This window comes from Pseudonaja textilis, chromosome 6 (assembly GCF_049901715.1).
Source record: "Pseudonaja textilis isolate UNSWEBS1 chromosome 6, rPseTex1.2, whole genome shotgun sequence".
Classification (NCBI taxonomy): Eukaryota; Metazoa; Chordata; class Lepidosauria; order Squamata; family Elapidae; genus Pseudonaja; species Pseudonaja textilis.
This window is the reverse complement of record NC_141995.1, coordinates 61587044-61875401: the sequence shown is the minus strand read 5'-3', so window position 1 is coordinate 61875401 and position 288358 is coordinate 61587044. Positions and strand designations below refer to the sequence as shown.

Genomic DNA, 288358 nt, shown 5'->3' with positions numbered 1-288358 from the left:
ATCATTTTATGCAAACCAATCACCATTTTAACTTAATCTACTTTATAATGTTCGTTTCATCATTACCAGTCTATTCTACAACAATATATCCTTACTTTACCTTACCTCTGTAATTCTATTATACTTACATTATATTATAAAGTATTAAAAATATTTCATAAATGAAAAAGCAAAGCAGAAACAAATATTAATAAGTATAGCAGGGTAACAGAAAAATTATTTAAATTTCTTTGTATTGGATTATTTCTAATTTTGTTAATTATATCAACATGTTTATAATTATCAACCTTCTGTAATTAACTCATACGTAGAGTGATGACCCGTAGTCTCTCAAAATAACCCCAAACCCAAAACATACATTAAAGTCCGGTAAGGCCTTCAACTTAACTTCACTGTTTTATTAGGCACAGTTTAAAGTCACAAAAGTAAATAATGAGGCAAACAAAAAACCAAAACAAGCCACATTGATGAGAGTTCCGAAGCAAGCCATGATAACTTATCATAAACTCCAGGAAAATAACCGAGAAAAGTCCATGGGAAGAACGCCAGCAAAGATAAACCTCTTTCAAGGTGAACACTAACTTGACTCCTGCAAATTCTAACTGTGCAGTTGCAAACTTATATACATAACTTCCAGTTTTGTGTACCTTTTTATTATTTAAGCATTAAAGTCATGACATAATAAACTACCTTTTAGTCATTAGGGCAAAGAAGTGATGTTGCGTTTGCCTCGCCCAGCCCTCTGCAGCTCTCCTCGTAGCTCCCCAGGCCTCACCCAGCCCTCCTTGTAGCTCCTCGTACTGCCTGGGCCTTGCTCAGCCCTCCTTGTAGCTGCCCAGGCCTTGCCTTGCCCTCTACAGTACTCTTCAGGACTTGGAAACTAGCAAAAAACACTTGCTAAGCAACTGGCCATTAAGCAAGCACCTGGTCATTAAGCGAGGCCCACTTGCATTTGATTTGCCAGTCACCTGGCCAACTGGCCATGCCCATCCCAGTCACATGACCACCTAGCCACACCCAGTCAGCAAGCCACTCCCACTCCAGTCACATGACCACCAAGCCACACCCACAAATTAGGCCATGCCCACAGAACCGATTGTTAAGAAATTTGAATCCCACCCCTGATTATAACTAATAGCCAGCATGGGTTTGTTAAAAAAAATCATGCCTTACCAATCTTATTTTATTCTCTGATACAGTGACTAAGTTAATAGACCACTGAAATACTGTGGATATAATGTACTTAGACTTCAGCAAGGCATTCAACAAAGTAGACCACAACCTTCTTCTTGGTAAGCTAGAAAAATATGGGATAGACAGCATCACCACCATTTGTAACTGGCTGACAAACTGTACTGTCAGCCAGCCTGTGCCGGCTGCCATAAAATTGGGCAGGTGGGGGGGACTGTGGAGAGTTTTATATTGCAGTTTTGCAACTGCACTTATGTTATCTATCTTCAAGGACAAGGTAGTTGGCTCTGGTATGCGGTGGCCTCTTGTTGCCTAGCTACAGGGATTGGGCTGTATACTATATTTCAAAATGTTCCTGCTCTGTGCCAGATCTTGCCTGAAACCATTTGCACCCAGTTTGTTCCTAGTAAAAGTACTTTTCTCTAAATCTATGGAGCAAGGATTCTTTTTCCCAGGAACTGAATAGAGGCAACCCTGACACGTACTGAATGAGTAGTCCTTAATGGTATTAGTCTACATGGAGGGAAGTAAGTAGTGTGGTGCCCTTTCTAATTTTATTTCTGCCTCCTTTAAGTTATGATCAGGCTACCTAAATATTTGAATGGCAATTCTTTTTATCCATCATCTCTCCTTCTCCTTAATGCTTCATTTCTTATTCATTTTTTAATACACCTCCCACACTCCTCATCTTTGTCTCTATCTTCATCTATGTCTTTCTTATTCAATTTAGACATTTCTCCCAATACAATATTATGGTGCCAAATATCCCAAATATCTGCCTATGTCCCAATCTCCTTATCAAAAGTACATTCTTGTCTCTCCAATTGTTGATTTACCTGTTTTATTTTCTTCAGTCTTTCTTATTTTATCAGCTGATTTGTCAGTCCTATTGACCAATTCATCTGTTCTTTCTACTCCTCTTACTTGCCATTTATCTGGTCTTTCTCTTCAGCAAGCTGTTGCTTTATCTGATAGTTTTTCTGATCCATATTATTTTTATTTATTTATTTATTTTTATTTGTCAAGCAATTATAAGATAACAGGTATAAGTATAAACATAGTTATGAATACATGAAATGGATACATATAAGAAACAAAAAACACAATAGGACAGGGACTACAGACCTCTTAGAAAAGGGGTGAGGTCAATAGTAGACTGTCTAAGGTTAAAGTTTTGGGGGTTTGGGGAAGAAACCACAGAGTCAGGTCGATTATTCCAGACATTGACCACTCTGTTGCTGAAGTTGTATTTCCTGCAATCAAGTTTGGTGTGGTTTACCTTGAGTTTGTATCTATTGTGTGCTCTTGTATTGTTGTGGCTGAAGCTGAAGTATTCACTGACAGGGAGGACATTGTAGTAGATAATTTTATGTACTTCACTTAGATCGGACCGAAGGTGGTGTAGTTCTAGGTTGTCTAGGTCTAAAATTTCAAGTCTAGTGGCATAAGGTATCCTGCAACGAGTAGAGGAGTGTAGAACTCTTCTTGTGAAATATTTCTGGACTTTCTCAACTGTATTAATATCAGATACATAATGCGGGTTCCAGACTGATGAGCTATATTCGAGTATTGGTCTAGAAAATGTTTTGTATGCTCTAGTTATTAGTGTAATATTACCAGAGAAAAAGCTATGCAGGATTAGGTTAACAACTCTTAATGCCTTTTTGGCTCATTAGAAATGAGTACTCCAAGGCCCTTGACAGAGTTTGGATCATCAACAAGGTCTTGACTATTCAGCTTGTATTTTATTTTCTGGGGTTGGTTTTTTTTTTTGCCAATATGTAAGACAGAACATTTATTTTCCCTGTTTTGTTCCATTTGCCAGCTTAGATAGTCCATTTCATCCAATCTTTCTGTTGGTTGCACAAATTCATGGACAGTTTGGTATCTATTCATTGTTCTGTGCGAGATATTTTCCATTTTCTCATCCATGCTATCGATGAAATCCATAATATTATGGAACAACAAAAACATCTCATTGAAAAGTCCTCTCTTTTCCACAGCTGTTCCTTGAACTCCAGCTATAATAGCAAAAAAACCTGGAATAAACAATCATGCCTCAGTCTGATTCAGAGAGTCCAAAATTATAGGAGTATGATTTTATTTTCCAATCACTAGTAGATGGAGCTCTGCTCTTAAATTTCCATGCTGCCTTTCTTCCAACAGATGTTTATTTCACTCAAACTCCATTTCTTTTCAATAAAATTAATTATTTAAATAAGCCAAGTCCAACAGTTACTCAGTAATCTGATAATCCAAGGTATTTTCCAAGATCTTTAAATCTGCTCTGTGATTTTAAACTTTTATTCCAGCTTCCCTGAGTTTCTTTTAAAAAATGTCTCTTTCACTCAATCTCCATTTCTTTCGAAACAAGGTCAATTGTTTAAATGAGCCAATTTCAGCATTTACTCAATACTCCACTAGTCCAAGGTATTTTCCAAATTATTTAAGTCTGTAGTTTTAGTCTTTTATTCTAGCTTCCCAGTGTCTCTTTTACAAAATGTCTTTCTTATCTCTGCCTCTGGTAAGCGTAAGGCGCAATAAACAGTTAAAGATCACAACCACCAAATATCAAATATTCCAAAAGAGGTCTGAAGTTGTAGGAGTTCGTTTTCCAATCATTAGTAGATGGCACTCACCTCCCAGATTTTCATGCTTCTTTTTCCCAGCCAATATTAATTTCAATCAAGATCCATTTCTTACAAAACAGAGTCAATTATTTAAATGAGCCGGTTCCAGCTTTTCCTCCATATTCTAATAGTCCAAATTACTTTCCAAGTTCTTTAACTCAGCTCTGTGATCTTAGTGTTTTATTCTAGTTTCCCAGAGTTTCTTTTATAAGATTGCTTTCTTATTCCCACCTGTGTTAAGTGTGAGACAATAAACAGTTAAAAATCACAGCCCTCTGTGGGATTTGATATCCAGGAGTCTAGGAGTCGCTTTTCCTTTCGTCAATAGATGGCGCTCTCAACTTGCTTTTCAAGCAGAATCTCTGAAGTGCTCACTTTAGCAGCCTAAACAATTATGTTTTTAGGGTCTCTTATCGCGGATTTTTTTTATTCTTCGGGGTTAATTTTTAAATAGAAGAAGAATCATCTCACCCAGCAACAATCTCTATTGACTACTCTCTTCGCTCCTGCACTTTCTTAGGTGTTCTGAACCGCCCCTGGTTAGATGACAGCCACGTTAACTGACTGCTGCTGTGCCTCATCTTCGGATGAGGGGGGTTTTCCAAGTCAGGCGCCCCCATTTATTTCACCACCCCTCCAGGGTCATTATGACTCCTTTCAGAGCCTCCAATGGGGAGAACTTGGAGCAAGGCCGCAGCGCTTGTGGTCCCTTCCTCCAATGCTATTGGAAGCCGGGCTGGTTTATTGCCTCTTGAGTGCCTGTGCCACCAGTTGGGGAGCTGGAAGGATGGACGCACCACCCCTCCCTGCTGCTTTTATATTGGAGGTGGCAGGAGTAACACCTAGTGAATGGCAAATGCCACCTTCTCCCACATTCCCCACCTTCTTTCAGTGTCCATGAGCTTACGGGAGAGTAGGCACACAGCTGCAGCTTTCCCCTTTCATTGTTCTGTAATAAAACCGCCTTCACTGCCCCATTGCTGGCATCAGCCTGGGTTACAAATGGGCTGTTCAGGCCAGGGTGTTTTAGGATGGGCTCCCCAGGGAATAGTCTCTATAAGGTCTCAAAAGCTTGCTGGAACTCCATTGTCTACTGCAAAGGTTGATTGGAAGGGCCCCTCGGGCAAACGAAAGATAAATTGCCAGTAGAAGTTCACAAACCCCAAGAAGCTCCGTAGCTGTTTGCAATTTCAAGGGGGTTGCCACTCCAGAATTGTTTTCTTTTTCACTGGATCCATTTCTATGCCCTCGCTTGACACTTGGCAGACCAGGCAGTCCAGCCGGTCTTGATGGGATTCGTACTTAGACAGCTTCACATTGAGCTAGGAGTTTCTTTAAGACTTGATGGACTAATTTGACATGTTCGTCCACCATTTTGGTGAAAACGAGAACGCCACCCAAATGCACTAGGACCCCCTTGTACTTTATTTATTAGCTACATGAACACCACAAGGGCTCCCTGCAGTCAGAAAGGCATCACTTGGAATTGGAAACTGTCTAATGGACAGTTGAAGGCTGTTTTCCATTTGTCTCCCTCCTTAATTCTCATTCTATAGCACGTTTCTCTTAGGTTTAGCTTAGTGAGCACTCTTCCCTTCACCAGGTGTGACAACACGTGTCTTTCGCGAGGGAGAGGGGCTACATGTTCTCCACACAGATGCCATTTATCCCCCTAAAATCCATGCACAATCTCATCGACCTATCTTTTTTCCCCTTTAAATAAGATCGGGGCCTCCACTCAACAGTTGCCAGCTGAATGAATCCCCGGGCTAAGTTCTTGTCTCTGTATTCCCTTAGCTCCCTCATCTCTCTGGAGGGCATGGAGGACAACTTAGGCTTTGGTAGCTTCACCCCAGTGTCATCTTGATGGCACAGAAGGCTGGACAGTGGGAAGGTAGCACATTGCACTCCTCCTCACTGAGCACTCTGGCTAGATCTCGGTACTCCTTGGGGAGAGGGGAAGTGATCAGTAGTTTAGTGGCAGCTGCCTTCATTTGCTCTGGGCTCTCCTCTCCCTCTTCCCATCAGATTTGCTCATGAGGTGGGGAACGAAGGCCTCCTGCTAGTCTCACCCGCTGGCTTCCCCTTCTCACCAGATCATGGAACCCCATTTATCTATCCATGCTCGCCCTAGAATTACTGAGTCTATCATCTTGGGGACGAAGATGATCATCTCCCAGTGTTGAGCCATTCCTAGCCTAACCGGTTCAGTTAGGTGTGTGGGTGGTGCCCCCTCCCCATACAAAATTAATGGATTTGGACAGTGCTTTGCTCGGATTCCCAATTTGATAGTGGCCAGCAAGCTAATTAGGCACCGTGTGCATCCCGAGTCTATCAGGGCTTCGAACTTCCCCTGAACCTCCAAATCAAGTGCTGTGATGGGGATGGAGGTGGAGAAGGGACAGATGAGAAGGGACACTTACTATTGGGTCACTCTCCCCTTCATACTCACTGTCATAGAGGGTCAGGATGGACTCCTTGTTGGCTGGAGTTCCCACTTCCTCAGAACTGCAGGAGAACTCCACAGCCTGATGAGTAGCTTGGGACTTCTTGGGCATCTTCCTGGGCAGTTTCCTTGGTTTCCCAAGGCCTGGCAGGCCAGCTTTCATCTTGGGGTTGGACGTGGACACTCAGCAGCACGATGACTTGGCTTGCCACATCAGAAACATTGGAATGGTGCCCGGGCAGTCCTTGCAGGGGTCCCGCTGTGATGGCTGGTCCTGCTCACTTATCAGTGGGCCACTTCTTCTGGGCCCTTTGCAACTTCCGGCTGACATCTCCCTGGGGTCTGTACTCCCTCAGCTCCACATCCAACTGAGTGGCTGCCCAGTACCAATCATTTTGCTGGTTGGGTAGTCCCCAGTAGGTGCAGGCCTGTGGTACTTCATGGTCGAGGCCTGCCTTGAAGCAATGGACCAGTAACCATTCTGACTAGTGCCTCAGTTTCCACACGATCCAGCAGAACTCACAGATGTATTCTTGCACTGTTCGACCCTCTGTTTCAGTGTTTGCAGATCCCCCTCAGCTTGTTGGGCATGCATGACATCCTCAAAATAGCCTTCAGTTCCTCCAGGAACATGCCAACATTCCCTAGCTCCCAATCGTTCTTCTTGTGGAGGTTGGTCACCCATTTGGAGACCTCTCCTTCCAGACCTGCAGCGCTGGTATTGACCACTGCTCTCTGGTTAGGATAGGCATAGACATAGCAGTCATAGCAGTCTAACTGTGCTAAACCAACTGTTTAGGTGCCCCAACGAAAGTTGCTCTGAATAGTGGGGGCTCCATCATCTGCTGTGGCAACTGCCAGTAGGCAGGCTGCCATTCAGGGGCACCTAGAGGCTGGCGGGCCTGGCATGGCTTGGGGGCCCAAGGAGAAGCTGGCTGGCCAGTGCCACTGCTGTTCAGATGGGATGGGAGCTGGCCTCCCCACCTCCGGTCCCCTCGCCTGTGGCTGCTCTCTGCCTTCCACTCTTGCCCCCTTCTCCACCCAAGGCTTCTGGGCTAGGCTCAAAGTAGTTTCTGGGCAAAACTTCGGGCTGGTCAGTCAGAATCAGCTGGTGGGACTTTGACTTCTCTGGTCAGGGTATGGCTCCATTAGGCAGCTGGGTGCCTTGCCTCCCATCCCTGGCAAGACCTGGCATCTTGGAAGCTTGGCCTGTCAAACCTTTCCATGAGCTGCTCCAATTCTTGGCCGACCAGCATGGTTGAATAGCTCCAGTCCTCCCCCTTCTTCAGTCATTCTTCACTCTCTCCGCTGCGTTAGGTGCAATCCCAAGAGGTTCAGCGACACCACTGGGGCTCCGGATTCAAGGGCCATTTTTTCCACCCTTTTTTCTTCTCTCTCCGGTCACTGCTTTATAATCCTTTTAGAAAAATTCTTCATACCTTCATTCCGGGGTATCTTTATGTCCACGAGTTATATCTGGTTTCCTTTTTTCCCCCATTTTTTTAAATTTCAATCTACGTATAACAACAATACATTAACAGTGTGGCATCAATATATCATACATCTCTCATTGCATATATTCATATTAATTCATACATTCTTCAATATTTATTTTCAACCTTACTCTCTCCAAATGCCTACCACCATATCAATTAAACATACCTAATTATTCCATGATTCAATTTTCTCCCTGTTTCCATTTTGTTCTTTTAAATAAAAAATTATCATTTGGAAAGCAGTATAGTTCCAGGTTTCACATCTCAATACAAACATGACTATAGTTACCTATTCATATTTATTTGTTTAATTTCATAATTTCATATTAATTTCATATCCTTGTCATTATTAAATATTAAACTTATCTTATACAATTCCAATTCATGTTCTCATATCTTATTTTACAATATTATCTAAAATTCTCATCTCAATTCTATGTTCATTTATTCAATTCCAAATCCTGATATATCTCCTTCCATTTTTCTTCGTATATTCTCATATCTTATATTACAATGTTATCTAAAATTCTCATCTCCTTTCTATTGTCATTTCTTATATTATTTTTTTCTGTCACATTTTATCAGTCCTTATCTGTAAATATAATTGTCCCCTCTAGTTAGTAATTGGAGCTAACCCCCTTCATTCTTCCTTAATATCAATCTTCCTATCTAGTATAAAACACACACATATATATATTTTTCTCAGATTCCGCATTATATTTTCTCTATAAATCTTCTATACATTACAAAATACTATTTTCAATATATTCTTATACCTGCCAACATATTGCCCTGTGGAATCCCCTTCCTTATCCCTTTTTTTTCACCCATTATCTCTCACTCTTTGAACAATGTTCCTTCTTTTCATCCTTGTTTGTTTCCTGTTCCCCTTTATTTTCTGGTCCTTTCTCTTAATTCCCTTTCCCCCCATTCTTATTCCCCTCCTTTTCTCATTCCAGTTATTAAACTTTTCTCTCTCCCTCTTTTGATTTTTCTTTTGCACTTCCTTTTTCTGCTTTTTCCTTCTCTCTTTAACCATTTTCTGAACCATTCTCCCTTTTATCATCCCATCAGATCACAAATTTTTAATTCAAATTCCTTTTCCCCCCTGCTTAAATAATTGTTGTTCGTTTTGTCCTTCTAAATTGGCTTCTTCTTTGTAAAACTCCTCCCTCTCTGGTTCATTGTGTTCTTGTGTATGCTGAGTCACCAGTTCTAATTTCTGTAGTACATAATTACACATTTCAAGTTTGATTTTTATCATGTCCCTTGTATCTTGCATATCCGATCTTATGTCTTGTGAGTCCAGTCTTATATCAACAAGTAGCTCCTCCATTATATCTTCTCCTTTTTTCTTTTTCTTTCCTCTTCCTTAATAGCTGAAATCCTCTTCTTTCGTAGATATATTCAATTCCAGAGTTCAGTTATATTTCAGCCAATATCTTTTGAGTTTATTTTCAACAATTCATACTCTTGAGTCTTTATTCCAAATCTTCTAATTGGCTTCCAAACTGTTTCCCAAATTACCGGGCGGTTCTATGACAATAATAAAGTTCCTTTTATTTTCTTTCAAGTTTAATGATCCAAACTCTCAAAAAGACCAGACACTCATTTTAAAACGTACTAAAGTTTTCCTGTACCATCAGGTGGTGGTCTTGAGTCTTTTTCTTATTAGCTTTCTTTGTTGAATATAATATTTTTGTTAAGTTCGCTAATTTCAATCATTAATTATTCTTTTCAACACATTCAATTCTAGCATTTAGTTATGCCCTTTAAGTGCCCACAGTTCAATATATGTCAAGTTTAATTTTTTAACCTTTGTGTGTTAACCTATTTTCCTTTAAATTTCTCCTCCAGATTAGGCCAATAAAATAATCAAATCCAAATTTAAAAACCAATTTCTTTCTCACTTTCTCTGGTCTCCGCTTCCACACACTATCCTCCAAAATAGCCCTTTAATTTGATACCAGAGTACCTCAAAAGCGATGTCCTTTGCCTGGTTCACACGCTACTCACTACTTCTCTCTCCAGCACAAAACTTAGTTTTCCAGAGTGTTCTTCATCTTTGTGGTGGCCATTTTAGGACCACCGCTGCAGCTTGCCTTTGGGAGGGATTTTCCTGTCAGGGAGGGGAGTTGCAGTTCCCCTCGACCCTCCAGGTGATTTCTCCCTTCTTCATCACCCCACCACGGTGGCTCCAGTCCTGATTGGGACCCTCCAGCAAGTGAGCTCAGGCGAAACCGCACACGATTGCGGATTCTGCACTGACACCAACGAGGAACAAACCTGAGTTATGTCTGGTTTTCACATTGTCCACTTCTTCACCGCTCCAGGACAAAACTTAATTCCCGGATAGCTTCCCATTTTCAGGGCAGCCATTAAAGACTGCCGCTTACTCCTGTCTTTGAGGTAAGTGTACCCAGCCAGGGAAGGGAGATGGCTCCCTCACTCCCTCACACCGGAGTGTCGGAAACTGAAGACCAGCTGGCTGGTGCACATGCTTCCAGGCTGTACTACTTAAAGATTTTGATAGTTGTTGGATGGAAGACCACTAGGAAGTCAGGTTGACTATACAAACAAATAAACATACAAGCAAATTCTGTTTGGTTTTCCATCTGGCCAGATATTATCATTCCAGGATTGTTCCTGGGATCTCTATATGCCTGCTTATTTAATATATGCATTTAAAGGGAAGGAATTGGATTCTTTCCAAAGGACTGGAAACACAATCTGACTTTCAAGGCAAGATAGAGTTTAGCAAATCTCATTTTCTATCAGGCAATTTGGCTGTGAAAACTTTTCTCAATGCAACAATAAAAAAAAACTCCGTCGAAGTGAGTAAAATTACATATCACAAAGTAACACAACAGAAAATAATTTTCCAAGCATGTATGTAGCATTTGCATATATTTTTATGGAAACCAAACATGTTCAATCAGCAAAGGATATAGAGTTTGTTTTTTTAAAAAGAGATCTATGTTTGGACTGTTCAAAAGCACTATAAAACAATGAATTTTCCCCAACTCAAATAATAGCAACAATTTTCCAGATGCTTGTGTAAGAAAGCATACAACTGTTAGGAGACCTCAATGCAATTCCTTGATCAATACAAATTTATTTATTGTAAGATAGCAGGGGTTTTTTTTTGTTTTAAAGAAAGAAAAACCAAGCCCACCTAGGCTAAAATGTTTGAAAAGAATCTCAGAAACTCCTCCAAATCTTCTTCAATAGAAGAGGTATTTTTAGATCCTAAGGAGCATTCCAATACGCAATACTCTTCACATTCTGAAAATAAACCACAAGGATAAATTCACTCTTTAATCATTGTATTAGCTATACAAGCTTTAGACTCCAACAGCATGTGATTGCAGAAATATATTTAAGAAATAAAAGAAAAACAAAAATATTAGAGAATATCTTGCATATTAGAACACCACAAAGAACAATTTTACCAATTTGCTTCTAGTGAAAGTTCATTTTCTAACTGGTTGAATCCACCACTTTGTGAAGGTGCCTACAACATGCTCTCAATATTCCAAAAATGTGCTCCACCCCAAAACAATTGTGAACCACTGTTATACCGTGAACAATTATTACAGCAATTATACCCTAATACGCTGGATGTTAAGTACACTGGATGGCTATCCATTATGCAGGCCTGGACATTTGCACCATCCAAGGTATTATGTAGAAAGGTGATCATTATGTTTTTAGGGAAGTGAACCTTTTTGTTGTCCATAAAGGCCTGGACATTTGCACCATCCAAGGTATTATGTAGACAGGTGATCATTATGTTTTTAGGGAAGTGAACCTTTTTGTTGTCCATAAAAGTATCTTTAAGTACACACTTCACAAAGAGCTCTGGCATCTTTAAAATATTGTAATGGGATTTTACAAAATATCAGAATGAAAAAACGGTTTTATTAGTGCTATACACAATCCATTGGCAACTTGTTATCTTTTGCTTCATAAAGGTTCTCTAAAATAAACCTCTAAATCTCTAAAATAAAATGGAGGCAAAGTAATCCAACTGGACATTTCAAAAAATAAGAGTTCCTGGAACACAGGATAGAGACGGACGTCCAGATTTCACATAGGTCTGTAGTGGTGGGATTCAAGTAATTTAACAACCGGTTCTTCCTAGTGACTGTTTGGGTGGGAGTGGCTGGGGGGGGGGTGTCATGTGACTGAGTTGGCATGGCCAACGTGATGTAACTCATGGTAAGGTGGGGTGGCACAGGCAGGCTGATGCTGCAGGGACGGGGCAATTTCCTACGTACCATTCCGAGCCCCTTTCTCCCCCCCCCCTCTTGGGCTGACAAAATCAATCTAACGATTGTGACTGACTGACGAACTTGTCTGGTGTATGCTGGCAAAAGGAGGCTTGGCGGGGGGGGGAGAGAAGGGCCGATAAAAAGGCCCCATTTTCTGCCTCCGTTGGGTTGTCTGTGCTACCCTTGATTTGGACAGGGAGGTGGGGGTTTGACTGCCACTTCAGAGAGAGAGAGAGAGAGGAGGCGGGCTCTCTGTTTGTGTGTGTGTGTGTGTGTGTGTGTGTGTGTGTATGGGAGAGAGAGTGATCTTTAGCCAAGTTTCTGGCAGCAGTGCGGGTGGCAGGAGCCGCCTGAGCAGTGAGGAAATGGGGAGTGGAGTATGGAGCAAGGCAGGGGGCTGCAGAGCCACTTCCCCCCATGACCCCCACAGGTTTACCTGAGCACCAGGCCAAACAGGCACTGAAGTGCTGCAACTGCTGCTGCAGAGAAAGGAGGGGGGGGCTCTCCAAACTCTGTGTTTGTGTGCGTGTGTCCACGTGTGTGTGTTTGTATGAGAGAGAGAGAGCATGCAATCCCTACTTTAGTTGGAGCATTTAAGCGGCAGCAGTGGGTGAAGGGGGAAGGAGCTGTTTTTCTCCTCTTCGTCCCCACTGAAGCAGCAGCAGCCGCCACCTAATAATTGCCCACTCCCCAACCAACCAGCCAGCACTGCCTGACCTGCTCCCTGCCTAGCCAGCCAGCACAAAGCCTCACTGTTCTCCTCCTCCTCCTCCTCCCTGCACAAGTGGCAGCAGGTTCCGTGGGACAGGGTCTCCTTCCTGCCCCGGCGCATCAAACTCTGGAGGGTGAATGTGGGTGTGAAGGGTCTGGCCCCGCAGGGCTTCCTTGCTCAGTTGAAGGTTTCATTCAGCCTTCAAACAGTAAGGCTGACCATGGAATCAGAATTGGCTGGGTGCAGGAACCCATGCCGTCCATGGGCCTGGTGCGCTACTCACTTACATGGCCAGCCAGTGGCGGGATTTGCCAGTTTGCCAAACTGCACAGAATCCTAACAACTAGTTCACCTGAACCAGTCCAAACCAGCTGGATCCCACCTCTGACCTGATGTGCTATTAAACTCTTCATATAACAGAATGATTCAAACCAAGAAGACCTCAGGTGAAAAAAAAAAAGCCCTCAAAATAATTGTGACATTTCAAGAGGTCCTCAGTTACCTACAGGATATTCTTTCGTATGTTTCCAGCATATCTTAAATTATATCATAAATAGTTTCCTGACTGTATCAATTATAACTTTACAAATTATGAATCATATAAGGATAAGTAGGAGAAGAGGGTGATTTCAACAAAAAACTGTCAGATTTAATCCAAGGAGAAGCTCTGATTAACACAATAATTCGCACAATATATATCTATTTACTACCCTGTTTCTCCAACAATACGGCCTCCCCCAATAGGAAGTCCCAGCATGTTTTATAGGCATAAAATGAAATTAAGCCCCTCTCCCCAAATTAAGGCCTATATTAAAACATGCAATGGTGGAGGGGCTTGCCGTTAGGAAGTACTTCTGTTGCACACCTGGATATGGTGCTGCCTGCATTGACCCCGATATGAAGTGCCCCACCAACGCCGAGGTCAACATCCAAGCCGTTGCCGCCCGCCCGAAGATGCAAGGGGGGGAATTAAGTCACCCCCGAAAAGACGGCCTAGTCATTTTTTCGGTGCTCAAAAAAATAAAATAAGACCCAGCCTTATTATATGAGAAACACGGTATTTTGGTAACTTTTATTCCTTTCATCAATATAAGAAAAAATGGTCACAGATGCCAAGCTTCAAAGTCCACCTGGACCACAAATGTATGAAAGCCACTTGGGAATTATTGTTAAAAAAAAAAACCTAAGAAGACAAAACATAAAAATGGCTCATTAAAATGTTCTACCTTTGCTGATTGTTTGGAAGATCAACCAATTTCTACAAAAATGTTTAACTGCCATCCTGGTTTCAATTATAATTATAAAATATATCAATCCAATGTCTTTCTGCTCTTGGTATCTTCATGTCAATAATTTCAATGAGATATTTTCTGTATCTATATTTCATACATTTTGAAAAGTACCTAGGGCAAGGGCTTAACATTTACCAAAAGAATCATTTTCTTCCTTGTCAAAATTAACTGGTGCTGGAAAAAATAATTGCTTACTTAAATTCCACTGGCTTTTATTTATTTTATTATGTATTAATAGTAATTAATTAATATTAATATCCAATGGACCCACGTCTCTTTAAAAGTATGGTCAAAATCCTTTTCGTTTGTTTTTAGAGTTTCTTGAATCCTCAATGGAAGACATAAATAACATGAATGTGTTTTCTTTGACATATATAAACAAACATATATGTGCCTATTTGTGCATGAAAGTTGAATTAAGAACTGCTAAACTCTTTGCAAAGGAGATGTGTACATCTATGCGTTCATCTATGCATAACGTTCGTGCAACATATGGACCTGCCTTTTGATGCCAGTTTTAGTAGAATGATATATACTAGTCATATGCACTTTTTGTTTGCATGGAAGAATATCTACCAATCTTTTCCTTTTCATGTTTTATTGGAATTAAACTGTAATTAAGTCCACATTTTATGGCAGAATAAAAAGAAACAAGAAATACAACATTCAATGAAAATCAATTAATGAAACATGAAGTCCATAGCAGGAATATGCACAGTGTATGTCCATAAAACTCCAGATGAGATCTGCAGTGGTATAATTAGACGTGATGTGTGAATAATATTCCAGTCTGGTTTATATGCGTCATGCATGGAACACATATAAAAACCAGCTAGAGCTCTGGTCACACCATTGCAGATGCCATCTTGATTTAACAATATTCTGAGGGAACTCCTAGTCCAAGGAATGAGAAACACTAAAGCACAGAAAAAATGCAGCAAACGGAAAGAAGGAGGAAATTTTTTTTTTCCTGCAAACCAAACATGGCAGGATTGCTTTCCTATCTTTTCCTTTTTAAAGTAAAGATCAAGGAAAAATGCCGACTGTCTGCAGGTGTCCAGCAGGACTAATCCAAAGACATTTCGTTAGAATTACTCACATTTGTATCTAAAATATTTGCACCAGTGAGTGTATTATTATAATGTCTTTGAAGAGACCCCCTGACTTCACTGTACCATGTTTCCCCAAAAGTAAGACCTAGTCTTATGGGGGGTTTTGGACCAAAAGACCTGTTAGGTCTTATTTTGGGGGATGTCTTATTTTGTGGCCACCTACCCACTTCCTCCCACCATCTGCTTACCCACAGCCACAACGGCTTACAGGGCTTTCCAGGGCAGATATACTTTTTGCCCAGACAGAGAAATGACAGAGACCAGAAATTTCATCTGCTTGCAAATGGGATGCTTTGAAACAGAGAGATTAGCTCTATTTCATTTGCAAGCAGATGAAACTTTGTCTCCCTCTGGGTGAAAAATGCACGGCAGAGCCAGGTGGAGGCAGAGGCACAGGGAGGTGGCAGGCGATCCCAACACACTGCCTACTCCTTCCCATTTGTCTCTCTCTGTTCCAGCCACACCGGGGCAGGTGCCCACATGCGGCATCAGGATTATTTGCCACTCCCATGTCTCTGCCTCCACCTGCTACCAGTGCCGCCATGCAAGCCTCCCGCGAGCCTCCTGTGAGCCAGGCAGCGGTGCAGATCAGGATAGGGCTTATTTTCTGGGTCAGTCTTGTTTTTTTGGGGGGGGGACACGGTAGTAGCTTTCCTCTTATATTACTAAATAAGCCCTGTTCTCCATATGGGGTAGACAAACTATTGGTGACTGGAGGCCACGTTGAATTTTCTGTCTCTGTCTCTGTCTGTCTTCATCTCTCTCGCTCTCTCTCTCTCTCACACACACACACACACAGAGAGAGAGAGAGAGAGAGAAAGAAAGAGAGAGAGAAAGAAAGAAAAAGAAAGAAAAAGAAAGAAAGAAAGAAAGAAAGAAAGAAAGAAAGAAAGAAAGAAAGATAGGGAAAGAAGCAGCAAATATCGTTGTGATGCAAGGAGGGCAAATGTCTGGAATAGATTCATGAATTTCTATTTTGTGGGGGAGTAGTAACATATTTCTGGTCTTTTTAGGTTTTGATTTTTTTTTTTAATTTCCCATTTGGTGGTGACAAATAGTGATACAGAGACAAACTGTGCAGATGTCATTTGGCATAGGCCTTTTATTATCCACCATTTGATTGATGTTAGAAATGGGCAGAAAGACTCCAGGATTTTTTTTTTTTAACGCCTGGAAACAATGGAGCTTCTACTGCCTACTCATATGTTTTTATCACAATTATTTAGTCCCAGATTTTGATTACTGCCAGACCAATAATCTGCACAGATTACTGCAATAATCCCTGCGTAGAAAATGTTATGTTTGCAGTGTGTCTTGATAAAGAACTACAAGAAGCAAATCCAACACAACAATGGTTAACGTATCAACTGATTTTACATTAAAATGTACCTAAGGCTACTTCGTTTACAACAGGAATCTCACCATATATATTTAGCCTTATATTCAGGCTAAACCACAATAGAAATGTATGCATGGCAAGCAGGAGAAGCATCTATTATGTTGGCAATTGCAAACTAAAAACAAAAATAAGTCTAAGTACATTACTTTCATTTGGTCCTCTCCAGTCTGAGTCCTCCAGCTTTCAACTTCTATACAACCTCTTGTCTATAGACTGGGGACTGTGGGAATACAAGGGCTGCAGTGGATGTTCCCAAACCAGTTTTCAACTCATATTTGATTCTGTGATCTGAGGAGCATTGGGCTGGGGAAGTATAGTGCAAGTATTTCAAAGCCTCCATAAGGGACTTGAATCATAGGGTTGGAATATACATTATAGATCATCTACTCCAAGTGACAGATCCTCTACGGCAGGGGGTGTCAAACTCGTGGTCCGCAGGCCAGGTGCCTCACATCCTGGCCACCCCCACCCCTGGTTTAGTAAAGGTGAACAAAGTTGTGATATATCACATGACAACAAGACGCCGTGAGTTTTACACTCCTGTTCTACAGTTTCTCTGGCAGGTGGCTATCCAGCTCCTGGCTTAAGACTTTAAGGAAGGACAACTCATTATATTACATAGTGTTTTGTTCCGTTGGCTGGCAGCTTATACACTTAAAAAGTTCTTGATGTAGTAATGTAAGTCCTATCTACTCAGTAAAGTCCCCAGGTGAGTCCATTCAATAAGAGAAGGTTTAGTTTCATCCTAGTTAAGCATTTTTACATCTCGAGTTTAGCATATGTTCTCCAAATACTTATCCCTGACTAAATCATATCCAGCATCTATTAACGGATGATGGGTTGCATAGTTTTCCACCTCTTTTAAAAAAACCCTGTTCATGGGCATAAACAATTTAATAAAATGTATCTACCACATTCTTTGGATCACTCTTTTCATTCCAAAAGATCCCTATATATTAAATTTATCATTACATTCATATTCTTTGTGCTTATACAATCACTTAAGATTCTTTTGTTTCTTCTTTGACACAATTCATGGAGAAAATCTATATGGTTGCTAGGAATCAAAAACAACTTGACGGCAAATAATTAGTCAACATTCTGACACAGTACTCTGCTTACCTACTGGGAAATAAACTCATTGGCCCTAAGGGAGGCTCGCTTTTGGGCCGATAGGTATGAGATTGTGCTACCAATATATTTGTTAAAGGAAGGTCTGTACTAACAAAGATTTGGATGAGCATCCAAGTGACGGGTACCACAACTCAAACTGGAGTGGCAAAATTAAACAATGAAAATATAGATATCTACTTATCAATATACAAATTTAGAAAAAAACAGAGCATTTCTCACACATCTGTATGCATCTGCAGTTGATTTTAATACTCCACCTCTGTTCTTCCCAATGGCCCAATGTAGTTTGTTCATACAAAATGCCCTTTGTAGAGAGCCCGGAAGACGCTATTTATGGCCTCCCCAAGTTTGGCTGAGTTAAAATAATCTAAGAATACCTTCCCTTCCCCATGGGAAAATGACCACAGAGCTTTTGTTTATAAAATCAGTGTTAAGACTCCTTAAAAAAATACTTTTAAAAGAAGAAACTCTGCGTCCATACATGTTTAGAATAAACTGCAGGGGGGGGGGAAGAAGTTACTACATAGCAGCAGGACTACATTAGATTTTTTGTTTTTTCCATGGCGTCCTTGGAAAGATAAACCACCCAGTAGACCATGTTAAATGCTCCAAAAGTGACAGGAAATAAAATGCGTGCGTATTTGTCTATCTTACTGGTGCCAGAGGTGCAGGCTGATGGAGCGGGAGAACTGAGGCCCGGGGATTTTGTGTGCACTCCCAGAGCATTTGTGGCAGTCTGAATCTCCTCCAGTCTAGATCCAAGTAAATGATGAACCGACAGGGATACCGTGGTATCCTGCTGGGCAACGTAACCTGTGGAAATTGGGGTGGAAGGAGGAGCTGAAGGAGTCGGTCTCGAAGACGCCAGTGTTTCTGATATAGTAATTCGGCTGAATGGGTTTGGACTTGAAGCTGAAGGCGATCGGGGCATAATGTCCAAGGGCCCCTGAGTTAATGTAGAAGAAGGCAATGAATTGTTTCCTGGGTCAATTCTTTTGGCAGTCTCCAAATCTGGTTGCACTAGGGTGTTTGTTCTTTTCCTCACATTTGAATTCGAGTCTGTACACTGCAGGATTAAAAGAACATCATCAGTGATTTTGAAAATCAATATTCACACAGAAGCCAAAAATAACAAAGGTACCATTTGATTTTCTTGTCAGCTCTCCTGAGTAAACAGACAGGAAAAACAATGAGCTAATGCTAAGTTATCATAAGGCTACACAAACAGAAACTATACATTTTCTACCATCACTTTTAACCATCTGATCGACCAGGGCAGGCTCTTCCTAAATTTCTTCCTCTGACCACTAAGCCCTTGCTGCTTCTCTTGTCTGATTTCTAGGCAGCATCCATTACATCTGACAATAATATTTAATAACAAAAAAGGCATAATTTTGATAACTTAGAAATGGCATTTAGCTATTCAGTGTAAATCGATTGCTTACCAGATCCAATCTGATCAATCGTCAGGACCAGAGGTTAGTCTTCCAAGCTTTCAGGCTTGTGACAACCAGACAACCTCTGGTCCTGACGATTGATCAGATTGGATCTGGATCTAGACAACCTTCTGTCTACCAGAATGTGTGCTTTGGGCTATTTTATGCATAGGTTTTATGTGGTGCCTGGTTGTGTGTGGCTTTTTATTTATTGACTGGGGTGTTGATGGCAAGCTATTAAGTCATTGGCTGTTGTTTCCCTTGGTTCCTAAGTACCTGATAAGCTGTCAGCTGTTGACTGACAAGGGACCCATTATTGGCTATTTTTGTATCGGTTACCACTAAATCTCTTCCTTTTACTACATAAGGGCAAAAAAAGCTGTCTTTCTATTTCCCAGGCCTATTTTATTATGATAATTCATTTATTTCTAAGAAGTATATGTTACCTCATCACAGAGATATATAATTAATTAAAAATACAAAATCTATACACATCAAGCAATAATTTCAGTGGATATAAAAACTTTACACCCAACCGTTACAAACTCGAACAGTTTACACTATTAAAATGCCAGGCTTTTGAGATTTTAAAAGCATCAGACCAAGATAAATCACTTTAGAATTCTGCTCATCTTTAATAAGACATATAACCTGTATAATTCAATTGACAAAAAAGCTGAATCTTTTGGTGGAAAAAATAATATAATAACAAAATTGCATAAATGTGTGCACCCTCTTAAAAGTAGGGATGTGGCTGTGCTCAGCATTAACCAAACACATTCAAACTAATGTTAAATAGTAGTCAGTAGAAACCTGCCATCAATTAAAGTAACTCTGATCAGCAGTTCTAGTAGGATTTTTCTGACGATTACTCAGTTGCCTCTTACAGCAAGAGCCATGGCTTCCAAAAGGGTTCTCGTTGTGTAGGAAGAATCCTCACCACCTTTTAATATAAGAAAGCCCCCATATAAGCAAAGAAATCAGAGGTTTTATTCAGCAGGTTCTGACCAGTTCTGGAGAACCAGCAGTGGAAATTTTGAGTAGTTCGGAGAACCAGCAAATCCCACCTCTGGCTGGAGATTTTACAGTATCCTTCCCCTGCCACGCCCACCCAGCCACGCCCACAGAACCGGTAGTAAAAAAAAATTGAATCCCACCCCAAGAAATGCTGCCTCTACCCCACCCCCCACCCCCCTTAAGAGAGAAGGCTTCCCTGAAGTAAAACTATTCACATCTCTTCACCACTGGAAAGCGCTCCAAGCAAATCTCTCTGGAGGCTGAGTTTAATGGAACCTATCAGATTAAAAGCAGAGACAAAGAAACCTAAAATCTACATTCCCCACCCAGATCCAAGGATAGGGCACAGACTCTCAGCCACAATAGGAGTCAGGCAAAAACAATTAGAATATTAAAAGACACACTCTTATGCAGATTAAAGTTCATTTCGCAATTAACCTGAACGTCTAAATCTCAAAGCCCCCAAATCATATGAAAAATCCCATCTACTCTCCAGATCGCTTTCTCAGCTGTCCCAGAACCGATTGCTGTGTCACTTCACTTCTGATCTATAAGTAAAGATACTTCCTTTCCTGCAGTTGGCTTCATGTCTCTATTTCACTGTGGTGGCACTCATTCATTCTCCTGGTTGATTCTGGTTTTGGTTCTCCAAAATTTATGAAAAAACAAGTATTGGTCTGGCAGGCTGCCAAGAGGCCCAAGCAACATTACAAAGGCAAGTACTGATTGTGTCCTACAAGTGACAACAGTCTCCCATATTTTTCATATGTCTTAGAAAAAATGTCTATGTGCTTTGAATGTTGTTTTAAACATATAATAAACTTATCCCTGCCCACATATACTAAAGGAAGAAATCTAAAAGCATAGTTGATTTGATTGTTTATGATAAAACACTAAAACAAATACTGAATGATGCAGAGGTGATGAGAGGTTCTGAATGTAAGACAATTTTGGTAGTGTCAAGAAGGGGTCTTGGAAAAAAAGAGTATGAAATGAAAGAAAGAAAAGAAACAGGAGAGAATAGAATAGAATAGAATAGAATAGAATAGAATAGAATAGAATAGAATAGAATAGAATAGAATAGAATAGAATAGAACAGAACAGAACAGAATAGAATAGAATACCTTTATTGTCATTGCATTCCACAAATACAATGAAATTTGAAAGCAACTCCAGCACAGTGTCCCAAACACCACATCACAATCACACTACAGAGTATTTAAAAATTAAAATAATTAAAATAATAATTAAAAACCTAGTCTCAAACCTATCTAAAACATATAGTAAGTTAGATAGTTTAAAAATGCCACTATATACATAGGGCTAAATCACACATGCATTGTTTGATTCAAGACAATTATTGCTTTGGAAAAGAAACTGTTTCTCAGTCTATTAGTCCTCATTTTAAGACACCTATAATGTCTCCCTGATGGTAACAGTTTGAAATATGAATGACCAGGATGAGAACGGTCTGTGGAGATTTTTTGTGCTCTAGAGAGGAGTCTGATCTTCGCAATCTCTTCCAAAGAAGAAAGGGAGCAACCGATGATTTTTTTGTGCTGTGTTTATAACTCTCTGGAGCATCTTCTTATCTACTGCAGAGCATCCAGCATACCACACCATTACACAGAATGCCAAAATACTCTCGATGATAGAACGCTAAAAAGTAACCAGCCACTTCTCACCCAGAGTACTCTTTTTCAGCAGCCTCAGAAAGTGCAGGCGCTGTTGGGCCTTCTTTGCAGTGGCCATAGTGTGGACTGACCAAGTAAGGTTGTTGGAAATATGAGTTCCTAGAAATTTAAAACTATGAACTCTTTCCACACAATCTCCATTGATATATAGTGGAAGAGGCTCTGCTTTGCATCGTCTGAAGTCTATTATCAATTCTTTGGTCTTTTTGATGTTCAGGTGAAGTTCTGACTCTTGCACCACAAGACCAGCCTGAGAACCTTTGACCTATAGGCTGTTTCGTCTTCTCCTGATATGAGGAGGAAGGAAAGACAAGCATGTCATATATAAAATGGCATCACAAGATACTTGGAAAAGATTGAAAAGAGAAGTGTGTACAATTATGCTAATGGGAACTATAGAAAGAGCTGCTTGAAGAAATGAACCAGGGGTGGGATTCTACCAGTTCACACCTATTCACTAGAACCGGTTGTTAACATTCTAAGCAGTTCGGAGAACCGGTTGCTAGAAGAAATGACTGGCCTAATCCTGTGAGGAAGGCAGGAAGGAAACATTCTGGTGTTGCTTACAGAAACTGCCTCTCTGTTAACCCTTATTACATGGGGGTGGCCAGCACATGACGCATCTGGCCTGCAGGCCAGGAGTTTGACAGCTCCAGGTTAGTCTTTTAAGCTATGTTCCACACCTTACAGTGTTTCCCTTTTTATAACAGGAAGCCCTGAAGGGTCCCAAATAGTGATTTGATTTGGTATAATCCAGTACCTAATACAATCATAAATATCTATTTACTTAATATGATCAGGTTCCTTATTTCTTTTTTCACCAGTTTCTTGAGTGTCATATTTTTCCAATTGTTCAGTACCTTTATTTCTGTATCTTTAAACAATCCCTTTGTCTCCTTATTGCTTTTCCAAAATTCATGCATACCTTTTAATATAATCAATATTTCTCCATAAAACTCTATTGTTTCCTGGAAATCCATTTTATAAAACCCCTTATTTTATGATTTACAGTTTATATTTCCCCAGTTATATATCTGACAATTATCCACATTTTAAAGTCTTAATTTATCTGTCCTTCTTTTCTCTTCCAACACTTTTCTTCTTTTATCTCGTAGGCTGTTCTATTAAATAACATTAAAAGTCCAAGTCCAAGTCCAAATTGTGTCCAAATTAAGTCCAATAGTCCAAGTCCAAATTAAACTACTCGATTAATCCAATAGCCAAATTTAATTGAGTTTAGTTATTTGCAAGTTAGTTCCTTTTATAAATCTTCCAAAGGGCAAGAAAGGAAAAAAAAAAGCTCAGTAAATATTTCCAAATTGTCCAAGTCGTCAACAATAAAGTCAAGGTCAGGCCGTCCTCCAGATATTGTTGCTTCTATTTTGTGTATTCAGCTTTGTGTGTATTGAGATAATTTTCTTTAAAAAAAATGCAGCTAAGCGCTCTTCCTGCAGCAGATGGCTCTCTTAGCCCAAATCCCGTGTTAAATAGTCTGTCAAAGACAGCTGAATTCCCAATCAAATCCAAAGGGTTTAAAAATACAAATAATCTAAATAAATTGTCCCAAGAATCATTTTTCAAGTTGTTTAGGCTTTTCCCCAGCTTTCTGTGTTTTATTAGCTTATCTTAAGCTTCTTTTGCCTCTTTGTTTTCCATGTTATTTTTCTCCATGCATCTATCCGCCGCTATGTTAAGCTTAGGAGTTATCTATTAAAAGAGAAATTTACCAACTTTTACCCTAAAGATTGGAAGTCACAACAAGATTTTAATATCTTGTTGCTACTTCCAATCTTTAGGGTAAAAGTTGGTAAATTTCTCACCCAGTTTAAATACTCTGTCCATTCACCGCTCCAGCACAATTCTTATGGTCCCGATTGTCTCTGCTTCATGACAGCCCCAAAATGGCTGTCATTCCTGCTGTCATTTGGGGAGAGCTTGCTTTGGACCTAATGAGGAAATTGCGGGTTTCCTCGTGGTCAATGACGTGTCTCTCTTTCCTTCATCATCCCTCCAAAACAGGGATGAACACAAAGGGTCTCCCGACAGTGGTTACCGGCTGGATTTCATGAGACTGAGCAGAGCCCACTATTTCCCAGCCATTCTTGCAGTAACATCAACCGGTCTCCCCACGGGGAGTTTTTTTTATAACCATCATCAGTGGCTCTTGAGAGACTGCAAAAGTAATGCTGCTGGTCTTCTAGTCTCCTTCATTTTTAAAGGTAATCTCAAAATCCTGGGAGGTAAGGAGGTAAGGATGAGAATTATATGTATCTGTTAAAGTATATTCATTAACTGGCAGAGACATGGTTAACGAAGTCAGCAAGTGAGTAAGCATGACAAACAGACTAGCCAATGGGAGCTGACAGACTGGGTGTGGTTTGCCTCTGTGTGCTTTGCTGAGAATTGAAACTGAAACTAACTTGCTTGCTTGCTGAAACTGAGTTCTGCTCTGAGCTACTGCTGCTTGTATTTTTGCTTATGTTACGTTGAAAGACTCTACAAGTGGTATTGTAAACTTTACTCATATTATTATGTTTATAAAGAAGTTAATGATTCTGCTGAGTCAGTCATCTGTGTGTTTTCTGGACTTGCACTTCTGCTGCAAACTCTAACAGAATCCTTACACATATCACTTGGCCCACTCAAGCAGTGTGCTGGATATCTTGTGTGTCTGGACACAAAGTCGATCTCTTCTTGGAGGTTATCGTACACTTTAGTGATGATAGTGATCATCAGCCTGTAAGCATGGCATTGTGAGGCCACTCAGATTTAAGATCATATAACATGGCTGACAGATGGCTCACCAAAAAGGTAGAGGTGACCCAAAATAAAAAGTTAATTTGGGCTAAAGTTGATACTAAGGCAATATCAGACTGCCTTAAAGCAGAGAATACTACAACGGGGCTAGAACAATCCAGTCATGTACTACTGACTGGTTGTCAGACTTCGACGCATTCTCCAATCTCTGTAATATTTTGAAGATACACCTAACAGCTACATCTGTACAAAAAGAGCCTGACCCACTTGGTCTGACCCTGAATGCCAGAAGCTGAAAAAGAAATTGAAGGCAGCCAAGAGGCTTGCCCAGAGGAATCCTACTGCTCATATACAAGCTGAGATGTTGCACACAAGAAGTGAATATAAAACCATTATAAAATTAAAGAAAAAAAGTTTGCCATTTCAATCTGGTCAGAACTCGAGTTGGCTGCCAAAAGTCATAACTCAGTCATATTTTGGCACTCTGCAGCAGATGTCCTAAAAGAATGGAGATTTAAATTTGATATGCCAATCTCTGCTGAGGATTGTGAGAATTATTATCAGAGTTTCTTTGCTTCCATGGAGCCTGTAGAAAAACTATCTTTAAGCAGTGATTCAGCAAACCCTAGAACTCTTCCCCCTTGGCCACCAGGCTGAGAAAAAGGAGATACAAGCTTAAAGAGATCATTAAAAGCTTAAAGAGCAATAAAATCCCAGGTGATGATTTCTTACCAGCAGAATTATTTAAGAAATTTCCCAATTGGTGGGGTCTAGTATTGGCAGGACTTTTTACACATATAAATAACACCTGCCATATACCAGATGGATGGAAGATGGCAATAGTTGTCACCATATATAAAAAAGGAAATAAAAAGGATCCTAGTAACTACAAGCCCATCAGTCTGATTGAGATGATAACAAAAATATGTGCTAGGTTCCTTTTAAATAGAATTGAAATGTGAGCAAAGGAAAACCATATCTTTGCAGAAGAACAAGCAGGTTTTAGACAAAGCTGGCCCACTTTTGACAACTGCTTTGTCTTGAACCATCTAATTGCCAAATATGCCTATAAGAGGAGACCCCTGGGAAAATTAAAAACAAATCAGGAATTAAAAGAGCAAGGTGTAATCATAGACTAGTGGCCTTATCTTCCATTACAAAACAGATACAAAAAAGATGTAGAACAGAGGTGGTATTCAGCAGGTTCTGACCAGTTCTGGAGAACCGGTAGTGGAAATTTTGAGTTCGGAGAACGGCAAATACCACCTCTGAGTGGAGATTTTTACAGTATCTTTCTCCTGCCACGCCCACCAAGCCACGCCCACAGAACTGGTAGTAAAAAAATTTGAATCCCACCACTGGGTAGCACCCAGTGAAAAATAGGTGTGCTCAGCAGCTACATCTGGAAGGGGTTTTTATAGGGTTTTTAAGTGAATGTTTTCCCACTGGAATCATTTTTTTGTGTCCTGTTTGATGCTGGCATCTTTGATTTCAATTTCTGCATACTGTCCAGTGTCATCAAGAAGTTGGCCATTCTTAGAAATACAAATAAAATACCAGAACACGAGAGAGAGAGAAGCTGGAGTCAGCAGCCTATGGATCCAAGGGCACAAAATCCTCTCTGGTATGACTCAGAATACCTCTCACCATGACTGCTGGACACTGATATCACAACTTTCTCCCATCTTTAACCAGGAAACAGATGAAAATTGTTTTAAATGCCTCAAATACAAAATACAAAAAAATACAAAACTTCCCCAAGCCACTCAGCAACTCACAGACCCTTCAACAACTGTTTAACTCAGCCCCTGATGTTTGAAATATCCACCTAAGATAAAGAGCCACACCAAATGCTCAACCAATCTCTTCAAATATCTTTCAGCATGTTATTAGGGGTCATTTTGCTAGCAATGGGTATTACCGTGGATGTCTCCTCTGTACAAATTTCCTTCTGAACAGGTGCTGCTGAACATTCGGGGATGGATTTCACTCCCTTCCTTTTGGCTTTTTCTATCTGAATGTTCGTAAAATAGTTGACAGCCGCAAATTCAATCAATGCAGAGAATACAAAGGCAAAGCATACAGCTATGAACCAATCCATGGCTGTGGCATAGGAGACTTTAGGTAAAGAATGCCTGGCACTGATGCTCAAAGTTGTCATGGTCAACACAGTAGTAATTCCTTGGAAAGAAAAGAAATATAATAAATGTAATTGGTATCTTTATGGAATAAGAAAAAAACACTAAAAGCATAACTTACCCTCAATTATAAGGAAAAATTATAAGGAAAAACTAAATACAAAGTGTGTTAAAATAAAAGCTAAAATAAAGCAAGGTCATGCACAGAAAGTAAATCAAGAAGCCTGTAATTGTGGAGTCTGTCTGGCAAGAACAAAGAATGCTTATCCGCAGGAGATGTGCATGTGTAAATCTTGTAACAATCCTGGCTAATTGGAAAGCTGATAAAAGTAACATGGGTTAGCCAACTTGAAGACCTCAGCTAAAAGTTAGGCCTGCAGCAAATCAAATGTGTATTAGATAATTCCTAGGGCATTCATTAGCCAAGACTTGGGAATAGGGACAACTAGAGACCAATAGAACAAATTGTAGAATTATTACTAAAATGTTTATTAGATGATATTTCTTATTATCTTGCTTTGTCCCACCTTCTCCTTTATTTAATGAAAATGTATACAACTTACTCAATCCTTTGTTCTTGGCTCTCAGCATTTTGACCAGGAGCCCCCTTTCCTTGGAGTACTCCAGTAAAAAGCAATCAGAAAACATGCACCTCGTGTCTGGCGTCCATCCTTGGCTTTGGCACCAGGCTCAGACCCGAATTGGGGACAACAATATCTTGGAAGCAGTAAAGGTGTGCTTAGTTTTTCACACATGACTTCTCCATTTTGTTTTTGTTTTTGTTAAATAAATGATGATATGGTGTAATATAGGTTAACAGATAAAAGAATAACCGAGTTGGAAGGAACCTTGGAGACCTTAACACCTCACCATCACTACTGGAGCAGGAGACGCTATACTATTCCAGACAAGTGGCTTTCCAATCTCTTCTTAAAAGCCTCCAGTGACGGAGTGTCTATAATTTCTGAAGGCAAGCTGTTCCATTGGTTCTCACTATTTTTTTGGCCTAAATTTAAAACCTTACTTTTCTCTATATTGAATTTTATTTTGTTAGACAAGGCCCAGTGCTCAAATCTGTGGGTGTTGGCTATTCTTAATGTCATCTGCAAATTTGATGAATTTCTTCTATTCCCTCCTTTACATCATTTATGAAGATGTTGAAAAATCCTGGGCTATGTTGTCCACGTACGTTTGAGTTTACTTACTTTTCAGAATAGCTAAGGACTGGATGATTTTTGCTATGTCCTGATAAGTAAAACCCTAAAACTCAAAGATGATGGACAAGTGTCATAGTACACCTGGATTTGACAAAGTAGACCACAACTGATTTCTTGCTAAGCTAGAAAAAAATGAGAGCTATGCCAGAGGTTCAGCCATACTGGACAAATTTTATCCCTATGGGGTCCTTCCTATGGGGTGAGAGAGATCGGCTAGTCCAAGAGACCCAGTGATCTCTTTTTTTTTTTTTAAGTCTAGGTTGCTGCAGTTCTTCATTACTACGCTATACCAGCTCTCACTTCTCCAAAATGAAATGGTTATGTAGCTATGTTCAATTAACATATTTGTTAAGTCTGGGCGGTGGGTCCCAAGGAGAGATGAGACTTGAAATAGTGACAACAGCTCTTTATTAGGAAACCAGATACTGAGACGAGACTCCCAGCTGAGGCAGCTCCTTTTATAGAGCTGGCTGCGGCTAGGCAGCCTATGACATGCATTTGAGCTTGCCGCGCTTGGTTTTACCCAATCAGAACGCTTAGTTCTGTCCAATCACGGCCCGGCTTTTCCGGACCAATAGGAATGCAGGCTTACAAGCCTGCTAGTATGGAACAATATTCATATTTCTCTTTCCATTAGTATCTTTTCCCCTTAATTTCTACTTAAGCTGGCCCCACCCGCTCCTCACCACCCTACTCACCCTGCCTCTTACAGCCACTTCTTTTTTCACCTCATCTACTTTGGCCACTCACTTGCCTTGTTCGCCAGCCATCACAGCTCGCCTAGGCTCTAGATCACGTGGTGCCCACGGTCCAGCTCCTCTCTGGCTTCCTTGCTCCCAAGCCTTCTCCACTTCCTGGTTTTAGGTAAGTTAGTTGCTGTTTTACTTTACACCTCACCCCCAGGGCCATTGCATGCATCCCTCATGGGAAGTCTATGCTCGCTGCCCATGCTCACTGTGGCAGAGATAAGCAGCTGGGTTGAATTTCTGGCATCTCAGATCCTGCAGCCGCTTCTTCCAGCCCTCGGTGCCAGGCGATCCTCAGTTGCTCAGAGAGATGCTCCATGGGCTCTCCCAAGAGTGGGCTATGTTGTCCATCCCGGCTGCTTCTCTCTGCCGCTGCTCCTGCTGGTGGCCTGCCGGGAGAGCTTCTTGCACAGCACAGTGAAATTTAACAGCTGTGATTAAGCAGCTTTGGGTTCGGACCTGTAAGTCCCATCCGGAAAGCGCTGCGGTGGAGAGAAGAAACATTCAACCTGGCTGCTTCTCTCTGGTGCAGCACTTTATGGACGGGATTTATGGGTCTGAATCCAAAGCAATGGCTCAAGGCTGCTAAATTTTACTGTGCAGCACAAGAAGCTCTCCCGGTAGGCCACCAGCAAGAGCAGCGGTGGAGATGAGCAGCCACCGACCCAGAGATCACATGGAGCATCTCCCTGAGCACCCCGAGGCATGCCCAGCACCAAGGTTACCTCGTTGGTTTTAGGCCTCCCAGGCTCCACAAGCATTGCACCAAAATCCCAGGCTTAATCAGGACAATGTGTTATTCTGCTCTTTTGTTGCTTTCAGGGCTTTCCAATCCATTAGACTTTTTAGGAGTAAAGAAACTCCTAATGTCCTTTGCTTCTGAATAGAAGATGCTCTGCCTCACTTTACAGGGAAAGACGACTTATGATCGCTTATCTGCAGGGCTCTAGGTGAACAAACAAGGAGGGTCAAAATCTACAAGAGAGATAGCAGTGGAGCAAAGCAGCTGGTTGACTCTCCAGCATCTCATCTGTTCCTTGATCTTGTGGCTGCTTCTTCTGGCCCTTGTTGGTACTGGGTGAGCCTTGGTTGCTCGGGGAGATGCTCCACGTGCTCCCCAGCCTGAGATACTGGCCTGACCCACCGCAGTTAGCCTGTAATAGCCAGCCAGCCTCTTTATGATCTTCTTTGAACAGGGACTGTTTAAAATTATAGATTTAATTTTACTAAGTATTTGGGAAATCTTTTCACTTGCAAACAATGGTTTAAGAAGGTTTAGTGGACTGAACTACTTGAGAAAATGTCACTTGCTCTAAAATGAAATAGAAAAATGTTACATTACCAGAAATTGCAGGGTTCAGTCTTTTCCATCCTTAACAAAATGAATACCATTAGCATATATGAAAAAATTAAATGTAATGGCCATATACAGTGTAGAAGCTATTGTATGTAGGGCAATGTAATGAAACATTAATCCTAAAATTTCTAAAAACAATTATATATGGTTTATCCTGACACGCTGATTTCAGAGATATTTGGGCCACACAGCCCAATAAAATATTTATTCAAATGCTTATAAACCGCATTTTTCAGCCAAATGAGCAGTTGTGGCAGCATTATAAAAACAACCATGAATGCAAAGATACCCAACACCACAAATCTGAAAATAAATTTCACACAGAGCTCACAATGTCTACCCAACAATTTTGAAAAAAGAACTAGGCTGGAGTCACATAAGCTGCTCAGCTAAAATGTTCTTGAGCTTTTGGGGGTTTGAACTGTGAATATAATTCACAAGAAGCTTTGCACAATGTGCGAGTCCAGCCAAATAGGACTATCATGTTAATCTAAATACATGGTGACTGAGGGACTCTGAGAATTGAAATCTTAAAAGTTGCCAAGTTTGAAAATACTGATCTGAGGGGTCCACGCTGCATTGCACTCTGAGCTTGGCTGGCTGTTGGCTGATGAATCAGAGAGAGGAGGGAAGAGAGAGGGACGGAGGGAGGGAGGAAGAGAAAGAGAGAGATATATTGAAATGTAGCAAGCAATCATGGGACATATTCAGATATGAATTGATGGAGCCTTTCAAATTTTCTGACACTGAGAGCAATCAACCAATGGAAGAGAAGTTGCCTTCAGAAGCTGAGGGAGCTTCATCATTGGAAGCTTTCAATGGGGTTGCACTAGACGACCTACAAGATCCTTTCCAACTCTATTACTCTGTTAAAATAAGGGGAGGAATGAGCCCAGTAGTAGACGCAGATTTGGAAGGGATCATGGAGGTTTTTTAATCCAACCTCCTACTCAAGCAGGAAACCCTATACCATTTCAGACAATTTGTATTCATACATTACAAATTGTCCACAAAATGGATGCAAACAGACTATACGTTTTTGGGTGAAAACAGAGATCCCTTCTTACCTCAACTTACAACCACAATCAAGTCCAAACTACAAAGTTGAGGGGGGTGGGGTAGGGTTGCAGTCACCCTTAAGAGAATGATACGACAACATAGTTTGACAGATTTCTTCAGTAAGAAACCAAGATTGGAATCAGATAGGCTCAAAGATATTGGATTAAAATAAAACAATGGTTACAAGAAATTGTTAAAGAACAAATAGAGCTGGATCCAGAATTATTTATGTTAGGAATATTTAAAAAGAAACATGAAAAAAATTATATTACATATATTAACGGCGGCTATGCACAATGTTGGAAGCACAATAGTATTCCCCCCTGATGAACTGGTCATTTAAAAAAATCATGGCTTGTGCTGAAATGGACAAATTGGCCCTAATGTTAAAAGATAAAGAAGAGTCTGATTACTATAAAATTTGGGATATGTGGTACAATTGGCTGGAATCTAGACAGAAAATAAGGGAACTTAAGACAAGCAATCTATAGATAAATGTATATAATCGTATAATAATGTATATAAATGTAAATATCCACAAGAGATAAATATGTACAAGATAGATGCTACAGTACGATTAATGTTATGATTAATTTTTTTATTTTTAAAAGAAGTAAAAGAATAATAAAGTTTATTTAAAAAAAGACTGGTCCTTTGCTAAAGGACCAAAATAATAGATTTTGTTCTTATTGAGGTAAAGAACAATAGGAACACAAAAGTACTATTTACCTGGATTCCATCGGTTTCTTCTATTTTAAAATTCTTTCCCTCATAACTCACCTAGTATAGGTGTTAGAAACTATTTCGGAACATATTTATCAGAACATAGAAAAAAAGAGTTGGAAGGGAATTTGGAGGTCATCTAGTCCAACACCCTGGAGTACCTAAAACTTCTGATTGTCTATTCTATATTAATATATACATTAACATTAATATTCTATTTCTTTAAGCTTCACTCTTCCATTAAAGAGTTATATTGAAGTATATTAGGGTATAACTTGTATAATCATCACTACTACGTTGACTTTTATTTTGTGGTAATCTTTTAAAAATTTCTTAATACTTTTTTATGCTAATATTGATTTGAAAAGACATAACATGGTTAAAGCAGACACAGTCAATGGTGGCACTTACCAAAAACAGTTCTGGCAGGAACAGATTCTTTATTAATCCAAAACGACACCTGGGAGAGAATCACAGTCATGATGCACGGAATATACGTCTGTATCATAAAATATCCCATTTTCCTTCGGAGATGGAAGTGTACTGTCATGACCACATATTCACCTAAAAAAAAGCCAAAAACCAAAAACACTTCACTCTATATATCTTAATCAACCAACCCCGCCCCACCCCGCCATCAAAACAGTGAATCACAGAATCAGTTGGCGTCGCGGCAGGAACTGCTGAAAATAGCAGAGCTCCACCGAGCTCCGTGAAAACCAATTGGTATCTGTGTCTCGGGAGGCCCTATGGGGTCAAAGCTCCCCTGGAGCGGTGGTGAAGGAAGGAGAGGTGCTTCAGTGATCATGAGGAAAATTCAATTTCCTTGTTAGGTCTGAAGAAGATGACAGCCATTTTTGGCAAGTCACAAGCTGTGACAACTGGGACAATAAGATTTGTGCCGGAACAGTTCGTGGACGGAGCATTGAAATTGGGTGAGACAACTTCCAACTTTTATTATAGAGATTTAACCCAAATAAAAGAATTTTTAAAAAATAATCTCCAAATGTTAAGAAAGTGGTGATTGGATACATGGAGAAAGATTAAAGACTCAGATATGAAAGAAATATCTAAGGGAAGCTTCAAAATATAGAAAGCCTGGAAGAAGATTTAATAACATCTTGAAAAGTGATAATTGGGAGAAACTGCCCTTTTTATCTTTATTTCTAACTCCCACCCCATTGGCTCACGATCAGCTGTTTTTGTATGCTGTTTAAGGTTGGATTTGGAGCAAGGGAGCCATCCATTGGAGAAAGAAGATTATACAGATATTAGACCCTGCTTTGAATTTGACCTGCTGCCATCCTTTTCAATAAAGAGTTCCTTTTGAAACACCCAGTGTTCAAAAGTTCATTCTTATCGTCTGAAGGGAGAGAGTCTGGTCTTTACATAAAACAAGATCAGCAATAGTGGTCAACCTGGAGAGGGAAATTTTTTTCTCCTTCCAAAATTTCACTCTACTGAGGGGACCCTGCAAAAATGTCTGAACCTAGCAACGAACAAGGGGGAAGCCAAATGCTGGGGAGAAACTTCGACGACTACCCAGCCAGACACGGGCTTTGTGTGCACCATTGAAGATATTGAAGCTGCCCATGAATATTCCACAAAGCCCCAATGGTCTATAGGCATAGGAAAGAGAGACAGCTGGGATGGAAGAGCCAAGGGAGTAACCCTCACCTGTGGTAACTGTAAACCCAGGTGGAAAGTGGAACTGGAAGCCCTTTCCGATCAGGAAGAGCAGATCGAGGAGCCGCTGGCAGATAACCAACTGAAACAGTACACAAGTCACCTTGTGAGGAAAGCCCTGGAGAACCTCAATGTGTGAGATGAACCAGTCGAAGGAGAGCGAGCGAACCAGAAATTGAGAGAACCCGGGCTGTAATCCCTGTTCCGGCTGAAACTAATCGAGCAATGGACCAAGCCAGAGGAGCCACAGCCATGCCAGGTATCCCAGGGAGGATGATGCACACAACAGGTCGGAAGCTTCCAAAACTCCTGAGTACTTTACCCCTCTTCTGGTGTTACTGCTTTTATCAACTCTTCATTATTAAGTTCAAATCCATTATTTTCAACTATTTTTCCTGCCTTGACAGCAATTGCTACACATTTGTCAATGCCAAATTGCATTTCAATGCCACTGTTGAACTCAGTGCTTTACAACAGTGAGCTCAATTCAGCTTTTGTTTTTCCAAACAATTTTAAATAATCTACGTAGAGCAAATGGGAAAATAATAATATCACAGTCATCAAAAATTGAAGTGTACAATTTATTGATATCACTCTACCAGGAGAAAAAAAAACTAGAAAAAAGCATGAAATATCATGACCTAGCCATTGAAACTATGCAATTATGGATGAAACATGTGACAGTGATACTCATTGTCAATGGGGCATTTGGCTCCATGTCCAAGAATTTTACAAAATACATCAAGAAATCACAGCTTCCTGCAATAACACCAGCAGAACTGCAAAAAACTGTGCTGTGGTTGATACCTAGGATGTTGGCAGCAACCAGTAACAACCATCAGTGTCAGTCAACAATATTTGGGATACATTTTTAAACGTTCAGTTGACTGAGTTTCATGTTTAATAATAATAATAATAGATTTAATTTTCAATTTTATTCACAAGCTACATTTGTTGTAGAACATATGTCTTCAGTGACAGCCTAACAGGACAGAGATTGTCACTGTGCTAATAGGTCTTCTCATATCATTAGACCCACCCAATCATTAAATATTTAAATGGTAAAATAACCACTATATTAAACTATAAATTCCAGAAAAGAATAAAAAAAAATCTTCAAATTTGTGGGAAATGAAATTGCATTGTTCAATTTACACAATCTAATTTTTGGCTGGATTATGTTGCAAATATTTCCAGTTTCGTTCACTGTAAGCACTCAAAGCAAAACACAGATTGTGAATTAAACAGTCACAAACTGGTTCATTTTCCAAATATAGTTTTTCTATCTAAAACAAGAACAGAACCAATACAAAGCAGATTTTAATAAAAACCATCTAGTTTAAGAATATGGAAAGTGCCATGAACTAAGTCAGAGAATGTATATATATTTATATTGTTTATATAGGTCTTAGTTCAATTTTGTCTAAATAAATTTCAGCTCAGTTGTGCCTTGACAAAACTTAGCACTATCTCTAAAACAAGAACAGAACCAATATTTCTGTTGACAACCGATAGCTTTTTATTATTTCCAATCTTTCCCAGCCAAAAAGTGAATAATCTAGCATTTTCTGCATGCAGGATCCACACTTTACTATCAATCTTTATATTCTCTACAAGCATACTAAATAGATGTTTTTATAAACCAAGCTAGTATTTTTCATCTGTCTTTATAAATAATGTTAGCAGGTAGCAGCACAGATTGATGCAGCATGAAATATAAATGATACTCTATAGCTGTGGCGGTGAACCTATGCCATGTGTACCAGACGTGGCATGCAGAGCTATCTCTCCGAGCACGCGAGCCAGAGGTGCTATTCAGTTGGTTCGCACCTACTCGGGCGAACCGGTAGCAAGAATTTGGCGTGGGTCACTGAACTGGTACCAACATATAGCTGGCCACACCCCCAACCCGGTCGCCCAGTTTCCGCTCACTCGCTTGTCCCGCCCACCCGATGCTCGCTGCCCCAGTTTAAAGGAGGACAGCTCCTCTGCCCTAGCCATGCATTTTCAAGCAGCCACTTGAAAACACATGACTGTGGGCGGAGCAGCAGTCCGTTAACCTGCAAAACTGTTCCAAGGCTGGATTCTTCATGGACACTAGAAGTATCGCTTCCCCTTGTGAGTAAAGTGCCTGGAGTGAGAGGGAAAGAACGCTGGGTGGGGGGGGAAATCCAGCCATGGGGAAGTTTGCAGGAGTTTCAAATGCAAGTCCGTTTACCTGCAGAACTTCTCTAATGCTGGATTCACTTCCCCTTGTGAGTAAGGTGCCTGGAGTGAGTGGGAATGAAGGCTGACAGGAGAGTGTGTGTGTATGTGTGTGTGTGTGTGTGTGTGGAGAGAGAGAGAGAGAGAGAGAGAGAGAGAGAGAGAGAAAGAAAGAGAGAGAGAGAGAGAGAGAGAGGGGGGGAAGAGGAAGAAAGAGAAAGAAAGAAACAGAAATAGGGAGAGAGAGTGTGTGGTATGTGTGTGAGAGAGAAAAGAAAGGAAGGGAAAGACAGAAAGAGACAAAGAAAGAGAAAGAAAGAAAAAGAAATAGGAAGGGGAGAGAGAGAGAGAGAGAGAGAGAGAGACAGAGAAAACTCTGTGCTATTATTTTTAATTGTTCCATTATTTATCATGTGTTAATATTTTACACTGTCCCTACACCTAGAGTGATTCTACTGCCTTTCTTTTGCCCAGGGCTACCACATATTTTTCAGGGTTTACAGGCATTCAGTGTCTATAGTCCAGAGCATAAATACATGTGTGTTTAAAGGGACTTTGGAGGTCTTCTAGTCCAACCCCCTGCTCAGGCAGGAAAACTGAGGATGCCAAACTCTGAGTAGAGGTCCTGGGAAAGGTGTCAGAATAACACTTAGAAGGGACTTTTGGGGGAACCCTATACCATTTCAGAGAAATGGCTGTCCAGTCTTTTAAAAATTTCCAGTGATTGATCACCCAGAACATCTGGGGACAAGCAGGTCCGCTGGTGAATTGTTTTCACTGTCAGAAAGTTTCTCCCTCAAGGGCAACCCTTGATGTGAGTGACATTGAGTTGGCCACACCCACCCAGTCACATGACCACCAAGCCATGCCCACCCAGTCACATGACCATCAAGCATGTCCACCCAGGCACATGACCACCAAGCCACACCCACCAAATAAGCCATGCCTACAGAACTGATAGTAAAAAATTTCGAATTCCACCACTGATTTGAGCCATCACCTATTGCTCTTCTGGGTTCCAGCGCACTGGCCAGCCGGTCTTCATGGACACGGAAGCTCTGGAAACTGGAAGACCAGCTGCCCAGTGGGCATGCTCACACCAGGAAGCTGCTCTTCAAATTTCTGGTGCGTGCATGCGCACTGGCCACCTGGTCTTTGAGTTTCTCCTTCATGTGTGTGTGTGAAGATTAGCTGGCCAGTGTGCATGCACATGCCGGAAACCAGAAGATCTTCCCAGCGCACATATGCACACCAGCCAGCTGGTCTTTGTTGGGTATATTGATACACCAACTAGGTTTGGGTGAATAAATATATAAACCAAGGTTTAAGTGTTTGTAGCTTTAAGCACCAAACTGCAATGTAATTAGATAATTAAGGGTGCGGTTACAAACAGCAATAAAAGGCAGTAAGAGAAACGTAACACCCTGGTCTCTCTGCTCTCTGCCTGCCTGCTGCTTACTCCTGTTTGAGACATCTGCTTGTTACTGTTTGCTGGCTACTGTGCTGGATACCGTTTCTGCTGAACAAAAGGACTATTTCCTTGGTGAGCTGATATCCTGTGAATACTCAGCGTTGTCTTCGAGAGAAAGGTATCGGGAGGAGAAGATTTACAAGCAGATAAGGACATAGTACTAACTAGTTAATGGACTAAGTTACTGGATGGATATACTTGTGAATGACATATGGACTGATTGACAATGCTTAAACTCTGAATGGATTAAACAACTATTTAAAACAACAAACAGTTTTTGTCTCCAGTGTGTGTATACTCTTGGGCCCAGCCTCTCTCATTTGGCTGCCTGGCTTGACTGCTGCTGCACACTCTGCTTGGGGGTTTGTCCCCAATTCCTAACAGTCTTCATACACATGTACACGAGAAACCAGAAGACCAGGTGGCCAGTGCACCTGTGCACACCAGAAACTTGAAGAGCAGCTTCTGGTTCCTGGTCCATGCAGACAGTCCCATTTCAGCACTCGGTACCAAAAAGGTTCACCAATACTTCTCTACAGTAAAGATTTTCAGTGTCTTAAATGGCAAATCCATGTGTCAAAATACCTCAAAAACATCATTATTGTCATTATCACCATAAGTCAATAATTATTATCATTATAGTGATGATAATTATCAGAGTCACCATAATGCATGAGAAAAAGAATAGACAGCTGTCAAGCCTGGATTTGGCTAGATTGCGGGGTTGGTTGTAATCTGGGTTATTCATATGAATTCAGCTTCACACACATGGGAGCTAGAAGAGGGGAGAGCCGAGGTGGATGGAGGTTTGGCCAAAACAACATAGCTGGCTGATGAGTCAGGTCATGTTCCAATGGATGACTGGCCAGAGGAAGGAGGAGCAAAGTTGCCAAGCAACCAGTTCTCATCCTGATTGGAGAATGTGACATATTGTTTTGAAAATTGAGAAAATCCTATATATAGTGATGTGGAAAGCCCGGAAACTTTCGGTACTGGCTTTCCACTAGTTAATGCCAAGATGGTGTATCTAAATAAACTTGTTCTCTGAGGAAATTGAATGCCTCGGAATTCGTTTTATGATGGGTACACCATCCCCACCTGGGCTGAGTTGCCATTTAAGTTGTCAACTGCCTCGCCAATAATCTATTCGTATTTTATATCCCTTCCATTCTTTTCCTGGTCTTCCATAATCACTCAGAGATAGCTGGATACAACTAGTTTTTACATTGTTTCTTTGGTACAGGGTGGAGTAAGTACTGCTGTTTGCCACTGCTATCAAGGAAGCATTGACAAGGCCATAGGCGGCCTCCTGAGAAATCTGCACAGATCCTGCACAAGCCCAGAGCACCGACTGCTGAAACTGGTCGCACCAGCACAGAATTCATACAAGGAATTGCATGGACTTCATCAGAGTGCAGAGCTTACGTTACATCCTGGTGTGGTTACATCCGGGTTACATACACCCAGACACTTTATGGAAGGAAGGAAGGAAGGAAGGAAGGAAGGAAGGAAGGAAGGAAGGAAGGAAGGAAGGAAGGAGACAGAAAGAAAGAAAGAAAGAAAGAAAGAAAGAAAGAAAGAAAGAAAGAAAGAAAGAAAGAAAGAAAGAAAGAAAGAAAGAAAGAGAAAGGAAGAAAGAAGAGAAAGAGAGAAGAGAGAGAAAGAAAAAGAAAGAAAGAAAGAAAGAAAGAAAGAAAGAAAGAAAGAAAGAAAGAAAGAAAGAAAGAAAGAAAGAAAGAGGAAGGAAGGAAGAAAGAAAGAGAGAGAGAGAAAGAAAAAGAAAGGAAGAAAGAAAGAAAGAAGAAAGAAAGAAAGAGACAGAGAGAGAGAAAGAAAGAAGAAAGAAAGAAAGAACGAAAGAAAGAAAGAAAGAAGAAAGAAAGAAAGAAAGAAAAAGAAAGGAAGAAAGAAAGAGAGAGAGAGAGAAAGAAAGAAAAAGAAAGGAAGGAAGGAAGAAAGAAAGAAAGAAAGAAAGAAAGAAAGAAAGAAAGAAAGAAAGAAAGAAAGAAAGAAAGAAAGAAAGAAAGGAAGGAAGAAAGAAAGGAAGAAAGACTTGTAGGAAAAATACAAAATGATGAAAGGGTACTATCAAATGTCTGGGTGATACTTTGTGCCCCCACAAGCAAGTATTTTCTTCTAGGCAATTTCTATTTCAGGTTCAGTGTTCCAAATGAGAAATGAGATTTTTTCACAATAGAGAATAAATGAATCACTCTAGGTAAGGCAGATTTTTTTTAAAAAAGTGGAATGGTCCCTCACCTCCCTGTTATAGGGAGGTTATTAAGAAGAAATTAAATATCACAGAAAAGTAAAATGAATTTCAAAAGCACATCTATAAATAAGATGTCTTAAGTGTATCTCATATTTATACGAATTTATAAACTGTTCCAAAGAACAATGGCCTGCAAAAGCAAAATAATATGACCTTTAGTAGCAAACTAATCTATTTCACAATGTTTTACAGGAGTGAGTTTAACTCAGTTATTCTATAAGTATTTATTAACAGTAATCTGCCAATAAGGCTCACGATGCAGTTGCCCTTCAGAGAGCTTTTGATGATCACAATTTGATAGAATAGGATGCAACTTAAATTCTTATCAAGGTACATCAATGAAAAAATTAATTTACTTTTTAATTTAATTCTATATAATTAAAATTTCTTGTATAAAACAATTATTCCAATATTGGCTGCTATTGAAACTTAATTTAATAGGATGAAAATTCAAAGGTACTGGGTTAGAAGGTTGTTCTTAAAGAGCCTCAAATACTACCGGTAAATAGAAAAATTATGAAGATTTGTCTGTTATCCCTTGATAACTTCTTTGTATAAAGTCTTTTTTAAATGAATTCGTAAGAGGTCAATCGTGTCTCACTGACTGATAATTTCCAATTCATTATGAAAATATTGCTTCCTCTTGCTATCAATAATGCCATTCAAAAATGTCAGCCATATCTGCTCTCTCCAATACCTAATTCTGTCCTGAGTTACAGTACAAGATTTCAAATGCATCAATAATAGCAAATTAGCAAATTCTAATTCTAATAGCAAATTCTTCATATAACATAAATAGCCAAATTAATCTTAAAAAACCCTCACCCACAGAGCATCAGTGCTGTCACTTCTCTTGCTGTTCTACCTATTGCTATATTCAAACATGAATTTAAAAACTGTCGCAAACAGTAATAACTGTTATACTTGATATATTTGCTCTAGCAGTTTTTTAATATGAATTTATTTGGACCATTTGCGGATTTTTATTTTATGCTAAGTCGCAACTAATGATTAGCATTGACAAACATGTAGTTATGAAACATGTCACTTGCTGCAAACTCCCATGTTTTTAATGGCCTTTTCAACCATTTTCACTTTGCCTCCTAAAGAATTACCTAGCAAAGAGCAAGCAAGTTTATCTAAACCTGAAATGGAAGAATCGTACCTGTGATAGATTTAATTGTGTCAGTAGATGCTGTATGCCCAAGTAGGTCATATTGAACTAAACTGGAAGATTCTTCAGGGACTTCCACTGAATTTTTTGGCCCCTTTGTCCAGGTGTAGATCATTTCACTCTTTGGATATGCATCTGAACAAGATATATTTAGAAAAAAAATTAATGGACAAGATGTTTATCTTAAGAACTTATCTTAAAACCCAATGAAAGCATTCCTGTTGCTTTCAGGGGCACAAGCTTTCTTTTTTGACAAAGACACAAGCCTGTGGCTATTTGCTGACCTGTTTCTTACAACAAGAACAAAAACGGAGCTTTAGTACCACAAGTAAAATGTCATAATCGGGACTTACAGCTTCCAAATTTTAGCGGACAGGCATGTCCATCCATCGGGAAATCCACCAATCTCATGGGACATTCAGCACTTATGGTGAGCCTATAGGAACCATGTAAAATTAGTCCCAGTACAGGATAGTACATCAGCAATTAATAAATCACGTAAACGTAGAGAATATATAAAGTAGGTACCTCATTGTATAGAGAATGGTGCCATTTCTCATAATTCTAAATAGTTTATTTGGGGCTGTCATGTTATGAGACACAGATTTTTTTCCATTCCGAAAGAAAGTATCTGGGGTCCACACTTTATTAACCATCAAGTTGTTTAATCTTAGGATTTCAATGGGACCATCATATTTTAATCTCTTGTCCACCCATGTCTGACGAAAGAAAACATCCATTGTGTATTCCTACAATAATTGGGAAGCAAATTAAACAACGTTATAAGGCACATGCATTTCCCCAAGGATAAATCAGCGGTAGGAAACTTTCCCTAAATACATTTCTATCAATTCAACAGAACTATATACATTAGTTATATAAATAAATTACTAAACATGCTAAATCAAAATAATTAGTGTAATCTAATAGAATGGCAAGAAGCATGTAATTAAACTTGTTCAGGACTGGAAACGAAATGAGAGCTCACTAACATATGTTAATGATTTTATGTCCATGCTATTTTGGTTGTTTTTACAAATGATTAAAATTTGCACTGGGAATATACTGTATGCTTATAGCAAACAAATGAAGGAAATGTTATTGAATTGCAACCAGTAGAAATGTCACTAGGTTAATCATAAAGGGAAGAAGGTTTTCCACAAAATAGTAAGTCTTCCGATTTCAGCACCATTTATATGTAAGATACAGAATCATTTTAACTGGGCTCTCAGCATCTAGGCATGCTGCTCGCTAGAGAAAGCTTGCATTGGGACATTCTCAGGAGGTCTAAAAAAATCGAGATAATATAGGCCACAAGCACCTGATCAAGGCCTTCCCCTTTCTTAAAATCTGTTAGTGGGGGTAGATCATATAATTCTGGACACCATTTCTATCTCTATCTGGAAATGGTTATGCAACTATTGCAATGTTTTACAAGTGTCAACAACCGAATAAAAATAAAAATGCATAGGGTAGAATTCAATTTCTAAAAAAAATGGCTCACCCTTTATTATTCTTTTAAAATTGCTATTGCAAGATAATTGCTTACACATATATAAGTAATGCCTTGGACATTTCAGAGGTATTTCTGAACTAAGTATCAAGGAACATAGACATAGCATCAAGTGTCCAGGCTATTTCTTGCCTTTCCTCCCAGGCAAATGGGATGATTTCACTTGATTGTACAGATTGCAGTATTCATTATATCCTGACTGACTTCAGTCAAGCTCGCATCCTTACCCACACCAATTTTTAAGGTTTTTCCTTTTAAAAAAATATGAAAGACCAGAATAGAAGCTGCCATAGCCATGTGTAATAAAGATGAAAATAAGCTGCTGGTAATCTGTTCTTTTTTGCATGAATAACAGGTGAGTCCCAAAGTGCCTTCATTTAGTCACACACTTAGTACTAGGTTTAATTTTTTTCCTCCTCAGACCTACAGCTCATACTTACCATTTCTACATCAGAAACAGGTCCAAAACTTGTGACATAGATATCTGTTTTGACTTCAGTAACAGGACCTAATGTATAAAAAGAAGGTAACCAAGGAGAATTGAATTGTTCCACATCAAAAACTGGGGGGAAATTATGCAGACAAATAATGCCAAGACTTATAGGAACAATTCATTGGCATCATATTAGGAAAACGAAGCACTTACATGAAAGCAGCTGTGTTTACAGATTCCTGTATAACATGGATTTCCATATACTTTTACATATTTTCCTTTGTTTATGCAAATACCATTCATATACAGTTTTGTAGTGTTCCATTTCTCACTGACATGGGTAAGAGAATACATATGCATGAAAATCTAATTCTATACTACTTCAGCAAGGGAAGATAAAATGTACCACTCTATTTTTAAAAGATCTCCTTAGGCGTATTATTTATTTACCTACAGTAAGTTGTTCTATCACTTGCTGTATGTTTAAAAACCAAATGCCCTTAGCAATAGCAATAGCACTTAAGACTTACATACTGTTCCATAGTGCTTTACAGCACTCTCTGAATGGTTTACAATGTCAGCCTCTTGCCCCCAACAATCTGGGTCCTCCTTTTACTGATCTCAGAAGGATGGAAGGCTGAGTCAACCTTTGAGCCTTTCAGGATCAAATTCCAGAATGTGGGCACAGTTAGCCTGCAATACTTCCTTCTAACTAATGCACCACCAGCGGTGTAATTTTATTGAGGGCCGCATCAGCATTATGGTTGCCCTCAAAGGGCCAGTTGCATGTAAGAATAGGATGACTCACAGCAGGCAGGTAGGTGTGTCTGGGTAGGCGTGGCCGGCTGACTCGGGACAGTTGGGTCAGAATGGAACAAGTTGCACCAGCTACCTCACCATGGGGACAATTCAGTGCCCCACAAGCGCCTTGCCTCCCCAAACTGCTGGCAGCCAAGCACATGCACATGTGTGTGCATGCGCGCGCGCACACACACACTGCATTCCAAGTTTGAGGACTTTTATATACAGAGGAAGGAGGGGGCCTTCTTCCCAGCCCAGGCAGGATTAGCAGTTTGCAAGCTCAGATGTGGGTAAAAGTCTCCAAGCTTGGAATGGGGTGTGTCTCTCTCTCTGTGTTGTGTGTCTCTCTGTGTGTGTGTGTGTGTGTGCGTGTGCGTGCATGTGTGTGTGCATGTGCACAGCACGCCAAAGGAGACATTCTTCTCCCAATCATTGGCATCTCCCTGTTTGGTGACCTCTCCCAGCAAAGGAGGAGGTAGAAGATGACACTGCTACATGTGGAAGCAGGGAGGAGAAAGTTTGCAGGAAGCAGTTTCTTCCTCCAAGGGCAACTTCTGCCTTGACAGATCTCTGGAGGGCAAGAGGAGGCGGCAGGGGAGCAGAGAAGCTGGCCCTTCTCAAAAGGGGAAATCCCTGTTTCTAACTGTGTTTCCAATTGTGTGTCGTAAGGATGCTGGCTTGTTGGGGCCGCCTTCCCTCATACAACTCCCCCACCACTTCCTCCTCTTCTCTAGAGATCTGTCAAGGCAGAAGTTGGACTCAGAGGAGACGGCTTCCTGCAAACTTTCCCTTCCATGCTTCCACAGCATCGTCCTCCGTCTCCTATGGGGAACCAGGCAAGGCTGAGAGGAGGAATCTGCAGTCTCCAATGGAGGAAGGCGAGACCAGGGTGAGCACCAAATCACCGTGACATCAGCTCCGCCTCCTACAATGTTTCATTTATTGTTTTCTTCTTTGTCTATTATGGAGGAGCTCCTGCTGGGGGTCTTTTTTTGAGGGGGGGGGATTTGGTGAAGGCCCACTTAGGGTAGCTTTTGAGCATTTTGAGGGCTTCCTTGGTGTATTTTAGTTCTTTTTCTTTCTCATCTTTGCTGGTAGGCAGGCCTTCCGATCGGTGTTGTAGGGTTCTGATAATTCCCATTTTGTTGTCCAGGGGTGATGAGAATCAAAATGTAAATATTGATCTCTCTGTGTGCATAGGGGGCGGGGCGGGGGTGTCTGTAAACTTCAACATTAAGGCTTCTGTCTTCCTTAAACATATACTGCACAATCCAGGAAGGCTAGACTATTTCCCTTAACGCCTTCTCATGCGAATTTGATGCATCTGTCCACAGAGTTGATATGTTTGGTGAATGCTTCCAATTCCTGTGTTTTGATCTTGACCCAAAGATCGTCCATATACCTAGACCAATGAGCGGGTGGAATTCCTGTCAATGATTTTAGGGTCTTGGTTTCTACCTCTCCAATTCCTGCAACCATTCTTCATCTGCCTTTGTCTCCAGTTCCCAAATCATCTTTGTAACTCTTCTTGCGTTCTTTCCAGAATATCAACATCTCTTTTACATTGTGATGACCAAAGCTGGATGCAGAATTCCAAATGTGGTTTTATTAAGGCTTTATATATTTCTTTTTCCCAATACTTCATTGGGTTTTTCTGTTTATACATAATACCATTACTAATTGAACAATACTATGACAATATATATACATTTATACACCATACCCAATCTTTCAATACACACTATTTCCATACCCTCATAACTATTATATACATTATTTACATTTTCTATTCTTATGTCTATTATCAATCCAGATATACCATGTTTCCCATATTGCATTGTATTCCATGTAACCTTTCCCTTTTAGTTCCATAGTTAATTTGTCCATTTCCATGCACTCAAAGGTTTTTTTTAATTATTAAACCTTCAGGAGGTATGGCGTTTTTCATCCAGTACTGTGCATACAAAATTCTAGCTGCTGTTACTACATGTAATATAGGATATTTTATCTTCATGTTACAGTTTCTTTTAATTATGCCTAAGAGAAATAGTTCTGGGATGAAATCCATTTTATTTTCAATCATCTCCTCTAACCACATATGAACTGCTTTCCAATATTTCTTCGCTTCGGGGTATGACCACTAAGAATGAAAGAAGGTACCTTGTTGATGTCCACACTTCCATCAATTTGGTTTTAGACTTGGATATATCTTAGCCAATCGTGAAGATGCCAGATACCAACGATAGATTTGTGTTGGTTTTTCTTGTAAGCCGCTGACTTGTTATTTTATAATTGGTATTCTAAATCTTTTCCCACTGTTCTAAATCAATAGTGTGTCCAAAGGCTTTATAAAGGCTTTATAAAGCAGAATTAATACTTCATGTGATCTTGATTCTATACCTCTATTAATGCAGCCTAGTATTGCATTGGATTTTTTTGGCTGCTGCTGCACACTGCTGGCTCATATTTAAGTGGTCGTCCACTAGGACTCCAAGATCCCTCTCATAGTACAATTGGTTTTCTTGCCTAAATGTAAAATCTTACTTTTATCTACATTAAATTTCATTTTGTTAGATTGGGCCCAGTGTTCAAGACAGTCAAGATCCATTTGGATCTTGAGTCTATATTCTGTGGTATTGGTTATTCCTGCTAGTTTAGTGTCATCTGCAAATTTGATAAGTTCTCCTTTTATTTCTTCATCTAGATTATTTACGAAGACTTTGAAGAGTACTGTGCCCAAAACAGAATCCTGGGGTACCCCACTGCTTATTTCCCTCCATGTGGATGTAGTTCTATTAAGGATTACATGTTAAGTACAGCTTGTTAGCCAGTTACAAATCTATCTGGTGGTTGTGCTGTTTATCCCGCATTATCCCATATCTAACTTACCAAGAAGTAGATTGTGGTCTACATAAACTGTTAGCCAGTGACTGATTACAGTTGTAATATGTTAGCCAGGTTATGGTCTACTTAAAATGTTAATCAGTTACAAATCCATCTGGTGGTGGTACTTTCTATCCCACAGTTTTCTAGCACACCAAGAAATAGGTTATGATCTAAGACAACATAAAAATAGAAGTTAATAAAATAATCCCTCTCTGGGCTGTAAATTAGGAGTAACTAAGAAGAAAATGAATAACATGTACAGTATATGTGTACCTACAATACTTTTCCCTTTGGGAGTAAACAAAGTTATATAGATCACAGAAAAATATGAAATACCAAAGAAATTAATGGCATTATATAAAGAATTAAATTTAATTTATACTATCACCATCCATAATTTCCCTCTCTATATATATTTCTGTCCTTGTAAACCATCCTTGTTTCCATCACTTTGCAATACCACTTAATACACTGCCTTTTGTTTTACATTTCTCATTTTTCTCTATTTTGGGATTTCACTAACTGTATTCTATCATGACTTTTTCCATTTTCCACCCACTCATACTTTCTATACAAGGGATGCAAGAAATGTTAGCAGAACCATTTGGAGATCATCAAAGAGAATGTTAACAACCATATAGCCAGGGAGTGGAAGGAACATTAGAAAGAGACTCAAAATAACATCCTTTGTAATGTATAAAAAGGGCTAAAGGGAAATTCTGGCAGGATTTGAAAATCCTGTGATTATAAGAATAGAGAGTTCTGGTGGCACCTGATTCTTGAATTAGCAAGAACTTTGGCGGAAAGTGACCATGTTATATTGGAATTCAATATAATGCAGACGCAAGCAACAGAACATAATTAATGCGTCTTAGATTTTAAAAGAGCTGATTTCAATGAACTCAAGAGCGTCCTTAAGAAAGATTCCATGGATGAAAATCTTAAAAGGGAAATCAACTCAAAAGTTTGGAAAACTTAAAAAATAGGACCATAAAAGCCCAGACCAACCCAATACCACTGAAAAAGAAAAACAAGAAATCCAGGAAGAAACCAGCATGGTTGCACAAAGAACTCTCTGGTAAACCAAAATACAAAAAGGACGAGTATAAAAAATGCAAAGAGGGAAACCTAACTAAGATAGCAGAGAGTCTGAATCTGCAAAGATGAAGTCAGGAAAGGTAAAACTGAATGAAGTAAGATTTGCAACAAATATCAAAAATAATAAAACAAGAAAAAAAGTCAAGAAAACAATCAGTACACCAACGGGAGACAATGGCAATGAAGTAACAGGCAACAGGGAGAAAGCAGAATTGTTTAATTCATTTTTGCATCTGTCTTTACACAAAGGGGAAAAAAAACAGCCCAACCTTATCAAAATCAGAACTGTATAAAACAGACTAGGAAGACAAATTAAAATAGGCAAAAAATGAATTAAACAATTCTTTCTTGTTCAAATCACAAGGACCAGATGGATTATATCCCAAAATTCTGAAGGAGCTAGTAAACCTGATCTCGGAATCATTGAACCACACCTTTCAAAGATATTGGAGTACCTGGGAACTACCAGACAACTGGAAAAGAGCTCATGTGGCTCCCAGCTTCAAAAATAGTTGTGCGGGGGACAGACTTAGCAAACTACAGACCAATCAGACTGACATCAATTCTTGGAAAGTTCCCAGAAAAGATAATCAAGCAATAGATCTGTAAACACTAGAAGCAAGCAAAATTATTACCAGAAGTCAATATGGAATTATCAAAAACAGATCATGCCAAACAAATCTTACTTCATTATTTGACAAAGTGAATAAATTAGTGGATCAGCAAAATGCTGTGGACATAGCACACTTGGATTTCAGTAAGACATTTGACAAAGAAGACTACAACCTACTTCTTAGGAAGTTAGAAAAAATGTGGAATAGATAGCACCACTATTGGATGGATTCATAACTGGCAGACAAACCACAATCAACATGTAATCCTTAATGGAACTACATCTACATGGAGTGAAGTCAGCAGTGAGGTAGGCCAAGGTTCTGTCTTAGGTCCAGTATTCTTCAATATCTTCATAAACAATTTAGATTAGGGAATTCATCAAATTTTCAGACAACACCAACTTAGCAGGAATAGCCAACACCTCAGAAGATAGGTTCAAGATTCAAAAGGATTTTGACAGATTTGAACACTGGTTCCCATCTAACAAAATGAAATTTAATGTACAGAAAAGTAAGATTTGTCACTTAGGTAAGAAAAACCAAATATAGAACAACCAAATATAGAATAGGTAGAACCTGGCTCAACAGCAGCAACTGCTAGAGGGATCTAAGAGTCTAGTAGACAACCACTTAAATATGACCCAGCAGTATGTTGCAGCTGCCAAAAAAGTCAATAAAATTCTAAACCGCATTAACAGAGGGAGAGAATCAAGATCATATGAAGATTTAATAACACTTTATAATGCCTTGGTAAGACCACACTGTGAATACTGCAGTTTTGGCCGCCGCACTATAGAAAAATATGTTGAAATTCTAGAAAGAGTGTAAAGTGGAGCAACAAAGATAATTGGAGGCTGAAGTTTAAAACAAATTAGGTACGGTTGCAGGAATTGGGTATGTCTAGTCTAGTGAAAAGAAGGAATAGCTGTAACATGGTAGCAGTATTCCAACTTTTGAGCACCAGAAGCCAAGCCAAGAAGCAATGGATGGCAATTAATCAAGGAGAGGAGTGACCTGGAATTGAGGAGAAACGTTCTACAGTGAGAACAAATAACCAGTGGGACAGTTTTGCCTTCACAAGTTGTGGGTATTTCATCACTGGAGGTTTTTAAGAAGAAATTGAATAGCCATTTGTCTGAAGTAGTATAGGGTCTCCTGGCTGAGCAGTGGGTTGGACTAGATCTCTTTCAACTCCATTATACTATTTTTTAAACAATATTTCTTTAAAATATAGTTTGCTGGTTGAAAAATTCTTGCCAGTTTTTATCTCAAGAAGCTACAGTACCATTCTGGACTGCACTAGTTAGGCCACACCTGGAATACTATATCCAATTCTGTGCCACCATGACACAAAAATATTTTGAGACTTAGAAAGAGTGCACAGAAGAGCAACAAAGATGATTAGGGGGCTGGAGGCTAAACTGTGTGATGGATGGTTAAAGGAACTATATATGTCTAGCCAAATGAAGAAAACGATTAAGGGGTGACAGTATAACTGTTTTCTAGTATTTGAGGGGCTGTCACAGAGAAGAAAGGATCATTCTGTTTTCCAAAGCATCTGAGGGCAGGACAAGAAGCAATGATTCATTAAAGAGAGATATAAATACAACCTACAACTCACAAGAAATATCCTGATGGTGACAACAATTAATGAATTTTGACTTCCGGAGTTCTTCATCACTAGAGTTCTTCAAGAAAAGAAAGACAGCCATTTGTCCAGGATGGAATAAGGTCTCCTGCCTTGGGCAGAGGGATGGAAGGCCTCTGAGGTCCCTTCCAGCACTCTATGGTTTCCATACATAGACATTATACCAGTACCAGCTTTACCCAATGTGTTAGAACTTTAATATCATAGAAGATATGAAACTCTCTTTTATCAAGCCTTTCCAGTAACGCAGCAATCTGTTTCAGAACTATGGTTTGCAAACTGTGGTTCATTAGAGAGGACAAGTTTTCTCAGAAATGTTCTGTAATTCCTTTACATAAATATATCTTAGTTCAGTCATGTCCTCTGAAAATGTGTCCATTATTAGCAATTATTTTTTCCCCGCAGGAAAACATCCTGACACAACAGAAGCCTTGCAAGTTTTCCTCTGAGAAACAGTTAGTAGTGACACTGTGCTTTACTTAGCATGAAGGAGGCACCCAACTCCTGCAACTTGTAAATCATGATGGTGCAACTCTTAGTGAGCTCTCCAAACATGGTACACTACAGCATTTTCCACAAACCATAAGTAAATGTGTAGCAGGCTTGCGGTGAGACTTCCTTGAACAATACAATACAAGAATGTTTGAAAGTAACCAGAACAGAGACACATTCTTATTCCTGACTTAGGAAGGTCATCTGTAAAAAGGAGACACCAAGCTGCTTTTTCATTCTTCTTCCAACATTCAGCCTACCATCTGAAGATAGAGAGAAAGAGGGTAGTGAGCCAGATTCATGATTGGGACACCTGTCCAAAGAGAACGGTGCTAAGAATAGCACCTGATTTTGCCAAGGTTTCCAACCAAGAGACAGCTGGTAATAATTCCTGTCACTATCAACATGAAGGAGTCAACTTGCAATTAATACTTCCATACTTGTTTTGCAATCCCTTGACTCATACAGTTTGGCAGGGTGGACAGCTGCCTGAAAGAATGATCGGCTCATTTCATTTTTCACGTGCTACTCGGAATTTTATTTTCTGTGCACAGTAATATTAGTACCTTGTGTATCTGTGGGTGAGAACAAGAAGATAAACGATTTTATATGATACGGGATTTGTTTTATCAATGGTTGGATAAAAAGGCATGGTAATGTAATAGATTAGATAATTTTGTGATAGAAATTTAATAGACTGATATAAAACATAATATAGATATATATAACCACAGGTTGAAAGTATAACACAAATTTTAAGAAAACTTGGAACATATAAAATGATGGAATAAATAGTTTAGTCATGGATGATTAATAACTGATAAATATATAAGCATATGTTAGTTCGACAATGTGAAGACTGATATAAATTGTGAGTAAATGACTACAAAAGGATAGCACAAAAGATATGTAACCAACTGACCCACTGTATATATATAAAATGGAAGATGGTTTTATGTTTTTTTTTTAAATTTTTTTAAATATAAATGGTTTATTTATGTTACATTTCTTATTCTTCCAAGCATAAGTGATTCTATAATCACAATGCATAAAATTTAAATGCATGGTTAGATACTAATGAAGAAAAACATAAAAAAAACCATTTAGTATCATGAACATGTTTCAGCTACAAAATTTGTTCATCCAGTTTTATGCTGGCACCTCTGTAAACATTTCTGTTTATCCCTCTGGACAGTTATAATTGCAACTGTGTGTTTTAGAAGGTACAAAATACAGAATAACAGAGTTGGTAGGGACTTGGAGGTCTTCTAGTCCAACCCCTGCTCAAGAGTAGACCCTATACCAGGGGTGTCAAACTCAATTTAATTGAGGGCTGTATCAGGGTTGTGTTTGACCTCGGAGGACCAGGGGGGGCATGGCTGGGGGTGTGCCAGGGTGGACATGAGAGCACTCTGCCAGCCAAAACAGGGCATGAGTATCCATGAATACATGGATACATATAAGAAAAATAAAAGAAACAATAGGACAGGGACAGTAGGCACATTGGTGCACTTATGCATGCTCCCTACAGACCTCTTAGGAAAGAGGTGAGGTCAATAGTAGAAAGTCTAAGGTTAAAGTTTTTGGGGTTTGGGGAAGAAACCGCAGAGTCCGGTAGAGTATTCCAGACATTGACCACTCTAGGTAGTTCTAGGTTTTTTAGGTCTAGAATTTAAAGACTGGTGGCATAAGGTATTCTGCAACAAGTAGAGGAGTGGAGAACTCTTCTTCTGAAATATTTCTGGACTTTCTCAACTGTATTAATATCAGATACGTAATGTGGGTTCCAGACTGATGAGCTGTATTCCAGCATTGGTCTAGCAAATATTTTGTATGCTCTAGTTAGTAGTGTGATATTACCAGAGAAAAAGCTAGGTAGGATTAGGCTAACAACTCTTAATGCCTTTTTGGCTATGTAGTAACAGTGGGCTCTAGCACTTAGATCATTAGAGATGATTTTTCCAAGATCCTTGACAGAGTTTGGATCATCAACATGGTCTTGACTATTCAGCCTGTATTTTATTTTCTGATTTTTTTTGCCAATATGTAAGACAGAGCATTTATTTGTTGAGATTTGAAGTTGCCATTTGTTTGACCATTCTGATACATAGTCGAGGTCTTTTTGAAGGGTAGCAGTATTGTCTGTGGTGTTGAATAGCTTTACATCATCAGCGAAGAGAATGCAGTTGATCTTAATATGATCACAGAGGTCATTTATGTAGAGTATGAAGAGAGTTGGTCCTAGAACACTGCCTTGGGGAACACAACTGTTGACAGGTACAGAATTTGATAAGATGCTCCCAATTTTGACCATTTGTTGTCTGTTTGACAGGAATGCTTCTATCCAGTTATGCAGGTGTCCAGAGATACCATAAGAATTTAGTTTTAACTATAGTTTGTTGTGTACCACTGAATCAAAGGCTTTACAGAAGTCTATTGTTTTGTCCTGATCGAGTTGTGTAGTCCATATGTTTTTGCAGTGTAAGAGGTGCAGATTACAGGATAGTTTTTTTCCTGAAACCAATTTTTTTATTGGAGAGTAGGTTGCTTGTCTCTAAGTGGAGAATAATGGATTGGCTAATAATCGATTCCATGACTTTACAGGTGATGCAGCATAAAGAGATTGGTCTGTAATTTTCAACTAGGCTGGGGTCTCCCTTTTTGAAGATGGGGATGACTGTGGCTTGTGACCATAGTTTTGGCAAGGAGCTGGTCCTGAAAGATTTTTCGAAGATTAATCTACAATTTTTAGAAGATAATCTACAAGCATTTTCTGGTTTGAAACCAGCAAAGCCAATGTGGGTTAGTTTGGCTGATGGACAAAGAGATGTTATAAAAGAGGAAGGTAATGTTTATGTACATAAATATGTACAATACGTATAATGTTTTATATGTACCTGCATTAGAACACAATTTGTTGAGTAACAAATTAGACAGGCAGCGTTATGAAATACTATTTGCAGGGGGACAGTACACTATTAGGAAGAATGGATAGATATGTGCACAGGGGGTTAAGAGGAATGGCTTGTATGTTCTGGGAAGGCAAACAAATAATTGTGCATGTGTACTTAACAATGTTCCCACACATGGTAATTGTGTACATTTATTACATCGAAGATTGGAGCACGCAAGTTTTGATGTACTTAGGAAAATGCCAGAACTAGCTGAGCGGCTTAAGATAAAGAAATGTAATGTGTATTTAGATTGTGCTGTTTGTAAAGGTTTATCCTCTAAGTAAGAAAAGTAAAAGACAAATAGAGTATTGCAATTAGTTTATGCTGATTTGATTGGCCCTTTCCTCCTCTTTGGGAGGAGCTAGATATGCCTTAGTGGCTGGTTATAGTAGATATGGGTTTTGTTATTTACTGAAAAATAAAACTGAGGTGTTGCAACAATTCATGGCAATGGGTAACAATGGTAGAGAGACAATATGGGTATAAGATATGTCAGTTACAAATGGACAGGGGATCAGAGTTTATGTCTTGACAAGTTCCAAAAATGGTTAAGCAGTCTGGGGATTATACACAGAAGAACCAATCCATACTCACCAGCAAAAAATGGAGTGGCTGAACGATAAAATGGTGTAATACAAACAATGAAGGATGCATTGCTTGCTGATGCGTAAAGAATACTGGAGGGAAGCCATGAGGAGAGCAAATTATATTATTAACAGGTTATAGAGTGTGGCAATACAAGAGATGCCATATTTTATGTTACATGGTAGGAAACCCTCATTAACCCATTTGAGGACATTTGGCAGCTATGCCTGGGTACATATTCTGAAAGGTGCCAGGAGAAAAGGACAGTGTAAGGCCAGGAAGTTAAGGTTTGTTGGATATGAGCCAGGAACAAAAGGATACAGATTTACAGATGGTACCAAACAGGTAATGATTTCCAGATCTGCTAGTCTCGTGGAGCAGAATAATTGGAACAAGGTACATGCGAATCATGAAGTGTTTATGCCAATGAGTAATCCTAGTATACCAGACAGTGAGACAGGGAAGGACAGACAGGACACCAGGTCAGATATAGATATCTGGATAAAAGAGGATAGACCTGTGATAAAAAGAGGAAATACAGAGGATATAGAAGAAGAGAGACCTGTAACAGACACAGGAACATATAATATCAAGGAGATCTAATAGGAGCAACAACAGAACAGTTCACAGCAAGCGGGGTATGAGCATTCAGTGTCAGATATGATTTCCAAAGTTAATAATGTTAATAATGAGATTGGCAGAAGGGAAAAAGGCACAAATGGTGTTACACAGATGATGTTTGCTGACACTGTAATTGGAATGTAAAAGAAGCTGTACCAGTGTAAATGTTTATTAAATGCTGCAATGTTAAAGAGGCTGCATAAGAGTTAAAGAAGCCTGTATCTGTGGAAAGAATAACGGTGTTAAAGAGTTTGGTTTATCTGCTGTTCAGTATTAAATGGAGGAGTATTAAGGTATTAAGATTTAAGAACTGACCAGCAGTGAGTAGCTGCACAATGCTGTGAAGCTGATGTAAGTCTGGCTGATGTAACAAGAGTGATTCAACAGAGTATGGGTATTTCCCTTTAAGGCTGGAGAGTAAAGTTCCTCTTAAGAGGTATGTATATAAAGGCAACCATTAGAGGACGTGGTTCTCTTTCCTTGTAGCCAATATTCAAGAAAAGAAGAAGAAGAAGAAAAGCTTGCTTGTAAAAGTATTTTGCTACCACATGTATATTATCTGTATATACCTGTTGTATATTAAACCACTGTTAATGTCTAGGTCTCTGTGTGCTGGGTGTTGCTCCTTTATGAAGGTAATCATGCTGCCAAATGCTTTGACAATTTATTTAATGACCGTTCAAAGTTATAACAGCACTGAAAAAGGTGACTTATAACTATTTTTACAGTTTACAACTTTTGCAGAATCCCCATGATCACGTGATTAAAATTCAGGTGCTTGGTAACTGATTCATACTTATGATACTTGCAGCATTCTGGGGTCAACCTTTGCAACCTTCTGACAAACAAAGTCAACGGGAAAGCCAGGTTCCCTTAACAACCAAGTTGCTAACTTATTAATTAACTTATTAACAGATTCACTTAACAACTGTGGCAAAAATGTCACAAAATGGGAGAAAACTCACTTAACAAATGTCTCACTTAACAAGAGAAATTTGGGCTCAATTGTGGTCATAAGTACACAACTACCTGTATTTTTAAAAATCAGATACTAGACTGGTATATGCCTTTAGCTTACAGTCACAATATGATCTACAGTTTGATATAGGACCCCACTGCCACACTGAGAGGAGGATATATACTCCATTTATTCAGAGAGTCCCAGCAGATACAGTGTGAGGTTCGAATGCTATTTACGCTTGCCCATTGCTGAGTTGGTATTCTGAGTTGGTATGTATTTTAAACAATAAACTGCCTGGGATCATCTGGCATTAGGTAGTCTTTATATTGCAATCACATTTTTCCCCAAAGGATTAAAATTAAACATTTATATTTGCACTCACAAGTTCTTCATGTCTTGTATGCCCCAATCAGAATCATGCACAGTGAGGTTTACCTGCTTTCCTGCGGATGTACGTGAGTATAAGTAGCAATTTTCAGTTCTTCCATGAAAGCCTGTAGTAGCTATTGAGATCCTGCAGATGGTGCTAGCAGCACACTGCAGTGTTTAAAAACCTATCTGGGCCTCTTTGCTACTTGCATGATCTCATTCCCTATCTTTCTTAGGTTGGAAAGTCCCGGACTTGTACATGATCTCACCTTACTAACATCACCACTATTCTTAAGAATTGGTTGGGGGTTTCACCAATCAGAATGCTGTATCTAAGTTACTCTTCCTTGCTTGTAAAAATGGTATAAAAGTAATAAACGCTACGTATGTAGACAGACATCTTGGCACCCTGCACAATGACTGGTCTTTGAAACCCATCACAGCCAAAATGATCTGTTCAATGAAGTATTCATATTTACAAAAACAAGATCAAACAATATGTAAGTTTCTATTTTTTTCCTCCCAAAATAGTTCAGTTTTATTTTTGTGACAACCATGAGCTACAAATTTACTGGTTACTACACAATTTGCTCTTGTTGTTCCTATTTTAAAATCAGCATTTATAAAAACATTTACAATATCAGCTTTGGAAAGAGAGGAAAGAAAAAAATTCCAATGCCAATCTCTATCTCCGCTTTCTATTTATAACTTGACTTTCTCTGGTTGAGGACGTGCTTTGAAAAAGTCTTTTATGTCTCATAAATTTAGATACTCCAATCAATCAGAGTAGAGCTGGAAGGGACCTTGGAGGTCTTCTAGTCCAACCCCCAGCTCAAGCAGTAGAACCTATCCCATTTCAGACAAGTTGTCATGCCCCTGTCGGAGTCTGAATCCGAGGAGGAAGATGAACAGCTGACAGGGAGTGGGAGTGTGGCTTCATTGGCTTTGGAGGAGGTGGGGGAAGGGCAAAGCCTGACTGGGCAGAGCAGGGGAGAGATAGAACAAGGGGGAGGAAGTTCAGAGGAAGACCCAGGCCCACCCCCTCTTCATCCTAGGACACACAGGGAGGAACGGAGAAGAGAGCAACGTGGGTTGCTTGGCTTATGGGGGAGGAAAGGGACCTGATTCCCTTCATTAGAACTGAATGCTGACTGTGGCAGCTGCTAGGAGCAAACCTGACTTTATCTTGTGTTGACTTTGCTTATCTGTGTTCCTGGCGTCTTTCCAGCCGTGTGAGTTCCGTGCCGTGCCTTCACGCCTGGAATTCTTGCTCCTGCCCTGCCAAACAAATTACCTCATTTTGGCTAGATTGGACTTATAGTTACAGTTTTTGTTGACCATGTTTTGGACTTGATTCTCTGCAGTCAAAGGCTGCTCCTGAGAGAATTTTTCTCCAGCCAGAAGGTAACCTGGACATTGGGGGCAAAGTTGAAGCTAATAAAGGGACACTTATTAACTGACTGTGTTGCCGTTGTGCCACATCCCAGGTCACCACACAAGTGGCTGTCCAGTCTCTTCTTAAAGACCTCCAGTGATGAAGCACTCAGCTTCAGAAGACAAGCTGTTTCACTGGTTAATTGTTCTAACTGTTAGAAAGTTTTCCTTAATTCCAGGTTGCTTCTCTCCTTGAATAGTTTCAATCCACTGCTTCTTACCCTGCCTTCTGGTGCTGTGGAAAATAAGTTGACCTCTTCATCTTTGTGGCAGCCCCTCAAATACAGTAATACTTATGTCATGTTGCTCATAATACCTGAAGTTTTCTTCAGCTAAACTCCAGGGGATCCAAGAGAAAAGATCCAAGTGATCCACAAAACTTCCAGTGTACCGCTCAGTTGCAATTGGCCAAAGCCGCTGCCTCCGGCTACTGCTACTGCCATCTTTAGCCTCTGAGCGGTGCCGCCCTCCGTCTACCCCACAAAGATCTTTCCTTCCTAGCAACCCAACAGCTACCTGAACACACGGAGATCTTTCCTTCCAAGAAGTTCCATAGGATCCAAGATAAAAGATCTAAATGATTAAGTGGGAACAGCTGGGGAGAAGCATAAGAACCATACAAAACAAAAACATAGAACTATACAAAACAAAAACACAGAACTATACAAAAAACATAGAACTATACAAAAACAGAACTATACAAAACGCAGTGGGGAGAAGCATAGTAGCAGTGACACCTGCTGGCAGAAATGGGAGGTGCAAGGAAATATATATGCTGTTTAGAGCAAAACACTGAGGCTGTTTAATCAAGTGCAGCTCTAGAAATTTAAGCAGAAGTTAAACAAAATGGACAGTAAATACCTCGTCTCTTTTTATCGTTGCTCTGTGAACTTTCCTGACACAAGTGCCACCACTGAAAACCTTACCATGCCATCCAAAAAACACTCCACTGCCAAACCCTCACCCCACAAAAAGGTGATCTCTACGGATGATCCACAGGACCCCTGGATATGCTTTATCTGTACAGAAGCCTTCAAAGAGAACAAGAATACCATGAAATGCTTACTTTGTGACATGCGTTCACAACAAGTGCTTGGGTTTAAACAAAAGCTTAGACCAATTCTTATAATAAACTTCACTAAAAACCTCCAAATTTGGGTTTCCATTCTCTGCACATCATGTAGACCCAGACTGGACAAATTTATTATTCTACTTGAAAGGGAAAACACTGTCGAAGTGCAACATGAAGCGCAGTTAGCATCCCTAGAAAAAAAATATATAACTCAGAAAAAGTGAAACTCCAAGTGAAACTCCAACCCAAATTATTACCCCAACTCAACAGCCATAGGAAACCATCTTGTGAGTAACATCTCCAACCTCGTCAAAGACAACAATCTGCGAGTAACAACTCCATCCTTGTAAAAGACGCAATTGAATGTGAACAGAAGTGTCCCAATGCCATCTTATTTGGGCTTGAGGACACCAACAATTCAGACATCACAAAGATCCGCAACATCATCAGCAACTTTCAACACATTGACCATCATTCCTGACGAAATCATTGACATTATTTGCGACAGCCCAAAGTTCAAAAACAGCGACAGCTCGGTGGCCCCATGATTCTGCAGAATCATTTGCAAAAGTGAAACCAGAAAACACCAATTCATTTACACAACAAACTCATTCACAAAAAGCAGTACTCACCATAAGAAACTTCACTCACGGCCTGACTTGTCAATACTACAACGATCCGTGAGCTCCGCTCAGAGCTTAAAAGATGCCAGGACCAAGGTGAGACAGATCAATACATCGACTACTGCGCTGACTGTATCAAATGCAAGACCAACTTCACACATCCCAACAACCACCCCCCAACAACAAAACTAGGCACGCACACCCCCAACTTCTTCCAGGTCCACCACTACAGACCTTAAATGCAAGTTGCTGAACGCAAGAAGCCTCACAAATAAAATGCCTGAATTACTACTACTACTAAATGCAGCCCTTTTCAATCTAATCTTTGTCTGCAAGAAGTGGTTGAATGTATTTCAGACTCCATTACCACAGTATGTGACTACCATGTTTTCCAATCTGACCATGAAAACCATGAGGGGGAAGTGTTACCATTTTCTATAAAAAGTCCCTAGATCTGAAAAAGGTTCAAGTTACACAGGAGATTGATCTTCTTGAGACCATCATCTGCGATCTGTCCATAAATACCAAACGTCACTTCTTACCACGTTACAGAGCCCCGATTACGACCTCAACCGTGCAAACAAGCTAACTGCTCTACTAACATGGGCAGCCTCCTGCTCACACTCTATTATCTTTCTTAGTGACCTCAATCTACCTCTAATTAATTGGGCCCTAAACAAATGTATAACTGAATCTATACATGCAACCCTGTACAATACCATTACTACTCTGGGATTGGATCAATTAGTAACAAACAACACTAGACTCAACAACTGCCTTGATCTCATCTTCTTTAACAGTTTGAACGCAATTTATTGACTACAAATAAAAGAACCTTTTTCTAACAGTGACCACAGCATGATTGGCTTTTGTTTCAGTTTACATCCCTGCAAAGAGGTCATAATGACAGAACTTCAAAATATAACTTTTAAAAAGCCAACTATGATCTCATAGCTGCTGACCTCTCATCTCTCAGTTGGCATATTCTATTCACTGGCTGTAATACTGTTGAAAACCATTATAAATTTTTTTTGCTTGAAGTCAAGAGTCATTAAACTATATGTACCAATAGTAATCCCCAAAGCCAGAAAAAAACAAATTACATATAACAATAAGGAAACTCCAATAAAAAAAATATATCTTTGATGAAAAAACAAAACTAGCTACGTAGCTAACTTTAAAAGCCACTACAAAACCCCATGCCATCAGATAAAGATAGAATGCACCAATTATTACTGCAAATAAGAGGAAAAACTATTACACACAAACTATTACGTGCCTTCTATAATTTTGTAAACACCAAACTCAAAGACTCGAAAACCATGCCACCCCTAAAAGGGCCTAACAGAAAAAACTGTAATGATGAAGCCGTTAAAGCCAATATTTTCAACATGTGCTTCAGTTCAGTCTTTGTCAACAGCAATGGCTCATGCCTCACATTTCCTAATTGTACCACAACTAATTGCAATGCTCTACTACATATTGATTTTATTTACATTGAAAAGGCACTATGCAAACTAAAACCATCTCTATGTAGTGGCCCCGGTGGATTATGTGCTTACTTCTTTAAAAAGCTTTCCACTGCCATAGCCAAATCACTAAGCACAATCTATGAGATATCTTTAAGATCCAGCACTTTGCCCAAGCTATAGTCTTTAGCCACGGACATTCCTATCTTCAAAAATGGAGACCCCAGCCTAGTTGAAAATTACAGACCAGTCTCATTATGCTGTGTCACCTACAAAATCATGGAATCAATCATCAACCGATCCATTACCCTCCACTTAGAGACAAACAACCTACTCTCTAACAAACAGTTTGGTTTCAGGAAAAATTTGTCCTATAGTCTACAACTCCTACCCCTCAAAAACATTTGGACTACACAACTCGACCAGGGTAAAACAATAGACACAATTTACATAGACTTCTGCAAAACTTTTGATTCAGTGGTACACGACAAACTACTGTTAAAACTACACTCATAGCATTTCTGGATAACTGCACAAATGGATAGCTGCATTCCTGTCAAACAGGCAACAAGTAGTCAAAATAAGGAGTGCCCTATCAAATCCTGCACCAGTTAGCAATGGTCTCCCCCAAGGCAACATTCTAGGACCCACTCTCTTTCTAATCTACATAAATGACCTTTGCAATGATGTAAAACTATTTAATACCATTGACAATACTGCGGCTCTACACAGCAACCTTGACTATGTGGCAGAATGGTCAAACAATTGGCAACTTCAAATCTCAACCAACAAATGCTCTGTCTTACACATTGGCAACAAAAATCAGAACACTAATACAAACTGGGCAGATACAACCTCGTAGATTACCCTCACTCTGTCAAGGACCTAGGAGTACTCATTTCAAAAGATCTAAGCCCCAGAGTTCACTGTAACAGCATTGCCAAAAAGGCATTAAGAGTTGTTAACCTTTTGTGAAGCTTCTTTTCGAGTAACATTGAACTGCAAACTGGGGCATACAAAACCTTCACCAGACCAATTCTCAAATACAGCTCATCTGCCTGGAATCCACACTGTATAATGGACATTAATACAATTGAACGAATCCAGAGGTATTTCATGAGAAGAGTATTCTACTCCTCTGCTCGCAATAGAGGCCAACAGGCTTGAAATTTTGGACCTAGACAACTTAGAACTACGCCACCTACGGTCTGACCTAAGCTTGAGTACACAAAATTGTCTGCTTCAATGTCCTACTTGTCCATGACTACTTCAGCTTCAACCATAATAACACACAAGCAAACAATAGATACAAACTCAAAGTAAACCGCTCCAAACTCGATTGCAAAAAAAAACGACTTCAACAACAGAGTGGTCAATGCCTGGAATGCACTACCTGACTCTGTTGTTACATCCTTAAACCCCCAAAACTTTAATCTTAAACTGTCTACCATGGACCTCACTCCATTCCTAAGAGGTCTGTAGGGGGGCGTGCATAAATGCACCAGTGTGCCTACCGTCCCTGTCCTACTGCTCCCATTTATTCCTACTCATTTATGTACATACTTATACCAGTTTATACTTATATGTTTATATGTTATGTTCATACCAGTAGAGGTATTCTACCGGTTCAGCCCAGTTCTGCTGAGCAGGTAGCAGTGATGAGCAGCGGAGACTGAGAACCGGTTCTCTCCACTGCTCTGCTGTTGGGCCCACCCACCCACTGGTGCTCCCATACTCACCTTTATCCTCTGAATTTGAAGCACAGCTGCTTTGCGTGGCACAGAAGAGTGCTGCACAGCAGCTGCAAAAGCAACCGGGATCATGCAGGCTTGCAGGAGGTGAGTTAGAATGCCTCTGCGCCTGTGCTAATGCCTCTATGCCTGCATAAAGTGCATATTTGGCACATCTGGCACATTTACCACCAAGCCACGCTCACCGAACCGGTGGTAAAAATATACTTATACTTATAAGTACTTATACTCATACTTGTTGTCTTATACATGCTTGACAAACTAAACTAAACTAAATAAAATAACTAATGCTGAGGCAGCTCTCAATGAAATTGGGTTTGACACTCCTATTGTAAAGCAATGTTAATAATAACTTTTTAACTCTTGGGATAGCTTGCCTTCCCAATCTTATTTTTTTATTTTCTACTTTATCAATGAATGATTCACTAGAGAGAGAGAAAAGGGTTATTTTTATTATGAGGATTTATTAATAACAAAAAAAACCCATCCAGGGAAGATAAAATCGTTGATTTGGACAGTTAATTTTTTAATGATTAATCAGCTGGTATTGTTCTGAAATTTTTTCCTGTACACTTATGCACAGCTGTATTGTTAAGAATATATATTTTAGTTTAATTTAAAGAGACCTACGCTACTGCACACAGACACACAGACACAACCAACACGTGGTTAGATATGATCTAAACTAATTGGATATAGTTTAATATCTTTTTTTACAAACAAACAAAAAAGATTTTTGAGCTACATAATTCAAAGAGAAGTAATAATCTAACTCTGAACAAGGGTTTAATATCCCAAGAGTTGTGCTGAATCAAACCTTTTTAGTCCAGCTGTCAGGATTCTGGTGTTATCCCAATTAAATCATAAGTCTCGAGTCAAACTCCCAAAACTTCAAAGGATTTATTGGAAGTCAACATGTCGGCATGACCTGGGCATCGCCGACTCTGTGACACATAATTCACTGTCATCCTTAGCCCTGCTTTTTTCCCCACCCCTCTGGGTATATTATAATTCATATTCTCCAACAAAACGCATCCATAGTCAAGAGTCATCAATCATGCTCTCCATGACTTCCAGATAACTCCCTCTTCTTTCTGTTGGCAACTATAAAACGTGTGTAGAAAATGTTTTATGAGTTGACACCAGCATTTATTTCCTGCAACAGCTGTTGCTTCTAGGGTTGCTTCTAGGGTCCTCAAATTCAGAAGGGGAAGACATACTATCCTACCCTGCAACTGGGAAATTGGGGGCATCCTGCCCCCATCTCAGCATTAAGCCTGGGTCTTCAAGACTAACTGCTCTCGGCTGACTTGCCACCATAATTTGGATAAATGCTGCATTAAAGTCATCCAGGTTCGTGGCTGTCGCCATGCCTGGTAGTAATTCATTCCACAGATAAAGTATGAGCTACGTGAAGTAATTTTTATGTTGCCTTTTCTATATCTTTTTTCCAGGTAGCTTCACAGGATAACCCCTGATTCTATTGCTTTGAAAGAGAGGGAAATGATTTTTTTAAGGTTTTCCTTTTATGAAGTTCCATGGAATTAACCTTCAATTCTAAATGTGTATTTAAATCAAGTCACGCTCTGTAAACCCTGGTTTTTCAAAGTTCCTAGGTGACAATTTGTTTCATATACTACATACAAACTTCCCTAGAGCTGGAATCAGTAGAAAATTGCAGGCCTATTCTATAGGTTTTCAGTGATTTTGGAGGGGAGAGATACATTTGCATGTCATTGCTACCAAAAGTATTCATATCCTTTTTATCTGTTAGTCCCATAAGATAGTCCAATTCAGGAGTAGTAGCTTTACCTTTATTGTAAGGTTACATTATTATCAGAATCGTGCACAACTGAAAATATTTTCCCATCCTTTCATTTACCCTGAAGAAAACTAGGAAGGTCTCTTCTGAAACATTTAGCATCCCTTCTCTCTTCTTTGCTTGAGACATCCATTACAAGTCTCTGGTCCAATATGAGGCTTTTCCTCCTGTCTCCCAAAGTGATTCTCACATACCAACATAGCCCAACGTGTGACTTAACCTAAGTCATTATTACTCACACAGCCCAGGGATTGGGGACCCACGATGTAAGACATAGGCCATCTGAGACCTTCGGATCTCAACTCTCCTAAACCTGATTATGGGATTGTAGTATTTAAAGTACACCAAAAAGTAACCAGTTTGATTACTGATGTCCTGCTGTAATGTCTACTAAGATAAATATTTGGAAGTGTTTGTACCTGAGACGATGACATTGTCTTCTTTTATTTAATCTGCTTCCATTTTTACATAGCTGCTACCACCTGTTCTTTCCCCTGAATCTGTTTTTAGAATTCAGACTCTGAAATCCTTTGGCTGTTTGGTGCGACATAAATAAACACTGACTTGATTTTGCCACCAGAGATAGTATCCATTCAGCAATTCTTAGGTTAATTTAACTGTGTGAAATAAGCAAATGAAGATATACACCTATAGTTATGAGGAGAAGGATAATATCACCATCCAGAATCCAGGTTTTACAGCCACATCCTATCCGTGTCAATGCTGCATAGTAATATATCTTTTCAGGAATCAGAAATATTTTTTTGCAGTCCTTGATGGCCACTGTGGATATTTTCCTACTCATGTGATCTTTGGATACGTGAAGACTTTTTACCACCCCTTATACAGTTTAATCTAATCATCATAAACTCCATTATCTGGATTGAACTACTCTGACAAGTATACCAGGCATTGTCTGTGGAGATTCTCAGTCATCCAGGTCATCGTTGTCTAAAAAGTGCTTTTTCAAAAGGCAACTGGATTATTTGTTCCTCAAGCAACAAACAGTCCAGTTGCCTTTTGAAAAAGCACTTTGTAGGTACACTAAGCAACAATTGTGCAAGACAATTCAGTGTATAGGTGGAGCTGACCTCTTTTATCACAGGCACATCAAAACAGGACGCTCAATGTACATCCAGCAAAAAGTTACTGGACATTCAGATGGCAGGTTTAAGCTTACTATTTTTTTAAACATTTCCCTTAGGTATCCTGTAGTGAAGCATACAAAGGCAAGAAAGACACAGCATCAGACAATATCTCAAGTAATGCTAAAACTAGACAGGAATTACTAGATCTAAATAGCCCTGAAACGTTCTCAGGATACCGAGTGTACAAAACAGTTTTATATTTTTAAAGAGAAAAATAAATTAGAAGGAGACCAATAATACCTAAATATTTGAGTTAGAAGCACTTCCTATTATCCCAAGACCCTAAGGCTGTGATTATTAAAGAACATATGCATGTCTGAAAATATTCATGTGATTTTTAAAAAGTACCCAACTTAAATTTTAAAGTCTAAGTTGCCAATTTCCCTGTGCAGATGGGACTTCTCTTTCTGACCTACATATATATGGTTTAGATTACAACTCACAGATTGACCCTTTCCTCACTAGCAATTTCTAACAAAATCCAGCCCTCATTATGGAGATATAAAGTCTGTCTCATTAATCTTACATAGCCATTGACTGGGTTGCAATTTACAGAACTGACAGGCACCATTTTGAGAATCAGAAAATTTTTCACCCAAATGTAATTTCCACTGAAGTCAGCAGGGACCCTTTTCCAGTCCATCTGGATAGGATGGCTCTCTTCCACTTGGACCAAGTAGTACTTTTTGCTTGTTTCCTCTTCATTTCCCTCAGCCATTTTGAAGCTTCTTCTACATTGCATAACAAAATGCTTTTAAAACTCTACTTATATTTGCCCAATCGATTTGGAACTGCTTGTCCCAAACTGTAAACGCAAGCCCGCTTTCCTTTTCGACTCAAAAAACCCAAATGACTGATACGTTTCAGTCCTGGCAGTATTCCAATCTTCCTGCTAAAGAGGCTTCCCTAACTTTAAAAAGTGAATTTCCTTCTCCAATAAAAAGCCTCCAGACTACAGTTCCCATAACTCTGAACCAACGTGAGAATTTGTAGACTTAATCTATCTGGAAGTTATTAGACTGGAAAAGACAACCGCATCTAAACATCTAGGATAAGAAAATATCTTTGTAAGCCTAGAACATACATCATTCAAGACAAAAATACACAGAAGACAATAGAAAAGCCCAACTGAATTTATGGAACCAATTCTCGATGTGTTTTGATAAGATTAGCTATATTTATCTTTCCCATCCTTAAATGGATGAAAAGGAAAGCATATGGAAATTGGCAGAATAATTGCTCTTGTACAGGAGTCACATGTCTAAACTAAACATTCAAAGAAAGAAATACATTAGGGGACAAGCTTCGACTAAATCTTCTTACAATGTTCCCAGGAAGATCTTTCCACGGCCTCCTCCTACATTTTCACAGATACCCATCTCTGGTGGGAAAAAAATGCTCAACCCAACCACTCAGGACTTAATCATGAACGTAAAAGGATGGTTGAGTGATAGTACAAGCTGTTAGTCCCTCTTCGGTTCATAACCCAAAGTTCTATCCACAAATCTGACCATGGATCAATTCTGAGTTAGCCACCAAAACTGTGGATTTCAATGCTGGGCTGTGAGAATAGCAGAGTTAGAAACATCTGGGAGGAATCCAGTGTCTGAGATACATGGAGAGATAGATAAGAGATTCTTTCAAGATCCTTTCATCCGTGGAGAGCACGGATATTACTAAAAAGGGCAAATGGGGGGGCTATACACTTTCGGCTGCTATAAACTGCAAAAAATGGTGGGGGGGTTGAAAGTGAACATGGCTGCCAAGAACAAATTAGATGCAGGTGCAAAATCTCAAGCCTTGGGTTGTTTACATATTTCCTCCCTGCTGTCACTACTGGAGCGTGCGGGTGTGTGTTTTTCAGCAAGAAGCAACAGCTGCACTTGTTCTACTTTGACAGAACGTCGAGCAATTTCTGCCCACAAAGTGGCACAATCCAGACAACCCACTGCCAACTTCTCCCAACTCCCAGTGGACAAGACCCACAGGACTGGTGGTGGTGTGTGTGTGTGTGTGTGTGTGTGTGAGAGAGAGAGAGAGAGAGAGAGAGAGAGAGAGAGAGAGAAATTGAGAGAGAGAGTCAAACAGACAGAGGTGAGGCAGAAGCTGAGAGGAGAAAAGCGGCGTGTGAATTGGCATCAAATCTGCTTTGGTAGTTGGGAGTCACTAGCTCTGGTTAGCTCACCAAGGGGGTGTGAGTTGGAAGAGGAAAAGTTCCTCCTGGACTTAAATGCGTGGCATTCACTTGAATGGCCGGTCTGAGGGGTTCTCAAAGTCACAGATACAGAACTAATAAGTTACGTGTGTGTGTGTGTGTGTGTGTGTGTGTGTGTGTGTGCGTGTGTGCGCCCTTACATTGTTGCTCACTATAACCCAGATAATTTGTATTACGGTTCCTACAAGGTATTTCAGCAGCTACTTTTCAAGAGAGGGGAATGATTTTTAAAGGCTTTCTTTTGTGAGGTTCCTTGGTTCAATAGGTCCCCTTGGGGAGCTGGGGGGGGGGGGAGAAGAGGGGGAGTTATGGAGGGGGAGGACAGGGGGATCCCCGCCTGCCTTCTCTTCCCCTCCTCAAACTCATCTGTGGGAGCAAGAGAAGAGAAGAGATGGAGCCAGCCCCCACATCTGCCACAACTCCACAAGGGGCGTGGGGAGGAATGTGAAAGACCACCATAATTACTTCGGGTTCTGTTTTCAAAGGCACATTTTTTCCCCCCACCACCCCTCACAGTTGAAGGCACAGACTCATCCCAGACAGCCCAGGGACCCCGCAGGCAGGAACCGTACCCCCAAATCCGGGACGCAGCCTGTTATCGTAGCCATCCAAGAGACGGTCCAGGATGCGCGTAAAATTCTCCGGCCATAATTTCTCTTCCTTTCGGAGCTGTCCCGGGAGCGTGGAGAGACTGGAAGCGAGGAAGGAAAGGAAAAAAGGAAGCGTGAAACCCCCGGGGGCAACAAGAGACGAAAAAAAATCAGGAAAAGGGAGAGAGAAAGAAAAGCCACCATAGTGGGGAGGGAGGGAGGGAGGGAGGGGCAATGGATCCTTGCCTCGCTGGTCCTCACCCACCCCTCCCGATTTTCTGCCCCCCTCCCTCCCTCCCTCCCTCCCGTCCTAATTCTGGGCATCAGGTACAGGTGCGAGGCAACCGGAGAAGCAGCAGCAGCAGCGGCGGCAACGAAGCGGAGAAGCGCGGAGGACCCGAGGCGCTTACCAGGTCGCCCAGCCCAGGAAGTGGCCCAAGATGATCGACAGACCCGACAACATAGCGACCGTTGGCTCCTTGGCAGAAACCATCTTCCCTTGCCATCCTTCAAGGCTGGGGGTGCGCCTTTCCCCCCGTCGCTTTAAACGCCCGGTCCGGAGAGGAGATCAGCGGGGAAAAGGAGGAGGAGGAGGAGGAGGAGGAATGGAGGGGGGGGAGGAAGGAAGGAAGGAGCCGAGCGGGGTGGGGTGGGAGGTGGGGGGAGAAAAAGGAGAGGAGGGGGGCGGACGATCCCGCCACCAGCACACACGCAAAACGCTCTTCCAGCCTCAGACAACGATCCGGTACACGCCGAAAGGCAAAAAGCCCCCCCGGAGGACTAGGAGGAAGTCGGGCCCGCTCCTCAAGCCGAGCCCCCCCCCCCCCCAAGCTACATCTGGTCGACTCCCTGGAGCCGGAGGAGTACGTGAGCGGCTGAGCGCGGACACCGCCTGCCAAGTCCCTTCCCTTCGCTCTTCGAGGGGATCCCAAGCTTTCAAACCCCACCTCTTCCTCGGGGGGGGGGGGCTCCTTCTCTCCTTCCCGTTACTACGGTTCGTCTCCCGTGCATCTGATTTTTGCGTCGGTTTTGTTGATGGATGGATTGGTTGGTTGGTTGGTTGGTTGGTTGGTTTTAGCAAGACTGGGGGTTAACTTGATTTCGTGGAGTTCTCTGGGCGGATCGGCATACAGAGCTATGCATATACTTATACCTATTATCTTGTAAGCGACTGACAAAATAAATAGGTAGGTAGATAGATAGATAGGTAGGTGGGTGGGTAGGTAGGTAGATAGGTAGGTGGGTAGGTAGATAGATTGGTAGGTAGATAGGTAGGTAGATTGATAGGTAGGTAGATTGATTGGTAGGTAGATAGGTAGGTAGATTGATAGATAGATAGATAGATAGATAGATAGATAGATAGATAGATAGATAGATAGATAGATAGATAGATAGATAGATAGATTGATCGATAGGTAGGTAGATAGGTAGGTAGGTAGGTAGGTAGATCAATTGGTAGGTAGGTAGGTAGGTAGGTCGATAGATAAATAAATAAAAATCAACCTCAACATAACAGCCAGCCATTAATGAATCTCCGAGCACCTGCAGAGTGCCCTGGACCATTACCCTTAGGAAGCTAACGGAAAAGCCTTGCTTGTTAGACACCTTTTCTGCAGGCAAAAGTACAGTATAAGGCGAATTAATGAAATAATAAAGGGAAAGTATCTATTAAGTGTGCCTTATTTCCTTCTCATAACCAAGTCACTAGCTCCAACACAATCTGGGATTAGGCAGCTTCTTTAAGATTACCAACTATTCAGAACTCTCTCGGGAATCTTTTCCTTAACTAGAATTAAAGAATTAACTAGACTTAGCATTACTTTAACTCGGATTAAGATGAAATGTTAATATAAATTGCTAGTCCATGGATAATGTGTCATACGCTAAGTAAATAACCAAGGGTAAGTGTCTATTGAGATTCTCAGTCGTCCAGGTGATGGTTGTCCGAAAGATTATTTTTCAAGGAGCAATTGGACTCCCTAGTTTTTCTTTGAAGATGTTTCACATCTCAACCAAGAAGCTATAACCTGAGCTCAAGAAGCTTCTTGAATGAGAAGCGAAACAAGCCCCTTCAAAGAAAACAAAACCAGAAAGTCCAGTGCCTCTTGAAAAAGCACCTTGAAAAAGCACCTTTGGGACAACCAAGATTAAGGATAAATTTTGCTTCCAACATAAAAAGCAGAATCGTTAACAAGCGCTTCTCTTCAGCCTGGCTTTACGCTGCCCTGCCTCATTTGTCTTCTACCTTCTTCTGCTCCAGATGCTACAGACCTCCTTGAATGATATTATGGGTGACCACATCTGGCCTGCAGAAGTGACCACAGATGGCAGCAAAAACACAGAAACATCTAATTCTTGGCTGCCAGGAAGCTTTTTATAGTCCAGAGTGGAGAGCGTTGGTGACATCCTCTCTTTCATTTCTTGAAAGCCTCTGCAATCCATAATATACTAACTTGCTGTCTCTTCTCCTTCGCTGGCTGGTCTGCAGAGTTTGTCTTTCTTGTTTTTCTGGCTGAGATCAAGTTGATGGAGTCTTCATTGTTTTTCAGGGAGGGGGTGGGTGGGAATTGCCCAGAAGACAGTAAAATCAGAGAAAAATAAATGACAGATTGGATTACAAGGTGGATTTCTCCCCCCGCCCACCCCCCACCCCAAAATGGAAAGCTGCAGTGAAAAGGGGAAGTTGCAAATTAACTGCTTTGTTAAAAACCGTCTCTCAACCTATCAGTGTATATAATTGGATTAATTGTCACTGAGCACAAAACACGGAAATGTCAAAGTCACAGAGAGGGAACAAATCAATTACACGTGTGCTGCCCTTATATTGTTGCTCACTATTATCAAATCAAATTTCGGTGACCCAAATGATTTGTATCACAGTTCCTTCAAGGTATTCAGCAACCACTTTTCCAGAGTTTAGAAATACTTCTGTTCCTTCAGAACTTGCTGGATTTCTTCAGGTAGAATTCCATTTGATCCAGCTGGTAGAAGAGGCTCCTCCAATCAGAAAGCCAGATTGTTTTATCTGGGCCACTAAAATACTATACTGTATAGAGACTGAATTTTTATTCCACAATCTCACACAAGGCCACTCAGAAATGATGCCCACTGAATTAAATAGGGCTTACTTCCAAGAAATATGTGTGACAGTGTTCAGCATTCTTGGGCCTTCTAAACATACTAGTTTATATTATATCTTAAAGTTACTAAGTTTGCAAAATTCTGGCTTACACATTACATAATACATACAACGGACTTTTAGATCCAGGTTATCTGGAAATTGTAAGAAAATATACCATGAGATATATTAAATTGCCTTCAATTCAAGTATGCTTGAATGCTTCCAAATTTTCACTGAGGTCTTCATCTATACGCCTTTTGAAAATGGTTTGGGATAGCAAACATATAATGATGCTATTTCTAAAATTTACTTCATCCAATTCTGTTCAGATCTGGATGTCTCCCATACAACGCTCTTTGTGGATTCTCTGATTATGCCATGAAAATAATTATTTATTCAGATTGCTGGCTTTATGGACTACTGAACAGGATATTCCTCATTTGCTGCATATATTGCTATCAAAAGCATCTTTCAATTGTCATCCGTAATTTCTACAATCAATATTCTCCCTTCTTCATCTGAAAAAAATGGTTTAGCTTTAATTGTATTCTTAATATATAGTACTATTTGCTTCATACTGGGAACAAACGCACCACAGAATGAGGTGAGATGGCTAAATTGGTTGCTCAGGCTTTATTCAATTTGCGTGCTACCAGCGAATGAACCACTCAGCCGTGAGGCAACAACTGTTGGCCTGCTTGACAGCTCCTTATATAGTCGGCTGTCAAACTACCAGATAATCAGGTTGCGGCTGGGTGCCCCCTACTGGAAACCGGACGAGAGGGGGAACTTCAGAACGTAGCACTCCTTCCCACCTTGACAGCGCATGCGTAGTCTTCATGGTAGGCCGTGCGGTGCCAGATCCTAGATGATCTGTGCAGCGATGGCTCATTGGACGCGGCGGGAACCTCTTCGACCGGAGCCTCCAACTGCTGCAGTTAGACCTCTGCTGGTGATTCCTCGACCCATGGCCACTCTGGTGAGTGTGGCTGCTGGCGTGTTGTTGGTACAGACGGTCTTGTGTCGGTTCCTGAGAACTCAACATTCTCCCTAGTTAATGCAGCTCCTGGCCTCAGGTTCCCTCACCCCCTTAATTTATTAATGTGGTGCCTCCAGGTCCAGCCATCCTCTAACTTCACAATGTACGAACATGGCCCGGTTGTGCTAGTTATGGACGCTGGTAGCCACAGGGGATTACCAGTGTAGTTCCTAGTGAATACCTGGTCCCCACATCAAATTCCCTGGTGTTGCTATGCGAGTCAAGGGGCTTGTCTGGTGTATAGGCAGGATGCAGCCTATCTAACACTGTTCTAAGTCTTTGGCCCATTAATAATTCTGCTGGGCTATGATTTGTGGATGGACATGGGGTAGAATGCTGAATTAGCAGATATTGGGCTACTCTAGTTGGCCATGGCCCTGGGCCCATCTTTGCTAGAGCCTCTTTCGCAGATCTTACCTCTCATTCTACCATACCATTACTAGAGGGATTGAAAGGAGCAATTAATGCATGTCATATGCCTAAACGAATGAGAAACAGCTCAAGACTTCTTGAGGTAAATTGTGGCCCATTATCTGATACAATTAGATCGGGAAGCCCAAGGGTGGCAAACACCTTTTGTAAAGCTAAGCTGTCTGCTTCAGATGTTGTAGAGGTCATTAAAACTACCTCAACCCACTTGGAGAAAGCGTCTACTAAGATGAGAAAGGTCTGGCCTTGGAAGGGCCCCACGCAATCAATGTGCTTGGTTGACCATTGACCTCTGGGGGCTTCCCCTCTCTTACTGGGGCTTTTGGGGGTAATGGCCTAGTGTCCTGACACTGCTGATACCCTGACACCCATTCAGATATTGCCTGATCCATCCCTGGCCATCACACATAACTTCGGCCTAAGGACTTCATACGAACGATGCCCAGGTGACTCTTGTGGAATTCCTCCAGTACGTGCTTTTGTAAGGACAATCTTACACAAGGCCACTCAGAAATGATGCCCACTGAATTAAATAGGGCTTACTTCCAAGAAATATGTGTGACAGTGTTCAGCATTCTTGGGCCTTCTAAACATACTAGTTTATATTATATCTTAAAGTTACTAAGTTTGCAAAATTCTGGCTTACACATTACATAATACATACAACTGAACTCATGGACTTTTAGATCCAGGTTATCTGGAAATTGTAAGAAAATATACCATGAGGGAATTACCACTCTACTCCCCCATAGTAAACAACCCTTGCTGCAAGACAGCTCTTGTTGCCCTATTTTGAAGGGACGACAATCAGCAGGCACAGACCCTTGTGGCCATCCCCTTTTCACTCAGTCCAGAATTTGCCTTAAGAGTCTGTCTTTAGTTGAATGGGCAGCAATGTCTGCAGTGGTCAGTAGGAAGTCCTGTTGATGGTCAATGAGGAAGATGGATTCCTCAGCCTCCTGGTCTTCTGCTGCAGCTGGAATCGGACACCTGCTGAGGGCATCAGCATGGCTGAGATGTTTGCCCAGCTGATATGTCAGTGCGTATGAATATGCTGCCAACCCCCCCTCCCCCACCTTGTCATTCAAAGGGAGAGTATTTGAGGAGTCTGTTTATCCGTAGCGAATAAGCCTAGCAAGGGCTTATGATCCGTGATAAATTCAAACTTATGTCCATAAACATACTCATGGAAACGTTTAATGCCAGTAATGGCAGCAAAGGCCTCACGATCTATTAGAGTAACCAATCCAGCAAGACATCATCCAGCTCTTTAAACTTACAATGGAGAGCAGCTGTTCGGAGACCTGCCATAAATTGATTAACACTTTTCCCCTCAGCTTGCTCATGCCGGTGAAATGCGTGCCTTCGGGCAATTTGTGAGGGAGTGGGAGCATAATGGTTCTTAAGCTTTGCCATTAACGCCTCCCGGGTGACAGAATTCAGGGGCTGAGGTGCTAACAGAGCTCTGGCTGTGTCAAACATTTGTTTGCCACAGAAATTTAGAAACAGCACCCTTCGCTGGCTGCCTGTCAAATCCACCAGATTGTTTGCCTCTAGGAAACAGTCAAAATGCTCAATATATGACTCCCAAGTCTCTGTGGATGTGTCAAATGGTGCAAATGAATTTAATGCTGCCATTCTGAACAGCTTCACAGAACCCTTGATCCTTAGGCAGGTGGCTGGTGGACTTTATCGAGCTCCCTCAGCGTGACTTTGCTCTTTTTGTATGCCTTCCTGGCTTGTTTGGCTCTCTCTGCCACAGTGATCAGCACTTTTGGTTGCCCCACAGGAGGACTTCAAGCTCGCCTAATGCCTTGAGGGCGGCAATCCCACCTTCATCCCAGTGCTTCGTACTGGGAACGAACACACCACAGAATGAGGAGAGGCGGCTAAATTGGTTGCTCAGGCTTTATTGAATTCGCGCGCTAACAGTGAATGAACCACTCAGTTGTGAGGCAACAGCTGTTGCCCTGCTTGACAGCTCCTTATATAGTCAGCTGTCAAATTACTGGCCAATCAGATTGCGGCTGGGTGCCCCCTGCTGGAAACTGGACCAGAGGGGGGAACTTCAGAATATAGTACTACCCCTCTCTTATTTTGTTGTGCCAGTGGTGTGTATAGATTACCAATTCTAGGACAGTTCAAGATATGTGCATGTTGCTTTTCAATATGCAGTTCTTGTAAACAAATTATATCCATCTTTAATTTTTCTAATTTATGAAATATTTGTTTCTTTTAATGGCCGAATTCAGTCCATTTATGTTTATGGAGATTAATTTCTTTTCATCTTCCATTGTTTATACTTTATATGTAGGGTTTATTGCTCTTGTTGTGCTTTGCTCTCTTGGTTCTTTGAATTCCACCCTGCCACCTACTGCTCCTCCTTCTCGTCCTCTTTCTTCTTTCTTTCCCCTTATCCATTTTTTTAGCCATCTCCGCTCGTATTTTAAGTTCCTCCTCTCTTGCTCTCTCGTCTTCTTTTCCTCTAAAGTATTCGTCATAAAATAGCTCTGCTTTCTCAACTGAGTCCAATCTATGTCTTTGGTCTTGCCATATGAACATCAGGCCATCTGTAATTCACTTCTTTCTTAATTAGGATCTTGGTCAATAATTGATATTCTCTTCTCAAATCTCTCACTTTCCTTGTACTTGTTTAAGAACTTTAATCTCCTTTCCCTTATACTTCAGAGGGTTGTCTCTTGCTTTCTGTAGTATCTCTGCTTTGAATGTTTTCTTAGTAAATCTCACGTGGACTTCTCTAAGTAGTTTATTCTTCATGGCATATCTAGTATATACTCGGTATACTTCATCCATTTCACCCATCATTTTTTCTTTAGATATTTCCATGGCTCCTGCCAGAACTTCTGTCATTATTTCCATGAGATTTTCTCCTTTTTCTTCCTCAACATTTTGAAATCTTAAATAAAAATCAGCTTTGTCCATCTCCCAGGCTATCATTTCTTTTCCCTTTTCTTGCTCGATTGCTATCAGTCTATTACCTATTTCTCCTACTTTCTTCTCAGTCTGTTCACCTCTTTCTTCTATCTCTTGCCTTCTTTCTTCATTTTTCATCATCATTTGTTGTATGTTTTCCATTTTGTCCTCCATCCTTCCCATCTTCTTTTCCATCTTTCCAATTTTATCATCTGTACGCTTCCCTTGATCTTGTATCGCTTGCAATATTAATTTTAATTCTTGCATTGAAACCTCCTTCTCCTTCTCTCTCTCCTGTGGCAACATAGCTTGTATGGATCATTGACTGGCTGGACTCAGGGATGAGGAGGTGGGGATCGATGAGCCAATAGTAGTTGTCTTCTTCATCTCAGATAAATTATAATCTATTCAGAGGAATCAAAAACAAAACCTTCAGGTTCTTCTCTACCCTAATCCAATTATATTAGAAGGGAATGGAGATTTTTAAAAAGGGGGGGGGGGAGGAAAAAATAAAAATAAAAAAGAGGTAAATAGGCTTTATATTTCCAGGAGATAAGCAAAAAATAAAAAAAATCCAAAAATCCAAAAATCTGGTGCCCAAAAAGAAAAAGGGGAAAAGAAAAGGAAAACAATTCAAAAATACATGTCCATCAACTTCTAGAAAAAAATAGGTAAAAAGCAGAAAACTATTGATGAAACTTATTGATGAAAAACTTATTGATGAAAAAAGAGAAAAAGAAAAAAAAAGAAAAAGACAATGTTCCAAAATCAAACCAAATGTTAAAAAGCAAGTAGGCCCAAAGCGCACACCAGCGGTAAAAAAAAAAAGGAAAGAAAAAACAGTTTAAAATTGCCAGCTATAGTTTAAATTTTAAGTCACAAGATATAATATCCAGCAAGCCAAAAAGCCAAAGTCAAAAACATCAGTAGAATATTGTCCAAGGTCACAATCTTTTCTCTCTTATTTAACTTTCCAGCTGTTTACAGAGTCTGTGAAAGCAGCACCTGTTTTCAGTGCTCACTCTCTATTTTCTTTTTCTTCTAAACAGCCTGTAGTCAAAACAATTTAGTTTTAGTCTTTGTTGAAGATTCCAGTTTCTTTAAAAAAAATATATGTGACCTCTATAGATGGCAGTATTGCTTAGCTTTCTCTTTTGGTTATACTGTATCCAGTAAGTTCTAACAAAGTTTCCTTTTAAAAAGTAAAAGGGGAAAGTAGTCCAATATTTCAATTTAGAAACAACAATTAAAGTTAATCTTCTATTAATTATTATTTCAAAGTCCAGTCCAGTTAACCAGAAAAAAAAATCTCTGAAAAATAAAAAATAAAATAATCCAAATAAAGTTTGACAGCTAGCAATATGTTCTATTTCGCCGCTGTTTTCCACTTTTCTGTCTTTTCTTCTAAACCCTTTTTCCCCTTAGGGGAAAAGTTAATTTTTAAGAAAAAAAATGAAAGTTCTCACCCCAAACCGACACACTTTCCTTTCCAATCTTCTTTCTTTCTGAGGCTGTCACAGCTTTCTAGCAGCTTTAATGGCTGCTTCCCTCCACTGCCGGGCTTCAGGAGCTTTCCTGGATCGACCAGGGACTTTGCAATGTCCCCGGGATTGACAGGATGTGCTCCCTTCATTCACCGTCTCTCCGGGACGGTTCGGATCCAATTGCACCGTCCAGCTGCAGGGGTTTCAGCGGCTTTTCCAGGAGCTCTGAAATCGCTGTTGTTCCACCGTGATGCCAGCCCCGCCCTCTCTCTCTTTGGCAATTTGGAGAACGCAGTCTGATTTGTTGCAGTCTCTAAGCAGAGTGGTCTTTTGAGAGTGTTCATTCTGGCAAGATGTTGAAGTTGTCTTTGGGAAGGACTGACATGAAGAGTTCACCATCTGCCACTTTCACCTCCAAGTGGTCCATAGGTACAACTTGCTATAAGGTAGGAGCTCCAAGTGATTTGAATTAAGTAGTAGGAGGAGAATTGAATGCTGGTTAACAGCATTTCTCGTTCTCATCACATAAAAGAAAGCAAAGGTTTTTCTCTGTTGAATTCCAAATAGCTAAATTCAGTTCTTTTTCCTGTTGCTTACTCCAACATACAATCTCTCTCCCATCTAAGAAACATATCACCAAAAAAATGAACAGCAGTTATTTGGCTTGTAGTCTGTGTTCAGGGCTGACTTCTAGCTATGGTCATAAATCTGGAAGGGCAAAAAAACGCAGGATGACAAGGTCAGCAGACTCACTGCACAATGTGGACAGGTGTGTGGCTCTATTGGGGTGTGGCTATACATGCAAATTTAAAATAGGGTAACTATAGTACTTGGCCAGAAATTCCAATGAAAATAGTGGGGTTTTCTTTTAATCACAGATTCATGCTGAACTTTCACAAAATATCTTGAGAAGGCTAAAATGGATCCTTTTTGTTGTAGTTAGAAATTCAAATAATAATTGCAAGGAAGTCAAAATAGAGGCTGGCAGTGGCCCACCTGAGAGAAAATATTCTTGCTGAATGTAACTTGGTATCTTATGTTTTTTATATAAGAACGTATCTTACATAAATGTAGTATCAGTTTATAGTTAGCGTACAAGTACGTAAAAATATGGAGTTTGATGTTAATGGAAAAAGAAGAAAAAAATTATGAAGTTTATATTGAAAAGTTAGAGTATATTTGATGTTAAGACAAAGGAAGTTGCTGTGAACAAAAGTAAGGGCAGCTTTTTCCTTAACAAAGGATGCAAATAGCATGCTGCTTTACTGAACATGAGATCACCAGGTGGGCAGAGTCTCTGGTTTGCTGCCCAGTTGCCACTGCTTATCTGGGCTCCCGGGTGAGCTCTTGGGCTCCTGGGCTGGGTTGCTGGTTCACTGCCACCCAGTGCCACCTCTCAGATGGGCTCCTGGGCTACCTGTCTGGGTTGCTGGTTCGCCTCCAGCTGCCACGAATCTCTGGATTCCTGGGCCACTGGGCTGGGTCAATGATTCACCTCCACTCAGCTGGGATTCTGGGTTGCCTGGTTGGGTCATTGGTTTATCCTTTGCTACTCAGACAAATACCCCACAGCAGCAATAATTATTGGAGGGGACTTAAATGCTAGGATGGGTACAAACGATCAATCATTATTTAATCAATTTAAGATCCGTTATGATGAGAATGTACCAGAAGAACTCCCGCATTCCAGACAATTTAAAAATCCTAAAGCAAATCGGGCAGGTTTGTGTGTAAGACAGATGACTGTACGTTTGGACCTTTGTATCCTTAATGGTTCAACAAAGGGTGACTACCCAGCAGAATATACTTAGCTGGAAGCAGGAATAAAATCCACAGTTGATTATTGGATAATATCATATGATCTCCAGAAGTTCTTGTAGAAGATAGAGGTAGACTCACAACTGGAAAGTGATCACAGTTCAGGAATCTTTTTATTTTAAAGAATAATAAATGGTTTGATAGAGATTGCGTGCAACTGAAAAGGACATATAACAAAGAGTATAGAAAAAGTAAAAATGCCCCTTCTGAGGAACACACTCACCACTTAAAGCAGTTGAAGGTACAATATAAGACCCTGCTAAAAGAAAAGAAAACTGCGGCTCTGAAGGAGTCTTGGCATAGATTAATTGCAGCTGTCGAGACAAAAAATGCATCCCTTTTCTGGTACTTCACTGGAGGATTGGGGAAATCCTCCCTTTCCCCCAATTAATCAGGTACCGATTCATGCCTAGGAAGAATATTTTAGAGAGCTATATACAGACCCTGACTACGTAACTAAAGAGAGCCAAATTAGTTTGGACCAAACTCCTTACTGGCCCCTGGTTACATCAGGAGAGATACCCCAGTTGATCAGAACCCTCAAGGCTAATAAGGCACCAGGTGCTGATAATGTCCTGCCAGAAATAATTAAAAAGAATGTCAGTTGGTGGACTCTACTTTTAGCAACTCTGTTTACATTTATGGATAAAATGAGCTGTACGCCGAGAGATTGGGGACTAACAATTATCATACCAATTTATAAAAAAGGTAATAGAACTGACCCGGGCAATTATAGACCTATTAGCCTTCTGAGTATTATTAGTAAATTGTATGCCAAACACTTAAACTATAAACTTCAGGATTGGCTAATTTCTGGGGAGATAATCAAAGATGAGCAAGCTGGTTTTAGAGAAGTAAGATCTACGGTGGATCATATCTTGGTACTTCACGAAAAATACACAAATAAAAAAAAAATCCTCTCTTTTCATGGCCTTCCTTGATTTTTAACTTCCCTTTTTAACTTCTACATTAACCCTCTGATCAACCTCTTACAGACCCCTGATTTACATCCTCCTAACGTAGCACAATGTAAAATTCCGATTCTCCTATATGCCAACAATGCTGTTATAATTTCACAAACTTCCATAGGACTGAAGAAAGCAACTACGGCAACACTTGAATACTGTAGACTACATGGTATAATTGGAAAGACTGAAATTGTGCAACAAGGAATAATGAATCAAGATCATAAAATCCAGGAAACAGGGGATAACTGGAAGCTTAGAGGACGAGATAGAACAAACTACACAACAAATAGAACAAGGAGAAAAAAAGGAGGAGATAATAAAGTTGGGTGAAATAAAGTTGGGGGAATATATATTAGGAGGTAGAAAAATGGAACTGAATAAATTGAAAGATATTTTTGGGAAAAAAACAGAGGATTTGGCAGACTCGTGGGTGGATTGGCAGCAAAAAATAGTAGAGATGAAAATAATGGTTGGGTTGAATATGAAAGATGTAGATAAGGATCCAAGGGAGGAGTATGGGAGGTGAGTTAAAAAGAGAAGAAGTGAAACTTCTAAGATGATGAGAGATGATGGATAGAAAGGATCTTTTTTAAAAACAAAATTGGCTGTACTAAGAGGATAGATTAAGAAATTAGGAATAAGGGGAATATTGTTATACATATTTTTGCATAACACATTTAAAGTGAATGGTAGAGGTTAAGATCAAATTTGAGAAAAGGTATTAGCAGGTATACTGAAGAATAATGTTATAATTATTAGAAGGATGTAGCAAATATTGAATAACTGAAGAATGAAACATATGTCCTGACACAATATAATAACAGCAGAACCACAAAAGGTTGATTAATCTAGTAATTTTCATCTGTATCAATATTATTTTTGTATCAAAATGAATGACACTCAGATGCCACACTGTCCATGCAATAATATTGATGTATATTTAAAAATAAAAAAAACTTTATGAACAAAAAAAAAACAGATGAAGCTTCAATCACATCCTCATAGCCACAATTTTTATTTTTCCCTGTACCATCTGAACACTCCTGTTAATTTATTTATTAAGAAAATATATATGTCCTTCCAACTCATTCAGGGTGACGCTAAGTGGCTTCTGTAAGTAAAAGCTTTCACATAGTTTGGTCATTTTATTCTCTGCATTTAGTCTCTTGGGAGGATCCTATATATTACTCCACTTAAATGAAACCACAGTGAGACAAATTTTGCTACATTTGGGACTGACTTTCAGATTCTTTTTATTTGGGCCTGGATATTTTTCTGTCTTGGAGGTTTTGCTCTTCTGCAGATCCATTTGTGGCCCAAATTCAAGTCTGAAGATAACTTGACCTTTGTCATCATCCTGGATTTCCTTTAGAATCTTCCCAAGATCCTTGAAGACCTACCAAGCAAAAGTGTCACACACTGTATGAGAAATTGAGTGGGGTAATCAACACTGGAGATTGTGGGTGTAATCACTGAGAAGATGCTACCGCCATATTGATCTTGCCTTTTTTTGCTTCTCATTTGTAATTTTTGCAGTTTTATCTTTTACATTTATGATTATAATTTTAAGCTATGCAGAGTTGCTTTTCATAATGAGATGCAGCCTATAAATTTAATAAATAAATAAAGTCAGATCTTGAAGCTGTTTGCTCCAGACTTTCTTTGTGCAAAGACTTTGGGAAAATGGGAGGAGGCAGATGAATGGAAGGTCGCTTACAGACTACAGCTTTCTCATTCCTTGCTCGCTCCCAGCAATTCACACAATGCTGCTTTCAGCTCCTATAGCGTACAACAAGAGAGGCCCAAGCTAGGCTGCTGGGAAAAGTCTTGGGGAGGATTCTTCAGCACAAAATATTCCCCTTTGGAACATTATGATACAAAGCTGATCATAAATTCCTGTTGCCCTGAGCAACGGTAGCAGTTCCTTTGTTCCTTTTCAGTTTTCACACATTGCTCCAGGGCTGGAGAAAAGTGGCTGGGAGGCAGCTCTGAAGCAAGAAAAGGAAAAGATCCATGAGAAAAGGACTCAAGGTGAATGCTGTAGGGCCTATGTCTGATCAAGTCCTAACCAGCACAGGTAGCTCCAGGTTTTCCACCTTTTGCCTGAATTTTCCTGGTCATCACAGTACAAAAAAGAGGTTGACACCCTGGAAAATGTGCAGAGAAGAGCAACAAAGATGATAAAGGGTCTGCAGGCTAAATCATACGATGAATGGTTGAGGGACCTAGATATGTATATTTCTTATCAAAGAGAAGAATCTGGGAGGGACACGATAACTGTCTTTCAGTACTTAAGGGGCTGCCATAAATTAATTAATTTGTTCTCCAAAGCACCAGAGGGCAGGACAAGAAGTAATGGGGGAAAGTTTGTCAAAGAGAGATACAATTTACAAGTAAGGAGAATTTTTTCTGACATTAAAAACAGTATCAATGGAATAACTTCCCAGTGGTTGTGAGTGCTCCCTTGTTAGAATTATCAAAAATAGACTGGACAGCCATTTGACTGGGATGATATAAGGCTTCTGCAGTGATCACAGGGTTGGAATAGATCCTCTGAGGTCTCTTTCAGCCCTATGATTTCAACTCTATGTTTATCCCCACCATAGAGGACAGTTTGAAGTACAGTGTTAAGAATTCGTTCATAAATACAAGCCACTTCCTCGGGAACAAAAGAGGAACATTCTGAGCTAAAACCATCGCTTCTACTACCCTGTTTCTCCAACAATATGGCCTCCCCCAATATGAAGTCCCAGCATGTTTTATAGGCATGAAATGAAATTAAGCCCCTCCCCCCAAATTAAGGCCTATATTAAAACATGCGAAATGGGGGGGGGGGCTTGCCATTAGGAAGTACTCTTGTTGCACACCCAGATATGGTGCTGCCTGCATTGACCCCGGTACGAAGTGCCCCACCAACGCCGTGGTCAACATCCAAGCCATTGCCGCCCGCCTGCCCGAAGATGCAAGGGGAGGGGGAATTAAGTCACCCCCGAAAAGACGGCCTAGCCATTTTTTCAGGGCTCAAAAAAAAAAGAAAAAGACCCGGCCTTATTATATGAGAAACACGGTACTTGCGTAAGCACTTTTGCCCAGCATTCACAAAAGGTGGTAATGCCACCACCTATTTCACTGCTGGGACATTAAATCTCAATTTCAGATCCAATGAGAACTCAGTAACTAGTGAAAGACTGGGAGAGCTACCTAATATTGCGAAACTGCCCTAGAGAGAAAAACCTAGATTTGAAACAATAGTCCTAGCCAAAAAAATCCCCTAAGGGATAAAGGTTGAACTGCTTTGCTTCTTTCAAACCTAATTGCTTTTCAACTTGCCAATGAACTTGTAGGACAGAAATGAAATGTGGAGAATGTATGTAGAGATAGTGAGATCATGGACCCCGCAAGGTCACTGCTGTAGGTGCTTCAGAAAGAGATGGATTGTTTTCATAACAAAAAAAAAACACCTCATAATTGGACAATGTGATCAACCAGGGGTGGAGAGAAAGAGAAAGTATCATTTAACAGGGCAAGCATTTGCACAGGAAATCAGAGCTTGTTTCATTTTTTTTTTTGGTAAAAAGATAGTGTCTCCAATAAAGTTTTACTTTTGGGAATTCAATACTCCTGAGTGTTTCCTTGTTTGGGGCTCACTAATTGGACAGTTGACATGAAACCAGCTCTCTTAACTCAGCCTACTTGGATAACCATGAAAAAGTTGTGACCTAACAGTGTCCGGAACAGAGCAAAAGGCTGATGCCACAACAAAGCCTGGATCACTCTTTCCCTGGGAGGCACCAGTAATTGCCCAAGCAGCTGCCAGGGTGCAGACAGTTGTAATCTGATCCAAAGTGAGAGCGGAGAAGATGGAGCAGCCCCTGATGTGTGAGGAGGGATCATGGCTGGATCCATTTGCTCTGACCTGAAGGCACGATGGCTGAGTGGAATGTGGAAGGTAGCCAAGTTGAAGTTCCCCTTGGTCTGGCCTGGAATTGCCATGACTCGAGGGAACAAATGGAAGGCCCAGAGAGCTGCAGACTGGGAAGAGTCAGAGGAGTGGACTTTTTTGCCGTAGCTCATCTGTGGAGCAACTGCGTGAGAGATTTGTCAGGATGGAGATGCGGGGAGCAGCACTGGTGAATCCATCAGTCCCAGGAGTGGGGCTTGGGACAGGCCAAGTATTGGCATCCCCCTCTCCTTCTCCACCCCAAAGAGTGAGACTGGGGAGTATTGTCCAAGGAGTTGAGGCTCCCCCAGCAGGGACTGCCATTCCCCCTTCCACACCTACGAGGCAAGCCCAGGGAATCCCTGTAGTGGCAGGAGCCCAGACTCAAGCTGCCACTGGGCTATGTGCTAGTTCTGGACCATGATAAATGTCTATTTGAATAAAAAGTATATTGTTGAGTTTTACCATTTCTTTCTCTCCGTATGTGTTTTAGATTTAATTCATCTATCATTTTGAAAAAGGATTTAGGGAGAGTCTTTCTATTTTGTTTTGATGCTGTCGCTGTATAGTCCAGTTTATTATCTACAATTCCATTGAAATCTCCCATCATAACTATATTGATATAGTCCAGTCCAATTGTGTTCATATGTAACTTTTTATAAAATTCTTCTTGCTTATCGTTCAGAGCATAAATTGCAACCAGGAGTGTTTTTGTATTGTTATCCACTATTTCAACCATTAATACTCTTCCATCTTCATCAGTATAAATCAATTTTGCTGCAATAGTTTCTTTAATGTACAAGACCACTCCTCTTTTCTTACAGTTAGTCAAGGAAGTAAAAATTTCCCCCAGTTTTGGTCGTACCAATAATCGTTGAGGTTGTTTTTTAATATGTACTTCTTGTAGGCAAATTATATCAAATTTTAACTTCTCTAATTTATGAAAGATTTTTCTTCTTTTGATAGCTGAGTTCAATCCATTTATATTCATAGAAATCAATTTTTTTTCCTCCATAGTTATGTTTTGTATTTAGGTCTAACAGTTCTCATAGATCTTACTTCACGTTGTTCTTTGGTCTCCATTTGTCCACCTACCGCACCTTCTTCTTTTTCCATTCCCATTTGGTCTTCTTGGGGTTCAGTCGGGATAATCTCTTTTTCTGTCTCTATTTCTCTTCTTCCAAATAATTCATTGTAGAAAGTTTCTGCTTTCTCAATTGAGTCGATTCTGTGTCTCTGTTCTTGCCATATGAACATTAATCCTTCTGGAATCAACCATCTATAATTCACCTCTTTTTCCAATAACTTTTTGGTCAAGAATCGATATTCTCTTCTCATCTCTCTCACTCTTCTGGGCACTTGTTTTAGAACCACAATCTCTTTGTCTTTATATTTCAACGCCTTATCTCTTGCCACTTGTAGTATTTTTGTTTTAATAGTCTTTTTAGTAAATCTGACATGAACCTCTCTTGGTAGCTTATTCCTCATCGTATATCTTATGAAGACACGGTATATCTCATCTACTCCATCCATCATCTTTTCCTCTGTTATCCCCAAAGCTCCAGCCAAAATTTCTATCATTACAGCCACCAAATCTTGTCCTTTTTCTTCCTCTATATATTGAAATCTGAGATAAAATTCTGACCTATCCATCTCCCACTTCAACATCCCAGTTATATCTTGTTCAACCATTGTTAATTTGCTAACGATATTTCCAATTGTCTCATCTCTTTGTTTGTCTTTCTCTTCAATTTTTTGGAGTCTCTCCTCATGTTTCGCCATCATTTGTTGAAAATTTTCAATTTTTTCATCAGTCTTCGCAATTCTTTGTTCAATACTCTCTGTTCTTTGGTCAATACTCGTTTTGAGTTCTTGTATTCCTTGTATAATCGTCGCTAGGTCCATTTGTACTTTATCTTGCTTCGCCATTATTGATAGTCGTCCTCCAGTTGATGGAGAAGCAGGAGCAGAAGTTGAACTTCCAGAAGGTAAAGTTTTCTTACTCATTTGAATAACTCAGGATCTTTAAGCTCCTTTAATCCAATTAATAAGATAGCCAATTATAATCCAATTGGGAAGAAGAAAAACATTAAAAAAGCCAATAAAAAATAAAGAGTCCAGAATTAAAAAGAAAAGGAGAAAAAGAAGATTAAAAAGAAAAAGGAGGAAACTCTTCAGGTTCTTCTAAACCTTAATCCTATTGTGGGATAGTCAACTATAATTCAAAAATAAAAATTAAGAATAATAAAAGAAAAAAGAAAAAGAGAGTAAAACCCAATAATATTAAAAAGCAATGATAAAAAAAGAAGAAGAAGAAGAAAAAAATTCTTCAGGTTCTTCACACCTTAATCCAATTATGAGGTCTCAAAAAATAAAAAATAAAAATAACCATAGAAGTAAATAAAAGATGAAAATAGAAAAGGCAAAAATCCCAATAAGAAAAAAGAAAAAAGAAAGGTATTCTGAGGCTTTCCCTTTAAGAGGAAAAATAAAAATAAAATCAAACAAGAAAGAAAAAAAATAGGTATACAAATATTACAGGATACTGTGGGATTGAAGAGGAGGGATGGAACAGCTAAAAGAAGGTAAAAAAGAAAGCACACTGCATTTTATTTAGTTATCCAAGGCTCTTATTATGGCTTCTCCACAAATTCCAAAGCCAAGCTTCAAGTACTCAATTAATAATAGAAGTTCCAAAGAACACCTGTTAAAACATTCTCCAGTGTTCTTCCCTCTATCTTATCAAGTTCCAGTGTCCTTGAGAAAGGATTTCTTCACAGTCCTCTCAACTTCCAATAAAGTATTTTCAAGCCTCTAGTTGGCAGTATTACAAAGTTTCTTTAATCCACTCCCCCTTCTTTCTCAGAAAAAGCCTAATAAAAAAAGGAAATATACATGTATATATATATATATTTAAGGAAAAAAAATTACTAAAGGGAGCCTCTGTTCTAAAAAAAACCTATTAACAGTCAAAAGGGAGAAAAAAAGAAAGAAAAATTAAATATAAGAGAAAAAACCAGTCTAGTTACAGTTACTAGATCACAATAGAAGTTCAATGAAAACAAAAGTAAAAGTAAAAAGCCAAGCCTCAGTTTGACATTCTCTTTAAAAAAATCCCCGCTAAGTCAGTTTTATCAGTTTTTGTCCAAAGTCTTACAGGATTCTTCTCATTTTAGAGTGTCCTTAAGTCCCAAATTAAAAAAAAAAGAAAATTCTCACCAGCGGATACACTTTCTCTTTCTGTCTCTTCCTTCCGGAGCTGTCACAGCTTCAGCAGCTGAATGGCTGCCTCTCCGCCGATGGTAAAGGGGCTTCTTCTGGATCAACCAGGGACTTTGCGATGTCCCTGGGATCAGCAGAACGCACCCCTTACTATCACCGTCTCTACGGGACAGTTTAGGTCTGTTAGGATCAACCTGGGGCGAAGATATCAGCTGCGAACTCGGAGCCCCGAGATTGCAGCTGTATTGCAGCGACGTGGCTCCGCCTTCTCCAAATTGGCAAGTTTATTTATGAGGTGTATTTATCGGTTGCATGGCACACCTCAATGGATAATTTCAGATAGGGGAGTGCAATTTACCATGCAATTTTGGTGGGCATTTATCCATCTTTTAGGGTCATCTCTAGGACTGAGATCAGCATACCACCCCAGTACCAATGGAGTTTCTGAAAGAGCTAATGCCATGGTAGAAAGGTACTTACGTTCATATGTATCATACCAGCAACAAGAGTGAGCTGAATTATTGCCATTCGCTGAAATAGCATACAACAATGTTGTTCACGAAAGTACAGGCTATAGCCCGTTCTACATAGTTAATGGTATCGAGTTCGTTCCGGTGCCGGACTTACAGTGTAGGAATGATGACCCCATCAGTGTTCAGGCATGGTCACAAAATGTACAAGAATATTGGCTTAACATACGGAAAGTGTTGGAAAAAACAGCAATAGAATATAAAACCCAGGCGAATAAAAAGAGACAAGACCATGAACCCTTCCAAGTTGGTTACCGTGTATATCTCTCCCCAAAGTACATAAAATTAAAATTAAACAGTAGAAAGTTGGGCCCGAAATACGTTGGGCCATTTCAAATAACGAAAATCATTAACCCTGTGACAGTAAGATTAAAGTTGCCATCGATGTTGCGACGTATCCATCCTGTCTTTCATACAAGTCTTCTAAAACCAGTTGGTTACAAAATTGAGTCACAGAACGTAGTTCACGCACCACCTGTAGAGACAGATCGGGTTGAAATAGATAAGATACTTGATTCATAGGTACAAAGAAAGACTCTGCACTAGCAAGATGGAAGGGATATCCCAAGACAGAGGCGTCTTGGGTAAAATCTACAGGTGTTTGTGTGGACAAATTGCTACAGCATTTCCACCTTAAATATCATGATAAACCTGGACCCCAGGAATAACTCAATGTTTTTCTAATTTATTGTTGTCTTACAGGCTGGATCCTGGTAGAGGGGGCCCCATTGCGACTCCATGCCTTCTCCGTTGATTCATGACAGACCTGTTCTGGCTTCACCATTCCTCTTCTGGTGCGCAGTGGGGACCCGTCTGTGCTCCAACCTCGTCGGGCTATTGAGGTGCCTCGTATCTGTGTGGGACTGCTGTCAAACACAACTGTTCCTCGTTGTTTCAATTGTACAGACTAGCCGGCTTTCACCAGAGGCACCGGATGATGATGCAATACAAACCATTGTCGAAAACCCCCAACGAGAGTTGACAGGGATGGAGCTGTTAAATGGAACATGGGTCCAACTGATATGGGTGATGGGTTGGTGGTGGTATGGTGACGTCTATCATACTTATGGGTTATGATATTATAAGGGGTAATAGGTAACTCAAACTAACCTACTAATATGATAATCATTCCGGATATCTGCAAAACAACGATAGCCGGATGATGGCTGGTGCAATTACATAATCATATAATTGTAAACTACTGCATAAATACAGCTTTAAAGTGAGGTTAACTCAGAGCTGACTTTAAACGACATTGCTTGGTTGTTGCTTAATGTTACTGTGTGGAAGGAAAATAAAATCCTCATACTGCTCGGAGTGAGTGATATTTTCATCGCAGTGAGCACTAAAGAATGGTTGAGAGGAAAGTCAGTTCTCTCCCAATTGTTACTTCATTGGAATGTGCAGAGATGGCTGAGGGCACTGATGTTGGATACAATTTGTTCCGGTAATTGGTTTAATAAGCAACAGCTACTGTTGTGATTTAATTATTTGTATTGTGTTTGAATTTTTTCCTGCCTTGTGGTTTCTTTTTCTATCTGGGGAGGGGGGGGTCTTCCTTCACTGCTTTAGTGGTTCCTGGCACTATCCTTTTGGGGTGTACTTCCAAGAGGCAGGATGCAAGCTTGGTACTGATTTTTTTACTGCCTTTCTGGGCGGGCATGTGATCTTTCCTTAAATCTGGATGCTTTCCTTAGGATATCTTGTGAGGTGAGTGAGACAGCTGGCGTCTTTAAGTGATGCAATGGATCTAAGGATTGCTTCTCCTGGGTGTGCCCTTTCTGAAGAGCTTAAATGACCCCGCTGCTAAAGGGTTTCACTTTATGAGCAAGAGTTGGCTGCTGCTATCATTGCATTTTAACTATTTTAATTCCTCAAGGTGTTCTGGCACCCTGCCTGATTTGTAACTCCAGCTTGCAGGTATTTTTAATCTAATGGTTGATATTTAAGGCAGCTTTTTGCAAGCAAAGAAGCTTTTTGTATTTTTGTACAGGTAATCCTTGACTAACAACAGTTCACTTAGTGACCATTCAAAGTAACAATGGCACTGAAAAAAGTGACTTATGACCATTTTTCACACTTACAACTGTTGCAGCATCCCCACAATCACAAGAGACCAGGTGACGAGAAGCGCCCCTCAACGTGAGTAATGTCAAGTTGGCCATGCCCACCCAGTCACATGACCACCCAGCCATGCCTACCCAGCTGGTCACTAGGGCAGAGAACCAGTTGTTAAATTATTTGAATCCCACCACTGGGTAAAATTATCTTTTTCCCCTCCAGACCCAGTTCCTAGTTCATCAAGTGAGTTAAGTTCTTTTGTTTGGGGGGAAATTGTCTACACCGCTCGAACATTCTTCCTAACTTGACCTTGTTGGATAATGTCTTGCCAGCAACAAAAGGCCCTTGTGCATTCCGTAGCCTTTCCTCGCCCTTAGGAATTCACCGCCTTCCTCCCATCACTGTTTGGCAAACTGCGAATGAAAGCAGGTGTAGGCAACTATGGAGATAGCAATAGCAACAGAACTTAGACTTATACACCGCTTCACAGTGCTTTACATCAGTTTAAGCAGTTTCAGTATTAGCCTATTGCCCCCAACAATCTGGGTCCTCATTTTACCCACCTCAGAAGAATGGAAGGCTGAGTCAACCTTGAGACTGGTGAGATTCGAACTGCCAAACTCCGGCAATCAGCAGAATTAGCCTACAGTACTGTATTTTAACCAGTTGGTTCACACATCTTAAGCTTACTAAGCTTTTAAAAAACACAGCTATGAGTGAAGCCTGGCTACCCATTGAACGAATACTTGGAAAGGGAAACTTAATATTATGCCACTTGTAAGAAGAAACACACAGTATCCATTAAATAAAATCTTTTAATTGTGTCCTTAAAGAAACAGGAAGAGGGAGCTGTAGTCTCTTTTGCCTCCTTCTCTGTCTTTCAATGGCATCACTGAAGCGGGGTGGTGGTTTAAAAAGGCAAGAAATAGTAACTTCTCCTAACTGGTTGGAGAATCTGCAGCTGGATTAGAACCATGGGACAACCCAGAGGAAAAGGGAGGAAAAAAAGCTTGATCTACCATTTCTCTAGTGCAACAGACAAGGCAGATTGTGAAAGTAGTTCCCATGTGCTTTCCTGAATTCTACCTTTAAACTGTATAACAGTGGGAGAACTGTCCCAGGAAGCAAATCGGCTGAATCCTTCCAGGACTGTTGACGGAGTTGGGGGTGGAAAAAGTCAAGACGTAAAAGAGATGGCTTCCATGATGTAGTAGACAGATAATCAGCTTAGCCTTTTCGATTCCTTCATACAGACCCCCAAGCGCCCCTTCTGTTTTCTTCTCTTCTTAGCAGCATGAATTAGCCAATAATGTTAGGGGTCCACTTACCCTGTCCTTTTGCATTTTCTACGCCTTCACATATTTCGAGAGATATTGCAAGACAGACTGAGTAACAGCTACCAGGAGTCCTTCTGCACTGAACGATGCAAAGCGGTGAGAACGAACGGTGCTTTTCCTGTATTTTCCTCTCCCGATTTCACCCCCCCTATTATTCGGAAGAGAAGAGCAGAGGAAAGACCCTTTCCACACTAAGGCTTTGTAGCATCTTATGGTACCTTCCAACTTTTGCGGTGGCAAAACTAAAGTCCACCTTTCTTAGCCACGTATGCCGCAGTGGTGTCTTGGTGAGGCCGGGAGACCGTTACAAATCACCAGAGAGGAAAGGACCAGAATCTTTTAAAGCACTATGACATTACCCACACCAACCGTGAGTGAACGTACAGGGTATCACCTCTTCTTGTGGGTGCAAACCTTCCTGTTACTTAGGGGGGCTCTGATCCGGTGGAAGTCAAATTACTTCATGTCCTCTTTTTGTTGTTGTTTTTAAAGGAACTTTAGGAAGGAGAGTTTGTTATTTAGGACTGCTTCCCTAACTACCTCAGCCCTTTCTCATCTATAGTCTCCCAACTTAAAGGAGTAGATTTGAGGGGCGGGAGACAGCCGAGCCCAGGGCCATCAATCCCTTAGATCCGGCAGGAGAAAAGTAGCTTTGACAGAAGCTCATCCCGTATTCTGGTCCTTCCTAGGGCGATATATAAACCGGCGGCGGGGAAAAATGGGGATTGCGTCACCCCAGCCGCAGCTGTGGCGATATATAAGGCGGGCCGGCTTCAAAGCTCTCCCACCGGCTCCCCCCTTTTTTTTGGTGGGGGGGCTAAGCGGCGGGAGGGAAGGAGAGGCCCCCAAACGAAGGGAGGGGAAGTGTCGCAGCCGGGCTGCGATGAGCTTCAGCGGGCCGGCCTTCTTTCCCCTTCGGCCGGGCCGAAGAACTTTGGGTTTTCAAGCGGGCCGCCCTTCGCAGAGGGCTAACCGGCGACGGGAGGGGGAAGGGCCCTCCGGCTCGGCTCCCCTCGACAAGGCCGAGCGGTCAAGGCTGACCGGGCTCTTCAGCTAGGGAAGCGGAGCCGCGCATGCGTGGCGCTCTCCTCGGCGGCGGCGGCGGCGCCCTGCCTGCGGCTCGAAAGTTGCCTTGCTTGAATCTTCGCGGGTGGGGGCGGCGAGTGAGAAGGAGGGCGGGGGCGCGCGGCGGAAAGGGGTTTTATTTCTTTATTTCTTTATTTATTTTAAAAAAGAGGCGTCCGCTGTTCACCGGGAGGAAGGAGGAATGTGGGCAGTTCAGCTCCGAGCGGGCGCGGGGATTTTGGTGTTCCCGGTGATGATCGCTGTGGTCTCCTGTGCGAAGAGGTGAGGATGGACGCCTGGGCGCAGGTGTGGGGGGGCGGGTATCCGCGGTGTAGGGGAGCGTGTTTGGTCGGTCTGTCTGTCTCCCCACACCCCACACACACACCCCGTGTCCCTCCTTGTTGCTGCAGGACGCCTTCCTTCCAGAGCCCCCTCCTTCATTTCCTTCCCCCAAAAAAACCCACCCCCACCCCCACCCGTGTCGGCACACCCGTGTGTTGCTGCAGGACGCCTTCCTTCCAGAGCCCCCTCCTTGATTTCCTCCCCCACCCCCAAAAAAACCCACCCTAACCCACCCCCGGGAGGCAGGAGAAATAGATTTTTGTGTGACCCTGGAATGAGAGAGAGGGGGGGGGAGATGTCTCCCTCCTCCGTCCTGAATCACTTTCTTTTCTGCCTTGTTTAGCGTGAACGAGCCCAGCAACATATCCTACGTGAAGGATACGGTGGACCGCTTGCTCAAAGGATACGACATTCGCTTAAGGCCGGATTTTGGAGGTAATTTCCACCACCACCACCCCATTTGTCTATAACGGGAGACCAAGTGGCGGGGCTGCCTTCCATTCCGAGGCAGAAGGCTGGGAAGGAGGCTAATCTGCCCGCCTTGCTAAGTAGACCACCCGGTCTCGGGAGTAGGAGGGAAAAAGCCTCCTCCAAGTCGGACGCATCTATACGTGTAGAGGTGCCTGTCATCTATGTGGTGGGACACGGTTGTTTGGCAACCACTGGGAAGAGTGGTTTTGCCCTTGTTTTCTTCCGGGATATTTTTAATTACTTAATCTAGTTTACAAGCTTGTCCAGAGAGGATTCTGCTTAGCTTTGTTAAACCAGCTAAGATTTGGCTGAGGGGCTGCTGCAAACTATCCCAAATATTATTATTTTCGTTTCTCCCTCTCTTTCTTTCAAACACACACACACACACACACACACAGAGACACACACAGAGACACACACACGTGTGTGTGTCTGTGTCTGTGTGTAAGTTTACAACCACACGTTTGACAAAGCTTGGCTTTGTTGCCAGTGTTCATACCAGCAGTCGGATTTATTAGCTTTTGGCTTTCACAAAAGTCTTAAACAAATCAACCACTGCTCCCTGAGTGCAACATATGGGCAGAAGAATGCCATTTCTCCCCCTCTCTTCCCCTCGTCTCCCCCTCCCCCTCCCTCTCTAAACAACAGCAACAACCTGGAAATGAAGATTCCAATTCATTTCCTTAGCCCGGTCCTTAAAAAACCATAAATCACAACAAATCACCCATCTCGGTTTCCAGGTTCTCCTGTTGATGTTGGGATGAGAATAGAGGTTGCCAGTATAGACATGGTCTCTGAAGTCAACATGGTGAGTACTTCTTTGAACAAGGGAAGGATGAGCTAGAGGGGCGAGGGAGAGCCAATGGCAGAAAGCACCCCCAAATTGAAAGTTTCAGGGTGTTTTTTTTTTTTTTTTGAGTGCTGAAGAAATCCATTCTATGTGAGAGAGGAGGTGGGGAGGAGGTAGCTTGGGTGCTGTCAACGGGCAGAAGAGTGCCATCTGCATCTACTGCGGCTCGGTAAAGGGTGTTTCAGCACGATGGACAGCGACCAACTCGCATTCATGCTTTTTTGGAATCGGCCAGGTATATTTGCAATGGCTAGAAATCATGGTACAATAGCAAGATGAAAGTCTAAGTAATGCATAGGGAAATGGGAAAAAAGAGGAGGGGGCACGACTGTCCTATGGTTGGGTAGGTAATAGCTCTCTGTACGTTATTCCTACCGCTACAGCCTTTGCAGTAACCTAGTTAATAACCAGATAAGATTTAGAGTGAGATGGAGATGTTAAGAATTCGTATGAATTTTATTTCCGTTGTAAGGCTGGGCTTGTATGTTTTAGATAATTAATTCCTGGCATCATTCACCGAGAGGCTAAGTCTTGAATGTGTATTTTGTATAATAGATCTACTTGCTTAGCAATTGCATTGCTGCCAGTTACTGAACTCTGTTGACCTCTTCCGCTCCCAACTTCTGCATGTCTGTGTTTTGACTGCCTCTTATGCAGAGGCAGTAATTGAGAACTGCTTAGGCTGAATATCTGTGCTAGGAAAAGGAACTTCCCCAAGGGGATTTAAAATAAGGTCAAGAATTAAACATGACATCTTGCACGTTCTTCAAGATACCAGACTTGACATTTCTCCTTAGTTCTAGGTTTGTTCTCTCCTTGATTAGTTTCCATCCATTGCTTCTTGTCTCACGTTCTGGGGCTTTGGAAAATAGGTGGACCTTCTCTTTTCCGTGGCAACGCCTCAAATATTGGAACACTGCTATAATGGTCCTTCTTTTCACTAGAATGTACAGTAGTACATTTTCACTAGAATCTACAGTACTTTCTGCAACCATACTTCATATGTTTTAGTCGTTAGCCCCCTAATAATCTTCATTGCTCTTCTCTGCACTCTTTTCAAACTTTCAACATCTTTTTTATATTATGGTGACCAAAACTGAATGCAGTATTCCAAGTATGGTGTTACCAAGGTCTTATAAAGCAGCACTAATACTTCATGTGATCATGATTTCCTCCCTTCATTAATGCATCCTAGTATTGCATTGGCAGGTGAAGAACTGGGGCTCCAAGATCTTTCTCACAGTTAACTGTTATTGTGCCATGTTTCACCTAATCTATGCCTGTACATTTGGTTTTTCTTGCCTGAGTGTAAAAATATAATTTTCTTTACATTGAATTTCATTTTGTTAGATTGGGCCCAGTGTTCAAGTCTGTCGAGATCCATCTGGATCTTGAACTTATCATCTATGGTGTTGGCAATTCCTGCCAATTTAGTATCATCCGCACATTTGGTAAGTTCCCATTCTATTCCCTCATGTAAGTCCCCCTTCTATTTCCTCATCTAAGTCATTTATGAAGATATTGAAGAGTCCTGGGCCTAGGACAGAACCTTGTGGTACCCTACTGCGTACTTCCCTCCATGTAGATATAGTACCATTATAACTATACAAAGCTATTAAATAAAATAAAACTGGATTTGGAAAAATGGAAAAAATTGCAATTATCAATGTTAGGAAGAATAGCGACTGGAGTAATTCTACTAACCTATTCCTGCCAGCTTGGTGTCATTGGCAAATTCGATGAGTTCCCCTTCTATTCCCTCCTCTAAATTATTTATGAAGATATTGAAAAGTACTGGGCCTAAGATGGAGCCTTGTAGTACCCCACTGCCTACTTCTCTCTATGTGGATATAGTACCATTAAGGATTACACATTGAGTATCAAATCCATGTATCTGCCATTCTTCAATGGAAGAAGAAGGTGGGGGGGAGTTGGTACAAGTAATCCTTTTTGATGTAACCTATCAATATAAGATTTGCACATGATATACAACTGGATATACAACCTTTTTGATGTAACCTATCAATATAAGATTTGCACATGATATACAACTGGAGGACTGGAGTCAGATGTCTAGAAACTTGTCACCTCTTGAAGAGATAACAAGATGAGAAGGGAGCATAAAAATTCCGGCTCTGGAAGATACCCCTGGGAACTCTTCTAAGATACATTCCCAGAGAAGGGGAGGGATGAATTAACATGTTGGTTCTTTGTTTGACTAAATCCACATCTAAATAAGGGGAAGGGTTCTAACTTCCTTTATCTATTACTGTATCCCTGGAAACATCTTAGACTCTGCTTTGACTAGTGCTGGGATTCACTCCCTTTCAATAAAGGATCCCCTTTAAAATATCTAGCTTTCAGAAGTTCATTCTTTTTGGTTGAAGGGAAAAAGTCCAATGCTTACATTGAGTGTGCTTAGCAAATTAAAATCCATCAGGCGGTGATGTTGTCTATTCCACATTTTTCTAGCTTACCAAGAAGTAGGTTATTGTCTACTTTGTCAAATGCCTTACTGAAATCTAAGTATCCTATGTCCACAGCATTTTGTTAGTTTACTAATTTAGTCTCTTTATCAAAGAATGAAATAAGATTAATTTGGCATGATCTCTTTTGAACAAACCCATGCTGGCTACTAGTTACAACTTTATTTGCTTCTGGTTGTTCGCAGAGATGTTTTCTTAATATATTTTCCAGGATTTTCCCAGTTTAACCAATGTTAAACTCATTGGTCTATAATTTCCTGGTTATGTTTTTTCCCCCTTCTTGAGGATGGGAACCCCATCAGCCCTTTCCCAATCCTCAAGTACTTCCCAGGTGCACTAAGATTTTTTTACAAACAGAAGTATACATAAAATAAAATAAAAAATTAAAGTAAAGTAAAATAAATAAATGACATAGTATCAAAATAAATGATAAAGTATCAAAACTGCAGTAAGGAAATAAGGCTACTGAGAACAAAAGCATCCCACCAGCACATCCTTGGTGGATTAAACTAGCTCCCCTTCCAAAGGTTTTATAAAAATCAAATTTTAATGGCACTCCTAAAATCCAGCTAAGTGAGGACTAGGCTGATCTCATGCAATAAACTATTCCAAAGAAGTAAGGCTGCATCATTTATTTATTTGCCATTTTACCTTTATGCTATGCTCCAATCAAATAGGACTCTTGACAATTTATAAGATACGTTGACCTGTCCCATCCAGTTAGGCAGGGAGGGTATAGAGTGGACCCTGACAGTTAAAGAATTTTGATTGATTTGGAGTTCAGAAAGAGAACTTTCTCTTTCACCCTTTTTAATGTTTTATTAGATGTTTATTTTTAAATATACATCAATATCAATACATGAACAGTGTGGCCCCTGAGTATAATTCATTTTGATACAAACATCAATAATGATAATCATAATAGTTGTTATATTTATCAAACTTATATAATCCTAATGTTAATATTCATGGCTTTTAAGTAGTTATTCAATATTTCAATATTGAGGGCGGAGGACGGAGCTGGCGTTGTGATGATACGGCATACGATCTTGGAGGTCTGAGATCGCTGCTGATATCTTTGCTCCTGGACGGTCCTAACGGATCTAAACCGTCCCGAAGAGACAGTGAAAGTGAAGAGCGCATCCTGCCGATCCCAGGGATACTGCAAAGTCCCTGGTAGATCCAGCAGAAGCTCTTCTTGCCAGCGGCAAAGAGGCAGCCATTAAAGCTGCTGAAGTTGGGACAGCTCCGAAACGAAAGAGAACGGAAAGAGAGAGTGTGCCGGTTTGGTGAGAACTTTTTTTTTACTCTAAGATCTGAAAGGACACCCTAAGTGAAAGAAAGAATCTGTAAAAGTTTTGACAGAAGTGATTAAGCGGTGATTTTAAACAGGAATGTCAAAGTAATGTTTGTTTGTTTTTTCTCATTGCTGGATTTTTTATATACGATCTTGTATTTTGAAACTGGACTGTTTTTTTCATTTGTATCTATTTTTTTTCTTCTCCTTTTTGACTTTGTAATATTTTAGGCTAGAGGCTCCCTTTAGTTAATTCATTTTTAAAAAAATATCTTTTTTTTCCTTTTTATCAACTCTCATTATATTCTGCTTGGAAAAGGAGGGGGAAAGTGAGAGCAAAGAAACTTTATAACACTGCCAACTAGAGGCTTGAAAATATTCTATTTCCCTGTGACCAGACAAAGCTGACAAAGAAAGAACTGAGACTCTTTTTCAAGGACATTGCTATTTGATAAGATAGAGGGAAGAGCATGAGAGAGTATTATTGCAGGTGCTCTTCTGGGTTTCTATCAACAGCTGGAGTCTGGTGTTGAAATGTAGGGGGGGGGAAAGGTGATAAGTTTTTGGAGAACAGAGCTATAATAAGAGCCTTGGATAATTAAATAAAGTGCAGTGTGCCCTTTTTACTTTTCCTAAGTTGTGCTATCCCTCCTCACCAGCTTTATTGCATTTTTTTAAATCTTTTTTTTTTAAATAACTGTTTGGGTTTCTGGCTTTGTTGGAGCTTGCCTTTGTTTTTCTCTCTTTTTTCTTTTGGAAGTCCAATCTCTACATTTGCTTTTTATTTTAAAGGGAAAGCCTTAAAAGCCTTTTGTTTTCCCCTTTCCTGGTACTTTTGTTTTTTCAGCTACTTTTTTGGTTTATTTTTATGCATTTTTTACCTTTCAATTGGATTAAGGTGTTGAAGAACCTGAAGAATTTTTCCTTTTTCTTTTTTCTCTTTTTTTCTTTTTTTTAAAGCTCTTTTTCTTTATCTTATTTTTGATTGGATTAAGGTATACAAGAACCTGAAGAAATTTTGTCCTCTCTTTTTTTCTCTTCTTTTTCCTTTTTTAATTATTATTACTGGTCTTTTTTTTACTATTTTTATTTTGAACTACAATTGGTTATTTCACAATTGGATTAGGGTTTAGAAGAACCTGAAGATTTTGAATTGCCTAAAATGAGTAGGAAATTTACGGCTCCTGGCTCTTCAACTTCTACTTCTTCCTCTCCACCATCTGGAGGACAATGTTCAATACAGACAATGTCAAAGCAAGAAAAAGAACAAGAAAAAGTGACTCTGCAGATGATCATGCAAGGAATTCAAAATATCCAAGCAAGGTCAGAGAATATTGAAAAGAGAATTGAAAACATCGAACAAAGAACAGAGAACATTGAACAAAGAACTGAGAGCATTGAACAAAGAATAGGGAAAACCAATGAAAAAGTGGAGAACATCCAACAAATGATGTTGAAGTATGATGAGAGATTCCCAAAAATTGAAGAAGATAAACAAAGAGACAAGAAGATTGGAGATATTGATAATAGATTAACGGTGGTCGAACAAGATAAAAGTGGTATGTTGAGATGGGAGATTCTATCAGAATTCTATCTTAGATTTCAAAACGTAGAGGAAGAAAAAGGACAAAACCTAGCTGAGATAATGATAGAAATACTGGCTGAAGCCTTGGAAATAACTCAAGAGAAGATGATGGATGGAATAGATGAGGTTTATTGAGTCTTCACAAGATATGTGATGAGAAATAGCTTACCAAGAGAAGTTCATATTAGATTTACAAAGAAAGCCATTAAGACGCAAATATTGCAAGTGGCAAAAGAGGAAATATTGAAATATAAAGACAAGGAGATTGTGGTCTTGAAACAAATACCCAGAAGAGTGAGAGAGAAGAGAAGAGAATACTGATTCCTGACTAAAATGCTACTCAAAAAAGAGGTGAATTATAGATGGCTGATTCCAGAAGGTTTAATGTTCACATGGCAAGAACAGAGACACAGAATTGACTCAGTTGAGAAAGTGGAATTATTTTATACAGAATTTTTTGGAAGGAAAGAGGAAGAGGCAGAAAAAGAGATCTCATTAATTGAATTCCAAGAGGACTGCCAAACGGCGACTGAAAAAGAAGAAGGCGCAGTAGGTGGAAAGGTGGAAGCCAAAGAACAATGTGAATTAAGATCTACGAGAGCTGCTAAACCTAATTATAAAATATAACCATGGAAGAGAAAAAAAATGATTACAATTAATATAAATGGACTCAACTCAGCTGTTAAAAGAAGGAAAACCTTTCATAAATTGGAGAAATTAAAATTTGATATAATCTGTCTACAAGAAGTACATATTAAAAAAACAATATGAACAATTGTTGGTACAGCCAAAATTAGGGAAAATATTTACTTCCTTGACCCAATGTAAGAAAAGAGGAGTGGTTTTATATATCAAAGAGACCACCCCAGCAAAATTGATTTGTACTGATGATGATGAAATAATGGACAATAATATGAAAACACTCCTGATTGCAATATATGCTCCGAATGATAAACAAGAAGAATTCTACAAAAAACTACATATGAAAATAATTGAATTGGACTATGCTAATATAGTTATGATGGGAGATTTTAATGGAATTGTAGACAACAAATTGGATTATACAGCACAGAAAACAACAAAGCAAAAGAGAACGACTCTCCCTAAATCTTTTTTTTAAATGGTAGATGAAATAAACTTAAAAGATACATGGAGAGAAAAAAATTCTAAAACTAAACAATACACCTTCTATTCAAATAGACACTTATCATGGTCCAGAATAGATATGATATGGATGTCAACAGAATTGTTAACTAATATTCCAGAAATAAATATTGAAACAAGTACTTGGGCAGATCACAATCCAATGACAATTAAATGGAAAGGACAAAGAAGAAGATTTAGATGGACGTTAAATAATACTATTTTAAAGGAAAAAGACTTTACACAGTGGATGGAGAAAGAATTGGCCTTTTTCTTTAGAGAAAATAAAAAAGAAGATACATCAATTCAGAATGTATGGGTCACAATGAAGGCATATGCTAGAGGCTTGATAATAGACTATACAAGGAAAAGGAATACTATGAAAAGGCTAGCCTCTAAGGCCCTAGAGGATGAGCATAAAAGACTTGAAAAAGAGCTACAGAAAATGCCACAGAAAAAGGACATCAAGTTAAAAATGGATATAATTAAACACAAAATGGGTCAAATAGAAAAAAAGAATTGGCACAGAAAATTAGAGGTGCTAAAAAGAGCTACTTTGAATACACAAATAAACCAGGTAGGTGGTTAGCATATAAACTGAGAAAGGAGAAAGAATCAAGAAAAATATTGCAATTAATAGATGACCAAGGCCAAGTTTGCCATGGTAGCAAACAGAAGAAGGAAATCATTCAAGACTTCTATGGGAAATTATATATGCAAGAGAATATTGATGAAGAGTAAAGAGAATATTGATGAAGAGTTAAGCAGTACTTACAGAATGCTAATTTACCTCAGATACCTAAAGAGACTGAAAAAATGTTAGAAAGCAACATAATGATGATGGAGTTAACTGAAGCACTCAAGAAGCAAAATAATGGAAAGGCAACAGGCCCAGATGGACTTCCGGCAGAATTTTATAAAACATTACAAGAATCATTGAATCTTCCATTGCTAGAAGTTATGAATGAAGTTATGTTAAAGAAGATACCTAAATCATGGTCAGAAGCCTATATTACACTTATTCCTAAAGAGGAGGCCGACCCATTACAAATTAAGAACTATAGACCCATTTCTTTACTAAATGCAGATTACAAAATCTTTGCTTCAATATTGGCAGAAAGACTTAAAAAATATTTAAATAATTTTATCCATCCTGATCAAAATGGATTTCTGCCAAAGAGACAAATTAAAGACAATATGAGAGTAATCTTGGACACCTTGGAATACTACAAGGCACATGCTGAAAAACAAATGGCTCTGATATTTCTAGATGCACAGAAGGCATTTGACAATGTGAATTGGTGATTCATGTTATTACTGTTGGAACAGATGGGTTTTGCTAGAAAATTCATCCAAGCAATAGAAGCTATATACCAGTGGCCCCCAACTTTTCTTGAACCAGGGATAGGTTTCACAATTATTTATTCTTCCACGGACCAGTACCTGAGTAACACGAGACTCCACCGCCATTGGGACGGCTCTTCATTCAAAGCCCCCCCCTTCAACAAAACTAAGGTGCAAGCACCCAAACACCGCTTTCCAACTGAAAACCCGGAAGTACTTTCCAATGGAAAACCCGGAAGCAACCGAAAACCCGGAAGCACTGTCGATATAAGATGGCGGCGCCCAAGCTTTGTGGCCCGGTAAAAAATGATCCATGGACCGGTACCGGTCCAGGGACTGGTGGTTGGGGACCCCTGCTATATACTATAAGCAAACAGCAAAGGTAATGATAGAGGGAGAGCTGATAAATTCTATTAATATAAGAAAAGGAACAAGACAAGGGTGCCCACTATCACCTTTGTTGTTTGTGTTAACTTTGGAAGTGTTAAACAGAAATATTAGAGATGAAAAGAATATAAAAGGAATGAAAATCAAAAAGGAAGAATTTAAGCTGCAAGCATTTGCGGATGATCTGGTTTTCATCTTAGAAGACCCTTTAGAAACAGCATCAAAATTGATAGAAAAGATAGAGACATATGGAAAGGTGGCTGGTTTGAAAATAAATAAAGATAAAACAAAGATCTTGACAAAGAATATGCTATTAAGACAAAAGGAAGAACTGGCAGACCTATTGAAAATTCAAGTCATGAATAAGATCAAGTACTTGGGGATATATTTGACAACAAGATGTAGTACATTAAAAGAGAATAATTATATTAAACTTAAACAGCAGATAGCGCTAGATTTGGTGAAATGGGAAAACTTACAACTCTCACTAATAGGGAAAATCTCAACAATCAAGATGAATAACCCAGAATTTTATATTTGTTTCAAATAATTCCAATTAGGCTTGGAAAAGATTATTTTGAAGATTTAAATAAAATTGTGTTGAAATATATATGGCAAGGTAAGAAAGCGAGAATAAAGTTAAAACTTTTGCAAGATCCTAGAATTAGAGGAGGATTTGGTTTGCCTAATTGGGAATTGTACTACCAAGCTACAAATCTGATGTGGGTTAAGGAATGGATAACACTAAGAAATGCTAGATTGTTGACATTAGAAGGATATGATCTATTGTTGGGGTGGCATGCTTTTTTATGGTGCAAAGGAACTAAAACAGAGGGGTATTTTAGAAGACATTATATATGGGAGTCTCTGTGGTTAAACTGGGAGAAGGTTAAAAGACAATGTTATTTGAAAATTCCAGTCTGGTTATCGACTATTGAAGCATTCTCGTATCCTATAATATATAAAAAGGAACAAACAGTTAGATATGGTGAAATACTGAATGAAAAGGGTGAACTTAAATCTATGCAAAAACTAGAGGAACAAGGTATAAAGATGAATTGGTTTTCATATGCGCAAATACATTCAAGGCATGATAAAGATTCTAAAACAGAAGGTTTCTATGATAAACTGACTGGCTTAGATAAGATTCTGACAGGTACTGATGAAAAGGTGATTAAAAAATTGTATGGATTATTAGAAATTAAACTAGAAGAAGAAGAAGTTAAAGAAACTATGATTGCTTGGGGGAAAATTTTGGATATGGGATTGATTTAGAGAAATGGCAAAAATTGTGGTCTCAAAATTATAAAATGACAATGTCAACAGCATATAAAGAAAATTTGTACAAGATGTTTTACAGGTGGCATTTCCCCCCGACAAGAATGTTCAAGAATAAATCCGAAAAATGTTGGAAATGTCATCAGACACCTGGCTCATATTACCATATGTGGTGGACTTGTGCGGATGCTAAAAAATACTGGACTAAAATCCACACGTGGTTGGAAAAAATGACAAAAAAACATATGGATTTGGGAATTTTACCTGAAATATATAGTAAAGACTTGAAATACCTGATTGTAAATGTATTAACAGCGGCTAGGATTGTATTTGCTAAAAACTGGAAAAATTAGAAGATACCATCACAGGAGGAAATCATTAAGAAAATATTGGAATGTGCTGAAATGAGTAGATTAACATTTGAAATTAGAGAACAAGAGGATAAACAATTTTATAAAATTTGGGATCTTTTCTATCAATGGTTAGATAACAAAGTACAGTAATGAAATATGTAGATTTCTAGAAAATAATAAATATATAAAGATGTACTTCTTTCTTATTATAACTACAGAATGATTTTAGGATAGATTTGGGATGATAATATGAACTGTTATAAAACAAACTAAGTAAATTATGATTATCTTGTAAAACATGAATGAATAAAAGTATAGTCAAATGATTGATTAATAATGATACTAAGGTATTTAATTTTTGATTGACAATATCAGATTATATGTAATATAATTGTAATTGAAGACTACGAAATGGAAGCACAAAACAATTTGTAAATCAACCGGCACACTGTATGTACACCTATGGAAGACAGCTTGAAGTTTTTATGTTTTCTTTGTTTATGTTTGTTTTTAAAAACCAATAAAATATTTAAAAAAATATTTCAATATTCCATTTTAATGTCAGTGATATTATAAGCATACAAAGTAATACCATCTTTCACCCTCTAATCCTTTCCATCAAATTATTACTTATATTCTATTATAAAAAATTATATCTGCTAATATTTCCCCTATTTCTTATTTCTATCTTTATTCTAACTTCTAATCGGATCACCATTGCTAATCCTAATATTAATACACATGTTTATATAAGGCAGATAAGGCCTTCATTGTTTAGTTGTTCAAAGTTACAATACGCCATTCAAGTACCAGTTTTCCTATTATTTAAACATACCTTATAATACTCATTTTCAACCTCCAATCTTTCCATCTAACTATTGCTTCATATAAAGGTGTGTATTCTTTTTTTCTACCTCTATTCAATTTTTTAATCAGGGCATCATTCTATTAGAAAAAAAGAATGTAATACAGCGTACATACATACCTTCCTCCCTGATAATGCCTCAGGTTTCATCAGACAACCGAGAGGAACAGCCTGAGATTAACCAAGAGGAAGGCATATCGGAGCAGCCCCTGACAGGGAGTCAAGAGGAAGAATGTTGGCTTGATCCTAAGCAGCGTCGTAGGGAGAAACGTGAGCAGCAACATAGGTGGCATGGGAGGGTCAGAGAGTGAGCTGAGTCATTGAGCCACACCCCACAGGGGATAAAAGTGGGTGTATTGTCGGCTGGAACTTTGTATGGGACAAAGTTTAATCTTACTTCAGGTTTTCTTTGTGAATGATTTTTGTGGTCTGCCGTGTAATTTTCTGTGAGTAGTGTTTTGCTTGTTATCAGTTCGGACTTGGCAGGCAGAGCATGTTGGAATGCCAAGGACATTATCAGTTCCAAAGAATTAACTCTGTGAAGTCCGAGCCAGCTTGCTTGCCTGTGTTTGTGTGAGTTTGTACTCTTTCATCTTTTGGGAAAAAAGAAAGGTGAGACATAACATTTTTGTCCCGTACCTGACTCCCAACCAATCAGGATGAAGAAAAAAACATTCTGGCACAGCAGTAGGCTAGCATCAAATTTAAAACAGAAACGGCTGTGAAAGCCTGACTCACAGACGAACACAATACACAAGCCTGATGATGGCAGATGAGATTCTGCCGAAACATCATTACAACTTTAAAAGCACAACTATAATGACGTGGGAAAATACCCAAACAAAGCTGAATACCATACATATAAATACCAGTGAAAACTTAAGAAAACAAATGTGTGTGTGTGTGTTTGTGTATATATGTGTGTGTGTGTATTTATATGTATATATATTTCTATTCATCATCTCTTTATCATTTTAATACTTCAATTCTTATTCATTTCTTGGCTTGCCTCCCATTTTGGATCTTTATCTTTATCAACATTTGTATTTTCACCATTTAGACTGATTACTTCTCCCATCTCTACCCTCCTAAGCTACCAGGTCTCCAGAATATCCACCCAAGACCCTATCTTCCTTTCAAAAGTATCTTCCAGATCATCCAATTCCATTTTTAAATCCCTTAAAGTGCTTTTCTCTTGGCTTATTTCATCAGTCATTATTATCTTTATCAGCCTCTTCTTCCCATCTTCTTGCTTCGTTTGCTGGTTTATCCATTCTGTCTTCCGTTCTTTCTGCTATCTCCCCTCTTTCCTGAACTCTTTGATATTCATTCACCATCAGTTGTAGCATATTTTCTGTTTTCCCATATATGCCTTGCATTAGGTTCTTTATCTCTCTGTGATTCTTTGTCATAGTACCCCTAATGCTTTGAAACATCAATGCCATTTCTCTTGAAATCTCACTTCTTTCCCTCTGATGGAGCATCTTTTCTTAATTTAATCAGTCCCGCTATTTCTCAAATCCAAAAGCAATATATTCCAGTCCAATGTTACTCCTCAGAAAGTTCAATAATCATAGTCCTTTACATCTCAGGATTATTAATCAATTCAATTTAAATACTTCAGGAAGCTTCCGCGAGTCAAAAATCACTTTGCTTTGCTTAAAAGTCTTCCTTATTCTTGTAATAGAGTCTCCAGTAATCATAAAATAACTAGTTATAGAACAATAAGTGTTACCACAGTCCTCTTATTGTTCTATAACTAGTTATTTTATGATTAATGTTATTTATTTCTCTCATCAAAACATTTTTCTAAACTTGTAGGGGTCTGGTATATTCCATTCATCAGTAGATGGCACTCTCAGCTTAGGTTTCAGCATTGTTTCAAGTCTTATTGATTTAATTAATCTAAATTTAGTTCAATTTATAGAAGCAAAGTAACTATTCAAGTAGATTCAAGTAGATAGTCCAGCATTTTATAATGCCTTTCCAAAACAATGCCTGCCCAATTTAAAAGTCCAATTTTCTATGTTTTAAAAGGTCTTTAGCTTTTCATCCCTTAGTTCCTTTCTCTCAGGTCTAGGATTTTTCTCTCTATGATAGTTCACTGCTTTAAAAATAGTTCTAATATTTTCTTTTCCTCTTCCTTTTTCTTTAAAGTTAGAGCCTAAATAAAAAGGAATCTTCTCACCCAGCTCCAATCACTGTTCATCTGCACCAATCCTGCACCGTTCTTTGTTGCCTCACTCTGTTGTCCCACTTCATGGCAGCCAAAATGGCTGCCTCTTCTCATCGAGGGACGGGGAAGAAGCCCTGAGTCCAGCAGGAGAGTTGCTGCTCTCCCCGAACTGCAGGGCATCCCTCTTTTCTTCACCACCTAAATTGGGCAAATTGTCCACAAACATGTAAGTTATATGCTGTATCCTGCATTCCATAGGACCAACTTCTTTAATTACAAAGAAGCCTGTTAATTCAAAGATTATTCTTGGGTTCAAGCCAGGGTGCTGTAGTAATTGGTCTATTTTATTACCTGTGCTGCAGTAACCCCCAGTGTTTTTCTGTTGATGAACTGATTAAGAGAGAAATCGTTACAGTGCAATATTTATTCTCCTCAATGGAATTATGATTATCCGTATTTAAAATGCCTATTTACCAAGAGTGAAAACTGATTTAATTACAAAGGGCAGGAATGACAAACTGGACAATCTGTTCTTTAGACTAGACCAATAATGTTTGGTCTTGTCCTGTGATGGTGAGCCTATGGCATGCATGCTGGAAGTGGCACGCAGAGCCATTTCTGCCTGCATGCGAGCCATCACTCAGAACAGATCTATTGCACATGCATGCGCACCTCCCACCAGCCATGATTGTCGGGTATTTTCTGTGCATGTGCGGGGGCAGGACAGGAGATGCGTGCACATGCTCAGAGGTGCACGGAGTGTGTGCAGGGTCATGAGTGTATGCACGTGGGGGCTGTGGGGGTCATGCACACATTGCATTATGGGTGCATGCACACACTTTCAGCATGCAACAATGAAAAGGTTAGCCATCATTGGTCTAATCTAACATGATTGTTTTATTTTACTTGCCTGAATATATGACATATGTAAGTCAATTACCATAGACCCTAGCAGAGTTAAAGACCTTTTTACAAATGAGGTCTATGAATATCTAGATGTTTTGCAGTTCTTATTAATCCGACTGGGAATTGATGTGTACCCAGAATGTTACTATGTGATTCATAAGAATTTGTTTTCATTGTTGTCCCAGCAATATTTTATTTAGATCTTGAGAACATGACATGAGTCATGAAATGACAGGAAGTTGTCTAACCCATACTATGCTTTCACATTTCTCCAACCTTGGCAAGGTGCTATCAACATACATCATGAGTTTACCCCATAGTAGTTGAATTGGTCTAAATGGCCCATAATCCTGCAGCTATCAGAATTAGCATACTGGATTTATTGCAGATATGTAAAGAGTGCCACTTCTGCTAAGGTTAGATCGAGTGTGGTGTTGTGAGAGAGACAAAAGGATTATTTTTCTTACTTTCAACCATTTTTTTCTTTCTTTGCTGTTACATATTGCAGAAGCGTTCTGATATACCTGCCCTTGTTACTAGATATGTGTAGTATATTTATAGTATAAACAGGGGTGGGATGCTACTAGTTCTGCCCGGTTCTACAGAACCAGTAGCTCTGAAGAGCAGCAGACATAGAACCGGTTCTGTGTCTGCTGCTGTTTTGGCCTACCCACCCACCCGGGCTCTTACCTGACCTTTATTTCCTGCTTTCTCAACCTCAGCTGCTTTGCGCGGCACCGCTGAGGTTGAAAAAGCAGTAAAAAAAGGCATTTTTTGAGTGCTGCACACCCACGCGCAACGCTTATCATCTGTCCGGGCGGCACAGCTTTAGTTTTATTTCACCCGAAGCGCGCATGCGTGTGCAAAACATAATTACCGAACTAGTAGTAATGCCGGTTGAATCCCACCCCTGAGTGTAAATATACCTGCCTTTGTTACTAGCTATATCCAAAGAGTACGTACTTTTCTTTAATATTTTATATTCCTGGCCTGAAAGATAGAGCTTAAATATTGTAAATAATACTGGTAGTTGTACAGATCTTCAAGAAAGGAAGATAGCCTTTTGAGATAAGCTAGCAGTAGAAGTAGATGCTGAATGATTTCAGGAAGTCTACAGTATAGTTGTGGGGTTTTCAGCATTTTCAAAGTTTGACAAAAAGTTTGACTTCTGCCTCCTCTTATACCAAACTGGGGTTATTTGGGGTTATTTTTTTTTATCAAGCTTTCCTCTTTTCTAAGATTGCAAGATCATTTTTCCTCCCTTAATTGCTGATCCATATTTTAATCAGTTATCTTCACACTGTTTGGGATGCAAGAGTGCTTTTAATAGTTCTGACACATTCTTATAATTCCCAATCTATCCAGTTGTCACCTATGCATGTATGAGAGTTGTAGTCTAAGAATGATTATAGCTGTGATTTGGGCTATATTTTACTTACAGCGCTGACACCTATGGGGGCTGAGTGCATAGTGCAAAAGATTTGTTTTGTGGATCTACTCATGCTTATGGATGATAATTGAGAGTGAAAAATAAAATGAATCTTTTATTTGGTCATAATAACTGTTATGTTTTTGTTCTACTCATGAGTAAATAGGCAGGTGGAGATTTAGGACCTGCGCTAAATAGAAAGGGAGATGTGAGGAATGACATCCAGTACTCAATTAAATTGGCTGCAAAACAATGTAAACATTTGTCCAGTTTGGTAGGATGTAGCTTAATGTATTCTGATCCATTCCAGTTTACATCTCACTTGGACTTAATTTGAATTTTTATCATTCATTCCACCATATATCATCTGCAGCCTTTGTACATCTTGATTCTCATCTCCAAGTTTATTTTTAGAGGGTAAATCCATAAAAATTCTTCTCTGTGCACGGAAAATTCCCTTTTATTCTAGACTGAGCATGACATAACAGTGATGGTGATGCTATGGTGTTAACATTAAAAGCATTATCATTACATTACAGTACGGTGTTTTTCATGCCCTCTCAATCTTCGTTTTGTTACGTTTTCCCTCTAGTATTGAAACATTTCGCTGCAACTCCTTTTCGAAATATAAAGAACATTGCCATTGTAAGAACTGTTTTTTAAGGGCATAATGTTTCCCATAAGAGCTTTAAAAACCTCCAGAAGTTTTATTCAAACGGAATGTATTTGCTGACTTCTTACTGAAATTAGCATGATAGAAGCAGATGCCAAGGAAACCAATGACAGCAACAGTGAATTATGTATAATGTGAAATACATTTTTCTTGAATGCATCTGAGTGGGTTTAAAAAGATATTGAAATATACATTAAATTCTTAAGAATATATTTAAGGTTAAAATGGAGGTGATGCTCAAAATACTGTGACTTTTTTTCTCCTTAAACAGAAGCCAAATTGTAAACGCCACTAGGAGTTAACACTTAGTCTGCGTTGAATTTGTGGAGCAAGCTGATGCTACAAGCTAAACTATGAATAACAGAAAAATGTTTAGGAACCAACGGTGCCCTTAGCATGGTTAGATGCTTTCTTGCCCTGGTTAGCAGATTCGGTTAAGGGACAGTTTGTATCAGAAATTCAGATACCTGGAAATTCAGATATTTCATTCTTCTAGCAGAGGGTTGGGTGCTAACTTCCTACATTTGGTGCCATGTTACTATGCCATATTATCATGAGAGAAAACTAAAACAAATTGGAAGGAGGATCCACTTATTATCAGTGAGCGATCATGTGCCTTGTCCACCCCAAAGCTACGCAAGAGATTCCTGTCCCAAAGGTGCTTTTCCAAGAGGCAGCTGGACTTTCTGGAAACCAAGGAAATCCAGTTGCCTCTTGAATACAGCACCTTTGGGACAACCATGACCTGGATGACTGAAGAATCCCCATAGACAAGAGACTCCTGTGCTCAGTAAACTGACAAAGTATAATTTCCCACCCAGGAGAAGCAATCATTAGATCCATTTGCACCATTTAAAGGTATCAGCTTGTCTCACTTACCTCACAAGATATCCTTAGGTAATCATCCGGATTTAAGGAAAGATCACATGCCCCCAGAAAGGCAGTAAAAAAATCAGAATGCCAAGCTTGCATCCTTCCTCTCAGCCATTTCTTCTATGGCTATGCCAACCCTCCTGTAAATAGCTGTTCCAGCCATGTTGGAAATATACTCCAAAAAGCTTAAAACAACCGTTTAACACTTTAAGAAAGTCAAGCCCCACGAATAAAAGTACCACAAAAAACTCCGGATGGTGGTGGTGGGAAGCTCCCGAGAAGCTCAGTCTACAGAGAGAAAGTCTGGGCGTACTGCCAAGAACCATTGTCTTACAAGCTTAACCCAGATGCAGTTTCCGAAAACACTTAAAGCAGCAGGACAATTAAGATAAGGATTAGGCTAGAAATACAGGCATACCAGAATGTTTCCTTCCTGCCTCCCTTGCAGGATTAGCCCTATAAAGTGGGAGAATATTTCTTCCAACAACCAGTTCTCTGAACTGCTTAGAAAATTAATATCTGGTTTGGGAGAACTGGTGTGAACTGGTAGCAACCCATCTCTGAACCCATGGCAGGTGAGTATTGCAGATCTGTAGGAATTTTATTGATAAGTCCTTACTAAGTATATGCATTTTTTTTAACAGACACAACTAGGTATTTTGTATCTTTGGAAATGGAGGAAGTGAAACTGACCGAGAACATCTCTATCACATATCCTAGCCTGATAATTAAATTATGTGCGTAGATTAGAGATGTTTTAACAATGAATTCCTGCATGAGTGGGGTGCTGGAGTAAATGATCACCAACTCCTTCCAACCTTTTCATTCTACGACTCAATAAATAATTAACAAAAGTCCACAAACAAGGAGAATTTTTGTGCTTTGGAAATAATGTTTTGTTTTGTATGTTGATTTTCTGACCATAGGGCTCCCAGGCACAGCTATATCTGAAACTTGTCAAAGCCTGCATTCATACTGTTACTTTTTCATTGTTAACTTTTCATTAATTTAGTGAGTGGTATTCTTAGACAACTTGTTGTGCTGCTTATGAACTATTGAATGAATCGGTGGACTATTTACATGGAAAATTCTTGCCAGCCAGCCCACTGCTTGCTGCCATAGAATAGGTGGGAGGGCATAGGGAGAAGATTACATTACAGCTTTGCAATGGCTGTCATCTCCAACGCCATGTCCATTGGCTCTGGCATGTGGTTGCCTAGCGACAAGGATGTTGGGCTGTATACTGTGTTTGAAGTTGATCCGCTCGTGCTTTTTCCTCTATAGCTTGCTTGAAATCGTTTGCTTTCCGTTTGTTCCAAGTAAAAGTACTTTTCCCTAAATCTATGGAGCCAAGGATTTTTCTTTCCTAGGAAGTGAACAGAGGCAGCCCTGACACTTCCCATGTTTCTATAAACCTAAATCAAATTATGAGAAGATACCTTTTTTTGTGAGTATTGATGCTTGTCACGTAAACCAGTAGTTCAAATGAAGCATTGAGCCCTCATTATTTGAATATGAAACATGGCAGGGGAAAAACCCTGCTGCACAGAGATGTTTGATCTTGTCATGCAAAAAGTAGTTTTTAAATTCTAACCCAATCCATAAAAACTGCAGAGCTTGTCATCTTCTGCTTTTATGGCCTGAACGGCCATCTTGAGCCATCATAAAATTTAAAAAATTCTATGTAAAATTATGTAAAATTAGGGCTTCATTGTTCATGCACCCTGGAACTGAAAACGTATCTTTCAATCCTCCAAAATCATATTTTGTCACATTGTAAGTTAATATTAATTTAACTGAATTTCAGTATATGAAGCCATTATGAAACTTACACAAGACAATAAAATTCATTTATCAGTAGCAGAGGTATATAATTACCACATTTATTGGAATGTTTATTAGAATGTGATAGCTATTAAAATTATCTGCACATTATTAATTACTGAGCAGTATTATTTATTAAGGTTTCTCTAATCTCTGCCCCTTGACACAAATCTGAGGAAAGGGAATCTTCTAGCATGAATGTGATATAAAGTGTGTTAATGTGCATACAGGAAGTATTTGATGAAGGGAAGGAGTTACTTGATATACTAATAAAAATGGAGTTAAACAGAAGGGAGCTACTATAGGAAAACTATATAGATATGAATATTTGAAATTAACTTGTACTAGTTTAGAAACTGCCCCTAAATAAACTGTTACATTTTACAATAAATATAATTGTATTTTATTCAATTCAATGCAAATTTATTTCATATGCAAATTTATTTTTTAATTGAATATTGTTGATATTTATGGGCAGCCTTCTCATCATAGTGGCTCAGGACAGTTAACAGCATTTGAGACCAAAAAATGCAAAGAACACTAAACAATTTGATACCCTATAAATGAAATAAAAACCAGTTGGCCACCAGTCAGCAACTTCATGAACTCCAGCTAACAGCCCAAACCTTGAGAACGCATCCAGTTTTTTTGTGTTTGTACTACAGGAGACCAAATAAAAAATGACCACGGGAATAATAGGGTGTCAGTCAGATAATCCAGGGGTATCAAACTCGCTTTATCGTGGCTTTGTCATGTAACACTTTGTCGCGTAACGTATTGGGACTTTTTTCCTCTTTGCTAAACTGGGCATGGACGTGGCCAGCATGTAATGCATCCGGCCCACGGGCCGTGAGTTTGACAGCCCTGAGATAGAGTTAGACCCAGGTAATGCTTTGAGGAGAAACCACTGGTGACATATGACCACTATGACCTAGACTTGGAAGTAACATAAAAATCAGAATCAGAATAACAGAGTTGAAAGGGACCTTGGAGGTCTCCCTGCTCAAGCAGGAGATACTTTACAATTCCAGACAAGTGGCTGTCCAGTCTCTTCTTAAAAACCTCCAGTGATGGAGCATCTACAACATCTAGAAGCGATCCGTTCCACTGGTTAGTTGTTCTCACTGTTAGGAATTTTTTCCTTAGTTCTGTGTTGCTTCTTTCCTTGATCAGTTCCCATGCATTGTCTCTTGACTTGCCTTCTGATGCTTTGGAAAATAGGTTGATCCCCTCTTCTTTGTGGCAGCCCTCAGATATTGGAACACTATTGGAGCATAGAGGATGTGCATCACATCTTGTTGCGCTATAATTTCTATTTGAACTTGTGATGCACTAACTCCGTAGGTATACTTTTTTCTCCAAAGAAAAAAAATCTTTGGAAGTGTACATATAAATGAGATTCAACATTGTTAATCTATTATTAATTATTATTATCTATTATTAAACTTTTAAAATATTTTTGTCGGGTGGTAAGGCAAAAGTTTTAAAAAATTAATTTAATGCTGGCGGTAAAGCTCAGCCTAGGCCTTGAAAATTATAATGAAAAGTTACATTTCATCAGGGATGGGATCCGACTGGTATAACTGCCGGTTCTGACTATGAGTGTTGCGCACGCATGCGTGAGTCGCATGAGTGCAATTTACAACCTGCTGAGCTTCCCGGATGGCTGAGCAGTGCTAGGTGCAAGTGCACAGCGGTTGGAAAAGCCCTTTTTTCTTGCTTTTTCCACCGCAGCTGTGTCGCGCAAACCAGCTGCGGTTGAAAAAGCAGAAAATAAAGGTCAGGTAAGAGCCCGGGCGGGCGGGTTGGCCACAACAGCAGCAGACATAGAACTGGTTCTATGTCTGCTGCTCTTCGGAGCAACCGGTTCTACAGAGGTGGACAGAACCGGTAGAATCCCACCCCTGCATTTCATTAGGCAATTGGTATCTGTATTTTTTGTCCAGTTGTAATGCAAATGGAATAACTTGCTTTATTAATGAGATGTGTCATATATATCCATTTATCATTTGATGGGATTTGATGTGAGTGCAGCTGAAGAAGGCTCTTTGGTTTAAGGTCTGGCTTTGTTCGGTGGATTGGAATAGGAAAGGATTGGAATAGGAATGGAATAGGAATAGAATAGAATGGAATAGGAATAGAATAGAATAGAATAGAATAGAATAGAATAGAATAGAATAGAATAGAATAGAATAGAATAGAATAGAATAGAATTCTTTATTATGAGAAATTATGTGGAAATATTATTATAAATATTATTTATGCTACTTTGAGTTTCAGGATAAAAAAAGGTAGATTATAAAGCTATTGATTCAGAAACTAACAATATCTGAGAAGTACAAGTGGTCCTTGACTTACCACCACAGTTGAGCCCAAACATTATGTTGCTAAGTGAGATGTTTGTTAAGTTAATTTTGACTCATTTTACAAACTACTTGGCATAGTTGTTAAGTGAAACACCTCAGTTGTTAATGACGTGGTGAATCTGGCTTCCCCATTGACTTTGTTTGTCAGGTCATAAAAGGTGATCACATGACCCCGGGAACCATTATAAACATGAGTCATTTGCCAAGCATCTTAATTTTGATGATGTGAGCTTAGGGATGCAGCAATGGTCATAAGTGTAAGAAATGGTCATAACTCACTTTTTTCATTGCCAATTGTAACTTTAAAGGTCACTAAATGAACTATTATAAGTTGAGAACCACCTGTTTATTGTATCAGAAGAAAACAGGGAGCTGGTTGGAAGGGCTGAAGCAAGAAAGAAATGTTGTGCAAACCAGATATTTTAAATTATAACTTCCTGGCTAGTAGCCATGTTGACTGATGCTAATGGAAGTTGGAGTCCTTCTTTCGGGATTTTCAAAAATGTATTCTTACTCTTTTTCAGAAAAACATACCTCTTCATCATTAAAATGAATTTATATAACTTTTTTTTCTCATTCCTGAATACAAACTCATCCATTTATGGATCCCTTCACTTTTTAAGTGCATTTACTACATTTGCTAATATTAATTTGATTCAGAACTGTCCTTATGCACAAATAGATAATATATTCCGCATATACATGGCTAGTCTTTTTGAGTGCTACGTTTCTACCTTATCTTTCCACTTTCAGGAACAAAGACATCTTTTGATAATCTTTATAAAGAAAGTTATAAACAAAACTCCATGTTGTACTCCGTCACTCTTTTCTACATAGAAACATGCTATTTTTCTGAAAGGAAGAATGTGATATTCATTTGTGTTCTAAGTGATTCTGGTTCACTTATATTGAACCTCCACCTTCTGAGAATAAAAAAGAAAAGAAAACTAAAATGTATGTAGCCAATAACCAAGATGAGCCACTTACTGGGTTTCTTCATAACTATTATGAGTCACCTACCGTTGCCATGGGAATAGCTATCTTTCATGACACAGTCTGTTTCAGAAATACCAAAATAACTGCATAGAACGTATTCATTTATACCCGTTGCATTTTCCAGCATTCTCCCTATTTTAGAATCCAGCTTTCCAGAATATATGCATCTAAAATAATTGTATAATTGACATAATTTACTAAGCGGTATTTTTAAAAAGTGGCATGCTTTAATCAAGATGAAAAAGAAGAAGAACAGATATATCTAAATTAAGTCATAAAGTGGAAAAGCATACCAATGTGAGCGCTACGCAACAGGGAGGTGGCTGGTTTGGCGAAAAGTATTTTTGAAATTTTGGCTTAGTAACTGAATGATAGGGTGTGGCGAAACCAATCCAGATTGTGACTCTTCCTCATAATATTTTTTTTTATTTTACACAGAAAGTTAAAATACCACCTCCCAAAAAAGAAAAAAAAGAAATTTTGCAAAAACAAAACAAAATTATACAAAATGTTTAAAACACATATTCATATATTGTCACCCCAGTTGAATAATAAGTATATTGCAGCAATAATAATCCTCCCCTTGCCAAGCAGGTCTACATATAGATGTATATAATGCTATAAGATTCTATGTATCTTTGCAACCAATTTAATGTATTTATAGTTAGAGTTTGCGGCAATCCAACCAGCACACGAGTAAATAATTCAGGAGGACTCATTTATAGAAGAAACTTCTTTACATACAATAGTATATAGTAATATATGAATACATACTAAGATGAAAAACCCAGCCCTCCAATTGCTCCTATTGAGAATTGCAGTCTTCTCTTCCGGAAATCCCAAGGGTTCTTTTTTTTTTTTTTCATTTCAAAGGCATTTCATATAAGAAGCTTATTCAGTTCTGCCTGAATTGTGGAGGATGGAAGGATTTATATTCCTTGTAGCCATCTAGTCGTTGGCACGCTTTCTGAAAGTCAGTTGGAAGTTTAACTGGGCCCTCAGTGTCACCGAATTAGTGAAAAGGGTTGTGCAAGGAATATAAATTAGGTTACAAAATTTTCCCCTTGTCCCAGCTCTTCCCCCCGTGACCAGTTCATCTTCAGCCAGGTGTTTTGAGAATTGCTGAGATGTTTGAGCAACCCACATTTCATTCTCAAGAGTATGTGGCCTTGGGTACTGGTACAAATTGGTTCCGTGCTTCCCTGGTCTTTGACAAGATGTCATCCCCCACCCCCATTTCCCCTCACATCTCCCTATATGTTAATTGCCCATTTGTGTCCCGTGCCTCCCTCCCCCTAGGCGTTGATGTCAGGATGCCAGCAAGGTGCCACACCAAAGATGGCCGAACTGACAGATAGAATCAAGATCACATGAAGTATTGGTTGAATTGAATTTGAATTGAATTTGAATTGAATTCTTTATTGTCGTTGTACGTATATACACAGTATACATACAACAAAATTCACATAACACCCAAAGACCAGGCTCAACATGCACACACACATGACAATCCCCAAACACCTCCCCACCCGCCAAAATTCCCTGCCTCCTAAAAACACACAAGCATCCACACAACAGACCAAGTAGTACTGTCCAACAGCTCATTGATGGTGGTCCTTAAGTTCATTGTTAAGTGAAATTATAGCTCTGGGATAAAAACTGTTCAGAAAACGTGTGGTCCGAGTTGTAATTGTTCTGTATCTTCTGCCAGAAGGCAACGGTTCATAAAGATTGTAAGCAGGATGGGAAGAGTCTCTGAGAATGTTGTGCAACTTCGTCAAACAAGGAGATGCGAAGATGTCACCCAGGGCTGGTAGCTGGAGCCCAATGATATTCTGGGCAGTTTTAATGATTCTCTGTAGAGCTTTTTTGTCCACTACAGAGCTTCTCCCATACCATGCAAGAATGCCGTATGTCAGGACACTCTCAATGGTGCTGCGGTAGTTAGGACAGAAGTAGATACTGAGATCGATTTATCTTCTGGAGCGTTCTCAGGAAGTACAGCCTCTTCTGTGTCTTCTTTACAAGCATGTTAGCATTCATAGTTCACGAGAGGTCCTCTAAGATATAAGTGCCCAGAAATTTAAAACTACCGACCACTCCACCTCCTCACCGTTTATATACAATGGTAAATATACATTTCTCTTCCTCCTGAAGTCAATTATAAGTTCTTTAGTTTTTTTGGTGTTTAGCATAAGATTATTTTCTTTACACCAGGGGTCTCCAACCTTGGCAACTTTAAGCCTGGAGGACTTCAACTCCTAGAATACCCCAGCCAGCTGGCTGGGACATTCTGGGAGTTGAAGTCCTCCAGGCTTAAAGTTGTCAAGGTTGGAGACCCCTGCTTTACACCACAGTGTCAGCCCTTGTACTTCCTTTCTATAAGCAGATTCATTGTTCTTATTTATGAGCCCCACCACTGCTATGTCATCTGCAAATTTAATAATTGCATTGGTGTTATACAATGGGATGCAGTCATGTGTGTACAAAGGCCGAAAAATGGTCCTTCCAGAAATATCGGAAGTGCTTGAAATGGGCCTGTTTTCAGCCTCCCAAGGCATTTCCGATATTTCCAGCAGGCCCATTTTTCAGCTTCCCAAGGCTGCAGAGGCTTCCTTCGAGCCTCCAGGATGGCGAAAACGGACTCCAATGGGCGCAAAATCAGCTGGGAGGTGTGCGCATGCGCAGTGCAGGTAAGAGGGTGGGACGGAGTGTTATGCTTGCATGCGCTGGGGGCAGGCGCATTTCATTGTGGGTGCCGGCACATGAGCACCCGCGCTTTCAGCACACCACAACAAAAAGGTTCGCCATCACTAACCTTTAGGGTCTCCTGCTTGTGGAGGGTGTTGGGCTAGAAGATCTCCAAGGTCCATTCCAATTCTGTTATTCTGTTCTGTTAATTGGGACTCTGGAAAGGACACGGGGCTATAAACTTCAACTTGTTGCAGTTTGAAGAAGAGCGGACCAACATCGCAGCAGAAGCTTTTATTGGCCCCCGTGAGAAGCAGTTGTTGTATAGATAAAAGTAATTTTGAAAGAGCATTATGGAATAATTTATTCCTGATATCTACTCTCAGGATTCAGCAGAAAATGGAAAGGCTACCAATTACTAGAAGAATCCTGTAGAGCAGTGGTGTTTAATCTCAGCAACTTTAAGTATGCTGACAGAGGAATTCTGGGAGTTGAAGACCATAAATTTTAAAGTTGATGAAGTTGAACATTCCTGTGGAATGAGAAATATGATACTTATATGTACTGTATACCTTAACCATATCACATTAATAGCACACCAATGCCATATCACTGCCATTCATTTACTACATTGATATAATTAATTCTGACCAAAATTATACTTTAATTGCAGATACATAAATGTTAAAGCCATTGTTATTCTTGTTCTCAGTTACCTCGATTTGGATCAGTCGTTACATAGTTTATTTATACACAGTATTACCGTCCAAATTCCCTATATGGTTTAAAGCTTACACAATGAAGGCTTGTACAGATTTTAATGTTAAAAATGAAATTATTCTAAAGTATTCTTGAATTAACTTTCAGATAAGTTAATAAGAGTTTGTTCCACTGAATTCTTCTTTCACTGAACTTGAAACTGACACCTGAATAAATCCATTTATCAGCCTGTTGAAATAACTGTAGAAACCAATATTTTTGCCTTAAAAAAACCAGACAACTGTTCCTTACCTGTAAAGAAGTCTATTTTCACTTCTCCAAACAGTCACTGAAAAGAAAACAGAAATATTCAAACTCCAAGAGGGTACATATAAGTTCCTGCCTTGCCAGCCTGCTCAAGAAAGCAGAACAATTGAAATGAAAGACATTTCAAAAGGAACTTTTATTAGAATATAGTCATAACAGAGGGAGTGTAGGCTGAATCTGAATTTTGTGTGCTGGAGCATTAGGTTAAACCACGCATTTTGAGGCCCCTCCCAATGTCCAGTTCATCTATGAGCAGGGGTGGGATTCTACCGATTCTCACCTATTTGCTAGATACAGTTGTTAACTTTCTAAGCAGTTCGGAGAACAGATTGTTAGAAGAAATCTCCTTTTGTTTTTTTCCACTTTACTGGCCCAATCCTGTAAGGAAGGCAGGAAGGAAACATTCTGGTGTTGCTTACAGAAACTGCCTCTCTGTTAACCCTTATTACATTCTTGGCAGGATTAGACTTCCTGTCTCAGGAACGTCTCTGGAGTTATTTTTCTTTCCTTTGCTGGTACTTTGCTTGTGTGGAGCCTGCAATTCACATATGTGTAGCCATTTCACTTGGAAACCTCACAGCTTGACTTTATTAAAGGGGAAGGGTTGTTTTAAGCTTTTTACACTGCTGTTGGGAGAAAATACTCCCCTGTTGGAGTTAGCACTTTGAAGAAATAATTGAATAATGAAGCATAGCTGCTGGAAAGAAGCTTTTAATGACAAGAAACCAAGATAAGTGACATTCAGCAAGGCTTCTTGGCTAGCTAGAAAGATTGACATTCAAATGTGAGTTTACATACCATTTCTGAGTTTTGGTTAAAACTTGTTTTTGGTGAAGTTTAATTCTGTGCTTGGTGACGTTTAATCCTGTGTTTATTGATGGGATAATTTTCCTTATTCAGCTTTGTTTGGAAGGAACAAGGTTAATCTCTGTTCCTGAAAAGAAACTGGGTTGAGAAATCTGGCTAATTCCTGTGTCTATTTGTTCTGGTAATTGGTTTAATAAGCAACAGCTACTAGATTTAATTATTTGTATTGTGTTTGAATTTTTTTCTGCCTCATGGTTTCTTTTTCTATTTGGGGAGGGGGAATCTTCCTTCACTGCTTTAGTGGTTCCTGGCACTGTCCTTTTGGGGTGTACTTCCTAGAGGCAGGATGCAAGCTTGGTACTGATTTTTTTTACTGCCTTTCTGGGGGGCATGTGATCTTTCCTTAAACGTGGATGCTTTCCTTAGGATATCTTGTGAGGTGAGTGAGACCAGCTGGTGTCTTTAAGTGGTGCAAATGGATCTAAGGATTGCTTCTCCTGGGTGTGCTCTTTCTGGAGAGCTTAAATGACCTGTCTGCTAAATCCTTGACTTACAACAGTTCATTTAGTGACCATTCAAGTTACAATAGCACCGAAAAAAGTGACTTATGACCGTTTTTCAAATTTACGACTGTTGTAACATCCCCACAGTCACGAGAGGCCAGGCGAGGAGAAGCACCCCTTGATGTGAGTGATGTTGAGCTGGCCACGCCCAGCCAGTCACATGACCACCAAGCCATGGCCACCCAGTCACATGGCCACCAGACAGGAAAACAGCAGACAGTAAAACTTCATGACAGTGAGCGCTATCTTCCCACTAACAACTTACATCTTTTAGAGACATCTAGCCATTGTTGTGCCAACACAATAGCAGTAAAACAGGCTTTATATCACTTCAGTGATGGCGAGGTGATGCTGTGAAGCCATTATAAATCTCTGGGGAGGAAATCGACATATATGATTGCAGAACTGGCATGATTAGGTGAATGTTACCAATATACTTGGCCCTCATTCAAAACCCAGTTTTCTATAAATAATAAACCGATGCTAGCCAAAAGAGAGAGAGAGAGATTATATTCTGTGGCCATCAATCTTGATCTTTAAATGTTAAATATGAGCAAAAACAAACTCCACATTTACTAAGTATTATCCCACTCCATTCAGGTTTTGGGGTTAAGAAAGTTGATATTAGTGCAATAAAATATTATATTTTGGGTTAATGTTTGTAAAGCCAGAACATTATCTGTTAGAATTTTAATTTACAATTAAAAAGCTCATTCTGAGCATCTCTTAAGGGAGTAAAGGATGACAAATGAGAACATGTATATTATGATGTGGTGCTGCAAAACCCATTTCTTTAATACTTGAACCACAACATCACACATAGTACTGAATGGACACAACTTGCATCAAGGTGTCATGTTTTGTCATTTTGGGAAAATCTGAGGTCCCTGCAGGCACCCTGAACTATAGCATATTTGCAGATCTGACTTGTGCTCTGCAAGAGGAATGAAATAATTACTTCCATGTGGCTGAATCAAAACTATTCCAGACTCACTTGCCAAAACCTTCAATGTCCAGGTGGTCTCTTAAAGAGCTTGGTCTAATTTGTATCTTTGTTGTAAAAAAAGAATGGTTGGTTTTCTGTAAGACAGAAAAGATTATAAGACAATATAGCTTAGTACAACATGGATAGGAAAGTTGAATGTGGAGCGTAAGTTTCTTGTTAATTTTTGAAAACAACAGAAATTTAGGGATTATTGTACATCATATAGGTAATCCTCGAGGTATTACAAGCCATTTCATGAACAATTGAAGCTATGGCAGACCCCACCGCCCAAAGGTACTTATGATCCCATTTCAAAATTATGATGGCTTGCAGTAGCCCTATGATCCTTCACATCTATGATCCACCATAGAATCTCTATAGAATCCCGCTTCTCTTCCCCATCCCACCTCACCAGAAGAGCTTGGGCCTCCTCCCCATATGACTATCATGACCCGCACTTAACTTCAGAAGCTCTCCAGACCTCACGTTGTGGAAGGAGCGCAGGCTATTGTGTACGGGCCACGCTGTAGCAATCCAAATGCAGTCATTTTGTCCCCAAAAGGTTAAGCGGTGGGTGGAAATCAGGCCTAAGGTCTGGAATGAGAGTGAGAAAAGGCCTGTTGCGACCCAAGGCGTGGGAAGTGGAGCATGAGGCATCTTGGGGGTAGCGCTTAGGAGATCCAGGGCAGGTGAGTCTGGATCTGTACTTGTTGTGGTTAGCCAGCAGCAGGTGCAGATGGCTGAGGAGAGCAATGCCTCTGATGGGGGGCCAGGACCATCAGGGAGTGGACTGCTGCCTTCAGAGATTGTGGGGGCTGGCAGCAGTGACAAGGAGGTTCCCGAGGAGCCTGTGCCAAGTGCGTGTGCACAAAGGATTACTTGGAGGAAAGAACAATTACAGCAGCACAGGCGACTCGAGAGTAAGGCAGCAAGGTAATGGCCTTCCCTCAAGAGGATAAAAGCCAGGTTTGGAAAAGTGTTCTTTGCAGACAGCAAAGAAGCTCTGAAACCCAACTGGTGAACATCTCCGTTCGTGTTTGGAGAATTTTGTAAATTAGTTCCTATCTCTGGGTTTTTGGTAGTTCAAAAAAATGAACTGTCGGCCCACAAAGGATGTGTGCTGTGAGGTAGCAGGGTCATCATTCCACCCAGTCTTTGCTCCAGGGTGTTGGATTCCCTACACAAGGGCCACCCAGGAATTGTTCAGATGAAGACTCTAGCCAGGAGCTACGTGTGTTGGCCATGCCTGGACAAAGACATTGAGAATCAAGTAATTGAGTTGCCAGGCCTGCCAAGAAACGCAACTAGAGATGCCACAAGCATCAGTACACCGCTGGAAGAGCACGCAAGCCCCATGGTCTCGTGTGCACATTGACTTTGCGGGCCCCTTCCAGGGGCAGATGTTTTTGATAGTAGTGAACAATTATTCCAAGTCGTTGGAAGTGGTACTAGTCTCATTGATGACAAAGACCGAGGTCATCCAAGAGTTGCAGTGGCTGTTTGCCACACATAGTCTGCCAGATGTAATTGTGTCCAACAATGGGGCTCAATTCACAGCAGAAGAGTTGCAGATTCCTCAATGCCAACATGATTCGACACGTAACGTCCACTCTATTTCACCCTGCGACCAACGGTCAGGCCGAACAAAGGACCACAAAGGAGTCACTCAACAGATGACAACTGACAACTGGCATCACCACCTGGTGAACTTCCTCCTGTGTCAACACATGACTCCCAGTACAACAACTGGTTGCAGCCCAGTGGAACTGAGGTGGGGCCATCAGCTCACAAGAAAGCTCAACCGACTTCACCCAGAGTAGCGGTGGAGATGGCTCAGCCAACCACCCCAGGTGCTTACAGCCAGGTGACTTGGTCTGAGCCAGGAACTATGGGAGGGGGCCATTGTGGGTGGCAGTTAGCTATGGTAAAGGGTCCCCTAGGAGGGGATGGCTAGCGCTGTGGCAAGACGATGCATCTCTTGGGAGCTCCAGGGGACTGCACCAAATCCAGCTGATGGGACAGTCCGTTTGGACCGGCAGATGGATTTGGCCCCACCTCAGTTCCTCTGGGCTACAACCAGTTGTTGTACTGGGATGATGAAGGAGGAGAGCACACTCTGTGGATCTCATGGAGCCCGCAAACTTCCTGATTGACCCAAAGAAGGCTCTCAAAACCGACGGCTTGAAAACGACAGCCACGATGTGCCAGACCGAAGCTGGGGCAGCCAGAGAAGGAAGGAAGGAAGGAAGACTGTCAAGTGTGATTGATCTGGGTGAGAGATTCCAACAAATCAATTTTTATTGGCAGCGGAGTGAAGAGTCCCCTGGGAAGTAGCTGGTGAAAGTGGGACTCCAAAAAGGAAGTGGATTTGCTTTCTTTTTTCCACCTCCTCAACAAAGCGGCAAGAAGAACTTCTAGAGCTGTCTTTGGAACAGGAAGTCAGGCTGGAAAAACTTTTAGAAACTTTTAGAAGAGAGTATAAATAACTCACACACACACACACACACACACACACAAAAACCTGGACTGGATACCTTAAATATATATTGGATTGTAGAGGAGTTTTGAATTCTACAGGACTTTCTTTACTTCGTTGTTATTTTTGTGTTTTTTTAAAAAAACCTAGACAGAAGTGGAATATATTGTCTAAAAGAGAAAGGATAAGAGGAAGAGAGAATAGCAGAGCTAGATTGCCATCTAGTGGCAGAAGATAAAAGTGGAAGTTAGGAGCTGCAAGCTGCAGATATAGAACCTTGACAATTTGTAAATAAAGAGATGAACTAACTGCTACAAATAACTTTGCTACTATAAACTGGTCAATTTAAATTTTAAATCGAGATGGAGAGTGTAAGTCTGGAATTGGTTGTTTTTAAACAGTCTAGCTCTTGAAATTCAAAGGGAAATAAATATCTGCAGTAAAAGAATTTTCCCTTCTTTTTTCTTTTTTCTTCTTCTTCCCTCTGGCTCTGTGAACTCTATATACATATTTTCAGTCAATACAATCCCTGGGATTAGCAGAGTGTTCTCTCCTTGATGATCACCCCCATGAGGCGATTTAGATCCAATGGACAACTGGATGTCGAGATTTTGATGGGTTTCCTAGGAGCTCCAAGGAAATCCATGGTATTGCTGTGGCATCAGCTCCGCCCTCTACTCAGCAGGATCTCAATGGCAAAGTCCATGGCGTGATGAGGTGGGAGTCCATCAGAAGCCTCCTCGCTAAATACTTCGGTCAAATCCTGGTATTCTTTGAGGATGTTAATGGGTTCAGCAGGCTGGCCAGCCATGGCTGGTTCTCTAGTCTCTTTTCTTTCTTCCCTACCCGCATCCAGGATGTTCACAAACGCTGAACATGTTTATGGAAATGTATGGTTCCTCTCTTCCAGTTTATTTTTGGATTCCATTTCCATAGCCATGTGAGTCCTAGAATTGGTGGCCCTTCCATTCTCAGGACTACAACGAACTTGAGTGTCTCGCTATGATTTCCCCAGTTCTACTTTCAATGGTTCTGTGGTGAAATTGGCTGGCTCCCCTCCCGCTATAGTCCTGTCTAATTGGCAGAAAGTGAAAAAAAGGGGGCATAAGGGTTATGGAATGCCCACTTCCATAGGTGATATATACACACTCAGAAATTCACTAGCTCTAAATGTACTGCAAGGTAGAGGACAAAAAATTAGCCTTCAAAGTCAATAGGTGATATAGCTGTAATATTGGCATCCTGCTTAGCATATTCCATGCTATTCAGTCCCTCTGAGCTACGGAGCAAGAAATCCTTTTGTAGAAAAAAAATATATATACACAAGTTCAGTTATCCCCATAAGTTACTATCCACACAATCTGCTATGCCTGGTCTTCTCCAAGTATTTCCCAAAGGTTCACTAGATGGGTTTCTGTAAGGTGTAGTTAGCCAGAGAAGAGCAACCAGGATGATTAGAAGACTGGAGACTAAAACATATGAATGGTTGCAGGAAATGGGCATGGCTACTCTAGTGAAGAGAAGGACATGGGGATACATAATATTTCCAGTATTTGAGGGGCTGCCACAGGGAGGAAGCGGTCAAGCTATTTTCTAAAGCACCTGTAGGCCAGACAAGGAACAATGGATGGAAACTGAACAAGGAGAGATTCAACCTGGAAATAAGGAGAAACTTTCTGACAGTGAGAACAATCAACCCATGGAACAGAAGTTGCCTTCGGAAGTTGTGGGAACTTCATCACTGGAAGCTTTCAAGAAGAGACTGGACTGCCATTTGTCAGAAATGGTGTAGGGTCTCCTGCTTGGGCAAGGGGCTGGACTAGAAGGTTCCTTCTGACTCTGTTAATTTGTAAATACACATAATAAATGAAAGCATACAAATATACATGCATACAAATCAATACCCAAATGTTCACCATCCTACTGTTCCATTAAGCTCATATGGCATCAGTCCTAGGACAAAGTCAGTCAGTCAATGGCAGTGCAGTGATGCCAATCTTGTAGCTGAAATGGTGATCAGCCTGTGTAGCATCTGTAGTGATCAGCAGGAAATGTGGAATCAAGTTCATTGTTGTATAGTTTTCAGTAGTGTGGAAAACTCTTCCCAAAGCTGCTGTAGTTTCTTCACACAGGTTCCTATCAAAATCTACTAAATTAAAAGACAATCACTAGTAATTAGGTCCAGGAAATCATGGTTCCATTAGCATTCACCACACATATATTAATATTTCCATTTTAGGTTCCATTTTTTTTTAGTAAAAGTTTTATTGGGTTTTTACAAAACATAATAGCAATAAAACATATTTTTTTGAGAGCAGCATGATTCCAGGTTATCACATCTCCATACAGACATAATCTCAATTACATATTACATATTCATCTTTGTATTCAATTTCATATCTTATCACTATTTTATCAATTTTTCAATAATTCTTCTTTTCCCTTACACAGCCTTATTTTATAATTATCTCATTCCTTTCTAATTCAATTACATACCTTTGTCTAAATTTCTATATCTTTCTAGTCATTATATCTGCACAGGTCAAGGTAGTTGTGATAATGTTAACTCAAGCTGGGGATCATGGTCCTAGAAGAATTTACTTTGGAAAGGAGAAAGTGTGAATCAGGTATTATGCACCAGTCACACAAGAAGAGCAAGGTATCCAGAAAGAGAAGCTGCCTTCTGGTTGGGGACTCAATTCTAAGGGATGTAAATTTAGGAAAGGATACGGAGGTTTTGAAAAAGGTCAGGTGTCTACCAGGTGCTACTGCCAGCAGAGACAAGAAGCGTATTCTTAAGATAGTCAAGAATGCCAGCAAGGGCTGTGATGTTGATGCTATTACACATCTTGGTACAAATGACCTGTCCCAGAAGGATGTGCTTTCTGTTCAGAAAGACTTCCAGAGCTTGGGGTATGAACTTAATAATATGGACTGTAGGCTTATCTTTTCAGAGGTTTTACCAGTATACAAGGAACAAAAAGGGAGAGGCCAGAGTGTAGCAGAGTTTAATGTGTGGCTAAAGGAGTGGTGTAAAAGGGAAGGCTTTGGTTTTATTAGTCATGATGTCTGCAGCTGGTCCAATGAAAAACTGTACAAAAGAGATGGTTTGCATCCATCAAAGAAAGGGACTGAGTTACTTGGCATTACATTCACAGATTTCCTGGATAAACATTTAAACTGAACAGTGGGGACATCGAATTAATGGATTCAGAACATCTCTGTCCCCAACAACCTAAAACTAATACGGATACCAGTGCATGCAAAATAGATGTTTGTGCAGGTAAGATTATCATCCTTGCTGTCAACCAAAACCAAGAATTTAATAGTGAGTGCCATACCATGTGCACTAATCAAACAGGTGGCAAGAAAGTAGAGACAGACAGGCACAACACAGGTTATGTAGACAGCAAACACAGTGTCAGACATAAAGATCTCAAGTGCCTATATACAAATGCACAAAGACGGGGGAACAAGCAGGGTAAACTCGAACTATGAATACATGAAGGTAAATATGATATAGTTGGAATAACAGAAATTTGGTGGGATGAAACCTATGACTGGAACCTACTGGTAGAAGGATACAAACTATTCAAAAAAACCAGACCCCATAAAAGAGGAGGTGGAGTTGCACTGTATGTAAAGGACCACTATATTGCTACAGAAATGCATGAAACCCAAGATGAAAACCTCCTAGAATGCATATGGGTCAATATAAAAGAAAAAAAAGAATGACATGGCCATAGGTCTATATTATAGGCCACCCAATCAAGCAGAAAAAATAGATGTCCTTTTTGCCAGCCAACTAACAAACATATGAAGGAAACACACAACAATAGTAATGGGAGACTTCAATTATCCTGATATCAATTGGAAAACTAATTCTGCACCAAGTGATAAATAAGTTCCTAACCAACCTAGCTGACAACTTTGTTGTCCAAAAGTTAGAGGGTGAAACTAGAGGGACAGCCATACTGGACTTAATTCTTACAAACAGAGAAGAAGTGATAGAGGGAGTTGAAACTGCAGGAACCTTGGGTGAGAGTGACCATGTCATACTAGAATTCAACATAACACAAACACAAGCAACAGAACATAATGACACCAGAGTCTTGGATTTTAAAAGAGCTGATTTCAATAAACTCAGAGAGAACTTGGGAAAGATTCCATGGATGAAAATCCAAAAGGGGAAAACAACTCAAGAATCTTGGAAAACTCTGAAAAGTATGATCATAGAAGCCCAGACCAGCACAATACCACTGAGAAAGAAAAACAAGAAATCCAAGAAGAAACCAGTATGGCTACACAAAGATTTCTTGGCAAATTAAAAGAAAAAAAGGACAAGTACAAAAAATGGAAAGAAGGACATACAACTAAGGCAGAATATCAGCAGATAGCCAGAATCTTCAAAGACAAAGTCAGGATAGCAAAGGCTCAGCACGAACAAAGACTTGCATAAAAAAAAGTTTCTTCCAACATATAAATAACAAGAAAAAAATCAAAGAAACAGTCAGTCCACTAAAGAGAGAAGATGGCAAGGAAGTAACAGGCAACAGAGAGAAAGCAGAACTGCTTAACTCATTCTTTGTATCCGTCTTCACGCAAAAAGAAACTATAGCTCAACCCACCAAAAACATAACTGTAAAAGACTGGCCAGAAATGAGGAGAACAACAGGAAGGTGAATATATGGAAGACAGTACATTGTTGGAAGACTAGTAAGAACAGATTAGGGATGAACCACCACAAAAAAAAAAAATCTGTGTAGTCACCAAGAGTTAATACTGATTTGATGGCATATAACCAGTCAAACTGTCTGTTCGAAGTAGAAGGAAGAGGCACCATGCTTAGTCTTTATAATGGAAAAAAAGCATTTGCTGTAGTAATGACTGTCAGTAGATTATTCTACTACAAACAACAAACATTGAAAGAAGTCTGAAAGCTTCAGGGCATTTTGCTCTAAGAAGAGAGACTTACAACATCCACAAGATGAAAAATACCTTCCTGGCCAATGTTTTGTGCTCTGGGAGCAGATAGCTAACTGTTCTAGCAATAAATAGAGCTGTTCCAAACGAAGGAGACTTTTTACTACTACCTACCCACAATTTTTGATTGTGGATTACAGGTTGAAGATGGAGTAAATCCAGATATAGGTGCGTCAAGGCTCATGCTTAGTATGAATCAGTGCCTTGAGTGTTAATGGGAAGATTAGCAAACCTTTCATAGGGATTAGTATTTATTTTTACTGTGTATCACAAAAAATCAGAGGTTAACGTGTATCAGCATAACTGCAGAGAATGCTCCCATACCTATATATAGCCATCTATAGCCAAAGGCAGGACTGAGACCCACCATTATTTAATATTTTAAATATTAAGCAAAAACATTTAATACTTTCCAATTTCTTGATAATATCCAGAACAAAGTCCTACAAATCTGGAAAACTCCATGAGAATGTATTCATCATTTTCTGGATAGTTTCCACAGCTAAAGGTTGAAGAAAGAAAGAAAAAGTCATTTGTCTTGTGTTAGATACACTGTCTGGGCACAAGCATAAGCCACGCAGATGCGTTTAGCAGATGCCCATGGTCTAAACAAGTGGAAGACCTAGCATCACTAGCGACAGTACTGCTAGTAAAGACACTGCAAAGTGGATTGGTCACAGCCACCGAAGTAGCCAGAAAGTCAAAAGTACTAAACTGGGTGTGGGTGTGGAGGGGGTGGCCGAAGGAACTATCAAGCACAGAATTTAGGCCATTCAAGGTGAGGCAACATGAACCGTCTGTACAAAAAGGTTGCCTACTGTGGAGGAGTCACATAGTGATACTCCCAAAGCTAAGGGAATCTTTGCTGCACCCCGCGATCGTCCGGATGAAGGCTTTAGCTCACAGTTACCTGTAGTGGCCATCACTGGACAAAAACATTGAACAGTGGGTGGCCAGCTGAAAACCCTGCCAAGAGATTAAACCATCACCCCCTGTCACTCCGCCACAAGAATGGGAGATCCCTAGGAGCCCATGGTCCAGGATACACATCAATTTCTCTGGGCCGGTCTACAGGAAATTCTTCTTAATCATTGTCGATGCATGTTCAAAGTGGCTAGAGGTGGCTGTCATGAGCACAACGAACATAGATGCCATCACCAATGTGGTCCATAGACTGTTCGTGACCCATGGGCTGCCAGACATGCTGGTCCCCAACAACAGACCACAGTTCATGGCAAGGACTTTTGAGATATTTCTGGTGAACAGAGGGATCCTCCATGCACTCACCACCTCCTTTCACCCTGCCAGTAATGGCCAAGCAGAGAGGATGGTGCGCATAACAAAGGAGGCTCTTACAAGAATAGGGCAAGGAAATATCCAAGAAAAACTAGAGAAATACTTACTAACCCAACACCTCACCCCATGCATGGCCACAGGCAGGAGCCCGGCAAAGCTATTAATGGGGAGAAGGCTGAGAACACACCTGGATGGTATACACCCCGACTACAGAACAGACAGTCAACGAGGAGAGGACAACAAAGTCAGACGTTTCCAACAAAGGGACGGTGTACGTGAGGAACTATGAGGGAAAACCTATTTGGGTACCCGGCCACAGGTTGCTGGTTGTATTGCGTGGAACTCAAAGATGGTAAGGTGTGGCAGAGACACATCGACCAGCTGCGGTGAGACCCCGAACCATGGGCCAAGAGTGACTTGGAGGACCCCAAATCCCAGGGGGATGAGGACAGGGACATACCTGGGACTTGGCCAAGTTCAGCGCCCAAGGTGACACCTGTCATGAATGCCCCACAGATAGAAATCCAGAGAGAGAGACTTCCAATGACTCTGACAAAGATAAGCGGAGTGAGCAATCCAGAACCCAGGAAAACCAAAGGTTGATGTGAAACAGCAGACCCGCATACTTAAGAGAGTATGACTGCAGCTGAAAAATAATTAAAGTTCCAGTGGGATGGTGAGGAGTGTTGTGTCTGCACAGGCACGGACATGTAGCAGCCCACCGCTACCAGTGCGGGAAATATACTTTAAAGTGATTGGGTAATGGGATGGCAGGCAGTCACTATATAAGGGCTGCCGCAGCCATTACCCCTGTTTTTAGTTACTTCATCTACTTACCAATAAACAAGAGTTGCGGATCCCTGCACCTGCTAAAGCAGCAATGCTCCAGCTGTTGTGGGTTTCTGTGGAGATGGTCTTGGCTTTGGGTGGTTAGGCTGTGTCTTGTTTTGACTGAGGTGTTAATTCCTTGGTGCAGCTGCAAAGCGTGATTTCCATCTCCCTGCCTATGGCAACTCAGGAGCAGATTGGAAAAGCTTCGTGAGTTGACACATACTTTTTCCCGACAATACTTATCAATGTATCACAGTACTTATCCTATTTTATTTATTAAATCCATTGCCAGGACTAGCTTTAAAGTAGAAGCTAATGGTATTTCAAACTGTGTTTTTTCTGCATTAACTAATTTAATATATTAACCAGACCATTTCTATCTATATCAGTAGTTATAGTTGGAGAAATCCTGCATACCTTTGTCAAAGTATACTGCCTTTTCTTATAGTTTGGTTGTGAATTAAATTTAAATTACTCTTATATTCTACTGCAGTGTGGGTTAAATGAGGCCTGGTGTTGGAGTGATTAGAATGCAGTATTGCAGGCTAATTCTGCTCATAGTCAGGATTTCAAGCCTGACTGGCTCTAGGTTGACTCAGCCTTCCATTCTTTTGAGATCAGTAAAATGAGGACCCAGAATTGGGAATAATATATTCATGTATAAACTGCCCAGAGAATGCTGCAAAGCACTATAGGGTGGTATAAAAGTCTACTGCTGGTGCTATTAAAAGCAACACATTTATCAACTCATCAGAGGTTCGTGCTTTTTAAGATGTAATTGATTTCTCATTAAATCCTAGCTTCAAATCCCTATGTTAGAGTTACTATCTTTTTTTTTAAAGCATCTGCTATTATATTTGGTATGAGAATAAGGGATCTGCATTTCACAGGTCTACAGCTGTTGATTAAGCTGTGAATGGATTCACTTATCTTTTAGTAACCAGAATAAATGCAGTCTTTCATTCTTTCAATCATAGAACAAAGCTGTAACCATTTCCACTCTATCACTGAAGAAATATGACCCATGAACATAAAGTAATATTTGGTTTTTAAATGAAAACAAATGATTCCAATTACAGTGTTTTAGCAAAGTTACCACGGCAGACCCTTTAAATAAATTAAGCAAAGAGAGAAATATTGCTGTCCACGTTATATTAATCATGCAAATCTTTTTTAATTTTAGGATTTTTTAAAAAGTATGCTGCTTATGTCTTAGCCTAGATCTAAATTGCTAATGTCTTAGCCTAGATCTAAACAATTGGGTCATTTCTCTTTCAATCATCCAACTACTGATGTGCTAAAATTGAACTGTCTTAGTACAATATAAAAGCAATATAAAAACTACATTAAATCAATGTTAAAATCAAGACAGAAAATGAGCAAGCTAAAAATCAGAAGGAGCCGTAATGAAGGCAATAAGTATGGAATAAAATCACAGAACATTGAATATCTAAAGTTCCATAAAGGTTCTCAAATGCCCGGGGAACAAAATAAATTATCTTCCTCTGTCATTGGTGCCAGTGAAGAGGACATTCCACTGAGGGCTTTCCACAGATAGAACAGTGAAAAAGCCTTTCTCCCATTTGGTAGCAGACCAGTTAGAGATTTTAAAAGAGCTTTTTGAGAAGATTATTCTTCGGGCAGCAGGTCCCCAACCATTAAGGCTACTGGAAACAGACTGGTCGCTAGTGTCAGACCTGCTTCAATAAGTACAGCAGTGTAACAGAAGAGTTCTTTAAATTTCTTTGTATTGGTTTATTTCTAATTTTGTTAATTATAACAACCTGTTCATAATTATCAACCTTCTGTATTTAATTCATACATAGCAATGATCATTGTCCACCTAATTTCTACCTTTTATCTCTATCCATTTCTGCACATTGTAATTTTTTAATTTCATTTTCATCTATGGGGATCTCTTTGTTTTTCCACTGTTGTACAAATGTAATTCTAGCTGCTGTTAACACGTGTAACATTAAATATGTATTGTACTCCCTTTATTTATGTGGGTACCAACAAAAATATTTCTGGTTTTAAAATTTAAATCTATATGTTGCTGTACCATTTTTGCTAACCTTGACACTACATCCTCTTGAATAGCTACACTAGCAGAGCCCAATACTGAATTCATATATTCCAGTTTTTTAAATTAAGGAATAAATTTCAGAAAAAGAATTCAGTATTGCTCTGTGAATGTGCCTATCAATTCCATTCTTAATCTAACTTCTTAGATGATTTTGTACTATTATCTTTTTTTTATACTATGTCTGCATAAAGCTGTAAAAAGCTTCAGTACATTTTAAAGCTGCATTCTAAAAGGGTTAGGTGACCAAACATGGCTTCCCCTGGCTTCTCTCTCTCTCTGCTATAGGGAGAGCATTCCATTAGATCCAGGTAAGTAGTCTTGGCTAGGAAAGGTTTTTGTGCCACTACTGGCACAAAATAACAAACTCCCTTGGTTTCTTAATAGTATTTCCATTTTAAGTGTTTCTTTTTCAATTAATGAATTGTAATTATGACAATATCAGCCATTCTTTTATATACACAGTGCCTTCTGCCTTCACCACTCAACTTAAAACAACAACAATCGAGTCCAAACCACTACATTGTTGAATTTTTTTTGCAGCATATTACCAAGATGAAAAGGCAAATGAGTTTGTCTGCTTTCTTCAACAAGAAAACAAAAGGACATCCAAAAGAGCCACAACCACAACCATTGGAGTCTGAGGATAGCAGAGCCAGCACATCATCCACACCATGACCAGAGGAAGAAGCCAGCACATCATCAGGTACTGGAAGAGCTGAATCCGACACTGAAGGGAACCTTCCTGACTGCTGGACACTGCAGCAGTACAATAATTTTAGGGAAAAATATGGTGGACTGGACGTTTCCCAGAAAAAAATAGGTTGCAAGCATTGCAGAAGATTTGAAATTTTGACCAAAGAAAAAAGTGTCCATGGAGCTAAGGAGAGGAAGAATTACCACACTGAACCATCAGGAAAGAATAAAGAAATACAACAAGCTTCCCTCAGAAAGAAATTGAAGGAACGTTTCTCATCTAAGGCTCACAACTTCTGTACAGAGAAGTTGAAGCAATGTGAGCAGGATGTGATAAGTAAAGGACTGGAGAGGATGACTGAGAAATAACTTGGGAACAGGGTTGCATTCACGCAAAACTGTAGTTGCAATAGTAGATTTTATTGCAAAAGACATCAGGAAATATTTATTTAGCAAAATTATTGAGAAAACTCGCAAAATCTGTTTGATAATTGACGAAGCCTCAACAATATCTTGCAAACCTGTCCTTATACTATACTTAAAATTTGAGGGTACAGCTTTCTCACCAACAATTTTCCTTGAACTAGTAGAATTAGATAAACAAGATGCAGAGACGATATATTGTTTGGTTATAGAAAGTTTGAATAAAGTTGGGTTTTATAGGATTTTGCTCTGATGGAGCCAGTGTTAGGCTTGGGAGAAAATCTGGGCTAAGCACTAGGAGAGCCAAAGAGTTTCCAAAGATTATAATACGATACTGTTTAAACCATCGCCTGCAACTTGTTTTAGATGATTCTATTAGGGAAATAAAGCAAATCAATCGTTTTCAAATTTTTAAAAATATATTCTATTTTTCATCAATCAAATAAGAACCTAATTGAACTTAACAAAATTTCCAAACAACTTGAGATTGAAATTATAAAAATTTGTAGGGTTTTGGTTCAAGATGGGCTGCCTGTAGTTTAAGATCAACCCTAGCTGTGTGGCGGGCTTATCCAGCGCTACATCAGATTTTCTGTTCAAATCAAAAATACTCCGGTATGGCTGCCCATCTTGAAAACTCCTATTTTCTCACTGATTTGGCCTTGATGATTGATGTGCTAACTGAAATATCTCTCCTTTCTAATGCATTGCAAGCGAGAAACATAGACATTATGAAGGCAGAAAAACTTATAAGAGCAATTAAATCATTTGAAATGCTTATAGAGGAAAAGGGTGCATATAAAAAAGGTTGATGAATTAATTACTCCAGAAACCTTTAAAAATATAAATTTTATACAAAATCATCGATTTGTGCGACTTCCTCATGAAAACCTTATACAAAGCATTATAACTAATTTGAAGAAAAGATTGGTGGATTGCAAAATTTAAAAACAGGCTGCCAATTTAAAGACACTGATCAATTAAAATATCTAAATTATTTGGAGCCAGGTTATTGGAACATTGAAGAAGTGGTGGTTCCAAGGAGAGCAGGTGAAGAACAATTGGTTGCATTTGGTGAAATTTTCAGTTATGAAATCAGGATTAATGATTATCATGATTTCATAGGAAACGTATTAAAAGATCTGGAAAAATATAAAATTCCTTGCAGCATTAAAAAGGCTAGAGATATTATTAAAACTATTGCAGTCAGTTCAGCAGAGGTGGAAAGGGGCATCTCGCAGATGAACATAATATCTTCACAGGGAAAAAGTTACCTCACAGTTTCCAATATTACAAACCTCCTGACCATCCGTCTAATTGGCTGACCTCTGCAAGAATGGGACCCTGTTCCTACAGTAAAGAAGTGGTTACAGGCACATCATCACACAGCTGATGATACTTATGTTAAACACAAGAAAACTGTAACTCAGGACGATAATAGAAAAGCAATTTGGCAGTACTTTAAATAAGTTTTCTTGTTTTTTGTTAAGTTTTGTTATGTCATACTTTTTGATTAATATTTTAAAATGTTGTAACAATATCATTTTGTGTACCTTTTTATTATTTAAGCATTAAAGACATGACATAATAAACTTCCTTTTGTTTGGTGTATCTTTTTTAATACTTAGTCATTAAGGCAAAGAAGTGATGTTGAGTTGGCCTCGCTCAGCCCTCTGCAGCTCTCCCCATAGCTCCCCAGGCCTCGACCAGCCCTCCTTGTAGCTGCCCAGCCCTTGCCTTGCCCTCCCTGTAGCTCCTCATAGCTGCCCTGGCCTCGCACTGCCCTCTCCAGGGCTCCCCAGGTCTTGGAAACTGGCAAAAAACACTTGCTAAGCAACTGACCATTAAGCGAGGACCACTTACATTTGGTTTACCAGGCACATGACCACCTGGCCATGCCCACCCCAGTCACATGGCTACCAAGCCACACTCACAAATTAGGCCATGCTATCAAGAAATTATTATTATTAAGTAATTTGAATCCCACCCCTGATCAGGGGGTCCTTGAACCAATGTCTCAGGGTTAGCATGAAGTTGTCAAAATGGCATAGCCCTTCAACAGCATCATGGTGCCAGAACATGATCCATTCAGCTGCTTCTCCCTCTAAGGCTCTGGTAACACAGCACCCACTGGCCATGTCATTTGGGAGGTCTAGCCCATATTTGTCTATGAAGTCCCAAACTGGAGTGAGGAAGAACACAGTTGCTTCATCTCACTATTGAACTTTAACTCTAGCCCTGGTGACAAGCAGCCATCTCCTGCTCCTGGGGTGGCCACTGCCAGCAGTGCTACGGGGTCAGGCGGTGTTGGGATGAGGCAACTGACTTCAGTCTCCAGTCAGCCACCAGGAACTCCCTCTCAACTCATGCTGCTCAGTCTTGCTACAACTGCCTCTCTGCCTTCCATCTTTGCATAGCCTCCACTGGAGACAGATCGGGTTGCACAATCCCCATGATAGGGTAGCTTTCTGGGTGGATTGATAATGTTGTTCCAACTTAATGTCAGACATGCCTCTGCTTGGACTCCTAAGTAGAAATGATCCTTGTCTCCATTTGTTGCAAAAAGAACAGTTTTATTAGAAGTCAAGTGAATTGCAGTAAATCAAAGCCAGAATTAACGGGTTGCATGAGAAGGTTCCCCAGTTAACTTTCCTGTATTTCTTCACTGTTATTTTCCTATTGTCCGGTCACATTCAGAGGAATTGTTTTGTGAATGTTCCCTGCATCGGTGGGCTAGATGGTGAGCAACTGCGTTCCCCTCCCCATTTCTGGCCTTGAGCCGAGCAAGATGAGTAATTTCAATTTTCCTTTTCCCACCAGCTCTCTCCCTCCATAATCTATGGCAGGCCACCTTATTGGACTCAGGGTTCACCCACTGTTTAATCAGCCCAACCCTGGTAGGAAAATTGAGGATTAATGTAAGAAAGGTGAAAACCCTCATCGCTTTTTGCCAACTATATGGGTCAGAAGCAGTGGGGGGGAGCCAGCTTCTTTTGTCACCAAGTCTCTACAAATAGGCATCGGGAGTTTCAAAGAAATCCTTACATTTATAGTGGCACCTGGCATGGAATGGCTGTTAGCCTTGCGCCTTGCATGGCTGAAAAAAATGGAACCCCCAAATTAATTGGAAGCAAGGCACCATAAAACTCCAGATGCTTGTGACTTTTGCCAAGGATCCACATAAAGAAACTGATGGGGCAGAGCACCGAGAAACAGCAATGCCTGGTTACGTAATGCCAAACCAGGGCATACTCAAAGAATACAAAGACTTGGCTGAGATTTTTAGCGAAAAAGCCGCTGATGAGCTCCCTTCCCCCCCACTGCTCCACTGACTGTGCAATAGAAATCCTACCCAGCACCAAACTCCCTAAACCCAAGATGTATAGCATGTCCCCAAGGGAATTGGAAGAACTGAGGGCATTCACTGAGAAAAACCTAGCAAGGGGCTTCATTGAGCCAGCCCAACCAAAAATTGCAGCCCCCAAAAGATGGCTCAAAATGTCTCTGTGTGGATTTTAGAAATTTAAATACAATCAGTGTGAACATGTACTCTCTCCCCCTTATGAAAGATATGATAGCACACCTTGCTAAAGGGAATTTTTTCTTAAAGCTGGACTTAAGGGAGGCTTAGTATCGAATCAGAATTAAGGAGGGAGACGAGTGGAAAATGACATTTAACCACCCCATTAGGTCCTACCAATTCAAAGTGCTCTCATTTGGGCTACACAGTGTTTATGGAATTAATAAATGAAGTGCTACATGAGCATTTGTATAAGCGAGTCCTGGTTTACCTGATCGACATTTTAATACATACCAATATACTGTATATACAATATATACAAAGCAGAACATGTAAAACTGGTCCAGGCTGTTTTAAACAAATTCCACTCCACCAAACGTTATGCTAAACTTTCTAAATGTGAATTCCACCAAGAAAAAATTGACTATTTGGGGTACTGCATTTCACACCAGGGCATAGAGATGGACCCTCAAAAAGTGCAGGCTGAACCACCCCCCACATGTAAGCAACTACAAAGCTTCTTGGGATTCACCAATTTTTACCACCAATTTATCCCCACTTTCGCTCAGATTGCCCTCCCCATTAACAACCTATTAAAAATGAAGCGGGATGGCAACCCAAAACCGAAACAGCCTTGGAACTGGACGATGGAATGCCAAGCTGCATTTGAAGAACTTTAACGGCTGTTTTCAGCAGAGCCAAATTTAAAGCACCCAGACACAGAGAAACCATTCATCATACAAGCAGATGCCAGTGATGTAGCAGTAGGGGCGATCCTGCTTCAGAAAAATCAGCAAGGCCAACTACAATTATGCACTTACACATCCAAAAAGTTGAATGAGACTGAGAAAAGGCAGGCTATTTGGGAGAAAGAGGCTTATGCTGTTTGGTGGGTGCTTTTAACCTGGAGGCATTACCTAGAGGGGAATCCTTTTCGAAGTCTGGATGGATCACAAAAATCTAGATGCCCTCAAGACTGCAAGGAGACTCTTCCCAAAACAAGTACGATGGGCTCAGTACTTTAAATGATTTGATTTTACTATCAAATATCTCCCCCGGGGGTGGGTGGGTGGGATTTTCTCGCAGATGCACTATCTAGAAACCATGATATAATAGTGCGAAGCCAGACATAATCAAGCCCATAGTACAAAACAATCAACTGGCCATTAAAGTAATCACCAGATCCCAGGCAAAACAGGAAACGTTGATGGACATTGACACCACTCAAACTTTTAAACAAGCATTGGCCACCAATGAATGGTTTGTGAGCCACACATCCAGTTGTTTGATGAAAGACGACTTTGCTTGGGTGGAAGGGAAGTTGTATGTTCCAGCTAGCCAAAGACTGCACTTAATGGCAAGGTGCCATGACTCCAAATTAACTGGACACTTTAGATTTGTGAAAACTTTACACCTAATTAAAAGACAATTTTGGTGACCATCACTAAAAAAAAGGACATAGAGAGCTATGTAGCTAGCTGCCTCATTTGTGCAGCAGCAAAGACATTCAGGGGAAACCCCAGGAATCTTACAGAAGGCAGCCGAACCTTCAGCACCCTGGAGATTTCTATGGACTTTATTGTAGAACTGTCAGAAAGTGTGGGGAATACTGTTATTGGAGTCATGACAGACCTGTTTTCAAAACAGGCACATTTTATACCCTGCCAAAAGATCCCAACTGCCAAAAGTCTAGCCAAATTATTCTTCAAACACATTTATCGTCTTCATGGAGCTCCGCAAAGGATCATCTCTGACAGAGGGGTCCAATTCACCTCCAAATTTCGGAGGGCATTTTTGAGCTTACTTGGCACTGCCCAGGGCTTGAGCTCATTGCATCACATGTGCACTAATGGTCAAACTGAGATAACTAACTCAGTCCTAGAACAATATCTAAGATGTTTTATTAATTATCAACGGGATAACTGGACTGGATTTCTGCCTTTTGCTGAAGTTGCATTCAATAACTCTGTATATAACTCAAGTATTGTCTTTACCCCTTTTAGAGTTGCCACAGGCCAAGATTTCATCCCCATGCCTGAATTACCCACAGAAAATCCCACCACCCCCTCACTAAAGGAGTGGATGGGTACTTTGTAAAACACATGGCCAGTAGCTAGAGAGGCTTGTAAAACTCAGGCTGACAAGAAAAGAATAGAACCCAAACCTTTCCATATTGGAGATAAGACTATACTTATCTACTAAATTCCAGCAATCCTTACAACAATCAAAAAAATTAGGCCCAAAGTTCATTGGACCTTTCCCTATCACTAGGATCATCAATCCAGTGACAGTAGAACTCCGCCAGAGGTGGTATTCATCTGGTTTGCACCTAATCGTGAGAACGGGTAGAGATAATTTGGCGTGGGTTGCTGAACAGGTAGCGACTTCTGGCTGGCCACGCCCCCAAACTGGTTCCTGGTCACATCTTGCTCACTTGCCCCACCCTATGCTCACCCTGCCCAGTCACTCCTCACTCCACACTGGGTCCTTGTGGCTTAACCTGCTTTCCCACATGGTGCCTGACCCTATGTCCCAACTGAGCAGCTCTGATCTTCCTGCTGAAAGGTAAGCCTGCGAGTCGCACTATCCCCCCCAGCGTCCCCGAAGCTTGCCTTCCCCTTCCCTACCATCCCCCGAGCTTGCCAAGGGCCTCCCCACCGTTCCCAGGCTCTTTTGGCTCACTTCGTTGCTGGCACACCCTGGCTAGCGTGTGTGTGTGTGTGCACGCATGTGTATGTATGTGTGTGTGTGTGCATGAGAGAGAGAGAGGGGGCTGGAGTGGGGGGGCGCCACCCATTTCGTCCTTTTCCCCCACCCGCTGCTGAAGATCGTCCCAGATAGCCAGGGGTGTGTGTGTGTGTGTGTGTGTGTGCGCGTGCACGCGTACAACAATGCTATCATGTTTCCCCCTAGTTCTTCTTCCCTCTGCTGGTAGATGCTTCTTTTCTTCTTTTTGGGAAAAATATTACGGTTCCTTTCCCTACAAACTATGGAAATTGGATGGTTAAAAAAACACACACAGGATGATGGCTTTATCTTTGTGAGTGTGTTTGTATTTCTGCATTTGTATTCATGTGAAAGAAAAAGAAAGGAAGGGAGAGAAAGAGAGAAAACTCTGTGCTATTGTTTTTAATTGTTTCTCTTAGCTGTTTTCCTGGAATCTGTAGATATGAAGCAACAAATGGAAGGGTTTATAGTAGTTTATTTTGTACTTACAGTAAATCAGCAAGCACAGTAGACCTGCACAAGGTTAGCGCTGGGAGCAACCGCCTTCCAGCGCAATTTATCCCCTTACTCCACCCACTTAAACGTTTCTATCTCCGCCCACAAGGAAACATTTTGTACATGTGTATATCTTTTCTGTATGACATCCACAATACAACCCCAACACATAAGAAATTTGTAATATGTGCTTGGTATCTTTATCTACTTTATCTCATAGGATTCAGGGCTTGAACAAAATCAGTTTTCTGTGGACTGGGTTATAATATTTAGGTTTACCTGAAGATGAAGCTAGAAGTCAAGCCAATTTTCAAACCAGTGTGCACCACTGCCCTTAAAGTTCACAAAATAAGTACAATGAGAAAGTGGGTAAGTGATTATTTACAACAAGACAAAGTAAACAATACATTTTCCCCTTGAATTAAGATTAATAATAAGTAATGAACATGTCTGGATCAATAGATTTATCAAAATGGGACTGTTTAAGGGATTGCATTTGCCATTAACTTGGTCTTCACTTCCTAATTGTGAAATGTCAGGGTACTAAAGTATGGGGACATTGAGGACTCCCATGTTTAAGTCAATCTCAGTATGGAAATTCACTGGCAGGGGTGGATTCAAATTTTTTAACAACCGGTTCTGTGGATGTGGCTTAGTTGGTGGGCGTGGCTTGCTGGCCATGTGTTGTGGTTCGCCGGCAGCAGGTGCGGACGGCAGAGGTCTCTGACAGCGAGGACAAAAGGGAACCAGTCAGGTAGTCTGACAAGGACTCAGATGAGAGTCCTGTGTCTGATGCAGGGATGGGGCCAGGACTATCGGAGAGTGCGGTGCTTCCTTCGGAGCTTTGGGAGTCTGGCAACAGTGAAGCAGAGGACCCCGTGGAGCCTGTGCCCAGTGTACATGTATGCAGGGATGCTTGAAGGAGAGAACAGCTGAAGCAGCAAGGGTGACTCAGGAGTAAGGCTGGAAAGTGATGGACCCTCTCATAAGGGATAAAACCCAGCCCTCGGGGAAGTGTTCTTTGCAGGAAGCAAATAAGCTCATTAGACTCTGAGTCCTCATTGAAGCCCTGCTAACTTCAGTTTGTTTTTGAAACTTCTGTCAGTGGATATTTAATCAGTAATTAGTCTTCTGTTCTTGGTAGCCTTCTGCAACCTTGAAAGGGCTTGCTTTTGATATCGGACAATTATTTTTAAATGACTCTTGGCTGGGAATGCAAAGAATTTTAAAAAGGGTTGCTTTTATACACAGTTTGTGTTTGTTTAATTTGAACAAGGCTTGGGTCAGAACATCATATGACTTGGTGGACGTGGCTTGGTGGTCATGTGACTGGCTGGACATGGCCAACTCAACATTACTCCTATTGAGGGGTGCTTCTCCTCACCTGGCCTCTGATGACCGTGGGGATACTGTAACAGTTAAGTGTGAAAAACAGCCATGTCAATTTTTTCAGTGCCACTGTAACTTTGAATGGTCACTAAATGAACTGTTGTAAGTCAAGGATTACCTGTACAAAAATACAAAAAGCTTCTTTGCTTGCTAAAAGCTGCCTTATATACCAATCATTAGATTAAAAATACTTGCAAGCCAGAGTTAAAAATCAGGCAGGGTGCCAGAGCACCTTGAGGAATTAAAATAGTTAAAATGCAATGATAACTATTAGCAGCCAACTCTTGCTCATAAAGTGAAACCCTTTAGCAGAGAGGTCATTTAAGCTCTCCAGAAAGGGCACACCCAGGAGAAGCAATCCTTAGATCCATTTGCACCACTTAAAGACACCAGCTGGTCTCACTCACCTCACAAGATATCCTAAGGAAAACATCCAGATTTAAGGAAAGATCACATGCCTCCCAGAAAGGCTGTTAAAAACCAGTGCCAAGCTTGCATCCTGCCTCTAGGAAGTACACCCCAAAAGGACAGTGCCAGGAACCACTAAAGCAGTGAAGGAAGATCCCCCCTCCCCAGATAGAAAAAGAAACCATGAGGCAGGAAAAAATTTAAACACAATACAAATAATTAAATCACAATAGCTGTTGCTTGTTAAACCAATTACCAGAACAAATAGACACAGGAATTAGCCAGATTTCTCAACCCAGTTTCTTTTCAAGAACAGAGATTAACCTTTTTCCTTCCAAACAAAGCTGAATAGGGAAAATTATCCCATCAATTAAAAAAGGATTAAACGTCACCAAGCACAGAATTAAACTTCACCAAAAACCAGTTTTAGACCAAAACTCAGAAAGGGTATGTAAACTAACATTTGAATGTCAATCTTTCTAGCTAGCCAAGAAGCCTTGCTGAATGTCACTTATCTTGGTTCCTTGTCATTAAAAGCTTCTTTCCGGCAGCTCTGCTTCATTATTCAATTATTTCTTCAAAGTGCTAACTCCAACAGGGGAGTATTTCCTCCCAACAGCAGTGTAAAAAAATAACCCTTCCCCTTTAATAAAGTCAAGCTGTGAGGTTTCCAAATGAAATTGCTACACATATGTCAATTTCAGGCTCCCCACAAGCAAAGTACCAGCAAAGGAGAGGGAAAAATAACTCCAGAGAAGCTCCGGAGACAGGAAGTCTAGTCCTGCCAAGAATGTAATAAGGGTTAACAGAGAGGCAGTTTCTGTAAGCAACACCAGAATGTTTCCTTCCTGTCTTCCTTACAGGATTGGGCCAGAAAAGTGGGGGAAAAAAACAAAAGGATCAACTCCTTTGGTCTTTTTAGTTGTCAATTTCTTCTAACAACCAGTTCTCCGAACTGCTTAGAAAGTTAACAACTGGTTCTAGCGAATAGGTGCGAACTGGTAGAATCCCACCCCTGTTCACGGGGCGAATTGAATCTGTTATTTTGTCTCAATCCAAGCTCCATCAAAAGGGAGAGAGTGCAGTGAGCAGTGGTGGGCTGCTACCAGTTCATACCAGTTCTGGCAAACCAGGTATTAATTTTACATCTGATTCACTGAACCAATAGTTGCAACCACTGGCTGGCCCTGCCTACCCCTCCCCTCCCAGGTGTCTCCACACAGCCCATTTTGGATCCCAGGTAAGTGCGGGGCCCAAGCGGAGGCTCATGGAGAAGAAAACCTCAAGGAGGCTCCAGAAGGCTAGAAATGGGCCTGTTTCCAGCCTCCAGAGAGCCTCCAGAGTCCGGGGAGGGGTGAAACGGGCCTTCTCGAGGCACCAGAAGGGTGGAAATGGGCCCATTTCCAGCCTTTGGAGAGCCTCTGGAGCTCAAGAAGGTGATTTTTGCCCTCCTGGGGGCTCAGGGAAAGCCTCCGGAGCCCAGGGAGGGCAAAACAGCCCCCAACATGAGCAGGAGGCTGACTAGGCCCCCCCCCACCATGGCCATGTCCACCTAGCAACCAGGCACAGAATTGGTTCCTAATTTTTTTGAAGCCGACCCCTGGCAGTGAATATTACCTTGAGTTATTGGAAGAAATTCAGGATATAAATCCTGATGTTATATAGTGATCATAAAACCAAATCTTAATAACAGTTATAATATTAATTGCTTTTTTTATTTTTATTTTTCTCTAGGACTATACACTAACTATGTATCTCCAGCAATCCTGGAGGGATAAAAGATTATCCTACTCTGGCATACCTTTGAATCTAACTTTAGATAACAGAGTGGCTGATTATCTCTGGGTTCCAGACACATACTTCCCGAATGACAAGAAATCCTTTGTTCATGGAGTTACTGTGAAAAATCGAATGATTAGGCTGCATCCAGATGGAACTGTTCTTTATGGTTTGCGGTATGTTACATTTCATATTATTTTGAATGCTTTTGGAAATGAATTTTTTTGGGGGGGATAAGGACTGGCCCGCAGCATGAATTTCCAGACAGACACAAACCCCACCACCACTTTTTATTTTATTTATTTTATTTATTTATTTGTCAATTGTTTATGAGATAAGTAAAAGTGTATACATAATTATGAATACATGAAATGAGTACATATAAGAAAAATAAAAGAAAAATAAAAGAAACAATAGGACAGGGACGGTAGGCACGTTGGTGCGCTTATGCACGCCCCCTACAGACCTCTTAGGAAAGGGGTGAGGTCAATAGTAGACAGTCTAAGGTTAAAGTTTTTGGGGTTTGGGGAAGAAACTATAGAGTCGGGTAGAGTATTCCAGACATTGACCACTCTGTTGCTGAAGTCGTATTTCCTGCAATCAAGCTTGGTGCGGATAACCTTGAGTTTGTATCTGTTGTGTGCTCTTGTGTTGTTATGGTTGAAGCTGAAGTATTCATTGACAGGTAGGACATTGCAATGTATGATTTTATATACCATGCTTAAATCAGACCGAAGACGGCGTAATTCAAGGTTTTCTAGTTCTAGAATTTCAAGTCTGGTGGCATAAGGCATTCTACAACGAGTAGAGGAGTGGAGAACTCTTCTTGTGAAATATTTCTGGACTTTCTCAATTGTGCTAATATCAGGCGGTTCAAGATTTTACCCAGGCATGAAATTTTGCCTAATTTACAGATAGTCCTCAACTTACAACCACAATTGGGACCAGAGTTTCGGTATTACCGCTAAGATCTTACATTCAACATTCAGGAGTGAGATAGGTCTGTAGTTTTTGATTTGATGGGATCCATTTGTTCTTTAGGGATAAGGGTTATCAAGGCTTCTGTCCATGTTTGGAGTATTTTAGCTCAATTTAAGGTCTCATTGTATAGCTCCACCAACAACTCCTCTATTATATCTTGGAATTCTTTATAAAATTCCACCCTATTCCATCTGGTCCTGGAGTTTTGTTAGTTTTTTGTCTTCCAATTGCCTCTTTTACTTCTTTTAAGGTTATTCTAACATTTAGCATATCCTGAGCAGTTTCCATTATGATGCCCTCAAAATATTGTGTAATGTTCTCATCTGGGCTTTCTTCTTTTTTATATAAATTGGCAAAAAAAAGTGGGCTATTGTTTTCCTTTGGTCTGTTTGTGAGCATAATATTCCACTGTCATCCTGTAGGGGTATTATAATTTTTTTCTCCTGCTCCTTCTTTAATTTGTGTGAGAGCCATCTCCCAGGCTTGTTCACATTCTCCAAATATTTTTGTTCAACTAGTTTCAGTTTTCTGGCCATTTCTTCTTGGAGGCTTAAATTTATTTCATGTTTGGTCAAACTTAATTCTTTTTTAATTAATTCGTTGCATGGGTCTTTTTGCAATTTAGCTTCCAAGTTTTCCAATTTCTCCAGTCTCGCAATCTGTTGATTTTTTTCGGTCTTTGTTTTTTTTGTTTTTTTTTTGCTGCGAACGCTATTGTCAGTCCCCTCAGATAGGCCTTTGTTGTATCCCATAAATTTTGGATTGTTGTATGTTCATTCATATTGATTTCAAGAAATATCTCCAGTTCCTTGTTTATCATTTGGGTGTATTCCTTGTCTCTCAGTAAGCTCTTATTAAAAGTCCATCTACCTATCTTTTTCTTTCCTCTCTAAATCAATGTAGTTGGATTGTGGTCAGCCCAGGTGTTTGGCGAAATTTCCACAGTGTCTACTTTTTCTAGTAATTCCGAGTCCATCCATATCATATCAATCCTGGATCACGATTTGTGTGGGTTGGAAAAGAAGGTAAATTGTCTTTTAAATAAGTTTAATTCCCTCCAAGCATCTTCTAAGTTCATTTCTTGGGCTAATTGGTCAAATGTTATTGGGAGTATTCTCCTATTTATTATTTTTGCTACTTTTATAGTCCTTTTCTATACTTGGCACTGCATTATAGTCCCGTACTATGCAAATGTTAGTTAATTCGGTCTCTATGATTTTCTTGCAGAGCTTATGGTGAAATTCCTTTTGATTGGTATTTGGGGCATAAATTGCTACCAATAATACCTTTTTTTTGTTCTATTGTTATCTCTATAAGGAGTATCCTTCTATCATCATCATTATAAATTCATTTTGAATTTAGCCAATTCTTAACATACACCGCAACTTCTCTCTTCTTTTGATTCATCAGGGCCAAAGGTAATTTACCTAATTTGGGGACTTCTAATACATTTCCATATTGTTTCGAAATATGTACTTCTTGTAAACATGTGATATCTGCATTTTGCTTTACAAGTTTCTTAAACATTTGCTTCCTTTTAGGTAACAAATTTAGTCCATTTATATTTAGAGATAGTAAGGTAATCCCTCTGTCCATTTTATTGTTGGTATTCTACAACTCTTGTTCACAGTTGTCTGCAGTTGGTTGTTTTCTTCCTCTTCTCGGTTCTTCTGTTCTCTTCTTTCCCTTTCTATTCCTTATCTTCTGATGTTATCTCCTCTTGGCTTCTACTCTCCATTTTTTCATTGCTTTCTTGTTCTACCTCCATTATCAAGTAACGTCCATAGAACTTATATGCCTTGTCGAGAGAATTGATTTTAAACTTCTTCTCCTGCCATGATATCAGTAATCCTCTGGAGTTAGCCATCTAAACGGTATGTTGTTTCTGATCAGTTGTGATGAAAGGAACTGATAGTTCCTTCTCTGTTCTCTCACCCTCCTCGGTATCTGTTTTAAGGTCACTACTTCATGGCCTTTGTATATCAGTGACTCATCCCTCGTTCGTCCATACAACAGATCTCTGGTAGCTTTCTTTGCAAAGCATACACGGACCTCCCTTGTTAACTTTCATCTATGTGCATAATGTGTTTGCACCTGGTAGACCTCATCCAAATCATTCATTATCTCCATCTTGTCTTTCTGGAGGACCTTTGCAATTAGCTCTGCCATAAGAGGGCATAAGAGGCCACTTTTTCGTTGCTTTCTTGGTCTACCTCTGATACCTTCTTTCCAGATCCTCAACTGGAATCTGAGGAAGAACGCCGCCTTTTCCAGCTCTAGATGAACCACTGCCTCTTGGAATTCACAATAAAGGATTTTCCAGTTTTGTTCAGTCTCTTCAAGTTTCTTTTCTACATTCTCGGTCCTAAGTTCCATGGTCGTCAATTTCTGTTCATTTCTCACTGCTGCCTCTTGGATTGTTCCAAATTTATCATCCAGTTTCTGGATATCTGCTTTCACTTCTGCTATGTAGTTCTTCATCTCACTTTTCAATTCTTTGTGGTTTCTAGCTATAAGTTCTTGTATTCTTACTATCATTTCTTGCATCATTGCAAGGGAAGACTGTACAGCTTGTAGTGTTGGAGTAGGTGTTGATTTTTTCTGCCCCCAACATTGTATCCAAGGATCTTTGTCCTGCAGGGGAAGGGTATACTTGTTGTCATCTTTTTTCCGACTTGCGTACTTCTTGTTGTTGTTGTCATTCTCAACACTCTCAAAAGATCCCAGATATGTTTCAGAACTACCACTCCCTTTCCACTGCACTCTGTGTTCTCCCTCTTATTTCACTCTTTTTCTAATATATTTCTTAGATTAAGCTATATATATATTTAAGATATTCATAAATACATACTGAGTTTCTACCGTAATTTTACAATTAACTTTCAATTCTACAATATTGATTCTATCTTCAAATCAATTCTGACAATCAGCAATTCATAATCAGTAATCAAGAGTTCCTTAATTAATTCTTCTTCTTCTTCTTTTTCTTCAGCGTTTGTCTCGCGCTCTGGCGAGGTCCGCTAATGTCCTTGAGTACTGCTTCCACACCTCTCTGTCTGCCACGTATGTCGGGTCTGCCTTCGCGATCTCTAGATCGGCCTTGATCGTGTCCATCCAGCGTTGCTTAGGTCTACCACGCGGTCTCGCTCCTCCGACAGTCACCTTCATTGCAGATTTGATGATGGATTCTTCCTTGGTGCGGCTCACGTGGCCGAACCATCGTAGCCGGGACTGCCTCATGACCGTGGGGATGGGCACGACGTTGAACCGTCTACGCACTTCTTCGTTCCTGACGCGATCGAGTAGGGTGAGGCCTACCGACCATCGGAGCATTCGCATCTCCATTATCTGGAGTCTGCTTTCGACTTCTTTGGTCGTCGGCCAGCACTCTGCGCCGTATATGGCCACGGGGCGCACCACAAAGTTATAGATTTTCACCTTCAGGCGCATCGGCATCTTCTTGTCACAGAGGACGCCCGTGACGGACTTCCATTTGCCCCACGCTGCGTTGATCCTGGCTGCCACCTCAGTTTGTAGTAGGCCTTCTTCCCCAAGAGTAGTTCCCAGGTACTTGAAGGTGGAGACGCGCGGTAGCTCCTGCCCGTTCACGTGGATGGAGCCTGTCATTTCATTGTCAGTGGTCAGGTATTCGGACTTCTTTAGGTTCAGCCGGAGCCCGAACTGCTCGAGACGGTCGTGCCACTGTTGGACTAGGTGCTCGAGTTCAGCCTTGCACAGGTTGGCCAGGAACACATCATCGGCGTAGAGCAGCGTCCATGGGGCGGGCGTGTACAGGTCGTGTGTAATTGTGTCCATCACCAGAATGAACAGCAGTGGTGAGAGAGCAGAGCCCTGGTGTACGCCGACGGTGATATTAAACTCCTCTGATATCCCAGCTGCCGCTTTTACACGGCTTTTGTGACATCTGTATAGGAGTTGGACCCATTGTACGAGCAGCTCAGGCACGCCGTGATCTCGCAGTGCGTACCAGATGAGATCGTGCGGGACTCGGTCGAAGGCCTTTTCCAAGTCCAGGAAGGTGGTGTGGAGCGGGATTTTCTTCTCTCTGTGAGCCTCCATCAGCATCCACACACCGAAGATGGCGTCGGTGGTGCCGCAGTTCTTGATGAATCCGGCCTGGTTGACGCTGATGTCGACGATGTCCCGAATGCGCTTATCAAGGACGCGTTCGAAGATCTTCATAGTGTGTGACAATAACCTGACCGGTCTGTAGTTGGAGCAGTCCGCTGGGCTGCCCTTTCCTTCCAGATCGGAACAGTGGTGCTGCGGTACCAGTCGTGTGGCACTTTTCCCGTGGAGACGATGTTGTTGAACAGCTCGCACAGCCACAATGCCGAGCCCGGTAGTGCCTTTTTCCAGAAGTCGGCAGGGATGTCGTCTGGTCCTGTTGCCTTACCGTTTTTCATGGCCTTGATGGCGTCGGTGACCTCGCTGGCATAAATGCCTGAGACTGGGCCTTCAACTGGGTCACCTCGCGGGGTTCGTGGGTGTGGGAACTCCTCGGTGGAGATCTTCTCGAAGTATTGCCGCCACCTCTCGGCAGCGTCTCTGGGGTTGACGATCAAATTTCCCCTTTCGTCGTTGATCCCATGAAACTGGTCAATGTCCGGGGTCTTCCTGTGTCTGCTTTTGGCTAGGCGGTAGATCTCATTCTCACCTTCTCGCGTGTTCAGCTTCTCGTAGATGTCATCGTAGTGGGAGCTTCTGGCTGTCGCTACTGCTTTCTTGGCTGCCTTTTTGGCCGCCTTGTATTCGCAGAGTTTCTCGCTGGTCTTGTCCTGAAGAAAGGCCTTGTAGAGCCGTTTCTTCAGGTGTACGGCATCTTGTACTTCCGGTGTCCAGAGCCATGTATCTCGTTCGATGCATCTCCGTCCTGGCTTGGTGCAACCAAGCTGTTGGCAGCCGGCAGTGTGAACAGTGCTCTTCAGCATGGACCACGCTTCCTGTGGCCCGTCGACCATCTGCAGGAACTGCTTCGGTTTGATGAGGGGTCCCGCCATCTTCTTCTGGTTCCACCACTTGATTCGTGGCTGGTCTGCATTCCTTTTGTCAATCTTGGTCTTGGGCTTGCTGATCCTGATCTTCGCCATCAGCGGCCTGTGCTGACTGCTCGATTCGTACGGGTACACCTTGGCGTTGAGCACGTTTTTAGCGGCTCTTCGTCGTACGATGATGTAGTCGATCTGTGTGTGGTGGCTCCCGTTTCTGCTATGGTAGGTGAGGAGTTGAGATTCTCGCCTAATGAAGCAGGTATTCGTGATGGTCATATCATGGGAGTCGGCAAAGTCCAGGATCCTCTGGCCATTCTCATTCGTATCGCCTGTGCCGTGCCCACCGTGGCACTGGTGTCCGTTTTTGTCCCGCCCTACATGACCATTCAGGTCGCCAGAGATGATGATGTCGTCTTCGTGTGGGATCTGCCTGAGTTGGATGTCGAGCAGTTCCCAGAAGGTATCCTTCTCCTCCTCGTGACATCCGGTCTGAGGGGCGTAGGCGGACAAGATGTGTAGGCGCTGCCTCTCCGTCGCTACGACGATTATCATCATCATCATCATTAATTAAGTTCCTTAATTAATTAGTAAAAAAAAATCAAATAAGCACTTAATCAGCAATTAATCAACAATAGACCATCTTTTTCTTAAACACTTAATTGTTATGGATCATTCACTTGTTTGTAGATATCTATTTTATAAATGCACAATTGTAATATCTACATGCTTCTTGAATGGAGTATATATCAATATGTATTCTTACTTATAAATTAATTACAGAGTCCCAGTTTTCCTTTACTCAGCTTGCTTCTTTCTTCTTCAAGATGTCTTCCCTTTTCTCAAATTGCAAAGTCACTCCAGCTATAGATCACCACTTTCACTTCCATTTAAGTTCATTCTGTTTCAATCTCTCACCAAACAGCATAACACAATCAAGATGTCTCAAAAGTCTTTCTCTCTGGGTCCCAGAAATGAACAGTAAGGAAATCAAATATAAAAGACATATTTTCTTCTCTCTCCATCCCGGTCTACCACCTTTCAGCTTCACCGTGCCGTTACCATTTAATCTATCTGATATGCCAGCTTCTACTGCCGAGTCCGCCACTGCTTAAATCCTTTGTTTGGAGCCTCCTTCTCACTTAGATTTTAGAGTTTTCTTTCATCAGTATCCCCTGTTAATCCACTTTTCACTGCTATTCCACGCTGTTCACAATCTTTGCTTCCACTTTTAATCGGCTGGGCTGCCACTTTTCTGGATCAGGTCTTAAAGACCGATTTCTTTCGTACCAGTTTTCAGTACTTTCCCCTGCAGGATCTGGGAGTTGTGGATCTCCCTCGATACCCCAGGGTCTTCTCCTCTCTATCATCAACCCCTCCAGGCTCCGACTTCACCGCTATGGACTACCAGGCATGAACTTTCGGGCATACAGGATGGAGCACCGTCCCTCCGCACTGCTTCGATATGGCGCCTCAACCGGAAGTCCTACTTAATGGGCAATAAATTGGAAGAGCAAATGAAGGAGACAATGATAGTATGGGCTAAAAATTTTGGTTATACAATAGAATTAGATAAATGGCAGAAACTTTGGGATAGAAATGATAAATTAACAATATCAACTGCATATAAAGAAAACTTGTATAAGATGTTTTACAGATGGCATTACGTGCCAGTGCGAATGGCAAGAATGTTCAAAGATAAATCTGATAAACGTTGGAAATGCCACCAGGCACCTGGATCATATTATCATATTTGTGGACATGTATAGAAGCCAAAAATGTTGGACAAAAATACATGGTTGGAAAAGATGATACAGCAGAGAAAGTTAGAGACTGGCAGACAGAAAATATATTTATAGAAGTGAATAAGCTAAGATGAGGACTGTTATAAAAATCAGACAAGTATATTTGCAATAATTTTAAGAGTAGAGAATTAACATTAATGTAATGATTATGGCTGGAAATTTTAATTGTTATTGCACAAAACATTTGTACCCAGATGACACACTGTTTAATGTATGATGGATTGTTTGTATTAAAAATAAAAATTAAAAAAATATATATAGGGCAGTTGCAGGTTTGAAAATAAATAAAGAGAAAACAAAAATATTGGTTAAAAACTTTACAGATAAACAGGAGAGAATTTACAAGAATGATGAACATGTGAATTGTAAAGAAAATTAAATAGTAGGGGTTCAATTAACAGCAAGATGTGTATTCCTCATAACTATGATAAACTGAAACTACAATTTAAATGGATTTGGAAAATTGGAAAAACCTACAACTGTCCCTATTGGGTAGAATAGCTACAATTAAGATGAATATTCTGCCCAGATTATTCTACAACAGACTCTTTTCTCTAGGGAGAGTACATACCTGTTGAAAAAAAATATAATGCATGTTTGTGTCTTTTTCTAAGAAGCAGTATCTCATGATACAATTGTTCCTGCTTTAGCCAAGCAGAGGGTTAAATCAGATTCAAACTACTTATAACCAGGGACAATTAAATAATTCTATTCTCCACACAAACACTGTTTCCCTGGTCTTATTTTCTTTGGGCTCCAAAATAAGCACCAGGTCATATTTTCAGGGAATGACTTACCCACTTAGGACCACCACAGCCAGGCCTCCCATACCCTGATACCTATCACACCACTGCCTGACTTCTGCGGATGCTTGCAGCTACTTGCAGTCCGACGCCATGTGGCTCTTTATGCAAATGCTGCCGCTCACAGCAGGAGGCTGCATGACACCTCACGCCAGTGCTGCGCTCACACATGATGTTGAGACTCTAGAAAAAGTGCAGAGAAGAGCAACCAAGGATGATTAGGGGATTGGAGACTAAAACATGACGAATGGAACTGGGCTTGGCTAGTCTAGTGAAGAGAAGGACCAAGGGAGACATGATAGCAATCTTCCAATATTTGAAGGGCTGCCACAGAGAGGAGGGGGTCAAACTATTTTCCAAAGCACCCGAAGGCCAGACAAGGAATAATGGATGGAAACTGGAGAAATTTAACCTGGAAATAAGGAAAAATTTTCTGACAGTGAGAATAATCAATCAATGAAACAGCTTGCCTTCGGAAGTTGTGGGAGCTTCATCACTAGAGGCTTTCAAGAAGAGTCTGGGCTGCCATTTGTCAGAAATGGTGTAGGGTTTCCTTCTTGTGCGGGGGAAGGGGGTTGGAGTAGATGATCTACAAGGTCCCTTCCAACTCTCTCATTTTACTTAAATTCATGAAGCAAGAAGAGTCCAGAGTCCACAAGGCATGATCCAAAGTCAAGCTACAGTGTCCGTCTGAAGCAAGGCAGGGATCATAACAACCAGGGAACATACAGCTAGGAAACCAACACCTTGTTCCCCGTGTCATCTTCATTTGTCTGCTTGGCTAAATAGCCAGCCTCAGGTGCACCCCAGGCTGCCACTTTGCGAGTAGTCGGGCTAACTTCACTGCTCCTGCCTTTTCTCCACCTTCAATGGCTGCAGGAGCTCTGGTGGCGCAGTGGTTAGAATGCAGCATTGCAGGCTAACTCAACTGCTCACTGCCAGAAGTTTGATTTTGACTGAACTGTACTTTCCCTTTCTTCCTTATCCTTGGCTTTTTTTTAGGATTACTACCACAGCTGCCTGTATGATGGATTTACGCAGATATCCTTTGGATGAACAAAACTGCACACTGGAAATTGAAAGCTGTAAGTCTTACTGGGTTCCATTGATACATAAAATTTACGATTTTACTTGGAAACGTATCACGTTGAAGAATCATGACATGTTCTGACTTTGTTTCCATCATTAAAAAAAAGTCCTGTCAACATTACTGGCACTTTTTCAACTTTGACGAAGTCATTTACATACTCCCTTGCATTTTTTGAGGCCTTGTTTAAATGTTATGGCCAAGTTCTTAGTTGATGGTTTTGCCAACTATTAATTTCTTTAAATCCTTGGAAATATATTGTTTCCTATAATAGCTTTCTTCTCTTTCCCCTTCTCTCTCTGTACACACACACACACACACACACACAGAGAGAGAGAGAGAGAGAGAGAGAGTATATGCGTATGTTAATTACCATTCCAACTCTTCTAGAATCAGTATAACTCTCTATAAACAGTTAAATGTATTTATATAATTGTGACAATATTATTTAATGTTACAGCCTAACAAGCTTTAATTTACAGACTGATGTACCAAATTTTTATTAATCTGAAGATATACATTTTAATCAATGAGGGCAAAAGCTCTGAATTGGTTTTATAAGAATATTTTAGTTCTGATTATGACAATGAAATAGTAAGGATGTTAATCATATAAAACCAATGGTCTTTATTTTTAAAAAAGCATGTAATCTGTAATCATGTAATCTGTCAGGTCCCAGTGATTTACATTTGTTTAAGGTCAGATATGTGTTCTCTTACCATTTTCTTGCTTATTTTAATTTTTATTTCTAGTTTATCTTTTACAGTAGGGTTTTTTTGGTACAATTATAGCCCAATGTACCAAAAAAACTACTGCAAAAGACAAACTAGAAATAAAAATTAAAATAAGCAAGAAAATGGTAAGACAACACCTCTCTGACCTTGATGAATATAATTCACTGGGATCTGATGGATTGCAGGCATTTGTTAGAAACAGATCATACCAAACCAATCTTATCTCATTCTTTGATAAAGTCCCTAAATTAGTACAGCAGTGAAATGCTGTGGATGCAATATACTTAGATATCAGTAAGACATTTGACAAAATAGACCACAACCTACTTCTTGGTAGGCTAGAAAAATGTGGAATAGATAAAATCACCACCAAATGGATTTGTATCTGGCTGACAAACCATACTGAATGAGTAGTCTTTAATGGTACTAGATCCAAGACCCCAGAAGACAAACTAAACATCTAAAAAAGATCTTGACAAACTGGAACAATGGGCCCTATCCAACAAAATAAATTTCAGTGTGGAGAAAAGCAAAGTTTTACATTTAGGCAGGGAAAACCAAAGGTATTAGGTGAGGATTAGGTGAGACCTGGCTCAAAAACAGTAACTGTGAGGGGGAGTTTGGAGTCTTATTGGATGGTCACTTGAATATGAGCTAGCAGTGTTGTAGCAGCATCATAAAAGCTAATACAAAACCCAGGATGTATAAACAGAGGCATAGAATCAAGATCACATGAAGTATTAGTAGCACTTTATAAAACCCTAGCAAGTCTACACCTGGAATACTGCAACCAATTTTGGTCGCCGTACTACAAAAAAGATGTTGAGATTTACAAAAAGTTCAGAGAAGAGCAACTAAGATAATCAAAGTCCTGGAGACTAAAACATATAAAGAACAGCTGCAGGATTTGGGTTTGGCTAGTCTAAAGAAAAGAAAAATTAGGGGTGACGAGATAGCAATATTCCAGTATTTGAAGGGCTGCCACAAAGAAGAGGGGGTCAAATTATTCTATAAAGCACCAGAGGGCAGGATAAGAAACAATGGTTGGAAACTAATCAAAGAGAGAAGCAACCTGGAATGAAGGAGAAACTTCCTAACAGTGAGGACAATTAACCAGTGGTACAGAAGTTGCCTCCAGAAATCGTGGGCCCTCCATCACTGGAGGTTTTTAAGAAAAGACTAGACAATTATTGATCTGAATTAGTAGAGGTTCTCCTGCTTGAGCAAGGTCCCTTCCAGCTCATTCATTCTATTTTCAAAAAGTCATTTATTTGAAGAAAATGTATTTAATTATAATTACTTGATTAATTTGATAGCAGGCTAATTAACTAAAATTGATTTAGTTATAGTTGATCAATTAAAACAATTAAGGGCTGTCAGTAAGTGTATAGATGATTATATCATTAGTATTCAGCAGGAAAAGGCCTGTTGGCAGCTTATTAAGGTAGACAAGTCAAGAAAGAAGAAATGCTTTTTATTGTTATAGGGTAGAATAACAGAATTTTGCAAGACAATCGAGTCTATCTCTATCCCTTCTCATACGAACAAAATCAAGTTAGAAAACAATTCTATTCTCATATATTCTTCTTTTCTAGAAATGAGCAATCTTTTCTTTTTGTAAACATTTTTATGTGGGTTTTCACCAAACATAATACAAATAAAGTATCTTTTTTTTTAGAATAGCATGATCCCGGGTTGTCACTTTTCCATACAGACACAAACTCAATTTCATATTCATCTTTGTATTTTATTCCATATCTTATTACTATTTTAGCATTTTCTCAGTGATTTTTACCTTTTCTTAGTTTTCTCAACCTTGTTTTTGATTATCTCATTCCTTTCTAAGTTCTAAGTTTTTCTAAGTTTCAATATCTTTCTAATCATTGTGTTTATACTTTGGTCTGTCCTGTTTCAATTTCATATTTTCTTTTCTCATTAAACAAGTTTTCCCCTGTAGTTACTGATTGGAGTATGACACCTTTGTATCTTTTAATTTTTGTCCATTCAGACCTCTCTCATTCTATTTCATTTATTTATTAACAAACATTACATTACACTACAATAAGTATTTTATCTATCACTTTAACCACACTTGTTTCATATTTTCTAAATTCATTTCTATTTTTAATATAACAATGCTATCTTATGTACCCTTGCAGAATCCTCTCTTTCAAGTAAATTTTCACCCATTATCTCTATGTCTTCTAAATAGGCTTATAACTTTAATCCTTGTACATTTTCTCTGTTTCTCTATATCCTGTTTCTGTCCTTTATAACTTCTTTTCCTTTCCTTCTCCCCCCTCTTCTTCTCCCTCCCCTTTTTGACTCCTTGTCTAATTTTAATTCTCTCTTCTGTAATCCTCTCTTCTGTTTCTTCCTAATATTGTAACTACTTTTCAAACTGTTCTTTTTTTGGTTGTTTTTTCAAATCTTAAATTTTTCACTCTCTCCCCTTTCCTTTTTTCCCCCACATAGAATTACTTGATCATTAAAGATGGCTTCTTCTTTGTCCCGCCCTTCTTGTTCTTCAAACATTTCTTGTTGTTTCTCATAGTTCAAGATCTCCATTTCTAAAAATTGAAATACGAAGCCAAAAAAACCTCTTTCTTCTTGGGCATCTTCTTTCTGTTTTTAAGTTCCATTTTCAGTTCTTCCAAGAGTGATGCCATTTTAAACACTTTTAAACAACCACCCCATTGATTTTAGTCATTTAAATCCAATAACCAAAAGTCAAAAAATCACCAAGTAATCCAAATAGTCCAAAGCTGTTTCTTCTTGTTTCTTTTTTCCACTTTCTCTTCCTGGGGTTCTATTATCTTGTTACAAAGTTTCAGTTAGAATGTACTTTTTTAGGAATCTTGTTAAGGTTTCACTGTTGATTCCTTTTACTTCCAGGTAGTCTCCTCCATTTTTCCAGATCCCACCATTTTGTTTTTTTCCTTTTCTCTCCTTTCCTTCTTTTAAAAGTTTTTAAATATTCAAGAAATCTTTATTATCCCTTTGACATTTTATTTTCGGCTTAAATGCCTATTAATGTCAAAGTGAATTTTTTTCAACTTCTTACTTAAGTCTCTTAGCTGTCAGTATGGGGAAGGAAAAAAAAACCAAATCTTTTCCCATCTCTCTCTCCTTCACCACTTCAGAAATTTTCTTTGGGAACAATGTTTTTATAGTTCAAATACCTTATATAAATAAGGATACCTTATGTTGTTGCTTTTTCAGTTCAAATCAGTCAGTCAAAGCTTTCTCTTCTTCCTCCTGCACAATCTTTTCCAGTTGGATTCTTCTTTGAGGTGGCCATTTCTGACCACCATTGCAACTGCCTTCGGGAAAGGGAGTAATGGCCAGCTGCGGAGGAGATATGTAGCTCTCCTCAACCCTGCTGGCAGTCTCCCTCCTCTTCACCAGCTCTACAGGGTGGCTTAGCCCTGAATCCAGCCAGCTCGGGGCACTCTGGTGGCGAGCACGGATCGAAACCACACACGATTGCGAATTTCGGTCTGTTGCCAAAGAAGCCCAAACCAGAAGTCGAAATGAGCAATCTTTTCTGATGTTCCTTCTCCCTCAATAGTTTAATTACCTCTTCCCAATTTCAAGAGCCCAAGACTACTTTCCCACTTCTTTAACCTTAATAATTTGTTATCAAAACTTTGCAAATCAAATGTGGTGGGAAACAGAGAGCACCCATCTTGTGTCATATCATTAGTCATTTAAATCAGGAATATGCATGCATATGTAGTATTATAATCCTATTCAAAATGCTGGGTTATCCAGAAGATCAAATAGAAGAGGCTCATTTGTTTTCCTTTTCTGTGCATGTTGCTCTACAAATTCAGAAGAAAGCAGAAAATTCTACATTTTCTTCATAACTTTTGATATTAGAATAGAATAGAATAGAATAGAATAGAATAGAATAGAATAGAATAGAATGTGATCTGGATCCTTAGTACATAGAATTCTTTATTGGCCAAGTGCCAGCGTTCCAGAAAAACTCAACTCCAATTTAAAACTCTGAGACAGGCATTTTCTCAAAGTTTCTTTTTGTTAGAGTAGTTATACTGGCACATCTGGGAAAACCCGAATCTGAGAATTCCAGGTTTTCCCTTAGTAATTCAAAAGTCCAAAACCAACCCCTGCACCCATCAGTCCATCGCATGGTCCAATCACTATCCACCCCAGCTAGAGACATCCCTTCAACTACTCCTCCTGCAGGTGCAGGAATAACATGACCTTTACCAAAAAAAAAAAAAAAGAATGCTATTATGTCTAACTACCAACACTCTATAATTCCCCCCTCCTACTTTCCCAGGCACAAGAATGTGGCACCATGGAAGCTTCTGGTACTAATATGGCTTCCAAAGCTGACACCAAGTGTGATTGGACACACAAGGAATTTGTCTTTGGTGCATATGTGTACATAAAAAGAAAAGATACATTCGTCAAGTATCATAAGGTACAACACTTAATGTTATGATAGAGACCATGTTTAATACAGTCAAAGTTCAGTAGTTTACAAATTCAAAAAAAAGTATGAGAGAATCTGCAAAATCCAAAGCATTAATTACTTTAGGACACTGATGTTTTATGAAACTAATTTGTTATTTATATTATATTGAATTGGTTAGTAAGTACATATTGCTTCCTATGCTGGAGGCAAGACACAGTGCTTCCCAATGGCAGTGGCAAGGGAATTTTGCATCAAGTGGTTACATCCCACGTTATTGTTGTAAGGTACATAATATGCACAAGTCTATCCCAAAGTGGTTTGTCATTTTTTTTAATTTGTCAATTGCTTACAAGATAATAGGTATAAGTAAAAAACATAGTTATGAATATATGGATACATATAAGAAAAATAAAAAAAATGTATAAAAGAAACAATAGGACAGGGATGGTAGGCACGTTGGTGCGCTTATGCACGCCCCCTACAGACCTCTTAGGAAAGGGATGAGGTCAATAGTAGGCAGTCTAAAAGTTTTTGGGGTTTCGGTTATCTCTGAGAAGTTTTCTGTGCCTAACCCAGAGCTTTGATATTTGAGAGATTTTACCAGGTACACCTAAAGGTGTTGACAGAAGGCCAGAGCAAGACTTTGGGGGATATGGCTCACTGAACACATGCATGGGGACAGATCTCCGGAGGATTTCTCCCTGGAGTGTTGCTCTTCTACCTTTTAAACTGAAGGGACAGGTTGATATCCCATCAGTTTTTATGATCCACATGGTTAGGATGTGTCAAAGAATTTCCCCTAACGACCCTTCAATAAGCTGGCAGATTGCTTTGGAGTTGAACTCTGAAGCTGTCTGCATGCCAAAAGCTGGGAGGGAAGAGGCTGTTTGGGGGTCGAAGAAGCCATCCTTTTTTGAAATCCATTTTTCAAACAGACAGTAAGTTAGGCCTTCTGTTAAGTCTGGAAGGATGGGTCCGAGAACGGAGACGAGACTCAGATAGCAACAACAGCTCTTTATTAGTGACTTCAGATCTGAGCGAAATATCCTAGCCGCAGCAGCCCCTTTTATAGAGCTGGCTGCAGCTAGGCAGCCAATGACAGCGATTTGAGCTTGCCGCACTTGGTTTGCCCAATCGCGGCAGCCTGCTAACTAGCCAATCGGATCAGTCTGAGGCGACCCATCACGACCCGCTGTTAGTGGACCAATCCGAATGCAGGCTTTCAAGCCTGCTAGTCCGGAACACCTTCCTTTCTTAATCACCTTTAAAGATTATTATTCTATCTTAAATCAACTTAGTAGAGGCTCTTTCTAGCAACAGTCTGCTATATCTTTTTGAAGACCTGTGTCATTTTAGGGATTTCTTTTGTTTTAAAGAACAAGGAAGCCAAATAAGGGGGCTGGCTGAGAGAAAAGTAAAAAAAGTTGATGGGGAAAAATAAAGATTGAAATTCGTGGTTTCTAGTTTACTATTGTAGTAACTGTCAGCTTGATCTTCTTAACTTTGAGTGGCTAAAACTTTCCGATTCTGATTCTGACTAAAAGAAGAAACCAAGATGATGGAGCAAAGTATTATAGATATATATGAAAGGTCTCTAAATAAAATATTTGAAAGGTTTCTAAATAAAATATGCCAATTTGGGGGCCAATTGCTCTCTGATGATCCTCTCAAAGCACTTCTGACATGCAGACATGTGCAGGATATTACCAAACTGCAGAAACAACTTTTCAAGTAGCTGAAAATGCAGAGGAGTATATCACATCCTTGGAAGAAATGGATATCAACTTTCATTTTCACTCGCACTATTATGGTTCAAATGTAAACCTCTAAACACAAATGAAAGAAGAGTAGTGAGAAAAAAGACAAATGTTGTTTTTTTTCTTTAAGGACATTAACAAGGTTGAGGATTACATAATAAAAAGAAAGGATTACAAGTTTTTGATACTTCCAGAGAGAAAAAAGATTTTATTCCATGAAGATAAGCTAGAAGGAGTGACTTAAACCTAATGAGTTAACTGGATTCAAGATGTATTTTTCTCTACCTGATATGTGCAACTGAAAGAAAGGTTTGACTCAAAATTTGAAAATGCATTTTTTTTAATTTTATGTGTGTGTGTGGATATATATAAAATATAAAAATAAAAAAATTATTACAAAAAAAGTTATCTAAGCTCTCTCTCTCTCTGTATGTGTATATATATATATATAATTTCTTAAGTTTTCGTGGGTATTTATATGTATGATATTCAGCTTTGTTCAGGTATTTTCCCACATCATTATAGTTGTGCTTTTAAAGTTGTAGCGACGTTTCGGCAGAATCTCATCTGCCATCATCAGGCTTGTTTATTAGGCTTGTCTGTGTGTCAGGCTTTCACGGCCATTTCTGTTTTAAATTTGGGGCTAGCCTACTGCTGTTCCAGAATGTTTTTTTCTTCATCCTGGTTGGTTGGGAGTCTTGGTCTGTGTTTATTGGTCTTGGGGGTTTGCTGTGTTCTGCTTGATTGGTGTTTCTAATATCTTCGGTCTGTTTTGTAGAGGTTTTTTTGTCTTGATTGGCTAGCAGCATTGTGTTTTTTGTATTGGGGGCTTTTAGTGCAGCTTAGCTTCAAGTGAATGGCCGGCTATAGTTTACTAGGAAGCTAGGTTTCATCTGGGTGCCCGGTTGGGGTGTGTTTGGGCTGGAGGTATGGGGGGGGGTCTGTTTGTGCCCAGGTGTTTGCCTGGCTTGTGGTGTGGAGATTTTTTTGTTTGAGAGTGCAGGCTTCCAGATAATTGACAGTCTGGGGGAATCATCTCTTCTATTCATGCTTTCAGGTCTTTTTTTCCAATCTCTATGGCTTCTCTGATAATTCTGTAGCTGGGGTTTTCTATAGTGGCTAGGGTTTTGGTACCATTGAAGTCGATGCTATGACCTGTAGCTTTCATGTGTTGGACTAGTGAGGAAGTGTGTTCCAGCTTTTTTACTGCATTTTTGTGTTCATCCAGGCGGGTACATATTCTTCTATTGGTCTGTCCAATGTATGTGGCAGGGCATGATGCACAGGGGACTTGGTTTTCCTTGGTTTTCCAGGTCAATTTTATCTTTGGAGTTTCTTAGGATGGCTGCTACTTTTCTGTCTGTTTTGAAGGCAGTCTTGATGTGATGCCTGTGCAGTATCTTACTTATTTTGTCTTATGTAGGGCTGACCTGCCATTGGCCATAGAGAATCGCCATGGAAGAGCCAGAGGAGGAGGAAAGCTGGCTGTAAATAGGTTGAGATGGGTGGCTGGGTATAAAGGAGGCGTGACCAAGGGTCCGTACCTAAACACCTCATTCCAGCCTACATAACGCCAGGAGAGTTTTGATCACGTTCTGGCTGCCATATTGATTTTTTTTTTTTTACCACCCTTGCAGACATCCCTTGAATTGGACAATCTGGGAAGATATATCCAAACAATGGCAAGAGAGGAGAAATGACAAATAGAAGCCATGCTCCGTGTCAGGAAATTTCTTCCAGACCGGTTATATAAAAGTCATCAGGGATTCCCTGAATAGAGAGCAGTTGTCTTTGGGTTGCTACTGTGAGAACAGAATACTAGATGACATAAGCATTTGATATGCTCCAGTGACATTTTCATATGCACTTAAATAAAATCTGTTTGCTTCTTACTGAGTTTCAAAAATCCACCTTGGCAACTTTAAGATTGATAGACATCATCCCAGAATTCCTCATCCAGTCATGCTGACCGGGGAAATCTGGGAGTTGAAGTCCACAAGTCTTACGGTTGCCAAGCTTAGAGACCCCCGCTTTAGAAAAAGATACGGGCTTGGTAAGTGCTGTAACTGGACAGTGGTAAGGCAGCATTGTCTCTATAAATTATTAATCACATTTATATGGCTGTTTATCTCAGAAAAAAAATATTATTTGGGGCTCTATACTGCCTTTGTTGCTTTAATCTTTTAATTATATGTTTTCATGAGGAAAATCTACCTATGTGATTGATAGAATTAACAAGCTCAGATAGAGACTAAGCAAATTTCCATAGATAAAAACCCTAAAGGAGCAAAGCAAGTCAAGAAACATGGGAAACCCCCACTCCAACACAATACCCCTGAAAAAGAAAAACAAGAATCCAAGAAGAAAACAGCATGGATCTCTCTGACAAATTGAAAGACAAAAAGGACAAGTACAAAAAAAAATGCAAAGAGGGACACTTAACTCAGGCAAGTGGCCTGAATCTGCTAAGGCTCAGAATGAACAAAAACTTGCAACGAAAGTCAAAGATAATAGAAAAAAAGTGCTACAACATATACATAACAAGAAAAAAGTCAAGGAAACAGTAAGTCCACTAAAGAGGGAAGATGGCAAGGAAGTAATAGGCAGTAGAAAGAACTCTGACTTTGCATCAGTCCGTGCAAAAAGAAATTATAGCCCGTTACCAAAAACCTAATTGTAAAAGACAGACTAAAAATTAAAATTAAAATAAGCAAGAAAATGATAAGAAAACACCTGTCTAGCCTTGATAAATATAAATCACCAGGACTTGATGAATTACATCCCAGAGTTCTGAAGGAGCTGGCAGAAGTATTAATGAAGTATTAATACTACTTTATAAATCTTTAGTAAGACCACACCTGGAATATTGCATCCAGTTTTGGTCACCACATTACAAACACAGTGTTGAGGCTTTGGAAAAAGGGCAAAGAAGAGCAACTAAGACAATTAAAGGCCTGGAGACAAAAACATATGATGAACAGTTGCAGGATTTGGGTGCGGCTAATCTAGAGAAAGGACAAAGTAGGGGTGATAGAAATATTCCAGTATTTGAGGGAGCACCACAATGAAAAAGGGTTAGCTTATTTTCCAAAGCATCAGATGGAATACAACCAACAATGGGTAGAAAATAATCGAGGAGAAAAGCAAACTGGAATTAAGGAGAAACTTCCTAATAGTGAGAACAATTAACCTTCAGTGGAACAGCTTACCTTCAGAAGTTGTAGGTACTTCATCGCTAGGCTTTTTAAAGAAAAGACTGGACAGCCATCTGTCTGAAGTGGTAAGAGTGTCTCCTGCTGGAGCAGGGGATTGGACTAGAACAGCGGTTGCCAACCGGTGGGCCATGAAAATTTTTTGATGGGCTGCAGCATGCTGAGGTGGGGAGGCGGGGCAATCCTGCAGTCTCCCGTGTCGTGGCTGCTGCCTCCTGCCTCAGCGCATCGAGGAGACCGAGCAGCACTGGAAAGAGCGCGGGCCTCCTGAGCCACAGGAAGCAGCTGCTCAACCCCCTCTTCCTCCTCGCCAGAAGTTCTCACACGCTCAGCGGGGAGGAAGAGGCTTGTGGCGTCCAGAGGGGCAGTGAGTGCTTTGCACATGAGCGCTTCTGTCGAGGAGGAAGAGAAGGTTTGGGGTGTGTGAGCCTCCCCCTTACAACATCTTCCCTTGAGGACATCACTGACAGCTGCTCAACCTCCTCGATGCGCGGAGGCAAGAGACAGGAGGTGACACCAATTCAGAGGATCCTTTCCTCTCACCTCCACCCCCTCTCAGGCCAGGCCTATGCCACAATCTCCCACGTGTTTATCTTTCATTATCCCTTCTTCTATTGTCCTGCTAATGGATCACAATTGACCATTTAATAAGGCTATTAACAACATACTTGAAAAAGTGTGGATTCCTCCGGATGGAGGAGATTGCATTCCCAGAGAGGTACAGTTTCATTCTCAGGGGGGTGAAACGTAAACCAGATGGATTCAGATTGATTTAGATGGGACAATCATGTGTCTCAATAGGAGAGGGGTGTAACTGATTGTAGGGATGTGTTATTACTTGTTTTACAACACGTGAAAGGTTAAAGAAATATGTTCCACAACAGCAAGATAAGAAATGCCTAGAGCGATAAATACTTCTACATATATAAGAAAACAACTGCCTAACATCAAGATAAGACATGCCTATCTATAGAGTAACTCTCTACTTAATGCTATAATATATTTTATTTCTTTATTTATTATCCTTTACTTTAATAGGAACAATGAACTACTTAATCCTTTTCATGTAGCCATCCTATCCAATGTTAATTTATTCAGTTTATCAAATTTTGCTCCTTGTCCTAATTAGGTAATAGCAAACAAAATAGCAAACAAATGCTTTTTGAGGTCAACAAGGCTTTGCAGAAGCCGAAATGCAATTTTCTTGCTTTGTAAACTATCAAGGCACAGCATCATATCATCTATTTATCACTACAGTGAGATTTTTTTCAGTTGGGTACTTTGCCTCTTAAACATTGCCCTCGAAATAATAAAAGAATACATTATTTTCCCAAAGAAAGGAAACTCCAAATAAGGTGCCTTTATTTTTCAAATGTGTGATCAGGCTTCTAATGCTGTTTGCATATAAGACAATTCTATATATTTGCTTATGCCCTATACAGGTAGTTCTTAATTTATGACTGGTTGCTTAGCAACCACTTGAAGTTACAATGGACCCTTCCCCCCCCAAAAAAACATTATTTATTATCTGGATTCAAAGGTCCAATGCTTATCCCCCACAGTTACATGCGTACATTTTGGATGCTTGGCAACCAGCCTGCTTTTATTGCCATTTGCAGCATCCTGCAGTCACTTAACTACAACGGTTGTGTCAGAATTGCCATCCTGTGCTTCAGCCTTGCTTTGCTAGGTGTCAGCCTGCCATAAGCTATGAAAGGGGGAGAGCTCTTGGGAGGGGAAAACAGAAACCATTCATGTCTCCCCAAGACACCAGCTCATTGTCCCAAGGCCAGAGGCTTGGGAGTGGAATGTAGAAGCTCACCATCTAGCTAGCCATTGCTGGAACTGTTACCAAAATAACTTATGCAAATGTGACTGAATAATGGGGAGATAACGGGGGTAGGAACAGAAAATAAAAAGTTAACTGGGGAAGCTTGATGTGCAAACTTTCAGATCTGGCTTTGCTGTACTGTGTGTTAATATGATCCATATTCTTTGGTACATTTCACCAGTTGGGTGATATATTTTGATACATTTTGGACAGTACTGGAGGAAGATGCCACCTATGAAAAATTTTATATAGGTTTTCTTTATACGATGTGGCCAATGTTATTTTTTTGAATTTACTTCTTGATTACCAACTAAGCCACGCCCACAGAACCATTTGTTAAAGAATTTGAATCCCACCCTGGCCTTGAAGGTCATCTAGTCCAACCCCGCTGCTCAAGGCAAGAGACCTTATATTATTCCAGACAAATTGTTGTCCAATATTTTTTGGAAAACCTCCAGTGATGAAACACGCACAACTCTGGGAAGCCAGCTGTTCCATTGATGAATTGTTCTCACTATTCTTCATATTGTTCTTCAAGTTTTAGAATTGTGCTAGTTACCCTTAAGTGACACACTGTATGGTAAGATAAGTCTACTGTGCTAAATGGAACTTACTTCCAGAGAAATGAACCAAAATTCCTGTCTCTCTAAAATGTGGTATTCTGTTGTAATTTATTGATCTGGTTTAAAGCATTAAATGTTATAATATTCAGCAGCGCTATGTTGTATTTGATAGAAAACTGGAGAAAAATCTCTAAAATCTTTTAACTTTGAACCTCTGCTTTTAAAACAAGAATTTACTAAGTACCATAAAAAAGGGATGTTAATTTAATATGCAGTATTAAATAGAACAAAAGTAGCCTGTTCAAAAAAGACATGATGTAAGCTGGGTTTATTGATATACAGCTGTGAAATATTTACAGTGCTATAATTTAGATTATGTCTCCTAATGTTTTGTCTTTTTTTGCAATTTTCTTTACAAATAGATTTAAACTGTAAAACTTTTAGCTGACATACTAACATACTTGCTTATGTCTCTAACTGCAGATGGATACACAACTGATGATATTGGTTTCTACTGGATTGGAGGGGAATCAGCTGTTAGCGGAGTTAATAAAATTGAGCTCCCTCAGTTCTCGATTATTGATTACAAAATGATCACAAAAAAAGCAAAGTTTGCAACAGGTAAGCACCAACCAGCTGCAAACATAGACTGGAAACATTACCAGAAAACAAATACATTTGTGACATGACTTCATTTCATTTGTTTCAAATAGGGGCTTATCCCCGCCTGTCCCTGAGTTTCCGACTGAAAAGAAATATCGGGTATTTCATTCTGCAAACCTACATGCCTTCCACTCTAATTACAATTCTGTCTTGGGTATCCTTCTGGATCAACTATGATGCATCTGCTGCAAGAGTTGCACTAGGTAAATTATTTCTTGGATGATGCTACTGTTGGAAATTGTTTTTTGGGGGGGGGGTAATTTTCTGTTTAATTTGCACCCAACAGCCTTCCAGCCAATTAATGTATTCAGATTAGAGCAAAAAGCACAGACCATGTCACACCCTTCAGCTAGCAAATATATATATATAGCTTGATACCTATTTATTAAATATCATCAAAGATAAAAAAAATATTTCATTTGTCAAAATAGACAAAAAGTAACCAAAAGCAAAGACAAATGTGAACAATAGGCAAGAGAAAAATGGAGTTAATAGCAACAATTTAAGAGAGCCAGTTTGATGGAGAGGTTATAGATGTAGATATAGATGTAGTTTACAAACCAGAGATTGTGAGTTCTAGTCCCACCTTGGGTAGAAAACCAGGTTGGGGGCCTTGGACCAGTCATTCCCTCTGTCTAGGAATAAGGCAAGGGCGAACTACTTCAAAAATCTTGCCAAGAAAACTGCAGGGACAAGTCCAGGAAGTCTCCAGAAGCCAACACTGGTTTGAAAGCACCAAAAAAAGAAAAATCAACAATCTACATTATCTCTAGATTAAACTAGACTAGACTAGTTTACCAAAGTTGGAAGAGATCTGGTAAGCATCTAGTCCAACCCCCCTACCCAAACAGGAGACCCTATCAAGAAACTTAATGGCACGTAATCAACTAATCAAATCCTGCAGGTGGGAAGAAAACATGGTGAAGCAAATTTATCTTAAAATGCCAGAGATTTTTCAATAATAATGTATATCTGTCAGAATTATATACATTTAACTCACAAACATCTATACAAAATCTTTGACTTATGCACATAAGACTTTCCTAGGAAGATGTGCTCCTAGATCAAACATCCAGGTCAAATATTCTAACTTGGTGAAATGTAGTTGAAGACAATTTCCCGTAACTTAAGAATCAGCATGTATCCTGCAATTTTTGAGGCATGTATCCTGCAGTTTTTCCATGTACAGCCAGCATTGTACATGGAATATTATTCAGATCATGGTAGTGTTAAGCTTCTGCTGCCTTAGCAAGAAACAAACTCATATTATTTCCCCTTGTCCCAAAGTCTCCAAGGTCTCAGCTACTCACTGTGGCAAGTCTTAAGAGCTGTAATTCCCAAATCTGATTGATACAACGGAAAAGATGGTAAAAGGCATAGAAAACTAGAGCATTGTAGAAATGGCTCAGGCAGCGAGGTGGATGCCTGGGCTGGGAATTCTGTATGATGTGGTATCTTCAGAAATGAAGTATGTCCTTAGAAAGGTAACTGTTTCCTTCTCTGTAGGAATCACCACTGTGCTGACAATGACGACTATTAGCACTCACCTCAGGGAAACCCTTCCCAAAATCCCATACGTGAAGGCAATTGACATCTACCTTATGGGCTGCTTCGTGTTTGTGTTCCTTGCCTTATTGGAATATGCATTTGTCAACTACACATTCTTTGGTAAAGGCCCTCAACACCAGAAGAAAGCAGCAGAAAAAGCCACCACTGAGAGGAAGAAAGTGGAGATGAATAAAGTTCAGGTAACCAATTCTCTGAAAGTTGATATAGTTTCCTATTGATCTGAACAAGCATTGCTGAAGCAGAAGATTATAGCGCTCCAAACAAGATCATTTGCAAGCGAATCCTTATTACAAATGTGAATATGCTTCATAAAGTGGCCTAATCTTCATTGAAAACCAATTTTGGGAAAAACGATTTTTGAATTAGAGAATATGAAAGGAATGAGCATCAGAACATATTCAGAATATTCAATAGTTCATCATGTCAGTAATTAGTATAAGATATTCAATAATCTGTGATTTTAATATCAATATTTATTGTTTAAATATATTTCTCTCAAAGTTAGCCTGGAAATATATTTGTGCACTCCATACATCCATAAATGTATGTATAAAGCAGAAAACTTTAAAATTGATGTGGGAAATCTGTTGATCATCTTATACTGATCATCTGTTTTTATTGTATTATGGACCTGGGTGTGAGAATTTACATTTTTGACACATGCAAGAAATATTAGAGTAAAATAAAGAATCCAACAAGATCAATAGTGAAAAAAGTAAAATACTGCACATAGACAGGAAAAAAAAATCAAATCAAATGCACAGCTATAAAATAGACAGGACCTGGCTCAACGGTAGTAACTGTGAGAGCGATGTAGGATCCTAGTGGTCAACAGCTTATGAGCCAGCACTGTGCTGCAGCTACCAAAAACACCAATACGGTCATGAGCTGCATCAACAGGGAAAACATCAAGGTCACAAGAAGTAATAGTACTGCTCTATGCGGCACTAGTGAAGCCACATTTGAAATACTGCATCCAATTCTGATCGCCATGATACAAAAAGATGCTTTTAAAAAAATCTAGAAACAGTGTAGAGAAAAGCAACATAGATGATAAGAGATCTGGAAATTGAATAGATGAATGTCGTGGCAATTTTGGCAATTTTAAGGTGCATGGACTTCAATTCCCAGAGTTCCCCAAGGCAGCATGTAGTTCGTCCATCTTAAACTTGCCAAGACTGAAAAACGCTGATCTGCAGAGAGGGATTTTTCCTTTCCTCTTTTACTGGTTCTTACTTACTTATAAGCAATCATAATGCAAAATCCTCACTTCCACCCCGTTCCAGAGCAACCACCATTCCCTCACTAACCTGCATTCCAGTGTGCAAAAGAAGACCGTGTGACTACCAGTTTAAAAAAGGTTCAGTCAGACCGTCCAAAAAAGAAGTTCTTCCGAAAAAAGAAGTTCCAACTTCTTTTTTGGAAGGTCTGACTGAACTTTTTCTTAAAACTGGTAGTCACATGGTCTTCTTTTGTTGCCCTGCATGGAGGAGAATGGAGCTGGAAAGCAGGTTAGTGAGAGAATGGTGGGTGTTCTGGGATGCCTACGTGCAGGGCAACAAAAGGCGACCATGTGACTACCAATTTTAAGAAAAAATTCAGTCAGACTTCCAACTTCTGAGGGGAAAAAAGATCTCCCGAAGTTGTAAGGTCTGACTGAAATGTCTGATTAGTCTCCCAGCTGATCAGGGCTCTTGTTCCATTGCCTCCTCATGGCTCCCAGCCATGAAACCCATAGTAGGCCTCCCTGCAGCTCCCTGGGAGCAAGAATGAGATGAGGAGGGAAGGGCAGGGAGGGGAGGGACGGGGAGGGACGGGGCCAGCCAGAATTTTTACTACCAGTTTGCCCGAACCAGCCTATCCCGGCTGAATCCCATCACTGGACATGATAGTAGTATTCTAATATTTGAGAGGTTGCCCCAAAGAAGAGGATATCAACTTATTTACCAAAGTACTGGAGGGCAGGACAAGAAACAACGGATGGAAACTGTTCCTCTCCTTAATTAGTTTATCTCCCGAATGAGTTGTTTCTCTCCTTAATTAACCTGGAACTAAAGAGAAAGTTCCTAACAGTAAGGACAATTAATCACTTGAACAGCTTACAGTCAGAAGTTGTGGGTGCTTCATCACTGGAGGTTTTTAAGAAGAGACTGGACAGCCAGTCACTTGTCTGAAATGGTATAAGGTCAGGGGTGGGATTCAAATTTTTTAACAACCGGTTCTGTGGGCATGGCTTAGGTAGTGGGCATGGCTTGGTGGTCATGTGACTGGCTGGGTGTGGCCAACTCAACATCACTCACATTGAGGCATGCATTTCCTCTCCTGGCCTCTCATGACTGTGGCGATGTTGCAACAGTCGTAAGTGTGAAAAATGGTCCTAAGTCCCTTTTTTCAGTGCCATTATAACTTTGAATGGTCACTCTACACAAGTAAAATACCAGCAAAGAAGGGGAAAAAAACTCCAGAGAGGTTCCTGAGACAGGAAGTCTCGTCCTGCCGAGAATGTAATAAGGATTAATGGAGAGGCAGTTTCTGTAAGCAACACCAGAATGTTTCCTTCCTGACTTCCTTACAGGATTAGGCCAGTAATTTCTTCTAACAACCGGTTCTCCAAACTGCTTAGAATGTTAACTGGTTCTAGCAAATAGGTGAGAACCGGTAGAATCCCACCCCTATATAAGGTGTCCTGATTGAGGCGGGGTTGGATAGGGGTCGGATCCTACCAGCATAACAACCGATTTGGTGAGCGTAGGCTTTGCCACAAGGAATGAATAAAAGAAGGCAAGCTTACATAGTATCAGGGTGGCACCCTCTTTGTCCTTTGCTAGCCCACATCCCATCCCGGCCATGCTGTAGATGCCACTAAGTACATCCCAAGCTTACTGGGTGGCATTATTGCCCCATTTCACCAGAGAGCACTTATTCCTCAGTGAGAATGTGATGATCTGTCAGGAATGGTGTAGAGTCTTCTGCTTGGGCAGGAAGGGGGATTAGCAGTAGTAGGATACTTTTTTTTTTACTACCAGTTCTGTGGGTGTGGCTTGGTGGGCGTGGCAGGGGAAGGATACTGTAAAATCTCTAGGCAGAGGTGGTATTTGTTGGTTCTCCCAACGACTCGAAATTTCCGCTACCGGTTCTCCAGAGCTGGTCAGAACCTGCTGAATACCACCTCTGGGGGTTAGACTAGATAACCTACAAGGTCCCTTCCAACTCCATTAATCTGTTAATCCCTGGTGAAACACATCACAGATTGTCCCTGTTTCTCTTCTTGGTTTTACTCAAATAATAGCCTCCATTCTTTACCCAAGGGTAAAAAGTGCTATGTTCGTTTCTTAGATTTTAAGATAATTCTCATTTAGTGATTGACTCATTGAGCAATCATTCACAGTTACAGTGGTGATGAAAAGTAATTTTACACCAGTCTTCAATTCACAACCTTCACAGATTAGTAAAGCAAAAAATACTTTGTAAGTGCAGCTGCAGTTTCTCTTAGTGACTGTTTCACTTTACTACCAAGATCGTGGTCACAACTGTGGTCACTAAATAAGGCTTAGCTTCCTCATGTACTGCAAAGTCACTGTAAAATAGACAATAAAGAATGTTGCCATTGCCAGAAACGAAAGAATAAACTGAAATAAAATGACAAAACGTTCAGGAAAACAAAACAAGATTCTATTTCAGCAAATTCTCTCAATATTCCCCGTATAAGCTGACACTAGAAAAAAAATATCCAGACTTACAGTATGGGACTTGAAATGTATTGTGCTGAAGCTAGTTTTGACTAATCTAAACTTCACTGAAAGGAACAAGACTATTAGGAACTAAATAAATTAGTTTTTAAGATGTCCTTAGAAGGAATGGATTTTCCTTTTTTTTAAATCTTTTTTTTGGGGGGGGGTGGATGGGGAGAACATCATTCAATCTGGAGTGGGCCATTGTTTTGGGTAACTTGCAAGAATTGAGGAGGGGTTGGATAGAGCACTAGAAATTTCTAAAGTGTCATCCTCCTTTAGATTGACACCTGTGGGAATATCCTTCTTACTACCTTGGAAATGAGAAATGAAGTCAGCCGCTCCGATGTGCTTGCAAGTTTGAATGATCCGAGAGCCACCATGTACTCTTATGGTAGTGCCAGCATCCATTACCGGAGACCACCTACTATGAAAGACCCCAACAGCAGAAGCACCCTGGACAGACATACTGCCCACCAAAAGGGACGACTACGGAGAAGAGCATCACAGCTCAGAGTCAAAATCCCAGATTTGACTGATGTTAATTCCATAGACAAGTGGTCCAGAATGGTCTTTCCTATCACTTTTATCCTTTTTAATGTTGTCTATTGGCTTTATTACGTGCGCTGAGTTATGCTGTGATCCCTCCATCAAGTCATCCTAGATACCATTTCTTCTTCTCTTCACTTTCTGTCAATCTTAAGGAAAATTCACAGTACGGAGTCCACCTATTCAGTGGGCTTTTACTCATATTCCCCAGTTTAAACCCTGTATATTCCAAAAAAACCAAAAGTATCTCTTTGAATATCATCATTCTTTTAAATCTGCTTTCAAAGAGCAAAGATGTTGAAGACACGTGTTTTTCTCCTGTTTTGTTTTACCCTATTTCTGGTAATCTTCCCCCTTTTTTTTCCTTAACATTTAAAATGTGAAATGAAATTCTGTCTAATTCCACCCACTCCAAAACTGATGTCTAATGGCATCATAACAGTGTTTTCCAAATAAAGTTAAAACATCTGTCTGCAAACAAGACAGATGATAGCTTCAATCATATGCACATTTACTTAGAAGGAGACCCAACTACACAACTCCTGACAAATCACACATTGGTTTTCAGTGCAGGTCTTTTATTATGAATAAGCTACCAGAACAATATATAATTTTACAGTGTGAAAAAATATACATGGGTACACAGAGGTCTACCAATATTGATGGGAAAAAGAACAGCATTGTTAAATAATTTATTAATTTGTAAATGTCAAAACATTTTTGTAAATTAAAATGTGCTCCTGCTGAAACAGGCAGCATATATTTTTCAAATGATTAATGCTTTTAATACACATCTTTAAATATTGGAGATGGTAAGAAATAGCTTAGAAAGAACATGGTTTTTCTCTCAGATAATAAAAGTTCATCTCTTGAAAAGTGGTACTGCTGTGATGAATTAATGGATTTCCTTTAAACAAAAATAATTATATTCTTCAGAATTATTACTTTATTTATATATACATTTATGCAGCTTTAATTAATATTTGATTACAATTCATACATTCGGTCAATAAGGATACCTTTATGAAGTGACAATGCTGGAAGGAATATATACCAGTAGAAGTCTACAATAGTTGCAAAGCTTTACTGTAGTGTATTGATTTAACATAATACTTTAAGTTTTGCTGGAAGAAAAATATTTTCATTTTTACTTCCGTTAAAGGCTACTTTAAACCTGTATCAGGTTATCGCTTTAACTATCATCCTTCTCTCCCAGGAATCCTGGGAGTTATTGTTGGGAGAAGCGGGAAAGACATTGAGAATTCTTTAGGGGTTATTTTTGCCAGATAATAGAAATTTACATTCCATGGGGAAAGCTGTGGCTATGGCATACATTTATTTTAGGTGCCAATGTGGATGTATCTCTAGTCACATCATTGGGTTTTTTTTATGCCTTTTCTTTAGCAGAGAACAGCCCTAAGATTGCCTGACCGAGATCATTCAACCTTCAAAGCCCCTCTCTGACTATAATTGCCAAAGCACCAAAATCAGTGGCACAAATTATCTTTTATTCTGAGGTGGAAAAAATTGAAATCTCACAATAAGCTTTAAAATGGACTCCCTCCCTTTTTTTTTAAAAAAAAAAGGAGGATTTCCCAAATCCTCCAGACCAAGCTACTCTATGGGTGTGGTTTGGGCAACACCGTTCCCTGGTCTTCAGTCCTTTTACAAAATTGTAAACATTGGCAGCATATCTTGGCCACCAAAATTTGGCCCACCATTATGGTAGGAGACAGGGTGAGAAAAGAGGATATTTTTTTTCCTTCTTGCTATTCTAATTCAAATAAATAGTGTTCCATCCTACAGTTTCTGTTTTCAGGAAAGCTGGTTCTAGTGTCCATAATGATGCAAATAGCAGACATGAGAAAAAAATAATCCAAACTGAAATCAAGATGGAATGTAGATAATAAAAGCCTCCCATTGAACTCGGCCTTCAGATAGCAGCCTCTGCTTTTGAGTTAGAGGGGGAAAGCATGCCAGAGTCAAGTAATCAATGGCATAGCAATTATAATCCCTTGATATAATGTATCCCATAATAGGATCATCAGATCTGGCCTGCAAACATCTGCAAAATTGTTAGCTGGAAGAGGAGATGTTGTTATCTTGTTTGTTGCCATCTACTGGTGATCTGAATTTTTGCAGCACCAATAAATAGCCCCAAAATGATGAAAAAGGAATAAAGTGTCATAAATAGTTCAAGACCTGTTATTATTTCATTATTTTATAAGGTGGAAGACTATTTATTTTATGTATTACTAAAGCAATTGATAATTATTTCATGAGCAGAACATGATCAAGTACAGTGTAGATCTCCTCCCTCCCACGCCAGTGTAGATGAAGGGACCAAATTCAGAGGAAAAGAAAAATCCACGTCCATTCAGACGTTGGAAATAACATAGAGGCTGATTGGAAAGAAATGTTCTGTTTATTGATGAGCACAGCCACCAACAGGATATGATTCTGGGACAGCTGGCCAAATGGTTGAGTGAGAGGATGGATTTAGATGGGTTTCTGTGACTTTGAACTGTTCTGGGGATTCTGCAATGAAGGCACTTGTCTTTTGATAAATGGTAGTCGGTTAATCCTATTATGTCCTAAAAGGTCATGTCCTGTCCTTCTTAATCCCATCACCCGGAGCTAAAGATGTTTTGTTTATGAATAGATTGTCTCAGACTTCTTAATGGGCCCAAAATCTCCATCTCGAAGGATTTCTGTGGGAAGCTGTTTTTATTGTGCAGGAAATTGGGGCTGAAGCATGTTTCTCCATTTCTCCTTTGGGGGAATATAACATTCTGTCTCTTTTAATATTCTCCCAAATATTTCATTCTTCTAGGAGGGTGGGGTGCGTGATTATTTCTTACAGATGTATTTCGATTACATCATCTTACAGTGCCCCCCATTGAGAGTGGCATTATAGTAGCACAATATTGCATTAATTGTATCTTAGAAATCACGTTTTTAAAATTTTCCTGGGAATAACAAATTTCCCCTTTAATTTAGTTATACTGTTGTGTGACGACGGACAAAAGTTATATTCATTATATACCATCAGATTCCCCCTTTTTCTGTGACTTTCTCCCTTGACAGAGCATCCTTTGAAAACAATTTGGAATATCCTTTGAACTGAATGCAAACACAACCCCCTCCCTTTGCTATTAATGAAAGCAATGTCACTTTTTTAGATTACCACACACAACACGGAAAAAGAGGGCCTAACTTTAAGAGTCTAATTGCTGACAGTAGCTGTTTTCAAGAATAGTAGAGAGGTGCTGCTTGTAGAGATCCAATATATACTCTGTGTGTGTGTGTGTGTGTGTGTGTGTGTGTGTGTATACAAAAAAAATTGATGTGATATGAAACTATCCAAAAGTATCAGTATATATTATTAGTAATTATGTTATTATTATCGGTATATATTACAATTGATTTCGTAGAAGCTGTAGAAACCATCTATTTCTTTGGTAAATAGTTTGGTGGCAAACTTCTTCATAGTTCCCAGTCCTTCTTTTTTAAGGAGGGAGCTAAGATTCATGAATAAAAGTATAATAGTATAATTTTCTGTGCAATGATGGATGGTCATAACTAATCAAACGGGAGAGGGTGGGCGTAATAGAGGTGTGAACCCTCTCAAGATTCAGTTCACACCTGTTGATAATGTCCTTTAGCAATTAGACCTCATCAGTTACACACAGTGAGTTTATTATGCCAAAGTGCCCTTAGTATGAAAGCTTGTACTTATCATATCACTGAAAACTCAGGATATAGAACCACTTTGCTTTGAGTTAATCTGTAAATATATAGTGTTTACAGAACTGGAAATTGAAACATTAACATATAATTGTTTGCTGAAAATTTACTTCGAAGCATCTGTTGCAGATGAGAAGACACAGTTGAACACATGAGTTTCCATTTATTTGTTTGTTGTCTTTAAATTATTGTTGATTCCTGATAACTGCCTGGATTAGCCCCTTAAGTTTTATTGGCAAAATTTTAGAAATGTTTTTCCATTGCCTGCTTTCTAGGGAAGAAAAGGAGTGACTGACCTAAGGCCACCCAGTTGGATTTGTGCCCAGGGCAGGTCTAGAATTCATAGTCTCTCAGCTTCTAGCCTCAAGAGCTATGGTTAGCATTTAGTATTGCAGGCTAATTCACTGCTCATTCCCAGGAGTTCAATTCTGATTGGCTCAAGGTTGACTCAGCCTTGCATCCTTCCAAGGTTAGTAAAATGAGGACCCAGATTATTGGGATCAATATGCTGACTCTTAAACTGCTTAGAGAGGACTGCAAAACACCATGAAGTGGTGGCCTAAGTGCTATTGCTATGCCCTAATGACTATATTAAACTGGCTCCCATTATTTCTTATAATGGCTCCTAATAAACAATTGTCAATCCAAAAAAGAGCTGGAGATTGCTGATTCTCACACGGATCATCCCATTACTAAGTATGTTAAAGTGAAATTGTTGACTGAAATAAGGTTAAGAAAATTCATGTGGAATAAAAGTTTCCACCCCCAGCTAATTTTATGCTGCGGTTCCTTGCCATCATAGTTTACAGTGAGCAGATGCAAACCTGTTAAATTTGCTTACTCAGTCTTCGTTTAAGGCATCAGACTAGGAAATAGAGCATATATAGTTAAAGCATTCTGGCTGGGGAATTCTAGGAATTGAAGGCCACATAACTTACAGTTGCTGAGACTAACATTGCTCTAGAACACGTGTGTCAAATTTGCGCCATCACGTTGCCGTCATGTGATGTATCACAATGTTTCCCCCCCAGAGCTGCGGGTGGGGCATGGCCTGCACATGACACATCCAGCCCACCGGTCGCCACTGTGATAGCCCTGGGTACGATAGAAGGTATGAATAACAGACACTGGTAATGTTAAATCAAGCAGGGAAAAAACTCTATTTTCCTCTGTTCAGAAAACAAACAATATGAAAAGGGATATTAAATGTTAGCCCAAAATTCTCTTATCAATGAAGTCTTATTTTCATAAATTAATGTAATCCTAAAATCATTTTAAGTGAAAGTAAGCTCTGTTGAACAGGAGAAAGTAGTTTTAAATAAACACACACAAGTTTCCTACTCAAGTTAAATCAATGACTGGTATCTTTTTCAAATTATTTTTGGCTTATTAAAAATGGTTTAGCTAAAAAAGAGCATGTTTTGATAAAATAAAGTTTAATTGTCAGTTTAATTTAATTGACAATTACACAAAAATCTCTCTCAATGGTCTAAGCTCGAGAGTGATTTGGCAACAGCCAAATAATTTGCCATTTCTCTTGTTGTTGTTTTTAATATAAATTTTATTTGGGTTTTCACAAAAACATAATACAAATAAAACATCTTTTTTGAGAATAGCATGACCCCGGGTTATCACTTCTCCCTACAGACACAAACTCAATTTCATATTCATCTTTGTGTTCTATTCCATATCTTATTACTATTTTAACATTTTCTCCATAATTGTTCCCCTCCCTTGGTTTTCTCAACTTTATTTTTAATTATCTCATATCTAAATTCAATTATATATCTTTTTCTAAGTTTCAATGTCTTTCCAATCATTATATTTATACTTTTGTCTGTCCTGTTTCAATTTCATATTATCTTTTCTCATTAAAAAAAATTTCCCGTGTAGTTACTAATTGGAGTATGACACCTTTATATCTTTTAATTTTATCCATTCAACTCTTATTTAAACGTCAATTTATGCCTTTAAAATTATAACATTCAATATAGTACATAACTTCCAATCAAATTCTGCTTGGTACATTCTTAAAATAAATACTATGTTATATATCTATATATATGTATCTATATATCTATATTATATAGCTATATAGCTATATATCTATATCAATTTCTATCTATCTATCTATCTATCTATCTATCTATCTATCTATCTATCTATCTATCTAACAATAGTAAATAAAACATTCATTCCATTAGAATTCAATTCTATCATTAATATTAGTTAGAATCTTAACATCTTTAACATTTCTTTTCAATTGAATATCATACTTCCTTTCCTTTCCTTCTTCCCACTCTTCTTCTCCTTCCCCTTTTTGCCCCCTCGTCTCTCTACTTCTAATTCTCTCTTCTGTGATCCTCTCTTCTGTTGCTTCCTAATATTGTAATTATTTTTCAAACTATTTTTTTTTGGGGGGGGGTGTTTTTTCAAATCTTAAACTTTTCACTCTCTTCCCCTCCTTTCCTTTTTTCCCCCACATAAAATTACTTGACCATTAAAGATGGCTTCTTCTTTGTCCCAATCTTCTTGTTCTTACAAGTGTTTCTTGTTGTTTCTCATAGTTCCAAATCTCCATTTCTAAAAATTGAAATACGAAGCCAAAAGAACTTCTTCCTTCTTGTGCATCTTCTTTCAGTTTTTTAAGTTCCATTTTCAGTTCTTCTAAAAGTGATGCCATTTTAAACACTTTTAAACAACCACCCGATTGATTTTAGTCATTTAAATCCAATAGCCAAAAATCCAAAAATCACCAAGTAATCCAAATAATCCAAACTGTTTCTTCTTGCTTCTTTTTTTCCACTTTCTCCTCCTGGGGTTTTATTATTTTGTTACAAAGTTTCAGTTAGCATGTATTTTTCGGAATCTTGTTAAGTTTCACTGTAAGTTCCTTTTAGTTCCAGGCAGTCTCCTCCTTTTTTCTAGATCCTGCCCTTTTATTCTTTCCTTTTCTCTCCTTTCCTGCTTTTAAAAGTTTTTGAGTATCCAAAAGTCTTTATTATCCCTTTGACATTTTAATTTCAGCTTAAATGCCTATTGATGTCAAAGTGGATTTTTGTCAATTTCTTACTTAAATCTCTTAGCTGTCAGTATAAGGAAAGGAAGAAGAAAAAAGCCAAATCCTTTCCCTTCCCTCTCTCCTTTGCTGCTTCAAAGTCTTCTTTGGGAACAATGTTATTTTTTATAGTTCAAATTCCAGGGTACCTTACATTGTTGCTTTTTCAGTTTAATCCAGCCAACCAAAACTTTCTCTTCTTATCTTCCTCCTGCACATTCTTTTCCGGTCAAGTTCTTCTTTGAGGTGGCCATTTCTGACCACCGCTGCAACCTCCTTCGGGAAAGGGAATAATGGCCAGCTGAGGAAGAGAGGTGTGGCTCTCCTCAACCCTGCTGGCAGTCTCCCCCCTCTTCACCACCTCTACGGGATGGTTTAGCCCCAAATCCATCCGGCTTGGGGTGCTCCAGTGCCGAGTATGGATCGAAACTGCACATGATTGTGGATTTTGGTCCGTTGCCAAAGAAGCTCAAACCGGAACTCCCCATTTCTCCTGTTTTTATGTGTTGGAACTTTGTATGTTTAAGCTTTTAAAACTTATTCCTATTTGAGTATGAGTTTAGTATCACCTATTCAATGGTAAATTCATAAATGTTATCCTAGCTGAAATGTGATGCATCTGATGTTGAACATAAAACCAGCCACTGCTATTGCCCATACAACATTCACAAGCTGAGATTCTGTATCTCAGAAGTGCACAATGATCGCAGACGACAGTACACACACAGCTCAACATATATGCATTGAGCATATAGAACCCTAAAAAATTTGGGAATCTCAATAGAGTTATCTCTTAATACAACATTTTTTACAGGTGAGCAGTATTGTTCTACTAGGGCTGTCATCTACCTATTAAAAGATGAGATTACTGTCAAAAGTTGCCAGCTTTTGTGTAACTCAGGCTGTAATCCATCTAGCATATATCATTCAGAATACAACACAGCAGAATTTCCTATTGTGCAATATTCGTGGGAATGGGTGAAAAGTTGAAATAAATTGTCCTTCAGAAATAAAATGAGCAATGAATGTGACTATTGTGTTCTACTACTCGTCTCCCAGAGCATTTGCTCATTGAGGTGATCCTCCTAAAAATGATGGACGTCCAAATATAATACTTTTTCAGCACATCTTTTATTTTAAAAAAGACAGAAAACCTCAGTTTAGTTGATGCAATTTAGCAAATAAGCCATGTATCTTCATTTGGAGGCCCCAGTACAATTACAATAAAAGCTGATCAAAAAAGGGGGCCTTTTGGACAGGATTGATTGAAATAATTCTATGTGATAATCTTCATTAAGTCAAGAGTTAACTCAGCACTTCTCAAGTTTGATGACTTTAAGATGTATGGACTTTTAACTCCCAAATTCCCCAGCCAGTGCAATATCTTAAAGTTGCCAAGGCTGAGAAACACTGAGTTAAAATATCACTTTTAATTATATTCAATTATTCCTCCGCTACTATTTAACAAATCCTCTGCTGCTTTTTCCAATCTAAATGTCTCAGGAAATTTGGAGTTTCATTAGTACTATAGTATTTTCCTCTTTCATTGTTGAAGTGTTATTCTAATATCCTTTCAGCTCAAGAAGTCTTCAAAGTGCAGATTTTCTTTGAAGGCGAATTTAGGTTTAGTTCAAAGAATCTCCTCACGCTGTGCCTATGCCTTCACTCTTGAGAGTGGTATTGAAATCCATGAAATATGAATCCATGTTTGCAACCAAGTGCCTTGTTCAAATAAACCTTGACTGAATTCCCTTTTGATTGAGACAAACTTTTTACAGAGAAGTGAGTGCCCCTCTCACTAGTCTATCAAACTGTATGTGTAAATACTTAATATTATGATTTGGTAAAAAAATTAATTCACTGGCAGAATGGAAAGTAGACACAATTAACAGAATATATTTGGGCTGGTGGTCAGGAGATAGCTCCATACATGATCCATTTTCTTGACATTCATAAAAAAATATTTCCAAACTTCAGTTCAAGTCATTGCTTTAAAATCTGATTTCCAAAAATACTCTAAAATAACCCCAAACATACATCTCTAGGTAGTTATTAGGTAGTAATTCCTACAGGCACTTCACAAAACCCTGTTCCAGATCTTTTCTGTAATACTCATAAATTGCCCCATATCCAAATGTCTGTGTGTTTCCTACTATGGTCATTATCAAAAACTGATGCCACCTAGTTATCTCCAAGCTCCCAAAAATTGTACTTATCAAAGCTTTGTAAATGATTTGGCATTAAACACAAACTAATGAAATAAACGTCTCTCTTTTCATTCACCTTTTATCTCTGGACCTTGGAAATCTGATAAAATATCACCTGTGAAGCTAAGATCAATTGGAACTAATGACTTGCCTCATAAGAATATTATTGCATGACAATGAGAGGCCATCCTACCTCTATCACTGTTCTTTGTCGTATCTGAAAAGCTAATGCCACCATAAGATTAAAAACAAAGTGGTGCCAACATTTGATTGAATCTGTATGGATAATGGTTATGACAATTGAGGTTTTACTCAATCCCAGAGTCTCACTTATTTATTTATTTATTTATTATTTTATTATTTATTTAATCAAGCAGTTATGTTTTTCAGTGAGAAAGACTCTGAGCAAATACTGTATAACAATATCAGAACATGTCTATTATTCTGATCAATTTTGGATGTGAACTTAGGAACAAAAGCCATCCATGTCCATCCACCATTCTGCTGAGCTCTTTCTCTATGTGTTTGTGCTGTCATGACACACATTTCAGCCTTTTCACATCTTTGTGCTCTGTATTGAATATCTCTGTCCTTAAACTGGGGGAACAAAATCATTAGAAGCCTTTTGGCTGGAGAACTTCTGAATGAAAAGACATTGAAAGTTCTATTGCCTTTTTTTTTCAACACAACTTTATGAAAATAGACATCCAGCATTAACTAACCCAAAACCAAACATCAAAGTAGACTAAATGTTACAATTTTCTTTATTAAATCTCAGTGTAGCAATTGATGAAATGCACCCTCATTTGCAAACTTATACTTCCTCATCTGATCTACCTAGAATATATTTTTTTATTTTCAATACGCTGACATTGTAAACTGCCCAGACAGTGCTGTAAAACACCATGGAGTGGTATATAAGTCTAAGTGCTATTGTTATGGCTACTTTATCTGATATTTATTGCCCCCAATGTGAAATTGTGCAAATGAATATATTTTAGCATCCAATTTTACATGAAGATAGTTTAGCAATGCTTACAAATGTAGTGCAAAAATCTCTTTTATAGACCATTGGGTATTGTCCTAATATAAACCCAACAAATTATTATTACTTAAAGTCTGTGCAATATTGCCTAATGGTTGCTGTAAAATGCAGTAGTCCAATGTTTAAAATTACTCTTCTGTTAAATAAAAAAGATTTTGACATGATGAATTTGTGGAAGTGCAGCTCAATAAAATGACTAAATCACTATCTTAAGTTGAGATAGGTTATATAGGTTGGAAGGAAAAGTAGCCATAACTCTTAATGAATTGTTGTACATGTCTATGGGAACTGTAAATCAGCTTGCTAGAAGTCATTATGCAAATGTATTGAAATATATTTATTGATTGATTATTTGTATACCACTGACTCCACATAAACACTCAGAATTTTTTTTAAAATCAGACCTACAATTCAAAAGCCATTAAAATCATAACCAGAATCTTTGCCCCTACAGCAACCCAATTAAGATATCTCCCAATTTTAAAAAAAACCCTCTGTAATTTTCCATTAAAAATTACTCATTAATAAATTCCTCTGCCAGTTATCATTTAATTAAGTTATCAGAACCCCTAAATTTCTGCCAATTTATTGAAGGCTATAGTATTTCTGATTTTTTTTTCTAAAAGAGAAGATTGAGGATCTATGCAAGGGGGCCTGTAGCCAAAGGAGATGTCATCAGAATGATAAAACATACATTCCTATGTCCTGCCATGCAGGTAGAAAAAAAGGCAGAGCTGGAGCTGGAAATCAGATTTTTCTATTTCATCATTTGGTCCCTTCTCTCCAGTCCATGGATGCCTGTGATTACGAAAGAAATCAGAGGCAAAGATGAGGGCTCAACTAATTCTTAAGAACTGGCTATTCCCCCAAGCCTGGACAGGGTGACGTTGGAGATGGAAGATAGTAATATTAGTTGCATTGGGTTGGTTCTGGTGCTTCAAATTTATTTCTGCTTTCACTGTTTTTTTTTTTTTTGCTGCTATTGTTTTATGATGTTTGGTTTTACATAACTTTCTGAGCTGTCCAGAGTTGTGGTTCTAAGATGAGTGGCCGTTCAAGGCTTTTAAATAAATAAATAATTTGTGAGGGGCATTATGCTTTCCTTGAAATTACCATTTCATACAATCCGTTACAAATTATACAGTATATCTTGTCTGCAGGTAGCATCTGTGGCAAAACCTGCATCCACCTTCCATAAATGCACCTTCTATTATTCCTGAGCCAGCTGAGTCTAGCAATAGTTAGATACGTCTTAGTTATTTCATGCTTACACCTTAAAACAATTTAGCACCTAGTAATTTGTCTTGCTTTGACTTTTTCTAGGTACAATGATCTGTAGGGACAATTGTGTTGAAGATGCTCCTCTTCCCCCAACCCCCCCAAAAAAACATATTTTGGAACAGCACCAACTGCAGGGGAGGCAAAAAAGACAAAACGGTGGTGACAGCAGTGCAGATGAAGCCTCACCCTTTTGTTGTTGTAAAGAGCCAGAGGTTTTATTCTGCTGCTTCAAGCACCTCATTCAGAAGGTAGCTCACAAATAGGGAAATTCTGCACAACCACACACACAATTTTAGAAAAGGAATGAACGACGGGTTTTAAACATTCTTTTTAGCAGTATGCCATAGTGCTTTGATTATGAATTTTGTTATAAGTATGCGTTTTAAATTTTATTTCTGTTTGCTTAATTGGGTTGCTTTTAACTTACTTTTTTATTTTTCTTGTTAACTACATTACCTGTCCTGCTTACAGGTGAGGCATAAATGAAATTAATATTTCAGTGACACTATTAGAACTATTGCTGTGTCCGACCCAAAGAAAATATTTTTCACTTAATTGAGTTGCTAATACAATTCACAGTTGCAACGTTTCCCTTATAAATGTAAAGAATTAGCTTTTGTTCTTGGAAATCATATGTATAAAGTCTTCAAGACGTGCTTAATGAAACATCTATCTTGAAATGCCGAATACATTTTTTTCATGAGAATTTAAAAACACAAATACATATTTCAATTTTGTTAATTGTTTGTAAATAAAATATTTTGAACCATTCTTTTGACATGGATTGAGATAGCTTTTACAAAACTGTAATTTATAGGAATTGAAAGGATCATCACCTTAGATGTTTATTTTCCAAACTGAAAGGAAAGATTTCTAGGAAGTATGAAAATAACCAGAATGCCAAGGAAGAGAAATAAACTAATTTTTTATGATTAACTTTTCTACTTTGTATAAATCAATGCTGCATTTTCGCAAACTCCTGATCTGTTAGAGCAATGTGATCTTGTGTATATGCTTCTTACACTTTCAGCCTTGAATTTTTGTTTTGTGTAACAGTTTGTGTATTGTATTTGTTAAGGAATTTCTTTACTGTTTATAAATGCATGTTTGAGGTGGATGTTGCACATATGTAAAAAAAAGTCCATTTCATGTAGCATTAGTGTTGTTTGCTGTCAACACAAATGCTTAGATGTTTTTCCAAAATGTTCTCTTGGATTATATTGTATATTTTATATGTTTCAGAATTCTGTAAAGCCCACAATACTGTGATTATTTGCATTGCTAATTCAACTGATCTGATAAGAGCAAGGACCCAATCAATATGAAGGCATCCACTGCAAGGCTATTGCTCCTGATAATTTCACTTCATTGGGCCAATTTTATCTGGGAATAGGATGCCACTGACCATTTTAAAAATAAGCTGCAAATAAATAAAAAAGTAAAGTATGATCACTTGTTGCCATTTTCTTTAAAATAATAAAAGTTACAATAGCACTTTAGAAGCTTCCTGCCTTGTGTTTAACCAAGGATGGTAATATTTCTCAGGTTCAAACATTTCTGTCTATACGTGTGCAAATGTTGGTGGGTTGGCTTCTTCTGGAACCATTACCCCCCTTATTTTCCAGATTAGGTGCTTCTTCACACCCAACACCCTTTATTAAGTTGTACTCAAAGTTGTGCGGCCTTAATTCAAGTAAATCACAAAAAATGTTCTATGGAGGAGTAATTTAAGATAGCAATTATAGCAAGGACTCTCCTAAGCAACAGATTATAGCACTAAATAAAATTGTGAAAAATGTTTCATCATAAAGCATCTAAACTGATTAAATACCCAGATGCTCAAAATATAAACTACATATCCACTAACTAACCTGAAGAGTTGTAATTCAAGATGTAAATAATCTCATAGTTTTTAACATAGTGCCTATTTGTTATGAAAGTGTAAATACTTCTGAGAGTTCTTAGCATTAATCTATTGTGATTGTTGTTGGAAGTGAGTGGTTTACTCTTCTCTTTAATCCACAACTTTATTCCCAACCAGTGTTCTAAATACAAAAGTACCATTAATAAATCACTGAAGACTTTTCTAAACAGCCTTGCAATTAAAACAATGCCTCTGTAAAAATATTAGTTTGCATTTTACATGACAATTGTTTTATAAATAAGCAAATTGAATCTTAACTTAGGGATAGACTGCACAGCTCATTTACTACAATACAGGTAATCCTTGACTTACAACCATTTGTTTAACTATTCAAAGTTACAATGACACTGAAAAAAGTGATCTACAACTGGTCTTCATGACTGTTGCAGCATCCCCACAGTCACATCATCAAAATTTAGGTGCTTGGCAACCGACATGTATTTATAATATGGTTGTAGCATCCCAGAGTCATAGGGTCGCTATTATCTCAGCCAGCTTCCAACAAGCAAAGTCAATGGAGACAGCCAGATCACTTACTAATCCTCTGATCAACTTAACAACAGTTTAACAACAGTGACAGAAAAGGTTGTAAAATCAGGCACAACTCACACTGCCTTGTTTAGCAATGGAAGTTCTAGTCCCAATTGTGACCCAGGACTATCTGTGCAATGTCTTTCTTCAGGATACATTTAGACTAAATTATCCTCTTAACAACCCCTGAAAGAAGCCAGGTTAATGGTAACTTTTTCTAGACAATCATGTGAGTTTTGTGTCGAATTGCAGATGTGAGCCCAGGCCTCACTAGTGTTTAGCTCTACCTTTGAGAAATGATAAAGTACATAGAATTTGGAAGGTGACAAGCACCCCTAGTTGGTGGCCTTCAATTTCTAATTAAAAATTTCTAATTTAACAGCTGCAATTACAGGAGCATCTTCCATCATTCCCATTTGGGTAACTTGTATATTCATGTAAGTTATATTTTTTTCCCCAGTGACACAGGAACATTTCTTTTAAACATTTCACTGTCTTCATTACTTATAAATTTCAGTATCCCTAGTTCCACCATTCTTCTCTCCATATTGATTCTATTCTTGCTTTTTCATACAATTTGATTTTACCTTTCCGTATTTTAAAAAACAATAGCAATTCTTAAGTATAATGAGGACAGTTATCATTACTGTGATATGAAAATAGCTATTGGCCTTCCATTTCTTATGCTGTATTTATTTTTATTTTCCTGTTAAATGCTGCAGCAGTTAGGTTAAAAATACAAAGATAAAGTAAAAGACAGTTGCATTATCTACCTGTTACCTTTCTTTGCAATTATTTGATTAAATTGTTCATTCTTTTATATGCTGGGGCTACATCTTCCTTTTTTGTCTGTGTAAAACATAAGAGTCCTTCACAAAGGCATCATTCTTGTCCCCATGACTAACAAATACAATTAAAAAGTGTACTAATGGTAGGGCACCAGCTCTATATCCAGACTTGTTTGATTATCAAGGAGATCAAAACTTGAAGATGAGCAACTAAGTGACTACCTTTAAAAAATTGCATTGTGTTGTGTTAGTGCAGGAGTGGAGACCGTTCATACTTAAGAGTGGAATTGTTGCAACCTTGGCATGATCTTTCAAGATTTCATTATTGAGTAATATTGTCAGTGCCCAGCAGAAAAGATAAGCTTTCCGTTTGATATTTAACAGCTTGCCATCACCCAGGTCACGGTTCTCCCAAAGGGGCTTTTCAAAAGGCAACTGGACTTTCTGACTGAAGAAGCTTCATGGTGTGAAGCAAAACATTTTCAAAGAAAAACCAGGAACGTCCAGTTGCCTTTTCGAAAAACAGTTTTGGGATGACCAGCTGCATATTTTTTTTCCTACTTGTTCTTATTTATCTAATGTCGGTTCCTTCCTGTATGAGCGCCAGTTAAAAGGTGTGTAACAAGACAGAAACTTTCAAAATCTTGCTGGTAATTTAGCAGAGGGAGGACTGTTTTACATGTCTAGGTACACATGAAAAAGTTTCTTTTCTATAGTCCCAGTCCAAATCATTACTGTTTAGATAAACAGTTTAAAATTATTTAGGGTTTTACTTTTTTTGTAATTCCACATATGGTTTCAGTTCCTGTTTTTCCTGCAATTCCATTTCAAATGACAAGTGGCAATAAAAACCAAAACTATATATATAGACTGGGTGAAACCAGGCTTAATAGCAGTAACTGAGAGGGATCTTGGCATCTTAGTGGACAACCAATTAAATATGAGCCTACAGTATGCGGTGGCAGCCAAAAAAGCCAATGCAATCCTAAATTGCATTAACAGAGGGATGCAATCAAGATTAAGTGAGGTAATAATACCACTCTATAAAGCCTTAGTAAGGCCACACCTAGAAGACTGCATCCAGTTTTGGTCACCACACTAGATTTTGAGACTTAGAAAAAGTGTAGAGCAGAGCAGTCAGGATGATTAGGGGACTGGAGATAAAAAGATATGAAGAACAATTACAGGAACTGGGCATAGCTAGTCTAGTGAAGAAAAGGACCAGAGGAGACATGATAGCAGTCATCCAATATTTGAGAGGCTGCCACAGAGAGGAAGGAGTCAAGCTATTTTCCAAAGCACCTGAAGGCCAGACAAGGAATAATCGATGGAAACTGAACAAGGAGAGGTTCAACCTGGAAATAAGGAGAATTTTTCTGACAGTGAGAACAATCAACCAGTGGAAGACCTTGCCTTCAGAAGTTGTGGGAGCTTCATCACTGGAAGCTTTCAAGAAGAGATTGGATTGTCATCTGCCATCTGTCAAAAAAGGTGTAGACTCTCCTGCTTGGGCGACAGGTTGGACTAGACAACCTAGAAGGTCCCTTTGTTAATCTGTTAAATCTGTTAAATATTTTTTTTTTTAATATACTGTTAATTTTCACTACAAATATCATGCATGTACATCACTAAAGAGAGGTGAAACAGTAGTTGCTGCTGCCCAACACACCGCTTTTCAGAATCTCTCCAAGCAATTCCAAATGTCAAGCCAGGAATTAGACAAGCTGATTTTCATAATTTGAACAGATGGATTTTTAACAGATTATTATATTTTCAGGTATCTTCCTGGATGTTGATGTTAGGCTGATTGGTCTGTAGTTTCCTGGGTCTGTTTCCCCCCTTTTTTTTAAGGTGGGAAGCACATCAGCTCCAGGATTTCTGAGAGATATGGTGCAGTGGTTCTGAGATGACACCTGCCAGCTCCTTTAGAACTCTGGGATGCAACCCATCAGGTCCTGGTTCGTATTCATCAAAATCAGACAGGTATTCTCTTGCCATGTTTTTGCTTATATTAACTTTTATTTCTAGTTTGTCTTTTACAGTTATGTTTTTGGTAGGTTGGATTATAGTTTCTTTTTGCTATAGAGAAAAAGACCGATGCAAAGAATGAATTAAGCAGTTCTTCTTTCTCTCTTCTTTTTAGTGGACTGACTGTTTCCTTGATTTTTTTCTTGTTACCATATTTATATGTTGGAAGAAACTTTTTAAAATTATCTTTGACTTTTATTGCAAGTCTTTGCTCGTTCTGAGCCTTTGCTTTCCTGACTTTGTCTTTGCAGATTGTGGCTATCTGCTGATATTGAGCCTTAGTTGAGGGCCTCCTCAAGGCTGTGTGCTCTCTCCACTTCTCTTCTCCCTATATACCAATGACTACATCTCAAACGATCCACTTGTTAAAATACTGAAGTTTGCAGATGATACAACAGTGATTGGTCTCATTCGAGACAACGACGAATCTGCATACAGACGGAAGGTTGTACAACTTGCCTCATGGTGTGACCAGAACAACCTGAAACCATAGAAATGGTGGTAGACTTTAGGAGAAATCCTCCCAAACTACCACCTCTTACAATACTAGACAACATAGTATCAACAGTAGAGACCTTCAAATTTCTAGTTTCTATCATATCACAAGACCAAAAATGGATACCTAACATCAAAAACGTCATCAAAAAGGCACAACGAAGAATGTTCTTTCTGCACCAACTCAGAAAGCTCAAACTGCCCAAGGAGCTGCTGATCCAGTTCTACAGAGGAATTATTGAGTCTGTCGTCTGCACCTCTATAACTGTCTGGTTTGCTTCTGCAACCCAACAAGACAGACACAGACTTCAATGGATAATTAGGACTGCAGAAAAAACGATTACCATTGACCTGCCGTCCGTTGAGGACCTGTATACAGCACAAGTCAGAAAGAGGGCTGTGAAAATATTTACAGAGCCCTCACATTCTGGACATAAACTGTTTCAGCTCCTACCTCAAAACGACCCTATAGAGCCCTGCACACCAGAACAACTAGACACAAGAACAGTTTTTTCCCCGAAAGCCATCACTCTGCTAAACAAATAATTCCCTCAACACTGTTCAACTATTTACTAAATCTGCATTACTATTACTATTAATTCTCCCATCCTTCTTTTCACTCCGACTTATGACTGTATGATTGTAACCTTGTTGTGTGTATCCTAACAATTTTTATTGACTGTTTCCTAGTATGATTTGATTGCTTATTGTACCCTATGACCATCATTAAGTGTTGTACCTTATGATTCTTGACTCTTGACAAATGTATCTTTTTTATGTATACTGAGAGCATTTGCACCAAGACAAATTCCTTGTGTGTCCGATCACACTTGGCCAATAAAGAATTTTATTCTATTCTAGTATGACAAAAGTAAAGTTAATGTTGATTTTAATAACCATTTTGTTAGACATGAGTTTGGAATAAATATAAAACAAGGCTCTCTTGAAGCTGCCCCTTTGAATGTCACCAGAGGAAGCTTTTTTAAGAAAAGAAATGGTGGCAAAACCAGATTGGCTGATGTATAGTAAAAGTTTATCTTTTAATTCTGATGACCCAACACTAAAACTGAGGGAAGAACTTCAAACAGAAGATTATGCTTGCCACTAGTTTATTTCTCAGCAATTGAAAGAAAGGTTCAAATTGGATAAAAAGTGCTATGGATTTGTTTTTGTTTAAAATGAATGAGAATGTCATGCCTCTGTCAGAATCTGATTCCGAGGGGGAGGCCAAGAAGCTGTCAGGGAGTGGGAATGTGGTTCTGTTGGCTGTGGAAGAAACTGGGGAAGGGCAAAGCCCATCTGGGCAGAACAGTGCAGAGGTAGAGCAAGGCAGAGGGAATTCAGAGGAAGACTCAGGGCCACTCCCTCTTCATCCTAGGGCACGCAGGGAGGAACAGAGAAGGGAGCAACATGAGTTGCATGGCTTACAGGGGAGGAAAGGGCCCTGATTCCCTTCATTAGCTGCAGCTGGGAAAGGGAAGGTACGCACAGCAAAGTTGTTGGAAGCAAATTGTGAGTTATCTATGATTGTCAAGGCTTATCTGGGTTCCTGATGTCTTTCCAACTGTGTGTTTTGTTGGCCTTTGAAGTCTGCAATTCCTTATCCTGCCCTGTCAAGTTAATTGCTGCAGCATGGTTTGTGTGGATTTTTATTTACAGTTTGTATGTACTTTGTTTTTGGACTGAATTTCCTCCACTTAAAGACTGTTCTTGGGAGAATTTTTTCTCCAGTCGAAGGTAACCTGGACATTGGGGGCAAAATTGGAGGTATTAAAGGGACTCTTCTTACTTATGTGACTGCGTTGCCTTTATGCCATGTCCCGGGTCATCACAGGGAACTTTCAATATGTGGCAACAATGAACATATAATTGCTAAGATTTATAAAATGCTATTGAAATTGAATTTGGAAAATGAACATGTATAAGATTCAGTGGGCAAGGAACTTTCGATATCCAACGATTTCCTCCTTTCTGGATAATCTAAATCATGCAGCACAGCTGATGGTCGTCCAGCTGATAGTCGGAAATACTGGTTCAGCTGAACCGGTAGAAATGTTTTTACTATCGGTTCGGCTGAACTGGGCCGAACCGGTAGAATACCACCACTGATATGGTCCAAACAATCCATCCCAGCTGGAGATGTTGTCCAGTCACGCCTCTCCAGGTGCAAGATGAACATCCTTGACTGCCAGAGAAAAGAATGTTGTAATGGCTATATATCTCCATCAACTCCATACAACCTGTCCCATTTTCCCACAGCATTAAATGTGGCAGCCCTAAAGATCCAAAGAAAAAGATGGCCTCCAGGGTGTCAAAGAAAAAGATGGCCTCCAAGCTGTCACCCCTCAGCCGATGATTGCATCCTGGAATGAGAGGAACATAGGGTTGATCTCTAAGTCCATTGCCATATGTACCAGTCCTGTATACCGGGGTCCCCAACCACCAGGCCCCAGACCAATACCGGTCCGTGGATCATTTTCTACTGGGCCGCCGGTTTGCTGGGCGCCGCCATCTTGTTTCTGTGAGAAAGTGCTTCCTGGTGAGCTTTTCCGGTTGGAAAGCGGCTTTTGGGTCCTGAAGGAATCCTCGTGCCTTAGTTTCATCGAAGGGGGGCGGGAGCGAAGAGCCGTCCCGATGGCAGAGGAGATTAAGAAAGCACAAAAAAGGTACAAAGGAGGAGTTGAAGGTGGCGGGGAGAAGCGGGGGACGGATGGCTGGCCGGTCGCTCGGCTCGCCTTGCCTTGGTCATGCGTGCTGATGCCGGTACAGGGCCGTGGATCATTTTGTGATGCCGGTACCAGGCCATGGCACAAAAAAGGTTGGGGGCCACTGCTGTATACAATCCGGAACTCCCTTAATGCCACAAGCTTGCCTGAGGTCCTGGTCTAGGGCTTCTTTGAAGTGGTAGATGAGAAGACATTCAGGCCAGTCTCTCAGTTTACCTGCCAGCCTTCAGAAATCTCAGAGAAACCCTTTTGGGGATCAACCTGCTGGCTTCAGGGCGTTGATTTGGGCTTTGCCCTTGTTCTGACCCAGGCTTAGCAAAACCAAGAAACAGACTCCTTGTCCCCCCATAAACCCCTTTATTTAGTTACTTTGAATTCATGGCATTCACACATAGAAAAGTCCCGGCAATAATCCTTCCAAAGGTTAATTTCAAGAACAGACCTTATCAGTCCTTGGATAGTTGCCAGGCTGAGAGCTTCCAGTCACAAAGCTGTAAATTAAATACCTGGCAAGGAGTCTGTGTGAGGCACAAACTCTGATAAGCAAATATTCCAAAAGAAATATGAACTAATTGTTTCCTGCAACCACCTTTTGCTTCCATTTATTCCCCAGGGAGGGGCCATTCAGCGTCCACGTGTGCTTTTCCTTCCAAGCTGGCCGCCGTTTCTTAATTATTCTCCTCTCCTGATAGCTCCGTGCATACATGCATCTGAAACAAGCTCCAGGTGTTCTTCTTCCCCACTTATCTCTGACTCCGTAGGCAGCTGGGAAATGTTGGACAGCCCTGGCCCTATCTCTGCTTATGATGCAGAGCATCCAGATCCGGGTCAGCGGGTGGGTGGCGGGGATGTCCGCCAGCAGCGTTTCAGCTGCTTCTCAGGCCTCCATAGCTTCCATGGTTCCCTCCGGTGCTGGCGCCTCTCTCACCAGCACCATCTCCAACAACAGCATCTGAGTTGCTCCTGCTTTTTCCCCGTCCCCGTAACAACAGGAAAAAAAAAACATCTTGAGATACCCGGGGAGCGCCACACGCTGCATTTTGGTTTAATCCCGAGCAGCTGGGTGGGCGTGAGAAGAGCCGAGTGAGCATCTCTGCTGCTGCTACCCTTGGTGCTCCAGCCTAGAGCTCTGCAAGTTTCCAAAAGTCCCGGTGCGCAGCCCATTCCTGCACTCCAAGCATGCCCAGGCTGAGCTGCAGCTGTCCCTCTCTCGTCAGCACCACCTGCAATAACAGCGGCAGCAGCGGCTGGAACTGTGCAAGTGTTTCAGCCGCTTCTCGGGTGGGGGAGCCACCTCCGTAACTTCCACGGTTGGAATACCTCCAAGGATTTTAGTTGGATGCCACGTATAAGAATATACAACAGCAGAAAGAATTCTGAGAAAACGCGGCAGCCTGCTTGTTACCTAGAATCGTACGCTTTATTACTAACTTTTTTAAATAAAGGTGATATTAGCACTTTAGCATGGCAGCCATGCTTTCTTACGCTCAAACGACATGTTTTCTTTTTAGCCATTTTTACATGCAAAAAAAAAGTTTACTCTTGAAGGAAAAAAATGAAACACGTCTTTTCTCAAGCGTAAATCAATATTTTCTATTGTTGCTTCGCGTAGACCAAATGCGTCGTTTGTTTTATGTACTCTATAGAAATACAAGCCCTTTTAATGGGGCGGAAACAGCCATTCTCTCTCAAATGCAGGGAACAGGATTCCACGCAAACTCGGCGCCCGAGTTTTTAGGCAACACCTTCAATATACCTATTTCAGCTTCTCGTCTATCAAGACAAGCAGGGCCCATTTCCGAAGTTCTGCGCAGAAAAAAAAAAAAAAAGTTAATCGTCCAGCGGCAACAAAGATGAGGAGAGGATTTGTGTTGTGACTGACAGCGGCCGCAAGCGGGCCTTTGCCACAAAACTTTCCCTCAGAAAAGCCCGCCCAGGGCCGCCCGCGCCCGCTGAGGAGAAGCCAACATGCACCGTCGCGCTTTCTTAGGATTTCGGCCCACCGCCGTCTCCCGGCTGTGGACGGGAAACAACTGTAGCTGCAGCCGCCGTTGCAGCAGCGAACCAGGCGCTCCTCAGCCGCGCTCGGTGCGGATCGGCTGCGCCTCAGGCTTCTGGGGAGACACGGCGGCAGCAGGTATTTCTGAGGAAACCGCGCTAGGGGCAGGCTCCGCCGCAAAGCACAGGCCCTATTCTTTACGCCAGGGGTCTCCAACCTTGGCAAGTTTAAGCCTGGAGGACTTCAACTCCCAGAATTCCCCAGCCAGCAAAGCTGGCTGGGGAATTCTGGGAGTTGAAGTCCTCCAGGCTTAAACTTGCCAGGGTTGGAGACCCCTGCTTTACGCCAGTCGACAGGCAGCTCCTAGGGCGGCTTATATGGCGAAATCTCCGCAAACTTCAATCCGTTTCGAAAAACCGGGGGACGGAAAACACTCTCCGCTCCCCCGTCACGTTCCCATGACGGGAAGTTAACTCGCCAACGGTTCTCACATGAACTGACTGACGGATATGCGCATGCGCCGTACGACTTTTACCTCACGTCCCCTCGACGATTTCTGACTTATGGCCCTTATTTGTATTTGCGCCCTTATCAATTTGCCCCGCTTCACGGTGCTGCAAAATATCCCAATGGGAGCCCGTTTGTATCCTGTACATTGGGCCTTCCGACAGATTCCCCTCTCCCAAAACTTCCCTTTACTTCGTTATGCCGCTCCTGAGAATTGGAGTCTTGAACTGGACAAGTCCAAACACAAATCTTCCCATGAACTTTCAAGATAACTTTTTTTTTTCTCACATGCATGATCTGAAAATAAACCGGAGTACCTGATCACTTTCGGTTTTTTGGAGCAGTTTGGGAGAGTTGTTGAAAGATTAATCATTTGTCTTATACTATATATTTTTAAGCCTCTGAAAGAGTGAATGTTTGACATTTAACAAGATGATCTTCGGAGAGAGTAAAAAAAAATTTGAACCCAGGAGGGATGATGGCTAAGAATGAATAAACCCAAAACAAAGCTGAGAGCTCCTTTATCCCCATTATACAACATTTTGTGAATTTAGGAAACAGAGTAGGAAAGGACAGTTGGAAGGGGATGTACAGTAAGCAAGTCAAAGGACATGCACAACATAATGTTATAAGAATGAAGGCAAAGTTTATAAAGAGTAATTTCTCAGGTTAGCATGGACAAAATGTAACTGAAAATATATTTTCATAGGCACTTGGCAACTTGTAAGATGTGTGGACTTCAACAATCAGAAAGGGAATTCTGGGAGTTGAAGTCCAAACGTCTTAAAGTTGCCAAAGTTTGAAAAACATGACTTCAAACAGTGGGGCTTTTACCCAAAGAATTGGATTGGATTATAGCTAAAAACACATTTGATAGGTAAGGTGAAATTCCACCTGGTTTACTAATAAAGTAGATTTGAGACAAAACTAGTACCCTGTATCTTAATGAAAAGCTTCATGGATATTTGAGAAATATGTTACCACTACATAAGCCTTGAATTAAAAGCCAGGGTTTTATAAAACCAATCAAGAATTCTTGAGATTTGGCAGTGAGCTTTAAAAAATTAATCCTCTCATATGGGAAGGAGTATGTGTACATTTATCTTGTTTCTTGAATTACATTTTTATAATTCTATATAACACAAAGAGGAGCAACTTTTGGAATGTATTGTGAATTAAATTTATTAAGGATAGTAGTAGTTATTTTTCATTATGTTGTTTAAGGGTAATGTGTAAATATTTGTCCATATTAAAGTCAGTTTTCAGCACAGTGTTAATATTGTTTGCTTAATGAAAGGCCGCATCTTGAATTGTTTCTTTTTGTAATCTTTTTCTCTCAATTTTCTTTTATCAGTTCCTCAAATGCTCTACAAGGGAAAGCTGGATTTCCTGGTTTTTGATTACCTTTCTGAAATTACAATGTCTTTACTAGCTCGGGCCAAAGCCAAATCTCCAGTAAGTAATTTTTGCAATTTTTGGAAAATAAAACCTAGAAAAGAATATACCTATGAACTATTAAAGCTGTAAGTTTTGTGTAACATAACTTTTAACTGATCTACTTTGTTTAGAATTTTTGAAATGCTAGAACAGTAAAATTTGAAAGAAACAGATCACCGTAAACTTAATTACTTCAATCTAAAATGTACTTTCTCTGCAGCTCTACTTGCATTATGGTTATATTAATCACTTTAGATCTTGCATTTCTTAAGGACTTGCTTATTTTTTTTTCTACAGCTGAACAATTCAGAAATATTTCTTGTAGAGTCAAACTGCAAAAATCTATGCCAAGAGGAAAATTTTCTTAAGAAAGAGTAAGATTGAATTCTAACATAATCAGAGACACTTAAATAATTTCAAGGGAATTATTCTAAAGTATTTTTATTACAGAGAACATGTCGGAAACCAGATCTTCAATTAATTTTACTGTTCAGAAACAATTAACTAGCAAAAGCCTTTCGTTTTCTAGTCAGAAGTGCCAGCCATAAAAATGTTCTGAGTTTGGGGGGAAAAAATTGGAGCTGAATTGTAGTGTCCATTGCAAAAAGGAAATATCTTGAAATAGAACAAGATCTTTGCTGATGATTTGGGACATGATCTTCCTGCTTTAATTTCAGCTGTTTCCCTACCAATGACTTGCAGCACTTATTGGAATCATCCAGTTCTTACAACATAGCAGGCTTTTTACATTGTCAAGCAATGATGGGTAATATTGTAAAAAGCAATAGGTCACTAAACGGAAAATGGCTTTAGAAATAATGTGGGAAGATTGCATTGATACTTTAGAATGAGAGTTATCCATCTAGAATAGTGATTTTTAAATGGCTCCAGGCATGCATATGTCTATAAAAATCAATACACAACAATTTAATGGATTTTCTGACTTTGAAAAATGGATTTTGCTATAGGAATGGACTTAAACTTGCAAAATAAGCAATTCTTTTATTCCATACTGCTTTCTTATGCCTGCCCTATAATGTCCCTCAACCAAGGATGTTTGAGATAGACTGCTTGTAAGGAAGGTGAATTTGTTCTGCTGGCAGATGTATTATTTATAGTGTGATTTTATAAAATCTGCAAGACATTAGTATTGTTAAGGTTTAATTACACTTATCAGTTAAAGAACAATCTTGTGTGAAATACAGTACGGCTTTTTTCTTTTTATTTGGATTTTGTTTTGGAGAAAAATTGAAACTTTATACAGGTGATCCCCAGGTTACGAGCATTCCCTTAGTGAATGTTTGAAGTTATGCAAAAAGCGTCTCCTAATGTTTGTGAAGAAGGCCCGAAACTATGAATCTTGCAGCACCACTGCAGTTGTTTACCCTTACGAACAACTGCAGAGGCTCTGCAACATTCATTTGGCAGGTTGCTGGCCAAAATGGAGCTTCTGAGAGGTGGATGCACTGCTCAGAAGCCCTGTTTGGGTGTCCAAAGGCCTCACCTGGCACATTGCCGACTGAAATGGAACTTGTGAAGGGAGGATCCGCCCTTCCGAAGCTCCGTTCAGCCCTCCATGGGCCTCCCTTATCCTGTTGCAGGCCAAAATGGAGCTTCTGAGGGGAGGATATACCCCTCAGTAGCCCATTCTGGAATCCAGAGGCATTGTCTGGGCTGTTGCCAGCTGAAATGGACTTCTGTGGGGAGGATCCGCCCCTCAGAAGCCCTATTTGGCCCACTGTGGGCCTCCCCCGGGCCGTTTTTGGCCAAAACGGAGCTTCCAGGGGCCGAATCTGGCGCTCCAATGCTCTGTTTGGCCCTCTGTTGGCCTTCTCTGGCCTGTTGCAAGCTGAAATGGAGCTTCTGGTGGCTCAGCCCCAGCCCCTGGAATCTCCATTTCGGCTTGCAGTGGGCTGTGGGGAGGCCCACGGAGAGCTGAATAGACCATCGGAGGGCTGGATCTCGCTCCAAGAGGCTCTATTTTGGCCTGCAACCACCCCGGGGGGGGTATAAGATCCACTCCCACGAATCCTTGAGTTACAAATGGAATGGGCAGGCTCCATTACATTTGTAAGTCTAGGACTACCTGTAGTTGGTTCAACTAAGGAGGGTTTTATGGCACTGAAATGAACAACATAAAATAATATGTTATCTGGTAAAATGCTTATTTGGTTTTTTTTTTTTTAGGATTTGGGATACGTTCCTGATTGCTTATTTGTTTTTGTTTTTTTTTAGGATTTGGGATACGTTCCTGATTTTGTATCAATTGCAATGGCTCCTTATATAAAGGACATTCGCAGGAAAGGCATGTTGGGCATATTTTTGTATTTTAAGCAGAAGTCCTAATTTTATATTGATGTTTATAATAATGTTTATATTAACTAAGAAGTCACAATTATTCTTTCTTCCAATTTACAATTCTGAAATATTACATTGAATTATTTGGAGTCTTGGTTCATTGTCTATTAAGTTACAGCTGTTGCCTTTTATTGCTTCTTCAAATGTCAGGTCACAAACAATCCTTGGTTTTTTGATCACTTGGTCTGCAGGTTCAAGCTGGTCCAGAATTTCTGCCAAGGTGTTTAAGACAGTCAGAACCAAAATCTGGCACCAGACCTATATGAATCTCATCTCCTCTCCCCTCTCCATCTGTCAGGGGGCCAGCCGCCAAGTGATATCCTTGTTCATTTCTTCATATCAGTCTGCCCACCCACCAGTCTTCTATTAGGTTCTTTGCTTTGGGTATTCAAGCCACCATCTCACCTCCCCATCCCCTCCCTTTTCCTTCTGCTCCATAACCACCATTACCCAATCAAAGCACATCCAAGCTTGTCACAAGCAATCCCTCCATCTTGGCAGCAGTTTATTTTTCTTACCTCCTATTATATATATATAACAGCATGTCCAAGCTGCTGATCCACATCTCATTTTTCTAACAGCTTCTTTTTCATACCTTCCTGTTACCATGTTACCGATAGTTGGCATATCCAAGACATTTCTTTATTCTTCCATTGCCCCACTTCCTCCTGATGTCATCACTGATTATTTTTTCCATTCCAAGATAATTTTTTTTCTTTTGGAATGTCTTTTGTGGAGCCAAGTCTGACTGAAACACACATATCTCAAATTCAGACTTCTCAAAACTAGCTGTACCATACTCAGGATAGTTCATATATGGAATATTTTACACTCCATGATGTGCCTGGTTGCTACCTTCTTTTTTCATAAAGCAGCCTAATCTATTTTCTGACTTGTTAATTCAGAATTTTCCAATTCAAATACAAGAAAGGAAATCTAATTTTTTATATTGGAATCTGTGGGTCAAATGCAGTTTCTGATGGGAAGAAGATGGCAGCATGACAAAAGCTCTCAGTCCTTACAATTATTTCTAAAATTCTCTTTCAGCGTATAAATAAAAAAATCTGAGGGCAATCATGAGATATATGTTACTTTTTAGTCTAAATAGAATAAGCTATTACAATAATTTATAGTAATTTGGTAGGTAATTACATATATAACAGTCTGAGCAACTTAATGAGAAATCAAATGATAGTAAACCTTGGTTTTAACAGATCTAGGTTTAAGTGACTGCATGTTATAGATAAAATATGCTGAATACAAAGACGTTGTCTGGTGAATCAGGTCTTTTTAGAAGGGCCATTCATTGTTAACAGGAAATAAGCATTTGGTTTTAACAGGTATCTGTTCTCACTAGTCCTTTAAATTAGGGCTTGGCTGTATGTCTTAGCTATATGCCAACCGTTTGAAGCTTTAATCTTCTTTAGGTGTTCGTGTTATTAGTAACGCTGGTGGTATGAATCCACTTGGGTGTGCTGCTGCTCTTCACCAAGTTGCCAGAAATGCTAATGTTGACTTGAAGATAGCTGTTATTACTGGTGACGATTTGATGGGAGAGGTATTTCAATATTTTATCAAATGCTAATTGTTTACAACTGGTAATTTTACGAAGTTTGGTGCAATAAAAAAAGTTTTGATTGTTATATGACCCCGAATCCTGATCGAAGTCATGGTATTTTCATTAAACTCTTATTTCCCAACTTGATACCAGGTACCACAGTCACTGAAATTCCCTAATACCTTGTATCATATGGTGTGAGTGTATGTTTGTATATGTGTGTACCAGCAGTGCACAAACTTAATAGACAGTATAGTCCAAAATCTGTTTATTTTTTTAATAGATCTATCATTAAAAGGGGATTATACTTGATAAAGTACCATAAGATCTTCTGCATATGTACTTAAATGAAGCTTATTAGTAAGACGGTATATCCCTGCAAGTTAGCTTTTTCTTACAATGAACTTCATTCAATTGTGGACTCAAGAAATGGAAGCATCTTTGATAGTTCAGAGCCTCTAGCCAAAATCCTTGATGCCTATAGGTGAAATCTTCTCTGTTCTTCAACTACCTTTCCAAATCTGCAACACCATTATGCTATTTTGCGTCTAACTTATCATCCACCACTTTGTTAAAAAGAATACAAGTTGTAGGTTTAAAGTGGTTCATTGCAAGCAATCTCACATGACTCTATTTAATTTCAACAACTTATCTGGATATAAATTGTATATGTGCTGCAGATGAATTGACGGATTTATCAATAGCAACAACTCTGCAAGCAAAATAAAAAGAGTAGGTTTGTTTTCAGCTACTCAGTTGCCTAAATATGGAGTTAAATTCAGATAAATACGGTAGATATAGCTCAATAACTCTTTCTATATTTTAACCTGTAGTTTGCTACCATGGTTGAAAAAGATTACTCAGTTTACAGGTTAGCAGCACTTCAAACTTCATGGCAAACAGGCAAATGTTTTTTAAAATAAATAATTGCAAAGAAACAAACTTAACATGTAGTTTCTATAGTTTGTTAAATATTGAATGCTTTTCTAAAAAATATGAAATGTTGATTAGTGTTTTGTGACTGAGGAAGTTTTGTTTTTATTAATGTAAATGTTTACATAACATGTATTATGCTGTTTATATCTGGGCATTATAAAATTATATTTTCATAGCATAGGTTACTTTTTATTACTTTACAGTTAAACAATATAAGAAACACCATCATAAAAGAGGAGAATGGGAAACTATTTCCAGAAAATGTTCAGAGCATGAATGCGTATTTAGGGTAAGATATTTAAATATTTATTTTCTAAAATGTTATCTCAGAAGGAGTAGAGTAGAGTTGGAAGGGACCTTGGAAGTCTTCTAGTCAGGGGTGGGATCCGATCGATATAACTACTGGTTCTGTTGCTCTGCATCGCGTGCGCATGCGCGAGTCACGCGAGAGCAATTTACGACCTGCTGAGTTTCCCAGAGAGCTGAACAGCGCTGCGTGCAAGTGCGCAGCGGTTGGAAAAGCCCTTTTTTTTCCTGCTTTTTCAACCTCAGCTGTGTCGCGCAAAGCAGCTGCGGTTGAAAACGCAGGAAATAAAGGTCAGGTGAGAGCCCGGCGGGCGGGCGGGCGGGCCAAAGCAGCAGCAGACATAGAACTGGTTCTGTGTATGCTCTCTGTTTGCTACTTTTCAGAGCAACCGGTTCTACAGAAGTGGACAGAACCGGTAGAATCCCACCCCTGCTTCTAGTCCAGCCTCTGCTTAAACAGAAGATCCAATAGAATTTCAGACAAGTGACTGAACAGTCTCTTCTTAAAAATGCCTCCAGTGATGAAGCACCCACAATATCTGGAGGGAAATTGTTCCAGTAGTTAATTGTCCTCACTGTTAGAAAGCTTCTGCTTAATTGCAGGTTGCTTCTCTCCTTCATTAGTTTCCATTCACTGTTTCTTGTCTTGCTCTCTGGTGCTTTGGAAAATAAATGGACCCTCTCCTCTTTGTGGCAGTGTCTCAAATACCGGAAGACTGCTATCATGTCCCCCCCAAGTCCTTCGTTTTTCTAGATGAGCCAAGCCCAAATCCTGCAATTCTTCTTCATTTGTTTTAGTCTCCAGGCCTTTAATGATCTTAGTTGCTCTTTGCCCTTTTTTAAAAAAGTCTCAACATCTTTTCTGTAATATGGGGACCAAAACCGGATATAATATTCCAGGGGGTCTTACTAAGGCTTTGTAAAGTGGAAGTAATACTTCATGTGATTTTGATTCTATGTGTAAGGTCCTGCCTCTTCAATCCTCTCGAGAAAGCAGTAGTCTTGAAACAAAAGCCATTTCCAAAGGAAACTTTTAATGAATGGTAGTGATAGCAAGAGGTCTAGGCAGGAATTAAATTTCCCACTTAAACACAGTGCATTAAATCAGTGCAGGCGGAGCCCCTCCCGAAGTCCAATACTTCGTCAAGCCAATTCTGAAACATAAAGATCTTATGAGAAACCCAGGCTGAGAAGATGATAAGTGCCGGTCTCCAAGGCAATGTTGCTGCTCCTCGCCAGAGACGAGATAAAGCACCTGGCTTGAGGCAAATTCTTTCCCCCTCCCAAGGCCCCAAAAGTTACAGCAAAGCAATGCAGGAAATAGAAACAGAAACTTCATGAAAAGATCCCTCCAAGCCTCCTCCCTCCCACGAAATATCCCTATAGAAATATACGGGACCTGAGACTACGCCTCTGCTTATAAAACCAAGGATTGTATTAACTCTTTTGGCTGCTGCAGCACATTTGTTGGATCCTTGCAAACTACTGACTCATATTCGAGTGATCATCCACTAGGACTCCAAGGTCCCTCTCACAGTTACTGTTTTTGAGCCAGGTTTTGCCTAAACTGTACTTGTATCTTTAGTTTTTTCCTGCCCAGGTGTAAAACCTTGCTTTTTCTCCACATCACATTTCATGTTGAAGGATAGGGCCCATTGTTCAAATCTGTCAAGGACTTTTTGGATCTTGAGCTTGTCTTCAGGAGTTTAGTATCCTCTGAAAATTTGATGAGTTCTCCTTCTGTTCCTTCATTTAAGTTATTTATGAAGATATTAAAGAGTACTGGGCCTAAGATAGAACCTTGTGGTATCCCACCGCTACTCTCTCAATGTAGATATAGTACTCTTAAAGACGACTTGTTCAGTACAATTTGTCAGCCAGTTGAAGCATTTTTATTTTATTTTTGGAAGATAGAATCTGTCAGGCTATCTAAGATTTTAATGAGTAATATAGCCACCTGAACTGGTCTCTCCACACGTCCTCCTTAGTGAAGCGTACAAACCAGAATCTGCATTTCCTACATCAGATGAGGAGAGTACATCTTTCTCCTTCTGTCCTGACCATTTTTTACAGACGCACGATTGAGAGCATTTGGAACTGAACTGCATTACTGTTTGGTTTGGTGGTAGCAGTGCCTCAAATAGAAGGTCCATACAGAGAGTGGTAAAGACAGCTGAGAAGATTATAGGAAAGTTACTTCCCGTTATTCAGGATACTGCTCATAAGCACTATGTGCTTAGAGCTGGAAGCATTGTTAGAGACCCCACATACCCATTTTATGGTCTGCTTCTGTTGCTCCCCTCTGGGAGGAGGTTTCCAAGTATTTCTAGCAGGACTATCAGATTCTGTAACAGCTTTGTTCCCTATGCCATCCATCCGGTAAACTCGCAGAAGATTCAATTTTCTCACCGTGTACACGTATACATCCAAACTAGACTGTGTCGTGTTTATTTAGTGTATATTGGAGGTGGTGACCCTTTGAGAGCTGTATGCAACGAAATTTCATTTTAATGTATGCCGATTAGATTTAAACTGACAATAAAGTTATTCTAAGTCTAAGTCTAAATTGTTTCTTCAGCGCAACACCAATCAGCAGAGCTCTTGATCAAGGAGCAGATGTTGTGGTGATTGGAAGATGTGTTGATAGCAGCCTTGTGTTGGGACCCCTCATTCATTCTGTAAGTGTGAATCAATATTTTTAAAATAATTTTTTTTCTACAAGCCATTTTACCAGACAAAATACTGGTAGTCCTTGACTTAAGACCACAATTGAGCCCAGAATTTATGTTGCTAAGTGAGAAATTTGTTAAGTGAGTTTTGCCCATTTTCGCCACATTTCTTAAGTGAATCACTTAAGTAACATGATTGTTAAAAGTGAATTTGGCTTCCCCATTGACTTTGCTTGTCAGAAGGTCACAAAAGATGATCACATGGTCCCAGGACAGCGCAACCATCATAAATATGAACCAGTTGTCAACCAGTTGTACCAGTGAATGTAAATCATGTGACCACAGGGAAGCTGCAATGGTCATAAAGTGTGAAAAATGCTCATAAGACACTTTTTTCAGTACCTCTGTAACTTTAAATGGTCATTAAATTAACTGTTGTAAGTTGAAAACTACCTGTATTAGTCATCTTTATGGATTTTTATACAGTACAATTTCAACTGTTGTTTTCTACATCTGTTGAAACCAGTGTGTTTTCATTGTAATGCAGCATTTGTTCTTCCTAGTGTAATATGACTTGTCTTGTCTTTGCTGTTAGAAAAATCGCATGTCTTCTTTCATACAGCCACCACTTATCCCAACCGTAAGAATCCACAGTAATTCCTGCAACACAGCTAACACATACGTTACATACGTTACATAGGAAATAAATTTCCTTCCCTTCTTCCAGCTCACACTTATCCTTCCTCCCAGCCTAAGCCCCATATACATATTGATATATTTATTTCTGTTCCACCCTATAACTTTCTGGCAATAAACACCTTCTGTTGCTAATTCTTCTCATAAGGAAGAAATAATGTTCTCCTCTTAATGTGATTTCCTTTTCTTAGTTCAGTTTCTTCCCAATGCAAGTTTTAAAAGATTTAAGGGCCAGGCATTTTTATGGGAACTTTGCTTGGACAGATGCTGTATTGGTAGTTTGACAATTGAGCCCAAAATTTCCACTGTTGAGCAGGATAGTTGTTGAGTGAGTTTTTACAATCTTTCTCATTGTTAAGTGAATCATAGTAATATGGCTAAGTGAATCTGGATTTCCCGTTGGTTTTGCTTGTCAGAATGCCACAAATATGATCAAATTCAGATGCCTGGCAACTGGCTCAATATTCATGATGGTTACAGTCATATATACAAGCCAGTTGCCAAGCATCTGAATTTTGATAATGTGACCACGGGGATGCTGGAATGGTCATAAATGTGAAAAACAGTTATCAGATTCTTTTTTTCAGCGCTGTTGTAACTTTGAACAGTCACTAAACAAACTGTTGTAAGTTGAAGACTACCTCTGCCCATACTACTTGTTAACTGCAGAACTAGAACTTGTTACTCACATTTCACGTGAGAAATTTCATAATGTCCATCTTTCCTATATTTAAAAGAGAACTAAACCAAACCAAACACAACTAAAGTCCCATGTATGGCAATATTTGCATATATATAGGTTAAGTTTCTGTAATATCTTTACTCTAAATTAAATATACATCTGTTAAGAAATAGTTATGCATATGATAAACTGAAATTCGATTAATTTAGATTTCTTACACAGATGCAACTATTAATTGAAATTCTGAAATAACAACTTTTAAGTTTGTGGTTGTGACATGTTTCTTCTCTTTTACAAAAAATATGGTATGCACTGTTCTTTTTCTTTTGACTAAGAAAACCCAATTAATTTCAAAGAGAGATTTTTAATGCTGTTTTTCATTCTATATTTTAAACATATGTGCTGCTTTTCAAAATAATACAGCGTCAACTTTTCTTTCATCTGAATTTCTTTAACTACAACTTGCAAACAATTCAGCCCACCACAAGATGGCAGAAATGGTCAACTTATGAAAAAACAACCAAAACATGTTTAAATTAAGGGGGTTCTTTTTGACTTAGAAACCACAAGTGCTTAATATTAACAAGTTAGGTTTGAAAAGTTTTGCACTGGATCCTGTTTTAAAAATATTTGGAAGTCGGATGGATGGATGGATGGATGGATGGATGGATGGATGGACGGTGTCAGCTCTGACTAGTTCAGCTTGGGACCTCACAGGCATCCTGCCATCAAAAGTAGAAGGGGGAAAGGATGAAAGGGCAATAACGCTTTGTGTGTATGTGATAGAAAACAGCAAGGGGGGAAATGACAGGAGGTATGGACCAGGGCAGATGGATCCTGTTTGTACCTGCATCCTATCGCCAGGTATCCTGAGAAATATGTGGATTAACTCCCAACAGCTCAGAGTTCTCAAAACATCTTGGCAGGCTCTGATTGGCTGGAAATGGACTGGTCACAGGGGGAGGGATGGGCTGGGGGAAAACATGCACCTTATTTTTGTTATCTAGCAAGCGCCATAAATTTCAGAACTGGTTTGATTTTACTGCAACCAACATCCTTAGTAAAAGTACCCTTTGTTTTAACCAAATGGAGTCGAAGGTTTTTCTTTCCTAAGGAATCAGATTGAGGCAGGTTTGACATTAAGCCAGCTCTGCAGTTGTGGTCAACCTAGAAAGGAAACTGCTTCCACCATGAGGACCATGCAAACAATGTTGGTTCAAAGAGCGACTAGGAAGAGATTTTGGCTTGGGGGGAGAGCACCCTCAAAACCCTGTCCTGGAGGGCTGGATCTATCTGAATGGCTTGTACAGGAGAGGGAGAGGACAACTCACTAAGACGTTGATGGTCCCTTGGGATCCGGAAAAAGGAAGAATGGGAAGAGAAACCCATGGGAGTGACATTCATTCACCCATGGGGAGTGTGGGGGCCACTGGCGAGAGACCCAAGTGGATCTGGAGGAACTGGAGGTAGAATCAAGTGCAAGCTAGCCAGAAGGAGAGGACTGGATGTTGGAGCAAACCATAAAGTTCCTGAGGAGCTTTTGGTAGTCTCAAAGCTCAAGAAGCCCTAGCCTGGGTGGCACATCCAGTTGACCAGCCCACTCCAGCCCCAGCAAGTGAGAGGGAAACTACCTCTGCCACTGCAATGGCAGAAACAGCAAGCTCCTAAGTAATCACAGCCCCCTCACCCAGCATCTTGTCCCACAGCCCAGCCTCATCCGCTTATTATTATCACCAATCTCCTTATGCTGTGTCACCTGTAAAGTCATGGAATCAATTATTAACCAATCCATTATCCTCCACTTAGAGGCAAACAACCTACTCTCTAATAAACAATTTGGTTTCCGGAAAAAACTATCCTGTAATCTGCAACTCTTACACTGCAAAAACATGGACTACACAGCTTGATCAGAGCAAAGCAATAGATGCAATCTACTTAGACTTATGTAAAGCCTTTGATTCAGTGGTACACGATAAACTACTACTAAAATCTTATGGTGTCTCTAGACACCTGCATAACTGGATAGAAGCATTCCTGTCAAACAGACAACAAATGGTCAAAATTGGGAGCGTCCTATCAAATTCTGTACCTGTCAATAGTGGTGTCCCCCTAGGCAGTGTTCGAGGACCAACTCTCTTCATACTCTACATAAATTACCTCTGTGATCACATTAAGAGCAACTGTGTTCTCTTCGCTGATGATGTAAAGCTATTCAACACCACAGACAATACTGCTACCCTTCAAAAAGACCTTGACTATGTATCAGAATGGTCAATCAAATGGCAACTTCAAATCTCAACAAAATGCTCTGTCTTACATATTGGCCAAAAAAATCAGAAAATAAAATACAAGCTGAATAGTCAAGACCTTGTTCATGATCCAAGCTCTGTAAAGGACCTTGGAATACTCATCATTAATGATCTAAGTGCTAGAGCCCACTGTAACTACACAGCCAAAAAGGCATTAAGAGTTGTTAACCTAATCCTACATAGCTTTTTCTCTGGTAATATCACACTACTAACTGGAGCATACAAAACATTTGCTAGACCAATACTCGAATACAGCTCATCAGTCTAGAACCCACATTACGTATCTGATATTAGCACAGTTGAGAAAGCCCAGAAATATTTCAAAAGAAGAGTTCACTCCTCTACCCGTTGTAGAATACCTTATGCCACCAGACTTGAAATTCTAGACCTAAAAAACCTAGAAGTACGCCGCCTTCAGTCCGATCTAAGTATAGTATATAAAATCATACATTGCAATGTCCTACCTGTCAATGAATACTTCAGCTTCAACCATAACAACACAAGAGCAAACAATAGATACAAACTCAAGGTTAACTGCACCAAACTTGATTACAGGAAATACGACTTCAGCCACAGAGTGGTCAATGTCTGGAATAATCTACCTGACTCTGTGGTTTCTTCCCCAAACCCCAAAAACTTTAACCTTAGACTGTCTACTATTGACCTCACCCCTTTCCTAAGAGGCCTGTAGGGGGTGTGCATAAGCGCACCAATGTGCCTACTGTCCCTGTCCTATTGTTTCTTTTATTTTTCTTATATGTACCCATTTCATGTATTCATAACTATGTATATACTTATATCTATTATCTTGTAAGTGATTGACAAATAAAATAAAAATAAATAAATAAATAATATAATAAAATAATAAAATAAATAAAATAAAATAAAATAAAATAAAATAAATTAAATAAATAAAATAAAATAAAATAAAATAAAATAAAATAAAATAATAAAACAGCACCAGCAAAGCAAAGGACTCAAGGCACCAGACCCTCAAAGCCAGAAGTCACATAAAGATCATCATCCAATGACACAGGAGGGGTGGCTGTGTATACCCAGAGTTTCATGACTTCACCTGCTGACTGACTAATTGGCCAGAAGACATCATGATTGGGTGCTTCCAAGATGGGCTAAGTGACAAGGTCTACAGCACCTGCATTTCCAGAGGCACCCCCCCCACACACACACATCCCCTTCATGGCTGGTATGCCCTAGCAGAGGAAGTGGAAATTGACCTGGCTTGATCCAAATACTAGCCAAGCCATGGATGGTGAAGCCGCCCCCCCCCCCAAAAAAAAGAGGCCCCAAAACTGGCACCATGAGCAGAGCCCATGCTGATGATCCAGTGGCTGCTTCGGGTGTTGGAAGGAGGGACATTGATCTGCTGACTGCCAAGCTCTTGCCCAGCCCAGAAGGCAACTGGATCCTGCCAAAAAAACGGCAAAACCACAACAATGAGCCCAAGAAACCCCTCTGAAGGGAGTGGAAGTTGTAAAGTTCACCCCATCCCTCAAAGAGGGTGAGATAAACTCCAACTAGTTGGCCTCCTGCACCACCCTGGCCTGGAACAAAAATGGGTCGTGGGGGGACATTTTCGCCCTCCGAGGGAGGCCAGAAACAGGCATTTCAGGCCTTCCAGAACTTCCAGGAGGCCCATTTTTTTTCATTCTCCCTGAGCCTCCACACAGGCCCTGCACTTACCTGCCATCCAAAATGAGTCGTGTAGGGACTCCGGGGATGGGAGGGGTGGGCGGGGCCAGCCAGGAGTGTGATTTGCTGGTTCACCAAACTGGCCATAAAATTAACAACCGCTTCACCGATTCATCCCTGGCTTTTGTGAAGGTACTGTCAGTGAAGTACTAAAAATAATGATGTCACTAAGTAAGCTTAAGTAACTAAGGAGCCTCAGTGGCACAGTGGTTAGAGTGCAGTACTGCAAGCTACTCCCACTCCAATTTGGCGGATCGAATCCCACCAGGCTCAAGATTGACTCAGTCTTCCATCCTTCTGAGGCGAGTAAAATGAGGACCCAGATTGTTGGGGGCCGATATGCTGACTCTGTAAACCGCTTTGAGAGGGCTGTAAAACACTATAAAGCGGTATATAAGTCTAAGTGCTATTGCTATCATATCAAACTCCTTATAGAATTTCTATTGGAATGTTTCTTGCTTAAAAATAAGCTAAAAATAAGCTAAGTTTAGTCTTTTAAGTACAATTTTAATTTGATTTCACTTTAAATACACTAGTTTTACCATAACATAGCTCCAACATGTCCTAGATAGGTGGTCTGTAGCTACAGACCTAGAATTCAGGCTCTTCATAAGGAAAGATATATTGAAATTGAGGAGGTTATTCAGTAGTACAGATCAACAATGGCATGGCTAAGATAATAGAGAGCTTGTTTAATTGTGTCATCTCCTGGGAAACTAATGGTAATAAGAGAGGTGGGGGAGGGAGAGGGAGGGAGGGAGAGATATCACACACACACACACACACACACACACACACACAAAGCACACAAAGCACATAAATATACATATACAAAGAGTCCCTCTTTGAGGGGCAATTTAGAAATGTGAAATGTGTGTGTATATACCCATACATATACACACATTCACTATATGTGTGGGTCTGTTTTTGTGTATGAGTGTGTGTGTGTGTATGTGTGTGTGTATGAGAGAGAGAGAGAGAGAGAGACAGATGCATATATGTGGTGCTACCTTGTTCTTTTGCCTTTGTTGGTCTAATTGTGAAATGGACAACCTAAGTGAAAGACAAGACAATGATTTCCAATGGATTGCTAGGTCACTAGAGTATTTTCTCTGCTTACTTTATAGTTGCACAGGCAAATTATAAAAATAGGAAAAAGGAAATTGGATGGATTAAGGAGGGTGTCTATGAATTTTTATGAGCTTTGGGACATGTGATTAACATTCTTTTCACTATTTAATTTTATTTCAATGTGTATTTTTAAACGTTATTTTTCTAGTTTGGATGGACTAGAGATGAATTCAGCCTATTAGCAGCGGGAAGGTAAATATCATCTTTGTTTCAAAGAATGCTGTTAAATTTTAATACTGTTAAAATATTACAATGGTCAAAATCCCTGAACCAATAGTTTAATGATATTTCAGTCTCTGTCAACAGGATATCAGTTTAGATGTAATAAAGATTTGTTTATCTAGACATTAGATATTATGCAACAGAAACTCTCAGTAGATGTTAAGTTGTTAAATTCACTTCATTAAAATAGTTTAAATATCAAATGTGATTTTTAGTCTTGCAGGTCATCTGATTGAATGTGGTGCTCAATGTACAGGTGGAATATTCACTGACTGGCATACTGTGCCCAACTGGTATGTTTATTCTCCACCAAAATACATGTTGGTGAATATTTTTGTAATATGTTTTAATACTTAGATTGCTGAATGATAGAGTTATAAAGACACTATTCAGCCTATGATCATATTAATATCTCTACAAAAAATATATCTTCAAAAAAATTTTTGACGCTAAGTAACCTTATATCAATCTCCTTATAGAAATTCTACTAGAATTTCTATTATAATGTTTCCTGTTTAAAAATAAGCTAGAAAATAAGCCAGTTTAGTCTTTTAAGTGCAACTTTAATTTGATTTCACTTTAAATACATTAGTCTTACAATAAATAACACAGTCCCAACATGTCCTAAATAGGTGTTTTGTAGCTACAGACCTAGAATCCAGGCTCTTCATAAGGAAAGATATCTTGAAACCGGAGAGGAGTTTTTTGTGGAATGAGATTGATTCATCATTTTAAGAGCTGTCAGCCACTGCGTGCTTAAAAATATTCAGTAGTGCAGCTCAACAATGGCATGGCTAAGATAATAGAGAGCTTGTTTAATTATGTCATCTCCTGGGAAACGAGGGCTGGTTAGATTTTTATGGAACTTGGAGTAGAGTTAAAACTGGAAAAAACTGCCGGGTCCTGGGAGAGTACAAAGGTAGATGTTATTATGTTTATTCCCCCTTAGAATTAATGCCTTGTGATGAGAAATACCTCTTGCCAACTGGCACTTGTTTCTGTGATCCCTCTTTAAATAAAAGTTACTGGCGATGCTGAAAAATCAGTTGCGCCATTACAATCTGCCCACAGTAGTCAGTTTGTGAATTGGTGCAAGCTCATAATGTGTTAGTAGGCTTCATTATAGCATAGCATTATTTTATCTCCGCTGTGTTTCATACTTCGATTTTTAATAAGCTGCCATGTTCATGTCCATGAAAATGTGGCTGCAATTTGTTAAAGCTGCTACAGACAACATTCTGTAGCTGCTAGAGCCACAACCTTCTCCATTTTGTCCTTGCTGTTTCTTTCTTTCCCTTGCATGAAAGGCCATGTGTTTGCAATCTCTACTGCATTTTGATTGCAGTATGGCTGACTCTGAATACCTCAATTAGTTGAAAATGGTTGTAAAATAATACAGGTAGCAAACGTAGGCCCTGAACCCCATATAGAATGACTAGGAATTGTTCTGAGAAGTAGGCAAAGAATGTTAAAGGTTGCAGAATGGCCGATAACTTGGGAAAAATACATTTTTCCCATAATACATTTGCTTGAATTAAATCTCACCAAAGCTGTAATGTAAAAGTGAGGTGCAATTAATATCCGAATGTTTTGTTTTGATACTTCTACTGCAACATGAAAAAGATTGTGCTATATGTTTTCTTGGACTGATATTGCTTACATATTGATAGCTCTTTTTAAAGCTTTGATACTTTTGTCTCTTTTATGCATCTAATTGGTTTATTCAATTGGTCATTTGGTTGTCTGTACAATTAGATTAAGGAGCTGAGCTAAAAGGACTTAAAAAAAAACTGGTATACATTTTGATAATTTGTTTACCACTATTTTTAACCACATAAACATTCCCCTGAAATACATTATTGATATACTTTTCATATAATTAAATTTAATATTTTGAACTTTTAGGCATAACATCGGTTTCCCCATAGTAGAAGTTTCTTGTGATGGAAGTTTTACTGTATCTAAAGCACCTGACACAGGAGGCCTGGTGACTTTTGGCACTGTGGCAGAACAGTTGGTATATGAAATTGATAATCCTAAAGCATATCTCTTACCAGATGTCACATGTGATTTTTCTCAAGTCTCCCTTACTGAAATTGCAGGTCAGTGTCTGCTGATATAGCATTATACTAGGGAAATGACAGGAGTATATACAGTTTTATTGTTGTTTGAGAAAAAGAATGCTTTTATGTGAATGTCATAGTGGATGAAGTGAATGTCATTTTATGTGGATGTCAAGAGGAATCACTCTTCTGTGAAAAGTTTATTCATTCATAGTTCCCATTGTCTAAGGCTGACTGGGGAATTCTGAGAGTTGAACTCATACACCTTATAGCTCCTAAGGTTGACAAACACTGGTTTGAAGAATTATGCTGTGCAGATTTTGATGCAGAAGAAAAATGAGTGCTGGTGGTGGAGTGAGTGTCATATACATACTTGCATTGTGGAACTTTTTTCATTTCAACGTATCAATGTGTGAGTGTCAAATCAGGTATTGTAAATACTGACTTTAAATTCATGTTCATGTAACAGCGTAGAAGCAGAGAACTTGAGATGGAGATCCATGGGTGAGAATCTGTCTGAAAGTTAAATTATTATTTACCTAGTTTTGGCAGACTTCATGACATAATTTTGCCATTTGCACAGAAGTACGTCGTGATAAACATGTTGTAATTTTTACTGTATTATGACTTGCTAAAAACAGTGATGAAATCAGCCTTAAACTGGAGGCACCCTACTCACCTTGACTCAAAGTTTATTTTTTAAAACTTTTATTGGGAAAAAATCACATTGCATATTTCATATTATTAGTAAAAGCTAAATCTTGCCAGTTTGTATTTAATCTGAATAATACAATGCAAATGTTAATGGAATGAAAGGAAGAGGAAAAAAAATGTTAGTCTTAAGTGAAAAGTTAAATAAAAGTTTCCCTCCAAAATTGAGTTCAACTCTTGGTGACTTTGAACTGTGTAATTTTGAGGAGGAAACAATATAGAAATGATTTTCTATTCCTTCTTATGGAATATTTTATCCATTTCCCAGTCTAACCTATAGCCCTGAAATTTCTTGGCGCTTTTACCAACTACATTTCTGCTTAGCTTTTTGAGAGTGGCCAATGTCAGCAACTGCTGCTACTTTCTGGACTCCAAATAAATAGACATGCAATGCTTTCATAACTACCTATCAAAAATATGCAGTTTCTAAATTATACCAAGATTATTGCATATTTATTACATGAGGTTTTAAATGAGGTTTAATGACTTCTAATATAACTTAATGCATGGAGTGAAGAGAGATTATGCAGTAATGAGTTCTGCATGCATCAAATGAGAAAATGATCAAGAGATCTGGAAAAGATCATTCTCCAGGGCTGGCTGAGCAACACCTAAAAAATACATGTTCAGAATGACAGTGGGAAAGGAGTTTGATAAAAGGAAATAAACCAGAGTTATATTATTCTCTGACATTGATAGAAACTGGTTTGAAAAGATCTGCCAACTTTAATAGCTATTGCTAATTATTTATTTGCACACTGTACTGCTTTATTGTCACTGACTTTTGCCTACATTTCTGAATTTAAGACCGTATAAATTTCTATTTGCAAACTTTTGATTATTAATACATTTTAACATTAATTTTTAATCTTTTGCATGCAATTTTAAAATATTGTTCCTCCATAATGTAGTCATCAGAGCCAAAAGATGGGATATCCATTGAATAACTAAATAAACTTAAGGTTTTACTGAATATATGCTGCCTTTGATCAACGAAGCATTAATAATACCAAATAGGCCACTTTTAATATACTCCTTGCATGATATCAGTCCTATTGGGCAAGGACATAAAAGTAACCTAAATATTTTCTCAAAATGTGCTTTATTTGCTCAAAATTTCTTCATTAAGCCAGGAGCAGCATTTAAACAGTGCATTTTAACCTTCAGATGAACTTTTAGCTTATAAATGGCCTACTATGACACATTAGAACTCCAAATAAACTTTCACATGAACTTTCAGTTAGTTATTCTACTAGAAATTAAACAGATGGAAAGTAGACAGATTTCTGAAATATCTTTAGATATAACTGCTGTGACATGTACTCTAGAAAAAGGACTGCAGGCCTTTCTACTTTAATTGTTTACTTTAGTAAATAAATAGTTCATATGGCAGGATTAGATAAAGCATTTGAGTGAACTTATTGGTGCTCTTTTTAATATTTTAAGAGTGATTCATTTTGTAATATAACTGGAACCAAAATTCTATTAAAAGCAAAATACTATTTGTTTTTAAAGGCATATTTCCGCTAAGTAGAGTGTTAAGGGTACAATTGCACTGCATATGTGTCTACTTAAAACTAAATTTCAGAAAGCCGATGTGATGTAAACCCATAAAACTGAAGTGTGATTTTATATTCTTTCATGTTGCTTATATTTTTTTCAGAGTAGATACTAGCATTTAAGTGCTTAAATGTAAAATATTTATAAAATATAGAATAAATTTAAAGATTAAAATGCTATTCAAAATAGTGAAAGAACCCACTGAAATATAATATTCTTAGTTTATTTGAGTAGACAGTAGAGCAGAATGGAATCGAATAGCATAGCGTAGCATAGCGTAGCACAGCATAGCATAGCAGAGTTGGAAGAGACCTTGAAGGTTTTCTAGTCCAACCCCCTGCTCAGGCATGAAACCCTATACCATTTCAGACAAATGGTTGTCCAATCTCTTCTTTAAAACTTCCAGTGTTGAAGCATTCGCAACTTCCTATAACATTTCAGATAAGTGGCTGCCCGGTCTTTTCATAAAAGCCTCCAGTGTTGGAGCATTTACAACTCCTGAAGGCAATTTGTCCCACTGATTAATTGTTCTGTCAGGAAATTTCTCCTCAGTTCTTGGTTGCTTCTCTCCTTCGTTAGTTTCCACCCATTGCTTCTTGTCCTGCCCTCAGATGCTTTGGAAAATAGTTTGACTCCCTCTTCTTTGTAATAGCCCCAAGATATTGGAACACTGCTAACATGTCGCCTCTAATCCTTCTTTTCATTAAACTAGACATACCTAATTCCAGCAGCCATTCTCCCCTAATCATTTTTGTTGCTCTTCTCTGCACACTAGAAAGTCTCAACATCTTTTTTACATTGTGACGAGCAAAACTGGATGCAGCATTTCCAAGTGTGGTGTTACCAAGGCATTTCAAAATGGTATTAACACTTCATGTGATCTTGATTCTATCCCTCTATTAATGCAGCGTAGAAATGCGTTGCCTTTTTTGGCCACCGCAACACACTGCTGCTGGTTCATATTTAAGTGGATTGTCCACTGTCGGCCAGTTTGAGGCCTTTTTCGTCCTGCCAAAGGCTTGAGGAAGGAAGGCTTCTACAAGCTTTGTAGGCCGAAATCTAGCCCCGTTTTATCACTTCTGGGTTTTTTTCAGAAAAACTTTATGAAAGTTTATGAAAATTATGAAAATCTGTTACTCTCTTCTCTGACCTGCAGGAACAAGAAGATTGTTTTGTTTGAATATGTGTTTGGTGTTTGATTTTACAGTTAAGTAACTTTGTGGTGATTAGACTATTTTCTATTTAGTTTGCCTTTGGATTTGTTTACTTTGTTTACTGTTTATTTATGCTTTTAATCATATTATTAGGCACTACCTAATTGGATGTACTAGTACATGTACAAAAATAAGCAAACTTGGATTTATTATCGTAATTCCATGGGTATCTAGGTTTCCTGTGAGCAATATTGCTCACAATTATTATGTTTATGACTAGTGCTTATCTAGTTATCTCAAAAGGTTTCATGGATGATGAAGTGGGCCGTACAAAAGGAAAAGTTATTGGCACATGTATAAAAGAGACCTCAAATTTTCAGAAGAATAAGTTTTGGGACTAACATCTGATCAGCCGCAGTGGCGCAGTGGTTAGCATAAAGTACTGCAGGTTACTTCTGCTGCCTGCTGGCTGCCTGAAATTTGGCAGTTCATACCTCACCAGGCTCAAGGTTGACTCAGCCTTCCATCCTTCCAAGGTCGGTAAAATGAGGACCCAGATTGTTGGGGGTAATTATGCTGACTCTGCAAATAAATTTTCAGTATAGAAGTCTAAATGCTATTGCTACAGCATTCTCTGATAACTTACAGATTGAATAAAAATTCTATAAGAGTAGAGATTACATTCATGACTAAACCCCACATATAGAACTATCCTTCCTATATGACAAGTCTCATTTGTTGTTATTAACTGTGAAATATAAAACATATTTGTTATTCACTTTACTGCACCAGGAAGTTAGAGTTCACATTAATGCAATTTAAGTGTTCGTGTTAGTTGTTGCCTCATTATTGCTGCAGCAATAAATTTGTCTAGGTGGTTTCACTTAGTAAAAGATAGATATGAAAAATCTTCCATTCTTCCAGATGAACCTAGAAAAGAGATTACATCCTTTCAAAGTTACACTGAAAGACATATTGAATTGCCTCAATTTCCTTAAATTCACAAGTGCAAGGGTTTGGAGCTACAGGAATTTTAGTCTATCTGCCAGATAATAGTATTGAAAGATGTTATGCCTGATCCTGAAAAATCCTTTTACAAGTTAAGGTACAAATACCTTGCTAGTTCGACAAAGCCTACTTTGTTTAGCCTACTTCCGAAGCTCTGAGAAGGGAAACTGGCTTCAGACTGGTGTTCAGAGTAATCCAATATTTTCTCTTCTCTTTTAATTGATTTTATTGGACTATATCTATTGCTCAGCTCTGTAAACAGAGATTTTGATTGGATTTTTTTTCATTCAATTAAATAAATAATCAAAAATTCTTTAAACATTATTTTTAGGCATTGATGGTGGCGTAGTGAAAGTTCAAGGAGCCAGAGGATTGCCTCCTTCACAATTTTACAAGGTTCTTTTTCATTGATTTACAATTACATGGACTAGAGTCAGTTTGGAGATAATATAAAACTTATTACGATTGAAAAGTTTCAAGTGTAATTTTTGTCGTATTTAAAAAAATGTACCTATGATTTAAAGTTAAGAAGCTTTAAATCGTTGAAATGGGGTTGGACTAGAGCCACAGCCCCCAACATTTTTGGTTCCGCGGTCCAGCAGAGGTAGTGGCAGGGGAGAGGGGATGGTTTTGCACATGCAAACATAAGCCTGCAAATGGAGCTTTGCATGCCCGCCTGTTGCTTGCATAGCTCAGTTCCCAATGGACCGCAGCCTGGTATTGTTCCACGAACTGTGGTTAGGGACCCCTGGACTAGAAGAACTTTCCATGGTCCCTTCCAACCCTGTATTTCTCTTATTCTGAAAGGTATTTGCTTTGAAGTACAGAGTATATGGGATATAAGTAACATTTCATTAACAGAACAATACAATCTATATTGAATGTTTATAAAAATGAATGAAATATCTGTGAAGCAACAGAATTCTTTGCAAAGGCCAGTATATGTGCAGGACAATTAGGAGAATGTGTGCTCTCAATCAAAGTTCCAAACATCAAAAAATGAAGGCGGCTTTAGTCATGTGACCATAGCCACTGTCTTTTCCCCCTTTTTGATCCTCCCCTTAGGGGGTCCTTACATTTGTGATTATTAAATTTCAAGGTCTTGGCTCTTGAATTCTTTGGAGGTTTTACAAGAATAATATAATAAGCTCTTTATTAGTTCCATAAATAAGCTTAGGTTTTAACCCTTGGTATACTGACAACATAATTTGCAATGATTCTATTAGTTTATTATTACTACTATAATAAAACAGACTATGATTATTCGATAAAGTTCATAACCATAAAATTGAATTTTTATATTTCTAATCAGAGATTGTCTAATTAATTATAAATCATTTGCAACCACTCCCCCAGGTAAATGCCACTTATCTTGATGGATTCAGAGCAACAGCCTGCTGCCCAATGGGAGGACCAAGAGCAATAGAAAAGGGAAAAAGAGTGTCTGAAAGTATTTTGGAAAGGTTAGATGCTAATGCCTAATACATTTCCCAATTGATTTGTTATAAAACAGTAAATTATTCTTTGGCCAGGATCCTAAAATGTAACTATTTCAAATGATGAACGGTGTCATATATACTCAGTGTTTCAAATAACGTGTTACCATTATTGTGTTATAAATTACACATTCATGTCTCTCATCATCCATAAATGTTGTTAAAGGGAGAGTGATGCTTTTCAAATCCTAAATAAATGGGTGCCTAGATTTCCTGCAAACAATGACAATATAGTTGTTCCCTGCAACAAGACAAAAAGGTAGAAATCTGGACTGGTTTCCAACGTTTTTTTATTTCATGTTTTCCAACTGTGGTTAAAAAAAGGGCCAATGATAAGGAAGTGCTTGAATCCCAAAAATTCACATAGCAGTAAAGACCTTCAAAAAACAACAAAGGACAAACTCAACCAAAGTTAGTCACTCTTTAGTTATTTATTTATTTCCCTTCAAAATTTACAATGAAAAGGTGATCTAAAATCAAATTTAAAACAATTGAACAATTACAATAAAGAAAATGAAGAAATAAAAAACAATTAAAATAAAAGCTTAGACAAAAGGAGTATTTAAGGGTCCTTTCAGAAACCTACGAAGAGGTTAGGCCCTCAATTTTTATAATTTAAAGACCAGAATTTGCAACAGAAAAGGCTTTATTCCATACTACCATTAAATGAATTTGCAGTATCTGAAGTTCTTTAGATAATATCTACAAGGAGATATTCTGTCAAATACAGTAGACTGATCATAAGCTATGTAGGCCTTTCCAAAAAATGAATTGGTAGTACTTTAGTGCTTTAAGTATAGACGTAAAATAGTCTTTTGTATTGTTCCAAGGACTAACATCAAAAACTTCATCAAAAAAGCACAACAAAGAATGTTCTTTCTGCACCAACTCAGAAAGCTCAAATTGCCCAAGGAGCTGCTGATACAGTTCTACAGAGGAATGATGGAGTCTGTCATCTGCACCTCTAGAACTGTCTGGTTTGGTTCTGCAACCCAACAAGACAGACACAGACTTCAGAGGATAATTAAGACTGCAGAAAAAACAATTACAACCTTGTCCAATCACATTTGGACAATAAAGTCTTCTCTTCTCTTCTCTTCTCTTCTCTTCTCTTCTCTTCTCTTCTCTTCTCTTCTCTTCTCTTCTCTTCTCTTCTCCTCTCCTCTCCTCTCCTCTCCTCTCCTCACCTCACCTCACCTCACCTAACCTAACCTCAAATAATCTTTTCTTATACTGAGAGCATTTGCACCAAGGCAAATTCCTTGTGTGTCCAATCACACTTGGCCAATAAAGAATTCTATTCTATTCTATTCTATTCTATTCTAACCTCAAATAATCTTTTCTTATCTTCTCTTTTATGTATACTGAGAGCATTTGCACCAAGGCAAATTCCTTGTGTGTCCAATCACACTTGGCCAATAAAGAATTCTATTCTATAAGGCAAATTACATTGGTACCAGTTATTACCATATGTTATGGTAATTGTTTTCCAGAAAGGAATGCTTTTGGCATACCAACCAGAGCTTCTAAAAGGATTTCTGGAGATCACAATCTACTAGTTCATAGCTTGATGCCTTTAACCAGAACACGGGGCTGGCTCTTGCAGACTGATGTTTTTACTTATGATTTTATTATACGTGTCCAGTGCTGTGATATAATGTGAAGTGGGATAAAAATACATGCAAATAAAATAGAAAAAGCAAAGATTGTATTTTTTTTTCCAGGACACGGATTATGTTTCATCAGCGGGGATATCAGGACTACAGTGCAGTTAACCTACAGATTTTAGGTTCTGAAGAAACATATGGACCTCATGCAAAGCAGAACATAGACGGTGTAAGTATGAAATGGATGGGCTTCAGGGATTAAGTCAAAGATTACACCTTTGCGTTCTTCCTTCCCTTTGACTCTCCTCCATCATTTCACTTTCCTCATAAAGAAAAAGGTAAGAAGGCTGAATGGAAATAAAGATAAATATTTACAGAGAATGCTTCTTGTGTTTGTGGACTCTAATCTGCTACTCTTAGATAGGAACCTGGGCAGAAATGCAAGTTTGAACCTAAGCATCGATAAGAATAAAGTCATTTTCGCTAATGATAATTTATTTTTATTTATATAACACAGGTCTTCAGAGTATATTGTTTTTAGAGCAAGGTATAAGCTGTCTAATAAAAGAATTGGGTTAGAAATATTTTAAATAAGAGCTGTGGCCATTAGTCATCAGTGCTGAATTGGGTGTTTGTTTTTATTGTTTATAATAATTTGTTAATATATTTTTATATTACAAACTGCTGGGACTGGTATAAAGATTGTTGATAAATAACTGCATAGAATGTTAACAACCGGTTCTAGCAAATGGGTGCGAACTGGTAGAATCCCACCCCTGAGTACAAAGATATGCAAGTGGCCTCATAATTTATTGTTATCTTCACAATTTTCTTTTAATTTCATTTAGTAAAATTCTTTATGAAATCACATAACATTATAAATACAATAATACTATTTCATTGTAATATGGTTTCACTTCAAAATATAATACAATCAATAAATCAAATTCAAGCAAGATGGTTCCTTTATATATAACAGCAAATGTAACACTTACGTTATGGCTTCTAAGGGAACCAAAATGCTTGTAAACACTGCAAATTAGTAGAGGCAGAAAGGGAGGAAGTTAGAAGCCAAAAATCATTTTAAAATGTGTAGTTTGTGTTTTTCTCTTTCTACTTTATTATATATAAATGATTATAAGTAACATATGTATAAATAATAAGTAACAGTATTGTGAAGAGACAGAAGACAGAAACCAGAAACCTTTTATTGTTTAACAAATAGTTTGATTCTTCAGTTGTTCATTAATTTAAATAACTTTATGCTTATCAAGATTGACACTTTAGAAATCATAGTTAATATTAACTATTTAAATATAAATCATACAAGCCATACTTCTTGATCAACAGTCTAAAGATCATTTTGTATACAGGTCCTTCTTGCTTACTGAACATTTAGTGGCCACATATTCAGAATCTGTATGCACTTCTGACAGGATTGAATGATGGTATTTACATTGAACCTCAAAGTTCCTACCGTTGCGGCATCCATGTGATCACATTATTATGATCCTGGTGCTTGACATCCAGCTCCTGATTACAATGCTGCAATGTCCCAGGGTCACATGACCATCACTTGCAACCTTTTTTTTGGCAGCTTCCTACAAGCAAAATAAATGCGGAAGATAGGAGGAGGTTGCAAATAGTGACCATCTTTGTCTAACCCATGATGATTACAGGTTAACACCAGCAATCTAAAGTGCCAGATTTTCCCTTGTTAAATGGTGCAGTCATGTGACATTGTTCTTGGTGACCGCAATTTAATAACAGTAATTCTGGCCCTAATTGCATTTATTAACCAAGGATGATCATTATTTTTAATATATATATATATATATATATATAAGTGAAATACCACTCACACAGCCTCACGAAATCTCCAGAACTGTAAAGCCTACAAACTTGAAATTTGGCACGTATGTTCCTCTCGGCTTCTAGATGCTCATTAAGAAAGGATTTTTTGAAATGACTTATCACAGCATTAGTATTTTGTATATTATTATTAACACGCTCTGATGCTAAGGAGTTCTACTCCACTTCCCCAGCTGAAAAGAAATCTGTTCCAACTGCCAGTTGCCTCACAGTCTGTTACCTTAGCAACTTCACAGCCATTTGCAGCAGTCAGGTGACCCAAGGACATAGACAAACCTCCAAGTTGCCTCAACAACTCTCTAAAGCAATGCAGACTACACTTGCAAACAGGAAGCTACTTTGGCATCAAAGGTTGTAGTATTTTTATTACCCACCATTCAGTTAGAGCTGAAGAAGCTCCTTGGATAAGAAAAACCAGAAAGTGCAGTTGCCTCAAAAAAAAAAAAAAACCCTTTTGGAACAACACTTTACAACAACATTTTACAACACTTTTGCTGGATAGATGGATGGATGGATGGATGGATGGATGGATGGATGATGGAGAGATGGATGATAGAGAGATGGAAAGGAATGGAATGCAATGAGGAAAGGAAAGGAGGAAAGAAGGAAAGGGAAGGGAAGGGAAGGGAAGGGAAGGGAAGGGAAGGGAAGGGAAGGGAAGGGAAGGGAAGGAAAGGAAAGGAAAGGGAAAGGAGGAAAGAAAGAAAGCCCGGGCTCCTGCATAGCCCGATCACAAAGTTTTGTCGTGAAGCGTGGGTATCCAGCTACTTTAACATAAGATTTAGTAAGAGTGCTCAGTTACAAATTTTACAGAATAATGACAATTTCTTATTAAGGTTCCAGGAAGTAGTATATAGTTTAAGTTACTGCAGCTTATGATTTCTGATTTTGCTTTTCACTTTTAAAATAATTGTATAGTAAACAAAATTCCTGTTTGTTCTATTAACCTGTGTTTTCTCTCTTCTAATATTTCAAAACAGGGTCCCAGAGAAATTGTTATTTGGCTTGCTGTATTTCATAAACAGAAAGAAGCATTAGAAATCTTTTCCAGAGAGATTGCTCCAGCTGGAACAGGAATGGGTACATCTTCAATTTCTAACTTTCCCTATTTGACAATTCAAAGTCATCCCATTTGGGGTTTTTTCTTTCTTTTTTGCTATTGTACTTTACAAATGATTTCTAATTAATTCTAATTAAGCGGTAGAAAAACTTGTGGTCTTTTGATTAAAAAAAAAGTACTAATGGTTAAAAGGGAATTTTATATTTGGGCAGAAAACTTTCAAATTTTTAAAAAACTTATATGTGGTGATTCCCTGGCAGATTTATTCATTGTTAATTTCATTAATGAAAACAATTAATAACTTTCGAATTAATATTTCATGTATTTATTCAAAATCAACAATTTAGGAATTGTTAGCCAAACAAATGTTTGTATTTACAAACCATTTAAAAGAATTGGTTCTGAAAAATATCAGCATTTAAAAGATGAGTGGAAAACAAGGTTTTCATTCGTGTGCTTCACACTGTACAGATGGATAAGAATACTGTATCTGTGTTTTGGCTTACTGTGTTATATAAATCCAAATATGTTGAAGGACAGCTTCAGAGTGACCAAAAGTGTTGTACTCTTCCTCCCACCTAAAACCAATTAAGGGGCCCATCTTGTTGGAGAAAAGGAGCCAGTGAGAGGTGGGATTCAAATAATTTAACAACTGGTTCACCCAGGGTCAGGTTAGCCAACGTGGGAGGCGTGGCCCATCCCCGTCCTCCAGCTCCGCTGCACATGCGAGACGAGCCTCCCATGAGGGCCAACCTGAGACTATGGTACAATGATTGTGAGATAACATCTTCAGAATTCTGGGGTGTAATCCATCGGGGACTGGTGATTTATATTAGTCAAGATCAGATAGGTGTTCGCTAACCATTTTCTTGCTTATTTTAATTTTCATTTTTAATTTGTGTTTTACAGTCAGGTTTTGGGTAGATTGGACTCAGGTTCATACCACTTGAAAAGTTGTACTTATGCTTTCCTTCTTTTATATAGAGGGGGATGTCTATAGTAGTCTGGGATCTGAATTAAAGTTAATTATTTTAATGTAATAAATGTAATAAGTAAAATATTTCTGGATCTAACAAAGTCAAGACACATATAATGCTTGATCAGTCTATCTTCATCTCCTTAGCATACACATTCATTTTATTGTTGAAAACACTAGATATTTAGAACAGCCGTGTTAAATATTTGTTCATTTAAAGAAAAGGGAGTGACTGAATACAAATATTAGTATCAGACAATTTGGTTAAAAAAAGATTTTTTTTAAAGAAATTCATGCTTTTCATTTTTTTAAAGAAATTTAGAAAGCATATACACATATTTAAAGTTTCTAAATATTTAGATATTTCTTTTGAAAATCTGAATTGTATAAAGCTGTCAATTAAATTTCAGGAAATTATATTGGAAAGTAATTAATACATTATTTGTTTTGACTAAACTATCATAAGTCTCCATTATCCATTTACAACTGTGAAAATTGTGATAATTACACAGGAAAAATTAAACATTTTTGGGATACATTACATTTACTTCCAATTAACTAATTATACTACTTTAAAACATGTAATACAGTAATATAAGTATAAAAATAAATTACTCAGCCCTTGAGTCTAGGGAAGATGAATGCATTGTTGATTTTAAGTTCACAGAGGAACCTTATAGTGTTTATAGAGGAAAGGTCAGTTTATGGTCATAGTCTAACTGTCATTAAATTTTATTTTCTACCAAACAACAAAGTAAAGGGATATTTTTCTGTACAATTTCAACATTTACTAAGATAAGACGGCTGTACTCATCTTGATTTTGTTATTGATGGATATTTGCTTTTAAGAGCATTTTAAATATTTTTAAAACATTTCCTTATGCTGCATATCTTCAAAAAACACTGTTTACTAAAATTTAATTCCTCGGGTCATATGTAAGTATAAGTTTCCTTAAGTGCTATTGAAAGTTCAAAGCATGGTTATATTATAAACATGAAAAATCAATTCGCATACCTTGTAGAAAGAAAGCTATATTATTTTATGGTGACCAAAAATCAGGAATTGTCTTGTAGCATTTTTTGAGATTAATAAATATTATAAAAATTAATAAGCTTTTATGAATACAGACCTTTTCTTAATGACCTTGGTACTGTCTGAGCTTGGTTGTTTTTTTTCCAACATTTCATTATCCAAACTAACATTAAGTAGGTATCTTTTGCATAATATGAAGATATTATTTATGTTTATTTTCTTAAGTTTTCGTGGGTATTTATATGTATGTATTCAGCTCTGTTCAGGTATTTTCCCACGTCATTATAGCTGTGCTTTTAAAGTTGTAGCGACATTTCGGCAGAATCTCATCTGCCATCATCAGACTTGTGTATTGTGTTCGTCGGTGAGTCAGGCTTTCACAGCCGTTTCTCTTTTAAATTTATTTATGTTTATGTGTCTACTGATGGCTAATTAGTCAGAGTGCCAGGCTTCCAGAAATTCCCTAGCATTTTTAGACTTGAATTGTCTAGGGTGGTCAGCGTTTCCCAGTTGAACTATGGTTAAGTTGTTGATTTGAGCTCTGAGCTTAACAATTTGGTTGCAAAGGTTCCGTCTCCCTTTGATGAGATATCTTCAGTGCGCTTTGGAGTGTGTCTGGGGGTGCCCTGGCCTTTAAAGTTATGCTGGCTGAGGAACTCTGGGAGTTGAAGTCCACAAGTCTCAAAGTTGCCAAGGTTGGAGACCCCTGCTCTAGATTCTAATTTTCTTGTAACTTCTCAGGAGTATGTTGTTGGATTGTTTATGTGGTTTTAACATTATATCAAAACCAATCCAATGGGACCTAAACATCCATAAAACGATTACCATTGGTGAATTGAATTATTGGCAGTGATTTGGACTTTGTCAGTGTTCCAAAATAGACTTGACTCGGAAATGAAAGTTGTACGAACTAAAATTACTTCCTCTTAAATTTATAGTAACTGAATCTTGCAAGTCTGAATGCACTCCCCCCCCTCTCCTCTTATCTTTATGAGAACCAGGGAAGGCCTTGTCTGAGACACTTACTCATGTGAGAGATCTGCCTTGGATTCAAATTTCTTTTATTTGAGGGTTACAGCTCTTCCTCCTATTCCTCAAGTTTATTCCTTTTTTCCATTCACTCTTTGAACAGTTATGCATCCTTATGATTATTTTATTTGAGTTGAAGGATTACTCTCAGGACAATGGCCTGAATAGAAAAAGAAAAACAGTTTTTAAAACTTTTATATATGACATTTTATCATGTTGTAAGAATTTTAAAAAAGTCTTTTAAAATAGTTTGAGTTCTATTTCATGTAAATATTCTTGAATATATCTTTAGAGACAATGCAGTATAAATCTATAAATTTTAATTTAAATGTGTTTGGAATTGATTTTTTTTATCAAGAAACATAAAATTGTAATAAACAACTGTTTCTGTGCCTTAAGGAATTCTAGTGGTTCCTTATTTAAGATACCCTAATAATCTTTTCTAACAAAGATCTGGATCTGTAATCCAGTTGAAGTAACTAAAAGCCTGATTCCTCCTATTATTAATAATTGCTTTCCTTGTTATTTTTTTATATTCAAAATAATAAAATCTGATGGATAAAATTCCAATACCATAAACAAAAACATTTTAATAACTATGCTGTCCAGTAGTTACTTCTAAAGCAAAATTAATTTGCTAACCCTTATTTCACATCTATTTGACCGGAGGTTGACACTATGATGACAGCTGGTTAAGACAGTTGAGATTTTAAAGTCCTCAGTACATGTAAATATTATGAACAATGACAAGTGTGTTGGATATGTTTCCAACCAATTTAATAGTCAGATCAGTCTTCATTCATGTTTGAGTAGATAATCCTAAAAGATTTGTTATCTCTCAGTTGGGCGGAAATGGCTAAAGCAATTATAACTGACCTCTGCAAGTTAAGTGTTTTGTATATAATGCACAATATTGTACTGAATGCAGAACATTTGGTTTTAATTAGTTTTGTCATCTAAAAAAACCAGATTGTAATAACTTCAATGGCTGGAGCATTGTCAAGAAACAAAAGACTATTTTCCAACATAGGTTTTTATCTTCTGGGCCTCTTATCCCATTTAACTTGGCCTTAGATCTAATTACCATTTTCTAATTACCATTTTCTAATTACCATTTTAATTACCACCATGTAATCAAGTTATTCTTACTAGCCACATTCCTTTTCTGCTCATTAGCCAGTCTCTCTCTCTCTCATCTCTTTGTGTCTCTTCACTTTTTCTAGTACATTAGAATACCTAGTAATATGGAAGTAAGAACAAGTGATAGTTCCTAGTAATCTCTTGCTTATTGAAATTGCTTATCTTATTATTTCTAGGAATCAATTGTTACTTTCTAGCCCATTGTTATTTCAATTTTTTAAAAGAAAAGCTCCCTATGCAGTCATTTGGCTGATATTGATGCTTTTGTGTTTTGTGGAACTGGAAAATATTAACTTCACCTCCAGCTTTTATTATGAGCCATGGTGGTGCAGTGGTGAAGAGTGCAGTATTCCAGGTTACCTCTGCTGACTGCAATTTGGCAGTTCGAATCCCACCAGGGTCAAGGTGGACTCAGCCTTCCATCCTTCCGAGGTGGGTAAAATGAGGACCCAGATTGTTGGGGGCAAGAGGCTGACTCTGTAAACCACTTAGAGAGAGGGCTGTAAAGCACTGTAAAGCGTTGTCTAAGTGTTATTGCTCTTGCTATTTTATCTCTTTTTTCTAAAAAAAAAAGGCAGAACAAAGCTGGCAAAATGAATAATTATTAAAAATATTATTTCCCCCACTTCTAAATCAGTATTCTATGATACTGATAGATAGCATAAATATAAACCAGCTTTGCCGCTGTGATTTTCATTAGTTTTATTGAGCAGTAGACTTTTGAGCATTTGGGGGAGGAGTTGTTGGGGAAGAGGTTTTATTGTCATTTTTCTGGTTCTGTATTTTTTCCACATATATTGTAATAATTATGAGTTCAGAATTTTTCATTTGAAAGGAGTTCATTTTATACGTGCAGATTGAAAGATCTTCATAGTCAAAACCATTTCTCAGTTTTATAATAACTAAACCTGTACCTTGAAGCAGTTCAGAGTAAGTTTATTGAAGCTATCCTTGCTGTTCCAAGATGTGTTAAGAATGCTGTTCTATATTTGATGACTGTCTTGATATCTGCAGATGCTAGAGCATGGCACTATCTTTTAAAGCTTTGGTTAAAGTTTTGGTTTTTCCTTCAAAGAGTCAGCTCCTCTGCTTATAGAATACCTTACGTGAACCTGTTTAAAAATATTGTTGGCAAACTCTGTTCCCTAGAACTGGAAAAGTGTGTCCTCAGGCACTTTATCTGGGACACATAGCTCTTTATATAAATTGCCAACTTCGTAGTTCTTGGGATCCTTTCAAATGGACATATGCCAGTAATTCTGAAATGTTGCTGAGTGTTACCTTTGGCCAGCCTGGGTGCCTTCTTCTTTGCTGTTTTGCTGTGGCTTTACAAAAATATCCCCTTATATCAGCACATGTGTCCTTGTAGGGATGCCTTGCTTTAATCCTTCAGCTTTATGCTTTAAAATTGTTCTCGCCAGCTAGACACACACACACACACACACACACACAGTTTTTGGCGTGTTCAGGTCTTTTCCCGTGTAAGATTGAGAGTATCTTGGTGACGTTTTGACGAGGTCCCACGCGCCATCTTCAGGCTGGTGCTTTGGCCCACTGCCAAGCAGATCATGTATAAATGGAAGCAATTCAGCACCGTTGATACCCTTACTAGGAATGATTACCCAATCATAAGGTGCGTAAATACTCCAGGAGATTTTAAAGCACCTCAGGCTAATGTCTAAGGAACTAAAGGATTCTCCTTGTATTGGTGAAAGTCAGAGTTTATGAGACCACCATCAGAAGAATATTGTACACAATGGTGTGTGTGAGACAGAATTGCAAGGAGAAAGTTCCTACTCTCCAAAAAGAATATTGTTCTCATTTACATTTTACAAAATATGTGGATGAGTCTGAATGCTATTGGAAAATGCTCTGGATGTCGATAGATGAGACTGAAATATAACTTTTTGGGTTCAATTATTTTTGTTTTCTTTCTGTTAGAACAGAAATAAATAAACAGAAGATAATTGAAAACTAGAATACATATTCCAGACTGAAATGTATACACATTGCAATTTTTAAATTTTCTATTCATTTTTTAAAATGCTGTTTTAAAAAATGGTATTTTGCTATTAAAAAAATCTATATTAATTGAACAGTTGATTTAATATTTAAATGCATTTTGCCATAAGATAGATACTAAAAGTATTTTTTACTGGTCCAGTTACAGCCCTATAATTTCTCATTAAGATTTCATGGTTTCACATACTTTCATTCCAGTACAGGTAGCTCTTAACTTCTGATCACAATTGGGGCCAGTATTTCTGTTGCTAAACAAAGCTGTTTTTAAGTGAGTCATGCCCAATTTTACATTTATTTATTTTTTGCCATTAAGCAAATTACTGTGGTTGTTAAATGAATCCGGCTTCCCGCATTGACTTGGCTTATTGGAAGCCACGGATAAGCTCACAAATGGCAATTGTGTGGCTGAGGAGTCTGCAGCTGTTGTAAATACACGCCAATTGCCAAGCACCCAAACTTGGATTACATGACAGTAGGGATGCCGCAATAGTTGTAAGCGTGAGAACCGGTTGTAAATCACTTTTTTCAGTGGTTGTTGCAATTTCCTACAGTTGCTAAACAAACGGTTCTAAGCAGTGGTGGGATCCTACCAGTTTTCCTACCGGCTGGGTGATCAAGCACTTTGCACATGCACACCTTTCCAAACACCAGCTGAGGCCCTGCTGCGCCAATCAGCTGGGAGGATAAAGAAGAGAAAAGTGCAGGGGTGTGCGAGAGGGTCGATCCCGCGCTCAGAGCTTCTTCTTTTTTTTTACAACTGATTTGGCCGAACTGGGCTGAACAGGTAGCATTTCACCCTTGGTTGTAAGCCAAAGGCCATCTGTAGATATCTTTTAAAATAAGAAAAAGAAGAGAAACTTTCCCTGCTCTCATTTTAATTGAATAAATAACTACACCTAATCCTATCGTTTGACCTAGATATTTTTAAATTGTTAATATTCCATTAAATGGCATTACTGTTTTAGAATTTAATATTAGCTCTTTATGAAAGTATAAAATGGCTTTGGAGTATATATTTATGACATGGAAAATTACAGTCATTCTTTATGAACTGTCTTGGCTTTTTATGTTCCTGTGTTGACTTTTTCATTTCATTCATTTTTAGCACCCGGAGTCACTGCAATTATTGGAGGACGTCCCAAAATGTAAGGTGTTTTTAGAGAATTCTATTAATTACTGCTCTTTTCTGGTGCTCTAATGGTTTTGCATCCTAAACTCCAGATTGTTGGCTGGGGAAGTTAAAGATGAATTCAGGACACGCATGATTTGAGGAAGGGTACTGCAGTAGCTTAGTTTTCAATATACAAAGCTTCATGAAAAGTAATGATTCCAATGTTATAAGTTACCAAAAGAAGGCAGTTCTGATATAATGGAAATTCTGACATGCTCTTCAGCATCTGCTCTTTCATTTTACTTTGTGGGGAGTTTTTGTGAGAAAAGGTTGTTTTGCTATTCTTTATGAAATGGATGCCTGCAATTTATACTTGTCAGTGTGCTTTAAGCGATTCACTGAAGAAATTCTTCCTATGGACTATAGGTTGTTTATAGTATTTAGTGTGTTGATGTAAGTAACTGCATTAAAGCTGGTGAACCAAAAAGAGCTGATTTGGGGGATTAAGAGCAAATTGGACAATGTGTGTAGCAATATAAGAATTTTGACTGAGAAGAGCTAATAACCTGCTTAAGGATTTCTTGAAAGATGAAAACTCCAAGAGATGAAAATTGCCAGAAAATATTATTACGCCAAAAGAATGAATCTGAGAAATATCTTTATAAGACAAAATACATAACTTAGAAATAAAGTATAACTCTATGGAATATCAATCACAAAGTTTCATCTACAACAAAAAATGGAAAATCCAGGGCTTCAGCAAGAAATCATAGTTACCGCTGAGATATGGATGACCTTAATCACAGGGCTTTCTTTGAACCTTGTACCATAACAACTAAGAATGCTACACTGTATCTCTCAAAAATTGTTAACTAGAGCTTGGAAACACAAGATGGACAGTTTGCCGCAATATGACTATTCTAGGTCTCACGTCACACAAGTCATCCAATAAGGAATTGTAGAGTTTGAGCTCTACTATTTGACTCAAATGAAGGAGTAGAAAGTACTCTAAGGACCTGGCTGAAGTGAAAAAAATGTGGGGTACTCTGAGGACAACTTTAGTACGTTTTAGTAACGTTAGTAAGTTACTGACTGGCTGGGTAGGCATGGCTGGGTGGTCATGTGACTGGGTGGGTGTGGCCAACTTGACATCACGTCAAGGGGCGCCTCATCTCTCCTGGCCTCTCCTTGCCATGCCCGGCCAAGCTACACCCCTCCCCTCCCAGCCACTCCTTATCTCACCCAGCCGCTCACCTCACTGGAGTGAATAATTTCAAATAAAAAGAATGCCTGCCTTGTGCAAATAAATAAGAAACATCTTGACCTCAGGTTTGATGCATCTTGCAAAGTATTACTGTTCATTCTAGACTCCTTTCCTACAAGCAGGTCCATCTCAGATGGTAATTTGCTACAACCTCTCTTGTCTCTTTCATCATTCTATGGGAGATTATTCTGAAATACTATCTGTGATGTTTGCATCTTTAGAAGTTTGTTTCCTCCAACCCTGTTTTCACGTGCGATTCTTGCAAGTTATTTTGACATTTCTTCCTCCTTTTTAAACAAAGTAGTGGTAAAGATGCTGGTCTAGAAACCAACAGACTCTGAGTTCTAGTCCCATTTTAGGCTTGAAAAAATGGCTGAGTCACTCTCTCCCAGCCCAAACCACTTCTTAGATTGTGGTTGTGGAGAGACTAAGAATATTAGATGAGTTCTCTATCTTTAGCTCTTATGAAGTAATAAAGACAGGATAAACATCTAACAACATAAATACATCATTTGTGAGAATGATGTCCTTCTAAAGGAGAAGGGGTGCCTTGTCACATGCCTTACACTACTGGATTTATTTCATTTTTATTCACTTCATTTTTCTCTACTTTTTAGTTTATTCTTCAATGACTGCATAGACCAGTGGTGGCTAAACTTTTCGGTACTGAGTGCTGAAATGGGAGCGTGCGCGCACACACACACACACACACACACACGCGCCAGAAACCAAACAAGCAGCTCCCTGATGCGCATGTGTGGGAGTGCTGGAAACTGGAAGCTTAGCTTCCCAGTGCACCAGCCACCTGGCCTTGCAGTTTCTAAACCGCATGCTTGCGTGAAGACCAGCTGGCCAGCATGCGCTATGGGGAGCTGCTTTTCTGGTTTCCGGTGCTACTGCGCATGTGAAGACCTGCTGGTCGGCACACACATGTGCTCCAGGGAACTGCCCTTCCAGTTTTTGGTGCTCCCATGCATGCAAAGACCAGCTGGCTGCACGCGCTAGGAACAATGGGCGATAGCTGGAGTGACCAGAGAGATGGCTCTGCGTGCCACTTCCAGCACGAGTGGCATAGGTTCGCCATCGCAGGCATAGCCTGTGCAATTCTTACCAGTCTCACATGTCAAGGTTATGTGTGAAAACATCAGGTAAACACATCCATCTGACTGACAGGCAATGGCAGCAGAAATCACTAAGCAGCTACATAAAGACAGGAAGGTGGAGGCACCAGGGTATGATAGTATGGGGAAGGAAATGCCATATGGAACCTAATGGAGAACATATATGTATATAGTATATAGTAATAGATAAAAAGGATTATATTGTTATTAGAATATATAATTTGTTAAATGAAAAAAAGATGGAAAGTATGATTTGTGTAATCTAATGAGATTAGAGAGGGACTTAGTATTAAAAATATAATGGTGGCAAAATTAATATTAGAAAAGGAATAAATACTGCATAATATAAATTAAGATGAATTGAAGAATGATTAATTGAATGATATAATTTGATAAAATTTGTAAATATGATTACAAGAATATGTATAAAATGATATTAAGAATATAGAGATTGATATAAAGTAACATATGAGAATATTGAATGAAAAAAGTAATAAATAATAATGTTTAGTAAATATTATACTTTTTTATTATGACTTTTTATTTTTCCAGATTTTGTGCTATTGTACTTTATTAATTTATTTGATTCTTTTTGTTAGTTTTTGTTGTTTTTTATTTTTATTTTTTGTTTTAAATATGGTTTTACATTGTATAAGCCGCCTCAAGTTGCCATGGGCAAATAGATGGCAATATAAATTAAATAAATAAATAAAGCTGCATCATTGTCCCCTCCTATATCTTTTTCCCCCAGGAAGAAACAAGAAGTAGTCAAACACTGCAGCAGTTATAAAAGGTCTTAGGGAATTCCAGGGTGTATCAGCTGATCACAGAAGTGTTACTTAATATCCTTTTTTAATGAAAATGTTTGTAATCTTGTCCTTCTTCCTGAAGGGAAGAGATTAATCCCATCCCTAGACGGCTTCCTGGGTGTTTCCCTGCTCTAATCCTGTCTATTTCTGTTGTTTATTGACTTTAGTCAAGGCATGTGTTGGCTGCTATTGCAACTAAGTAGCCTGTTAAGTGATTCTTGGCTGCCTGCCTGGAGCTATTAACTGAAGGGAGAGAGAAGAAAGAAAAAACTTCTCTTGTACTTTATTTTCAGCCGTTTTCCAACTGCACAAGCAGTTCACATGAACCAGTACAAACTGGCTAAATTCCACCACTGATCCCTGTCATTCAATTCTCTGAACTGAAGAAGTTTCTTGGATGAAAAACAAAACGTTTTTAAAGAAAAAACAAAGAAAGTCCAACTTTGGCACAAGGTTAATGTTCATAAATGAAGGATTATCTGTCATATATAATTATAATCAAATAAGGTACTGGCAATAATCAAAAAGCTTTCTGAAGCAATTCCATTTTAGTAACTTTTTGAAGGTCAGAATTTGGGAGTGGGTGGATAACATCAATAATTATGTTATGTTGTCAATATTTAAATTGATACCCTCACATTAAAACTGGGCTTAAAGAGTTCCAAGGACTGTATGGAAGCCATCTGAAAAGTATTCCCTGTTCACATCTATTTTTAATTTGCACCTTTTTTCCCCTCCAGAACTCCTGTTTTCAAACCATTTTTCTTCCTATATCCAAAGACGTATATCAAGGTAGGAGCTGCTATTTAGCATTATTTCTAGAAAGAATGGCAAATCTAATATATGAAATTTTAAAAATAGAATATTTGGGGAATAACGTTGAAAGAGGAAAGTGTAAGTTGCCACGGTGATCTGTTCCTTAGAACTTGCATGGTATTTCCTCCATTTCCACAGAGAGAAAAAGCAGATAAGATTGTGGAAATAGGGAAGCTGGAAAGGGAAATGATGATAACCGGAGAATATCAATTTTACCAAAAGGATATGTAGAAAACTGCTGCGGTCAATATTCTATCTTGCAACAATGTAAACTTTACATAATTTGTTATATTTTAATGTGAAACTTAACATGTGCATTCGTACTTTGAATTTCCCCATCTATCAGCTGGTGCTCCATTCAAAATCCAAGAAAGAAATACACAGACCCCATTAATTAGAGAAAATGTGGTAGCATCAAAGGAATTCTGAATCTGAGAAAAACATCCAGCTTGCTTCTCAAAAATATTCCACACACACACACACACACACACCCCGTTGCTTATGACAGCCAAAAGATGCGAAGCAAAGGAAAGAAATCTTGAAGGCTGACATTCGGCCCTCCTGCAAAAGAGCCGTTAGCCCTATAAAAGAAAGAGAATACAAGATGAAAGAATAATATACATGTGACACAGTACTATCATATTTTAAGGTTTGTCAGGATATTTAGCACGAAATGCCTGTACAAGTCTAAGGGCTCAAACATCCTTCTCATTCACCCATTCCCACTGGGAAGGAGGAAAGTGTTTCCAGGTGACTAAATATTGGAGTTGACCTCTTTGTTTCCTAGAATCCAAAATTTCTTTAATTTCAAAATGTTGTTCACCCTCAATTAGAAGAGGAACAGGGGGGTCGACCTGAGCCAGTCTCAGGTCAGAGGTATGTTCAGGTTTCAATAAATTAACATGGAAAACAGGATGGATTTTTGGTAAAGGTTTTGGGTAAGGTTTTTTTGTTAATTGCAATTGGAGTGCCACGGGATTCACAATTTGTTCAACCGGAAAAGGTCCTAGCTTTTAGGCCCTAGCTATTTAGGCCCTAGCTTTTTTGACTTTTGGGTGGTCTGCAAATATCTAGTGGATAAGAAAACTTTGTCTCCAACTTGATATTGTTTCTGTGGAGCTTCCTTTTTGTCTGCACATTTCTCATGAGCTTGAGGAGCATCATCCAATGCTTTACGGATAACCAGCCAGGTAAGCTAGAGTTGGGTTATCCACTCACTCAATGACTGAATATTAGGTTTCTCCTGTGAAAGCTCGGGTATGGGTACAAAGTCTTGTCCCGAAGCCACTTTAAATGAAGTAAACCCAGTTCTATGAAACGAATTGTTATATGCTACTTCAGCAAATGGCAATAGGTCAGCTCAATCATCTTGTTGATAATTAAAAAAACATCTAAGATATTGTTCTAATACTAAGTTAGTCCTCTCACAAGCCCCATTGGTTTGGTTGTGATAGGTAGAGCTTAAGACCTGGGCAGAGCCCAATAACTTCAAGAACTCCTTCCAAAAGTTTGAGGTAAATTGGACACTCCTATCTGGGGCAGCACTGATATTAGGCTAGAACTGCAATAACAGCCAACCCGAAGAGACACCGTTACCTTGGGGGCTGTGCAAAGTATCACAAGAGTGACCAGGAGGATGTCGAAATCTGGGGGAAGGCGACATCTTCAAGTCCCATAGTGGAATAGACACCCCCAAGTGCCTGGGCAAGATGGAAGTCTGCGGCAAGCGCCAAGACCCCAATGGTCTCTGGGGAAGAAAGAAAGAGGACTGGGAAGACATCTGGGATGACCTTCACTTGCAGGAGCCAGGGAAGCCACGGGAGAGAACCCTGTGTGGTAATGGAGGAAGACATATCTCAGTGCGGGGCAGATTGGGAAGACTAGATGCTTGAGTGTGCCATTGAGTACCTGTGGGAAACTTTTGACAACCTCAAGGCGCGAGAAGCCCTGGCACGGATGGCATCTCTGACTGTCCAACTGCTGCAAAGGAAACAAACAAAAGGTTAAAAAGTCGTAATATTTATGTAGTTACTTCCAAGCACATCTAAATTATATTAAAGTAACTAAAATATCTTTACAATCCCCAAGGCATGTCACAACTTTTGAGCACTCCTAATGTTTGGAAATTGAAACTTGTAAAATTTGACATGCCCTATATACTGCAAGTCCCCACCAGTGACGCCACAGCCATGCCTACTGTTCACCCCAGCAGTTGAAGTGTAGGGTTTGGCTCCACAACTTGCTGCCACCCTGCAGCCTTGGGTTGGGTGGTGCCACTGAGAAGGAAAGGTCACCGATCATCAGTTCTCAGGATGAAGTATAACAGAGAACCTAAGCAACTGGGATTCTCCCTAGCCCATGTCTGAACCTTCATGCAGGAGTATGGCCCAGTTATACCTACTGAAGGGGCGTAGATGCAGGGCATAGCAATGGCATTGGAAGGGACCACAGCCAAGTGGATGGTCAACCTCCACCATGCCAATGCCCCAGAACCATGGAAATTCAACTGCTTCGTGGGGGTCCTGCAAAAGCATTTTCAGGATCCCCTGGCTGACCACAATCGAGACTATAAATCAGGGCCACCAGCCTATAGCTTCCTGCACTCAAGAATTTTGCAACCTGGCGTAACAATAAATGCCAGTAGAGTATTTCCAGGATGGGCTTAATGACGATGTCTACAACTCTTGCATCTCCAGGACCACCCCGCCCCCACAGGCTCCATGCCTGATGAGTTCTGGCTGAGGGAGGTTTAAATTGACATGGCTTGTTCAAGGAATCAGCCCCGTCGTGTGTGGAGGAGTTCCCTCCTAGATAAAAAAAGAAGCCTGAAGCCACCAGCCCACGAACAGTGCCCACACCAGCAGTCAACTGGCTCTACTACACATAAAAAGCAAGCTGACAAAAAGCCATGTGAAACTGAAGGATTTCAAAGTTGGAGACAAAGTCTATTTATCCACCAAGTATTTGCAATCTAGACAATCTTCCAAAAAACTGGGCCCAAAGTCATTGGCCCTTTTTCCATAAAAAAAAAGCTATCAACCCAGTGACTGTTAAACTCAAATTACCAAAAAATCTTAGACATGGGCATCTGGTATTTCATTACAGCCTTCTAAAGCTAGAAATCACATCTTTCCTATGCTCCCAATCCCATCACGATCAAGGGAGAACAGAACTTTGAGGTCAAAGACATATTGGACTCTTGCACACCTTGAGGGAAAACTCAGTATTTAGTACCCTCCCTCAGAGACAGAGTGGGTTAATTCCAAACACGTTAAAGTATCCAGACTTCTTTAAAAAATTCCACAAACAATATCTGGATAATATCTGGATAAGCTTTGATGACTGTTTAACTAACTGTGCCTTTTATGTGTGTCTCTCTCTCCCCTCTTGTCTTCTTTACCTGACTAATGTCTCTGTTAAGGGGGGGAGTATGTCAGATCTGCCATCTTCGGCCTGGCACCTCACTGATATCCGGCCATCAAAAACTAAGTGGGAGAGGGGGGCATGTTTAATGGACAAATGCAGTCAAGAGTCTTTCTTTCCTAAGGGACCTACCTGGAGCAGGTCTGACACAGATGTTCATTGGGTAACTGTACAGTAATATGTAACTTTACAGATTACTCCTACTCTCATAGATTTTTATATTCATGGCATTAGAATATCTTCTTGTTTAAATCAAAATGTATATTTTTCCAGATCAATATGTTTATGAATGGAGAACATGTTGAAACATTTCAGGAAGATATTTCATTCACTTCAGATCTGACTGCTTCACATGATGAGCCTCAGTCTGAAGAAGATTTCAAAGGTACTATTGTTTGTTTATTTATGAATTTATTATAGCTTGTATTATCTATCTTCTTGTGAGATCAAGGCATCATACATTGGGAGTCCACTCATCTTATTCCCATAATTGGATGAGATGGATTGACAAAAATAGTTATCCAGTTACCCTTTTGTTAAGTGCGAATTTGCATACCGCTAAACTATATTGTTCTTGAAAGTACTGCTGTTTAACACTGTTTAGTTACTCCATAACTAAAATGTTTATGTGTAGGCTTTGCTTTATACAGAATATGTTGCACCGTTCACCTTTTTCCATTACACACTCATGTTTGATTGTAAGGAAAATCAAATGAAGTACAGGAGTTGCTGAAATCTAAGAGTTTCTTATTTGTCAGTAAGAAATCTTTTTTTTAATCCACAATTCCCTAATTGAGCCAGCATTTTTAGGAAGTCTATTTCAAAGCTATAAGTTCACAATAATCAGATGCTCTCTAACTTAACAACATGGTAAATATTCAAGATATACAATAAACTGAGAGCTAGTTTAATCTAATGGTTAAGGTACCAGGCTGGTTCCACCTTAGGCATGAAAGCTGATTGGGTGAATTTGGGCCAGACTTTTTGACCTCATGAGGTTATTGTGGGGAAAACAGGAGGAGGAAAGAGTATTAGGTATGTTTCTCATCTTGAGTTATTTTTTTTTTCAATTATAAAGAAGGGATAAAAAATTTAAAAAATAAATTATGTCAACTATTAATATAGTTCCTACCAATCTTCCTCTCTTAAATATCTAGTAATACATCTCTTCAGTTGAAATGAAAATGCCAAGTTCATGTAGATGGAAGAAAATAAATGTGATGAAAAAGAGTACAAGATATGAGTAGTCCTTGATATAGGATTCTAATGGAGCCTGCCCATTACAATAGTGAGTCATGACCATTGTAAAGTAGGTCAGTCACATGACTAACCCAATTTTATGATTTTTTTTTCCAGAGGTCATTAAGCAAACACCACAGTCATAAAGTGAATGCCGCAGTCATTAAGCCAATTGTTTGCTGTAAATACATGGGATTTGCTGGAAAGGCTGACTTTCAGTAAAACGATCATAAGACACGATTATCCGGCCCGCGGGGTGCTTAGATCTGTCCCGCGGAGCCACCTTGGAAACAGTGCAGGATTGGCTTGCGGTGCCTCTGCTATAAAAAATGGAGGGTAGGCGTGGCCAGCTCAAAATGGTGCATCCCTCTCAAGCTCCATTTTCATTGGCAGAGGGCTTGAGGAGGCCATCACAGCCAGGCTCCGTTTTTGCTGGCAGAGGGCCGCACGATTTTGGGCTGGTCACGCCCACTCCGGCCATGCCCACTCGTTCCCATCCAAGGTCAAACCTAACCCTGATGTGGCCCTCAGTGAAATCAAGTTCGACTCCCCTAGTCTACAATATATTTTTTACCCATTTTATTTTTTTTAAGAATGAAATGTTGGAAATAAATTATATAAAGTCTCTTGGGGTTTTATTAACTGTCCACTAAGAGAATAACTCCGATAACAGAATAAAACCATATTTGGTGTGATGGGATAAGCTAGTAAGAATCAGTTTTAAAAAGCGGAAATACTGCCAGGGGTTACAGAGCAAACGGTTCCTGAAAAAAGGTGTTTATATATAGGTAGTATATATTTCTGAGGCTTGAAAAATCTATTGAAGAATAAAATTCTGTCAAACTAACCACATGCTGATATTTTTCATTTTATCTTTAAATTATGAATAAAATTGTACATTTACTTTTCCCTCCCAAGAGTTAGACTAATGTCCCAAGAATTTCCAATTAAACTTAATTAGCTTTTTGAAGCTATCAAGACGTAAGTTACAAGACTGCACTAGTTCACCTTTCCACCACACCTTAATCTTTAATAATTTGAAACTAGAGGAGGAAGTGAGTTTACCTGTAAAATTGTGTGCTGCAAACTTGTTATCTGCTAAGGAAATAATCTTGATGGGGAAAAGTGCTCTACTAATTTATTGATTGTTATATCTTTGCGTATCTTTCTGGCAACCATTGAAAGTTTTGTAGATATAAATGTATCCTGGTGGTATTTTTTTGGCAGTAGACCTTGAAATACATGTTTCAGAGAAAGGGATGAACATGCATTCCACCTTATCCAAGTCCTGTCACTCTCCTGGCACATCATTGGACTGGAGCCCAGAGCTTTGTTGACTTTTCACTGGGTATTTTCTTTCTCTTTGACTTCAGTGAAAGGCGATGATAATGAAGCTTTGTTTCTCGTGGCTGGCAAACAAATTTTAAGATCCCGTGTCTAGGTATTCGTTTGAGCTCCTTCTTTTGTCAGCTCGTCTGGACTGTTGATTGAAAGTCAGAGTTTTTCCTGCCTTGGGCGATCTTAAAAATGGGAGTAGGAATTATAATTACCCATACTTCTTGTTGGTGTTTCTGTAGGTTATTTACGGAAAAGATTTCCTGCCAAATTAAAACTATATAAATGAGCTATGAATACACTTAAATAGAATCTTTCTAAAAATCCAATTTTACTGTTACAGTTGAGGAGGCAATAATCTGTCTCATTTTATATAGATCTACCGAGTGGTCGTCATGTATATCGCCTGGAAGATCTTGCTTATACAAGGAGCGGAGACAAAGGCAACACAGCAAATATAGGTATTGGTCAATCCTATTTTAAAAAAGAACTTCTAACTAAAAAATACATTTCAGTATTATGCCATAATTATTCTTTCTGTAGTTATAACTGAGTTCAAAGCGATGTAAGAAAATGATAAAATATTTTTAAAAATGTACCAGTTTATGTTTTTGTTACTTTTCATAATAAATTTTCATGGTTGGGTTTTAAATTGTTCTCCAGCTCCCACTTTTTGTTTCTCTTTTTTAAAAAAAGAGAATTTATATTTAAAGAGAAAAATTTATACTCAAAATAATTAAAAGATTGCCTAACTTAACATTCTTCACTACTCATAACATACTTCTCATCTTCTCTGAATCAAGTTTAACATAATTTTGTGGATAATTCATGCAGTTTTCTTGGCAACTATTGCTTTGACTCCTTAATTCAAACTGCAGCCTTGATCTTCCATTCAAGTACTAACAAAGCCCAACCCCGTTCAGCCAAAACAAAATCAGTCAGGTGCTATCCTAACCAGGATAAGATCGCACAAGCCACATACGAAAATAACCTAATTCCTGTTTGTGATCACATAGGATCACAATGAATTGAGCTCAGTAGCCAGCAATTGGTGGAAGTGTCTCATTATGGAAACATCTTTCAAAAGAACTATAATGCTGTCTTGTTTTAAAGGAGAGTTAAAGTCACCCCCCTTATCCAGACATTTGTAGGGCACCAACCGTTCTACAATCAGGCTGTTTTTCATACTGTATTTTCAAATTTACTGTATTTTTTAGAATATGTTTTTATTATTGTTCCATTTGATTGTTTTTAGTAAATCAGTGGTTCCTTTTGCATACTGATTTGGTCTCTTTCATTGTACAAACTACAGTATAATAATCCATAACAATTTACTTGGCAAGAGAAAAAAGCAAGAATAAGATTGTTTTGTTTTTTGCTGGTTATTGTTTTTTGTTGTTTTAACATATATGTCACCAAGATTTACTGAAACAATTGAGCTAGATTAATAATTAAATAAATACTAGATGCTACAAAAATATATAGGTTTAGTCTTGATTAGCTGAAGTTTAATATAATGTGGACTGAATTATTTCTTTGAAACAATAATGACATTGTTTGGTGATCCATGAAGAATAACAAGTAATTGCGTTCTGTTTGTTTATAACAGGTGTCGTAGCACGCCATCCCCTTTACTACCCATACCTCAAGAAAACATTAACTGCTTTGGCTGTAGAAGATTATTTCCATCATCTTTTAGAAAGAGAACGGCCTGAAGAAATCTTGGTATCACGGTAGGCACTCATTGAATTCAATTTTTCATATAGTATTGTTTGATTATATTGAAATTTTCTAGATTATATGAAAATCCTCATGTAAAACAAGGGCTTAACAGTTTGGCAAACAGTATATTGCTCATGTATGTACCTCAAATTGTATTGATTCAGTCCTACACTAGGAGCAGAGTGAGCTATTCAAGAAAGCTTCAATACCCTACTATCTGCTTAGCAAAAATATGAAATGGATCCTCGATTGTTCTTTTTAATTAGGACAGTGGAGAATAAGTACTTGTACAGAAGTGACAAGATAAACACTTCCAGCTATAGTGCTGTGAACCATTCTGCCCAAGGACTCTTCTTCAAAACTTGAACAGGCTCTTTAATGTTCCTTTTATCATGCCTTCTAATCAGGGGTGGGATTCTACCAGTTCGCACCTATTCGCTAGAACTGGATGTTAACATTCTAAGCAGTTCGGAGAACCGTTTGTTAGAAGAAATTACTGGCCTAATCCTGTAAGGAAGGCAGAAAGGAAACATTCTGGTGTTGCTTACAGAAACTGCCTCTCCGTTTAGAATGTTAACAACTGGTTCTAGCAAATCGGTGTGAACTGGTAGAATCCCACCCCTGCCACCATCCTGTCAGAACTGAAGAAGCTTCTTGGATGAGAAATGAAATGTCTTCAAAGAAAAAAATAAGAAACTCCAGTTGCCTCCTGAAAAAGCATCTTTGGAACAACCATGACCTGGAGGACTGAGAATCTCCACAATAGCACAGCTATTGAAAATATTTTAGGGTTAGGGTTGTATATCCCGTATTACTATATTTATATTTATTTATGTTTATATTTAGTATAAAAACATACAATATATACCCACATAATTTCTACCCCCAGGATATATGGATGGGGATTTTATCTACCTATTACTCTGGAAGCAATATGGGCCATCCACAATAACACAGCTAGGGGTATATATTTGAGAACCCTTCAATACAGGGATTTTTAAACTGAATGAACTTTCTTGAGTCCAGATATACTTCCTAAAATACAGTATCTCTTGAGAAGAGTATTAGAAATGAGGAAAAGCAGCCCCCATCTCCAAACTCTGTGTTAAATCCTGGCTTAGGGCTGACAGTATACTGTTACTTAACAATCAGAGGGTTCTTATGGGTTGGTAGTAAAGGAAAAAGTACCCCTTTTCTTCTCCTGTCATGAAATATAGATATATATATATTATCATAAATTCACAGGTAATACTATGCCACAATACATTTTATTTTTGCCATGGGAATATATTCAAACTAAGCCATTTATAACAGTATTCTAAAATCATAGATAAAAATTCTGCCTTCATGTTAAGCAATTCTCATTTTTCCAAGGGCTGCCTGAATGGTATCATGTGCCTAGCGTCACTAATAGCGTCACTCTTAGGAAATATGGCATCCACTTCAAAATTTTAACATTTTTAACATTTTGTGTGAAATCTTCCACAATTAATTCAATCCTTCTATAGTTATTTGTCACATTGGTGGATCATGAACAATAATGGTCAGTGCTTCTTTTTCAACCAGACAATTCAGAGATCAGAAAAAAAGTAAAATATTTCACTGCTGTGATGAAAACTGTTCAAGTAAAATTAAAATGTTTGATTACAATAAAGTTTTATTTTAATATGAAACCATAGACTTTTTGTTCTTTTAATAATGTATTCATAGAGTAATGCGAATAGAATTAAAATAAACTTGCAAAAGAAAGAACACTTTTGTGCATGTCTTAAGAATTAGAAGGAATTCCATTCACATGTTTTAAGCTCCCTGAAGCTTCTTATGGAACTGTGATAAACACCGTGTTCCTAAAGGAACAAGAACAAACGGAAACAAGGGTTCTATTGAACAAAGAGTTACATAAAAGCATTAGCTGCAAAATGAAAAGATGGATATCATTCTTGTATACTATCAGTATAATTTTTGTGTTTTTCAAATTGCCAATAATATTAGATAACTTTTTAAATATAAAAACGTAACTCCTACCGTTTAAAGCCATTTTGGAAAACATATGAACAGTTACATGTTCTCTACTGTCTGTTCCGCAGTCAGTCCGAGTGTCTATAGAGAAGATCTTGAAAGACACAGCACATTTAACCTGAATTCATTTGTAATGCTTCATGTGACTGGTTCCTGTATAAATCTTTTTCTTCAATACCAGACATCTTCCTTTCCACATATTCTTTTACAGAACGTTTAAAAATTTGCTTTAGGAACTACTCTAATAAAGTAACACTACTGTTTTCTGTCAACCGTTAATAAGTCCCAAATGAGTTCATGATTTTTTCCCTAAGATGATAAATATTGTGTTGCTAAAGTTTGACGAGTCCTTATATTAAAAAAAAAAAAATCTATGTAAATTAAATTTAAGTGAAGGCTTAATTCATTAAAAAAAATTTTTTTTTTAAACCGGAACTTTAATTAATGAGAAGTAATTAAAACCATGGTGTTTTATACATACATACATACATACATACATACATACATACATATATATATATATATTTGTTTTCTGAGGTTCTCGCGGGTGTTTGTATGTGGATCTTTGGTTGTTCGGGTTTTCTCCCGCGTAAGATTCAAAGTATCTAGGCAACGTTTCGATGAAGTCTCATTCATCATCTTCAGGCTTCTGTCTTCGGCTCTTGCTTCTCAGACTTCGGCTCTTGCTTCTCAGACTCAGTCTGAGAAGCACAGAGCCGGAGACAGAAGCCTGAAGATAATGAATGAGACTTCATCGAAACGTTGCCTAGATACTTTGAATCTTACGCGGGAGAAAACCCGAACAACCAAAGATCCACATACAAATACCGCGAGAACCTCAGAATATATATATATATATATATATATATATATATATATATATATATATATATATATATATATATATATATATAAAACTGTTAAATTGAAAGGTTCTAGGTGAACGTTTGTAGAGATTCTCAGTCATCCAGGTCACGGATGACTCTTTGGTCACTCTACAGACCAAAGGTGCTTTTTCAGGAGGAAACTGGACTTCCTTGTTTTTCTTTTGAAGACATTTTGCTTCTCATCCAAGTAACTTCTTCAGCTCTGACAGGATAGTGGGGAAGGGAAGGATTTATAATCCTTGGTAATCTGGTAATCGGCATCCTTTTAGAGGGTCATTGAAGCACTTGGTTATTTGGATCTTCAGGATCACCTGAGCACCAGGTGCACTACTCAGATGACCCTGAGGACACAGATAAATCTCCAAGTACTCTAAAAGGAAGCAAATGACCCCCCGTCTACAAGGAATATAAATCCTTCCATTCTCCACTATCCTGTCAGAGCTGAAGAAGCTTCTTGGATGAGAAGCAAAATGTCTTCAAAAGATGAACAAGAAATACTAGTTGCCTCTTGAAGAAGCAACTTTGGGATGATCTAGGCTGAAATAAATGAAGCAATAAATAAAGCCAAAATATGGTGGTCAACTATCCTTTGTCACACCAAGGAAAAGATACGATGATTCTGTTCAAAAGCAAATTATTTTCAGAGACATGAAATAGTAGTGATGAGGACCAATATTTTGTCTTTTGTTCTAGAAAAAAATCTGCTAGATCTGGTTATTCCAGGATATTCCTAAATACACCAATTAGGAATATCCTGGAATAACCAGGTTTAGCAGATTTTTTTCTCCATTTAGAGGCAGACATAAAAGGATCAGCTACTAGTGACTTCATAGTAACAAGATTAAACAGCAACACTGAAGAAAAATAATAATGTAATGTTTCAATAAACTTAGCGAACATGCTTTTCAATAGTTCTAAGCAATTTATTCCATCCAATCATACCATAATAAATTATTTTTGAATCACAGAATCAAATATGTGGAAGGACATCATTTGGGTATCAGTTTCAGCATGTAACCTGAACCCATCTTTCGATGTCTTGCACTCTCATGCAGAGGTGGGTTTCAACCGGTGTTACTACCGGTTCGGTGAGAGTTGCATTTTGCTGCGTGCGCATGTACAACGTTTGCAAAAAGACAAGCGCTGTGCGCAGTTTGCACAGCATTTGAAAAGCCTCTTCTTTCCTGCTTTTCCATCCTCAGCTGTGCCGCGCAAAGCAGCTGAGGTTGAAAAAGCAGGAAATAAAGGACAGCCAAAAGCCCGGGCAGGCGGGTGGGCCAAACAACCAACCAAAGGTCATTGCACCAAACTGGTTCGGTGTCAGCTGCTCCTAAGAGCTACCGGTTCTATAGAACCGGGCTGAACTGGAAGCATCCCACCCCTGCTCTCATGTGCTAGAAAACATATTTGGGCTTTCTGTGTAATTACGAAGTACTCAAAGAGGGTTGTCATAGGCCTCAGTCTTCTCATCTTCAAATTCTCTTCATAAAATTTAATTCCTAGTTCCCTGATCATCCTTGTTGCCTTTAAATTTCTGAAAAGTTTCACAAAAGCTGAATCTCATTCAAGGTATATAGGCATTCCCAGCTATGTTGTTTTTTGCGTTTCTGAGTTGCCTTTTTTTAAAATTCTCATCATCTTCCTTTAAATAGATAAAGTATGGTATTTTTTTTATCTTTATAGGTATGACTTGCCAGGAATATGTGGATTAAATTTTGTTCTAAAAAACTCTCTTGGTGGTGGTGGCACAGCATCTCTGAGAAGTGACCCACAAGTAGGTATCTATTTTTAAAGAATCATTCAGCTAGTTTGTTCAGCAAAGCAAAGATTATATAAAGTGGCATCAGTTTCAAGTGTGTGTGTGTGTGTGTGTGTATGTATGTATGTGTATATAACACACACACACATACATACATGTTTTCTTAAGTTTTCGCGGGTACTTACATGTATGGCATTGAGCTTTGTTTGGGTATTTTCCCATGTCATTATAGTTGTGCTTTTAAAGTTGTAGCGACGTTTCGGCAGAATCTCATCTGCCATCATCAGACACTTCTGTATTGGGTTCATCTGTGAGTCAGATTTGCACAGCTTTTTAAAAAAAAACAAAATTCTCTTGGCTGAGTTGGAATTACAGTTTTTTTTCTCTTTATTTCTTTTACAGGGCAAAGCATTTGGACAAATGCTACTCGACTTCAAGATTAAAAATGTTCCAGATTTAAAATCTTTGACAGAATAACATTATTATTTTTATTCCATTTTGAAATTGCAATATTTTAAATAAATTTTAAAAACCAAAAGTTTTGGTGATGTTTACCATCTAAGGATTTAACTGAATCCTAATGTTCAGATACGAAAATGTTCTGAGTAATGCCAGATCTGCTACTGTGTATATCACTGGTATTTCCTGTCTGCTGCATTCGGTGATGATCCTATTTATTTCCTGTGGATATAACTAAGCAATAAATTGTAGAATATTTTTCCAAGAGGTAACTACTGCTCTCAAGTAAAAACTGTCTCTCTTTCTCTGCTGCTTGGTATTACAGATATAAAACTAGGAATATTTGCGCATAATTATAACTATAATTATATGTTCAAACTATATGGCCACCCAGAATAAACAACAGCTGTCCACAATAATAATGGAATACTACTGGATTTGTCAAAATTAAATCTTACTACCAAAGGGTCTAGATACTGTTTTTGTGTTAATCTGGCATATTTTCTAATAACTACTTTCTTATGATAAACTAGGATGTTTGCTTGTTTGCAAGCAGACATAAAATACCGAACAGAAAAGCTTAAGTAAGTAAAGCTTAGCTATTGGATTTAACAGAAGACCTATAGTATGTACAGATAGTCCTCAACTTACAATAGTTCATTTAGTGACTATTTGAAATTACAACAGCAGTGAAAAAAATGACATGACCATTTTTCACATTTGTGACCACTGCAGCATCCACATGGTCATGCGATTTACATTCGGATGATTGACAGCTAACTGCTATGTATGCCAGTTGCAGTGTCCTGAGGTCGTGTGATCCCCTTTTGCGACCATCTGACAAGCAAAGTCAATGGAGAAACCAGATTCATTTAACAACCGTGTTACTAATTTAAGAACTGCAGCGATTCACTTTACAAATGTGGTGAGAAAAATCATTAAATGGGGCAAAACTCACTTAACAAATTTCTCAGCAACATAAATTTTGGGCTCAGTTGTGGTCATGAGTTGAGGACTTCCTGTACGGTATTTTAAACATTAAATTATAATAAATTATATAACATTATAGCTACTGCAAAATTCTTACATCTATACAGCCTCAATTATTCTCACGTACAATAATTTGAGATTAATGTAACTTTTACGAGTAATTTTATTTATATAATATATAAATGCAGATATATAGAATGTGAAAACCATCATTTAATATCCTTAAACTCACATTCTAGCAAAATTATAATTAGGATTATCCAATATAGATTAGAGTCCTACATGGAAAGTGAGATGCCAAATACACACTGAAGATCAATGATAGCCACAGCAGCCATCAAGGAAACTTAAACCATTCTGTCTGAATACCTTGATAGGATAGCAGTAAAAGCCTTGGAAAAGATATTTAGATGCCATGATGTATCTTCATCTACAAAGAACAGAATTGTGCAAGCAATTAGTTTTCCTATGACACTACATGGAACCAGAAGTTGGATCCTTAAGAAGCAGAATAGAAATAGTATTGATGCTTTTGAATTTTGGTATTGGAGAAGAGTCTTATTAATCTTCTCCAATACCAAAAAAAGACAGATCACACCAACATTTTATTCTTTGACAAAGTGATTAAATTAGTGGAACAGCAAAATGCTATGGACATGGTATATTTAGACTTCAGCAAGGCATTAGACGAAGTGGACTGCAACCTACTTCTTGGTAAGTTAGAAAAATATGAGATAGACAGCATCGCCACCAGATGGATCTGTAACTGGATGACAAACTGTACTCGTCAAGGTGTCCTTAATGGTAGTACATCAACACGGAGGGAAGTAAATAGTGGAATGCCACAAAGTTCCATCTTAGGCTCAGTGCTCTTCACTATCTTCATAAACAATTTAGATGAGGGAATAGAAAGGGAAACATCAAGTCGCACTAACCTGGCAGGAATAGACAACACCCCAAAAGATCGGCTCAGAATCCAAATGAATCTTGGCAGACTTGAACACTGGGCCCTATCCAACAAAATGAAATTTAATGTGGAAAAAAATAAGGTCTTACACTTAGATAGGAAAAACCAAATATGCAAGTACAGATTAGGTGCAACCTGGCTCAAAAGCAGTCCCTGTGAAAGGGATCTTGAAATCCGAGCGGACAATCCCTTAAATATCCAACAATGTGCTGCTGCAGCCCAAAAAGCTTGGTTGTACAAACAGAGGGATAGCATCAAGATTAGGTGAAATATTAGTGCTACTTAGTAAGACCACATCCGGAATACGGCATCAAATTTTGGTCACCACATTATAAAAAAAAATGTTGAGACTTTGGAAAGAATGCAGAGAAGAGCAACAGAGATGATTGGAGATTAAAACATGAAAAACAGTTGCAGAAATTGGGTATGACTCATAATGAAAATAAGGACTAGGTGTGACATGATAGCAGTGTTCCAATAATTGAGGGGCTGCCACTCAAAGACCCTTATTAATATAGGAAGTAGGGTGTAGTGAAGATATTGCCTCTTGCAGATAAACCTTTAAATCTTTATGAAAATGATTGCTGCCTTCTAGTTCTTCAGTATCATAATGAAATTCTTAGGAGAACCCCTTTTAAGGGAATAATTTTTTCATGTAAGAAACATTTTCATTTATAAAAATTAACATTTTTAAAGCAGAGTTTTGCCTTCTGAAGCATGACATCATCCATTTAATCTAGCTTTTGAATTTTATGGCACACTATATGTTGTAACCTGTAGTTACAAAGCTACTGTACTCACAGAATGGGATATATTTTGTAGCAGGCTTATTTTTGTGTTTCTAGAGCATCCAATCATTATTTCTTTCTTCGTTTATAATAAATGGATCTGGTTGCCATTTTAATGGTTTTTCATGTTTTATCGCAGCGCCAAGAATTCAGTGTATGGTGTCTATTGTTGCTTTCCTCTGCCTCTAAGACGTCCTGTTCTCATATTGATGTTTGGCTTCTTACCATGGATTTTAGTACAGAACTATTCTGACACATGCTCAAGTGCTTTTACAGGATAATCTTCCCTCGGATTACTTAAGAGAAATGTGCCCCTTTTCCCTTACAGATTATCCTGTTCCTGGGACAGATATTGTCAGAGGAGTGTTTTTTCTTCTATTTTTACCAAGATTTTGTATCCTTCAAGCACACAAAATTCTTGATGCAAAAGCCAGAGCACACAGTGTTCTTCAGCTCATCAACCACCTATGTTAGCTGCAACCTCAATTCATACCAAATGTCCCTGTAAACTCTGGAGGTTCCTTTTTTTAAAATAATCATTTAATTAAACTTTACTATTGAAGAGATAGAAACTAATACAAACTAAGATATCACTAATACAAACAATAAAAAGTTCCAAAAAGAAAAAAATAGAAAAGAAAAAAAATAAGACTATAAAGAAATATATACAGAAATGATTTCTCTTTTCATTACAAGTATAAATAATTTTAGCAACTTATCATCTTCTTTTAAAATACAATGGATAATCTTCCTGTACCTATGAACGAATTCTTAAAGCCTCATCAATCAATCCTGACCAATAAAAGTCCATTAAGGGTTACCAGAGTCACCAACATACCACTTTTTTTTTCTTTTTATGACGCTTTAATCCCTTTATTCAGGATGGAGTTGGGTTGACTGGATGTAGCTGAGCTTTTACTGGCTGGAGGCCTTTCCTGGTGACCACAAGGAAGCAGCGGATATTTTCTCTTTTGTACCCTAATAGAATAATATCTGCCACTACCTAGGATTGAACTCCCAACCTTCCAACTAGGAGACAAGCATCTGGGCCACCATGCCGTGTCACCAACATATCAATTGAGGAGAAGAGCTCCGGGTTCGAATGAGGGGTGCTCCTACGGCTCCAACCCACTCTATTCTGAGTAGGCTAGGTAGTTCTTTTTCCACGATAGTTAAGGGTAATTGACCAATGAAGCTTCTGAATTTTACTGGGAAAACTCCTCTTTTTAAGATAGGAATTTGGTTCCCTTGATAGTCTTTTAGCGTTAAACATTGTGGTTTTCACTGTTGTTGAGTTATTCCTGGGATTGCTTTCTTTATAGTTGTCCAGGACACCATAGATATGTAGGATCCAGAGTCAATTTCCATATCACAAAGTTTGTCTCCTATTATCACTGTTTAATTTATTTGATTTATGGGTGTCAGAATGCCCCACTACTGTTTGCTCATAGTCTCTGTCCCTCTCCATTCTGTTATCTTCCCGCCTATAGTTTGAATTTGGTGGTCTCTGGAATCCCCTTTGTTGTGGACCATGTGGTTGGTTAGGGAAACCCGATTGTCTCTGACTGGGGTAGGCTGGCAGATTTGTTCTGCATGCTTCAACAATATGACCTCTCTTCTTGCATCGGCGGCAGATTTCATCTCTGAATTTGCAAACTGCCCTGGGGTGGTTTCCTTTACAGCTTGCACATCACGGTGGTCTCAGGCTCACCCCTTGGGGCCCTGATCTTCTATCTGGTTTTACTCTGTGTACTTCTTCCTCCTCTTCAGTACTTTCTCTATTTCCCCTCTCTCCCTGATATTTACCAGTCCTTCCCAATGCTGAGTGAACGCTTCCAGACTTCACATTTGTGGTTGCCGGTTTGTCTGAGATTTCTGCCGCTCGGCCTTCCTCTATTACTTCTTTTAAGGAGATGCTCTTCTTAGCTATTAACTTCCTCTATAACCTCAAGTCCCTCATTCCAACTACAATTCTATCTCTCTTAGTGTTATTTCCACGTTTTCAAACTCACAGCCTGCAGCAATGTCTCACAAGTTTGTAGTGAAATCATTTATGGTCTCACCTGGTTTCTGTTCTCTGCGGTAAAATCAAGTCAGTGAGCCAGCAAGGATGCAGCGGGAGTGTAATGTTCTTCTAACGGTTTTTGTAGTTCTTTCCATTCCATTGCCTCCACGTCTTTTGGTGCAGCTATGGCTCAAGCTGTTTTATAGAGGCGATTTCCACAGTATCCAAGGAACAAAGCTCTCTTCCTTCAATTCTGTTATATCGTGCAATGAATTTGCTTCTAAAAACATTTGAAATTGTCTCGCGTCCATGACCCAGTCATGCTTCATTGGATCAAAAGGTTCTGGTTGAGCGTGGGTGGACATTCTGGTGATCAGCACAGTGATAGAAGTGTTCTGCTGTAAAAAAAATGTCCATCTACACCACATTTCCTTTGTTCTCTTCTGGAATCCCACCTTCATCACCAGTGTTAGATATGGGTTAGATCGAAGAGGCAGGACAATGTGGAGAGGTAAAAAGATTCTTGTTTATTCTGCTCTGTTTAAGACTGCCACCCGGCGCCCCTGCTGTTCTTTTTACAGGTCGCTGTCCAAAACTTCAGCCACTGATAGCTGTTCATTTTCCCGCCCGGAAAATGAACCAATGGGGAAAGTCTGACATCACTGACTTTTCCCATTGAATATTCAACAGTATCATCATTGTTTCATCATTGGGATTTATCTGCCCATACAAGGAATGTCAAACTCTCCGCTTGCCAGACGAGGTTTCTACATTCTGTCTGCTGGCAACCCATGAGACTGGCCTGAGTCACCAGGGCATGGCTTCGTCCACCCCATCTACCAAATCACAGTACTATGGACTCAAAGAAGTATGCCAATACAAAATGTGCATGGTGTGATATTGTTCCCAAGTAGAAGCATTCCCTGTTCCTCTTGTCTCTATTACATTCTCTGTTGCAATATTGGCTTGGGAATAGGAGGATTTGTAAGCAAGAAAACAATGCTCAAATAACTGCTGATTCCATGAAGTCTGAGACAGCAAGCATGACATAGAAGAACTATATATATATATAGCATTGTGATTAAAAATAAATAAATAAAGAGGGTTACCTTATATTTTAATTCCTGAATCATATTTGCATGAAGTTTCTGCTGGGGCCCAACTAAATATTTTGCCAACGCTTTAAGTTATATTATGTGTTATTATGTTATATATTACCAGTCTCGGCGGTGCAGTGGTTAGAGAGCAGTACCTCAAGCTACTCCTACTGCAATTTGGCAGATTGAATCCCACCAGGCTCAAGGTTGACTCAGCCTTCCATCCTTCTGAGGTGGGTAAAATGAGGACCCAAATTGTTGGGGGCAATAGGCTGACTCTGTAAATCGCTTTGAGAGGCTATAAAGCACTACAAAGCGGTATATAAATCTGAGTGCTAGTTCTATTGCTGTATCAGAACAAATAGTATATCTGGTTCAATGAGTGAGGATAATGCTCATTTGCTGTTTAGGAATTGGCATTGGTTTGACTAGGTCTCCATGGACTTTAATAGAGCATCATTCTCTGTTAAGAATTCAGCAACAAATGGAAGAATTAGCCCAAATCAATGCTGAAACCAGCTCTCTATACTCCTCACGATGAAGGAATTATGTAGCAATGAAGGAGAGTTGAGCATCTTGAATCTTCCCCATGGCAATTGGGCTTTATTGTCCTTCATGTCTGCTGGAAAGCGAAAGGAGCAGGTTTATGGATGTGAAGAGTGCCACTCCCCGGACTCTATCCATCATGATGTGAAATGCATGCATTCTGACCTGCTTGTTCAGTGTCCTAAGCATCAGATCATGGTCTCCACGTGAAACAGCAACCTCGCTCAGTTGAGGAGAAAAAGGAAAAGGTGGAAGGCTGAGATCCATCCTGGCTTCCTTCCTCCACTTAGTAGCACAGGGCAATTTGATACAAGCCTTCTTACTTGGCCTAGAAAAATATCCAAAGGGAATGCTTTGATGTGGGCTTGGCAAAGACTTTTGGGAGCAGAACAGCTATATTGTCTGGTGGCATAGAATAGAAAGGGCTTAGCAGGCCGTGATTGTAGCACAGCGCAACGGGAGTATGGAGTGGAACTGGTATGAATTCCTGTGGTTTTGTAGTACTTGCAGTTTGGGTGGCTGCACCACCCACAGTCTCTTCATAGCGAGGAATCATAGCCAGGAATTGATAGCAAGCAGGGGCCTGCCATTCTGCTTGCGAGGGAATCTACAGAAGTGCTCCTTGATAAAGTATATGACTTTGATAATGATAATGAATTATTTGCAGAGATTACTTGGGTCTATTGTGTTGTACCTTTCACCACCCTTTCCCTCTCTCCTTCTTTCCCTTCCCCCACCCAATGGCCAGATATTAGATGTCTCTAAGAGCCATCATGACGGGAGCAGCATTAGTTTACCAAAGGAGTTGAATATTAATTATCTGCAGAAAGATAGCCAGTGTGTGCATGCTGCAGTCAAAGTTCTGCCAGTAGTGCAGCCTGATGTAAGCCAAGAAATGGCCTCTAGCACCTCTCATTTAGTTCCACATAAGATACTGAAAGGAAGATGAAGAACAGGAATTCAACAAGTTCCAGCCGTAACTGGAGTACTGATCACTAAAGGCAGCATATTAGCAGGTTCCAGGACTTGCCTTGCCGAGCATGGATTAAGAACGTTACTGGGCTGCTCGACCACCCATCCAAAAGTGGGAGAAACCCTTAAAAAGGAACGTATTGCCTTTGAACAGATCATTCGTGATAAGTTGAACTCCTCCCACAGAAGCCAAATCTCGCTTGCTCATCTGTAAACAAGATAAAGTGGTGCCAGATTAATTCTGCTCTCCTTTAAGTTGTTTCAAAGAGGTCTTAAGTTACGTAAATACAATAAATGTCATACAATTTAAAAAGAATCTGCCTCTCTCTCTCTCTCTCCCTCTCTCTCTCTCTCTCTCTCTCTCTCTCTTCCCCCAACTACTTGAATGGGGGGGAAAGGACACCGCCCCTTTCCTTTGTCCTTCCCCCTTCTTCCTTCAGGTTCTCGGGGGAAAGACTTTTATTTTCTCTCTCTCTCTCTCTCTCTTTCTCTCTCTCCCCCCTCTTCCCCCCCACACCCAAAGACTGAATTGGGAGACTTGGCGAATTAAACAAAGCCAGCCTGGCTGCCAGGAGCGATCTAAGAAAAAAGCCACAGGCTGATTGTGAGAATGAGGGGACTGTGCACTGTGGCGTCACCCTCTCTTCCCGAACCTCAATCCTTGATGTTTTCCAGGTAAGATGAATGGCTCACATCACCAGTCTTTCCAGCCCCCAGGGCAGCTGAAAGGATCCTCTTGCCATCAAGCTCAGACGGGAGCCAGGTTGGGGGCAGAGGGAAGAAGCTTTCCTTGATCCAGTAGAGCTTTCTTTGGAGGGGGGGGGACAAAACTTAAGATTTTTGCATAATTAGATCAAGATGCCATCCACTTAAGAAACACTGATTTTACCATGAATGGAAGATGGTAAATATCAGATTTTCCCCATATATCACCCTGAAAGCTTCAGATAAGATTTCTTCTTAGACAACAAGTCCCAACCCATTCACATTAACATACGCCTTGAACATTTTGTTAGCAATTGCAAAAAATCTGGAGTTACACAATGGCATAGAAAGATTCATACTTATAGTCTAGCAAATCCATGGATATATTATTGTTAAGAACTACTTGAAGATTGTATGCATTGGAAGTTATCCATGCCGTTAATTATATATTTATAGCAAGTCCATTTCTGGTTTTATAGTAAAAACTGGTGGTATTGAATATCATGAAAAGAGACATGTCTAGTTTTCATGTCACCTACATGTAATGATTTTGCCTAATACTAGTATTTTTTTTTCCAAAATTAAGACTGCAGACCTAAATGTTCTCAGTGCAGAATAAATATCAGCCACATACACTTTCAAGGAGATTTCTCTAAAATAAATTTTATGCATTATATCATAATTCTTGATTGCTATTTTAATATGTTTATTTGCAAGTAAGTCCCAATGACCCCCCCAAATACTTACGCTCCAGTAAATGTGCACTGGCTTTCTATCAAGGTTTATAAATGTTCTCCTCAAATGATTTCAGATGGTGAGCTCATAAATCATAATGCAACATTTGCATCCGAAGCGCAGTTATTATTACTATTTTGGCATGCCTGACATACATCTTTGTCAATGATCAAATAATTCATTTAATTAGCACTTTCATTTTGGAAAAAAAATGATTTAAGCAGGTAATTTTGTTGTTAAATAACCAACAAATAATAAGGATTCCCATAAAAACTCAGATGAGAGCAATCAACCAATGGAAAAACCTGCCTTCAGAAGTTGTGGGTCACTGGAGGCTTTCAGAAAGAGGCTGGACACCTCTTTGTCTGAAATGGTATAGGGTCACCTGCTTGAGCAGGGGGTTGGGCTAGAAGGCCTCCCAAGGTCCCTTCCAACTCCATCATCCAATGTTCCATGTTCTAAAACTTTTCAAATAAAGAACCACTTAATTTTGCTCCACAGGAACTGCCCATTTTCCTGTCTACCAATCAAAACAGGCTCAGTGTGTGGGATGGCCCAACTTGCTATACTAAAAAGAGACCAAACCAGAATTAATCAGGAGCAGCTCACACAGCAAGAAAAAAACAACATGAAAAACCCAATGTATGAAATACCATTCCTGTTGCTGGAAAAGTTGCTTCTGCTCGCCAACTTGAAAGTTCTTCAGACAAATCCCAGTGGAGAGAAGGAGAAGGAAAAAAACCACATTTCCTGTTATGACTCTTCCTATTTCAGACCAGGAGATTTGCTAGAGGTGCCTCGCACTCTTTTCATTCATTTTGGCATCTATCTGGGAGATAACCAAGTGGCGCATCTTATGCCGGACATGCTGCCTGCTTTCACGAATGACCGGAAGTTGATCCAGAAAGTAGTGACTAATAAGAGACTTATCTTGGGGGTCATCACAAAAATGGCAAGGATCCGTGTGGACACAGTGGAGGACTTTGCGTATGGAGGCTCCATCCTGGTGAACAGGATGGATTCCTTTTTCAAAAACGGGATCCTTGGTAATGACGAAGTGGTCCAGAGAGCAAAAAGGCTGGTAGGCACAACTGAATACAGCTTACTCTGGAACAACTGTGAACATTTTGTGACCTTCTGCAGGTATGACTCTCCGGTCAGCTTCCAAACAACCAAGGTAAATTGTCATTGTCCAAATATCCTCTGACAGGTGGGGGGGGGGGTATATCCTTGTTTTGGATTATGATGTGCTAGAAGGAGGAAGACCAAGAAGCTTATGGTTATCAACATCATAATATAGATTTTAAAAGCATTTTTGTTTAAAACAGAGGTTTGTCTAGGATTTTGGAGTGGGTAGATGTGGGGGAACCCCTTTAGTAACTGATATCTACTCAGTCTGGCTTAAAAATGCATCATAAAAGTCTAGAACATGTTTTACATTGCCTATTAGATTCAAGTCCCAGTTTTCTTTGCTTATCAAAGAGACTAATATATAGATAGAAGAAGTGAGCTGAACTGAGTTGATGCTGCCAAGGAAGCACAATGATACTGGTGTAACTTTAATGCTTCAATGTCCTTATCTAAATGCAGACCCAGGAAGAGAGTTTTTCTGTTCACGATGTGTTAATTGGAGTATATTCTGCTGAAGCATAATTCTCTTTGGACTTTACAAGTAAAAGAGCGAATAGTGCAAAACTGCCATTACTTTTATAAGAGATAACTATCTCTATTTACAGTTTAGCAATATATTATTTTGCTGAATATTGGCAATTAATTGCTTTAAACACTCTGGTCCCTCTTCTTAGATCAAGTATTTTTTTTATTTGTCTGTTCATTATGAGATTTATTTGCTGACCTTCTCGTGCCAAATTTATTGCAAGGGGCAAACCATTTCGGAAGAGACCGTTTCAGACTCTTAATAGTATATACGAAGTGTTGTTTTAGATGGCAACAGGTTTGATCCTTGCTAAATGGAAAGGTGCTTCTAAAACAGCAAACTCTAGCTTTGAATTTACATTTGAATCTTAATCTAGTTCATGTTTTAATTAGCTTCCTTCATATTAATTCATTAAGTCTGTGCAGTAATGAGGTAAGTTTTAGTATTGCAAAAAGTTTAAAAGTCCACCTTCTATACAAAAATAAATGTAAGGGTTTGTCCATTTATCTTCCTATTGTGCCACAAGCATTCCTATATGATGTCTCTAAACTTAATATGCAAGAAAAATTCTGCTAAAATGGTTTATTATTGGAAAACCAAACTCTCCCCTCACTGTACCCCAAAATGAAGGAAATGTATGCTTGTGAAGGGACGTTGACAGGAAAATCTTTGAAAGGAATACATCCTATATTTAAGTCAGAAGCAAATCATTTCTTTTAATGGATATAATGTTTCCCCAAAGGTAATTAGAATCGAACATATAGATACATCTGTGAGGAATCACTTAAAGAGTTAAATTTGAGCAAAATGCTGTTAAAGACATTTAGATTTGCCATGTTTCTATGAATTTAACAGGAATTAATATTTAGTACTCTTCATACCAAAAAAAGTCTCAGGGCAATTTCATCAAGTTTATAATGAATTGTTTAAGAAGGAGAAAACTCGTTTTTTCAATCATTAGAGATGACGTGCCTAGAAATGGATAACAGTACCTTTTATAACTAAAAGGTGGGACTGAGGAGTTTTTACTTGTCCCAATGGAACACCTACTGTTCAGTCTTATGCGCTACCTTTTAGAAGAAATGGTTGCTTTTACGTTGGTTACATTTTCGAATTAAAAAAGAAGGAGATTTGGGGAAGTACCACCCCGTGTTTCCTCACTGGTAAATTAGAAAAAGCCCACAGGCAGGTACATTCAAATGAGAATACAATGCCAGGAATGTAATCCAGTTAATTGGAAAGTTAGGCTGATTTGGGAAGCCAGAATCCCAGAACTAAGATGAGCAATTCTGGCAGTACTTGGCAGTTGAAATGGCAACCCTCTAGGAAGGCAACATCTCTTCTGCATTCCCCAAAACTTTGGGTGCAGAAACAAGAAATTATTATCTATTGTCCCTAAGGAGTTATTGTCCCTAAACTAAACCCATATCCTGTTTCGGAAAACAAGCAGTCCAGGAAACATATGCTGGCACTCAGTCTGGAAAGCCAAAATGCCCTTTCAATATTCAAGTAGTGGAAGCAAGACCCAAGTTAAACGTTAACGTGATGCCATGGCCTCCAGTGTGAATTTGAAACTATCGAAGTTCTAGACACCTGAAAACATAACTGGTGGAAAGGAAGAACCTGACCAATGGAGACAAAGATTAGAGTGGGCAAAAAAGGAGCTAAAACTCACAAGAAAGCTAAAAGAAAGGTTTCTGTCATCCAATTTCCAAGGGGAAACCATTTTAGACTCATATAATCCCTTATCATTACTTACGTTGGCTAGAATTGATGGGAAAAGCTTATGTTTCAATGTGTAAATTCTACAGGTTTACGCAGGACTTCAACCTGCACATTCAAATGCTTGCATGGAAGTCATGCTGAACAAATCATGAAATATCAAAAATTCCCTCCCCTGCAAGGAAAGGGACATGTTTAATTTTTTTTTATTCTTCTACTATCTTTGCAGTTCTGTGAAACCGTGAAGACCATCATCCGAGACCAGAGGAGTGTCCTTGTTTCGGCCCTGCTGGGACTGATTTCTATACTTTATTTGGGCCTGGGACCTTCGACTACTCTTCCTTCTATCATCATTCCATTTATGCTGTGGATGGCTGGTTAATGATTCCACATGCCCTACCATCTATTGGCAACTAGATGACCCACGGCCTATTGAGTCCTCTTTTCAGAGCTATTTCCTTCGCTAAACAAAAGAAACCGACTGACCAGGGATGGGGAAACAAGCCATGAAAGCAAAAGATATTTCTGGCTTCCTACTGGTTTCCTGATTGCCTTTGCTTGTGGGAAGCTGGCAGGAAGTGTCAGAAATCACAATCACATGATCTCAGCTGACCACGGCAGCACTGCAACAATCACAAGGTGATGAATACAACCGAAGACCCTTAAAATTTCAATTCCATGGGAGCAAATGGATTTTCCGCACATATTTCAAATTAGAAAAGTTGAAGTAAGTTGCTTCAGAAACGGTTGCTTCCAAACTTGTTGCTCTGTGATGCAACATTTTGGTCAATTGAAGGTTACAAATAGACAGAACAGGAAAATAGTTATCTAGATTGTAAATAGGATGTATCATGTATTTATGAAAGCTCAAATTGATAATATTATACAGTGAAGAAAATGTGGAATGAGTAACATGCAGCATATAGAATACAATGAACAAGCAGTAACGTGTAAATTAAGCTTACTGGGTTTTGTGAAAAAATTTCCACCCAATTTCAGGGATGACCATATTGGGTTTATTCCCAAGGAAAAATGTCTAATCTGCAGTTTTACACTCAGCAATACATTTTGGGGAACTTAATGAGTGTGATCTCCCAAGTAAATATGCATTATTTTCAAGTGAATAAGTAAAATTATCAATGGCATTTTCTTGCATATGGGAATGTTTTAGTATTGATAGGGCAAAGCAAATGTTTAGATAGTTTAAAAACTGCTATTCTGCTTTGGATCTTTTTCTAATTTCCCTAGGTTTACATTCATTAACTGTATTTTTATTTAAATGATGTAACTGCATTTGAGCATTCTGCTTGGACTTGAGATGAACAAAATATTTGCACCAGAATTGTCTCTGCTATTCCCTTCTGATGAAATCCAACATAAATCAGTCAACTGAGCTTCTGCAACCTCAAGATAAGTGACAAGCAAATGAGTGAGAAAGACATGTGCAACTATCTTCTTTTGGATTTTTCCTCCCATACTATAGACGAATAATTTTCAACCATGGAAAAGGATGCACAGACATTACTGCGTGTTTGTTAGAGCTGACATTAAATAGGACAAAAAAACTTATCCGAGTTTGAGGGATTATGTTAAAAAGACATCAGGTTATTGATTACTTCCCGAAATAAATATCTAGCTTGATAAGACCAAATGTTGCTGGTTTTTTTGTTGTTTAGAATACTACAGCACACTTCCTCCGAGTTTGCAAGTTGCATATCTGCCATCATGGCAACAAGCATTAATCTAAGTCCAACTAACATTCATTTAGTCAGGCTGTACTTGTATTAATGTATCTCTCTTTCAGATTTACAATTTCCTTTGCTCTCTGATTTGAGACATTTCTAACTGTATTGGGACACCAGACATGTAATAATTTAATGATATTCTATAAGATAGAGGTATTTTACATTTCAGTAAAATGAGTTAATTCCCATGCTATGTTCTACAATTTCTCTGCATCCCATTATTAAATGCCTTTATGGTACAGAGTCAAAGGGGAACCAACAAGCATAGGATGGTTTAAGATAAGATTATAATATTGATGATAAGATTATGTATATTTTTGCCTTCTTTTAATCTTATTTTATTGGGCTGCATATATACAGCATTTTTACATAATTCCTGTCATCTGCGAAGGTGCTGGTAACTGCCTAAATAACAATAATAAATCACCTGCTTTGCTGATGTTCAAAGAAATAGAATGGCAGGTAGTATGTGACATACATTTACACCCATTGCTCCTGTTGGAAACTGGGTGAAGTTCTTGCTTTATGACTGTGGTCTCAGATCCTATTTACAAATTACAATAAGAGCAAAGGTTGCCCTATGAGTTGCTTGGTATGGGTAAAGCTACTTAGAACTATCAAAAGTGAAATGTTTTTGTTGTATAATTAATGCATATCCCATAGATAGACAGCCATCCAATCAGCTAATGGTCCAAAGATATCCTCCAATGCCTAATCACAGCTAATGAAAAATGTACTTGACAGCCTACTTCTCAATGCTTGTTTCCAAAAGAGCAGCTACTTCACAAATAGAGTGCTTAAGCCATCTTCGTGAAATGTAAGCGTTAGAAGTTCAGAAGGTGTACATGTTTATGAATTTTACAGTTTTTTGTTTTCTCTACATCATAACCATGTTGTATTTTGAAAATACCTATTGAACATGAGACCAATATGTTATTTCTCATGTTTCCTGAGAATCCAGTGAGAAATTGTTGGTGTGCTTACACCTCTGCTGTCTGTACATAGGTCTATGGAGGACATTTTAGAGACACAATTCTAACAACTTCTGCTTGTTATGTTGTTCTTTTTACATGGTTGCATGGGAGGATCTGGAACAGAATATAGGTAGTCCTCAACTTATGGCCACAACTGAGCCCTAAATTTATGTTGCTGTGAGAAATTGGTTAAGTCAGTTTGGCCCCATAGTATGACTTTTTTTGCCACATTCGTTAAGTGAATCACCGCAGCTGCTAAATTAGTAACATGGCTGTAAAGTGAATCCGGTTTCCCTGTTGACTTCGCTTGTCAGAAGATCAAAAAAAGGGGAATTGCATGACACCAGGACACTGCAACTCTCACAAATGTGAGTCAGTTTTCAAGCAACCAAATGTAAATCATGTAACGATGGGGATGCTACAATAGTCCTAAGTGTGAAATATGGTCAAACGTCATTTTTTCCAGCGATGTTGTGATTTTGAACAGTCCCTAAAAGGATTGTTGTAAGTCGAGGACTTACTTGGAAAACCACACAGGACTGCAGAACTGCAGGGTTTGCGCAATGGGTATAGTCTTAAGTTGGTTGAGTATGGCTAGCTGCCCTCTTGAATATTATCCTCCTTCCGTCTTTGCCCCAATTGCAAACCGCCTAGGGGACAAGTTTCATTTTGGACAAGCTGAAATAGTAGCAATGGGCAGCCCAGCCATGCTGTGCTAACAGACTAAGAAACTCCCTTTCCCTAGAGAAATTGTTCAAAAATATATTTAGAAGGATTTGTGAAATCAACTGAAAATCTTGGCAAAGTGTGTCGGTATTAGTAAACTCAATAGAAACAAAGGTGAAGAAAAAGGCCCGCTGTTCTGGAATAGAAAGGAAAGCGGGACTGTCTTTGTTTCCCGGACTCTGTAAGCCTGTCATCTTCCAAATAAGATAAATGACCTCCATCAATAATCTTGGCGGCTCTTGGTGAAATAGGAGATCTGCTCTGGTCCCAAAGGATACAATCCCCCAACGTGGGAGAGAGAAAGGGGGCAAGGGAAGAGACATTTGTATGGATCTGACAGAGGTGCCTTTTTTGTAAAATAAATTGCCCATTTGCATAATGCAAATCATTGCAAATTTTAGTCATGCTGCCCCAGATGATGGAATTAAGAGTAGTCATTTGGGATCAATTTGTCAGCCAAAATGAAATCAAAATAATCATAAAGATGGTTTTATAGGGATGATGTGTTTTCCTTCTTCAACACACATTAGTGTCAGAACATAGTGCTTAGTATTATCACTCAGGTTCTTGATTTGTATAAAAAAATGAATTCTGTATATTACCTATCAATTTAAGCTAGCTAATATTTAGTCAGCCATAACATGTAGTTCTTGACTAATGACCACTTCTCTGCTCCCCTACTCATTGCAGAAGACCTTATGCCACCAGACTCGAAACTCTAGACCTAGAAAACCTAGAACTACGCCACCTCCGGTCCAATCTAAGTATAGTATATAAAATCATACATTACAATGTCCTACCTGCAAATGAATTCTTCAGCTTCAATCATAACAATACAAGAGCACACAATAGATACAAACTCAAGGTTAACCGCACCAAACTTGACGGCAGAAAATACGACTTTAGCAACAGAGTAGTCAATGTCTGGAATACTCTACCTGACTCTGTGGTTTCTTCCCCAAACCCCAAAAACTTTAACCTTAGACTGTCTACTATTGACCTCACCCACTTCCTAAGAGGCCTGTAGGGGGCGTGCATAAACGCACCAACGTGCCTACCATCCCTGTCCTATTGTTTCTTTTTATTTTTCTTATAAGTATCTATCTCATGTATTCAAAACTATGTTTATTTTATACCTGTATCTTGTAAGCGATTGACAAATCAAATAAATACTAAAAGAAAAATACTAAATACTATTAGGGGCAAAGCTAGTTCCAAATGCTCTTCAAAACTTCTTTAAAAACTTGACCATGTTTCCTTAAAATATAAGACGGGGTCTTATATTAATTTTTGTTCCAAAAGGCATATTACGACTTTTTTTTTCAGGTAATGTCTTAATCTTGTCCATGTGCAAAAGACATGTCAAACACAAGGCCCATGAGCCAGATGGGCCCATATATGGCCCGTGGGGCTGCCCCAGAGATGACGAGGGACCAGCCCCTGGGTACACATGCACAGGAGGTGGCGAGTACAGAGGGGCTGATGGTGTTGGGCAGCAATTGCAGTCCACCAGCCCCTTGGCCAGTGCACTCTGGGGCTGTGCAGCCTACACAGTGTAGGCGAGTCCCAGTGCTGCAGCTGCTGGGCCCGTCCTCCAAGCAGCAGGCCAAGGCAGAGGCACAGGGGGGAAGACACACAATCCAGCCTGCCAGATGCCACACGGCCACCTGCCCACTCCCTCCCGCCATCTTTCTTTGCTTGCCCGTGGCTGCAATTATCCAAAACCTTATCCTCCAAGGAGAACTTTTTCAAGGAAGTTTGAACCATTCCCCCTCTCAAGATGGTAGGCCTTTACCTAAAGAGGCTTTAACACAGCAGTCCCCAACCTTTGCAGCTTGGCTGGCTGGCTAAGGGGAGAGGGGAACCAGGCCATGTGAGTGATGGGCTGGTGAAGCACATGTGTGCACAGCTCAACTTGCACAAGTTGAGCTGCATGTGTGTGTGTGTGTGTGTGTGTGTGTGTGTGCACACGTCAGCCTGCCACTTGCCACTTGTGTGATGACCCAGTTCCAAACAGAACACAGACTGGTAGTGGGCTGCATCCCGGGGGTTGAAGACCCCTACTTTAACACTCTCTGTACTGCTGCATGGATATGAAGAGCCACACTGCTCAAGAGCACCGATTACTAGTCTAAGAATCAAAATACATCATCTATTTCTTCAGATTGCAAAAAGTGAAACCGAGTCCATACACACTGATTAAAATTTAGTAGGAACTATTAAAATTTTAATACCATTTAATACGAAGAACAAAACTTTTGTCATCTAATTTGACATGAAGATAGCCATTTTTTTTCTTCAAAATACAGTACAAATTTATCTAGTTAGCTGAATGAATAATAAGCGGAATCTGCAGTTAAATTAGTGCTGAGCAGTCCAGCAAGCAATAATTAGCAGCCATTTCACATATCTACTTCTCCGATGATCTATTCTCCTTCCCCGTGGCCTTGTTAGAAGATCATCTTTGAGAAGGCCATTTATCACCATTTTGTGTTGCATCAAGACAGCCCAGGAAAAGGAAATCTGGAACAAGCTTTAGTGTCAGCTCACAATTTCTGCGTAGTTCTTTGATAACAAACTGATAATAGGCAAGACCCACATACAGAAGGGAATCCTTCCTAATTAACCGCTCGGGCAGAAACCAATTAGGGAATTGGCCTTACTAGGCCGAGAGTGCCAAAAAAAGCCTCATGAAAACCTCTCACATATCCTGGGCAGGTCCCTCATAATAACATTGTGGCAAGGGCCCTGAAATTCTTTTCCACGGTAACTTGCACGCCAATCTGACTGAGGGGCAGGAGGATGGCTACTACAGTAAACACCCGTCAAGTTTAGGATAAACCCATAGGGAAAAAAAGAGAATATATCCTTTTCAGTTTCTCCCTCCTTCTCCAACTGTATTGTTATGTTGCGGTGGAATCCATAATTTAGAAATTAGGGTGTGGGTTTCAGTTTGCTAATAGCAATAGCAATAGCACTTAGACTTATATACCGCTTTAAAGTGCTTTACCCTCTCTAAGCGGTTTAGAGAGTCAGCATATTTGAACGGCCAAGTTGTAGGCAGCTGGCTGCAGCAGAAGTAGCTTGCAGAACTGCACACTAAACACTGCGCCACGGAGACTCCTAATTGCTGTGTTGTGCATTATTTCCCTGTTTTACTTCCTTGAAACACGTCTGATTCTTTCTGCTGTTTTCACCAAAGAAGTTGATTTCTTTTTCCTCCCTAATGAATGTTGTCTCAGAACCTTTTCTCTGAATGAACATTAAGACGCCGAGGCAAGTGGAAACAACAAAGCAAGTCCCCCGTTAAGTTCTGCAACGTACAGTATTGATTACTGTCTGACTTATCCACATCATACCTTGGTCCTCACTTTCAAATAGAGTTATAGTAGATGACTTTAAGATGACCATTTATTCAGAATCCTGATGATGTCAGCATTTGGGCATCTCCCCTTTGTCTCCCTTCCTTCAGGTACTTATAACATGTATGATCAGACAGTACTGAATAACCAAATCATGTCTAGCGCCAGTCCAGTGGACTCCATATAGACATCTCCACCAGCTTTGAGGAGAACAAAAAAAGAAAAGAAAAAACGGATTTTTGTTAGACTTTAGAGAAGCAGTCCAAAGGACAGCCTCCCCTGGCATTGCCAACTAAACGGTGGTATTTATATGTAGCCCTCCATTCTGAAAACAGTTCCAACTGGAGCAAAATTTGCTTTCACAGGGTTTCACAGGGTGAAGCAAGTTTGAAGAATCCTTGCGACTAGTTCACAGCAAAAAGGGCTGGGCAGGGTACAGATGCCAAATGCTTTTGCGATTATTCTTTTTTTAAAAAAATGTTTTCATTGCAAATGCAATATGAGAAAGAAAAGGGTTCCTCTTTCATGTACTGCACACTCTAATAATAACAGTCTGTCGTGCCCCTGTTGGAATCTGAGTCGGAGCGGGAGGCCGAATAGCTGACAGGGAGTGGGAAGGTGGCTCCGTTGGCTGTGGAAGAAACTGGTGAAGGGCTGGGCAGAGCAGGGGAGAGGTGGAGCACGGGAGAGGGAACTCGGAGGAAGACCCAGGCCCAGCCCCTCTTCATCCTAGGGCACGCAGGGAGGAACGGAGGAGGGAGCAACGTGAGTTGCGTGGTTTACAGGGGAGGAAAGGGCCCTGATTCCCTTAATTAGCTGCTACTGGGAACACAGTGTCTGAAAAGGGAAGCTGCACGCAGTAAGTTGTTGGGAGCAAATTGTGAATTTATCTGGTATTGTCATGGCTTATCTGTGTTCCTGACGTCTTCCCAATTGTGTGAGTGTTGCCGTGCTTTCAAGTCTGAAAGTCTTTCTCCTGCCGTATCAAGTTAATTACTGCAGCTCTGTTTATTTGGATTTTTATTTACAGTCTGTATGTACCTTGTTTTGGACTAAATTTTCTACAGTTAAAGGCTGTTCTTGGGAGAGTTTTTCTCCAGCCAAAGGTAACCTGGACACTGGGGGCAAAGCTGGAGATAATGAAGGGACTCTTCTTCCTTATTTGACTTTGTTGCCTTTGTGCCACGCCCCTTTGGGTCATCATATAGCCTATAAAAGTCCTTATTTTTAAAATTATTATGTTTGGATCAAAGGAATGTTGTCACCTCTGCTATGTGCAGCTGTTTTGTAACTGGACTTTCAAATGTACTTGGTGTTGCTTTTTCCTTACATTAAACAGAAATGCATTACATTATAAAAACAGTATTTATCTAATGACTGGATTCTCTTGGATGATTTTAGTATGTGGCAAAAGGGTTAAACGCTGTAAAATACTGAATATAAAGTAGTTACTATTTTTACAATGAAGACCCCTTGCATATAATTAAATTGCATGAGAGTTGCTCTCCACTTTTGTACAATTTTGTTTAATCAGAAATATGACAGTGTATTTAATTACTAGCCCAGAGCCACTGATAGTATAGCAGACACAAGCAACCTATAAATCTCAGATATATTATTTGAAACCATTGAAGCTTCAGAGACAGCCAGTTATTCTTCTTTCTGGCCATGCAATCAGTGGGTGGATCAGGAACAGATAATTTCCATTTTTGGCTCCAGAAAATCAGAGAACTTGAGCAGAATCTCCTTTTTCCAGCACTTGTCTCAAGATCTTAAACAGTACTATTTGTTCTGTCGCGGGAAAGACTTGACTCGAGACCAGTGTGAATTCAGCTCTTTATTAGCTATCAGTAAATTCAACAAAACCGGAGCTGCGGCAGCCTCTTTTATAGCGGCTGCTCGCAGCTCACAGCCAATGGCAGTTCTTTAAACTTCCTGCTGTCAGGCAGACCAATTGCAACAGTAGTTAAGTAACCAATCAATAGGCGGCAATGGCAGTCCAATCAGAATGGAGTATTACGAGTATACAAATCTCTATATACAACACTATTAGTAGCAGAAAACTATTATTCTGTTCCCATCAGCTCCTTGATTAGGTTGATCAGCTTGCTAGCAAGAAAGATACACAGCCTATAACAGGAACCAGTCCTGGGCATATAGGATTCTTTGTAGGGAAGAAGTAAGAGTTTTGTTCTCTTCCCTCCTAATATTCCTGCTCAACGTAGGCAAATGTGTTTGTGTGAAATGTAGATGGGTTTGCATGCATGTCAGGATAATAGTACAGTGTGTGAGACCTCCAACCAACGATCAGTGTAGTCCTTATAGCAAAGCTGTCAAACTCAAGCCTGCAGGCCAAATGCGTCACATGCTGACCACATCCGGTTTAGCGAAGGTGGAAAAAAAAGCTGTGATACGACATGTGATGACACGAGATTGACATCCCTGCCTTAGAGGAGGAGGAAATTAACCAAGAAACTTCTTGTTTAAGCAAGTGATGGAACAGGTGGCTGGACGCGGAAGAAAGCTTTCTGCCGCTTCTGTGTATCAAGGGGACAGAAAAAGTGGGATACCAGAAGAGGATGCCTCCTCCTTTGGGCACTTCACTTGGAGGTTCTAATAAAAGAAATATCCACAGTAGAAAAGGCAACCGGTACAGATTGGATATCAGTTCTCACAATTACCAGACAACATTATCCATAGGCATGGTGACTATAATATACCATATATGTCATATAAAGAAAGGCGTAATGATAATTATATTTCAACATAACTGGAAGGGATGGGTGGGAGTCTTTGGGGAAAAAAAGGTTGAAAAGAGAACTTGAAGACAGTGCTTGATTGAACAGGAATAAGTGATATCAAGTTGTCCTTGATCTAGATTCCACATATAAAGAAAACAATTATGAAATTCAGACAGCATGATAAATTTCTTCTTTTTATTTGCATCTATGACTATAGTAGGAAAATTCTTGTTTTATAAGCCACATCACTCATACAATTCATACCACAAAATAAACAGCATTTTAAAAGCCCACTTTTAAAAAACCATCAATGTTGTTATTAAAAATACTAAGAGAGAGGTCCAATCTGTGCTTAGTCACCAAGACCAGAGTTTTAGTCTTCCAGGCTTTCAGACTCACGCTGAAGCCCATTCTTAGGTAACTTATGTCTAGCAAAATGCATGCTTTGTGCTATTCTATGCCTACCTAGTATCTATGTGGTACCTGGTTGGGTGTGGCTTTTTAGTTGTTGATTAGGGTGTTGATGGGCAGTTATTAAGTTGTTGGCTGTTGGCTGTGCTTCTCCTAAGTACCTGATAAGCTGGTGGTTCCCTGAGGAAGGGGTCCATCATGAAGCTCAGAAGTAAACCTTTGGTCCTGATGTTTGACTCAGATTGTATCCTACAACATTATCCTAGGACAGGATTATGGATAATGCAGCTACCTCACTAGTTCCTAGAGATCCCCAAGCCTGTTGACGCAGTCATGTTTTGAGGGATTTCTGGAAGGACAACAAATATGGGAGCCAGTCTCACCCTGGGAGGAATAATATTGCACAAGGCCCAACATCTACGTCAAGATACAGACCTTACACTAATGGACAATATTTTTATCTCTGCAAGGTAAGTTCTCCCCTTACTTTTTTCCCCCCATCCAGCAATAGGCAAAGCTGGGAACCACTGATATTTCCATCCATACAGTTTTCATTGGGGTATGGTGCACATATACCACTGATAGGCTGTAGGTATTTTTAAAAGGGATCGCTCATTAGCCATAGAATTACTCTCTTCTTCCATCGAATTTTGCCAAGGGATTCCTGAGAAATCAAATGTTGTGCAGCTCAACTATGGTAGTTTACATCATATAATATTGCCACCTAGTGGTTAAACAGGGATCTTAGTATAGTATTGTAGATCTCAGATATACTTTCAACACTTTTTGACATTAATATTAGAATATTCAACATCTTGGAATTTTATTTATTGGGACAAATAATGTGTAATTCTGTTCTCTATGCACAAATAAATAATAAATAATATTATTATAATGTTATAATATGTGTGTGTGTGTGTGTGTATGTGTATGTGTATGTGTATATATATATTTGTTTTCTTAAGTTTTCACAGGTATTTATATATATGGCATTCAGCTTTGTTCGGGTATTTTCCCACGTCATTATAGTTGTGCTTTTAAAATTGTAGCAACGTTTTGGCAGAATCTCATCTGCCAGCATCAGGCTTCTGTATTGTGTTTGTCTGTGAGTCAGACTTTCACAGCCGTTTCTGTTTTAAATTTGGGGCTAGCCTACTGCTGTGCCAGAATGGTTTTTTTTCTTCATCCTGATTGGTTGGGAGTCTTGGTCTGTGTTTATTGGTTTTGGAGTTTGCTGTGTTCTGCTTGATTGGTGTTTCTAATATCTTCTGTCTGTTTTGTAGCTTTTTTTGTCTTGATTGGCTGGCAACATTGTGTTTGCTGTATTGGAGGCTTTTAGTGCGGCTTGGCTTTGAGTAAACGGGTGGCTATCATTTATTAGGAAGCTAGGTTTCATCTGGGTGCCTGGTTGGGGTGTGTTTGAGCTGGAGGTATCGGGGGGATCTGTTTGTGCCCAGGTGTTTGCCTGGCTTGTGGTGTCAAGATTTTTTTGTTTGTGAGTGCAGGCTTCCAAATGATTGACAGTCTGGTGGAGTCATCTCTTCTATTCATTCATCATGATACTGTATTAATAGAATAGAATAGAACAGAATAGAATATATATTATTCTATTATATATTATTCTATTCTATTCTAATTAATAAAATTATAATAATAAATAATAAAACAAATGGCAACTTCAAATCTCAACAAACAAATGCTCTGTTTTACATATTGGCAAAAATAATCAGAAAATAAAATACAGGCTGAATAGTCAAAACCTTGTTGATAATCCAAACTCTGTCAAGGACCTTGGAGTACTCATCTCTAATGATCTAAGTGCTAGAGACCACTGTAATTACATAGCCAAAAAGGCATTAAGAGTTGTTAACCTAATTTTACATAGCTTTTTCTCTGGTAATATTACACTAATAACTAGAGCATACAAAACATTTGCTAGACCAATACTTGAATATAGATCAGTCTGGAACCCACATTATATATCTGATATTAACACAGGTGAGAAAGTCCAGAAATATTTCACAAGAAGAGTTCTCCACTCCTACTCATTGCAGAATATCTTATGCCACCAGACTTGAAATTCTAGACCTAGAAAACCTTGAACTACGCCCCCTTCGGTCCGATCTTAGTATAGTATATAAAATCATATATTGCAATGTCCTACCTGTCAATGAATACTTCAAGCTTCAACCATAACAATACAAGAGCAAACAATAGATACAAACTCAAGGTTAATCGCACCAAACTTGATTGCAGGAAATACAACTTCAGCAACAGAGTGGTCAATGTCTGGAATACTCTACCTGACTCTGTGGTTTCTTCCTCAAACTCCCAAAATTTAACCTTAAACTTTCTACTATTGACCTCACCCCTTTCCTAAGAGGTCTGTAGGGGGCGTGCATAAGCGCACCAACGTGCCCACCGTCCCTGTCCTATTGTTTCTTTTATTTTTCTTATATGTATCCATGTATTCATAACTATGTTTTTACTTATACCTATTATCTTGCAAGCAATCGACAAACCAAATAAAATAAATAAAAAATAAATTCTTATTTCTGTTAGCAATAATACTTTTATGATTTTTTTAAAAAAATATGCTTTTAGAATATGGAACCCATGCTTCCAATGAAGTTTAAAAAATGAACTATAAAACATATTTCTTCTTTGTATAGGTCCCTGTATGGTACAGTGAAGCCAGCTGACTAACTGAGGGTATTTGGTATTCTTAACTCTACATTAAATACCAAAGTATGTATCATTTGTGTCTATTTGCAATCTTTGCATAATACCAAGAGTTGATGCTCACACTGATAAGAAGTTTAATAAATATTTCTAAAACTATCAACAGGCATGGACTGACCTATCTTCAAAAAAGAGACAAACCTCTTCCCTTGCACAAACAAGTATGAAAAATTTGAATTAAAATCTTATTCTTTTAAATTGTATATTTTTTAAACTAAAGGAAGATTGATAAAATTCCTGTATTGCACCCTTAATTCATTTTCTAATAAATATTACTAGTTAGAATTCTGAGGACCTTATTCTCTGGACCCCTTCCAGTTAAGGTTGCTACAAGAAACATCTTATTAATTCCAATAAATGCTTATTCCCTGTACAAGTTGGTTAATCATGCTTCAAATACTTGGATCAAATTACTAATCCATTTGATGTACTGTTGACTGCTGAACAGGTTGCAAATGCTTTCTCTAATATAAGAAAGTAACACAGATGCAGCAAAGCCAGACAGATTTCCAAATTACCCAGCAGACTCAAACACTTTCTCTAGATCTAACTCTCTACATCCCAGCTCAATGCTCCTTGGACTATGCTATTTTACTCTCCTGATTTCTTATCTGATAAATGCCACAGAAATGCAGAGAAATTCAAGTTTTCATGACTCAGTTTGAGTTGTATGTATCATTGAGATTGATAATCTTCCCGAGCTGAATCTCTCTTTACCTTTAAGTAAAGATGTTTCAGGACTAGAATTGCTGCTTTGGGCCTTTTGTTCTAAATAAATGCTGCTTGTGAAAGAAAGTGTGATGATTTAAACAAGATGTTCTTACCATTGGAGACATCTGTTGGAAGGGCAAAGCATTCTATTCAAGTTTTGTCAGCCCTACAAAGAAGACCCAGTTAAGAAACTAATGCCATGTCGGTCAGCACTTCTTTTATTACAACAGCTGTAGTAGCAGAACCTCGCAAGTCTGAATATGCTTCCTCCCTCACTTTGTGTGAACTGGGATGTTTACTCAAATTAGTCTCTTGGAATAGGCTCACACACCCCTTACCCGATCTTTCTGTAGCGGCCCTTCCCCTTGCCCCTCAAGGCCATTTTCTATGTCATCTACAAGTTTAGACTGACCACAAGAACTTGAGTTATCTACAGATTACATAGAAAGCACGTATCAGATGGACACAATTTTCCTTCATGTTGACATCTGTATTACATATGTCCCTTGCTTACAGAAGAGGCAGATGGATGCTCTTTCTTAAGTCTGAAGTGCATCACCCACAATCCCATGATGACATTGCAAAGGCAAGTGCTACTTTGGAGCAATGCATTTCTTGTTCTGTTCATCCTAAGGAGATGCAATTGGCTGTAACAGTAACCTTGAGGAACGAGAGGGAGAGCTACAAAAAAAAACACAAGGGTCAGATAAAAAAAAGAAATTGAGTCCAAGGCAGAAAACACAGACTGGATCCTCCCTGATTTTCTTGAAGATAGAGGAGGAGGCATGTTCAGGCTTGCAAGATTCTGTTATTGTAACTGTATAATAAAAGTAGTTTAAGTAATCCTTGATTTACAACTGTAAGGGAGCCTTGCCCATCATTACTGTAAGTTGTGACAATCTTTTTTTGTGGCGATTTTTAAGCAAATACAATCTTAAAATAGCCAATGTGGTCCCTTAAGTGAACGAACAGGGTGTGGTTTTGCTGAAAACTGTTAAGTATGTGCTATAAAGTCATGACCGGCGGGACACTGCAAATGGCTGCAAATGTTGCTCAGTTGCTGATCACCTGAAGTTGTCACTTGACCTGCTTGACTGTCAACACTTCAAATCCAGGTTGTAAGTAGTCCGTGATAACATTAGTCAACAAAACAACCCGTTGTTAGTTAAGGACTACCTGTATTAGCATTCATAACTTGGGTTTCCTAATCTGGTCTATTTCAGAGAGTTGACCTCAAACCAATTGGGCTGAACAGTTCCCCAATGAAGGTCTGTCTACCATTCATTGCACTTGCACGGTGAGTAATCCAATAACTACACAACCTAGACTGCATGTTGTCCCAATAAAAGGGAGATGATTAGTATAAGTACTGTTAGGAACAATTAAAAGACGCTCTGCCATGGACTAAAGCAGGGGTCTCCAACCTTGGCAAGTTTAAGCCTGGAGGACTTCAACTCCCAGAATTCCCCAGCCAGCAAAGCTGGCTGGGGAATTCTGGGAGTTGAAGTCCTCCAGGCTTAAACTTACCAAGGTTGGAGACCCCTGGACTAAAGGACAAAAGCGAAATCTCTATCAGAAAAAAAGAGATGGCTGTTTAAAAAACATAAATGCGTTTGCTTATAAGAACCCAAGCTACTGAAAGGCCAGATAAAAGTAGCACCAAGGTAACGTCTGGCTTTCTCCTGAGGGGAAAAAAGGTCGCCTCATCGTGAGGCCTAACTTGTTCTAAAAATGGTCAATCCACCCTGCGGTTATTAGACGACCCGCAGTAACGCGCTTGCAACGGATAGGATGGAGGTTTCTTGTCCGTTGGAATAAACGTTTACCACAGACCCGCGTTCTCTCACCCGCCCTTTCCCACTAACGAACCTCCAACTTCCAACTCCGCCCCATTTGAAACCCAAGTAAGGGGGAAAAAAAGAGAGAAAATCTTCCATTCTCAATTGGTTAGAAGTGCCGTCAATCCTATATATATAGATAGATATATTTAAAAAAAAAAAAAAGCAGAAGGTAATTTAAAGAAGAAGAAAAAAGGCCCGCTCAAGTTCGGAAGAGCCCGCCTGAAAATTGCGCGGGCCGCGCGTTACTTGCGTGCCGGTAGCCGCGAGTCAGCCGCCGTTTCCTCCGCAGGGAAGGCGCGGTAGGGCTAGTTTTGAGGGGTTGTTTTGTGTGTGGGGGGATCCGCTTTGAACGACGAGGCCTCGCTCCTCGTCCCGAGTCTTTTCGTGGCGGCATTTCCAGTGCCTCGTGCAAGGGCCACCTCCCTCGAGAAGGGCGCCTCACATGAGGATTTGCTTGAGGGGGGATAGTAGTTCTCAGGGGAGGTGTATAAAAAGTGACCCTTTTTTTTTCTTTCTCCCGGCCGTTGTGCGCTAATTTAAGCGGGATACCTCAGCCAACAATAGTAAGGAATGGTTCGTTATTTGTCAGTTAAAAAAAAAAAGGCAGAAGGGCCTTCGCACTGAAAACTGTTGAGGAGGAGTAACCGAGGAGAAAACCGATAGGAACTCGGCGCGTTGAGGCCGGGCGGGACGCTCGTGATGGCGGGGAGGTTGAGGCTCAGGCGAGAGTAAAAGTCGCGGTAATAATGTTCATGGAAAAAGAAAGTAGAGGTGCAAAATAGCTATAGGTTAATGGTGGATATAGCCAGATATTATTTGATTACTCCCTGCTGGAAGGCACTAGAATATCGCTCTTTTCTTTTTCTTAAAAAAAAGAAGTCAAAAATATAACCAAAATAATTAAACCAAGATTTGAAACCAAAAGCCCATATCAAAGTTATCAAAGCTATAATATCAAAGTCCAATTTAAAGAGAATTGACTTGACACTTTTTCCTAGAGCCAATCATAGTTTTCTATAGCAGCTTCTCCAATCTTGCCTCGAGATATTTTTTTTTATTACAATCCTCATTTCATCTAGTTCAACCAGAGGTGAAAAGAATTACACCTGGATGTAGATCACAGAGTTATTTTACATAGGCTTCAAAAATCGGCCTTCAACCTATAAATTTTTACGATCAGGCAGGCTCAAAATGAAAGAGGCAGCCTTTAAGTGATGACAATAAGGAAACACTATTGTTTCCGTTATTTCCAAGCCTATTTTTTCAGATTACCAAAAACCATTTGGAATTTTTATAACTTTAATTTTGGATATCAGGCTAGTGTATGATCAAATTTTATCTTAAATATCAAACAATAAATGGCAAATAAAACCTTTAAAAGCAGGGCTGGTAATTATATTTTGTTAAAATATTTTTATATCTTCATATATTTTAATCTTCAGATTCATGTCTTTAAAGACCGTTGAAAGGTGATTGCTTTCCAAACTTAAGCAATTTCTGAGCTTTCATCTAGCACACGTGAAAATGGTTATTTTTACAATATTTTGTAATATAAAAAATATAAATATTGAAAAATATTGAAAAGTCTGTAAATTGAATCTTCAGGTTTATTGCTGTTCTGTCTTATGCAGAATGAAATTATATATACTTTAAGTAAGTAATAAACTTAATTCCACTTGGTGTTTACTTGAAATTTCATTTTTGTCCACAGATATTAATCTGATCAGATTTATTGGGCTGGATGATTGATCAGTGTTCTGTTTGTGCAACCCATGTATTAAAATATTTATTTCAAAACAGTTTGATATTTCAAAGGACTACAGAACACAGTCTGAACTAAAAATCTTGTAAGTTTTAATCTTTCTAAATTATAATGTGTGCATATAAATTGTTTTTCTCTCCTCTAGGTACTTTGAACACTCTAGTATGTAAGTTTTAAAGTACAGTTGGAACAGGGCTTCACAAAGTGATCAGTATTAACCCCCAGGGTGATAGAATTACCCAAGAGGTCAATAAATGGCTGGAGGTCAGTAGGTAATCGATAAATGATGGAGAGTGGATTGGGTTTATTTAATCTTTTGGGATTGGAATGCTTTATATTATATGAACATATGAAAATTTTAATATTCACTATTTTATTTGTTAAATGTATATCCCCATCTCGCCTCAATCAGCTCAAGTAGTGTTCATATATTCCTTCTCCAATTTTCCCAACTAAAGTAACACTATGAAGTAGGTTGGGGTAAGTTATCAAGTCAGCCTCTGGGGCTAAGAATTGACTTTTACTTGACTTTATATAGCTTTGCTATAACTCACCAAACAAAATAATGCAAAGCCCTTTCTCAGAGGACTTCAACATAATTTGCAAAAGAGTTGTCCACAAAATAATTTAGACCAGTTGATATCATATTCCCATCTTAAATTATCCGTACAGTAGAGGGCTGTGCATCCAGAAAATTTCAACTGGATTTGCATGCCAGAGCCATTTGTGCTGGCAGGTGAGCTGAGGCAAATTTACCTCACTGTGCATACGCGCATTTCACATCTGATTTTCAGCCTCTCAAAGGCTTGAGGAAGGCTTCTTCGGGCTTCTACAAGCTTTGTAGGCTGAAATCTAGCCCCGTTTCCTCACTTCTGTTTTTTTCAGAAGCCTTCCTCAAGCCTTTGGGAGGCCGAAAAAGGCCTTAAACCGGCCGAAAATCAGCTGTGAGGGGTAGTGCAGGCAAGGGTGGGGCCGGGTGAGATTGCGTATCCGTGTGGGAGTGTGTGTGGAGGGCACATTGCCTTCTGGGTGCTAGCACGCACACAGTTTTTGGCACAGGAGCCCAAAAAGGTTAGCCACCATTGCCCTAAATCATGATATATGTTATCTCTCTTCAAGATTCCATTACGAAAGGAAGTCTGGATAAAGGAGGTTTTTGACATTAGATTTCTCAAAGCACTTTCTATAATCTCAGAAGGAAAATGTAAATCTTGAAGTCCATGAACATGATTTCAATTTTAATTTAATGTACAATATGCATAATTTGGATAGTTTGATTTAGTTTGCCATTCTGCAATCATTTACATATATATATAGCAGTTGATTCTTTGAGGAATGTAGCAGTAAAATCAGAAATAAACCATACAATGTATATGTTGAAAATCTATGTGATCAAAATCCCTATTTAATAAGCCAGCTTGAGAATCTTTTGCTACTCTCTGTAGGTATAGCTTTACTTTTCCTTAAAATTAATATAAAATTATTTATACATGTAAATGTTTGATTTTCATGTAAGAACTCATTTTTAAGGAATGTTCCATGTTTATAATAACTACTATTGGTTCTCAAGATGTTACAGAAATGAATGAAGAACACACAGATATAACAAATGGATGTAATAAAGTTAGATCTCGTACTCAGAATGAAGCTGCCTTATTGGCTCTTATGGAGAAGACAGGCTATAATATGGTTCAAGAAAATGGACAACGAAAATTTGGTGGACCTCCACCAGGTATTTGATTATTGCTTGATTTGAAAATACTAATTTTTGGAAAAATAAATCAAAAAATGATTAATATAGCAAAATAAAGACTATAATTATTGCCTAAGTAGTAGCCTAGTTTTGGTTAAGGTATGTGTGAAATGGGAGAATCTCTAACTCATAATAAACCATTGTATTTCAAATATTCTGCTGAACCATTTCAGGTTAGCTATGGTTGCCAGAACCAAAATCCACGTGGAATAGGTATGGGTGTACATTGTAATCTCTCTGTCCCACATAGTTCCCCGTGTGTCATACTCCATCAAACCATCTTACTTCGGCACTATTTCTTCCTTCCCACCTCTCAACTGCCAGCTTAACCCAGTAGTGGTCCACTGGCTTTCCTCCCGTTGCTTCCTAATTGTTTTGTCCAAGTGTTCCCTTCCATTGTCCCCTTATCTTCCTAAGCTGCTGATATCCTTGGCTTTTTCTCTTCTGTTCCACCATCATTTCTGTCCAGAACAAAACAGACCCATTTTATTTCACATATAGGCCAGAATCCCCCAACCAGGCATGCTTAAATTCAGAATGGATTACTCAGTAACTGCTATGTGCACAGAACATTTTTTGCACATCTGTGATGAATAACTGTGATGAATAATTGTATTTCTTTACAATATGACAATTCATTGTTAAGTTAAAATAGTTTACTTAATTTAGGCATTCCAAGTTGAACCAAGTATGATAAGGCTATATTCCTCACTATTCATATTCAATATTATATTCACTATTCATATTCAGTACTATTCACTATTCATAAATCAAAGCAGTAGGTCTTTGTTTAAATAGAAATCACTGGAATAAATTTGACCAGATAATACAAGCCATAGCTAATGGAGAACTATTGGACAATCAGTATTTGTAGAATGCACTAGCATTTTAGTTTATATAATCTGTTGGATATTACATGAAAACCTTCCAAATTGTTTTAAGATAAGTGACAATGGCATAATATGATAATTGGCTAGGATTTTTTTTTCGTAGTATCAATTAATAAAAATGTGTTGAATGTGTTTTTTAAGGTTGGGAAGGTCCGCCACCACCCCGAGGCTGTGAAGTTTTTGTGGGAAAAATTCCTCGTGACATATATGAGGATGAATTAGTTCCTATTTTTGAAAGAGCGGGGAAGATTTATGAATTTAGATTGATGATGGAATTTAGTGGTGAGAATCGTGGATATGCTTTTGTAATGTATACAACAAAAGAAGAAGCTCAGTTTGCCATTAAGACCCTTAATAATTATGAGATTCGTCCTGGAAAATTTATTGGTGTTTGTATAAGTTTGGATAACTGCAGACTATTCATTGGAGCCATTCCAAAGGAAAAGAAGAAGGAAGAAATCTTGGATGAAATGAAAAAAGTCACTGAAGGTGTTGTAGATGTTCTTGTTTATCCAAGTGCAACGGACAAGACAAAAAATCGTGGGTTTGCCTTTGTAGAATATGAATCCCACAGAGCTGCAGCTATGGCAAGGAGAAAATTAATTCCTGGTAAATATGTTCATTCTTCATGTAGAAGGTTTAATCATATACTTGTTAAGAACATGTATGTTTAAATTATACTAAAAGCTACTCAGTATGCCAGAGTGCCAGATTCCTTTGCTTCTATCAAGAAGTCAAGGCATAGATTTTGAAAAAAAATAAACATGCCTGACGTGTATTAAGCTATCCCTGGTTGTAGGTTTCTCTTTTGCAGTCTTCTTTTCTAGAACCTTTCGTGTTAAAATTATAAATACCTCCCATTTTCTACTAAATGTAGATATTTGTATATTGCTTTTCTAAAAGTGAATACTCTTGATTTGAAGGCAAGGTACAGCAGAGAGGAAATCTCAGTATTTTTTGTAAAGATGGTGGAAGTTATAGGTGACATCTGCATGAACACTATCATGATCTATGTTCAGGTTATATCCTAGAGGATTAAGAAAACATGGTTTAGACTTTGGCAAATTAGCCAAGATAGCTGATGATATGCATGGTATTCTTACTGTTAATTCAGCCATGGACTATTCCTCTATTCTGCATTATTACAGTGAGATTATATGGACCTCAACCCCTTATTATTCATGGTATAAACTTAATTTGAAGTTTAATTGCTTTATAAACTTAAATTTAAACTTAAATAAATGTACTGTATTTGGGTTACATAGAGGCAATCAATTTTTGCAGTTAAAAGGCTTAATATTCAATGTTTTAATAGACTTTTTAGAACAGCTGTGCTCTCAGCTCATGGTATAGGGAAACAAATAGTTTTAGAAATAAGATTGCAAAAAGCAATCCTGACAAAAATTATGTCATAAACCACTTACCTCAATCTCTGTTTGACTTGATATTTTATCTAATTAGTTTAGATTGCCTGAGTTTTGTAAGCAAATTTGCAGTTGTCGTTTAGACATGTTTTTGATGGGCTAAAACAGGTCTCCAACACACACACACACACACACACACACACACACACACACACACACACACAGGGTCTGTGGACCGGCGTCAGTCCACAGCATGCCAGAAACCAGTCTGCACAAACAAGCAAAACCCCATCAGTGGGATGCAGGCATCAAAAACTCTTTGGTCTGTAGAAAAACCTCCACAGAACCGATCCCTCATGCCCAAAAGGTTGGGGGCTGCTGGATTAAAAGGCAGGCAGACAGGGTGTACTCTATGTTAAGTGCCAGTTGTTAAAGTAAGAGAAAATACCTACCTGGCATACGACCAGTGGGCATAAGAAAAATGCCTACTCAAAACAAGGAAGAGTGCAATACAAAGCTTTGAGTAATTGCTGGTAAAAGCAACGTAGCTTACACAATTGCTTGTAGTACTATTATTGGTCAACTGCCACAGCCAGGAAAGGGCAGCAGGGGTAGTACCCTGACATGTTAATGCTCTATATTACTGGAAAGCTAAATGACCGGCAAGTCAGGAGACGCTGTCTTGTCATGTGCTGTGTTAGCATCTCAATCACCTCTGATGCTTCACTAACCAGGCATGTTTTAGGGCTCTTCAGACAGGCTCTTAAAGCTGTTATAGCGACCATTTTCCCAGGGTTTAGAATGTCCATTTTTGCATTCTATATTAGAATTGTGTCAATATGGTTTAAATCTGCAAGAACCACTGATCAGGAATCCAGATTAATAACAGCATTAAGAGAGCAAGTGGCAGACTCCCAACCTCCAAAATTATACCTCATTTTCCTTGTATTATTTCTAGCTTATTTTCTACCTTTTACTCACTTTTTCCTTCACGTCTTTTCTTTAAAATGCTTCCCCATTGCCCTGCTTTAAAGGCTTCTTTTGATATGGGGGAGATGTTACAAAGCAAGAACTTGGTAGGAAAGAATTGAACGAAGAGGGGAGAATGTGTTTTGGGATGTTTCATGACATTTATTAAGGACTGTTTTACTAGCTGCCATACTTTTGAAATCCAATTGGTTTTCCTAGGAGTGAAGGTTCAGCAGCAAATTTTCAACAGAATCAAATATAAATAGCTCAGGGTTTAACTATGGAATCTACGATGATCTCTGAGAGTGGTTATTTGCTTGCAGATTGTTAACCTCATCGGTGCTAGAGCAAATTATACACCTACTAGCACTGATGATGTTGGGTAATAAAATGTCTGCAAGCAAACAAACAAGCTTAGAGAACACCAAGAATTCAACAGTAGCCTTTTCCCAGTTGCCTTGCTTCCATTTAATGAGGGGAATTCAGATTGCAACATTGCCAGTCAGCTACTTGGACTTTTCAGAACCAGCAATTTAAGTTGCTAGAGTGCATTGCAAAAAGCCATACCTAACTGGATAAAGTTTGTTTTTCCAGCAATTACTGATACTTTATAATTCAGCAGTCACCAACTGATGGTCCGCAAGAAAATTTTGATGGTCCGCAGAAAAACTATTTGCATTTTTTATATGGCACTAAATCAGGGGTCCTCAAACTAGGCCCACTGAGCCGGATACATGCAATGAACATTTGTGTTGCTGCAGAGAGTCTTCCCCTTTTTGTGCAGGTTGGAGGGGGGCAGAAATTCCGACTTGGGGTCTGTTTCAGCCTCCTGGTGCGGGGCTTTGGGTGAAGGCTGGAGGGAAGTGCCGCTGGTGGCAAAGAGCTGGAGAGCCTTGTTCCAATGGGACTGCATCATGGCCTGGAACTGGCTGATCATCTCAGCTCGCTAAGCCTCCAGGCGACGGTACCTGGCCTTGCACTGCAGGTGTTCTCTCTGCTTGCAAAGCCTATGCTGGTAGCCTTCAGTGAGTTGCTTCTGCTGAGCCTCCTTCTCGGTCAGATCCAATTTGAACTGAGCCAGCTGTTTTGCCAACTCATGATGGCTGCTTTAGTTCCAACAGCTGCTTCCTGTTGGGACCCTAAGGAGCCCGGGCAGGCAGGTGAGGAATAGCTGGGAGGGATGGGGCGAATAGAGGCCAGCGAGGCACCCCTCAAAGTGACTGACATGAAGTTGGCCAAGCCCACCCAGTCACATGACCACCTGGTCACGCCCACCCAGCTGGTCATTAGGCAGATCATAGTAGTTCGCGGGATTTAAACTTAGGAATTTTGTGGTCTCTAAGGTCCAAAAGGTTGGTGACTCCTGTTACAATTCATAGAGGTCTAACAAGTTTATTAACTTATGAATCACAGTACCACACAGTGAATGCCCCTAAGTTAATGTCATAAAATTCATTACCATAAGATTTCTGTTAGAAAATTTTATTTCAATTAATTTCTTATGATAATTAATTTTAAAATACATTCCCTTAGTGTCCTTGGAGTTTAAATCTAATGGCAATTTACTGTATCTTCTATTTTGTTCAGAATATGTGTTTTTTTAAATTCTTTTAAGTATAGTCTATTGTGTTGTGTATTTTTCTTCAAAACTAGGAAAGGGGAGCAAAACTACTACTATTTTAAAAAAAAAACTGATGAAGAATTTTTTTTTTTTGTAGGAACTTTCCAGTTATGGGGACACACTATTCAAGTAGATTGGGCAGACCCAGAAAAAGAGGTAGATGAAGAAACAATGCAGAGAGTAAAAGTACTTTATGTTAGAAACTTGATGATGTCAACCACAGAAGAAACAATTAAGGCAGAGTTTAATAAATTTAAACCTGGAGCTATTGAACGGGTAAAGAAACTTCGAGATTACGCGTTTGTTCATTTCTTCAATCGAGATGATGCAGTTGCTTCTATGTCAGTTATGAATGGAAAATGTATTGATGGTGCTAGCATTGAGGTAACACTAGCCAAGCCAGTGAACAAAGAAAGCACTTGGAGACAACATCTTAATGGCCAAATTAGCCCCAGTTCTGAAAATCTTTTAGTCTTTACAAACAAAGAAGATGGTCATCAGAAATCACTAACAAAACCAGCAAATCTTCCAATACGCCTTAATGGGCAGAATAGTCCAAGTCCTCCTGAAATTGAAAGATGTACTTACCCATTTTTTCCAGGAACAAAACTTACTCCAATTAGCATGTACTCTTTAAAATCTAGTCATTTTAGTTCTGCTGTGATGCAGTTAGATTATTATTGCAACAAAAATAACTGGGCACCTCCAGAGTATTATTTGTATTCGACTACAAGTCAAGATGGAAAAATTTTGCTGGTATATAAAATTGTTATTCCGGCGGTTGCAAATGGATCCCAGAGTTATTTTATGTCAGACAAACTCTGCACAACAGTAGAAGATGCAAAAGAGCTTGCAGCACATTTTGCACTTATGCACTTGGGTAAGTTTTAAAACTTCGGTTTTAATTTTAATCATTTAGCACTCAATTATTATTTTTCCATAACTTATCTAAAATGCCCATTCCACTAAGTAGGCACCTTCTTCAGAAACATTTGTGGCATTTCAAGTTTTTCTCCCATTCAGAGGTATGTGTGTATGTGTACAGTAAAAATACTATCACCTCAGGATGTACTAGTGTATTTTAAACTTATTAAGAAGCAAATCACATCTTGCTGATTACTTTAAAAAGAAATCTTCGTAGCAAATATAGAGAGTTAATATTTTTAGAATTATTTTAGATATACAGTTTGCTTCTATCCATAGATTCTTTGCCTTTAAGCCATATAACACTGAGATATTATTTCTAGTGTTATTGAAAAGGCAGTTAATTTGGATCTCTAATATCTTTTCCTATTTAAAAATGCTATCATTAAAAAAGGTTCAGTAGAAAAAAAATGAAGCAATGTTTGGGAATTGATTTTCATACCTAATTTCTTTTTCCTTATGGTTTTAAGAAAGTTAAATTTCACTTACGTTAATTATAGTATAAAGTTTGGATCTCCTTTTTTAATTACATTTGACATAAGTCTACAAGATAGTAACCTTTTAAAATCTTTAAAAACTTCTTAGTACTTAACAGAGAAGAGATGGAAACACTGTAATTTTTATGGTAATAGGTAAAGAAGTCCCTGCAGGTTTTATTCTGTTAGTCATAGCTGACTAGCGGGTGGTACTCATCTCCGTTTCTTTAATCCCTTGATCCAGAGCTGTATGAAGACATTTCCTCAGTCATGCGGCCAACATGACATCACGCTGCAGCGCACAGTGTATGGTGAAACTTGGAACGCTGCTATTTTCCCACTGAAGTACCTATTTACAGGGTGAATTTGATTTAAATCACGATTTAAATCATTTATCACTAGTAAAAAGGCTTGATTTAAATTAACTTGATTTAAATCATAATTTTTAAAGAGCAACTGTCATCTTTGTCCTGCAGCGGCTCCTCCTTTGACCCACTGTTGACTCACCGACAGTCCCATTCATTTTTGTGGGATGGCTGGTGATGCGGCAGTGACACAACAAGGTGAGGCGGGCAGCAGGTGAGTGGATGCCCGCTAACAGGCGCTGCCATGATGGAGCTGAAATCTCAGGTCCTCTTTAAATGTAAGGACTCATTCTCGCTGTTATTTAGAATATTTAATATGATTTGCAAACAAAATGAAGGTTTCCTATTTAGCTTGCAGAGCTTGGATTCATTGAATGAGTTTATCAAAAATGTAAATATTGCCTCATGCTACATAACTAACTCCTTTTCATGCTGAATAAACTAAATTATTAATGTATCTTAAATAGAAAACTACCTTTGGATAGATTTTTTTTTCTCCAAAAGCATTTTATTAAAATAAATGTGATTTTAAAAATCCGATTTAAATTTTAAAAATCTATTTTTTTAAAAAAAAAACATCAATTTTTACGCACCCTGCCTATTTATCTACTTGCATTTACATGCTTTCAAACTGCTAGGTTGGCAGGAGCTCACTTCGTCACTCTCTCATGCAGTAATATAAGTATAGATCTTCTCTGGCATCTTAAACCACTGAGCCATTGCACCTCTCAATTTTTGTAGTAGTCAATGGTGTTTTTATTTGAAAAAACACTTCCTTGTTATGGCAACTTACTTGATTTCTCAAGCTGGATTTTCACATCGCACTAAGCCCAAAACATTTGAATTTACTGCAGTATGATTCATTACAAATGGAAGTTTTTGTTTTTCATGTATTGTACTATCAGATAGTTTAGTGTGATAATGTGAATGTAATTTATGTGAAATAAAAAAGGGTGATCTATTCATCCTCTCCATTTTGCTCATTCTGCTCATAATATGTCGAACAACCAAAAGCAAGTGGTTAAATATAACAGTTAAATTTATAAATATATTTGGTTGTGGTTATATAACATTAAGCCCATAAATCATAAGTATAAGTATAATGAGTTCTGAAACATAGTAGAGCCATAGCACACTAAAATAATCAATTTATGTCTTTTGCAATCATGCAAAGGGAGGCTGTTTTCAACTTTTCTGGTCAAGCACATCTGGTAAATGGGAAATAACAAGCTTGCTATTTCATGTAGTAAATATGTGAAATATGAATATTGATATATTCTGGATATGTTTATGAGAAAAAGTTTTTGCTGAAAAATAGAGATAATATAGAAATACTGTCATTTGCTTATGCTACTTTATAGCAATGTATTTTATTTAGCTCATTTTGTCTTCATTATGTGCCTAGAGAAATGGATAGATCTGGAGGTAATCCTTAATTTGTTTTGTTTTTGTAAATGCTACTTAATTTATCAGTGATAATAGATTCGGTTTGATATTTAAGGGAGCTGGATCGATTTCCTTTATGCAACAAAGAAAGGGTGGATTTTTAAATTTTAAGATTCCCCACTCCCGCAATATTATATAGAAAAACAGCTGGAAAGTGAATAACTCTTCCATCAATGAAATTTAATAAAGGAAACATTAAATGGAAAAAATTCAAATAGGCCCAATTATTTAGGGAAAAGTTTGAAAATGAACTGTAGCTAGAATATATTTGTTCATGGAGATGCTATAAAGCACGAGGAGGATATGTGATTAAAATATATATTGCCTAAGAAACTGGATAAAAGTACAATTAAAGGAAGTTGTAGTTTATAAAAGTATATCAAAACTGAAAGGAACAAGTTTTTTGAAATGAAAATGTGAATCTTATATATTAAATATGAATGTATAAGCTCACAACTTGAAACAATTAAATTAATCAAATTATGGTATGGCTTTATTTTTATTGGAACTTACTATTAATTTCTTTCTGACAAGTAGACTATTAGAGTAATATGTTGAAATATTGAACTGAAAAATACTGAAACAGTTTGCTAAAATTCAAATTTTCATTTTGTTTAATCTTGATCATCAGTCTTTTTTGAATATGGGAGATATCTACTGTCTCTCGCAATTGGGAAAAGCCCATGGACTGGTCTTATATATTGTAAACTTATAGTTAATTTAAATAAGCTATATTTAGTGTTAATACCTCCAATATTTATTCATACCATTCTGAAAAACAAGTTACCTTTGTTACTTGTTTGCTTCCCTTAAAAAGTATTTTATCATTTCCAACAATTACAGACTAGTCTCACATATTAATATGCTATTTTCCCATTGATTTTATATTTGCAAACAACATATATCAGACATACTACTCCAGATAAGATACTGAAATATAATGAGATTTTAATAAACATAAACTATGCTTTTCTCAGGACATTGCATAGGTTTTTATGGTAACTTTTTATTTAGCAGTTATACCCTGATTCCAAAACTACCTTTAGAAAAAAGGATCT

At 39.1% G+C, this 288358-nt stretch overlaps 5 protein-coding genes across 5 annotated transcripts in view; 4 read left to right on the top strand and 1 right to left on the bottom strand.

The window, feature by feature from the left end:
- Positions 1 to 14622: 14622 nt before the first annotated feature.
- On the bottom strand, positions 14623 to 68278 carry LOC113435871 (gamma-aminobutyric acid receptor subunit alpha-4-like). Its single transcript, XM_026699973.2, has 9 exons — positions 68148 to 68278; positions 67720 to 67838; positions 42592 to 42659; positions 41167 to 41387; positions 40992 to 41074; positions 40630 to 40773; positions 32242 to 32394; positions 26512 to 26771; positions 14623 to 18752 (listed from the first exon to the last, which is right to left on the bottom strand). The coding sequence occupies exons 1-9, from the start codon at positions 68228 to 68230 to the stop codon at positions 18222 to 18224; spliced, it is 1662 nt and encodes a 553-aa protein (XP_026555758.1). The 5' UTR covers positions 68231 to 68278; the 3' UTR covers positions 14623 to 18221.
- Positions 68279 to 91882: 23604 nt separating this feature from the next.
- Positions 91883 to 174121, top strand: GABRB1 (gamma-aminobutyric acid type A receptor subunit beta1). Its single transcript, XM_026699976.2, has 9 exons — positions 91883 to 91967; positions 92371 to 92462; positions 93239 to 93306; positions 144463 to 144683; positions 154108 to 154190; positions 167220 to 167357; positions 167450 to 167602; positions 168906 to 169147; positions 172982 to 174121. Exons 1-9 carry the CDS (start codon positions 91888 to 91890, stop codon positions 173327 to 173329), a joined length of 1425 nt encoding a protein of 474 aa, XP_026555761.1. The 5' UTR covers positions 91883 to 91887; the 3' UTR covers positions 173330 to 174121.
- Positions 174122 to 194843: 20722 nt separating this feature from the next.
- LOC113435865 (uncharacterized) lies at positions 194844 to 248585 on the top strand. Its single transcript, XM_026699963.2, has 20 exons — positions 194844 to 195215; positions 196939 to 197039; positions 199257 to 199326; positions 200807 to 200937; positions 202077 to 202162; positions 204758 to 204857; positions 211525 to 211568; positions 211814 to 211891; positions 213504 to 213700; positions 218426 to 218490; positions 219451 to 219557; positions 221315 to 221426; positions 224050 to 224149; positions 231435 to 231474; positions 235375 to 235426; positions 239147 to 239258; positions 241825 to 241908; positions 243057 to 243180; positions 247759 to 247849; positions 248237 to 248585. The coding sequence occupies exons 1-20, from the start codon at positions 195047 to 195049 to the stop codon at positions 248309 to 248311; spliced, it is 1938 nt and encodes a 645-aa protein (XP_026555748.1). The 5' UTR covers positions 194844 to 195046; the 3' UTR covers positions 248312 to 248585.
- Positions 248586 to 256082: 7497 nt separating this feature from the next.
- On the top strand, positions 256083 to 264271 carry LRAT (lecithin retinol acyltransferase). The gene is made up of 3 exons (XM_026699986.2): positions 256083 to 256333; positions 257600 to 258275; positions 260707 to 264271. The coding sequence occupies exons 1-3, from the start codon at positions 256269 to 256271 to the stop codon at positions 260857 to 260859; spliced, it is 894 nt and encodes a 297-aa protein (XP_026555771.1). The 5' UTR covers positions 256083 to 256268; the 3' UTR covers positions 260860 to 264271.
- A 14797-nt stretch (positions 264272 to 279068) lies between these two features.
- The window catches only part of RBM46 (RNA binding motif protein 46), a 13592-nt gene continuing 4302 nt past the window's right edge, over positions 279069 to 288358 (top strand). Inside the window, exons 1-3 of the mRNA XM_026699974.2 lie at positions 279069 to 279224; positions 280277 to 280744; positions 284187 to 284969. Of these exons, the coding sequence (XP_026555759.1) occupies positions 279074 to 279224; positions 280277 to 280744; positions 284187 to 284969 (1402 nt within the window). The 5' untranslated portion in view covers positions 279069 to 279073. The remainder of the gene's footprint in view (positions 279225 to 280276; positions 280745 to 284186; positions 284970 to 288358) is intronic.

Bases quoted from the DNA above. Each gene is read 5' to 3' on its own strand.
- GABRB1 (XM_026699976.2), top strand. From the start codon at position 91,888: ATGTGGGCAGTTCAGCTCCGAGCGGGCGCGGGGATTTTGGTGTTCCCG. The intron at 91,968-92,370 runs GTGAGGATGGAC...TGCCTTGTTTAG, and splicing joins GTGGTCTCCTGTGCGAAGAG to CGTGAACGAGCCCAGCAACA. The intron at 154,191-167,219 runs GTAAGTCTTACT...CTCTAACTGCAG, and splicing joins CACACTGGAAATTGAAAGCT to ATGGATACACAACTGATGAT.
- LRAT (XM_026699986.2), top strand. From the start codon at position 256,269: ATGAGGGGACTGTGCACTGTGGCGTCACCCTCTCTTCCCGAACCTCAA. The intron at 256,334-257,599 runs GTAAGATGAATG...TTTGCTCCACAG, and splicing joins CAATCCTTGATGTTTTCCAG to GAACTGCCCATTTTCCTGTC. The intron at 258,276-260,706 runs GTAAATTGTCAT...CTATCTTTGCAG, and splicing joins TCAGCTTCCAAACAACCAAG to TTCTGTGAAACCGTGAAGAC.
- LOC113435865 (XM_026699963.2), top strand. From the start codon at position 195,047: ATGCACCGTCGCGCTTTCTTAGGATTTCGGCCCACCGCCGTCTCCCGG. The intron at 204,858-211,524 runs GTAAGTGTGAAT...TTATTTTTCTAG, and splicing joins TGGGACCCCTCATTCATTCT to TTTGGATGGACTAGAGATGA. The intron at 211,892-213,503 runs GTATGTTTATTC...TTGAACTTTTAG, and splicing joins TGGCATACTGTGCCCAACTG to GCATAACATCGGTTTCCCCA.
- LOC113435871 (XM_026699973.2), bottom strand. From the start codon at position 68,230: ATGGTTTCTGCCAAGGAGCCAACGGTCGCTATGTTGTCGGGTCTGTCG. The intron at 67,839-68,147 runs GTAAGCGCCTCG...CCTCGCTTCCAG, and splicing joins TTCCTGGGCTGGGCGACCTG to TCTCTCCACGCTCCCGGGAC. The intron at 18,753-26,511 runs GTAATACCCATT...TTAATCCTGCAG, and splicing joins GTACAGAGGAGACATCCACG to TGTACAGACTCGAATTCAAA.